Genomic DNA, 288,358 nt, shown 5'->3' on the forward strand with positions numbered 1-288,358 from the left:
GTATGCTGCACCGGGGCCCGATGCCCCCTCAAAACAAAATTTAAACTTCAGGTGGAGCTACAAGGCGTTCCCTGTAAAATGGAGTTGGACACAGGCTCAGCTGTCTCCATTATTTCCCTGGACACAGTGATCTTGGAGCGCAGTAGAAAATGGGCCAAGCTAAGGCCCTCCGACATAATTTTAACTGATTTTCAAATTGCTAAAGTTAAAGTTAAAGGGGAAGCCACCTTGGCTGTAAAATTTAAAGGGTTTTATGGGCACCTAGATTTCATAGTAGTAGGGGGGCAGAGAATGAGTGTAATAGGACTCGATTGGTTTGATGCTTTAGGCATTCAAGTAACCGGTATCAACTGCACACAATCTGCGAATCTAACATCAGTTTGCGAGGACTTTGCAGATGTATTTGATTCAGCCCTAGGAACATACACAGGCCCACCTATTTCATTCAAGCTTGATCCCAGTGTGGTCCCCATTAGGGTTAAGCCTCGAAGGGTCCCCTTTGCCCTCAAACATAAAATTGACACAGAAATAGATAAGCTTGTAAAACAGGGTGTTTTACAACCAGTTGATGGTGGGGAGTGGGAAACTCCTATAGTCACACCACTCAAGGCCAATGGAGAAATTAGAATATGTGCAGACTATAAATGTACTATTAACAAAGCCCTTAAGCAACATGCATACCCTGTCCCAGTGGTGAACCACATTTTAGCTTCTTTGCAAGAGGGCACTATTTTCACAAAGTTAGATTTGGCACAGGCCTATCAGCAATTGCTGGTTGATTAGGCCACAGCCGCAGCTCAGGCAATCATGACTCACATGGGGGCTTTCAAAGTGAAGCGTTTGCAGTTTGGAGTTAGTGTTGCTTCAGGCATTTGCCAGGGAATCATGGAACGCACACTTAAAGGCATTCAGGGTGTTTGCCCTTATTTTGATGATGTACTATTTGCTGGAGAATCTACAGAGGTATTAGCCAGCAGGTTCAGAGCTGTCCTACAAAGGCTGTGTGAAGCAGGCCTCAAATTAAAAAAGAGTAAATGTAGTATTGGGGTTTCTTCAACTGAATTTCTGGGATTTCGAATTGATGCTAACGGTATTCACCCTGCTGAGTCCAAAGTGAAGGCCATTCAATTGGCTCCTAGTCCTAAATCCAAAGGAGAGCTGCAAGCATTCTTGGGCCTCCTCAATTTCTACCATGCATTTCTGCCTAACAAGGCCACATTGGCAGAGCCTCTTCACAGGCTCTTAGATAAAAAAGCTCCATGGAAATGGACCAGCATTCACGAGAAAAGTTCCCAGGACCTAAAGGCACTATTGTCAGTCAAATCTACTGTAACTCATTTTAGGGAGTCTAAACCAGTCTGTTTAGCATGTGATGCATCTCCTTATGGGGTGGGGGCAGTCTTGAGTCATTTAGAAAAGAATGGAACACAAGTCCCTATTGCATTTTATTCAAGGACACTGTCCTCTGTTGAGCATAACTATGCTCAAATTGACAAAGAGGCCTTAGCCATTGTAGCAGGAATTAAAAAATTCCATGACTATTTATATGGCAGGGACTTCACGCTCTTCACAGACCACAAACCACTGCTGGGACTCTTCACAACAGACAAACAAACTCCCCACATACTTTCCCCAAGAATGCTGAGATGGTCTATTTTCCTGTCTGCATACACATTTAAGCTGGTTCACAAACCCGGCAAAGAAATGGGCCATGCTGATGGCCTGAGCAGACTCCCACTGCCACTAACAGAACCAGACCCGGCCCCTGCGGCCAGAATTCTGTCCATTCAGGACCTGCCAGAATTTCCCCTCCACGCTGGGGACATAGCTGCAGAAACAGCTACTGATAAAACACTTAGTAGAGTGCTTTCATGGGTACACATAGGGTGGTTAGATAAAAGCCCAGGCTCTGAGTTCCAGAGTTACTTTGTTAGAAGACATGAGCTATCAGTTCACAAGGGGTGCATCCTATGTGGGAACAGAGTCATAATTCTCTCATCACTGAGAGATAGAGTTTTACAGTCACCACATGAAGGCCATCCAGGCATTTTCAGAATGAAAGCTTTAGCAAGAAGCTACCTTCGGTGGCCAGGTCTAGACAAGGACATTGAGGCACAGGTACATGGATGTTATACATGCCAGCAATCAAGGCCTGAAATGCCACATGCTCCAGTTCACAGGTGGGAGGAGACACACTCTCCCTGGTCTAGAATTCACATAGACTATGCTGGGCCCTTTCAGGGGCAGTTCTTCCTCATAGTAGTAGACAGCCACTCCAAATGGCTGAAGTGATTCCAGTTACAAACATGACTACTGCTAGGACCATCCAGGTGCTGAGAAAACTCTTTGCCAAACTTGGGTTGCCAGATGTCTTAGTTTCAGACAATGGGGCCCAATTCACTGCTGCTGAATTTTAGGCCTTCCTAAGAACAAATCTCATCAAACATGCAACGTCTGCCCCTTTTCACCCATCCTCTAATGGTCAAGCAGAACGTATGGTGAGGACCATGAAGGAGTCACTTAAATGCATAGTGACTGGGGACTGGCATCACAGACTGGCAGATTTTTTACTTTGCCAGCATTCTACGCCCTGCACTGCTACAGGCAAAAGTCCTGCAGAATTTCATTGGGGGAGGCAACTGATCACTAAACTGGACAGGTTGTATCCAGATAGAGTGGCAGCAGAAGCCTCTCAACCAAAACCCCCAAGGGGGCTGCAAGTGGGTGATTGGGTATGGGCCAGAAACTATGGACATGGGAATCTGTGAGTTCCTGGTAAAATTACCAAATCATCTGGTCCCCTATCTAATGAAGTGGGGTTGGAGGGATGGTGAGTTGTCAGGCAACAAATTGATTAACTCAGAAAACGGTTTCCAGAACGGCCACTAAGCAAGGACTGTGTCATAAGTCCCTCCCAAAGTCCCCAAACTTGCAGCCAAGCCAGCCCACACATGGACTATCAAGACTCTTCCTTCATAAGCAATGAGGAATTGGGCGTAGAGGAGGGGAGTCCAGAAGTGCAACATGGATCATCTGATGGAGCAAGCCAACCAGATTTTAACAACTGCTGTGCCAACTCTGCTGAACAATCTGACTCTGGGGTGGGCCGACCTGGAGAGGCCAGCCAGAGAGCACCTAATTCCTTTGACTCAAGTGCATTAAGGGACACTGGTCTGCCTGGCCCGATGGGTAAGCTGGTAGACCAGAAAGTGACTGGAACCCTGAGGCATTCCACAAGGGCACACAAGCCTCCTACTTATCTAGCAGATTATGTTGTAAAATAAAGGAACTATTATGTTGCCTGTACTGTTGACTTGTTGCTGTACTGAAACAATAATGGAACTATGATGTTGTTAACTGTCTAGTGTGCTGTTAATGGAAGCCTATTCATTCTGGTGTTAAAATTGTGTAACTTGCCTAACTGTTGCTATGATGTTAAATCGTGTAACTTGTATTGTTTTGCTAATTGTTGCTATGATGTTGTCTGTTCTAAGAGGAGAGGGGTGTTATGTATTGGGCTCAATTGTAACACCACGCGGTAAGCTGGAGCTAGCTAACGGCTCTCCAGCAACTCAGACTCCTCATCTCCAGTGCTGCTATTGGCTGCCCCTAGGAGGCAATGGGTTGCTTTAAACCTATTGGCTGCCACCTAGGGACCAGGCTATAAATTGCTGCAGGCTGCAGCCCAGTTCTCAGTTCAGATCCTGCAAGCAAATAAACATGACCATTGCTGAACTCACTTGCCTTGTCTCCATTCCTGCGCAATGAACTCACTACACAACAAATACTATTATTTGTTAGGTTGCAGCCTCTGTCCACCTAGCTAAGAATAAGCCCCTTGAAAACAATGAGATGTATTGCCTAGAAATTAGTTCCATGAGATGATTAAATATGAATTCAAACCAATGATACTAAAATCATATTAGGGATGAGTCAGGGCAGTAAAATTAAACTTTCAGAGTCATGAAAAATTAATATTCTGGGCACAAACAAATGTTTTATCACTGGAAACATTCCACCAAATCCATACCTAACAGTCTGGGGCTAAACCATGTCACATAGTTCTCCCATAATAGGTTGAAGAGGATACAGTGGGGTCATTTTTAACTGCAATGTCAAATTCATCTCAAGCACTATCCCTCACTAGTCCAAATGGGTGGATATATATCTGCTTAAAGTCTGATATCAAGTGATAAGATGTATCTCATGTGTCTCAATACTGCACAGAACTTTCATACAGCCAATATTAAAGATGAGAATTCTGAGATGAAGAGTTTTGCTAAGTTAGTTTCTTATATATTCTTGTATTAATCAATCCTACACCTGGAATTTTAAGAATGTCATATAAACCTATGGCAAAGGCATAATGAGATAGTCCTCAACTTATGACTATTCTTTAATGACTGTTCAGAATTGTAATGGACACAGAATCATTGTTTATGGTTTGTAAAGCACTTCCAGCCACTGAAAATGTTACACACACAGACACAGACACAGACACAGACAGACACACACAGAGGGAGAGGGAGAGGGAGAGGGAGAGGGAGAGGGAGAGGGAGAGGGAGAGGGAGAGGGAGAGGGAGAGGGAGAGAGAGAGAGAGAGAGAGAGAGAGAGAGAGAGAGAGAGAGTATGGAAACCTGTTTATACTTACAACTGGCTACCAAACTCCCTGGGATCATGTGATCACCAATCGTTTCTGCTGGCTTCCCCATAAAGTCAAAGGGAAAGCAGGCAGGGAAAGTTGCAAGCTAACTGCTGCCTGCCACAGAGTGGAAATTCTGTCCCAATAGGCAGCACTTTGAGAGAAAATTGGTTGCCTGACATGAAGGAATCTCAGCTCTAGGTTGGGCTCAGGTACTCCCATGGCCTCACACACAGCTTTTTGAGAGCAAAATGACTACCTGCCAAGGGAAAGGGGATCTCAAAAAATTGAGCTCCATTCTGCAGCCATTGGAGGGAAAGGGAACTCCTTTAAAGGACTGCAGAAATGGAAAACAGATCCTGAAGAACTTCTCTCAAGGCTGCAGGATGGAACTCAGGAGTTCATTTCCACACTTAGAGAGGGAGAGAACTCCTCTGCAGGGTTGTAGAAATGGAGATCAGGTCCCAAAGATCTGAGGTCCATTCTGCAGCCCTTTTCTGGACTTTCCTTCCATGCATGGAAGAGAGATGAACTTGACAGGCAGCTCTTTGTCTCCATTTGGTTAATGACCTGGGAGATCATTTAAGGACTGCCAGTTGGAGTGCCAGGATTGTAGATGTTGGACAAAATAATCATATGGGTGTCTCACTTAATGACTGCTTCACTCATCGACCAAGATTCCAGACCCAATTTTGGTTGTTAAATTGAAGTTTGCTTGTTGCATGTTGCAGTTGGAGTATGAGAATAACAACCTAGTCATCCTTAAAATTGTACATGATGTATACATTGTAGCGAGGAATAAAAGAAGGCAAATTAAGTTTCAAGCACTAGCACATTATAGAATTGCAAAACACAATTCATTAGCATTTAATATATAATTAATTGAAATTTATAGGAAGTTGTCTCTGGTATAAGAACATGGGCAATGACTACAGCTATGGGTATAACACACGGAACTGTCAACAATCCACTTTTGACAATAGTCACCCAGAGACAACAACACCCCCCTAAAATGGCTCTCCTCTCCAGCAGATGCGGATGAGGTGAGGAGGAAGAATGCCGTGACCTGCAGACACACCAGCACATGAAGAATGGCCAAGGATGGCAAAATTGACTAGATCAGATAGCGGAAAGCAGGGGCGGCATATAGATATACCAGATGCATTAGGGTGGCTAGCCCAGGGATCAGAGAAAGATCGGTGGATAGACATTGGAGGAAAGACATACATGCCAATGGATCAGGACAGCCACTTGCAGGGATCACGAAAGGGAGAGAGTCGAAGGGAAGCCCAGATATGGTACAGGATAGACAAGCGCAAGCAAGGAAAGTAGGGAAGGAGAGCACAAAGGACAAAGGAGTCCTAGGGCTGACATCTATGGCAGTGGATGAGGCACAATGAAAGAGGACAGGATCAATCGAGGTGGTCAAACCAAAGCAGACAGCGAGGAGAGCGATGGGAAGAAAAGGGACGGTAGGACCGGATTGCAAAAAGGAGATGTGAGACAGTCAGAACAATTATGGTCGGCTAGAGCAGGGTCCATCACTCACTCCATGAGCAGAGCACGGAACCGAATAGGCTTATAAATGGACTTTCAAACCTTCGATACTTACTCTGATGACGGTGGCAGAGGACCTGCAAAAGCTTAGACTAGGTAGATATTTGTTTTAAATGGTTGCTTTTATTGATTTATGGCTTTTAACAATAAACGGCTGTTTTTATCCATTCCAGTATTCAAAGATTTTATATTTTTACGTAAATATGCCTAGGATTATATATATATATATCTCCGTTTCAAGCTGAAGAGCCAGTGCTTGTCCGAGGACATCTCTGTGGTCATGTGGCCGGCATGACTAGATGCCAAAGGTGCACGGAACACTGTATGTATGTATATACATACATACATACATACATACATACATACACACACACACACACACACACACACATATATATATATGAATACACACACACACACACACACATATATATATATGAATACACACACACACACACACACACACACACACACACATATATATATATATATATATGTTTTCGTAGATTCTCGCGGGTGTCTGTATGTGTAGATCTAGAGTCTCGGGTTTCTTCCCGCGTTCCTTTCATCTTCAGAAAGTTGTGGCGACGTTTCGACGAAATCCCATTCGTCATCATCTGGCCGGAGTGTTTCTCCTGCTGCTACCAGGAGCAATGCGTGGTCTGGCTGTTCCTTTCCTTCCAACTGCCGGTGGGGCTGTGTTCTGACTGGGAGGAGGCGTGGCTGCTTTCTGATTGGGTGGGGGTGTCCTCTGGCTGGGTGGAGGCGTGGTTGTCTTCTGATTGAGTGGAGGCGTGGCTGTCTTCTGATTGGGTGGATGCGTGGCTGTCCCCTGATTGGTTGGAGGCGTGGCCGTCTTCCGACTGGGTGGGGTGTGTTCCGAATGGGTGGGGTTCTTTGTTGTGTTGTAATATCCTGAGTGTTGTGATTTGGTGTCCTGAGGAGTGGGCTGTGTAGTGGCCTTCAAAGCTTTGGTTTGGCTCCGAGTTCGAGGACCTGCTATGTATCTCTGGTATGGGTCAGTCAGGTTCGTGTGTGTGTTCTTCTGCTTGGGTGATGGCCCTTTTTCTTGACTTGTTCTGTCTTCTGTGTGGGAGAGTTTTTGTTCTGGGTGTGGATGAGTCTTGCTGGGGCTGGTGGCATTTGGGGTTGTTTGTTGGTTTTTTAAATCCTTATTTGCTGTAATTCGTTTCTCTATCAATGCTGGTTTCCAAATGGCATGTAGGCGGGAGGTGTCGTCTCGCTTGTTCATACTGTCTGGGTGTTTTTCTATTTCAATGGCTTCTCTGATTATTCTGCTATTGAGATGTTCTATTTTGGCGATTGTTTTTGTACCTTCAAAATTGATGTTGTGTCCCGTAGTGTTTATGTGTTGTACTAGTGAAGATGTGTGATCTTTCTTCTGTACTAAGTTCTTATGTTCTTCTACACGTACCTCTATTCTTCTGTTAGTCTGTCCGATGTATGTTGCTGGACAGGAAGCGCATGGGATTTGGTATATGCCCTGGTTTTCCAGTTCTATTTTGTCTTTGGGATTTCTCAGGATGGTTGATATCTTTCTGTCAGTGTTAAATGCGGTTTTGATGTTATGTTTGCGTAGTACTTTACTGATTCTGTCGGTTGTTCCTTTTATGTAGGGCAAGATGGCTCGTCCGTTGTTCTGTTCTTCTTCTTGGATGTTTTTCTGTTTCGGAGTCCCCTGCTGAATCATGTTGGTGATTTTGTTTTTTTGGAACTTGTTTGCTGTCAATATGTCTGTCAGGGTGTGTAGTTCTGTTTGTATATGTGTTTCATCTGCAAGGCGTCTGGTTCTTGTTATTAGTGTTTTGGCTACTGAATTTATTTGTGCTGGGTGATGATGTGATTGCGCATTGAGGTAACGGTTGGTGTGTGTTTTCTTTCGGTAGACTGTGTGTCCAACCAATCAGGGGACAGCCACGCATCCACCCAATCAGAAGACAGCCACGCCTCCACTCAATCAGAAGACAACCACGCCTCCACCCAGCCAGAGGACACCCCCACCCAATCAGAAAGCAGCCACGCCTCCTCCCAGTCAGAACACAGCCCCACCGGCAGTTGGAAGGAAAGGAACAGCCAGACCACGCATTGCTCCTGGTAGCAGCAGGAGAAACACTCCGGCCTGATGATGACGAATGGGATTTCGTCGAAACGTCGCCACAACTTTCTGAAGATGAAAGGAACGCGGGAAGAAACCCGAGACTCTAGATCTACATATATGTGTATATATATATATATATATATATATATATATATATATATATATATATATATATATATATATATATATATATATATATATATATATATATATATATATATATATATATATATTCAACTTATATACCGCCCTACTCCTGTAGGACTCAGGGTGGTTCACAAGGTATTTTAAAAAACAGATACAACAATTACAAAAATCTTAAAATCAATTACAAGAATTATATAAACCTTGCAATAAAACCCCAGTTAAAAACAGTTAAAATCCCAATTAATATGCTCAGACCAGGCCAGAGAGCTCAAAGAGCCAGGTCTTCAGGTCCCGGTGGAATGAACGAAGGTCAGGGGCAGTCCTAAGCTCTACAGGCAGCTGATTCCAAAGGGCAGGCACACCCACAGAGAAGGCCCTCCCCCTGGGTATTGTCCGCCGGCAATCTTTTACCGGCGGTACCCTGAGAAGACCCTCCCTGTGGGAGCGCACAGGACAAAGGGAGCTTGATGCCGGCAGCAGGTGTTCCCTCAGATATCCCGGATCCAAGCCATTTAAGGCTTTATAGGTCATCACCAGCACCTTGAATCTCACCTGGAGGGCAACCGGAAGCCAATGCAGTTCACGGAGCAGAGGTGTTACATGGGAGTATCGGGAAACCCCCATTACAACCCACGCAGCTGCATTCTGCACCAGTTGAAGCCTCCGGGTGGTCCCCAAGGGCAGCCCAATGTAGAGAGCGTTGCAGTAGTCCAATTGGGAGGTCACGAACGCATGAGTGACTGTGCGCAGGGCATCTCAGTGCAGGTAGGGCCGCAACTGGTGCACCAGGCAAACCTGGGCAAAGGCCCCCCTGGTCATGGCTCCTATATGGTCTTCAAAACTGAGCCGTGAGTCCAGGAGGACGCCCAAGTTGCAAGCCCTATCGATGGGGGGTAACACCTCACCCCCCATCATTAAAGGTGGAATAGACTGGTTAGTCCAAGATGCCGGTATGTACAGCCACACAGTCTTGGCAGGATTGAGACGAAGCCTGTTTCTCCCCATCCAGACATGGACCACCTCCAGGCAACAGGACATCACGGCGAGGGCATCACGGGGTTGGTTCGGGGTGGAAAGAAAAAGTTGGGTATCATCGGAGTACTGATGATACCCCACCCCGAAACCACGAATGATCTCGCCCAGCGGCTTCATATAGATGTTGAACAGGAGGGGAGAGAGAACCGACCCCTGAGGGACTCCACAAACGAGAAGCCTTGGGGCAGACCTCTGCCCTCCCGTCAACACTGATTGTGAACGGCCCAGGAGATAGGACTAGAACCACTGCAAAACAGTGCCTCCCACTTCCAACCCCCTGAGACTCCGCAATAGGATACCATAGTCGATGGTATCAAAAGCCGCTGAGAGATCTAATAGGACTAGGACAGTGGAGCAACCCATGTCCCGAGCCCGCCAGAGATCATTCACCAGTGCGACCAATGCCGTCTCCGTGCTGTACCCGGGCCTGAAACCCGATTGGTACGGCTCCAGATAATCAGTTTCCTCCAGAAACAGAGGAAGCTGATGCGCCACCACGCTCTCCAGAACCTTCACCAAAAAGCGAAGGTTGGAGACAGGACGATAGTTGTTTAAAACTGCTGGGTCCAGGGTAGGCTTCTTGAGAAGGGGTCTCACCACCGCCTCCTTCAAGGCGGCGGGGAAGACACCCTCACTCAAAGAGGCAGATATTACTGCCTGGAACCAGAGAATATATATGGACAATGTTCCTCCAGGCCTTTCTGTCCTCTACCATCTTCTGGAGTCCATTTAGGCTCACACCTACTGCTTCAGTGACTCCATCCAGCCACCTCATTCTCTGTCGTCCCCTTCTTCTCTTGTCCTCAACCTTTCCCAGCATTAGGCTCTTCTCCAGTAAGTCCTTCCTTCTCATTAGATGGCCAAAGTATTTGAGTTTCAACTTCAGGATCTGGCCTTCTAAAGAGCAGTCAGGGTTGATCTCCTCTAGGACTGACCAGTTTGAATGCCTTGCAGTCCAAGGGACTCGCAGGAGTCTTCTCTAGCACCATAGTTCAAAGGCCTCAATTCTTTGGCACTCAGCCTTTCTTATAGCCCTATTCACAGCCATACATTGACACTGGGAAGACCATAGCCTTGACTATACGCACTTTTGTTGACAGGGTGATATCTCTGCTTTTTAGTGTGCTGTCTAGATTTGCCATGGCTTTCCTCCCGAGGAGCAAGCATCTTTTAATTTCTTGGCTACAGTCCCCATCTGCAGTGACCTTGGAGCCCAGGAAAATAAAATCTGTCACTACCTCCATTTCTTCCCCATCTATTTGCCAGGAATTGAGAGGGCTGGATGCCATGATCTTGGTTTTCTTAATGTTAAGTTTCAACCCAAGTTTTGCACTCTCCTTCTTCACCCGCAACAAGAGGCTCTTTAGTTCTTCTTCACTTTCTGCCATTAGAGTGGTATCATCTGCATATCTTAGGTTGTTGATATTTCTTCCGGCAATCTTAATACCAACTTTTGATTCATCTAGCCCTGCCTTTCTCATGATGTGCTTTGCATATAAGTTAAACAGGCAGGGCGACAGTATACAGCCTTGCCGGACTCCTTTCCCAATTTTGAACCAATCAGTGCTTCTGTGTCCAGTTCTCACTGTTGCTTCTTGACCCACATATAGGTTTTTCAAGAGACAAATAAGATGGTCTGGTATGCCCATCTCTTTAAGAACTTGCCACAGTTTGTTATGATCCACACAATCAAAGGCTTTAGCATAGTCAATGAAGCAGAAGTAGATGTTTTTCTGGAACTCTCTAGCTTTCTCCATGATCCAGCGTATGTTGGCAATTTGATCTCTAGTTACTCTGCCTCTTCGAAATCCTGCCTGTGCTTCTGGTAGTTCTCGATCCACATACTGCTGGAGTCTAGCTCGTAGGATTTTAAGCATAACTTTACTAGCATGAGAAATGAGTGCAATGGTCGATAGTTTGAACATTCTTTGGCACTGCCTTTCTTTGGAATTGGAATGTAAACTGATCTTTTCCAATCCTGTGGCCACTGTTGAGTTTTCCAAATTTGCTGGCAAATTGAGTGTAGCACTTTTACTGCATCGTCTTTTAAGATTTTGAATAGCTCAGCTGGAATACTGTCACCTCCACCAGCTTTGTTGTTGCTCAGCTTTTCTAAGGCCCACTTCACTTCACATTCTAGGATGTCTGGCTCGAGGTCAGTGACCACCTCATTGTGATTATCAGGGACATTAAGCTCATTCTTGTATAGTTCTTCTGTGTAATCTTGCCACCTCTTCTTAATCTCTTCTGCCTCTGTTAGGTCCCTGCCATTTTGGTCTTTTATCATGCCCATTTTTGCATTAAACATTACCTTCATCTCTCCAATTTTCTTGAAAAGATCTCTGGTCCTTCCTATTCTATTGTTTTCTTCTATTTCTTTGCACTGTTCATTTAAGAAGGCATTCTTATCTCTTCTAGCTATTCTCTGGAATTCTGCATTCAATTGGGCGTACCTTTCTTTTTCTCCCTTGCCTTTCACTTCCCTCCTTTCCTCAGCTATTTGCAAAGCTTCCTCAGACAGCCATTTTGCTTTCTTGCATTTCTTTTTCTTTGGGATGGTTTTGGTTGCTACCTGTTGTACAATGTTGCGAACCTCTGTCCATAGTTCTTCAGGTATTCTGTCTATCAGATCTAATTCCTTAAATCTATTTGTCACCTCTACTGTATATTCAACAGGGATATGATTTAATTCATACCTGAGTGGCCTAGTGCTTTTCCCTACTTTCTTCAGTTTAAGCCTAAACTTTGCAATGAGAAGCTCATGGTCTGAGCCACAGTCAGCTCCTGGTCTTGTTTTTACTGACTGTATAGAGCTTCTCCATCTTTGGCTTCAGAGAATATAGTCAATCTGTTTTAGAGTTTTTGGAAAGGCACAACCAGATCTCTGCAGCGCTAATTTTTTTAGATGCTGAAAAGGCCTTTGATCAATTGAATTGGCAATTTTTGTTGAAAGTTTTAGATAAAATGGATTTTGGGGAAAATTTTTTACAGCCGATTAGGGCATTATATCAAAAACAAACTGCCCGAATCATAGTTAACAATAGCCTGACAGCAGCATGTAACATTGAGAAGGGCACAAGGCAGGGGTGTCCGTTATCGCCCTTGTTATTTGTGTTAACATTAGAGATATTATTGGTTAAGATTCGGAGTTCGGAAAAAATTAAGGGGATACAAGTTGGAGATCAGGACTATAGATTGAGAGCATTTGCAGATGATCTGGTTGTTACAGTGACCCAGCCAGAGAACTCTGTTGTGGACCTGATGGAGATAATAACACAATATGGGAAGGTTTCTGGATTTAAGGTAAATATACAGAAAACTAAAATTTTGGCTAGAAATATGACAGTTTCACAGAAGGCTCTCTTAGAAGGACTAACTGGATTTGAGATTGTTAAGAGGGTTAAATATTTGGGGGTGATTTTGTCGCCCTCTAATACAAAGCTATATAAAAATAATTATGAAAAACTATGGGGGAAAATTCAAAAAGAATTGGAGAGTTGGCAAAAATTGCAATTGTCTTTGTTGGGACGGATTGCAGCAGTGAAAATGAATGTCCTGCCCAAATTTTTATTTTTGTTTCAAATGATACCGATCCTTAAGAAAGATTCTAATTTGGAGGAATGGCAACGTGGTATCAATAAATTTGTGTGGGCAGGGAAAAAACCATGAGTTAAACTTAAGATTATGCAGGATACTCGTGAGAGAGGTGGTCTTAAACTGCCTAATTTTAAATTATATTATGAAGCTGCTGCATTAGCAGGAATAAGTGATTGGATTAATTTGACACAAGGGAGGTTATTAAATCTTGAGGGCCATGATTTGTGGTTTGGCTGGCATGCATATTTGTTGTATGATAAGAAGGTAGACAATGTGTTTAGGGTGCATATTTTAAGACAGGCATTGTTGAGAGTTTGGAAGAAGTATAGACATAAGTTGAGTTGCAAGATACCATTGTGGGCAATTCCAAAACACGCAATAGAAAATATACATGCTGGCTTCAAACATGATGTGACTACGTACAAGGAGATTCTAACTTTGGAAAGAAATGTCTGGTGTTTGAAGTCATATAGCCTCCTGCGAGAAGAGAAGGTTGTTCAAAACTGGTTTCAATATATTCAGCTACGGGCCAGGTGGAAAGAAGACCAGAAAAATGGTTTTACAATGACTGATGAAAATTTGATAAAGCAAGTTAGAAATCAGGGACCAGCACATATCAAACGGATATATCTTGCATTGATAGAGATTGATTCAGAGACAGAGCTTGTTAAGGATTGTATGATAAAATGGGCCCAAAACATCCAGGAAGTTATCACAATGGACATGTGGGAAAAGATTTGGGTGAGGAACGTAAAATTTACTCAAGCTCAAAATCTAAGAGAGAATTTTTACAAAATGTTTTATAGATGGCATTTAGATCCTAAAAAGCTTGCAAGTATGTATCCGAATTACCAGCCTAAATGTTGGAGGTGTGGTGATGAAGATGCAACATATTTTCACATATGGTGGACATGTAAGAAGGTCAAGGCTTTTTGGATAAAAGTCTGGTGGAATATGCAGAAGATTTTTAAACAGAGGATAAAGTTTTGTCCGCAACTTTTTTTGTTGGGAATAATTGCAGACACTACAGTTGTGGACACTAAGTTGATGTTGAACCTAATTACGGCAGCAAGACTTTTGATAGGCCAATATTGGAAGAAAGAGGAATTGCCGACCATAGAAGAGTGGACTTTAAAGGTTTCCGACCTGGCAGAGATGGCGAAGATTTCGGCCTATTTGAAAGATCATTCGCAAGAACGCTATATTATGGAATGGAGAAAATGGATTGAGTTTATCCAGAACAAGTATAGGGTTAAGAAGTTTTATGTAGCATTCGAATAAGTCTTCTTTCGTTTTTTTTTTCTTTTTTATTCTAGTTTTTTATATATAGTTAATATTGTTAAGGTGTGTCTTATCCTATATAAGCTAGAGAGTAATGGATTTTAGATTTTATAGTGGGTAGTATATGGTTGTTTATGATTGCCTTTTTATAGATATATACCTTGTATTTAGCTCTGGGAAGTCGGGGGGGGGAGGGGGGATGGAGGGAGGGGAGGAGGGAGGGAGGTTGGGGGGAGGTAGGGGGGGGAGCAGGGAGGGGGAAGGTGGGTTTTTTAAAGGAAAATTGTATTTTAAAACTTTTCAATAAAAAAAAAGAGAATATAGTCAATCTGATTTCTGTGTTGACCGTCTGGTGATGTCCATGTGTAGAGCTGTCTCTTGGGTTGTTGGAAAAGAGTTTTTGCTATGACCATCGTATTCTCTTGACAAAATTCTATCAGCCTGTGCCCTGCTTCATTTTGTACTCCAAGGCCAAACTTGCCTGCTATTCTGCTTATCTTTTGGCTTCCTACTTTAGCATTCCAATCCCCCATGATGATAAGGACATCATTTTTTGGTGTTAGTTCTATAAGGTGCTGTAGGGCTTGATAGAACCGGTCAATTTCATCCTCTTCAGCACCGGTGGTTGGGGCATAGACTTGAACTACTGTGATATTGAATGGTTTGCCTTGGATTCGAACTGAGATCATTCTGTCATTTTGAGGATTGTATCCCAGTATTGCTTTTCCTACTCTTTTATTGACTATGAAGGCTACTCCATTTCTTCAGAGGGATTCTTGCCCGCAGTAGTATACCTGATGGTCATCTGAATTAAATTCACCCATTCCTGTCCATTTTAGTTCGCTGATACCTAAGATGTCAATGTTCAGTCTTGTCATCTCTTTTTTGACCACGTCCAGCTTTCCTTGATTCATGGATCTTACATTCCAGGTTCCTATGGAGAAAAAATCTTTACAGCATCGGACTTTCCTTTCACCACCAGATATATCCATAGCTGAACATCCTTTCGGCTTTGGCTCAGTCGCTTCATTCTTTCTGGCGCTACTAGTACTAGCCCTCTGCTCTTCCGCAGTAGCATATTGGATGCCTTCCGACCTGAGGGGCTCATCTTCCAGCGTCATAACTTTTTGCCTTTTGGTACTGTCCATGAGGTTTTCATGGCAAAGATACTGGAGTGGGTTGCCATTTCCTTCTCCTCCAGTGGATCATGTTTTGTCAGAACTCTCTGCTATGACCTGTCCGTCTTGGGTAGCCCTGTACAGCATAGCTCATACACACACAGATATTGTAAGAATGAATGGCACAACTTTTTACATAGTTTGTAATTTAGAATTCTTGTACTACTAGCCCACCCACACATTAGCTTATTTTTATTTTAAGGAAAAACATGTTTTAATGAAATTTTTGTTTATGGTGGTAGTTTTATAATTATAAAGACACAGCTGGGAGAATGGGTTGCCTCCAGTTAATTATTAAAATGGGCGGGGGAGCCACTTTAAGCAAATTAGCTGAATATATGCAGTATTTACACTAGGGCTACAGAGACATTGCTTGTGCATTGAAGAATGGAAGCTGAGTTTGCATATCAAGCTAAATGAGATTGATGGTGTACATACTCTGCCGAGGAGCAAAATAGCTACCTATTTTCAACTGTCTTAATGTTGGAAACATTTCATGTTTGCAAACACTGCTAGCTATTCAGTCTGCAAATTATTTCATGTGAACAGACATCACCTTTAAAACGTAGGGATGTGAGCAAATTACAGTTATGGTGCATACCAAATCCACTTGTCAAAGGCAACCTAAAATACATATCTATGCCTGAAAACACTTATATGCAAACATACATCTCAATTAAGGTGTGTGTGTGTGTGTGTGTGTGTGTGTGTGTGTGTGTGTGTAGAGGAGCTCATTGAGCAAACATGGGCAGTAATTGGGAATTTTGTGTGGAGTTTGGTGGGAAAACTTCAATCAGCTCCAAGTAGCACAGAACACAAAGCACCTTTGTGTGATCTACCAGACATGTGCAATGTTTGTCCTGCTGAAAGAGAATCAAAACAATGCCTTTTGGAAATAAAGATCAGGGAATATGATAAGTTCTGAGACAAGGTAAATGAAGTGAGATGCCAGAGGCATAGTCTTATGAAGTTCTCTGTATGGAGTTCAATTCTGCGACTGCAGACAAGCGGACAAGGCCTCCAATCTGTCAGCTTGGCCATCTGTTTATTAAATGCTGTGCACTATTGAGTCCTTAAGGCAGCCTTAAGGTGACTAAGGATGGATCTATGCAGTGACAACTTGTTTGTATAGGGAGGCAGTGGCTCCTACAGCCTTGGAAAAGGTGGTCGTATTCCCCCTCCTGAAGAGGCCATCTCCGGAACCCTTCATTGGTCTTTCCAATCTTTCTTTTCTTTGGAAGATGGTGGAGAGGCTAGTTGCATTGCCATTACTGAGTGTCTATCTTCAGACTATTTTCAGACTGGGGTATAGTTTGCTGCATCTGTCAGTGATCTGTGGCCAAGCTGGGATGGCGATGGTGCATAGAGATTGTGCTCCTTAATCTCACTGTGACTTTTTATACTGTCAGTCATGGTATTCTTCTGGACTGTAGGGGCTGGGAGTGGGAAGCACTGGGTTTCTGGGTTTCACCTGCTTCCTCAGTGGTTAGGTCCAATAGGTGTTGATGAGAGGGGAGAGATTGTGCCTAGGACTCCTTACTTGTGGAATGCCCCAAGGTTTCAGGTCCTTCATATTTAACAACTACATGAAAGTACCGGGCAAGGACTCTTTTTGGTTAGCGGTTCAGTATGCTAATGATACTCAGTTTACATCTATACCCAGATTGTACAAGTGAAGCTATTGAGGAACTGACCAAGTGCCTGGAAGCTTCCTTGAGTCTGGATGGTGGGAGGGGAGCAGATTTTGGCACATGCCTGACAAGACTAAATAGCAGGGGCAGTTTGGGGTTGTACTGTACCTATTTCCATCACTGGTCTTGGAGTTGAACTTCCCTGTTCAAGAATTCTGTACAACTTGTGGGTCCACTGGACTCACAGTTACTTCTAAAAAGTAGGTGGTAGCTGTGGCCAGGAAGGCTTTTGCATAGGTACATCTTGTGTGCCAGTTGCACCCTTTCCTTGACTGCAGGTTAATGCACTGGTTATCTCACAAATGGACTATGCAAAGCAGTCAATGTGGGGATGCCACTGAAGACCACCCACAAGCTACAGCTAGTTCAAAATGCGCAACCAGTAATGGGCATTTCTCATTGTGGCCATGTGTTACCATCGTTACACAAGTTGCATTGCTGCCAGTTGACTTCTGGATGCAACTCGCCCAGTTTACTTTGTTTGGAGGCCTGGAATTATGTCTTGCAAGGTGGGCAGGGGAGGGAGCTGCTGGGCTTGGGTTTAATGGTTGCTTTTAGTTTGGCTGTCTTTTTTCATTTATGTTTTTAATTGTTTACATTATTATTAAATTTTGTAAGCACCCTGGAGCCCACTAAAGTGGGTGTAAATAATAGTAATAAAAGCAATAATAATCTAAAGTGCTCTGTGACTTTGGAATTCAAATAGACAAGCACCTGCCACATAACACTGCAGACTTACTATTGATAAGAAAAATGGATGTTGGACTAGCTGAAGACAGCAGAATAAAAGAGAAACAAGTGGAAATAATTACAAAATACAAAGACCTGCAAATAGAAGTAACACAACTGTGGCAAAAGAAAGCAATTATAGCAACAATAGTAACACTACAGATGCCTTGGGTGCAATCCCCAAATAATGATATTGACAAGTGAGCTCTACTTAAATACTATCAACATTGACTACACATCAATTGCAAAAGATAGCTTTACTTGGAACTGCTTATATTATGCAACAGTACCTTTAATATCATCAAATAAGAGCTACCTATCCTCAGGAAGGACTTGATAGGTGGATAAAAAAAAGTGAAATCCAGTCTAAACATAACTATGTAACCAACCATATAATAATAATACTCCTCGGAAAGTGGAAGGAAAATGAATGGCAGAAAATACAAAGAGGAACATGAGGAACACAGGTGGAAACTTGTGACTCACAGAAGAAGGATCAAGAGGAGTTCAATGTTAATGAAGCTCAACAATCAGTGTCACAGCCACCTGAGCAAGCCTTGCCAACTTTGACTTCACAGAATAGGATACATTAAAACACACTTGGACCCTCACGGGACAAAGAGATGCCCTTCGTTTGAGGAACAAGAACACTCTGCATTGTGGTAATGCAACATTTCTTATCCTTGGCAGCTTTAAGATATGTGGGCTTCAACTTCCAGAATTCCCTCGTCAGCGTGTGCTAGTAATTCAGTGCTGAGAGGAACTGAGGATGCAGTTTATAAACTTGATTCAACATTGTGGTATAGCTTTCCTAATGCCTGCATTCATGATATGAAATAGACTCAAGCCTGATAACTGTTTTTCCCCCCCTAGTGATTCATATGAGATAAGCGACATTGCCACAAGTGACTTTCAACAGGTCTTCAGAGTCCATAATGTTCAGGGCAGGAAGCTGAAGATTCTAGGGCTCCAAATAATATCTCATCCTTTTTTTCCTTTCTGATGAGAGTTGAGAATATACAGGGAAAAAGGAAGAGGGTGGCAAAAGGTCAGAAACTAATATACTGTCAAGCACTGAGGCTAAGAACAAGAAGGAAAGGGTAAAGTGTTAGAATAAAGCATGGACTTAAGAGAGTGGCTGAAAGCCACAATACTGAAGCCTGTGGAAAGTGTATGGATTAAAAAAGAGAGAGTAAAAAGCAATACTGTTATGGGAGTTTATCATATACTGCCAGGATAGATGAAAGATTAGACTTTCTGGTTCAGACAACCAAATTTTCAGAAACATGTAACAGTGAGAATGAAACATTTCAACTATCTGCTAGATATCTAAGAAGGCCAAAAGAATGGCTATCCTGGACCAACTGGTTTATCCTGCATCTTTACCAACAGGGAGGAACTGGTTGAAGAAGCCATGGTTACTAGATCCTTGGGAGAAAGTAATCATGTTGTTCTGGGTTTTTGACATCAAGGAGAGAAGGAATAAAAAAAAGTCAGATTTATATACTGGATTTCTGAAGAGTGAATTTTGATGAACTTGATAGACATATGCTGGATTACTTGGGGAGTAGATTTTGATAGACATACACCTTGAAATCCTGAGGAAGAAATGTATCTGGGGAATTTTGCAGAAATACTGAAGGCTCAGTACAAACTATTATTACGAGATACACAATGGGAGATTTTTAGAGATGTGTGTGTGTGTATGTGTGTGTGTGTGTAATCTTAAAATATAAAATTTCTAAAAAGTTGAACAAAGAAATATGTACACTATATGGAACAGAAGAAAGGGCACATAACCAAAAAAAAGGTCCAAGGCAGGCACTAGAAGCTGTAGAGGTTTTGCCAAAAATGCTGAAGCTCACAATGAGCTGAGACATATAAGAAATGCCTCAAAGAATGTCTTCTTCTCTTAAAAGGAAAAGAAAACATTAGCTGGTCAGCACTGTATTTCCAAACACTGTATTTACAAAGAGAGAAGAACAGTTAATTAATTTTAATGACTTCAGTTCTTCAGGGCCACATGAATTACATCTTATAGTACTTAAGGAACAAGAAAAGGTGATTGCAAACATACTAACTGTAATTTCTGAAAACTCCTGGAGAATTGGTGAGTTCCCAGAAAACTGGAGCATATACTGTCATTATCTTCAAAAATGAGAAGGTCAGTCTGTCAATCTAACTTCTATGCGGAGCAGGTTTCTGAAGCAGATTATTAAACAGTGTATTTGTGAGCGCTTGGATAGGAATATATCAGAAATACAAGCTTTGTTACAAAGATTAAACTTATCTCTTTCTAGACAGGATAACTAACTTAATAGATAGGGCAGGGATCAGCAACCTGAAACAGTGAAAGAGCCACTCGGAACCGGTTCCCTCACAAAAGGAAAAACTGGGAGCCGCAAAAAATGTGTACACATGTGTGTACATGCGCACATGCGCAGAACAGGGTTTGACTGAAGAGTGGAGCCAAGGCGAGATATGCACCTACCCTGCATATTTGAATTGATTGGTTGAACTTTTTTAGTCCCACTTTTTTCTTTTTTTTGACTGCACATGTCAGAGGACTGGGAGCCGCAGGAGACGGCTGAAAGAGCCGCATGCGGCTCCGGAGCCGCAGGTTGCAGACGTGTGAGAAAGGGGAAATGCTAAGGACACAGTGTACCTTGACTGTAGCAAAGCATTCAATAAAGCAGAAGTCTCCAACTTTTTTGATTTGGCGGCCCAGAAAGGGAGGCAGGCACCACTATGTGCGTGCATGCAAATGGGCCGTATGTGTGTGCATGCAAAAATGAGTCCTGTGTGCACATGCACAAATGGGCTGCATGTAAGCACATGTACACATGCAAATAGCCACTTGTGAGTGCATGAGCACATGCAAACAGCCGCACATGAGTGCAAGCGCACATGCAAACAGCCACACGTGAGCCATGCACACATGCAAATGGAGCTGCACAGGCACTAGTGCTGCAAATGGGGTGGTGCTAGTGCTAGTGGGATGCTATGCATGGCTCTAGTGCCGGTGGGATGCTTGGGGTTGGGGCGGCGGTAGCACCGGTGGGATGCTCAGGGCAGTGCTAGTGTGAGGTGGTGAGTACACTGCATGTGGTGAAGCAGCTGCAGCATGGTAGTGAGCCACAGCCCACAGGTTGGGGACCCCTGCAATAAAGCATGTCATAAATAATCTCTTTAATAAAATGATAAAGTAGTTGAGATCAGGATTTCTCAATTTTTTTAACCCATAAAACCTATATTTTTTTTAAAAAAAATCCTGAAATCCTGGATAAGAGAAAAAGTTCTGATGATAGACTACTGGTTGTGAACTTTTTTTTTTTGCTCACATTCACAGTAACTCATAGAACTTCATTAAGTACTTCACAGAAAAATGCTTGAAAAACACAGGTCATGAATGATGATACAATTGTTAGAAGGATTGATCAACATAGTCATAAATGGCTTCACATCAGCTAGGAAAACAGTACTGTATCAACTAGAGCAGGGCTTTTCAACTGGTGGTACGTGTACCACTTGTGGTACATTAACACATGGCAGGTGTTACGCAGCCCTGCCTAGCCAAGTGTAGTGGGGGAGGGAAAGAACCAGCACAGGCAAGGACTTACTGTGACAGAGTCCTCTGGAGCTACAGATTGGCTGGGGTGAGGCAAAGGCCCCAGGCTCACTTCTGCCTCACCCTCCCCCATGAGGAAGGAGGAAGATAGGCTATAAAAGGAGGCAGTTGGGGAGGAGGTGGAGTCAGCTCTAGCTGCACTGAAGGGAAAGAAGGAAGAGGAGGGTGGGGAGGAGAGGAGAGGAGTTCAAGCAGGCCAAGCAGGCCAGCCATGAACCAATCTACAACTTCTGTGGCAGCCACCTGTGCTGGCAGCAACAAACAGGCAAGAAATACAGCGGGGAAGGGGTTGACCTCCACGAGGAATGAAGAAAGGTAGCAATGAAGAAAGGCAGCATCAGCTGGAGGTGAGACAGGGAGGGAGGGAGGATGGAGAGTGGAAGGATTCTTATGTGCTTTTGTGACTTTGAATTTCTGGGATTTGTGCAATGTGGGTTTTGTGTTCTTAAGGAGTATTTGGCAATTTCTGTTTGGCTGATGGCTGATGTCTCATGTTAGCTTCTATTGCTCTGCTACTGTTGGCTGTAAGTTTTGCTGCAAGGGATTTTGAAGTACTTTTCTCCTGAATGGATTTTGCCTGTAGCATTCCTTTACTTATGAATGGAGCCATTTGGGGAGGTCTTGGCAGCCAATACTTATTACATTATTTTTCTTCCTTAAGTGCCAGCTGCGCTACTTAACTTTCCTTTCCAGCCAGTAGCTAATTCTTAAAGGGGAATGTGCCCTTTTAAGCTAGTTCACTCAGCAGCTTGTCTTTTCTGTCTCTGGAGGCGTTTCCTTGTTTGGTGAATATATGGAAGAGAGAAAATATGGGTTTTTCTTTTTTTCAAATTCTTCCTTCAGAAGGAGGTGGGCATGAGAAAGAAGGAGGCAGGGAAGGAGGCAGAGAAGGAAGTCCCGCCTTAGCACTTGGCCACCAGCAGCCCTGCCATTGACTTTGCTTGTCAAAAGGTTGCAAAAGGGGATCACATGACCCTGGGACATTGTGACCATCATAAATATGAATCAGTTGCCAAGCATCCAAATATAAATCACAAGACCCTGGGCATGCTGCAATGGTCATAAGTGTGAAAAATGGTCATGTCATGTCAGTGCAACTGCAACTTTGAGCAGTTTTTTTTTTGGTCATCAAGTTTTTGACACCTTGCTAGGTGGTACTCAAATATTGCCATATCCTAAAAGTGGTACAATGGTGAAAATGTTGAAAAACCCTGAACTAGGGTACCAAAGGCATTTTGCCTTGTGCCCTGTGCTGTTTATCATTTGTAATAATGATCTGAAGGTGTTGAGGTAATGATTACCAAATTTGTAGACAACACAAAGTAGGAGGTTACTCAATACTCTAGAAGAAAAAAAGAAAAAGTGTTTTAAATAAAATTATGGGTATGGATTCTGAATGAAGTAATTGTGGCCACTATATGTCATTGAGATAATTAGGGAAAAAGAAGTTCCAGCTTCTAATTCTTGGGGATCTGGACTATAAATGACATAAACTGGCAGTGTGGTTTCCTACATTTTGTTTTTGCACAATGTAAATATGGACTCAGTTATAGTGGTGATGGGAGACTTGAAAGAACACATTTGATAGATCCTTATGAAAAAAATCTATGAAGATTTATCTATGCGATACCAAAGTGCCCTTATGTGTCCCCTGATGACACATAATAAAATATGTTGTGTTGTATAAACTTTACACAGATAAGGCTTAAAAAAACACTCTACAACACCTGAGAGAAATAGAAAAGCCACCTCTGTTCACTTTATCTCTCCCCTCTCACACATCTGTTGACCCTGGAGACTAAACAGGCCTCCTCAATTATCCTCCATGAAGGATTAAACCCAAAATCTGCAGTTGGCATCAATTATACTTAAGCCAGGTAAACTTCCTGACGTGGGCTTATTACCGAGTGATTTCAAAACGATGTACAACCGGCACTTCAGTGTAGTTCCAGTCAGCGTTTGGTTTCTGTTTAGGCTGATGCGCACCTACTTCCCCTCGCCACCCCTGTCTCAACCACCATACCCCGCTTTGCCGCTCCCCCCCCCCGCCATTCCTGAAGCTTGGAGATTGAAGAGGAAGTCAGAGAAGCAGACTTTTGTGACATACTGCACCTCAGCTAATGGGTGGTGAGGGGTGTGGAGAGTTTCAACTTAAGCATTAAAGTGAACAGGAGGGCCAGCCCCAAGAGCTGCTGAAGGGGACGCGATGAGAGAGAGAGAGAGGGAGGGAGAGGGAGAGGGAGAGGGAGAGGGAGAGGGAGAGGGAGAGGGAGAGGGAGAGGGAGAGGGAGAGGAGAGAGAGGAGAGAGAGAGAGAGAGAGAGAGAGAGAGAGAGAGAGAGAGAGAGAGAGAGAGAGAGAGAGAGAGAGAGAGAGAGAGAGAGAGAGAGAGAGAGAGAGAGAGGAGCGATGTAATTGTCTGCGGAAGGTGGAGAGACCGGGGACAATTTCCACCTAGTTCAGCCTAGCAAAGGTGCGCTCTTTTTTCGCACAACTGAACTTCCCTCTCCAAGGAATTTAGCGACAACAGGTCTCCAAGCCAATGAATAAGGTCGGGAAGAGCACAGCGACGCACTACACACTCTCCTGTCCAACCGTAAAAAGTGAGCGAGGGGGGTGGGGGGAGAGAGGAAGGGAATTCCTTTCCTTTCGCTAAGACGACCTGCCCAACCTTCCGTGGAATGAAATAAGAGACTTCGGCCATTCATCCTGCGCCGGTAGCAGCCTCTTCCCAAATGCCAACAGGGTAGGGATTGGGGAAGCGCAGCTGGGAATGAATGCCTGGTTAGAGCGCGCGCGTGCGCGCGCATCCTTTCCTTCTCCTCGGCTCCACGAACGCCAAAGGTGAAGCCAATTGAAGCCCTGGCTGACGCGGCTGAAGGCTGGCAGCGACGCGCGCGAGACTTTTGGGGCCCGGGGTTCCCCCACTTCCCCTGCCTCTGTTGAATAAGACCGACGAGAAAAGAGCCAGGGCAAAACGCTGCTCCCAAGATCTTCCCCTCCGTTGTTTCTTAGAACCAGCTCTGGAGGAAAAGGACAAATGCCCACGGTGAGAGAGAAGCGGAAGGTAGGAAGAGGAGGGAGGCTCAGTGGACCCTTAATCCTGCCAAGTTGAGCGCCAACGCTCTTTCCCTCGAATCTTCCGCGGAGCGATCCGGCGAAACAGTATGCGGACTGGCTTTTCGGCTCCCTCCCGTGAGCTCTGGCAGCTGCCGCCGCCTACACCTTTTACCCATCCTGCTGCTGGCAGCAGCAATCCAGGCGGTGGATGAAGAGGGGGGAAGAGGCAGGGGGTGGGGTGGGAAAGGGGGGGGAGTAGTGACGGTGTCGTCGGGGCTGCCATTCTAACGGGGCGCAGAAGCAGCGCTTGGTGACTCTGGACGCGGCAGCCGCTATACGAGACGAGTCCGCTCGGTTTTCTCTCCGCCCACCCCGAAGAGCCGGCACCCCACTTGCCGGTTCTTAACCGAGTTTGGACCCGCATGGCGTGCTACCTAGTGATCAGCTCCAGGCATCTCAGCAACGGGCACTACCGTGGCATTAAAGGGATCTTCAGGGGACCGCTTCGCAAAGACGGCTCTGACACCGCGGTAACCGCTTATGCTTACCTACTCAATCGGCGCTATTCGGGATATGTAAACCTGGCGACAAACGTTGCAGTTACGCTGTGGGTAGATCTCTCTGGTTCGGACCAGGCTTGACACCCCCCCCCCCCCGCAAGGCTCACCGGGGAAAAGAGCTTGTTCTTTCCCCGCGATCTGATCCTGGTGCTAGATCTCGCAGCGCGACTTTTTAAAAGCTACTTGTTTTGTTTTGTAAAGTTTATCCCCTCTCCTCTTTTTTTTCTTTTTGAAGTTGCTGGACAGCGAAGATCGAGGGAAGGAAAGGCTTTGAGTTTGTTTGGCTTTGGTGGGGAGAAAACGGCGATCGGTATAGAGAAAGGTTCCTGGTTTGGGTATGGTGGTTCTATATTGCACAGGCAAGGTGTTATCCAGAAAAAGTTAATAGTGATTTTTGTGTATAGAAAATTAGGGGCAGAACTGTCCTTTAAAAGGCATTGAAAGGAATAAGGAAAAGTTGAGTTGGAAGCCTCGTGAGCAGCTGAATTACCACCAGAAAGATGGGATCGTCTCAGAGATCTACATAAAAGTCAGAATAACCAAAGTAAGAACAGCAGGTAAGAGCATGTGGGCCAGAAGGAATCACAACAACATTCAGTAGAACTAATAGAAAGCTAAACAGATTATTAAAAAGACAAAGCAAAGCAAAATAAAGGTGTTCTTCTTCTTCTCTTCCCCTTTTCTGGTGCTTTCTTCCACTACTACTAAACTTTTTTTTTACTTAAAATAAGTACTCCAAATATTTCCCCCCCAAAAAAAAAGTTACCATTCAGTGATTTTGCCCCTAGAAAATGAGGACAGATTACCAGTACCAAATCAATGTGTAGCTTACCTCTGCAAGTAAGTCCTGTTAAAATCAGTAGAGGTGGTTTTCCCCCACATAACGGATTGCCTTGATGTCCAAAATAGTTATGAGGATATCCAAAGCAGAGAGACAGTTCAGAAATCATGTCCAATGTTTAATTAGAATAATTTAAGGTCTCTGAAGAAAGCCCATCTAAAAATATTTGTTTCTTTGTTTGTTTCTGTGGTTAATATGGCATTCCAATCCATTGGAACTTGCATGTGCATTAATATAAAATAATAGAAGACATAATACTGTTTAAAAGTGGAGTGACCACATCATCAATGGAATCCCTGAGCAATTACAATCCCTGTAATTTGTAGATACACGCGTCATAATGCATCTTTTGGAGAAGAGACATTGAAGCAATAAATTGTGGAAAAGACACTTAAGAGATTCAGGGCAAATGATGGAAAAGATGGATGTCTGTTTGAATTTGGTTTAATAAATGGTTTAATAAATTATTAAATTTGGTTTAATAATGTTTGGTTTAATAAAAACTATTTGGTGAGGGGGAAAAATAAGCTGGAAACAATATAATGAAAAAAGGATAAAAAGATGTTGAATTACAAAGTTGAGACTGTACTTATTCAGTGAATTATCAGAATCATCATGAACTAACACTAAGATAGTTGGGATTCAGTGGTAATTACAAGTAGATGGGATATTATGATATGTTACAAGGATAAAATATCAACATTATTTCATGCAGAATGTATAGAAATGGAAATAAATACAGGATATTATGAGAATGTAGTTCAATGGTAGGTGCATTTTCAGCAAGAGTAGCAATTTCATGCTTTTAAATTAAAATTGCTCAACTTTTGATTTGTGCGGTCAAGTATTAAGGTATTAAATATCAGTAAAATTTCCTTTTAGAATAAAAAAGTAGAAATTATATAAACTCAGTAAGAACCAAAGCTGGAAAACATGTGAAGTCCAATAAGATTATGAATATTTAGCAACTGTTAATGGATGTGGTTTATTCTCAATCTACTTCATTTTCTCTTACGTATTGTCTTACTTTATAATGTTAGTTTATTATCTTTCTCTTCTGAAAAATATTCTTAAATACTGAAAATTAGGTACAAATTCATGTGTTTCTTGAATTACAAAAAACACAACTTTGTAAGTACACAAATAATTTAGAACCTCTACAAGCCAACTGCTAAATAAAAGGGTGGCTGAAAAAATAGAAAACTTCAAAATATATATGCGATTTTATGAAAAGATTCCAATTTGAGCATATACAAACTAATTATAAATAATATATGCAATGGTCATTCCATAATATAGTCAGAAAATAGTTCCATATGATACTTGTTAGATTTGTAGCCCAATTTGATTAAAAATACTGAAGCTCAATCTTATAATTATCATTTATGAGTATATATGAAACTTTGCAAAGAAGAGATTAAAGAGGCTCTTATCTCAAGGATGAAAATGTGGTTATTTCTATTACATATATTTTAGATTTAGCTGACCTTTATTTCTTTTATTCTGAAGATGTGTAAAACTGAAAAAGCTCAGTTCTGAAAGACTTATTTTTTTCAAGATTTGTTCTATGTTTATGATACTGTAGGGCAAAGTTCTTTAATCTGGTGATGTCTATCTGCGTTAGTACAACAAATAATAGAAGTCCTTCAACACAGTAGTGATCAAAGCTGTTTTTCTTAAGCCACCATATATGTAAGATTTATCTTTGACATGTTTCTCCCCCATCTCATAGCTAGGATTGCATGAAGTGGTATTCACTGAAGCAGTTGGTTTTAAGGAGATACCATTTCAAAATATTGAATATGAATCTCCCAACCACCGCTGTTGAGGTATGCTGCTTCCTCCAGCTGTTTTGCTTTGGCAGAATTATCTTGTATGTGTTAACTGAAGATTATAAAGGCTCAGCAGTGGCTAGTTCAACTTAACATCTTGTCTCCAATTTGGCACCTAGAAGCAGAGCACCAGTTGGTAGAACTGTATCAAAAGGATGCTCTGTGGGAACTTCTATCAAAGGATAACCCCACCTTAAAACCTACTTAATGGCTGTTACTTAAAAAACAGCAAAATTCCTGTAAAATGCTTAGTTCAGCGGTCTCCAACCTTTTGGGCACCAGGGACCGGTTCCGTGGAGGTAGGTTTTTCCGTGGACCAGAGGATGCATGGTTTTGTGTGATGCCTGAATCCCACAGATAGGGCTTTGCTTGTTTGTGTGGACCAGCTGCTGGCATGCTGCAGCCCGGTACTGGTCCATGGACTGGAGGTTGGAGACCCTTGGCTTACTTTATATCTACATGTTATTTAGCTCGGCCCTTAAATCTTTTCATAGAGACTTGACGCATGGGTGCAGAGACCAGGATCCAAATATTATTCTATTAATGCATCTTATTTATAGATATACACATAAGGCATTTTAATGTTTTGCCCTGATAATTGACATAAGGGCTTCTGTTGCTAGCATTATTAGGATTAATAGGGCTCAATAATTTTGGCTAAAATAATTCAAAGTTCACTTTTGACCCTCTTATCTCAAGTACCTTTGAGGAAATTTTTGCCCTTAGTTTTTAAGAAACAAAGCTAATCTAAAAGATGTCTGATGGTTAGTGATTATTTGGAATGATATAAATACTCTTAAAAGGTTGGCTTGCATGCAGAAATCAAGATATTTCAAATGTTGATCTGAAAATATGTCTCTGTATAACACATCTGTATTTTTTTCACCCCAGAAAATATAAAAGAAGGGACATACTTTCTTTATGTGATAATCGCCATGAACAGACTGTCAGCCATTTTTGGATTAACAGATTTTCTTTATTTTTTTTTAAATAAATGGAAGTATTTTTTGTTTTGTAAACTTTATCCTGATTTTATTTTGTTTTATTTTAGAAAACATTGGCAGATGTTGAAAAAAGGAATCATTGGCATAATTATTTGTGAGTTCCAAGATTTTTTTTTTTATTTTAATTCCATTTATATCCTGCCCTTCTCCGAAGACTCAGGGCGGCTTACAAGCTTAGCAGTAGCCTTCATTCTATGTATATGCCTGCTTATTAGGGCTTTCACACACACCCCCAAGCGGCATTATTACAAAGTCAGCTTAATTACCCCCAACAATCTGGGTCCTCATTTTACCTACCTCGGAAGGATGGAAGGCTGAGTCAACCTTAAGCCTGGTGGGATGCGAACCTGCACTAATTGCAGGCAGCTGGTGTTACTTAAGGAGGCATTAGCCCACTGCTCCACCAAGGCTCTTTTTAACTTTTGAGACTTAGGCAGTATTTTGAAATTTCAGTTGAATGGTTTGTATATTTTCACATCGACTTAAATGTTCTATTTGAACCATTCAAGGATCCCATTTTGATGCACATTACACTGAGTAGTTTATATATAATGCATACTTTTTATATTTAAGGGGTTCTTTCATAACTGACCATGAAATGTCACTAAGCTTATGATTATGCTTTTAGATATGAGAACATTAATGAATATTTTAAATACCTTTATGAAATTTGACAGCTGAGTGAACAAAAAAAATATCCAACTGGATATTTATGTGTCATTTTGTTTCTTTGCCAGGTATTTCATACAATAATATAATAGTTAGGATTAATTGAATTTTATAGTCATCTTTGCAGATATATATTTTCTACAAATTTCTAGAATTTGGGGCAGTTTGACATTTTTAATATGTACAGATCTAGTATTTATTAGTTTTGTGAAACTGGATATAATAAACTCATATATCATGGCTGAATAAGAATTTGGTCAGTTAAAGAAGTTGATTTTGGACCTCCTGATAATATGAAAGGAAGAAAAAAATTCATATTTTTCAGAATTTTGAAACATGATTCAAACCAAGAAAATATATATAGAAAGACTGTATGTTAAAAAGTCTGTATGTATACAGTTTCCTATGGTAATTTTATGCATTAAAGTAGTAATATACAGCTGTTTGGGAAAAGAATACATGAGTATGAATATAGTATACTTGCAATCTTTGTCAGATTTTAACAAATCACAAAAAGAAAACTTTGGCAAAAATAAAGGGAGTATCACTTTTCTGCAGCATGGAAAATGAAAAAATATATATGATGGAATGATTTTTTTTTGTTTAAAGGCATGAGGGTGGATGCCTTATGTTTATCAAGCACTTTTCATTTAGACTCCGTAGGTACCTTCAGATTATATCTGGGATTGCTATGAATCCTGATTGCACATTGAATAACTGAAATATGCAATACTTGAACATCTCAGTGGCATAGGCTACAGAATAGAATACTAGGCAAAATAGTTGATATTCAGACAGAAGTGCTAACAATGTTATTAACATTCTGGACTCATTACACAATACAACCAGGGCTTCTTCTGTTCCTTCTCTGGCCTCCTGTGCTTTTTTTATTTTTTTAAAAAAGATTAGATTGTTTTATGTTCAGTAAATGAGAATGCTATGGCTTCTTAGATAATAAGTTAGAGTTGTTAGCGCCCTTCCTCCCCCAATTACTGGAAAGAGTTGTAAATTTTGCCATGGGTCATCAGGAACATCTTTTCAGGTCACAAACCCCTAATTTTAGAAGTCCTCATAAGCTATGGAGGAAGCTGAGCAATGTTTTGAGATTTCAATGAATCTTAAGGTACCTCCTAAGGTACCTTAGGTCTAGGATGGAATGTATTTTAAATAAGTGGTACAATAACTATTTTGTATCAATTATTTAATTTAAAAGACAGCCCTAGGAAGCATGGGAAGAGAGAAAAATTTCTGTGTCTTCATTTATTTGAACCAAATGGTATCTGGCATGACTTTCTAATAATTGAGGTCCACTGAGGTAAGAGTGTCCTATCAACAAGTGAAATTAGTCTGTTAACATTGTATACAATATATAAACTATAATTAAATCAACTACAGTTAGCTGAAATGAACCAGTTCCATAACTCAGTATGTTTAAGTAATTAAAGCTAACTTTTTTTTCTCAGCTGGGATGAATAAAGCACTGGGTGGCTGCAAGAATTTTTGGATAAATATTACAATGGTTAGTTATTTGACAGCATCTTCAAGTATATGTTTAAGACAAATGTGCATGTTTAACAAACATTCTCTTAACATTTAGTCAAACAAGTTCATTTAAAATGTCTGAATTTTCAGTGAATGAACCAACTTCTCGCTCTCTTTTCACCCATACAAACATAAAAAAATTCGCGGCTCTATTGTATATTTTTTGAATTGGGAATTAATTCAACCACCTTTTCTTTTGAACGTTTATTCTTATAGAATAAGAGTGATCATATCCTCAGAATCCAATCTCTGTATTTATACACTTTCCTGAGACTAGCTCATGAATAGAAGAAGAAGGAAACACTAGAGCAGATATTTAATAGGTAGCTTTTTTCAAGGAAGGTCACTCTGATGCATCTCTGCATCTAAAGTGATTTATTAATGCAATCATATCTGAGGCAATGTTAGGGCATCATTACCTTCTTTGGCAGATGATTGAAAAAGACAGGCAGAGTTTCAGCAGACATCCCCTTTAATAGGTGCACTTATATTTGTCTAATTATACTCAGAACCACAGAATTACAAATTTAAAATATCAAATATCCTTCAGTTCATCTATTTCCAGTGCAAGAAATCCTCTAGAATAGCATCCTTCTCAGGAGATTCAAACAAGAATGGTTTTCTATCAGAAATTCCTGATTAATTTTAATAAATTCTTCATTCCTATAATTTAAACCTGTTGCATTTATGTTTGCCATACAACTCAGCAAAAAAAAGTTCCATCTTTATGTCTATGGAGATTCTCATTCATCCAGGTCATGGTTGTCCCAAAGGTACTTTTTCACGAGGCAACTGGACTTTCTTTTTTCTCTTTGAAGATGTTTCGCTTCCCATCCAAGAAGTTTCTTCAGTTCTGACTGGATGGTGGGGAATGGAAGAATTTGTATTCCTTGCAGACAGCTGGTCATTTGCATTCTTTTAGCAAGTTGTTGATGCTACCTGGAGGCTTATCTGTGTCGTCAGGGTCACCTGGGTAGTGCAAATGGGTGTGGAGCCTTCTTGGAACTGTTGAAAGAACAATGTGGTATATGCATTACAATGCAGTGAGCCATGTGCAGATCTGTACATTGGGGAAATGAAACAACCACTCCATAAACGTATGGCACAACATAGGAGAACAAACCCATCAGAACAAGATTCAATAGTCCATCTACATTTAAAAGGCAAAGGCCACTCTTTCGAAGACAGCAAAGTTCACATTTTGGACAGAGAGGACTATTGGTTTGAAAGAGCAGTCAAAGAGGTTATCTGTATCAAAATTGAACAGCCCTTTCTCAATAGAGGGGGAGGGATATGACACCATCTATCTTCAGTCTACAACACAGTCCTTTCAACAGTTCCAAGAAGGCTCCACACACATTTGCATTACTCGGTCAGGTGACCCTGACAACACAGATAAACCTCCAGGGCATCAGCAACTTGCTAAAAGAATGCAAATGACCAGCTGTCTGCAATATAAATATAAATCCTCCATTCTCTACAGTCAGATCTGAAGAAGCTTCTTGGATGAGAAGCAAAACATCTTCAAAGAGAAAAAAGAAAGTCCAGTTGCCTTGTGAAAAAGCACCTTTGGGACTTCCCTCTTTATGATTCTTTATAGTGAACAAAAAAGACAACATTTGTACTGTCTTTTAATTGTCTCTTCTCCAGAATCTGTATAATCTTTATTGTCCTCTTTTGAATATGTTCTAATTTATTCAGCAGAATAGATAACATAATTAATAAAGGAGAATATTTGTAGCTGAGGGTTGAAATAGGGTCATTTGTGCTCTGTGAGCTTGGTTATCTTCATACAGGTGTTTTAATACCCAAACTAGGTAACATCAACAGAATAACAGAATTGAAAGGGACCCTGGAGGTCTTCTTCCAGTCCCCTGTTCAAGCACAAGAGCCTATACCATTTCAGACAAATGACTGTCCAATCACTTCTTAAAAATCTCCAGTGATGAATACCTGCAACTTCTGCGAGGCAAGTCATTCCCCTGGTTAATTGTTCTGTCAGAAAATTTATCCTTAGTTCTAAGTTGGTTCTGTCCTTGAGGGCTAAATCAGTGCTAGTATGGCGTGGGCTTTGTCTCAGTTTCTCCAGTTAAGAAGCATGACTGATGAAAATAGTTTGGATAATGAAACATCTGTAAAGAAACCAACCAAGCTCAGAGAACACCAAGCACTACTACTCAGAGTAGTATAATTTCTTACTATGATATGATTATTGTAACCTATTGTCATGCACAATATTAGAGCACATTGTGTAACACATAAAGACTAAGACGGATGAAGCTTAGATTCAAGTCCATCCTTAACTAATGAATATTTGTGCTGATACTATAATTCCCTCCCAGGTTAGCCACCTAAGACTCCTAGAGAAAAGCAGAATATATATCTAAAAAAAATAAATATAATTTTGTCTCAGTATTGTCTATCTGATCAAAGATGGAGTTACTGAAGCTAATGGCAGAGGTCTTTATACTGTATGACATGATTTCTGAACATTTAAATAGTCTGCTTATAAACGGAATAGTCCGCTTATAAAGATATTGTCCTTCATTTGTATAATGAAACATATGCTACATTCCTCTCTATAAAAAGATTCATATTAGGTGTCTGTATTTAGATGAACAAAAATATAATACAGACATGCCAAATGTCTATAGGGGTCATGGGGCATGGTTGTCCCAAAGGTGCTTTCTTTCAAGAGGCAACTGGACTTTCTTGTGAGGACTTTGTTGTGAGGACAAGACAATCCAGTTGCCTTTTGAAAGAAGGCACTTTGGGACTACAAATATGACAGTTTAAAATGCTGATAGAAATTAAAAGGATAAGGGAAGGGGAAAAATCATGTAGGATACATATACAAAGCCAGTCTTCTCAAGTACACCAGACAGGAACCATGATCAGATAAGCTAATTCTAGTTTATTGAAAGGCTACAATAATAGATTCTTTCAAATCTGAAAATACAGGTTTGTCATTTTTCCTTTACAGCCTGAAATGCTAGAAGAGCCCCTTCTGAGCTTCAGCTACCCATTATCAGCGGAGGACTGACTGTCCGCTCTGCTATCTGATTGTTTTTCAAGCAGCATCTTTTTGGCCCATCTCTTAAGGTCTTTCTTATATGCCATTATATCAGGGGAAGAGAAAGCTTTTAAATAGCTGCACCAAGGAGATGATACTATGTACTTCTAGAATTTTAAAGTGGAAAGCATTGTAGAGAGTTGGTATCATGGCAAAGAAAGCTCACTTTGGAATAACTCAAAAAGGAATTATGTAAATAAACATGACTTTGATCATCTCTGTGATTGTTCAGGTCTATCACTGAAAATGATGAAGTTGTAGCCTTGCTACTATGAAATTATACAGGTAGTTCTCAAAGTATGACCACAATTGAGCCCAACATTTTTGTTGCTAAGCAAGACAGTTGTTAAGTTACTTTTGCCCCAGTTTATGACCTTTCTTGCCACAGTTGTTAACTGAATCACTGCAGTTAGGTTAGCAACATGGTTGTTAAGTGAATGTGGCTTCTCCATTGACTTTGCTTGTCAGACGATTCCACGACCCTGGGATACTGCAACCATCACAAGCATCTGAATTTTGATCACATGACCATGAAGATACTGCAATGGTATCAGGTGTGAAAAACAGTCAAAAATCACTTTTTTCAGTGATTCATTGTCAAGAATAATATTTCAGATGCTAGATTTTATCTCTATAATTTTGAGCATCCAAGATCCCTCCTTGCTTGCTGAATGAAACATGTTCCGTATGCAAAACCACAGGTTTTATAGGGTTTTGTAAAGTTCTCTGAAGATTGCTTATGGCTATGAATGTTTTATGTTGACACTGGATTGTCTATAACTGCCAAAGGTTTTTTCTCTTATATCAGCAGTGACTATATTTAACATGCCTTGGCTATAAAACTACTTCAGCTAGTATCTTGCCAGGCTTAATCGGTTTCACAGGAACAAAGTTGTTCTGGGTCCTGCAGTTCTGCTGGTGATTCAGCAGATGGCCCTCCCTTCTCATCCCTTGATCTTGTGCAATTGGGCTGCTTGAGGCTCTTCAGTTCAGACATAAAATGAAGTCGATTTTAGTTTTAATTATTAAAAATTACCTCATTTTTTTGGTATATCAAAAGTTAAACTTGTAATTCCTGACAGGCATAATGTATATTCTTTCATAAAGTTTTCTTACAGAAGGATGTAGTGCTTGCCTCTTTCAGATATTTATTTTATGAATGATATATTGATTATATTCTGCATCAAAGAAAGGTTTGCTTCAAAGAAGATTTCAATGTTTTCCCCCCACTACAATATTTTATAAAGGATCCATAAAATTTCCTTGGATTCTGTCCTAGGATTTCTAATAAGATTTTCAACACAAAAATTGGTATGCTGTAATAGTCTTAAAGATATCATTTATCAATAGAACAATAAGTTTCTCTAGTGAATGACTTTATATATAATTTTACCAGGTTGATTAGGCCATAGATCTGATAATACACAAATAAGTGAGATCAATGGCTTATGAAATCATTAAAATGATAAAAGAAAATACTTATCCTGTCAAGTCTACTAGATGCCTTTTTTCAATAAAAATTGTAAAAATGTGCATGAGTTAGAACAAGCTGATTGATTTCAGATGCATTTGAGTTATAGCATGATATGGATTAAGATAGCTCGCTTTCTCCACTGCTTTTTTATTTGATTTTGGGCCAAAATTTACCTACCTGCAGTACAAATCAGATTAAGTTGTATGAACTGTCAGTTGACAGAATGCCATGTGCCAGTGACATGAATTGCTTCTCTTAATTGGTCTGTGTGCAGCTACATCCAGTCCAGTGAACCCAGACTGAATAATAGATTCAGAGCAAAGAAGACCACATAGATAAATTAGTAATCCACTCTGAATTTAAGAAATAGTTGTTTTATTCAAGTTATTTTATATAGTATCTTTACTACAATTACACTTTACTACAATTACACTGGAGAAGGAAATGGCAAACCACTCCAGTATCTTTGCCATGAAAACCCTATGGACAGTACCAAAAGGCAAAACGATATGACGCTGGAAGATGAGCCCCTCAGGTCGGAAGGCGTCCAATATGCTACTGGGGAAGAGCAGAGGGCTAGTACTAGTAGCACCAGAAAGAATGAAGCGACTGGGCCAAAGCCGAAAGGATGCTCAGCTGTGGATATGTCTGGTGGTGAAAGGAAAGTCCAATGCTGTAAAGATTTTTTCTCCATAGGAACCTGGAATGTAAGATCCATGAATCAAGGAAAGCTGGACGTGGTCAAACAAGAGATGACAAGACTAAACATTGACATCTTAGGTATCAGCGAACTAAAATGGACAGGAATGGGTGAATTTAATTCAGATGACCATCAGGTATACTACTGCGGGCAAGAATCCCTCAGAAGAAATGGAGTAGCCTTCATAGTCAATAAAAAAATAGGAAAAGCAATACTGGGATACAATCCTCAAAATGACAGAATGATCTCAGTTCGAATCCAAGGCAAACCATTCAATATCACAGTAGTCCAAGTCTATGCCCCAACCACCGGTGCTGAAGAGGATGAAATTGACCGGTTCTATGAAGCCCTACAGCACCTTATAGAACTAACACCCAAAAATGATGTCCTTATCATCATGGGGGATTGGAATGCTAAAGTAGGAAGCCAAACGATTACTGGAATAACAGGCAAGTTTGGCCTTGGAGTACAAAATGAAGCAGGGCACAGGCTGATAGAATTTTGTCAAGAGAATACGATGGTCATAGCAAACACTCTTTTCCAACAACCCAAGAGACGGCTTTACACATGGACATCACCAGACGGTCAACACAGAAATCAGATTGACTATATGCTCTGCAGCCAAAGATGGAGAAGCTCTATACAGTCAGTAAAAACAAGACCAGGAGCTGACTGTGGCTCAGACCATGAGCTTCTTGTTGCAAAGTTTAGGCTTAAATTAAAGAAAGTAGGGAAAAGCGCTAGGCCAGTCAGGTATGAATTAAATCATATCCCTGTTCAATATACAGTAGAGGTGACAAATAGATTTAAGGAATTAGATCTGATAGACAGAGTGCCTGAAGAACTATGGACAGAGGTTCGCAACATTGTACAACAGGTAGCAACCAAAACCATCCCAAAGAAAAAGAAATGCAAGAAAGCAAAATGGCTGTCTGAGGAAGCTTTGCAAATAGCTGAGCAAAGGAGGGAAGCGAAAGGCAAGGGAGAAAAAGAAAGATACGCCCAATTAAATGCAGAATTCCAAAGAATAGCTAGAAGAGATAAGAATGCCTTCTTAAATGAACAATGCAAAGAAATAGAAGAAAACAATAGAATAGGGAGGACCAGAGATCTTTTCAAGAAAATTGGAGAGATGAAAGGAACGTTTCATGCAAAAATGGGCATGATAAAGGACCAAAATGGCAGGGACCTAACAGAAGCAGAAGAGATTAAGAAGAGGTGGCAAAATTACACAGAAGAACTATACAAGAATGAGCTTAACGTCCCTGATAATCACAATGAGGTGGACACTGACCTCGAGCCAGACATCCTAGAATGTGAAGTGAAGTGGGCCTTAGAAAAGCTGAGCAACAACAAAGCTAGTGGAGGTGACAGTATTCCAGCTGAGCTATTCAAAATCTTAAAAGACGATGCAGTAAAAGTGCTACACTCAATTTGCCAGCAAATTTGGAAAACTCAACAGTGGCCACAGGATTGGAAAAGATCAGTTTACATTCCAATTCCAAAGAAAGGCAGTGCCAAAGAATGTTCAAACTATCGCACCATTGCTCTCATTTCTCATGCTAGTAAAGTTATGCTTAAAATTCTACAAGCTAGACTCCAGCAGTATGTGGATCGAGAACTACCAGAAGTACAGGCAGGATTTCGAAGAGGCAGAGGAACTAGAGATCAAATTGCTAACATACGCTGGATCATGGAGAAAGCTAGAGAGTTCCAGAAAAACATCTACTTCTGCTTCATTGACTATGCTAAAGCCTTTGATTGTGTGGATCATAACAAACTCTGGCAAGTCCTTAAAGAGATGGGCATACCAGACCATTTTATTTGTCTCTTGAGAAATCTATATGCGGGCCAAGAAGCAACAGTGAGAACTGGATACGGAACCACTGATTGGTTCAAAATTGGGAAAGGAGTCCGGCAAGGCTGTATACTGTCGCCCTGCCTATTTAACTTATATGCAGAGCACATCATGAGAAAGGCAGGTCTAGATGAATCAAAACTTGGAATTAAGATTGCCGGAAGAAACATCAACAAGATATGCAGATGATACCACTCTAATGGCAGAAAGTGAAGAAGAACTAAAGAGCCTCTTGTTGCGGGTGAAGAAGGAGAGTGCAAAACTTGGGTTGAAACTAAACATTAAGAAAACCAAGATCATGGCATCCAGCCCTCTCAATTCCTGGCAAATAGATGGGGAAGAAATGGAGGTAGTGACAGATTTTATTTTCCTGGGCTCCAAGATCACTGCAGATGGGGACTGCAGCCAAGAAATTAAAAGACGCTTGTTCCTAGGGAGGAAAGCCATGGCAAATCTAGACAGCACACTAAAAAGCAGAGACATCACCCTGTCAACAAAAGTGCGTATAGTCAAGGCTATGGTCTTCCCAGTTGCAATGTATGGCAGTGAAAGCTGGACCATAAGAAAGGCTGAGCGCCAAAGAATTGAAGCCTTTGAACTATGGTGCTGGAGAAGACTCCTGCGAGTCCCTTGGACTGCAAGGCGATCAAACCGGTCAGTCCTAGAGGAGATCAACCCTGACTGCTCTTTAGAAGGCCAGATCCTGAAGCTAAAACTCAAATACTTTGGCCACCTAATGAGAAGGAAGGACTCACTGGAGAAGAGCCTAATGCTGGGAAAGATTGAGGGCAAGAGAAGAAGGGGACGACAGAGAATGAGGTGGCTGGATGGAGTCACTGAAGCAGTAGGCGTGAGCCTAGATGGACTCCAGAAGATGGTAGAGGACAGGAAGGCCTGGAGGAACGTTGTCCATGGGGTCGCGATGGGTCGGACACGACTTCGCAACTAACAACAACAACAATTACACTAAGGACTGAGCATACATGTAAGTGTTTTATCGCTTTGCTATTTTGTTTTCAATTCACACAACACTTCCTAACCTGTCATCTTGGCATAATTTTCTTTTACTATTTTTTGTTTGGTTTTCAACTTGCTTTTTATTGTTTTTATTTGGGAGAATTGTGGCTTTTTTAACTTATTTAACTTATTTAACTTTCTGTTGGCAGAAGCTTCAGTCACAGGAAGAGGAAGTTCTTACTTTTAGTCATAAAAATGTCAGTAAACATTGTACATATAGCACATTTCAATGTAATGTACAAAGAACTAAGCCAAAAAAAATCTGCAGGATCATAAATTTTGTCAGAATGATGAAAACAGCATTTTTACATTGTATCACTGGTTCTGCTCTTACATGTATGTGATGTCATAATATACACACAAAAGGGGTAGGGCTTCTCTCCTTGACTAGTTTCCATCCATTGCTTGTTGTCCTGCTTTCAGGTGCTTTGGAGAATAGCTTGGCTCCCTCTTCTTTGTGGCGGCCCCAGAGATATTGGAACACTGCTATCATATCACCCCTTACCCTTCTCTTCATTAAACTACACATACCCAATTCCAGCAACCGTTCCCTATATGTTTTAGCCTCCAGTCCCCCAATCATCTTTGTTGCTCATCTCTGTACTCTTTCTAGAGTCTCGACATCTTTTTTACATCGTGGTAACCAAAACTGGATGCAGTATTCCAGGTGTGGCCTTACCAAGGCATTGTAAAGTGGTATTAGTACTTCACGTGATATTGACTCTATCCCTCTGTTAATGCAGCCTAGCACTGTGTTGGCTTTTTTGGCAGCTGCAGCACACTGCTGACTCATATTGAAGTGATTGTCTACTAGGACTCCGAGATCCCTCTCACAGTTACTACTGTTGAGCAAGGTACCACCTATACTATACCTGTGCATTTGATTTTTCCTGCATAAATGTAGAACCTTACTTTTTTCACCATTGAATTTCATTTTGTTAGATAGCGCCCAGTGTTCGAGTCTGTCCAGATCCTCCTGTATTTTAAGCCTATCTTCTGGAGTATTGGCTATTCCTGCCAGCTTGGTGTCGTCTGCAAATTTGATGAGTTCCCCATCTATCCCCTCATCCAAATTGTTGATGAAGATATTGAAGAGCACTGGGCCCAGAACAGAGCCCTGGGGCACCCCACTACACCCTTCCTTCCATGTACTGTAGATGCAGTTCCATTGAGGACCACACGCAGAGTACGGCCTGTCAGCCAGCTACGAATCCATCTGGTGGTGATGCTATCTAACCCACATTTTTCTATCTTATCAAGTAGTAGGTTGTGATCTACTTTATCAAATGTCTTACTGAAGTCCAAGTAAATTATATCTACAGCATTCCTCTGGTCCACTAGTTTTGTCACTTGGTCAAAGAATGCAATAAGGTTTGTCTGGCATGATCTGTTTTTGACAAACCCATGTTGGCTTTTAGTGATAACTTTGTTTGCATCAAGGTGTTCGCTGATTTGTTGTTTGATTATCTTTTCCAGAATCTTCCCAGGTATTGAGGTCAGGCTGATAGGTCTGTAGTTTCCTGGATCTATTTTTTCCCCTTTTTTTGAATATTCCAGGTGTGGCCTTACCAAAGCATTGTAAAGTGGTATTAGTACTTCACGTGATCTTGATTCTATTCCTCTGTTAATGCAGCCTAGCACTGTGTTGGCTTTTTTGGCAGCTGCAGCACACTGCTGGCTCATATTTAAGTGATTGTCCACTATATATAGAAGAAAGAGCTTTAACCATGCCCCTTTAGCTAAAATGAATTATCTTAATTTTTTTTAGAAAAATATTTTGTTCGTATCTCCTTAGATCAAGAAATCTCCTGTTCCTACTCCTTTGTTATTTAGAAAATAAAAACTCAAAAAATGCATTCAGCAATTTTTCATCTTAAATGTCATCTTGCATATAAAAGAAATGACTGTTTATATACCTGATGAACACACTATCCTAATGGATTAATTTCTTCATTAACAGAATCATAAGACACCATAAAGACATGCTTGTAAAATAATCTGTTTTGTGGTAGCATAGCACTGAAAAGCTCTATTGAGAAAATGGCTGTTTTGGGTTCTGGACTGTGAATCCCCTTCAGATAAAAAGTGTGTTGACAAGGAGTCGAATTTCTGCTCAGAAATGACGAAATTTATCTTGTCATCTTATCCACATTGATCACTTATAATATATCTCCTCTTTACTTGCAGTAGAACTACATTTATTTACTGACTTACTATGTTTCTACCACACTTTTCCTCCTGAGTGTTCAAAATCCAATCTGTGGTTCATTTCTTCCTCCCTTTTATGACAAAGAACAGTACTCTGAAGTTACAGATAGTCCTCGATTTACAACAGTTCATTTAGTGACTGTTCAAAGTTACAATTGCATTGGAAAAAGTGATTTATGACCATTTTTCACACTTACGACCTTTGAACCACCCCGGGATCATGTGATCAAAATTCAGATGCTTGGCAACTTATTCATATTTATGACCTTTGCTGTGTCCCAAGGTCACGTGGTCTCTTTTTGTGACCTTCTGACAAGCAAAGTCAATGGAGAAGCCAGATTCACTTAACTGGTTACTAATTTATCAACTGCAGTGATTCACTTAACAACTGTGGCAAGAAAGGTCATAAAATGAGGCAAAACTCACTTAACAAATATCTCGCTTAACAACAGAAATTTTGGGCTCAACTGTGGTCATAAGTCGAGGACTACCTGTATTTAGGAGATGGAAGAATGACTCTTCTAAAATTTCCAAGTGAGTTTCAGAATGGGGTAGATTTGATTCTTTGCCTTCTCAGCTCTGGCCTGCAGTGTTAAGCACATTACAAATAGAATTGTACTGAATATTCTTTTTTTTTAGAAAGAAAATTCAGTGATAGTATATTTTATATTGAATATATAATATTTCTAGAAATGTATATGGAAAAGATGAATAGCATGCCTTTGAAAGAAATAAGATATTCTGAAAAAGTTCTGTCAGATTCCTGATTTTTTTGCTATCATAGATTAATATGACTGCCCTCCTATGATATTATCAGTGGTAAAGGAACCAACTGTTCCTATCAGAGCCCACCTCCCATTCTACGAACAGATTTATGAATATATTTTGACTATGTTCATTGACATGTCTAATGCTTTGCAAGAATGATTTGTTTAAATAGTTTGCTTAAAAACTTCTAGGGAAAAAACACCAAAATATAAGATGTCACAATTTAAGGAACTATTATAAGGTACTTTGTTTCCCACAGGAAGAAAACAGAATATTGTTTCCATCTGTGATTTTATAACATGTTCTTTCTAACATCACAAATGAGCATTCACATAGTTGATTTGTTGAAACATTCTAATCAGAAACCAATAATAGAGGTACATTTTGGATGCAAATTGGTTTTTTGCAAGATCATTTAAAAGGGAAGGAAATTTCTGAATAGCTTTTGTTAAAAAAAGACATGCACATTAGTCCACAATGGAAAGGAGTGAAAATATAGTTGTTTCTTAGATGCATGTATACCAAATGTATTCATCTATCCTAAAATATATATTATTATTTTATTCAGAAGATATTGAGTACTTAAAAAAACTAAATGTCCCATATGTCTTTCTTTTTTCCTGCAAGAGCTGAATATTTGATCCATGATATGAAGGGGGAAATTGCCCAAGCCACTTTATGTGTGGAAACCATACAGTTTACTTAAATCAAGTTTATTGAGCTGTGCGGGAGCCAGAATACAAAGTGGTCCCACTGAAGGAGGCAAAGCTTATGTGGTGATATTTTTTACAGGAAAAAGACAATAGCATCCCTTGACATTAGAGTCCATCTGAACCCATTTTCATAGCACCCTTCTATTTTTAGCAGTTGATTTCCTTACTCAGCTAATATTGAGTTACAGTCAGTATCAAATAATGATAACTGGGTTTTATCAATATTTTTTTAGCATTAGGTTCTATGTTGACCTTACCTCAAACTTTATTGATGTTTCAGCCACAGATGTAATCTCTCAGCTCCACCCTCAAGAAATCTAAACAGTGCTGGCTGATTTCAAATAGTCTCTCTCCCTGGTTCATGTCCACTAGTGACTCATCCATTTACCTCCAATCTCTCTGCATCTAAGATGTTTGATCCTATGCATGAAACACTTCAGCGTATCAATAGTGTTCAGCTAAGCCTTTTAGAATCTGGAAAGTTCTCAAAAGAATATCTCCATGGCTAGACTCTCTAGAGAATATTCATAGCAGACTGGTACATAAAGAAGGAGTCCAAAGTCTGTCCCTTTTCCACCTAAGATTAATATCTCTCATTCCATTGCTCACTTGGTTTTACAACAATAGTGTTATGTACTGGGCTCTTGAGGAATACTACGTGGGTTGCTGGAGCAGCTAACGGCTCTCCAGCAACCCAGACTACAAGTCACCTGTGCTGCAATTGGCTATCTCCAGCCAGCAATGGTTGATTCAAACCTATTGGCTGCCACCTAGGGACTAGACCACAGGTCTGTAACCCACAGCTCTGGAACCGCATGGAACTCCTGCGGCTCCCAGTCCTCTGCCATGTGCAGTCCAAAAAAAAAAAGTGGGACTAAAAAAGTTCAACCAATCAATTCAAATATGCAGGGTAGGTGCATATCTCGCCTTGGCTCCACTCTTCAGTCAAACCCTGTTCTGCACATGTGCACATGTACGCACATGCACACATATTTTTTGCAGCTCCCAGTTTTTCCTTTTGTGAGGGAACCAGTTCCGAGTGCCTCTTTCACTGTTTCAGGTTGCTGACCCATGGGCTAGACTATATATTGCGACTAGTTGCAGCCATTTGCCCAGTACAGTTTCTGCACAAAATAAACTATGAGTTACCTTGTACTCAGCTATGCATCTTTTTCCTGTGCCAAAGAACCTGCTATTTAACAGTGGTGACGAAGGTGGGATCCCGCTTCACTGATTAAGAGTTGAAGTCTACGAGGGAAAGGCAGCGCATGCCTCGTAGGCAGTTCTCTTACCGAGATGTAAGGGGTGTGGTGTCAATGATTTTTGCGCCAACTGCAGATTTCAATCAGCCATGTGCAGAGCTTGCGGAAGGACAGGCCACATTGCTGTGGTTTGCGGAGCCCGCCAGAGAGACCGGTGACCCAAACACCATTCGGAAGAAACGACTAGGAGAGGATCTAGGGCCCAGGGTCCAGTTAGTGTTTTTTTTTCTTCAGAAGCCGTAGAAGCGTATGCAGCACTGGGGATAGACGCTCCCTCAAGCCCAAATTTAAATTCATGGTAGAGCTACAAGGAGTTCCATGTAAGATGGATTTGGACTCTGGCTCTGCAGTTTCAATTATTTCTCAAGACACTTTTAACTTCGTGTGTAGGCGCAGTAACAATTGGGCCAAACTAAGACCCTCAGATATAATCCTAATGGACTTCGGACTTCCGGTGGCGACGCGACGCCGAAGACAGCCGTCTCCGGGCTGCCCGCTCCGCAGCTGTGTTTTTTCCATCGTAAACAGCACCGATCAGCTGTTTAGATGGATTTGAAGCCCCCTCCTCGGGAGAAGAGGAGGGGGTGAGGCCCCAGGTAGGGGTTGAGCTCTCCGTGGCCGCCTGAGCTGAGAGTTTGGGCGGCTGAAGGATTGAGCCCCCCCCGAAGCCTGGGTTGCTCCGAGCTGCGCAGCGTCTCTGCTCCGTGATTTTTGGAGCAGAGCCAGGCGTTAGCAACCCCCCCTGCCAAAAGGAAATACTTTTGAGTATCAAGATGCAGGCAGAGCGGTACAGGAGGTCAAGGTGATGTGGACTTTTAGCTTTACTCGCTAGCTCAATGGATTTTGTAGCTTTAAAGTGAAAGTGCGCAATAAGTGAAAGTGGGGAAAGATGGCGGCCAAGACTTCTAAAGCTCTTCGGAGTGCGGGGTCTTCCCCGGTGCAACAGACCTCGTTGCAAGCTTTGCTTCCTCCTGCATTTCCTCCGGCACTGACGCTTAAGGATTTACAAGATGCCCTTGAAAAGCATTCACGGTTAATGTCTGATATGATGGATGAAAAGTTGAAAAAGCTGGAGGAGAAATTGGAGAAGAAGATGGAAGAGAAGTTTAGAGCAATGAGGGTAGACATGTTGTCTATGATTGAAAGTGTAGCTGAATGTGTGCAACAGCTGGGTGAAAAAGTGGAGGATCTCAGTCAAAAGAACTCTATATTAGAAGCAAAGGTATTAGAGAATGAATTAGAGAATGAAAATATAAGGGACAAAATGGACAAAGAATTGAGCCTTGTTCAGTACCAACAGATGCAGTATGCTATTAGAATTAGGGGTTTAAAGGAGAATTCTAAAGAAGATTTAAAGCAGCTGATCTCTGAGGCTTTGGAACTGGTATTGGGCCAGCCAGCATCTGAAATTGAGGGAAGTATGGATAAAATTTTTCGTGTAAATTCATGGATTGCAAGACAGAGGAAGCTACCCAGAGATGTGGTGGTCTATTTTACAAAGAGAGTAATCAGAGATGAAGTCATTCAAGCTGCTTATGATACTAAATTGGTAGTTGCTGAGCAAGAAGTTTTGGTTTTAAAAGAGATTCCTCCAAAGATTTTAAGGAGAAGGAAAGATTTTGCATTTCTTGTACAGGAACTTAAGAAATGTGATGTCAAGTTTAGATGGGAGATTCCAGTTGGACTGGTGGTGATGCACGAAGGTAAAAGACATCGTTTGGCTACTGTGGCCCAGGCACGTGATTTTTATAGCAATGTGTTAAAAGCAACCCCCCTATCACTTCTGGAAGCTGCAAAGGGACATGGCGAGGGAAAGCCTCAAGATGTTGCAGATAGACAGACAGAGGAGAACGGTGCTGGAGAGGATCAAGTTACAGCCTCATCGGTTGCTGTTGGAGAGCAGAGGATGACGCGTGCCGCCCTAAGACGAGCGAGACGAGAGCAAGAGCAAGACAAGCAGAAAGTTATGGAACCTCCAAAGCGTACTTATAGTGAAGCTGTGGGAAGGGCGCGGTCCAAAGAAGATATAGGGGTCATTTCAGACATGCTCCAAAAGCTTTGGAGCGTCAAGATTGGTGACTAAATCTCTAATTTAGAATGTCAATGGATTAAATTCATCATAGAGGAGAAAGAAAGTTTTTCAATATTTAAAACAATTTAAGACTGATGCTATTTGTTTGTAAGAAACGCATATTAGGATTATGGACTAAAAGTATTTATTGAATTTAAGATTGGGTACGCAAGCTCCTAATCAATAACAAGTTGATTTTTCTTAACTCACTACATATAAAGGTTACTTAATTGGATTATAAATTTTTTAAATTTTTTATTTTATTTTCATTGGAGATTGGAATGGTGTCCTAGACGTATAGATGGATGATCTGGAACTGTGAGACATTTGGTGTGATATATGCAAGAACTATTTTTGATCATAGTTTAGTTTGGTTGGAGATTAACAAGGTTAATAGAGATAGGCGCTTTTGGCGCGTAATTGAGAATTTGTTTAGAATTTAGAGAAATGTGGGAGAATGTAAATAGTAGATGAATTTTTTTTTCTTTTTTGAAATTAATATGAATAAGGATTGGGATTAAGAAATTTTATTTAGTATTTGAGTAAAGTTCCTTTTCTGTTTTCTTTCTTTTTTTCTTATCTGTAATAGTAATATTGTTTGTAATCATTTTACATGAGCTAGAGGGTGATAGAATTAGTAGTTTATTGTGATAGCATATGGATGCTTATGTTTGTTTTTCTTTTTTATACCCTGTATTTAGCTCTGGGAAGTCGGGGGGGAGGAGGGAATGGGGGAGAGGGAGAGGGAGGGTTAGATAGGGGTGGGGGAGGGGGGATTAAAGTTAAAGTGTATTGTAAAACTGTTTAAATAAAAAAAATCCTAATGGACTTCCAAAATGCTCACGTTAAAGTTAAGGGAGAAGCCACTTTGTTGGTAAAGTTTAAAGGGTTTTGGGGGCACCTGGATGTAATAGTAGTAGGAGGCCAGAGAACAAGTCTCATTGGACTCGATTGGTTTGATGCCTTAGCTATTCAGATTACTGGCATAAACCGGACACAAACTGCAGACCTTGCGTCAGTATGTGAGGAATATGCGGATGTTTTTGATTCAACCCTAGGAACATACACAGGCCTGCCTATCTCATTTAAGTTAGATCCCAATGTAGTTCCAATCAGGGTTAAGCCTCGTATGGTCCCCTTTGCCTTAAAATATAAAATTGATTCCGAAATTGATAAGCTTGTAGAACAGGACGTGTTACAGCCTGTTGGTGGTGGGGAGTGGGAAACTCCTATAGTCACTCCACTTAAAGCCAATGGGGAAATTCACATTTGTGCTGACTATAAATGCACTCTAAATAAAGCCCTCAAGCAACATGCTTACCCGGTCCCAGTGGTCAACCATATTTTAGCCTCCTTGCAAGGGGGTACTATTTTTGCTAAACTTGATTTAGCACAGGCCTATCAGCAATTGCTGGTTGATGAGGCCACAGCCGTGCCTCAAACGATCGTGACTCACAGGGCGGCTTTCAAAGTTAAACGCTTACAGTTTGGAGTCAGTGTTGTACCGGGTACTTTTCAGGGAATCATGGAGCGTACACTCAAGGGTATTCAGGGCGTCTCCCCTTATTTTGATGATGTTCTTATTGCAGGAAAATCCCCAGAAGTGTTGGCCAATAGGCTCAGGGCAGTCTTGCAGAGGCTTCGTGAAGCAGGCCTCAAATTAAAAAAGAACAAGTGTAGTATTGGGGTTTGTTCAACAGAATTCCTGGGTTTCCGAATTGATGCTAACGACATTCATCCCACTGATTCTAAAGTGAAGGCCATTGAAATGCCTCCTAGGCCCAAATCAAAAGGAGAGCTACAAGCATTCTTGGGCCTCCTAAACTTCTATCACACATTTCTACCTCATAAGGCAGCAATAGCAGAGCCCCTCCACAGGCTTCTAGATAAGAAAGCTCCATGGAAATTGAGTAACTTACATGAAAAAAGTTACCAGGACTTAAAAGCACTATTGTCAGAAAAGTCCACTCTAACTCACTACAAAGAGTCTAAACCAGTATGTCTTACATGTGATGCATCTCCCTATGGGGTGGGGGCAGTTTTAAGTCACATAGAAAAAAATGGGAAACAGGTTCCTATAGCATTTTGCTCAAGGACGTTGTCCTCTGCTGAGCGTAACTATGCTCAGATTGACAAAGAGGCCCTAGCCATCATTGCTGGAATAAAAAAAATTCCATGACTATTTATATGGCAGGGATTTCACAGTCTACACTGACCACAAACCTCTGTTGGGACTTTTCACAACAGACAAACAAACCCCTCACATACTATCTCCAAGAATGTTGAGATGGTCTATTTTCGTATCTGCATACAATTTTAAATTAATTCACAAACCAGGCAAGGAAATGGGTCATGCTGATGGCTTCAGCAGACTACCACTGCCACTAATGGATCCAGATCCAGCTCCAGCTGCTAGAATATTGTCCATACAGGACATATCTGAATTTCCCCTCCATGCAGGGGACATTGCTGCTGAAACTGCCACAGATAAAATACTTAGTAGAGTGTTGTTATGGGTATACATGGGCTGTTGGATAAACGTCCAGGCTCAGAATTTCCGAGCTATTTTGTCAGGAGACATGAGTTATCTGCCCATAAAGGGTGCATTTTATGGGGAAACAGAGTCATAATTCCCACTTCCCTAAGAGACAAGGTTTTACCATCATTACATGAAGGCCATCCAGGCATTGACAGAATGAAAGCTTTAGCTAGAAGCTACTTCTGGTGGTATGGCCTTGATAAGGCCATTGAGGCTGTTAGGCATATGGTGTTAGCCTACAATGTTGGGTTGAAAATATATTAACCATAATGCTATGTCTTTAAGTTGTTAATTGGCCAATGGGTGTGTAAGTGTTCTCATGGCCATAAGAGGAAGCTAGGAACGTAGCTTCTCTCTCTCTCTGAATTCACTGATCTCTACTATTACTGTTTTTGCTCTGCTGTTGGTTTACTACTGTTGTAAACCTGAACTGTGTATTGACCTCTGGACCGGTAAGAAGACTTTGTAGTTTGGATTACTCCTTGGACTGTTGCTATTGTGTATGACTTGGACTGTTTATTTTTGACTGTGCATTTTTGTTTTTACACCACCTCAAAGTAAAATACTTTTTGCTTTTAGAACTCAGTGTATTTCTGTGTGTGATTTTTACTGCTCTCAGTGCCCTTCCTTGTCTGTGCAACTCTTTGGTAGCACAAGGAGACCTCTGCACAATAAATTCCATAACACTGGTTATGGGCCCAGGCCTGTACTGAGAGTAAGTACACACAGTATTCCTAGCTGAGTTTGTATTTGGTGTAAAATGGCACAAGAACTGTTGTCAGGCATCTCCTGGATAACCCGGTTGGATGGGACAAACTATGTTTCCTGGTCCACGAAATGCTGCTTGCTTTTGCGCAAGGAAGGACTATGGACTGTTGTAAATAACCCACCAGATACTACTGCTTGGGATCCAGATGACGAAGAGGATGCAAAGAAGTTAGACAACTTTAAACGTAGCAATGAGAAAGCTCTTTGCATTATTGGACTAACACTGAATGACCAGCAGCTTGTCCATATTCGTGGTGAGGAGTCTGCTGCTAGGTGTTGGGGTGTTTTGCGAAGGCTTTATGTTCGTGACAGTGTGGGTGCACATATACACCTTACACGTAAGCTGTTTAGGGCTCGTCTGCAGAAGAATGGAGATATGCTGACCCATTTAAATTACATGAAGGCAACTTTTCAAGAGCTTCATGAAAAGGAGCTGATTTTTTCAGAGTTGCATCAGGTCTACATTATTCTGTCATCTTTGGATGAGAGTTATGATGAGTATGTTTCTTCTTTGGAAGTACTGACCAGAGAGGAACTGACATTGACTAACATTACTGGGAGACTGCTGGAAGAGTCCAGAAGGAGGCGTGACAGAGACCAGCTGAGAGAGACACAGCCACGAGAGAAGCAGCAATTCACCACTGCTTACAACGTCAAGAAATGTTATTCTTGTGGGGCTAGAGGGCATATAGCCAAATTCTGTAGAAAGGGTAAAAAACAGAATGTGAATAGCAGTGGGAAGGCTAAGAAGGGCATTGGTTTGGCTATTTCTGGTGAATCAACATCCAGAAACAATGAATTGTGGGTTGTTGATAGTGGGGCTTCACAATGCATTACTAAAGTGAAAAAGAGGTTTGTTAATATGAAAAACAGCAACCAATATGTTTCACTGGCCAATGGTTGGAGGATGAAGGCCTCTGGTGAAGGTAATTCCTATTGTCCATGCATTGATGAACAGTTACCTATGTTATATATACCTAAGCTAAGATTCAACCTGTTATCTGTAAGGGAATTGGTTAAGGTTGGGTTTGTGGTAACATTCAGAGGGGAGCAATGCACTATTGAGAGGAATGGAACCTGTGTAACTGCTAATTTGAAAAATGGTTTATTCGTTCTCACAAGTAACCAGGTTAGTACAGTTAAAGCTAACTCAATATGTGAGAACAAGAAGCCACATGATGAATGTATACATTTATTGCATAGGCGGTTAGGGCATGTGAACTTTAACTCACTACGTAAAACAGTTGAATTAGTAGACGGACTTAAACTGAAGCCATGTAGTAAGTATTTAAATTGCAATGCCTGTAATCAGGAAAAGAGTAAGGCAACTCCTGCAAACAGGATAAACGGCTTCAAAACAACTGTTCCTTTGGAAGTTGTGTTTACTGATTTAATTGGACCCATGAAACCAAGTTTAGGAGGGTCATGTTATATTTTAAGTATATTGGACCACTACTCTAGATATGGTTTTTGTTATCTGCTTAAGTCAAAGGCAGATACTTTCCAACAATTTGCAAACTGGCTGAAGTTCGTGGAGAGAAAAACAAAGAGAAAGGTACAGTGCATAATTACTGATAATGGCACTGAATTTACAAATAAGCATTTTGTTGATATGCTACAATCAGCTGGCATTGAGCATAAACGTTCAGCCCCTTATAGGCCTCAACATAATGCTTTTGTTGAGAGACGTGGGCAAACATTACAAGCCATGATGAGAACCATGTTACAAGATTCAGGCTTAACAGATAGACTGTGGGGGGAGGCAGCAAAATGTGCAAACCATGTTCTGAATATAGTTGTTAATACTTCTACTGGTAAAATACCATATACTATATGGCATGGTAAAAAACCAAACCTTGATTACCTGCACACATTTGGCACCCCAGCTTGGGTCCACATTCCTGCACAACTCAGGAGTAAAGGCCAACATAGGGCTAGGCAATTATACTTCGTAGGTTACGAAGCTAACCACAGATCCTATCGTTTCTGGGAACGAGGCACAACTAATGTATATAACAGTGCTAGTGCAAAATTCCTTGAGCACGTTGGTTGGGATAGGTTAGAGCAAGTAACTGTTAATACTGATCCTCTAGTGTTTGAGGACTCCTCTGATAACGTAACTAGTAATGATAATACATCTCCTGTAAATATAAAAGATGAAGAGGAGATAGGGGAGATAATAGAGGAATCAGAGGAAGGAAAGGAGTCAGAAATTCAAAGCCCTGTAATTCCTTGGCGTTCAATGCGTATCAGACATCCACCTGATCGCTATGAAGCTAGTATAGTATGTCAAGTTAGTGTAGAGCCTTCTAACTATGATGAGATCAGGATGTATCCTGAAAAGGAACAAGCATCATGGAAAGCTGCAATGAACAGGGAGTTGAAGTCTTTGCAGAATCTTAAGGTTTATCAGAAAGCAAAACTGCCACCTGGTGAGCAAGCTATAGGTTGTAAATGGATATATAAAATAAAGAAGGGTGTAGATGGAACTATAACCCATAAGGCACGTTTGGTTGCACAAGGTTTTGCCCAAACTACTGAGGATTATGACGAAGTGTTTGCACCCAGTCTAAGGGCAACTACTTTAAGAGCAGCTTTAGTATGGGCAGCTAAAAACCAATATATGGTTAATCATGTAGATGTTGAAACTGCATATTTACATGCTCCATTGCAACATACTATTTATTTAAGAATACCACCAGGATTGACCAGTGATAGAGACCATGATTGTTGGGAATTAAAGAAAAGCCTCTATGGATTGAAACAATCAGGCTATGAGTGGAACAAATGTATAGTAAATGAGTTAAGTGCAATAGGAAGTCTTATGTATCTGAGTAATTGGACTAGACCTGATATTTCTTACTGTGTAAATCAATTAGCTAGGTACAACAATAATCCAACTGTTAGACACTGGCAATCAGCTAAACGAGTATTAAGGTATTTGAAGCAGACTATTCACTACTCGTTATATCTAGAGCCAAATCGTGAGTTAATCCTTACTGCATATGCAGATGCGAGTTTTGCCTCTGATTCAAACAGTCGTAAATCTACCTCAGGGTTGGCTGTAATGTTGGGTGATTCTTTGATTGGATGGAAGTCTATTAGACAAAAACACATAAGCTTATCTACAATGGAGGCTGAATTTTCATGTCTATCAGTGTTATGTACAGAACTGCTAGTGTACAAACAATTATTGTTAGATATGGGTTTAAATGTAAATGATCCATTCATTGTGTATGAGGACAATCAAGCTGCGATAAAGATGGCTAATAATGCTACAGTAAGAACAAGATCTAAACATACTGATCTTCGTTATTTAAATGTCAGACAATGTGTCAAAGATAAATTAATACAGTTAGAGTATTGTCCATCTGATGTAAATATTGCAGACCATTTTACGAAGGTACAAAGTGCTGTGAAACACAATGCTAATTGTGAAAGAATGTGCATAAGATTGTAAGAGTTATATATTATTCTACCCAAAGGGGAGAATGTTAGGCATATGGTGTTAGCCTACAATGTTGGGTTAAAAATATATTAACCATAATGCTATGTCTTTAAGTTGTTAATTGGCCAATGGGTGTGTAAGTGTTCTCATGGCCATAAGAGGAAGCTAGGAACGTAGCTTCTCTCTCTCTCTGAATTCACTGATCTCTACTATTACTGTTTTTGCTCTGCTGTTGGTTTACTACTGTTGTAAACCTGAACTGTTTATTGACCTCTGGACCGGTAAGAAGACTTTGTAGTTTGGATTACTCCTTGGACTGTTGCTATTGTGTATGACTTGGACTGTTTATTTTTGACTGTGCATTTTTGTTTTTACACCACCTCAAAGTAAAATACTTTTTGCTTTTAGAACTCAGTGTATTTCTGTGTGTGATTTTTACTGCTCTCAGTGCCCTTCCTTGTCTGTGCAACTCTTTGGTAGCACAAGGAGACCTCTGCACAATAAATTCCATAACAGAGGCTCAAGTCCATGGTTGTTAAACATGCCAGCAATCTAGGCTTGGAATGCCACAGGCTCCAGTTCACAGGTGGGAGGAAATGCACACTCCCTTGTCTAGGGTTCACATAGACTACACTGGGATTTTTCAGGAACAGCTCTTCCTTATAGTAGTGGATAGCCACTCCAAATGGCTGGAAGTAATTCCAGTTCCTAACATGACTACTGCTAGGACCATCCAGGTGCTGAGAAAACTCTTTGCCACACATGGGCTGCCAGATGTCTTAGTTTCAGACAATGGGGCCCAATTCACTGCTGCTGAATTTCAGGCCTTTCTTAGAGATAATCTCATCAGACATGCAACGTCTGCGCCTTTTCATCCATCTTCTAATGGTCAAGCTGAACGCATGGTGAGGACAACAAAGGAAGCACTCAAGCGCATTGTCACAGGTGACTGGCATCACAGATTGGCAGATTTTTTACTCTGCCAGTATTCTATGCCCTGCACTGCTACAGGCAAAAGTCCTGCAGAACTACGTTGGGGGAGGCGTTTGTTCACTAAACTGGACAAGTTGCATCCAGATAGAGTGGCAGCAGAAGCCTCTCAACCAAAACCCCCAAGGGGCTGCACATGGGTGATTGGGTTTGGGCCAGGAACTATGGTCATGGGAATCTGTGGGTTCCTGGTCAAATTACCAAGGCATCCGGTCCCCTATCTTATGAAGTGAGGTTGGAGGGAGGGCGAGTTGTCAGACGACAAATTGATCAGCTCAGGAAACGGTTTCCAGAATGGCCACTAAGTGAGGACTGCGTCATAAGTCCCTCCCAAGGTCCTCAAACCTGCGGCCATGCCAGTCCTCACATCGACTATCAGGACTTTTCCTTCTTAACTGAGGTGGAAGCAGAAGGAGAACTGGGGAGCTCTGCAGTGCAACATGGACCCCCTGAAGGAGCAAGCCAACCAAACTTCAGCAACTGCTGTGCCTACTCTGCCGAACAGTCTGACTCTGGAGTGGGCCAACCTGGAGAGGCCAGCCAGAGTACATCGAATCCCCTTGACTCAGGAGCACAAAGGGACACAAGTCTACCCAGCCCACTGGGTAAGCTGGTTGACCACAAAGTGATGGGAGCTCCGAGACGTTCCTCTAGGGCACGCAAGCCTCCTTCATATCTTGCAGATTACGTTGTAAAATAAAGAGCTATATATTGTTGTAATTCCTGTTGCCACTACACTACAGTAACTAGTGCTATGATTTAACTGTCTAAAAGTGCCATTTTTGAAGCCTATTCATTGAGATGTTGTTTAATAACATTGTAACCTACATTTTTTTTAACTTTTATTATTATTATCACTTTTACTTTAGTGTGTTTGGATAATGAGTCTTGACAATTGTTGAGACTAATTGGTGTTATTATGGTCTGTTCTAAGAGGGGAGGGGTGTTATGTACTGGGCTCTTGAGGAATACCACGTGGGTTGCTGTAGCAGCTAATAGCTCTCCAGAAACCCAGACTACAAGTCTCCTGTGCTGCAATTGGCTATCTCCAGGTGGCAATGGTTGATTCAAACCTATTGGCTGCCACCTAGGGGCTAGACTATATATTGCGGCTATTTGCAGCCATTTGCCCAGTACAGTTTCTGCACGAAATAAACTATGAGTTACCTTGTACTCAGCTACGTGTCTTCTTTCCTGCGCCAAAGAACCCGCTATTTAACAAATAGAAACAGCAACTTTTTCTTTTCAATGACCTGCTGCTACAACTTCCAACTGGAGAAGAAAAATCAGATCTGATATGAATGTTTTAGTGTGATTGTATGGATCATCCCGAAATAAGATAATAGCAAACCCCTGGAATGGAGATACTCATGAAAGTCAAGGTTGACTCAGAAGAATATGCTGAGATTCCTATACCATGTATCCTCTTTTAAATTCATGATATTGAATTGTAGTTGCCTTTTGAAGTTGCCTGTAATGAAGCTGGAGTCTACTTACTGTCAGCTTTGCTTAGCACGATTCCTAGCTCCATCTGTAGAAAATTGGCCTTCCACCTGCCTCAGTAACTTCAGCTGTTCTCAGTTATTCATAGTAGTGTCCTACTGGTTAAGCTGAAGAAGAAAGAAAGAACAGACTTTCAAATTACATTTGGGATATTGTGTGTATATGTGAGAAAGTGACAGAAAAAAGGTAAAAAGAAAAGAAAAACATTGAAGATTTAAGAGTTCTGGGAGCCAGAATCTGTTAAAATATTCCTAAAATATATACTTAATATGGAAAGTTAGCAGACTTCATGGACATTATTGAAGACATATCTCTTTTCGCAGGCATGAATAATTCTTCTGAATATAATAAGGAAAGGAGATTACAGTCATTGTAGAAAATAAGTGAAATCCTTAAAATGAAAAGTTTTTTTTTTACTGTGGTGAAGAATATACATTAACATGGCTTTTTTCACAGACATCACAAATTCCTTTTTATATAGAACAATATGCATTTAGAACTATGTTATCAGTTCTTTAGTTCTGATTCAGCAATAACTGAAGTTTATGTAAATACAGCATCATTAAATGACTTCTTTTGAATTAATGGCTTAGGATTATATAATATTTCTTTCCCACATTATTCAATAAAAAACAAGTGAAACCTATTACAGAGTCAAGTGGATATTCTGAAGCCTCAGCTTTAGGTAACAAATTCAGTCTGCTTCACCACAACAAAGAAGCTACTGTAAATACTATAATTTTCATGGTTGACAAAATATGTAAAACCTTACTGTATTTTTATATATATAAATCTCTTTCTTTTAGACAGCTAGGATAATTCTAACAGTCTAAATTCTGTGAAGCAGAACAAAGGCTCCAAAAGTATCAACTATTATAAAAGGCTAGCTTTTTTTAATAGAAAACTCAAGTTGGCAAAGTACATTTTTAATAATTATGTCAAAAAAATTTCGCACGGTTAAATGCTTTCTCTAAAACTTTTGGAAGTGGTTGCTTTTTCTCCAGTAATAATTATTAGCAATATTATTTTTTGATTATTATTTTAGAAGAAAGTATTTTGTGGATATGGCACATACTGTTATTACTTCTTTGCCTTTTCATTCTGAAAAATTGATTCAGAAAAGTGCTATCAAGTTATATTTATAATCCAGATATATATCCAGATTATATTACTTGGTTAACAATCTTAATTGAGATAAAAAGTTCTGTCATTAAGTAAAGCAGTCATTTGGCAAAACATCACATGACCACACTATTTAATGATGGTAATCCTAGTCATTTAGATGAAGACTGCTGTTATTATGTGAGGACCTCACACTTTTCTAGCTCTGCTGTTGTCGTGGCCCAGACAGTCAGATTGTGAGCCTCAATTTGACCCAGAAGAAGCCTGTAGAATATGAGCCTCAGGAATCACATAAGGCTGATCAGACACAGGAGTCAACGGGTAATGTCAGAGCAGGACGACATAAAGCTTCCCAGTCCCCATCCCAGACAAGTAGAGAAGTGAGCAGAATAATAAAAGTCTGTTAGGTTTCTCACCAATCACAGGAGTAAACTTTCCGATTAGTGACAGCTAGTTGCAGCCTTATTTAAGAAACAGCTCTCAGGCAGGGTCTGCACTGGAAATAATGTCTGATTCCAATTCCAAAGATGCTTTTTACAAAAGGCAAATGGACTTTCTTCACTTTTTTTCCTTTGAAAACATTTCATGTCTCATCCAAGAAACTTTGAAGAAGCTTCTTGGCTGAGAAAGAAATATTTTCAAAGAAAAAAAACCCCATGTCAAATTGCCTTTTGGAAAAGGCACCTTTGGGACTGCGATGACCTGGATGATTGAGAGTTTCATAGATGTTCGACTTGAAGCTTTTATTCTAATCATGAATCTCTGACCTTTAGACTCCTTGACAATCTTGATTTAGCTCTCTAAAACTTGGACTGACTCTAGATGATTCTTCTGCAGCTCCTATTTCGAAGCAGATTTTGCAGGCAAGGCTTTGCTTCATTTATATTCCTTTAATTCATTGTTAACTCTTCAACCTTGAAGTAAAACTGATAATCTTCCAAGGAACTGTGTGGTTGTGTGTGTGTTTGACACCTGAAGCAGGGCAGCCATACTCACCTCCCCTTCAACTTCTCCACTTACCTATCTCTCCCCCAATTCGGCCCTTTTGGTTGCTCTGTACTCAGCTACCACCTCTGAACTGGTTGCTGTTTCCTTCCATTGCTGAGCAGGCAGTTGGCTGAGACAGCTATGGTCTTTAAGGAAGCCTCCATGACACTTCAGCCCTTATTTCTGAAAATGTTTTTATAAGATTGGCTGGGTGAAAATATTCTAAATAACATCCATATCCTCTCTTAAGAGCAAAATAGCAGCCAGAAAAATAACTTCTTCATAAGTATTGAGAAAACAATGTGTGTCCTTTTGTTTTCTTCCTAAACTTTTCTGATTATAGGTCACTCTTTTTGAAGGTATTTGGTGCTTAAGAATCATTCAGAGATGCTGTATTTAACCTGAATTTATTTGTATTTGCATGCTATACTCATTTCCATTTTTTCAGTTTCTGAGATCTCCAAATAGAGCTGAGGAATACCTTGTCTTAGTAATAAGAAAAGGAAATTATTTTACTGCAGGTTAAATGCCACTTCTTAAAATTCAGTATTGTCTGTGAAAATTTAACTTTTTTCACATCATATTATGTACTGATGATAGGTAGAAGCAGAACTAGAGCAAATTAAGAAATTCATGTTTGGATATCGCTGTATAAATTGAAGAGGGAGAAAAGATTAATATATTTTACAATCATTTTAAGTCATTATTCTTGAGCTGGCTGGTTCAGGATTAATTCCTGTACACAGAAAACCTGTTCATGTTAAGTTACCAAGCACATGTACAAACTTGCATAATATGTTTCTAAAGTTCTGGATCTAACAGCAATTGTCACTACAGTTTTGCAAAATTATCAAGAACAGTGACATGCCATACTGAGACACAGAGCCACCAGACCATGTAAATGCTGAAATGTTAGTTATTGAGCTACATTTGGAAATATTAAATGGAATGAATGTACCAAAAATGCCCATAAGTCAAATGTTGAAAATGAATTTTAGAGCTAACTCTTATCTCAGCATACAAATAGAAATTGCTCTCCAGAGAAGAAAGTAGTGCTTCATTAGCTAAAAAAGTGTATCCACATAAGGCTCATCTAGACAGTTGCCATAACATGTTATCTTTTAAGTCTATAAGAAATTATGTTAACATAAATTGTACAAGCTTTGTGGCTATGCTTTAGGATGCCTCCACAATAAGTCTAGGAGTTGTTGCTATCCTTGCAGTTTTATTGCAGGACATTTTCAGAGTATCAACTGGTGGATTCTCTGCTGTCCTTTCCCTTCCCACGTTGGTTCCTTTACTTGCAGCTGACAATATAATTTTTCTACTCTTAGGCCATCAAAAGAGAGCAAACGAGAAGAAGAGAAATAAACAGAAATAAAAAGTGACTGGAAACAGAAGAAACAGTGGGATTTAACTTAGATCAGACATATTGAGAATGACTGCAACTTTCCCCACCTGACTCCCTCCAGATATGTTTGATTCTGCTTCTAGTGAGTTCTCTGGCTATACTGCTGGGGTGGTGATAAGAACTTTAGTCCAGCATATCTAGTGGGCACCTGGATGTGAAAATCTGGGTGGCAGCCATAATCTGTGACAAATGCTTTATTGTTGTTCACACTAAAAGTAGGCATCTGCTGATCATTTGGAATGGCAAACAGATCTATTGCAATGAACCCCTCAGATTTTTTTCAATATGAAGCATGTTATCTTTTTAAGCAATTTCTTTCAAGTAAAAATTTCACACTTCTGTCTTTTAGCAATCTTCTTTTGAGGGATATCTTAATACTTGGTTTTTCCCTCCACATTGTGTCTTTTTGTGAAGTGCTTGGTGTGAAATCAGCCATTAAATAATTCCCTATATGTCCATGTGTCCATGTTTCTGTTAGAATATAGAATATAGAATCACAGGCTGTAAGGGACCTCAGAGGTCTTCTAATCCAAACCTTTGCTCAAGGTAGGAGATCTTATGCCATCCCATTTAAATGGTTGCCCAGTCTATTTTTCACAATCTCTTGTGATGAACCACCCACAGCTCTGGGAGGCAAGCTATTCCATTAATTAATTGTTCTCCCTGTCAGAAATTTTTTTCCTTTTAGATTGGGTCCCTCTTTAACAAGGTTCCACTCATTACTTCTTGTCCTGGCCTTTGGTGCTTTGGAGAATAATTCAATCCTTTCTTCTCTATGACAGCTCTTCAGGTCCTGGAACACAATTATCATGTTCCCCCTAATGTTTCTCTTTGATTGGCTAGACTTATCTAGCTCCCATAACCATTCATCATATGATTTAGCCTCCAGATCCTTTATCATCTTGGTTGCTTTTCTTTGCACTCTTTCTAGGATCTTAGGATTTTTTGTATTGTGGTGCCCAGAACTGTATGTAGCGCTCCAATATGGTCTTGCTAGTGCAGTATAAAGTGGTATTATCACTTGTCATGAACCTAATGCTATCCTTCTGTTAATGTAGCTAAGGACTGCATTGACCTTTTGGGGGGCTGCAGCACATTGCTGGCTCAGATGTAAGTGGTGATCCACTAGGACACCAAGATCTCTCACACAGTTATTACTGTTGAGCCAGGGTGCCACCTATTCTCTACTCATACCTTTGGATTTTTCTACCTTACTTTTCTCACTGTTGAACAGCATCTTGTTGGATAGGGCCCAATACTTAGGTCTGGTAAAATCCTTCTGAATCTTGAGTCTATCTTCCAAAGTATTAGCAATTCTCCCCAGCTTGGTGTCATCTGCAAATTTGGTGAGTTCCCCTTCTATCCCCTCATCTATATCATTTATGAAGATATTGAATAGTAGTGGGCCCAAGACAGAATTTGGAAGTACCTCATTGCATGTTTCTCTCAATGTAAATGTAGTTACACTCAGGGTGTGGTTTGTGAATCCAGTTGGTGGTATGTATTACATATTTTTCTATCTCATCAAGAAGTAGGACATGGTCTACTTCATCAAATGCTTTACTGAAATCCAAGTATACTATGTCTACAGCATTTCTCTAGTCCATTAATTAGTCATTTTATTAAAGAAAGATATAAGATTGTCTGGTATGATCTGTTTTTAACAAACACATTCTGGCTTCTAGTAATCACTTTGTTCATTTCTAAGCGCTCACAAATTTTCACTTATTTTTTACATTATATTCCCAGGTACTGATGATTGGTTTATAATTTTCTGGATCCATTTTAGCAGAATGACACCACATCCATTCTTTTTCAGTCCTCTCATAGTTCCCCTGTGCAGGGTTACCCAAGCATTTTGTGCTGTTTTTCCTTTTAGGACTTCTATCCTTGGAACCCTTCCTAATACCTCTTAGCTTATTGAAATGAGTTCTCTTAAAGTTTAAAACACTAGTCTGACTGGGTTCAGTTACCTGTAGTTGCATTATATTGAATTCAGGTATGACCTGGTTGGTTTACCCCAAATTTCTATAACTTTTACTCCTTCAACTATTTTGTCCCCATTAGTTAGGGGGATATAGCTGTCTCTCTTGTTCCTCTACTACCTTTTGTGTAGTCAGCTAGGCACGTCAGGAACCCATTGATCTTCTGCTTCTCACAGAGTTTGTTTCCCAGTTGATGTCAGCATAATTAAGGTCCCTCATTTTCCTGCACATCTGAGCTAACTGATAAGCAAAGAGTTCATCTGTTTTCTCTGGTTATTTGGATGGCCTGTAATACACACTTGTAGCAAAGTCATTTCTTTTTCCTCTAATATTTTCTCTAATACTTTTAAGAAGAAAGTATTCATCCCTAGTATGGCGTATTTTTACGGAAGTGTAGTAATTCCTTACATACAATGCTCCCTGCCTTGTACACTTCATTTATTGAGGTTGAAGATAAATATGTGCTTGACATTTGGTTTTTAAGATTTTCTAAAAACATTTGATCTATTTCTCATTAATTTTGGGGGAAAATCCTTTTGTATGTTTAGACATTTCCCAGACAGCTGGCAAGCTACATTACTTTCTATGTAGGAAAGAATATAAAATTGCATCAACCTGCCAATTGACTGCCATTTCTTGCTCAGCAGGATGATCTTATTGAAGTTTCCGACAAAATTTAACTTAATTAAATTGGCAAAACTCTTATTTTTAAGATGGCAGGAATGAAATATTGTAACGGAAAATGTATTTTAAATATTATGACTAAAAGATACCATCTTAGTATGTTACAATTTTGAAATTTTAAAATGTAAAACTTTTTTGATCATTTAAATTTGAAGATACAGTATAAGAATTACACAAACTCTCTAAATAAAAATATGAAAATTATATTATTTGAGATATAAGGCTATCCTCTTCACTCTACTTGTTTTCCAACTTTGGAAAAGCAATTCTTTCTAGTCCTCTTAGTCTTCTAAGCCTCCTAATTTATGTTTTTTTAATGAATATATTATATTTAACTCATGATTCCTAGGATTATATTACCTCTGTTTCTGCTAGGCTATCGTTCCTTAACATTGACAGTTTTATTACATCAAGACTACAGCCTCTTTTATCATAAAATGCTATAAAATGTTTCCAGTTGTGATTCAGAGCACTGGTTATGACCTATAATCCCAACATGGTATGGGATCTGGTTATTTATGATACTGCCTATCTCTTGGGATATCTTTCTGGTACAAGCTCTAGATTTTCATTGCTAGACAGTGTCAACTTTCAGGACCCAGGAAGCATGCTTTTTCTTCATGATACCAAACCTCTGGAATTAGGTCCTCTCTGAAATTTGTGTAGTTCTCTTTCTGATACAAATCTGAAAGGTTTTAAGGACTTTTGATGCTTCTCCTAGGCTTTGGATTAGAGTGAAGGGAGACTTTTGGGGGTATGTTCTGTCTGTGTTGTTGCTGGACCACCATCTTCTTGTTGTTCTTTATTTTTGTATCTTAGTCTTGTTCTTTGATTTTGTTCCTGGTTATTCATACTGTATTTTATTGTTACATTATGATCCATGAAATATCTAAATCGAATGAACAAAATCAAATAAAATTCCCCTTTATATGTTATCTCTCAACCCTTAATCCTTCTTAGTCAAAATAAATCAACACATATTGAGATTTTGCAAAGTGTAAATGCATTGAACTGCATTTTTTATTTCATAAATGTTTATATTGCTAAGAATTGGGAAAATATTACTTAGTGTGACTTTCACTGAGCTTATTATAAAACTTTCTGGTGACAGAGATCAAAGCCACCTTCCTCACATCATTGAAAGAGTATAATAGGCAAGCCTTTGGAAAAAAAATATGTGGAGAATTTAGATGGACAATAACATGGCATTCTACCTGATAGAGAATTCACAGACTACTTCAAAGGAAGCTAGTTCCTTTGAAAAGGAAGGAAGAAAGATGACTTTATAACTTCCCTTTTTTCAGCAAGAAAGGGCCTAATTCATCTGGTTGGACTTTTTATGGAAAGTTTAATCCTCCCTCCTCCATGAAGTGTAATTTGAATGATAGGACGTCCATTTAATTATAAAATTTTAGTAAGAGCAAGCCTTTTTAAAACAAATTTCACAAGCAAATAATCTCAGTTTTAAAAAATTAAATATATTCATAAAAAAAGTTGTGAAATGTATTTGCCCCTTGAGTGATAGCTTCTTATATACATTTAGAAAAATAAATTATCAATGAATCTGATCTGATTAGTGGAATATATAGAAAAAGCCCATGGTGTTTCTGCAGACATTGCAATGAACACAATGTCTGGAAAGAAATTGCATCTTATAGATCAGAATCTTTTGGGCCCAGTTGTGGTCATAAGCCGAGGACTACTTGTATTGAATAAAAAATAATAAAAAAACAAATACTGTAGTATCTTAGCATCTATCCTTCTCCATCAATACAGGATAGTGATTGTGAACTAATAGAACTGAGAGTGGATTGAGAGTTCAGGGGTTTTTTTTAGATTATTAATAATTGCCCCCAAATTTATGTCATCCTATTTTTTTCAGAGACATGGGATTAAGCTTCTGCTAAAAATTTAAGGAAATAAAATTTTATTATTCATTATCAATACAAATTATGTTTGAGTGCTTTGATGATATTTTATTACTTTATTTAGTAATTGGATCTAATTTAAATCAGTAAATTAAGTCAGTAAAGAAAGAAGAATAAAAAACTGAAAAAGGCAGTGATCTACAATTTACTACACTGGTGTTGTAAATTAAAATTAAAGAAATCTGATGGAGGTCATGTTGTTATTTTGCAGAAGAGGTAATGTAATAAAATGCAGGCAGATGGAAATTGGTTTAATTCAATTGAAATTATGAATTGAGTTTGAAAATTATTTAAATCTTTTTTTAAAAAAAACTTAAAATGCATAGGTAGACACGTGGTAAGGACACTTAATGCACAGTCCAGAATTGGATTTAAAAATACAGTAATTTGAGAATCCCCTTGTGTGTAGAGAATAGGCATATCAAGATTATTTATAATCTGTTTACATGGAAAAATCTTGCTAGACTTTTGAGATAGACCAGATAATAAGTACAACCAGGAATGAGCACTGCCTTCACTGTAAAGCTACACTGAGAATCTTGCAAAACTGAAAGGATTTCTTGCCTTTTGCCTTTTCAGTCTTTGGAAAACTAGAGAGGATCCTTTCTGAAGTGTGTCCCGTATATTTCCCCCATCTGCAATCTGAATTGCTTCATATCAGGTCTGACTATAGATCTTCCTCCTGTCTCACAAGATCAGTCCAAACATTATCACATGTTTGTAACTGTGAATAAAGCCAACTTGTCTCTCCCAATGCTTTTTTAAAAAAATATTTTCACAACTTGTCTGATGATAGCTGGTATTTATGCAGAACTGTACAATTTATGTGGCATCAAATGAATTAGAGACATTCATTCAATCTTTATTTTGATCATAGATCAGTACAAAATGTATAAAATTACAACTATAAAAAAGAAAAAGAACAAAAGGTATAGAATCACATAATTATAGGAAATACTAACAGAATTGTAGAACTTTACAACATTAAAATTCTTCTTGCTGTTGATATTAAAACTATATAAAGACTAAAATAATGGTACAGTATAAACAACGAAACAAAGAGGCAGAAAATAAATGACATAAAAGTAGACTAATAATAGCATCAAGAGTCTAGGATGGTCTTCTAATAGATTTCATGACATAAGAAAATCCTAAATGGAATGATAGACACTGGAATTTAATTATAAAGCAACAGATTGGTATCAGTATTACATGTTTTGCTAACAAAAAACTGTAAACTAATACTAATATTGACCTATAGGTATAGTAATTGCTAGTAATACTAAGATTGTAAAAGCTGTTATGAAGCTGTAATCAAAAACGTTAAAAGTAGCAGATTATGTATACCATAAGGTATAACAAAAGTAAGAAATTATAATGCTAATATTAAATGAGTAATGTTAATGTAATTCAATCATAGTCCAAAGATATGGAAAAGAAAAAGGATAAAGGCAAATATAACTGTAATATACAACAGTTAATCACCAGCCATCAACACACCCATCAACCGATAGGAATTTGCATTATATAAATATGATTCACAGAATATCCCAAAGCACATATTTCAGTAGAAAGAACTTCCCTAAAGATGGCCTCCAGCATAAGTCCAAAAACTTGGAAGAGTAAATCTACACAACAAAGGCTACACAACAACTAAATTACTAAACTAATTTTACTATTGTTTGGTTGGTTGGTTGGCTTACGAAACTAATTTTATTATTTACTTATTTGTATCCCACCTATATTAATTTTACAAATAACCTCAAGGTAGCGAACATGTTCAATACCTTCTTATTATTATTTTCCTCACTACAGATGAAACTCGAAAAATTAGAATATCGTGCAAAAGTTCATTTATTTCAGTAATGCAACTTAAAAGGGGAAACTAATATATGAGATAGACTCATTACATGCAAAGCAAGATAGTTCAAGCCGTGATTTGTCATAACTGTGATGATTATGTCATACAGCTCATGAAAACCCCAAATCCACAATCTCAGAAAATTAGAATATTGTGAAAAGGTGCAATATTCTAGGCTCAAAGTGTCCCACTCTAATCAGCTAATTAAACCATAACACCTGCAAAGGGTTCCTGAGCCTTTAAATGGTCTCTCAGTCTGGTTCAGTAGGAATCACAATCATGGGGAAGACTGCTGATCTGACAGTTGTGCAGAAAACCATCATTGACACCCTCCATAAGGAAGTTGGATGTTCCCAAAGTGCTGTATCAAAGCACATTAATAGAAAGTTATGTGGAAGGGAAAAGTGTGGAAGAAAAAGGTGCACAAGCAGCAGGGATGACCGCAGCCTGGAGAGGATTGTCAGGAAAAGGCCATTCAAAAGTGTTGGGGACTTTCACAAGGAGTGGACTGAGGCTGGAGTCAGTGCATCAAGAGCCACCACACACAGACGGATCCTGGACATGGGCTTCAAATGTCGTATTCCTCTTGTCAAGCCGCTCCTGAACAACAAACAATGTCAGAAGCGTCTTACCTGGGCTAAAGAAAAACAGACCTGGTCTCTTGCTCAGTGGTCCAAAGTTCTCTTTTCTGATGAGAGCAACTTTTGCATCTCATTTGGAAACCAAGGACCCAGAGTCTGGAGGAAGAATGGAGAGGTACACAATGCAAGATGCTTGAAGTCCAGTGTGAAGTTTCCACAGTCTGTGTTGATTTGGGGAGCCATGTCATCTGCTGGTGTTGGTCCACTATGCTTCATTAAGACCAGGGTCAATGCAGCCATTTACCAGGAGATTTTGGAGCACTTCATGCTTCCTTCCACAGACGAGATTTATGGGGATGCTGACTTCATTTTCCAGCAGGACTTGGCACCTGCCTACATTGCCAAAAGCACCAAAACCTGGTTCAATGACCGTGGGATTACTGTGCTTGATTGGCCAGCAAACTCACCTGACCTGAACCCCATAGAGAATCTATGGGGCATTGCCAAGAGAAAGATGAGAGACATGAGACCGAACAATGCAGAAGAGCTGAAGGCCGCTATTGAAGCATCCTGGTCTTCCATAACACCTCAGCAGTGCCACAGGCTGATAGCTTCCATGCCACGTTGCATTGAGGCAGTAATTGCTGCAAAAGGGGCCCAAACCAAGTACTGAGTACATATGCATGCTTATACTTTTCAGAGGTCCGATATTGTTCTATGTACACTCCTTGTTTTATTGATTGCATGTAATATTCTAATTTTCTGAGATTGTGGATTTGGGGTTTTCATGAGCTGTACGCCATAATCATCACAATTATGACAAATCATGGCTTGAACTATCTTGCTTTGCATGTAATGAGTCTATCTCATATATTAGTTTCCCCTTTTAAGTTGCATTACTGAAATAAATGAACTTTTGCACGATATTCTAATTTTTCGAATTTCACCTTTATAACAACCCTAAGAGGTGGGTTGGGCTGAGAAGGAATGATTGGCCCAAAATCACAGTTGATTTTGAAGGCTAAAGCAGGTCTCCTGCTTTGCAATCTGGTGCCTTAACCACTAGATCAAATTGGCTGTCTTATTTAATTAATATCCCATAGACATGTTTTTTTATCAATTTTTTGGATTTTTTTTAATACAGAAAGGACACCATAAGAAATAAGGAAAAGCTGCAACACTTCAGGTTTGATTCCAATGAAATTATGCACCTGGAGTGATGCTGATCATAGATAGAAATATGGCTTTCTAAGAAATAAAGTTAGCTTGAATTCATAAGATGGATGGCCTTTAGAACACAATGGGGAATACAAAAAATCACCTCAGAAAAGAAGGTTGAACTTTCTCAAGATGATGAAGATCCTTGTACTTATAGATGCATTTGTTTCCCCCCTAAAAATGCGGAGGGCCAAGATTACAAATTATAGACCTATTTGATAAAGTGGTAATTGCTGATCTCTGTCTGTTTTCTAGGGTCTGAAGAATTTGAGCATTTCACATCCCTGAATCTGAAATATTACACCAAGTATTTGTATTGCCTTACTTGCTCAATAACTTGGCTATAAATCTGTCATTTATGTCTTTTTTTTAAAAAAAGATCATAGCTTTGATTTTAGAGTACTTTATAGTAAGACTTTCCCTTTCATAATATGTTGTGAAGGATTATTCTACCTAGTCCCATTGTAGAGAAAGAATGATGTCAGCATAAAATAAGGAAAGAATTTATTTATTGGTCAGAAAATGGGGAATAGTTTGGTAGGTTTCTAAGCATGTGGAGTTTAAATAAAAGTTGATCAGGAAAGGAGTCACAATTTGTTTCATCCCCTTATATGAAATGTTTTGTGTGTCATGTGCCCTTATAATGGATCTTAAGGCTAGCTAAGCAACACATCCCAACAATGGTGCCCCTTGGCCCTTTCACTGATTGACTGATAAGACATTAAGTCTCAGTAAGTTCTGAAAATGAAAGTTGAGTAAAAAAAGTAAGGGGCCTGGTACTTGGGAAAGAATTTGGTGTCTCATTCCCTTGGTGCCATAAGCATGTGCTAATTTTGCTTATTGATTAGTCCAGGACAAAAACAAAGCCTCTAATCTGTCAGGAAGCCTTCCTGCTTTCTTAAAGTCTGACATAGAATGAAAGGTGATTCAACTAACATAGCTTGAAGGGCTCCAGGAAACTTGGCAATGTATTTTCTACCAGATGTTGGAATACCAGACAGTGGTACACTGGCCAGTTCTAAAATCATCCTATTAATCTGCCAATATTTTCCTCAGACTTCAGCTAATTACAAAGTTTAAATAAAAATGATCCAAATATAGTTTGTTCATTATGCTTTTCAGACTACTGGGACAATAATGGCAAGGGTCTATGGTGAACTCTTATTTATTAATGTAAACAATATTTGACAAAGTGTAGTCTTCGAGCTCTCGGGCCCAGACTGAGGAGGAATTTTTAATTTGGGGTTCTTTTTAACTGACTACAGGGTTAATTTAATATTTTTTAATTTGGTTCTTAATTTTTGTATTTTGGATTTTTAATTCCCTGTAAACCGCCCTGAGTCCTCAGGGAATAGGGCGGTATATAAATATAACTAAATAAATAAATTATTAGGAGAGAATAAAAAATGGCTGCTAAAATTGGTGCATACAATTGATATTATGTCCTGCAGCACGGAACTGCTGAAGGACGGCTCTAAGCTGTTCAGCCAGAACTTCTGTGGACTCCCCGGTGATGAGTACATTGTCTAAGTAGGGGCAGACACCCGGAATACCCTTAAGCGGGCACTCCATGATCCCCTGAAAAATCCCTGGGGCTACACTTACCCCGAATTGAAGGCGCTTTACCTTGAAGGGTCCCCCCCATGCAAAACAGTTGTTTGTGTAGCTGCTGTGGCTTCATCCACCAGCAGCAGTTCTGTGCTGCAAGACTTAGATTAAGGAGAGACAAATGTAAGATTGGGATTCCATCCACAGAATTCCTTGGGTTTAGAATTGATGCTGAGGGCATCCATCCTGCAGAGTCAAAGCTGAAAGAGATTCAGCTGGCACCAAGCCCTAGGTCTAAGGGAGAGCTTCAAGCCTTCTTGGGCCTCCTGAATTTTTATCATTCATTCCTCCCCAAAAAGGCCGCTGTGAACCAAGCTTATCAAGGGGGCAAGTATCTTGTAATATGGTTTTCAATGTAGGACTTAAATCTATTTCTGGAATCGTGATATACTGAGAAGAAAGCACTGGTGATGGAAAATCAGCATAATCTGAAGGACTAATACAGGCAAATGATGGAATTTTTTTGGACAATATATATTGAGGTATGGATCTATAGAGCATGTTTAATTAATTCTGGAGAAGGGCATTTCTTACACCTGATTTAGCCATTCAGGAACATCACTGAGACTTACTTTCTGAGATAGCTGGATATATGTGTAAAAGAATGGTGTTTTTCTGCAGCAGTTTAGAAGAAGTATCAGATTTCTCTGAATCACTTGAGATCAGTTCATTAGTGTTTTCATTCTGATCAGCTTTATGGTCTAAAGGTACAAGTTCAAAAGGGATCCTGGTATTGTATTTACTAGTATCTGGTCATGTTGGGAGTTACTAGGGCACATTTCCTCTTGATAGGACTCCCAGAAAATTATTTTTCCCAGTTTTAGAGGGATAAGCTCACATGACTTTTTAAAGTAATTAATTCTATTTCTCATTTGCTGTGAGTTCCATGCATCTTCTTTGTAACTTCATCTATCCATATTGTAATATTACTGTTTTTAATGGGGATGCAGCATTCATAACTCTTGTTAAAGAGCTCTTTAGAATTTCCATTTTAGAGATTACAGTATGTTATTTGGATCCATCTGTATCAGGTTTTTAAATGAATATATCAAACCTTCTTTATCCTATTTGATGGCATACTCTAGGTTTGTCAGTCCTGTTATCTGCATAGTATATTTGGATGAGCAATATGATGAACTCAGCAGTCACTTTGAAAACATCCCATCAATATCTAACATTGAGCCAAAGGGGATCCAGTTCCCCTAGCCTAAGCCTAAGTCTTTATAATTCTTTGGAACACCAACAGAGTGTGAGTTGTCTGGATCTCAGGGGCACTTCATTCCAGAAAGCAGGCGCTGTGATAAAAAAAAAGGCATGCTTCCTGTTTTGTACTGAGCGTGTGCTGCTGAAGAACTAATGGTTCTCCAGCAACCCAGACAGGATGTCTCCAGTCCTGGCAGCAGTTAACATGGCGGGAATAATGGGTTCAATCTGATTGGTTGTTCAGAGCATGTGGACTATATATATTGTGCAACGTTACCCAAAAGCCCCAGTACAACACAGTCTCAGTTACAATAAAGCAATGGTTCTTCTGTACTCATCTGCCTGGCGTCTTTCCTGCTCTTCAGAACCCACAACACAACATTTCCTATATCCTGTTATTGTTTAATCAAGGGAAGTTAGAATATCCCAACCCTGCCAGCTCAAATAGGCAGGAAATAGTTGGTTCTTCAAGTAACCTGACCCTAAGTTATGTAAAGCACCCTGTGGGTTACATTCTGGAATAGTTGAGATTTCTGAATAGCATTGCAATAATTGAGTCATGTGGTGATTAGGGCATGAAAAACTATCTGAAGAATTTTCCAATCAGGAAAAAGCACAAGTGGTGCCACCTCCTTGTTCAACAGTAGCCAAGATCAAAGACTTGGTCATGGTAGAATTGAGTCAGAGATGGTTCCTCTTTGTTTAGGCCACAAAGATTCCAAGTTCTGGGGTAGGACCTTGACTTTTGCCAACTTTTCTACATTTAGTAACTGCAGTCTCTCTCCCCCCCACTTTTATTAGAGGGTGTATATAAACATCCTTAAAAGCTCAATTTGGAATAATCTGAAAGCTGCCCAGAAATTTTCATTTTCATATGCATGTATGAAATGGCTGGGGGCTTGAGTGCCAATAAAATACTTTCTTCTACACTAATTCTTTCCAAGTCCAAATGGAAGCACAGGAAGCATTAATCTGCATTAAGAGTCATGTTTTGTGACATGGGTGGAGGTGTGTGTGTGTGTGTGTGTGTGTGTTTAATAAATAAATAAATTAGGTTACTCTTTATTACACTGTTTCCCTGATTTTTTATTATTCTTTACTGTTTATAGGTAAGAAGATTGATGAATTATTATTTTGAAATCCACTATCATGTTCCTCTTCTTTTTTGTTGCTGTGTCTCAGCTGAGATAAGGATTGCTATAACTGTCTCAATCTGGGCTCTTTCTTTATTGCTTCTCTTGTTTCTTTCATTGATCCCATAACACTGTAATTGGTTATCCATATATGAACTTCCAGCTCTTTTTCTGTCATTAACAAAATTCATGCTTGAAAAGGATTCTTTAGGGCACAGGTGTCAAACTCGTGACGTCACATGATGTGTCATGACGTATTGTGACATTTTTCCTATTGCTGGCAATGGGGTGGGTGCGGTTTTGGTGTGATGCATCTGGCCCGCGGGCCTGCAGTTTTACATCCCTGCTTTAGGCTGTCTATTTGAATTCCATCAAATTCTGCATAAATAACTCAAGAACCAGTTTCACTTTGTCAGGTTTACAGTTTACAGTCACAGTTCACAACTGTTTAGCTGTGCGGAGATCAAAATTACAGTATCTGCAGAGAAGGCTGTGTGTAGTCAGCAAGAAGACTCTGTGCACAGAGAAAGTTGTGCCTGGTCAGCAAGACAAGATCAGAGTTGTAAATGGGTGGTACAACGTCATTTGGCAGGAATTTTTTTGCACCAGATATACAAACTGGGAGTAGCAGGACTATTGATTTAGCTCTGTCTACTCTTTATTAGTGTTGTTTTCATGTTCCTCATATAATAAATTCCATATTATTCTGAAAAAAGGGTCTGGTACAACATATTTATTACCTATTATAACTAACTACTAGACAATCCATTCTGCATTGGGTCAAAGCTTCAGAGATATTTTGTTGTTAACAGAATGATCACTGTGGAGAAATAAAACAATGGGAGCAGGGGTGACTTTTGATTTTCTGCCAGCATCCCCATGACTGCAGCAGTAGCCAGTAGAACTGAAGCACAACTTCCAAATGATATTTGGAAATATCATTTCCTCAGAAATCATGGGTCTCAGATTTTGGATAAGTTCTGTAATTTAGCTTATTTTGTTTAACAACACACCACTTACAACACATCACTTAAGGTCACAAAAATGAGAATTTTTGTAGTATATAGATCTGGAGATCAATTAAAACATTTAAGATTAATTGGGTCTCGAGAAAGCACCTAACCTTTCATTTTCTGCCATTTTGAGCTATACGTAGGTCGAGCTGCATGATGTCCAAAATTCTTTCTGCAACATTGTTTTGGCTTTTCTTATTCGAGCAACAAGTATTGTAGCTGGACAAATTTCCATTTTTTTTATCAGTGTAAACAGGATAAGAAGCTTTTAAAAATCACACTTGCAAGCAGACTGTCAAGTACTCAGAGATATTTTTTTAGTGTAGAATCTGCTACAAAGGATGTTGCTATTTTAATACTTTCCCAAGCTTTTTCATAATTGTGAAAGAACTATATAACTATTAAATATATATGGAACTACTGTACTCAGGTATTTAAAATTAAATTTATAAAAATACTTTATTTTTTGTTGGAACAAAATTCTGCATTTTGTTATTTTAACTTCATCCAACATTTTTGGATATGGCTACTGTATAATGCTCAAAGGCTAAATATTGCTTTCATTCTGAAAACAGTTGCACAACTATGAATATTCTTTTATACTACCCACAACCAAAATGGCCCTCAAAAATATTACATATGATCAATGGTGGGATTCAGTCAGTTTGCACCAGTCCAGAAAAACCGGTAGCTAATTTTTTGTTACCGAGGTCCAGAATGGACTTCCAGAAGTGGCAGCCACGCAGAGAACCAATTGTTCACATATTTGAATCCCACCACTGCATATGATCCATGCAACAAATTTGAAATCATTGCTCATGTTTTAATGTATTCCCTGTCCCAATACAAAGATAATGTGGGTAGGAATAACACTACTCTACAAATTTTTACTGCCATAATTTGATCCTCTCCTGCTTTTAGTAAACAGAATTCTATATCCCCACGGTAATCATATTCCTATGAAAGTATAAATACAGATGTTAAAAGGTTGTTTTTATAATATAGTTATAAATACTGTATCTGTACATTTTTAAAGTGCAGAAAACTGATAAGCAATTCCATGCACAATGAAGTCAAAGTCTCCCTAGAGAAGCTGTGACCTCACCTTAAAGAAGGAGCAAGCTAGCCCAAGAAAAATTAGACACTACCCCACAATAGATTTCATTTTTTATGCAACTGCTTTCAATGCAAGGAAAATTCTTCCTCATATTACAGACTTGCATCAACCTAAAGGTTTATTCAGTTTTGTTGGAGTATGATCTATAAGGAGAGAGAGCGATCTTCCTTATTGATTATGAACCTGTTAACTGTGAACACATAACTTTCTGTTTTCAAAGACACTGGAGATGATTAGTAATTAAGAAATTTTAAGAATGTATTTAATAAAGTAAACATTTAAATATATATACCAGCACACAACCACTCTGCAATGTCGAACACAAGGAAGAAGAGCAACAACCATTTAAGATCCCTGGCATGAGAACACGGACAATGACCAGGGTTATGGCTACAACACATGGAGCTATAAACAATTCACTTTTAACAACAGATACCCAGAGACAAATACATCCCAAAAACGGATGCGCGACAACTCAAAGAAATACGGCAGACCTCAACAAACAGATCTGAGCATGCTCCATGAGCAGAGTGCAGACACCAACAGTATAAACGGAATCTCCCCACCCCAGCATCTCCATCCTGATGACGTTGGCAGTTGGCCAACGAAAGCTTGATTTTTCAGCAATAAAAACTGTTTTAGTTTTTAATTCTATCCCAGTGTTCATTTGTTTGTTAATATATATATATATATATATATATATATATATATATAAGGCTGAAACAGGAAATAAGATTTGTCCCATCTTAAAATCACTGGTCACTACTGGATTTCATCTATAAATGCTAATCTCTAAAGACTCAGGCTTTATTCAACAGCACTTGTTAAATCTAGAAGAGGCTTCTCTGCAGTATACACACACAGAAGCACCATATTCTGCCTTTTTAAGTGACAAGTAGAAGACTTTGCCAGGCAATAAAATGCTTTGTTGAAGCATATCATGTCTGTTTGTTTTGATAAAGAGAATCAGATCATCTTTGCAGTACAAATCTCTCTGTTGAGCTGCTTCAAATTTATCTTGCACAAGCCCAGTACCTATTTGGTAGAACACATGACTTACATATAAAAGTTCCATGTTTTATCCCTTACATTACCATGTAGGTTTGGAAATAATTCTGTCTATAATACTTGGAAAGTGAGCATAGATCCTATTGAGAAAGGTAAGAATTTCTGATCAATGTTATATTAGAAGCTGCCACATATTAATTGTGGAGAATAAAAGTAAAATAATAGAGATGTGTTTATTGTTTACATAAAATTAATAAGAGAGATCCATATTTTTGAGATGATCTTTTACTTTATGAAAATTCCTGATAGTCTCTTTACAAAGTATGTTGTTACATGACGATTACCAAAAATATAATGTGACTTAATAACCCAGAAGACAGAAATAAAATTCAAAATAATTTTGACCATTCAGAGAACTATGAATTTAGTAATTACCTAAGGTCCTTGGGAAGGACTTGTTAAGTGGATAAAAATGCCAAATCCAGTCTGAAAAACTGGATGACTATGTGTTGTTGTTGTTGTTGTTGTTGTTGTTGTTGTTGTTAGTTGCGAAGTCGTGTCCGACCCATCGCAACCCTATGGACAATGTTCCTCCAGGCTTTCCTGTCCTCTACCATCTTCTGGAGTCCATTTAAGCTCACGCCTACTGCTTCAGTGACTCCATCCAGCCACCTCATTCTCTGTCGTCCCCTTCTTCTATTGCCCTCAATCTTTCCCAGCATTAGGCTCTTCTCCAGTGAGTCCTTCCTCCTCATTAGGTGGCCAAAGTATTTGAGTTTTAGCTTCAGGATCTGGCCTTCTAAAGAGCAGTCAGGGTTGATCTCCTCTAGGACTGACCGGTTTGATCGCCTTGCAGTCCAAGGGACTCGCAGGAGTCTTCTCCAGCACCAGAGTTCAAAGGCCTCAATTCTTTTGCGCTCAGCCTTTCTTATGGTCCAACTTTCACTGCCATACATTGCAACTGGGAAGACCATAGCCTTGACTATACGCACTTTTGTTGACAGGGTGATGTCTCTGCTTTTTAGTGTGCTGTCTAGATTTGCCATGGCTTTCCTCCCGAGGAGCAAGCGTCTTTTAATTTCTTGACTACAGTCCCCATCTGCAGTGATCTTGGAGCCCAGGAAAATAAAATCTGTCACTACCTCCATTTCTTCCCCATCTATTTGCCAGGAATTGAGAGGGCCGGATGCCATGATCTTGGTTTTCTTAATGTTTAGTTTCAACCCAACTTTTGCACTCTCCTTCTTCACTCGCAACAAGAGACTCTTCAGTTCCTCTTCACTTTCTGCCATTAGAGTGGTATCATCTGCATATCTTAGGTTGTTGATATTTCTTCCAGCAATCTTAATTCCAACTTTTGATTCATCTAGCCCTGCATTTCTCATGATGTGCTCTGCATATAAGTTAAATAGGCAAGGCGACAGTATACAGCCTTGCCGGACTCCTTTCCCAAGTTGGAACCAATCAGTGGTTCCATGTCCAGTTCTCACTGTTGCTTCTTGGCCCGCATATAGGTTTCTCAAGAGACAAATAAGATGTTCTGGTACTCCCATCTCTTTAAGAACTTGCCACAGTTTGTTATGATCCACACAATCAAAGGCTTTAGCATAGTCAATGAAGCAGAAGTAGATGTTTTTCTGGAACTCTCTAGCTTTCTCCATGATCCAGCGTATGTTGGCTATTTGATCTCTAGTTCCTCTGCCTCTTCGAAATCCTGCCTGTACTTCTGGTAGTTCTCGATCCACATACTGCTGGAGTCTAGCTTGTAGGATTTTAAGCATAACTTTACTAGCATGAGAAATGAGTGCAATGGTGCGATAGTTTGAACATTCTTTGGCACTGCCTTTCTTTGGAATTGGAATGTAAACTGATCTTTTCCAATCCTGTGGCCACTGTTGAGTTTTCCAAATTTGCTGGCAAATTGAGTGTAGCACTTTTACTGCATCGTCTTTTAAGATTTTTAATAGCTCAGCTGGAATACTGTCACCTCCACTAGCTTGGTTGTTGCTCAGCTTTTCTAAGGCCCACTTCACTTCACATTCTAGGATGTCTGGCTCGAGGTCAGTGACCACCTCATTGTGATTATCAGGGACGTTAAGCTCATTCTTGTATAGTTCTTCTGTGTAATTTTGCCATCTCTTCTTAATCTCTTCTGCCTCTGTTAGGTCCCTGCCATTTTGGTCCTTTATCATGCCCATTTTTGCATTGAACGTTCCCTTCATCTCTCCAATTTTCTTGAAAAGATCTCTGGTCCTCCCTATTCTATTGTTTTCTTCTATTTCTTTGCACTGTTCATTTAAGAAGGCATTCTTATCTCTTCTAGCTATTCTCTGGAATTCTGCATTCAATTGGGCGTATCTTTCTTTTTCTCCCTTGCCTTTTGCTTCCCTCCTTTCCTCAGCTATTTGCAAAGCTTCCTCAGACAGCCATTTTGCTTTCTTGCATTTCTTTTTCTTTGGGATGGTTTTGGTTGCTACCTCTTGTACAATGTTGCGAACCTCTGTCCATAGTTCTTCAGGCACCCTGTCTATCAGATCTAATTCCTTAAATCTATTTGTCACCTCTACTGTATATTCAACGGGGATATGATTTAATTCATACCTGACTGGCCTGGTGCTTTTCCCTACTTTCTTCAGTTTAAGCCTAAACTTTGCAACAAGAAGCTCATGGTCTGAGCCACAGTCAGCTCCTGGTCTTGTTTTTACTGACTGTATAGAGCTTCTCCATCTTTGGCTGCAGAGCATATAGTCAATCTGATTTCTGTGTTGACCGTCTGGTGATGTCCATGTGTAGAGCCGTCTCTTGGGTTGTTGGAAAAGAGTGTTTGCTATGACCATCGTATTCTCTTGACAAAATTCTATCAGCCTGTGCCCTGCTTCATTTTGTACTCCAAGGCCAAACTTGCCTGTTATTCCGGTTATCTTTTGGCTTCCTACTTTAGCATTCCAATCCCCCATGATGATAAGGACATCATTTTTTGGTGTTAGTTCTATAAGGTGCTGTAGGGCTTCATAGAACCGATCAATTTCATCCTCTTCAGGATGAAGAGGTTGGGGCATAGACTTGGACTACTGTGATATTGAATGGTTTGCCTTGGATTCGAACTGAGATCATTCTGTCATTTTGAGGATTGTATCCCAGTATTGCTTTTCCTACTCTTTTATTGACTATGAAGGCTACTCCATTTCTTCTGAGGGATTCTTGCCCGCAGTAGTATACCTGATGGTCATCTGAATTAAATTCACCCATTCCTGTCCATTTTAGTTCGCTGATACCTAAGATGTCGATGTTCAGTCTTGTCATCTCTTGTTTGACCACGTCCAGCTTGCCTTGATTCATGGATCTTACATTCCAGGTTCCTATGGAGAAAAAATCTTTACAGCATCGGACTTTCCTTTCACCACCAGACATATCCACAGCTGAGCGTCCTTTCGGCTTTGGCCCAGTCGCTTCATTCTTTCTGGCGCTACTAGTACTAGCCCTCTGCTCTTCCCCAGTAGCATATTGGACGCCTTCCGACCTGAGGGGCTCATCTTCCAGCGTCATATCATTTTGCCTTTTGGTACTGTCCATAGGGTTTTCATGGCAAAGATACTGGAGTGGGTTGCCATTTCCTTCTCCAGTGGATCACGTTTTGTCAGAACTCTCTGCTATGACCTGTCCGTCTTGGGTGGCCCTGCACGGCATAGCTCATATCTTCATTGAATTACGCAAGCCCCTTCGCCACGACAAGGCAGTAATCCATGAAGACTATGTGTTACAACCATAATAGCAATAATAATATTATTAATTCAGAACTGAAGATGCTTCTTGGATGAACAGCAAAACGTCTTCAAGATGAAAAACACTGAAAGTCCAGTTGCCTTTTGAAAAAGCACTTTTCAGATACTCAACTATTAGAAAAAAGAACTGGATGAGCAGTTCAAGTCTAGAACTAATCACCCAGACAGGAGATTAACTTCCACCAAGTGAATTAAAGTAAAAGCTAAATTGCCATCTGTTTGTGATGTTTTCCTTCAAGTTTTTTGCATTGATTAAGGACCTAGTACCTATTCTTTGCTTTTTCTGGTATTTTGACATTTTTGTAGATAGCAATATGTATCTAGATAAACTAGAGAGACATTAGAAGAACTGCAGTTTTGAAGATTTTCTTTGTTTAAAAGAAAAAGTCATATTTTAGCAGATATGCTCATTTTTATCTCTCAGGCTCATATCAGCAGAATGTGATTATTTGGCTTTATTTTATTAGGGTTGATGTTTCAGATCATGTCAGTGAAAACTGAATGTTAGAACCACTTTCCTGTGCCAGTACTTCTATAGCTATTTCATTGACAATGAATATCAAATACATACCTGCTGCATATGGCCTGAGGTATTGATTACTTTGGTGATAGCTGATTTCAGCTGTATTAGGAATCTCAGTCAGAGACAATGTCTTTCTTGCTTTCGCCTTATAGATGTCAAAAGGAAGTGTGTGTGTGTGTGTGTGTGTGCGCGCACTTGTCTGAGTGAAAGCTACTACTGGACTCTACTATAACTTAGCATTATTTCTGGCTATTAAGTATAATTAATTTTTATCACTATCATTACATTGGCTCTGGTATCTCTTTTGCAAAGAAGATCTTAAGACTGGGGGCACCTAATTGTTCTGGATGGTTAATGTGCATTTTTCTACTGGTTAGAACTTGAGACCCCTTCATGGATTATTGCCTTGTCGTGGTGAAGGGGCTTGCATAATTTAATGAAGCTATGAGCTATGCCGTGCAGGGCTACCCAAGATGGACAGGTCATAGCAGAGAGTTCTGACAAAATCTGATCCACTGGAGAAGGAAATGGCAACCCACTCCAGTATCATTGCCATGAAAACCCCATGGACAGTACCAAAAGGCAAAAAGATAAGATGCTGGAAGATGACCCCCTCAGGTCGGAAGACGTCCAATATGCTACTGGGGAAGAGCAGAGGGCTAGTACTAGTAGCGCCAGAAAGAATGAAATGACTGGGCCAAAGCTGAAAGGATGCTCAGCTATGGATGTATCTAGTGGTGAAAAGAAAGTCTGATGCTGTAAAGATTTTTTCTCCATAGGAACCTGGAATGTAAGATCCATGAATCAAGGCAAGCTGGACGTGGTCAAACAAGAGATGACAAGATTGAACATTGACATCTTAGGAATCAGCGAACTAAAATGGACAGGAATGGGTGAATTTAATTCAGATGACCATCAGGTATACTACTGCGGTCAAGAATCCCTCAGAAGAAATGGAGTAGTCTTCATAGTCTATAAAAGAGTAGGAAAAGCAATACTGGGATACAATCCCCAAAATGACAGCATGGTCTCAGTTCGAATCCAAGGCAAACCATTCAATATCACAGTAGTCCAAGTCTATGCCCCAACCACTGGTGCTGAAGCAGATGAAATTGACCAGTTCTATGAAGCCCTACAGCATTTTATAGAACTAACACCAAAAAATAATGTCCTTATCATCATGGGGGATTGGAATGCTAAAGTAGGAAGCCAAAAGATAAGCAGAATAACAGGCAAGTTTGGCCTTGGAGTACAAAATGAAGCAGGGCACAGGCTGATAGAATTTTGTCAAGAGAATACGATGGTCATAGCAAACATTCTTTTCCATCAAGCCAAGAGATGGCCCTACACATAGACATAACCAGATGGTCAACACAGAAATCAGATTGATTATGCGCTCTGCAGCCAAAGATGGAGAAGCTCTATACAGTCAGTAAAAACAAGACCAGGAGCTGACTGTGGCTCAGAACATGAGTTTCTCATTGCTTAAACTGAAGAAAGTAGGGAAAAGCTATAGGCCACTCAGGTATGAACTAAATCATATCCCTGATGAATATACAGTAGAGGCGACAAATAGATTTCAGGAATTAGATCTGATAAACAGAGTGCCTGAAGAACTATGGACGGAGGTTTGCAACATTGTACTAGAGGAAGCAGCTAAAACTATCTCAAAGAAAAAGAATTGCAAAATGGCTGTCTGAGGAAGCTTTGCAAATAGCTGAGGAAAGGAGGGAAGCGAAAGGTAAAGGAGAAAAAGAAAAAAAATGAACAGTGCAAAGAAATAGAAGAAAATAATAGAATAGGGAGGACCAGAGATCTTTTCAAGAAAATTGGAGAGATGAAGGGAACGTTTCATGCAAAAATGGGCATGATAAAGGACCAAAATGGCAGGGACCTAACAGAGGCAGAAGAGATTAAGAAGAGGTGGCAAGATTACACAGAAGAACTATACAAGAATGAGCTTAACATCCCTGATAATCACAATGAGGTGGTCATTGACCTCGAGCCAGACATCCTAGAATGTGAAGTGAAGTGGGCCTTAGAAAAGCTGAGCAACAACAAAGCTAGTGGAGGTGACAGTATTCCAGCTGAGCTATTCAAAAGCTTAAAAGACGATGCAGAAAAATGCTACACTCAATTTGCCAGCAAATTTGGAAAACTCAACAGTGGCCACAGGATCAGTTTATATTCCAATTCCAAAGAAAGGCAGTGCCAAAGAATGTTCAAACTATCACACCATTGCACTCATTTCACATGCTTGTAAACTTATGCATAAAATCCTACAAGCTAGACTCCAGCAGTATGTGCATCGAGAACTACCAGAAGTAAAGGCAGGATTTTGAAGAGGCAGAAGAACCAGAGATCAAATTGCCAACATACGGTGGATTATGGGAGTTCCAGAAAAACATTTACTTCTGCTTCATTGACTATGCTAAAGCCTTTGATTGTGTGGATCACAACAAACTGTAGCAAGTTCTTAAATAGATGGCAGTACCAGACCATCTCATTTGTCTCTTGAGAAACCTATATGCGAGTCAAGAAGCAACAGTGAGAACTGGACACGGAACCACTGATTGGTTCAAAATTGGGAAAGGAGTCCGGCAAGGCTGTATACTGTCACCCTGCCTATTTAACTTATATGCAGAGCACATCATGAGAAAGGCAGGGCTAGATAAATCAAAAGTTGGAATTAAGATTGCTGGGAGAAATATCAAAAACCTAAGGTATGCAGATGATACCACTCTAATGGCAGAAAGTGAAGAGGAACTAAAGAGCCTCTTGCTGCAGGTGAAGAAGGAGAGTGCAAAACTTGGGTTGAAACTTAACATTAAGAAAACTAAGATCATGGCATCTGGCCCTCTCAATTCCTGGCAAATAGATGGGAAAGAAATGGAGGTAGTGACAGATTTTGTTTTTCTGGGCTCCAAGATCACCACAGATGGGGACTGTAGCCAAGAAATTAAAAGACGCTTGCTCCTTGGGAGGAAAGCCATGGCAAATCTAGACAGCACACTAAAAAGCAGAGACATCACCCTGCTAACAAAAGTGCATATAGTCAAGGCTATGGTCTTCCCAGTTGCAATGTATGGCTGTGAAAGTTGGACTATAAGAAAGGTTGAGCGCCAAAGAATTGAGGCCTTTGAACTATGGTGCTGGAGAAGACTCCTGCAAGTCCCTTGGACTGCCAAGGCAATCAAACCGGTCAGTCCTAGAGGAGATCAACCCTGACTGCTCTTTAGAAGGCCAGATCCTGAAGTTGAAACTCAAATACTTCGGCCACCTAATGAGAAAAAAGGACTCACTGGAGAAGAGCCTAATGCTGGGAAAGGTTGAGGGCAAGAGAAGAAGGGACGACAGAAAATGAGGTGGCTGGATGGAGTCACTGAAGCAGTAGGCATGAGTTTAAATGGACTCCAGAAGATGGTAGAGGACAGGAAAGCCTGGAGGAACGTTGTCCATGGGGTCATGATGGGTCAGACATGACTTCGGAGCTAATGTCAACAAGAACTTGAGAGCCTCAAGTTCCTGCTTTGATATCTCACAATTTCTATTTGAGTAGTAAGACAATCAGAAGAGAGCATAATTTGAGGAGCCAGGATGGGCAGTTCAGACCATTAATTATTTAAATAAGGTGCATTTAGAATATTTTCAAAAAGGAGAGTAGGGCGGGTTTCTTTTTGGTTATGTGAGTACATTAACCCATTCTGGAGTCCCCATGATATAATAATAACTCTCTTGTGTATAGGCCTTGTTTTATTTTGATCGCTAGATAAGTGAGATGAATTCTCACTTGGTAACAAGACAATCTTGGTATTGTCTCTTTAAGCAGGAAGGAATGCCATAATTCTAAGGAATGAAAATTAACTAGTGACATCATTTATTGAGATATTATTCCTCATAATATCTAAAGTTCTCTTTACATTTGGTTTATCATTTAACACAGAAATATTTCCATGAGAGAATTTATCTAATACAGCATGTGAATGGAAGCTAAGCATTTGCAGCATTTCAGCTGCAATGTTCCTTCATATTGGAGTTAAGCCCCAAAAGTAGTTTACTCTCTTGATGAGTAAGACTAAGTATTCAGATCCTAGATGTAAATGAAAATGGATTATCGCTGAGAACAGAACTATTTCAAAGACTCCATTACAGCAAAGTTTGCCCTCTTCCTCTTCTTCTTTCTCCTCTTTGGCTTCTTCAACTTCTTTTCTACTTCACCTGGCTTTCAAAAAGGTAAATTTTATATTCTGGACTCAGGCATATTGATATATATTTTTTCTTTTATAAAAGTGTGTGATCCTGTACACATTATTCATGTTTCTATTCTTAATGCCTCACTGCATTTTCATGTCTGATGGAAGATAATCCAATATTTGGTTTTCTGACTTAGAATAGACATATTATATCTATGATCTGTTTTAAAAGCATATTTTCCTTTAGATACAAATACTGATGCTAAGAACATGAATTATCTCATTTTTATCTAGACAACTATAACTGTGATAGCAGACAGTAGTTTGTAGTGATTTATCTACAACTATACCTTATTCTTGATTAATAAAAGAAAAGTTCTTATGCTTTCCAACTGCAATGTCACATTCTCAGAATTGTATTTAAAATATTATGAGCAGGGGCACAAGTACCATTGCCCCACATACTGTAGGATAAATAATAAATAATTGCAGCATTGTTGATACTCAATTTATATCCCAAATATAGGTTCTTCTTGCATGAGTCAAACTGGCAATTAGAACAGCAGTAACACAGTTTCAGAATGCATTGTTTTACAGTTCTGTGTCTTGCATTATACATTTAACTACCCATTCAGCTATACTTGGGATTGGCTGCAACTATCCAAAACTTCTCAGGATGCAGTTGGTACCTGAAGGACAAATTCTTTAGATATTGATTTCAGTATCATTGCACATTGTAATGAAACACCAAGATCTTAAAATACTGCCCTTGAAATATAGCACTGTAATGAACACAGTTGGATTTAATAAAATCGTTTAAATTGATGGTCTAAACCAGAAGTGGGGAACTATGGCCTCTTGATTTGTGGACTTCAACTCCCAGAATTCCTAAACCAGCATGGAAGCCCACATGTTATAAAAGGGCGATACTTCCCCACCCCTGGTCTAAACTGATCCTAATGGCTAAAAGAATATTGTCCTTTACATGCATCCTATTTTGAACACTTAAAAAAAAACTGAATAAGAATGTGAAAATATTAGCATGGAGAGAAAAAAAAATAGAGGTGGTAGATTTATAGATGGCATTTCCTCACTTGCCTACGGCAATGTATGTCTTGGCAATGTCCTCACTTTTTTGTCATATTCTTATGACATAACTTTTATTTTGCTCGCAGCCATATGTGAAACAGCTTTAAGATGTCCTTACCTATCCAGTATTGAAGTAACCTCTTCTCTTTAAGCTGGCCACAAGCCATGACAGCTCTGCTATCAGTGCAATTAGGTGTTTTTCACTGAACAGATGAATCAACCCTTGAGAAAGAAAAAGGAACAGCAAAGGAAAAAGAATCTTATTGTAGCATTATAGAAATACATAAACTTTCCCCAAATCATTGCAATGTACATATTTTAAAGAATTTTATTAGCACCACACAACCTGAGAATATCTAGCCTGTAAGTTATTGCAAAAAAATGAATAATCCTTAAATAGTTTCTGTTCATGTCATAGTACATGTTAATAGAATAAATGACAGCTATGGCCAGGAGGACTTTTCCCCCCCAAATAACTTTGTTAGAGATTACAGTTAAAAAGAATATAAATTATTTAAACTGATTTTTAAAAAATAGTGTTAAAAAAGTAACTTCTCTCCTTCATCCAATAAGTAGACACAATTTAAGTAGATTTATTGCCATCTCTGGTTACAATATATGTTCTCTTCATCCCATATTTAATCTTTTAGCTAAAAAACAAAATACTCATTCATTTGTCATCAGCAAAAATCCAGAAAAAATTATCAGAAATACCGGTAGGTAATTATATATTAACATTGATCAAGTATGTCAAACTTGTTTTCTTTCCGTATCCTTTTAATAATCTTTATTCTTAAACCTTCGGATCGTGTATTGCAGCTTAATTTCTTGTCATGGTTCTATATCCTTCTGTAAAAAATCTTTCAGAACTTTAGCAAATCTCTTTTGTATAGCCAGGAAGAAGAATTTGTCCTTTTCTGTCACTTCTCAGAAAATCCTTCAAAACTCTTAGCAGATTTCATTTGTACATCCAGATTCTTTTTTTTTTTAAAAAAAATCTCTTTTCTGCTTTAGTAGTTGTGTATCTCCTTTAAGCATTATCCTGTTTCATTTGAAAGTCCAGTACATCTTTTACTGCATATTTCATTTCTTGCTATATTTATATCCATCTTCAGATTAATTTCAGAGTATCTTGTTCTTCTTCCATTACATCCTTTACTGTCCATCTAAACAGTCTCTGAATTTAACATTTCAAAGGGTCTCTTTACATTTAACATATACAGTACTTCTAAAAATGCAGATCAGATTGCTGGGGATGACAATTAGGCAAGACTACATCATGCCGGAGCTTTAATCTCTGATGACAAAACTTTTGTTATTGTGTTATTGTTAGCCCCTGTAAATATTCAATGGATGAAAAGTTGATATATACATTGAATAAATAAAAAATAAAAGGAGACTTATGTATAAGTATGTACAGGCAGAATATCTAAAATAATTTTAGAAAAATAGTAACTTTCAGTTGAATATTGTAGTTTGTTTGGGACCACACACACACACACACACACACACACACATGCACACACACACAAACATATTGGGTAGTAAAGTTGTGCAAAGTACAGGAATAAAGATGTGATCACATGACCCCTATTTGCAACCTTCCAATCTGGAGGAATGTTGCCTGGAAGAATGTTGTCCATAGGGTCGCGATGGGTCGGACACGACTTCGCAGCTAACAACAACAACAACACAATCTGGCTTTCAACAAGCAAAGTCAATAGGGGAAGGAGGTCACAAGTTGTAATCAAGAGATGTCTTGCTTAATGACTATGGCAAAAAAAAAATTATAAAATTTCTGAGGTCAGATGATGGCCAGTTAATGAATGCACTGCTTAAGGACAAATTTTCTGGTCCCAACTGACATCCTAAGTTAAGGTCTATCTCTAGTGGCTAAGGCAAAATTCTAGTCCCACCTTAGGCACAAAGCCAATAGGGTGACCTCAGGCCAGTCATTCCCTTTCAGCCCAAGAAAGAAACCAATAACTAACCACTTCCAAAAAACCTTCCCAAGAAAACTTCAGAACAATCCAGATGGTCACTAGGAATCATTATTGACTAGAAGGCACAACCCTCACCCCCCAAAAATAAAGATATAAAATATAAAAAAGGAATTTTAGTCAAATCTGGATAAGCCTAGGTAAATTTCTACCATTTCCATTCACTATAATTCTCTATATCTTTCTGTCCCTGCAAACCATTTTTGCCATAATTATACAAGAATTCTACAATTCAAGACTATTCATTTTATTATACATGTACTTCTTATAAATCAACAGAAGTACAATAAAGCTTCCTTTTCACATCCATACATTTCTACATGACCTGGTGAAGTACAAAAAAAACTGGTTTCTATGCCGTTTGCCTGGCACAAAGTTCCTGCTATATTTAGCTTGCTATATAACAATGGAATGTTCACAGTCATAAAGCTGAACTACACTTTCCAGATTTTGGTCATTGTCAGTTTTCTTATCCTTTTTATCATAATTCTGTCAAACACCTACACATGCTCTGCAAACAAATCCCCTGTAGATTTTGCATTCATTTCCCTCTGCTTATAAAAACAGTGGTCTCAATATTCCAATTGTAACACTGTGAACACCTTCTTTTTCAACATTCTCACACTGTTTTATTTTTTTCTTGAACACCAACTTTTCTATTGTAATCTCTAAAATGCTTCTTCCATCATCATTTCAGCATTCTGCTGGAGCTCCATTTTTAGCCTCTTTTTAGCCCTCTTCATCCACTCCCCAAACTTTTTAGTTTCACTAAAAATACTTACTTTTTATGACTCCTTTAATCTTAAGTATTCCTTCCTCTTTTTTGATTACATTATTTGCAATTATCTTTCTCTACCTTTTATATTTTTCTCTCATTTCTGTTTTTGTAGCTATCTCTTATATACATTTTTCTACATCCACCACATTTTTCATCCACCAAATGTCTTTTTCAAACTTCTATTTATGAAACGCCACATGTTTCTGTCTATTGGACCAGAAAATTCTTTTCACTCTCTTTCAAGTAAAGCATTCTCTTCCTGAATTTATTCTACTTTCATTCTAGGTTCCCCCTCCACCCTCACAAACTTCTTTCTTTTTCTTCCTAAATAAAAAATAATAGAAGCAAGATTGGTTTAAATAAAATATATAAGCTCTTTTGGTTTCTAACTTGAATAGGATAATAAGTTTGGCTAAGTAGACATATTCTTTGATTTCAGCCAAGCACTTAATATTCAGAATCTTCAAAGAAATAAAACCATTGTCTAAATAGAACTAAGCTGATACACAAAGACTAGATAATTGGATACCTCACAATGGGTTTTTACTGTTGGATAAAATCCTCACATGAACATGTGTGGTAATAGTTAATAATGTGTTTGCAAATGATCAATGCCCAAATGCTGGAAATTAAAAAAGGGCATTACAGTTGTCTTTATATAGTCTATGATTTTTTTTCTTAGCCTTGTGCATCACAGCTGAATAAAGCCCTCCATCCCTCCTAAGAAAAACCAGTTGATTTTGTAAGCGCTAGTACTGTGAATATTAGTTAGTTATTTGCTTTTCATTTAATGAGAATTTTCATGTTGCAAAGATATAAAATGTAACAATGCCAGCTGTTTGTAATGTGATTAATTTGTACATAGCTTCTATCTCTAGTACTTTTGTATTACAAAGAAATGAAGGATGGATTGGGTTAGGGAAAAACAGAGTAATGTATGATCACTGCTTTGCATACTAAAAGGTAATAAACAAATGAGTTATCAGTGCAAATAAACAGGTGATAAGATGAAGAGGTAATGTATATTCAGAAAATAGCCCAACCAACTATCCTTTTTCACCAGTAAGTCAATTGATTACAGAGGCAAAGCATATCGGGGTAAAGGGATATGACTTCCAGTCTATAAAGTTATCCATAGATCCATAATTTATCAGCATCTAAAGATTTATTACATTGTCAATTTGAGTAGAAGGGTTAATTAAAAGAGCCAATTTGAGTGCCAATACTGAGCATTCTACATATGTCTAAGCTCTACTGAATCATCAAATTATCAAACTTGGTCAATAAATAATTCTATTCTATTCTATTCTATTCTATTCTATTCTGTTCTGTTCTGTTCTGTTCTGTTCTGTTCTGTTCTGTTCTGTTCTGTTCTTTTAGCAGAGCACTCTTGTACAAAAATAATGTCAGGTCTTGCAAGGTTATTGAAGGCAGTTCTGCAGTCATAAAATTGGTATGGTACCTGTATCTGGGGTCTTATATTTTTCTTCTTAAATTGCTCTATAATCTATAATCAGATTATAGTCAGCTATTGTTTCAAGATTCTTCTTAAAGATACCATTACAAAACCAAATGTTCTCCAGTCTAGACCTACAATATGACTTTTTGATTCCTAAGTGAAGAATTTCATGTTTGTTTCTGTTAAATCCTATTTAATAAATATCCTCATTTATCTAAGCTATTTAATAATTATAATTATTATTCATAATAACTCTACCTTCTGGCATGTTAACTATTCTATCCAATTTTGCATTATCTGACAATCTGATAAGTCTAAAACTGTCAATACTATTTCCAGTTCTAACTGAATCAAATATTATCGCGTATTTTATCAGATGCTGTTATGTCTACATCATTCTCACAATCTATTAAGGAAGCTACCCAACCAAACATGAGAAAAGGTTAACAAAGCAAGACTTGTTCATGACAGCTCCATGCTGATTTCTGGTAACACTCGTATTGTTTTCAAGAGGCTTGTGTGTTGCTTTCTTTATGATCTGTTCTACAGGTATCTTTTTCTGAAACTTTCCTCCTCATTCTTCATTCATTTCTTTCCCATTTCCAAGGCCAAACCTTAGTTCAATTATACATATTTCCTAACCAGGTTTCTCTCAACATTACACTTCAGTTCTGCCTTTTCATCTGCTTTTCACATATCCTTTCCTTTTGAAGGGGGGAAAAATGCAAAAATGAGTTTAGATACTTTGTGTTATCTTTACAAAGCAGGTGATATATTGGTTCTTTTCTTTTCCTCCTATATCTTGAATATAGCCCCCACTCCCGCTTTTAGCATCTTTTGCCAGCCTCAGCTTATTATGGGTTTTACTTATCCTGACAACATTTTGACAGTTCTGAGCTACTTATATGTGTTTAATCTTCCTATTTAAACCTATTTATTTGTAGAGCAAACTTTTATTTAAAAATAAAAGTTAAACAGTATTACAATAGCATGTAAGAATTTCTATTTAAAGAAAAATACCAAATCATGATAATTATCTGTCTTGCTGTTATCTGAATCCAGTCAACTTGTTCTTTGTTTAGGGCAATTGCTTAGGATCCTGTCTCTCGTTGATTTGGGCCACATACTGTACATATGTGTTCATATGTACATATGTACATATGTACATGTTCAAACCATGAGAAGAAGAAAACATTTGTTTCTTTCTGAGTAATATCTTAGCAATGTGTTTCCTAAATCTATAGGTACAATTTGGTTTTTTGTTTTTAAATTTACTGAATTTCCCAATGAGGGATAAAAAAGACTTTGATTCAGGGTTGGTGGAAGGCGCAGAAGCATTTGTTCTAGAGTATTATGGTATTCAAAGTCAAAGCAGGCCAGTATGTATGGATGCTCATCTTACCTGTCAGCAAATTCTTAAACACCTTTTCCTGGTCTTCCCATGGAGCCATATACAGAAAAATACATTTTTGAGTTAAGGAGATGGCTATGGATAAAAATGAGATTGCAATTTGGATATAAAAATGAAATAGTTTACATTCCCATTGTTGGAAAAGACTCATAACACAGTCTTATAAATATCACTAATAAGAAAGTTCCATTGAGGATTGCAACTTCATTTTTTCTGATTAATTGGTCCTTCAGCAACTGCCTTTATTTCTCTAATGTCAACTACATTGAATGAACGATATATGGAACAGTGAGCTTTTTTTTTTAGAAAGTGATGTTTTCTTATAAAGAATAGATAATTAAGGATCTGTCACAGAAGTGTTTTTACCCTGGCACAAAATTCTTTGGGGGAAGGCATGGTAATTAAATTGGAACAAACTTGGTCTTGTACCTAAAACAACAGCTGTTTAAACCAGAAGAAGCTTTTGCAATAAAATACTACATACAGTATGTGTTGAGAAAAAAAAATGAAAAGGAATTTATTTCCCACTTAGTTGGCAATGAAGCCAGTGCAATTTAAGATTTATTTTATAGTTCAAGCTATTCTTTCTGATTGTGGAAAGAAATGTACTTTACAGTGATATGCTTTTAGTTTTGTTTGCAAGGATTTATCTTCTAAGTGGACAAGCTGTATAATTTGGATTTATTACTATAAGTTTTAATATTTTTCTATTTTTAAATTGTACTACATTTTACTGTAGTAATTTGAAGAATTTTGGAAGAATGGGAGTCAATTTCCATTATTCATTATAGTTCTTTGATTCTGTAATTTGCTTATCTTTCTAATTGGAATTATGTTATTTCCAAGATACACAATATACAGTATATCTGTACATTATTTGTTAATGTACAAATGTAATCTTTTATCCTGTTTCTTTTTTTTCAAAACAATGTAGATGAATTTTTGTTTATAAATTTTTGTTTTAAATCAGAAAACAACAGAAATTGTTAGCAAATGACTATACATTGTAGGTTAGGTTTTCATGAATTAAGTTCTACCCATAAACTTTTATAAAGGAGAATAAAAAAATGTAAATAATAGAACCAGTGATTAACAAATGCATAGACCACAACAGTTCTTAAATTTGTGTAAGATATACATAAATAGTAAGAAATTAATGATAACATTTTGTGTCAAATTTTATCGTGAGAATATAGTTGTACTGTATAATTGATTGACTATTAACAAAATAATGACTCTTTTCTACTTTAGCAATTTTTCACTTGATTTTTAAAAATTCATTTTGTTGTTAAAGATTGCTGACATTAATTTATCACTGTGGGGGTGAGGGTGATAGGCAGAAGTGCTTTACAATCCATAAACCATGACTATAAGCAATACTCCATGACTATTATAATTCTACACCATTGTTAAATGAATGGTTGTAAGTCAAGGATGATCAGCATAAAGAGAGAGGTTTAAAAATCCACCACATTGATCATCTTTAGCAACCACCACCTTTTCCCTCAATGTATTTTCCATATGTTATACTATTTTTCCTCATAAAAATATTTGACTGGAAGACACAGAAGACACAGTAGTGGCACTGATTTATCTTCTCACCAGAATTTTTGGGAATTTTATTAGGTACCTTAACACTAATATCCATCTGAAATCACTCATAAGTTGTCTCTACAAAAATATTGTGATATTACTCTTTTAAATATGTTCCTTTTGTTACTGAATTTACTAATAAGCAGTGCTTTTTTTCTTAAAAAAAGGTGCTGGAACTCAGAGGTGCTGTCACTGGGAGCGATGCCGGTGTCTTGCTATGGTGTCACCGCCCGTCCTTTGCACCCCCGACCCTGCGGCTCGGAGTCAGATGCCGTGGGGATTCCCCTCCCCACAGCCACCGTGGGGATTCCTCTCCCCGCAGTTGCCATGCCACAGCCCATGCTGAGCCCCCACTCGGAGCTGCTTCGAACCCTGACCCAGAGCTGTGGCTGTGGTCTCTGGTGCCAAACAGCCTCTTTCCAACCACATCCAGAAAAATTTGTAACAAACATTGGAATTCTCAAGGCCATGTTTGGTATTTCCCAGCAATCTGTTACTGGAAGGAAAAAGCAATCCCTGCTGTGTTACTGATCCCAGAGAAGCATTTGATGTATCTTTAGGGTGCCATAGGTATGGATGAGAAATATTGTTTGCAAAGTTGGCATTTCTGGATGTAATACAGATATTTTGGACTTATTTTTGTTTCTTTGCATGTTTGATATTTTTAAAAAGGCATATGCTACTGACTACACTTATGCACATATGTAACATCTTTTGCTAGGATACATGACCACTGCTTGTCCAGAATGTGAAAAGTGAAAGATTGTGACTAAACAAAATTTTAATGTACAGATAATACCACCAGAAATTATTTTAGCCTTTTTAATAAATGTTGTTATTGATGTTAAGCTCACCAGGGAAAACATCATATATTGTTATGTATATACTAGGTTAATTATTTAAAGACTGAAGTGCAACATAACTAGATTTTAAATAATCTATTTTTCAAAACACACAACAGTCCAAACAGTAAAAGTAAAGTCCAAATTAAGAATATTTCATTCTTAAGAATTGTTTAATTTAAAGTGGTTTAGTTGTAATAGATGGTTATAGATTCAAAATAGTTTTCAAGAGAGTACAAAAGATGCTATTTTTTTCTAGCATCAGCTAAATTAGACATATTACATTGAGAAAAATGTTTCTCATTTCTTTCCTGTTACCTTTATTGATTTCATTGCAGAGATGTTAACATAGGAAATAGATTATTTTGTTATCTAATTTTACCTTCCAAAAGACAGAAGCAGATGAAAAATCTGAGGTTCTTTCCTGTTGGCTTTTTGAATTAGCTGTTTTAGATTCTAAAAGTTTAGTTCCTAAAGAAGTAACCTTATAAATAATTTTAATGTCCTCTAGTGCAGGGTAGGCAACCTTGGCTCTTTTATGACTCAAGGACTTCAACTCCCAGAATTCCTGAGCCAGCATGGCTCAGCTTGGAAACTTCTCTCTTTCTCCTCAGCGTGGCTGGTCAGGATTTCTGGGAGTTAAAGTCCACAAGTCATAAAAAAGAGCCAAGATTGCCTACTCCGAAAGCCAATAAAGGGAGCTTTTTTTTTGCAAAAAAAAAAAAAAAGGTGCCGGAATGCTGTTCTGAGCATTCTATGAGAAAAAAACCCCTGCTAATAAGGATTCTACATGGGGCTGCCCTTGAGGACCACCTGGAGGCTTCAGCTGGTGCAGAATAATAATAATAAACTTTTATTGTCAAAGTACAACATGTGTACATTGAGATTAGCTGAGCCTCCCCCCGTGCTCTCTCCCCCCAACACACAGTGACAACAAACCCTCCATCCTACCACACCATGTGAACCAACTACACCAACACCGGCCTCCCAAGTCAATGCGGCCGCGCGAGTCGTGATGGGGGTCTCCCGATACTCCCATGTAACACCTCTACTCTGCGAGCTGCATTGGCTTCCGGTTGCCCTTCGGGTGAGATTCAAGGTGCTGGTGATGACCTATAAAGCCCTAAATGGTGAGGGTCCAGGATATCTGAGGGAACACCTGCTGCCAGCATCAAGCTCCCTTCGTCCAGTGCGCTCCCACAGGGAGGGTCTTCTCAGGGTGCCGCCGGCTAAAGATTGCCGGCGGGTAACACCCAGGGGTAGGGCCTTCTCAGTGGGCGTGCCTGCCCTTTGGAACCAGCTGCCTGTGGAGCTTAGGACCGCCCCCGATCTCCGTTCATTCTGCTGGGACCTGAAGACCTGGCTCTTCGAGCTCTCTGGCCCAGGCTGAGAATTTTTAATTTTTAATTTTAACTGGGGTTTTTATTTTCTCTCAGGGTTTCATTTAATCTTTTTTAATTGTTTTAACTTTTGTATTGATTTTCTTTTAAATATCCTGTAAACCTCCCTGAGTCCTTTGGGAAACGGCGGTATATAAATCTAAATAATAATAAATAATAAATAAATAAATGGTGCCATGATGACATTTTGCACAGACTATGTCAGAATTGCTTCATGGCTGATGATGGTCCAGAATTACAATGGCCACACAATAAGTACTTTATGACTTGCAGAATATTACATCACAATCCCTGTGGTGACATGACCATGATCTCTGTTTGGCAACCTGTTCATAATTAGAAATGGTTGCCAAGTACCTGTGATCATGTCATCTCCATTTGCAATCTTCTCTGCCAGCTTCCCCTGAAAGTCAATGGGGAAGCTGGCAGGGAAGGTTGCAAGCTGCTGCCACCTGCTGCAAAGCTGAGATTCTATCCCAGCAGGCAGCCCTTTGAAAGACAAAATGGTTGCCTGCCAGGAAGTAATTTCAGCTGGGAGGGAACCTCAGTTCCACACTGGGCTTAAGACATATTTATCTTTTGGGAACAGCAACATTTATTTTTAGGACTTGTGGATGGTTATTTTATAGAAAGTTAATTTTTTTAATAATAACGATGCACTGCTATGAACTCCAATGGAAAGAAGATTCATAAATAAAATAAAAAATACAATATTTTTAAAAGTAGGACAGCAGTTAAGATGTCCTTATTCTCTCCTCAGTTTGAAAAGTACAAATCATAGCAAAAAATAGTAGACTCTCAGAAAAGAAAAGTGTTTTGGTAATTCATTAAAGATTAAAACAGCAATTGATGTTACAAATTCAAAATTGCTATTAGGTTAGATACTGCCTCCTATTTTTCATGATTAAAGTACAGTGAAGCACATTTTTCTTAGTTATGCCACTGGAAACCAATAGAAGCCAATGATTTTGTGCTCAAGTAGGCATATTAATTCTAATTAAAGAATAGCATTATTGGTTTAAACATATAAATCCTTATTTAGTTATTCTATATCTCTCAGCTAATGATTTTGAAAATGTATTTTCTTGCTTTGACAATATGAAAACAATAACTGAAAAGGGGTTAAATGAGCAAAAATACCAACTTTTTTTTTGCCTTTTCTGTATTTTAAATCAGCAGGTAAGTATTTTTTTTCTCCATATAACAAAGACACCTTTTATGTTTAAATTCTGCATTGGCTGACTGAAGTAAAAACAGAACAAAGCCAAAACTGAAAATATCTATTATTCAGTGATACATATTGGCAGCAAGGTTCTTCATGCAAGTTTGGGGAAGGTTGATGATTTTTCATATATGAGTAAAAAAAAATATCTCATTAGATCTTTTTTGAAGCTGAAGGAGAATCTTATATTTGGCTCAGGAGAAACTTGTTGTGATGAACAATTTAAAAAATGGTAAGACAAAGGAAGCTCAAATTAAGAATCAACAACTAGGAGAAACAAAGAATGTTTATCCTTTTATTTGTCCCTTTTTGAATTCAAAGCCTTATCACTGTGTTGCTGGAAGTTTTCCATTATTACATGAGTTCAAAATACAGTGTAAAACAGTCCTGTTTCTAGAGATAACCATCTTTCACCAGTTGCAGTTTGTGTAAGTCACTAAAACTTTGGTGCGTAGGAATGGAGTCATATGCAGGGTCCTGAAATCCTGGATAGTGTCCACAGAGATCAATAAGAATTGTTATCAATTTCTAATTTTAAATGTGACAGAGATGGCAATTTTTCATATTGAAAATATTTCACTTTAATTATACTTAAATGTAACACAAACACAAATATATTCTCATATTATTTATTTATTTATTTATTATTGGGACTTATATGCCGCCCTATCTCCTGAAGGACTCAGGGCGGCTAACAACAGTAACATATAATAAATACAGAAGTTAAGATAAAAATTAAAATTAAAGGCCTCTGTACAATAAATTACAATTAAAATTAAAATAAATTAAAAGTTAGAGTTAAAAATTAAAAACATAATTAAAATCCCTGTCAGTCCACGTCAGCCAGGTGGAAAAGGAGTGTTTTGAGGCCGCGGCGAAAGGACCGGAGATCTTGGGCCATCCGAAGCTCATGGGGGAGCTGGTTCCACAGGGCTGGCGCTCCCACAGAGAAGGCCCTCCCCCTGGGGATCGCCAGCCGACATTGTTTAGCCGACGGTACCCTGAGGAGGCCTTCTCTGTGTGAGCGTACTGGGCAATGGGAATTTGTTCCTGGCAACAGATGATCCTGCAAGTATCCCGGTCCTAAGCCATGTAGGGCTTTAAAGGTAAGTACCAGCACCTTAAATCTCACCCGGAGGGCAACTGGTAACCAATGCAGCTCACGCAGGAGGGGTGTAATATGGGAGTATCGGGGTGCTCCCATCACTACCCGTGCAGCCGCATTCTGCACCAGCTGAAGCCTCCGGGTGGTCTTTAAGGGCAGCCCCATGTAGAGAGCATTGCAGTAATCTATACGGGAGGTAACGAGTGCGTGGGTGACTGTGCGTAGGGCATCTCGGTCCAGGAAGGGGTGTAACTGGCGTACCAGGCAAATCTGGGCAAATGCCCCCCTAGCCACGACTCCAATATGATCTTCAAAACTGAGTCGTGAATCCAGGAGGACGCCCAGATTGCGTGCTCTATCAACGGGAGGTAACATCTCTCCTCCTATAACCAAAGATGGAACCTCTTGGACTAAACGAGATGCTGGTACGTAAAGCCACTCAGTCTTGGCCGGGTTGAGCCAAAGCCTGTTCTTTCCCATCCAAATCTGTACCGCTTCCAGGCAACGGGACATCACATTGAGGGCATCACTGGGTTGGTTCGGGGTGGAGATGAAAAGCTGGGTATCATCGGCATATTGATGATACCTTACCCCGAAGCCATGGATGATCTCTCCCAGCGGCTTCATATAGATGTTGAACAGGAGAGGCGAGAGTACCGACCCCTGAGGCACCCCACAACTAAGGGGCCTAGGGGTTGACCTCTGCCCCCCTGCCAACACTGTCCTTTTCTGTAAATAAATAGGATTTATAATACATATATACATGTATGTTATTACTGAAAGCATACTCACCTTTTTTATTTTCAACAAAGCAATTACAACTGATCAAATTGGAATGAATTTCTTCCAAGGTAGAACTATTATTTACAAGATCATGTGTGAAATAACCAGCAGTAATGCAACAACAAAAATCAGCAGAGTTGGTTGGATGAATAATAAGTAAAGGAGAGTTAATTTAAAAAAATCATTTGTAGGTATAATTATATAGCTTAAAGAAAACCTCATGTTATTATTGTGCTATAATAAACAAAGTAATGATTTAAATAGACAAAGTTGGAATTTGCTTCATCTGAGGGAAACAGATACAATGCGAATTAAATGTACCGTATATACTTGAGTATAAGCCGAATTTTTCAGCCCACTTTTTGGGCTGAAAAATTCCACTTCGGCTTATACTCCAGTCAACAAAAAAACCTTGCCGAGGACTTGTGCGCGGCCGAGGCTTTGGTGCTTCCGGGATCGCGCGCACCTCTCCCAAGCCACCGCCGTCCGGAGACCTGCTGAAGTTTGGGGAGGTTTGGGGAGGTGCGCGCGCACCTCCCCAAACCTCCCCAAACGTCGGCAGGTCTCCGTTCCTCCGCGCCCTGCCTGCCTGCTTCTTTCCGCTGCGGAAAGAAGCAGGCAGGCAGGGCGCGGAGGAACGGAGACCTGCCGACATTTGGGGAGGTTTGGGGAGGCGCCCAAACCTCCCCAAACGTCGGCAGGTCTCCGTTCCTCCGCGCCCTGCCTGCCTGCTTCTTTCCGCAGCGGAAAGAAGCAGGCAGGCAGGGCGCGGAGGTCCGGAGACCTGCCAACATTTGGGGAGGTTTGGGGAGGTGCGCGCGCACCTCCCCAAACCTCCCCAAACTTCGGCAGGTCTCCGGACGGCGGTGGCTTGGGAGAGGTGCGCGCGATCCTGGAAGCACCGAAGCCTCGGCCGCGTGCAAGTCCTCGGTAAGCTCCGGGCGGTCACTTGCTTCGCGTCTCCTGAGGGAAGGGGGGGGCGACTGGAGCGGGCGTGTTTCCTCGCCTGCTGGGCGCCGCGATTTGCCCGGGGAACGCGCGGGCCCCGAATGGCAGCGTGGAGCGAGGAAGCGGACAGCCAGGGCTTCCCCGAGAGCCGCGGCCACATAGGGTATTCCTGTGTATTCAGGCTTGCAAAATGGCGGATCGAGCCTCTGCTGGCGGCAGAGGCTTGCAGAGCGCGGATCCAGCCTCCGCCGGCAGCGGAGGCTTGCAGAACGGCGGATCGGCTTATACTCGAGTCAATAACTTTTTCCAGTTTTTGGGGGTGAAATTGGGGGTCTCGGCTTATACTCGAGTCGGCTTATACTCAAGTATATACGGTACATAAGGCAAATGTGGATAGATATAGTTAAGTGAGAAAATGAGAAACTTCTGCTAATATGTTACCTAAAGCATCCTCAAACTGCATTCAAGAGCTGTTATAAGAATGCTAATGTTTGGAATGTGGCTCAATATCCCAAAACAAACTCACTTGGAATTCTAGCAACAAAGTTTTATTTAAAAAGAAGCGTTTGCAAAGGCTTGGTGAACTGAAAAACACACAGGAGTTCAGTCACACCTTAAACAGCTGTTTGACACATTTTGTATATCCTATCCCTGACGCAGATTCCCCCCTCCCCTATCGCACTCAACGCCCCTTCCCTAATCATCCGATAAACTATCCAGACCGCCTAAAACCACTGTCCCTCCCATGTTCCAGGAAGCCCCTTTGTACACATCCTATCTATCACCATCTAATTTTCTGTTAACAAAGCTTGGCTCCTGTAGTTATTTCTGTATTTCCTTTGCTTGCAGTTTAGGTTAGCTAGCGTTTTCAGCTTGTCACATTTGTACTTGTCAACTTTTAGATGAGATAGAGACACAATTGTTATTACTTAGGATTTTCAGATGGCTTCTTCTAATGTCCTTTAGACTCATTAGAAATTTCTGAATAATATTTTATTCCTTTCACTAAGTTTCACTCTGAGTAGATAAAAACCAACCTCTGTGTACACAGACAAAGAATCCAATTGTTTATCTGTGTACAGGGTTTCTAACTCCTGCCATTTTGTTGTAAGGATCTGCTTACAGCCTGTTTCTCATTCTGGTCTCTGCATTGTTCCCTACCTTGCTAGCACTAGCCCTCTGATCTATGGGTCAAAATATGTAAAAATTAGCCTTGTGCTATTGTTAGGCAATACTACATAGGCATAGCTAAGAGTAGTAACCTATTATAAACATAATCTACCTAAAACCATAGGTAGTGATCATCAACCATAGAGGGTGATCAATGTCAATATGAGCTATCTGGTGATAGCCCTAATGTAGATACGATCAGTAACATGGAAGGCTAGAAGAATAAGTGGTAAAGAAGAAATTAGGTAAAAGGTAAAGGATCCCCCACACATGCATGCTAGTCGTTTCCAACTCTAGGGGCCGGTGCTCATCTCCGTTTCAAAGCTGAAGAGCCAGCGCTTGTCCGAGGACGTCTCCATGGTCATGTGGCCGGCATGACTAGATGCCAAAGGCGCACGGAAGGCTGTTACCTTCCCACCGTAGTGGTCCCTATTTTTCTACTTGCATTTTTATGTGCTTTCGAACTGCTAGGTTGGCAGAAGCTGAGACAAGTAACAGGCGCTCACTCTGTTAGGCGGCACTCGGGATTTTACCCGCCAAACTGCTGACCTTCTGATCGACAAGCTCAGCGTCCTAACCCACTAAGCCACCGCGTCCCTGATAAAGAAGAAATTAGTACTAAATAAATCTGAATTGAATACTAGAGTGAATACCAATACAAGTACATTGAAGTGGTTTAGTCATAAAGAACAAATAATAATAATAATAATAATAATAATAATAATAATAATAATAATAATAATAATAATAATAATAATAATAATAATAATAATAATAATAATAATAATTTAATTTCTATACTGCCCTTCTCCCGAAGGACTCAGGGCGGTGTACAGGGCAATACAATAAAAAATACAATTTACAAAATTTAAGAAGGAATTAAATAGTGTAGCCCAAAATTACAATAAAAATTAATAAAATTAATATTAAAATACCCCACTCCCATCAGACCAGGCCGGCTTGTTCAAATAAGTAAGTTTTTAGGTCACGGCGGAAGGAGCGAAGGTCAGGTAAACGGTTCCAATGGTCTGGCGGGCCCACAGAGAATGCCCTCCCCCTGGGGGTCGCCAGTCGACACTCTTTGACCGACGGCACCCTGAGGAGGCCCTCTCTGTGGGAGCGCACTGGACGAAGGGAAGTTGATGCCGGCAGCAGGTGCTCCCGTAGGTAGTCCAGACCCATGCCATTTAGGGCTTTATAGGTCATTACCAGCACCTTGAATCTCACCTGGAGGGCAACCGGAAGCCAATGCAGCTCGTGGAGTAGAGGTGTTACATGGGAGTATCGGGAAGCCCCCGATAAGGATAAGGATCAAATAAGGATCAAATTACAAAAGAAATATATGAAAGAAGAATGAATGGGTTGAGAGGAAGGAAAGGACTTAGGTTTTTTTTTAAGTGTTTGGATAAATTGAAAAAAAATCCTCATAGCAGAGTTGTACAAAGTTTAAAAACGAATTTGAAATATATGAAGTGATATATGGCAGGATGGAAGCAGGGACTGTTGTAAGCAGGGCTTTTTTTCTCATAGAATGCTCAGAACGGAGTTCCGGCACCTTTTTTGGATGGAACCTTGTAGGGTAGGCAAGGCAGGTTGTATAACATGTGTGAGTTCCGGCACCTTTTTCTTTTACAAAAAAAGCACTGGTTGTAAGAATAGGAAACTATGGACCATTACTACAAATGTTTTGGCTACAGAAAGTTTTACATGGATTAAGGACTCAGAAAATCTTGAAATCTTAAGTTTTGAATATTGAGACTTTAAAATTAATTTTTAAAAATAAATGTATTTTCATGGGAAAGAAAAAGTGTTTTCAATATTGAAGATACATCAAAACAAGTAGCTTATAATAGTGTCCAGAGACATTTTTGATTGGGATTTTGGATCAATAATGTCAGCTGTGTTGTTTCTTTTTGGGAACAGTTTGTTCCCAGAAGAAAATGTTACAGAAAAAGATATGCAACAAGGTCTATCTAAGATCAACAATTTGAATGAGAATTCTTCATGAAAAATGGATGAGGCTTCAAATATAAAGAAGGAAATAAAATGACAATTCCAGAGAATGGAACAATTTCTTTTTGCTGTTTATATATTGAAAACATTTGAAACAAGAAATCATCTGAATGAATGAAAGGGCAAGATTGTTTATACTATATAAAAAGCAGTACGACAAAGTTTATTTGATCAGGGTAAAAATAGAATATATTGTTTTTTTGGTGATTCCTTTTGGATCTGTTGACATTTGGACTGGAAAATGTTATGTATTGGATTTGCTTACAGTCAACATGGTTTTAAAGCTATTTTTCCTAATATTCCAGCCTGAGCTGGAAGAGACACCAAACTGCGCTGTAAGAAAGACCAAATGAAGAATAGAAAAGATAAATGACCAACACATTAAAAAAGAACCTGGAAAGCAAGCAGATAATAACATGAACTGGCAATGGCTAAGAGCAGGAATGTTGAAGATAGAGACAGAGGAACTAATTCTGGCTGCACAAGATCAAACACAAATGCATAGAAAGCCAGAATTGAAAAGACAGCAATAGACATTAAATGCCACCTCTGCAAAGAAGCCAAAGAAACAGTGGACCAGGTAATTGGATGCTGCAAGAAGATCGTATAGATTGACTACAAATAATGGCATGACAAAGTAGCAACAATGGTACACTGGAAAATCCGCAAGAAATACTATTTGCTTGCAAGCAAGAACCAGTGTGACCATAAAATAGAGAAAGTTTGCTAAATATTGTTTCTTAAATATTTGCTAAATATTCATCCAATATTGATCCAATCCCAACCCTAAACCAACCCTAAACCAAATCCCAACCAAAATCCCGACCCCACTTTATCCCTAACCCTATAAAAACTAATAAAATTTATATAAAAAAGAAATAGAAAATAAAGAAGTTAAATTGCTTTGGGACATTAGACTTCAAATAGATAGGCACATGTCTTATAATACCCCAGACTTAACAATTGTCAATTAAACAGACCAAACAGTCTGGAAAGTGGAAGTGGCAGTATCCAGAGTCAACAGAAGAGAAAATGTTCTGGAGAAATTCACAGAATATATAGACCTGAAAATAGAAATATAATATAAACTCTGGCAAGTTTTTTGGAACAGCTTACATCCTGTAACTATACCTTTAACAGTACTGAACAACAATTTGCCTATTCCAGATAATAATAATAATAATAATAATAATAATAATAATAATAATAATAATAATAATAATAATAATAATAATAATAATAATAATAATAATAATAATAAGTTGGAAGGGACCTTGGAGGTCATCTAGTCCAACCCCCTGCTAAGGCAGGAAACCCTATACCATTTCAGACAAATGGTTGTCCAGTCTCTTCTTAAAAACTTCCAGTGTTGGAGCATTCACCACTTCTGGAGGCAGGTTGTTCCACTGGTTAGTTGTTCTAACTGTCAGGAAGTTTCTCCTTAGTTCTAGGTTGCTTCTCTCCTTGACTAGTTTCCATCCGTTGCTTCTTGTCCTGCTTTCAGGTGCTTTGGAGGAAAGATAAAATAAGTGGACAAAGATGCCAAATCCTATCTAAACATTCTGTTCACTGTGTGACCAACCATAGGCAGATCCTCAAGGCCTACAAAAAATTAACAGAGTTGGAGTCATCCTCAATTTTGACAAGAGAATGTTCCAGAAAGTAGAGGTATGGAAGAGAAGGCATGACTACTAGTGCCCACAAGCTGATATATTCTTTGGCTGACAGCACATGTAGCATATCCAACCTGCAAGTATATTGTGCTAATACATTCCAACATCCTACATTCTTGGGAAAAACTCGGTGTGGATGAAGGCCAACACCAGTGATTTCAAATTGTTCTGTAAATAATAATTCTAAATGCTGGCAAAGAAGTGACGAGTACACCATGTTGGGGTTAAGCTTATTATGGTATACTTGTCCTTATGTTTAAAATTTATTCCCATTCATCTGTGTTAAAACTGTCAACTAGACAGATAAAAAAGTCTGAAAAGTGCTGCTTTGAATAATCTTTAGTATGCAGTAGAAAGAAATATCTTCAATGTAATGAATAATGCAATAAATCCAAATGCTCAACGAGGTTATAACTATTCAGAAATTACTATATTGCAGCTAGATTGTGTAGTTAATGTCCCCCTCACTCCTCCAGGGATTTAAGTTATGAAAATATTGTATAATTCTGGAGGGGGTAAATGGTATTTCATTTTTGTTTTTACCATATTTCAAAGTATTATTTCATTTAGGTAGGCTGCTATTGATTTTAAAATATTTTCAGAGTTTTAATGTTGCTTTAATATGTTGATGACCAAATACAGCCTCCCATTTTTTTCTTTAATACTATTTGCTACACTTTATTTGCATGGATAGTTATTTCATTCAATTATACAGAGACTTGTCATGCTCATTGTGCCTCTGGGATTTTCAAAGCACTTAAATTCACATATTTCTCTCTCTCTCTCTTCCTGATTATCGAATGCAGTGTTGGCTTTCCGCTCATTAAAAAAAAGCGATGAATTATTCCTTATGTATGAAAACATAAAGCTGGTATTATTTCATACACTTATGACAAGGACTAGTCTAAAGAAACAGATAAAAAGAATAAACATACTGACTCAGTAGAAAGTGATAAAGTGTAGTTATTGCCTGCAGCTATCACAGCATACAACAGCCATAACCTGTACATGAATTTTATCTCTTTTTGGGTATTTTCCTTTCCTTGCCTTTAAACTAGGTCACTAAGATATTCTGTGTTTCTGGAACAATTTCTGCACACCAATGATAAGCTTCTCACAGTTTGTTTGTAATGAGCTGTGGAGTATGGAGAATTCTTGCTTTGGGGCTGATGGTGACAAAGCTAAAGTCATTGTATTAAGTTTAAGAAGAGAAGTTCTTTTCTACTAGAAGGCGTATTTCCTAAACTGTGTGTTTACTCCATGCCTAAATGCATGTCTTTTTCTCTTGGGAATTAAGGAACAGATTCTGTTTTAATAAATATTGAAAAGCACATACTGTAAATGCATGAGTACACTACGAAGAAGATTTTACATAAAACACATGGGGAAAAAATCCAAACAATTCCCTCTCCAACCATTAAAAATGTAAATTTAAATTCATCTACTTAAATTTTGATGTCCTGTAATAAATCTGTTGACAGAATCTTCATTAAGGTGATAGATTTGTTATGGTTGTTCTAGATTTTATTATGAGTGAAACTCATTTGTTGAGTATAAATTCCCTGGTCTTTTGAATTGAATTGATATGTGACACCAATCTATAAACAGAACATTAAAAAAGGAACCTCAAAGAAAAAAAACAGTAAGGAACATTAAGAATGGGAAATGCTTTGTAATTACTTTTTTTAAGAAGACAATGTGGATTTTAGGAAATTGCTCTGGTCAAGAGTGAAGAAATTGGAACTCATTTATATTGCTGATTCTAGAACAAAATCAGACCTTTTCGAGTTTCCTTCACAAGAAATGATGTTTGTTTTTTTAGAACAAGACACTAATGTTCTTGGGATCTGTACTTGTCTAAACAGAATTAGTTATCTGAACACATACTTTCTTTCCCATGAGGTTGACAAGAAATGGATGCCTTTCTCTACTGACATTTTTCTGATTTTAAATTTGCTTTTTCCAATTATGCATCATTTTGAAATTTTGCTTCAAGTCTATTTGTTGCATGAAAAAAATATTTTATGCACAAATTTCCCTACATCATGCTTTTTCTACTCATTTAAGTACTTGTTAATTCTAGGTTCCATAAATTTTGCCTTTTTAATATGCCTTTTCACAACTTCTGTGAATTATGTAAAACTCAAAAAACTAATTCTACTCTAATTCAGGTATTACCTGTTAATTAGCACTCCAACAGACAGATCTGTTCACTATTGACATAGCAGCATCCATAAGAAAAAAGGTGCAGCTTATTTAGTTCCCAAGAAAATGGTTTCATTTAAATAATTTGAGTAGTTTTCTCCAGGCTTTCAAAGGCTATGAATCAAGCACTTAAGCCTTATTAATTACAATCCTTCTGAAATAATAGATATTGGCAGTGATCCTTCTTTCTTCTGCACTCTTATTCCTATTCTTTTCTTCACCCAGTTTTTGTCTATTGAACTGGGTATTTTCCACTTTCAGTAACATTAATTTACCAGTAAATTAAATTAAATAAAAAAGCAAATTAAATAGAAAATATTATTCAATAATAAAGTTTAAATACTTCTAAAAGTGCCTGAAGAGAGGTGCATAAAAAGAAGCAAAAGCAAATACAAGCCGAGATAGTTTTGGAGGTCTTATTTAACTCTTATGAAAAGGAATATTCCTTCACACTTCCTGAAGACCACTTCTCTGAAAGGTAAGAACAATCTCTTCTAATAGTTCTGTTTCAAGAACAACCTTCGGGATAAAATTACTTAAGAAGTATTGTAACATAAATTAGGTTTACATGATAAGAGAAATTGCATGTTTAGGTCCCAAACATATAGCTTTTAAGAATGTAATATGGATAGAATCTGTGGAAAATCAACATCTTTCTTTTAGCTCTGTCCAATTTCTTGAAATATTTGAATTGTGACTATTGATAATGTCCTCACCCATGTGCTTCATTAAACCTTATAGAACCATGTTGGGCCTTTTCACCGGCATGTACAAATCATAAGTTCTGAAAATTTACATGGGCTCCAAGAATCAAATTTCTACTTATAAAAGTGTTTCATACACTTTTTTCAATATTTTAATTTTATATTTTATTTTATATTTAATCATTTTGTTTGTAGAACATAAGCCTATCAAGAAAAGAATTATCCGAGAATGTTTTAAACCTTTTACATATAAATTTTATATCCAGAAAATACTGCGGTCAAAAGAAGTGAAGGGTACAGACAACTGGATCAGGCAATTCTACACCATTTTCAACTCAATTTATTTTTGAAAATACATTTTGTATGCTTTATGGAACCAAGACCTCTATTACACATACAGAAGTACTTGATTCAAAAGAAAAATCTCATTCCAGTGTACATTTATAATCTTTTGCTTAAAAAGATGAAGAAAACAAAAATGTCCACAGTATATCTGTTCCCTGGTGTAGGAATATATATATATATCCTTTTATGTATTTTACTCCGAACAAATAATGTCAGAGTGACAGTTCCACATTCCACAGTTCCATTTAAAGCAGGGGTGTCAAACTCAATTTCATTGAGGGCCGCATCAGCATTGCAGTTGCCCTCAAGAGGCTGGGTGGGTATGGCCAGGGTGGGTGTGGCCTACTGGGTGGGCGTGGCTAGAGTACGTATGGCCTACTGGGTGGGCATGGCCAGCTCTACATCGTTCACATCAAGGGTGCCTATGGGGGCCTGGGCAGGAGTGGGACAGATCTGAGGGTCTCTGGCAGAAGGAGGGTCTCTGGACCAGGGCCAAGGCAGTGGGGGCCATTCCCTCACTGTTTCCAGGATGGCTTCGTGGGCCACATGAAACCACTTCGCGGGCCGGATCCGGCCCCCGGGCCTTGTGTTTGACACGTCTGATTTAAAGAATGTCATTGGTTTAGGTATCATTGATTTATAGCATTAGCAAATGATTTACTTAACATGTAATTTTGAGATATTTTATTATTGTGAGAATTTGAGAAACTGGGTTAATATAGAATTGAGGTAACAATTCAATGCATACTGAAATGTAGATATTTAGGTTGGCTTCTAAACTCTCTTTCAGATTTTAGTTGCATACAGCTTGGTCATTATGAGGCACTATTTTCTTAACAGGAGGAAATTTGTCATTTTAATTAAATACCAGTAGCCAAAGAATATCCAACAAGAGTTCTGGTATTGCATATGATTGAAAGAAGCCTAGTGGTCTTGTTGAGACATTTTATTGCTCAAATACCTAGAAATTTCAGTATGTAGAACTCTAAATTATTTTTATCCATGTCTCAAGGAGTCACATAGAGCAGAGTCCCCAACAGTTTGGGCACCAGGGACCGGTTATGTGGAGAGAAGTTTTTCTGTGAACCAAAGGGAGCGTGGTTTTGTGTGCTGCCTGCATCCCACAGATGGGGTTTGCTTGTTTGTAAGGCCTGGTTGCTGGCATGCCATGGGCCGGTACTGGTCCACGGCCTGGGGGTTGGGGACCCCTGATATAGAGGACATTCCTAGAAATGCATGTAATTGAATGATCCTGTCTGATGCATTCAGTATAATTGTGATGATATAGATTCTGATTTTCTTGCTGAAGTTTAAATGTTCTCAAATAGATAATGATGATGATAATGATGATGATAATGATGATTTGAAAATAAATTAAAAGTTCTTGTTTAACTATATCCTATATCACAGGAGTCCCAAACCCCCAGGCCATGGACCGGCACTAGTCCACAGCATGCCAGCAACTGGACTGCACAAACAAGCAAAGCCCCATCTGCAGGATGCAGGCAGTATACAAAACCATACCTCCTCTGGTCAATGGAAAAACCTTTCTCCACTGCACTGGTCCCTGTTGCCCAAAAGGTTGGGGACCTCTGCAATATCAAGTTGTTCCAACTAATCTGAATTGTGTCTTCCAGGAATATAATATTATAATATAATTGTTTTATTCTACTACTTCTTTCCCTACATCTCACTTATCTGTGTAAGTCTATTCTATCTAGCATAGGTTGCCCCATGCATAATATCCACAGCACAACTACTTAAATCTTTTCATCTTTTCTTATTTAGACACACCGAGACACAACTTGATCCAAAGAAATCCCTAAATTTGTCGGCATGTTTCAGGCAAACTGAAGATCCTTCATTTTAAAAATAGGATTATAGGTTCAATAGCATTCTTGTTGTGAGTACAAGTCTTTTAAAAAACTCTTTATCTGTGTATTTTCTTGCAATCTACTCATCCATTTGCCATCCCACTTTATCTCTACTGTAAGCAACAAAAACTGTGTTTCCAAGATATCTGTAAATTGAAAGTCTTCATACTGACTTTGCTATAAACTTTTCTGCAATGTTTGGATTAGATGGTCTGAAATGGCAGCATCAGATCTATTGCACTGCTTACATATACTGAAAATTCTGTGTAAATAGAGCATAGCAGGCTTGGGAAAATTGAGCTGGGTATATGCTTTCTATAGTAAGCTTATTCATTTTATAAGCAGGTGTGCATTACATGCTCTATCACACTTTAAAATTTAATACCCAGTAATTATAAAATATGAGATTAAAATAAGAAAAATATTCAGTTTAGAAATGTTATGTACCTCTGGATGGTGGGTACCTAACAATCCAGGAAATGAAAGCAAGACTTGCTCATATTTGGCAATTTACCATCTGGTTGTGTATCAATGATCTGAACTATAATGGCAGTTTCATCATAATGATGGATGTCTGTGGAGTTTGGGAACAATAAAGGAATATTTTCAAATATGGGAGTGCAAGAATTACTTGCATAAAAATATTTAGCCATGGAGTAAATCTTTATATAAAAGCTTGTGTTTGCTTTTCCAGAAATTATTTAGCCAATGATAATGGTAGTGATTTTTTTCAAAGGAATGTTAATGACAGACACAATAGTATAAATACAAACAGCTTAAAGAGCAAATTATCCTTGTTTTTGTAAAGACCAAAATGTATTGGGAAAAAAGTAACAGAAAAATATATTTTAGCACATAATTGTGGAAAATTGCACATGCTAAAACTGTGAAACAGCAAATGACATAATTGAGCAGCCAGCAGTCAAGTTGATGAAGATGTTGGACTGGCACCACAGAGAGTTGGTGATAATTCATCCACAGCTGTGGAAATTCAGTGGCTAATTGCTTTCTCAGCCTTCTCTACTTCACCATGTTTTTATTGTAGAGAAAAATGAGGAATGAATACTTTGAATGATGCCTTGAGCTCCTGAATTAAAGGGAAGATATAAATCTAAGAAGTAAATAAATATTTAGGGACCTGGTATTGACAGTATTATTTTTCAGAATACTAGAAGGATATGACTATAATACACAGATTATTTTCAAGGAAAGCTAAATAAGGAAAGATTACATACTTTTACAAATGGCCATAAGAGTCAAATACTGTAATATTTCAGATAGTTTTCTCAAAAACTGTTGTGATGAATTTGAAAAAAATTGCCACCTTTGTAGAGTCATGGGTAAAAGAAAATACAGTAATCTTCAAAATTATGAAAAAGGAAGGGGATTGATTTGTTTGCTTCACAATCTTGCTCATAAAAAAGATGAAGATAATATTTAGAAGCAGTTAAATAAGATGACATATGGTATCCTAGCAACCATTTCTGATAGAAAGAAATAATCAATATGAAAGAGGTTTGCACCCAGCAAGCAGATAGAAATGCTATAAAATCCTTTTTGGTGATCTGAGGAAGTTTGTAGCTTGTTAATTCAATTTTAAATTTGATTAACAACAGACAAACCAGTGCTTTTTTGTAAAAGAAAAAGGTGCCGGAACTCACACATGTCATACAACCCGCCTTGCCTATCCTACAAGGTTCCATCCAAAAAAGGTGCTGGAACTCCGTTCTGAGCGTTCTATGAGGAAAAAAAGCCCTGAGACAAACAAATACCAGTGAATTCCTAGCTAATAAGTAAATAAAATAATTATATGTGTTGAATATTAACTGATTTCTGTATTTCAGTAACCTAGTCCAATCTGAATTGGTTTCAATGATTCATATAATCTGGATGCTATAATGGGAAAAGAAAGATTTCACTTTCAATTCAGTGGAAGTAAGATAAGTGGATTTGTTTGCTTGTTCAATATTTGATGAAAGTATTACAGCAAGATGGTGAGAGAGTGGCAAAAACTGACTTGTATTTTGTTTTGTACAACTAACATATTTCATAAGGATAGAAGAAAGAACTAGGGAAATAATAAATTATATACTATGTAATTCAGTATTCAATAAATGATTAGTCCAGTTTCTCTAATCTTGCAAAACCTATGAGATTTGATTACTTTTTGGCACCTGCAGTGTTTTTTTTTAATTTTGTAAAATTTCTGATTTTTGCAGTCAAAAATCCCACACTGTATCTTTATTTTCTATCATATTCTCTGCATGTTTTTAAGATCAATATATGATTTTTATTACTTTTCTACTGGTTATATAGTACATGTTGCAATGTAAGCCTACATCATATAAGATAATTAAAGCTGAATAATAAGCAGGAGATCGTAAATTAGTTACTCTAATTTCCTGCTCATCTTATTAAAAAAGAGTGGTTGGTCAAGGAACTGAAGGGCAATCAATTTAAAGCTTATAAAAGGATATACTGGGGGTATGTAATAATAAATCGGCAGTTTATGAGTAAAATTGTAGTAGAAATTTGGGAGTGCTTATGTGTTAAATAATGCGGTCAAAGACATGAAGTGATCAAGGACACAGTGATTGATTGACTGATTGATTATATTTATATGCCGCCCTTCTCCCTAAGGACTCAGGGTGGCTCACAACAATAAAAACTAAAAAAGAACATGAAAAGACAAAATTTAAAAAAGAATTAAACAGTAGATGTGTTCAATACATAGTAATTTAACCCCATAAAACCAAATTTAAAACCATAGTCAGTCCAGGCCCGATTGTTGAAACAGTGCATTGAGAAGGTCAAAAGATATCCCCTGAAATTGAAAAAAAGTATTCTGTTGGTAATCAGATATTTTAAATATTTTAAGCAAGTTGACTATGTTTTAAAAATAGAAAGTTTCATTTCTTTTCTTTTCTTTTCTTTTCTTTTCTTTTCTTTTCTTTTCTTTTCTTTTCTTTTCTTTTCTTTTCTTTTCTTTTTTTCTTTTCCTTTCCTTTCCTTTCCTTTCCTTTCCTTTCCTTTCCTTTCCTTTCCTTTCCTTTCCTTTCCTTTCCTTTCCTTTCCTTTCCTTTCCTTTCCTTTCCTTTTCTTGGAATGTTCCTTCTTAATTGAAATTGCTTTTTGTTTCCTTTCTTGAAAAGTTTGGCAATTAATTGAATTGCTCAATTCCCTACTACCTCCAGTGTCCCCCAAAAAGCGATTTTTGTTGCTTTTATCCAGTGCTTACTCTTTTTCTATAGAAGAACATCTGTTTCTATATAGAAAATCAGTATACGGTAGCTTTTATATTATTAACAGTTATATCTTATTTTCTGTTACCAAGGAAAATAAAATAGTACAATTAATTATAATTAATTAATAAGTAGCTTCTGTCTTGAATGGTTACAAGAAAAGGGTTGATTCAATCTATTTTAAGCTACTAAAATATAAGGGAACACAGAATAATAGCCACCCATAATTATTCATGAATTATAATTTAGTTAGGTGCTTTTACCTGTCTGGATAAATGATAATGTTAGGTATGTTTTTACAGCTAATGCTTTAATTAATTCTAACTCTAATCTCTATGAACAGTGCTTAAAAAATAGAAAAAGAGTAATTTTAACCAAGACCTCCAGATCTCTGACAAGTAACAATTATTTTCATCTATAGCTTTTAGCTTTCTTCTAAAGATTAGAAATTGTCAAAACCAAGAAGAGCAACTCTTTTACCATTTTCCCAGCTACATTCAATGATTTTCTGCAAGAAAACATAACCTTTTTGCTTACAGAATTCAAGTTTGATAATTGTGTTTAACTTTATTCTTTTAGTTCTCTTTTCAAGTTTACTCTCAATTTTCCCAGTATGCCTCTGCATGCTTTTTTGTTTATAATCGCAATGAGATGAATATTTATGGTTTTCAGTTTGCAAATGATGGTGATGGAGGAGAAGGAGGAGGAGGAGGAGGAAGAGGAGGAGGAGGAGGAAGAGGAGGAAGAAGAGATCAGTCCTTTGTAATCAATAAGATACAGTTTTCTGAGGCAATTTAAAAAAAATATAGAAAGAAAGCCAGCTATAGAAGCACCATTAAAAACCCAAACAGCTATAAATCCAATCAGCAATAACCTATATACCTTTTTATTACATGAAAATAATTTGAAGACTGAGTTGAAGAGGGTAATCTGAGGCTGCTACTGTTGTTGAACTATACTTGAACAACATGAAAGAATGGACATGTCAAAGCAAAAGTACAGATTCACACTCTAAATCTATCTTGATATGCTAGAAATTTAATCTCAGTTGACAGCCACTGAAATTATATTCTGTCAGGGAGGTTGTAGTTTTAAAGGTATATAAAACTCCAATAGGTAACAGTTACCATTGTGGAATTATCTGGGGTGAAAAAGGGATAAACCAAGATTAAATAATGCTACTGGAAGGAATTTGATGGAAAAATAAAATATGTGTTTGAAAATATATTCTAAGAATTTAGTTGATGAATGTCCTGAAAACAATAATTGATTTCTGGATAAAGTGTCTAATTTGGTTTTTGGCACTGCTCTTAATAATGTTGACAGACATTTTAAGGTTGTTTTTGAAAAATGCGATATAACAATTCAGAAGTAGATTGATTTTAGTCAGAACTCTACTGCAAATGTTTTGGAATTTAAATCAAAAGATCTGAATAAAATTATGTACATAGTCATATATATATTCACAAAGACAAATTTATCAATTTAATGGATTGCTTTTAGCAGTCCAAACTATACTAGGAATATTTAGCAGAATTATACTGGGTTATTTTGTATTTATTTTATTTTATTTATGCGTATTTCATATTTCTTAACCTATGTTAATAGTAAGAGAGATTGAAATAAAAATGAATTATGTAAAGCTATAAAACTTTGAATTTGCAAATTAACAGGAAAGTGGCTGGCATATAAATTATGAAAAGAAAGAAGAAAGAAAGCAATACTAATATAATAATAAATAATTAAATACTAATAATTAATACTAATTTAATAATAAATAATTACAAGAGGAAAATCTGTATTAATGGACAATTTACCCAGAACAAAACATTTCATTAGTATTATTCTAATTTGTATAATATCTCTAATTTACTAAAAGACAGTTATAGAACAATGTTAAAAAAGTATTCAAATTTGGAATATTTGGAGCAACATAATGAAAAATAAGCCTCATTTATCTTCTTAGGTGCAGAGAAGGCCTTTAACAATTTGAACTGGGCATACATAAGCAATCTAATATTCTCCAAATGTTATGAACTACGAGCCTACTGTCATTTGCTTTGGGCTGTGGTGGTTAAAGATTATCTGAAATGAAATCCAAAACACTGATGGGTAGCAAATTGCCTAATCCTTAAAAAAAATCATTCCCACATAGATATGAATAAAACTTATCTTAGATGGGATTGAGAGTGATCACAATGTCATGTATGTATTATATTTGGTATACTTTACTATTAAGTTATTGTAATGATTTAATGAATTACCAATTAAAAAATAGTTATTTGGCATTACATTTTAAAGAGAGACAGGAAAGGAAATGTTTAATCTTTGAATGTCATCATAGCTAAAATTAAGTATTTTAACAGAAGCTAATGTAATGCATATATTGAATTGTTACTCATAATTTTATTAATACTACAATTTGTGATTCATTTATTCGCCCTAATTTATACTTTGCGCTTCTCAGCAAGAGATGCTTAAATGGTAAAAGTTAAATTATATGTGCACATTATAAACAAATGTCTTTTAGTCTATATGCAGTTTGCTGCAAAAGTGTCAAAGTACTTAAAACATTATAATTTGGAATACCATGGAAATCTACAGCATAAGTATTCTCTTTGATGAAGGAGCTTGCATAAATTTTAGCTGGAACCTATAATAAGATGAACTATTTTTGCCTCTTAACAAAGATTATTTGAAAAGGAACCAAGGATTCTATTAATGGGATGCTGTACTATGGACTCAATATTTAATTGTGTTTGTGACAGCAATTTATAAATCATTAAATGATTCATCAATTTACAAATATAACAAGTTTCTCCAGAGATGACCATTTACTATAAATTGCAATTTATAAAAGTCACATTATTAAGGCTTGTTGCACACAAAAACCACTGAGACAAAATAATTATTTTACAGTATTGCATCAAACCACAGGCTTTTTAATGGTATTCTTCATTTCCAGCTATTGCTAGCAGATGTCTTTGGGAAGATAATTAGGCATCCTGAGCTATTACCATTTCTCACTACAATGAATTTCTTCTTGAAAGGTTCTGTTCCTCACAGCAAAGTACATGAGTAACAAGCAAAAATCTTCTATTCAAACCCTGGAAAAGCTTCCGTCTGATAGTCTGGAAAAGTGCCAGTCAGAGCCAGCACTTAAACACTGGGAGTAACTTAGATTGTACCAATAAAAGAAATTATCTGTTGCTCAGTGTTTAACTGTGGAGTCCTTGATGGTCTCTGAGCTTTTTGTTTTCATGCAGACATTTCAATACCACATTAGGTAACATCATAAGTGCTAGAAAGGAGTGGGTTTGTTCTCATTGCTCAAACAACAAAGCTCAGGAGCACCATGGATTCCACTTGGCGTTTTAAGTACAAGATAGCTTGTTATGTTGTTGTATCTGCAAAGTCAGTTTGTTTTATGCTTACTGAGGCCAGTGTCAAATATACTTTTAGTGAGGAAGATCTTTTGGAAGTATATTGTCACCTTATGTAAAACCTGGGTTAGCATGAAAAAAATATTTATGCTCAACTCCAAGGGGGAGGATGAGTAAGTTTTTCCTACATTGCAAATATAGAAAGATGCATATTTTTTTTACTAAATGGAAGATTGACAGGCAGTTATTTATATTGGAGAAAGTAAAGACACATACTTTTAGAACAAAATCTCCATTCTCCTGGTATTGTCAAGGCCTGGGGTACATTATGCACAAGGAAGCAGGTAAAATGATAAAATAAGATACACTATTAGAGTGAGCGCCTGTTACTCGTCCCAGCTTCTGCCAACCTAGCAGTTCGAAAGCACGTAAAAATGCAAGTAGAAAAATAGGAACCACTATGGTGGGAAGGTAACAGCATTCCGTGCGCCTTTGGCATCTAGTCATGCTGGCCACATGACCACGGAGATGTCCTCGGACAAACGCTGGCTCTTTGGCTTTGAAACTGAGATGAGCACCGGCCCCTAGAGTTGGAAACGACTAGCACGCATGTGCGGGGGAACCGTTACCTTTACCTTTATTAGATTTCAAAGTTATGGTAGCTATTGTATTATAGTTATACTTCATTTAAGCAATTTGAAATGTGCCTTAAGGAAGACCTCTAAATCCCTTTTTCTGTTTCACTGAAGCATTGGGACTTTTTCTTTATAAATCTAAACTTTAATGAAAATCCACAGTTAGCCACCTGGCCATCCCTAACAGGATTTTGGGGATCTAGAAGAAGAGCCTTCTCTGTTGCAGTGCCTTCCCTTTGCAAAATCCTACATTCTTGGGCAAGATCTACCCTCACCTTCCTATCCTTCCACAGGAGCCTAAAGACCTGGCCCTGCCAGTGGCCTGGGGACCAGATGAGTGAGTTCCAAGCTGGAGTTGACTGCTGAATTGATGACAGACTCCACCTTCTCTCCTCCCTAGCGCTCTTCTCTCCAACGATCCATCCTTTGGTTATCTTTTCAATGTATTTTCATTGCGTTCTTTTTCATTTTTTCATTTCTTTGTTCTATTATGTTATTTCTGGTTTGTTTACACTCTTTTAATTCCTTCTTTTTTATTGTTCTAAGCCACCTAGAGTAGCCCCATGGTGAGATAGGCAGCAAATAAATTTAACAAATAAGTGAATAAAAACCAGCTATACTGAATGTTTTTATCAGTGTCTTTCCCTAGGCTACACAATTATTATATGATCATAGGAATAAATAATCTGAAACCCAGGGCTGCACAGAGTCAGCAAAGCCTTGGTAGTTTCATCACTGAAACATTTCTAAAAGTTGCAGAACTGTGATTATTAATGAGGCAGGTGCTATAATATTTTTTTTTACCTTATTTACTTTTGGGAAAGTAATCCTAAAAACTAAAAGTCAGAATCTTTTACATCTGCCTTTTCATAAAATAATAGTAAACTTATTATTTGAGCACAGATTTCTAAATTGCTAAGATATTATTATATTGTTCCTGTTGCTGCTGTTATTATTATGGTGATTATTTATTCAAGCATTCATGGTTTCATTTCTACTCATGCATGATAGAGGAAGATCATCAGTCCTGGAAAAATGTCAAGAGTTGCAGAAATATATAAACTTTAATAATAAATAAAAGAAGGCTAAAAGAAATCAAGTTAAGCATCAGGCTAGAAACTGGGAACCCAGGATATATGCTAATACGCTGTATGTTTTAATATGCTAAAACATTTCAGTCAAGAATAAGCATTTCAGGGATCTTTGATATATTTGCAAACAAATATCAGAAAATAGGTAGCAATGAACTGATATATCCTGTAAACGATCATGGTTTAATATGTAGAATCTCAGAAAGAAACAATCCATAGCACAGAGTGTTTTTCTGGATCCCACATTAATTTTCTAATGGATTTTATTGATTCAAAGTTGACTTCACTTGCATTGAACTCTACAGGTTTTAGATAATAGTTGATATTTTCATTAAAATTTAATTTTTTAATAGTCAGCTTAGACAAATGCTTGAAAACATATGCAACAAAATTTTGGCTTACAAATCATCTGTAAGGGACTCTGTTAAATGATATAAGTAGAAATAACATTTTATTCAAGTCTAAAGGTTTTTTTTTTACTTGAATTAACTGAAAGTTTGATGTCTGTGAGGTGAGGTGGGGGGATAGCTTGAAGAATTTTATCTTCACTAAGGCTAAAGCACTGACTTCTCATTTGCATAATGCTTTGAAGCTTTATTCTATGAACTCAGATCTTTAAGCACTGTGTATTTTATATGCACAGGACTTTCAGCCTGCTCACCCTGGACATTGATGTCAGTTCCTCTGACTAAAACATCAATTCAGATTACTGCCACAATTTACTTGGTAAAAGGAAACTTCCTTTTTTTTAGTTTTAACTAGGAAGAAATAATGATGTCATCAGATGTCAATACACAAGCTTGGCGCTTGTTATTATATATAGAAGGAATATTTTTTTCTGAAAGAAAGAGTTTCAGTGACCCAGTGAAGTTTAAACACCAACATGATAATGGCAGTTTTTGTAAGAGTACGAATAGTACAGGAGACAACTGCAAAATTAGAACACATTTCTCATATAATTTGAGCTGTGAGTCTGATTCAGTAGATATTTTAGATGATTTATTTAGTGATATAGATCTTGCCTTTTTATTACAGGTAACAGATAAGACCCTTTTTATACTGTAGCTTGAATTCAAGAAAATATATAATATATAAGGGACGCGGTGGCTCAGTGGGTTAGGACGCTGAGCTTGTCAATCAGAAGGTTGGCAGTTTGGCGGGTCGAATCCCGAGTGCCGCGTAACAGAGTGAGCGCCTGTTACTCGTCCCAGCTTCTGCCAACCTAGCAGTTCGAAAGCACGTAAAAATGCAAGTAGAAAAACAGGAACCACTATGGTGGGAAGGTAACAGCGTTCCGTGTGCCTTTGGCGTCTAGTCATGCCAGCCACATGACCACGGAGACGTCCTTGGACAAGCGCTGGCTCTTCGGCTTTGAAACGGAGATGAGCACCGGCCCCTGGAGTTGGAAACAACTAGCACGCATGTGCGGGGGAACCTTTACCTTTACCTTATATAATATATGTTTGATTTCTATCCTGAAATATTTTTGAATTATTATTATCAAAAAACCCAACAAGAATGTCATTCCATAAACGTCATACAGGTAGTTCTTATTTAACAATCACTTGCTTAGTGACCATTTGAAATTACAATGGTTCTGAATGAGTGGTAGTTACAACTGGACCTTATTCTTATAATATCACAGCATCCATGGTCATGTGATTATGATTTGCAATCTTCCCTGTCAGCTTCCCACAATCAAAGTCAATGGGGAACCCAGCAGGAAGTTGATAATTGCAGTCACAGGAGGTCCTTACTTAATGCCTTGCACAGTCATTATACAACAGTGGCAACTGGGACTGCCTGAAGTGGGTTTTCTTTTCTTTTTTTTTACTTATGACTGTTTTGCTTAACAGCTAGTTGCTGATCCCAATTAGCATCATTAAATAAGGCCTACCTTATTATCAGTGTTCATCCCTGGTAATATATGACATGGTAAAAGTTGGTGAAAATGGTGGATTACATCTGCCTGGATATAATGATCAAGGTAAAATAAAACAAGCCCATTCAAAGGATTTATGGTCTTTCAGTAATTAAAAATACTTTTCAGTGCCTTGAGGTTAAGACCATTTCCTGATTTAAATTACAGATAATCAAAGCATCCTTCTGTTTCTTCACAGAAACATGTATTTGCATTCTACTCTTTTCTTTTATTATACCAAAAAAAGCTGATGAGTTCGCCATTGATACAAGTTCTGCATCCAGGGTAAGTCAGTGCTGATACAGTACAAAGCTTAAATACAGAATCTTTGTTATGTTGAGTGTTAGTGGTGGGATTCAAATATGTGAACAACCGGTTCTCTGTGTGGATGCCACTTCCGGAAGTACATTCTGGGCCTGGGCAACAAAAAATTAGCTACCAGTTCTACCAGAGTGGTGTGAACCAGCTGAATCCCACCACTGTTGACTGTACATCTCAGGAAGCAGGCATTCAAATGGTATAAATTCTGGTCAGAAAAATGCAGAAATCAAATAATTTATATTCCTGGAAAAGAACAAAGGTGGGACTATAAGTGACTCTCAGATTAATATCTGCTATTTGCCTGTATAAATCCCACAATATCTGAGGGGTTATCATCAGATTCCTGTCCTGCAAAATTGTCTATGTTATAGACATATAACATTTTTCTGTATTTCAGAATGCAAGCTGATGGGAGAAGGAATTTTTTATGACATAACAGAATATGAAAAGGAAATGTCCTGGCAGGTAGCATGTTCAGAGAACAAAGAATTTTCACAATTTGATGATCATAATGACTGGGATGAACAGCATTCAACTTTATGTGAGAAAACATGGCCTAGCGAATGAGAACTGTGTGAATAACTATAAATAAGTGTACATTTCAGTTACATATTTAACTCATATGTCAAACTATTTTCAATTCAAGAGTTTAATTCAAACTATAATAAAGGTAATCTTAATTATTGTAGCAAAATATTATAGCAAATATTTAAGTATTACTAGAAAAAACAGTATACCTATTACTAAAGTAAAAAATATAATAAAATGTTACTCTTGTTTATCATCTTCTCAAACAATATAAGTTTGGGAATAAATCTGAAATGATACCCGTAAAAGAATTTAATTTTTTTATGCTTGTTGTTGTTAGCTGCGAAGTCATGTCTGACCCATCGCGACCCCATGGACAACGTTCCTCCAGGCCTTCCTATCCTCTACCATCTTCTGGAGTCCATTTAAGCTCACGCCTAACTGCTTCAGTGACTCCATCCAGCCACCTCATTCTCTGTTGTCCCCTTCTTCTCTTGCCCACAATCTTTCCCAGCATTAGGCTTTTCTCCAATGAGTCCTTCCTTCTCATTAGATGGCCAAAGTATTTGAGTTTTAGCTTCAGGATCTGGCCTTCTAAAGAGCAGTCAGGGTTGATCTCCACTAGGACAGACCGGTTTGAACACCTTGCAGTCTAAGGGACTCGCAGGAGTCTTCTCCAGCACCATAATTCAAAGGCCTCAATTCTTTAGCACTCAGCCTTTTTTATGGTCCAACTTTCACTGCCATACATTGCAACTGGGAAGACCATAGCCTTGACTATACGCACTTTTGTTGGCAGGGTGATGTCTCTGCTTTTTTATGTGTTCTCTAGATTTGCCATGGCTTTCCTCCTGAGGAGCAAGCGTCTTTTAATTTCTTGGCTACAGTCCCCAACTGCAGTGATCTTGGAGCCCAGGAAAATAAAATCTGTCACTACCTCCATTTTTTATGCTAAAAATACAGATTAATTACATTGGTTGAACTGGGATGTATGCTTACAGTTTAATGCAATTTTTTATTTATTGTTTATTGAATTTATTTAATTATTACATTGAAATAAAATATAATACTTCAGGACTGAATAGAGGAATCCTAGTGCACTATGAGTTTGGTTGCTGGTTTGCAGACATTTCATTACCTTGTTAAATAATGTCATCAGTGCTAGTGAATGTGGTATTGGTTCCCTATTTTATTTGTCTTCAGGATGCACTTAACTAGAAAGCATAAGAAAAACTGTTGACACTTCAAGAAAATGCAGCTGATGCTGAATATGTGGAAGGGCAAGCTACTCAATAGTTCACCCCTGTGGAGAACAGAATTTTTCATTCCAGGCAAACTTTCTTGTTCCTTGAAGATACTCTGGGATCTCCTGGTGAGGGAGCAGATGGTATTCTACCACCAGTACTGAAGAGAATTCAACTGACAGACCAGTTGGCATGTGGACATGAAATATCCAGAAACCAGGGCTTTTTTTTTCATAGAACACTCAGAACGGAGTTCCGGCATCTTTTTGGATGGAACCTTGTAGGGTAGGCAAGGTGGGTTGTATGACATGTGCGAGTTCCGGCATCTTTTTCTTTTACAAAAAAAAGCACTGCCAGAAACTATCATGATAGAACATATAATAATAGGGATGGAATGGACCTTGGAGATCTTCAGGTGCAACCCCCTACTCTTGCACAAGATCCTATACTATTCTGGACAAATGGCAGTCTAGTCTCTGCTTAAAAACCTCTAGTGATAGAGCACTAATAACTTCTGGAGTAAGCCGTTCTACTGATTAATTGTTTTAACTGTAGCAAAAAATTCCGTAATTCTAGATTGGATCTCTATTTGATAAGCTTTCATCCGCTTCTTGTCCTGTCCTCAGATACTTAGAAGAAGTCAACCTCCTCTTGTCTGTTACAGTCAATTATTGGAAGACTACTATCATATCAGCCCTAGTCCTTTTCGTTAGACTTGACATACCTACTTCCCTTAATCATTCATTGTGGTTCTTTCTTGTCTTGAGCCAACACTGACAGATCATTTACAGACTTAAAGAGAATTCAATAAAATCTCAGCTGCAAAAATCCTTTTGCCATTTGTCAGTACAGCAAAGAATAAAAAATGAGTTGAATGATCGACAAACTGAACCTAAAAATCTCTTTCAAACACAACTGCTCTGTTATGGCATACAATTTCTTACACAATGGGTTTTCTAATTTGGCTTTTCACTGTCCCTTAATATTCATATTCATATATCAAAAATCCCCAAAAGCTGTCATGACCAGGGAATTTGTTTCTCAGAAAATTTCGTGCTTGCTTTGTTGTCTCTCAGATTGCTGCTGTTCCTAATTGCCTTGTTGATTGATTTTTTGGGAACAACTGATTATACTAGTACATCTAAAATTGGCATATGACATTTCAATATTTTTATTTTATTGTGCAAGTTATTTTGTTCTAATGAATGCCCAAGTCAACCCAGGCAATTTTTTTTTACATATAACTCAATGCAGGTGCATTAAAGCATGTATTTATTGTAAATACATTTAACCTGAATAATACTAGCCTTCCTTACAGATCATAGTATTTCCAACTTCAGGATATCAGTCATGCACAATAGTTTTATAGGGCTTTGTAATACTTGTAAAGTTCAGTACAATTGGAACAACCACAATGCCAACAGTGTCACTAATTATATCTGCTTATATGGATAGACAATGTCCATTGTTATTGTTAAAATATGGATATAGAACTAATTGTATTTGTCAAGAGCAAAATGATATCAAAAGCAGGTTTATTTACAGGTGAAGACACTGGATTAGTCTCTAAAGAAGAAATGGCATATAGGAGGAAGATGTAATTATCTGTTAACCTTACAGGGATGAAGAGTCACTAAATTTATTTATACTTATTGTAAAGAAGATTGAGAGTCACTTATTTATTTATTTTTCCCCCTAATCTAATACTTTCTATTAGGTATTAATTGTATTGTATTAATATGGATATTGCACTATTGTCTTAGTTTGTCTTCACTTTCTGCCATTAGAGTGGTATCATCTGCATATCTTAGGTTGTTGATATTTCTTCCGGCAATCTTAATACCAACTTTTGATTCATCTAGCCCTGCCTTTCTCATGATGTGCTCTGCATATAAGTTAAATAGGCAGGGCAACAGTATACAGCCTTGCCGGACTCCTTTCCCAATTTTGAACCAATCAGTGGTTCCGTGTCCAGTTCTCACTGTTGCTTCTTGGCCCACATATAGGTTTCTCAAGAGACAAATAAGATGGTCTGGTACGCCGTTCTCTTTAAGGACTTGCCACAGTTTGTTATGATCCACACAATCAAAGTCTTTAGCATAGTCAATGAAGCAGAAGTAGCTTTCTCCATGATCCAGCGTATGTTGGCAATTTGATCTCTAGTTCTTCTGCCTCTTTGAAATCTTGCCTGTACTTCTGGTAGTTCTCGATCCACATACTGCTGGAGTCTAGCTTGTAGGATTTTAAGCATAACTTTACTAGCATGTAAAATGGTGCGATAGTTTGAACATTCTTTGGCACTGCCTTTCTTTGGAATTGGAATGTAAATTGATCTTTTCCAATCCTGTGGCCACTGTTGAGTTTTCCAAATTTGCTGGCAAATTGAGTGTAGCACTTTTACTGCATCGTCTTTTAAGATTTTGAATAGCTCAGCTGGAATACTGTCACCTCCACTAGCTTTGTTGTTGCTCAGCTTTTCTAAGGCTCACTTCACTTCACATTCTAGGATGTCTGGCTCGAGGTCAGTGACCACCTCATTGTGATTATCAGGGACGTTAAGCTCATTCTTGTATAGTTCTTCTGTGTAATCTTGCCACCTCTTCTTAATCTCTTCTGCCTCTGTTAGGTCCCTGCCATTTTGATCCTTTATCATGCCCATTTTTGCATGAAACGTTCTCTTCATCTCTCCAATTTTCTTGAAAAGATCTCTGGTCCTCCCTATTCTATTGTTTTCGTCTATTTCTTTGCACTGTTCATTTAAGAAGGCATTCTCATCTCTTCTAGCTATTCTCTGGAATTCTGCATTCAATTGGGCGTATCTTTCTTTTTCTCCCTTGCCTTTCGCTTCCCTCCTTTCCTCAGCTATTTGCAAAGCTTCCTCAGAAAGCCATTTTGCTTTCTTGCATTTCTTTTTCTTTGGGATGGTTTTGGTTGCTACCTGTTGTACAATGTTGTGAACCTCTGTCCATAGTTCTTCAGGCACTCTGTCTATCAGACCTAATTCCTTAAATCTATTTGTCACCTCTACTGTATATTCAACAGGGATATGATTTAATTCATACCTGAGTGGCCTAGTGCTTTTCCCTACTTTCTTCAGTTTAAGCCTAAACTTTGCAATGAGAAGCTCATAGTCTGAGCCACAGTCAGCTCCTGGTCTTGTTTTTACTGACTGTATAGAGCTTCTCCATCTTTGGCTGCAGAGACCAAAGAAATCTCATCTGGTGGTGACTTCTGAGGATGACAGATGAGATTTCATCGAAACGTTGCCCTGATACCTCCAATTCTACATGGGAAAAAACCCGAATGACCAAAGATCTACATACAAACACCCGCGAAAACCTCAGAAAACATATATATATCCCGCCCTTCTCCGAAGACTCAGGGCGGCTTACAAGCTTAGCAGTAGCCTTCATTCTATGTATATGCCTGCTTATTAGGGCTTTCACACACACACCCCAAGCGGCATTATTACAAAGTCAGCTTAATTGCCCCCAACAATCTGGGTCCTCATTTTACCTACCTCGGAAGGATGGAAGGCTGAGTCAACCTTAAACCTGGTGGGATGCGAACCTGCACTAATTGCAGGCAGCTGGTGTTACTTAAGGAGGCATTAGCCCACTGCTCCACCAAGGCTCTTACACACACACATACATACATACATACATACATACATACCTACATACATACATACAGGGCTTTTTTGTAAAAGAAAAAGGTGCCGGAACTCACACATGTCATACAACCCACCTTGCCTACCCTACAAGGTTCCATCCAAAAAAGGTGCCGGAACTCCATTCTGAACGTTCTATGAGAAAAAAAGCCCTGCATGCATACATACATACATACATGTATGTATGTATGTATGTATGTATGTATGTATGTATGTATGTATATATATATATATATATATATATATATATATATATATATATATATATATATATATATATATATATATATATATATATATATATATATATTGCCAGTTAACTCTCCTTTGACTGATAATAGAAACTCATGTAGTAGGAACAAATGGATGCAGAACCAAAACAACAATTTGTCTCATTCAATCACTCTTGCATTTTACAATGGTTATGCAAGCTGTTTTTAGTTTATCATTTGTCCTTGGCTTTTGCAACTTAGGTGTCTATTCAGCCACAGGGAATATTGTTAAGTAGCTTCCTACAATGCATTAAACAGACCAGATCTCAGTATAGTGTATTAATGCCAGGAAATCTAATTTGAGATGCATTCAATTGGATTCTTATTGGTTTTCATGAGTGGATAAAGTATTGAATGGAACACCTTATCCACTCATGAAACCAATAAGGATTCCAGTATAGATTTTAAAAAGTATAGAGTTAAAAAGAAAGTGCTAATACAGCATAAATCAATTTAATTTTTATTTCTTTTCAAGATCTATCTCAGAGAGCACTTAAAACAGGGGTCTTCAAACTTGGCCATTTTATGAATTGTGGACTTCAATTCCCAGAATTCCTTAGCATGCCTGCCTGAGGAATTCTGGGAGTTGAAGTCCACAAGTCATAAAAGGGCCAGGTTTGAAGACCCCTGATTTAGAAGAATCACAAAATAACAAAGGCTTAGAGATCTCTAAATATATTGTTTAAAATGAATAGAAACCCTGTGTGGTAGTATCTAGGTTGAGAGAAAGTGACTGGTCCAAAGTTACCCAGCCAGCTTTCATACCTAAGCTAGGACCATAACTCACAAATTTCTATTTCCAAGTGATCGCCTATAAACTGGCTTTCTCTTTTTTTCCATAGCTTTCTGAAAGGGGTTATTCTCACATATTAAGAAAATAATCAGTAAAACTTGTAAATAAATAAATATCCTCATAATGCCATTCAGCAGAATAGTCCAACAGAGCCCCCAAATGTACTGGATTTTGTTTTTAGCAAACAAGTAATTTGTGACTGCTCATACCTCCACATGAAAGGATCTCAATGTTCTAATTACAATTATTAAGCCAAAATATTTGACAATTCCTGTTTTAGTGTAATGTTTGAACATTCCCCTGTCATGATTTGCAGCCATTCTTCTATTCTTGTAATTTCTTATCTGAATATTATTTAAAGGAAAATATAACAGCACAGATATTTGTTTCATAAAAAATAATGTTTTACCGAGGTCTCTATTTTTCCCAGCATATACTCAAAAAATAATCCTTTCTTAGACAATGAACAGACATGTAACCTGTAACTTCATGTATTCATGAGATTTCTGTTTTGCAGCAAGTTGCTTGCAGAAGATTAAACACTAATGAATATAATTACCATGCCTTCTTTTTTGAAATTTGTTCTCTGCACAATGTCTTGACATTAGAGAAAATACTGTCAACATTTAACATTAATAACAGAATTCCATATTTTTTCATGCCTTAAGTCTACGGATTAACATTTACAACAATAAGCCTATTTATGAAAAACTCGTTCCCATTTCAGCCCATATTTTAGTTCAGAGTGAGAAGCATCACTGATTCCATTTTTTTGAAAAAAAAAACCCTCTTCACCTATATAGAATTGTATTATGCTAGAACTTGCTAGCATACTGAAGTTGAAATATATTTTTTCTATGGTTCAGTAACTGGGATTTAATTACTCTGTGCATGTCTGAGGCAAAAACCATACTGTTTGTTTACTTGTTTGTTATATATTTTTATTTTAAATCAAGAAAAATAGAGATTTAAGCAAAATGAATACATTTGTTAACCCTATATAGTGTAGATTGGTTCCAAGATTGATAAATATCAGGAAACTTTATATAAACCAATTGCTTAATCATCCAGGTCATAGTTATAACAAAGGTGCTGTTCAAAATACAACTGGACTTTCTTGTTTTATTCCTTGAAAATGTTTCACTTCTCATCCCAGAAGCTTCTTCAGTTCTGTAGCCATGTCTCAAAGGAATCCTTACGGCAATTCATTGTGAGATGCTAGTATGAACCTAGGCTTGCCTGGCTATCAGCTGAAATGCTTGGAGCAGCACTGCTGATCCTAGAAAAACACTGCACAAAAGGACCACATAGTTGAGATGAGAGGGGCAGATCTAAAAGATTGAGGTCAGTTGAAAAAAATCAAGTTTTGTAATATCTTGTATTAATAGGTTTCTGCTTCCTATTGCCTGCCATTCTCCTACATTTGCTTTCTGGACCATGTTTTATTATTTCTATGGCTTAATATAAGGTCAAATTTTTATCTAGTGATTTTTCCCCCTGAAGTGACAAGGAAAGAAGAGGCCAGAAGGATTATGTTACGATGTGCTGCAATAAGCATCCTTGAATTTAGCATGACATTCCTTTACACCTCTTTAAAATGAAGTTGGTTTTCAAGGCAGGATTATAAAGACAGCATTTGAAATGAATTTCATAGACTTGATTGTGCAATATATCTCACTTTTTTTCTACCTTCCTTGTCCCTGCTGAGTAAAAGTTATTTTTAAAAGGCCATCTTCATTGTGTATAATTAATAAGCAGGAACCATGATTGGAACACGACATAAGCTGCATCAGAGATAGCAAAAAGTAAAAAAAAAATTCTCATAACTCAGCAATTTGCTAAGGAAAACAAAGGAGACAGTTACCTTAAAATAATGATTCAAAGACTGTGCCAAATTTCATATATCTTTTTCCTATGAGAGCAGACATTTACTTAAAGAATAAAATAGTGTATTATCAGCTATTTTTCCACCTGTGGTATAGGTATAAGGCCACACATAATTGTAGATAGATTTTCTTTAAACAGGTTAGGGAAATATGTAGTATAATCCAGCTGGAATTTTTCAACTTCAGGAAATATCTGTATATTCATCCATGCAATAAGGTTTATACACACACACACACACACACGTATACTGTACATACATACACACTGTTCAGTTGTGTCTCATTCTCAGAAACTGCCTGGATAATCCCTTGGCAAGACTTTTCACAGGTTTACCATTGTCTCCTTTCTAGGGCTTAGACAAAGTGGCTGGCCCAAAGTCATCCAGCTGGCTTTGAGCCTAGGGCCGTGGTGGCAAACCTATGGCACCCGTGCCACAGGTGGCACGCAGAGCCCTCTCTGTGGGCACGTGCCCCATTGCCCCAGTCCTAGGCCTTCAGCTGGGTTTTATAAAACCTTTACGCTTTAGGACACTGCCGCTGTGTGCAAAAAAAAAAGGTTCAATCAATCAACCAATTTCAACTTCTTGTGGGGAAAAAAAAGATCTCGCAATGTTGGAATTGATTGAATGAACTTTTTAGTCCCACCCACTCTGCCATTACCACCGCAGCCATGCCCACCCAATGGGCTATGCCCACTCAATTGGCCACACCCACACAATGGTCCACGCCCACCCAGCACCCAACGATACATAAGTGGGTTTTGGGTTGCAGTTTGGGCACTCGGTCTCTAAAAGATTCGCCATCACTGGCCTAGGGCATGACTAGAACTAGCCTGAAAAACTTTCTTCAATGAAACTTTTCAAGTAACATTTAATCATTGATCAATTATTCTGTGCTTTTATTGACACTCCTTTACTGTTTCACATTGCTTTTTTTTAAACTGCAAGCTGATTTAATTTTTGTTAGAAGTTTATTTAAAATAAAGATACTGATATCCTAATAACTGTACAACACTGATTCTCTGAAGAAAATAATACTTTTAAAATATCCAAAGTCTGTATGATTAAAGCCTATAGTGTACAATAATGTACTTATCTTGCTTATTCTTTCTCCCCTCCAAGATGTTTTCTGTATATTGTAGTCAACATCCAGCTCAAGAATCCAAATAAAACTTCGAATTCATTCCGTTTCCAAAAATCTTACTGTTTGTTAAATACATGGCATGGTAATATTGAAGCAAAACTAACTCTGAGTTCCCAGACACCAGTTCATAGAATTAAACAATAATTTCTCTGGCCATACCCCCACTTCTCAAGTAGTCCATGTGAACAATTTCACATTGTTATGGGAACTGTCTGCTTCCTCTCCACACCTGCTGCAGTGTCCTTGGAAAGGTTTCAGTCTCTCACAGTCTTCAGCAGAATTGTAGAGGTTTTGTTTCTCCATCTAACCCATTCTAAAGCCACACTCCCCCTCTTACTCTAATTGCAAGTTGAAATGAAGAGGCACATAGCTGTCAAAGTTTCATTCTTGACAACTGTATTTGGAGGTCAAAAATTGTTCTGCCTATACTGTGATTAAAATTTCTTACAAAATCAGGGAATTAAGACTGTCTCTGGTTGCTATTTGCTGTTAAAATCAATTTTGTTACAACAGATTCAGGAAAGCATCAAAGAAGAACCAGATCCAAACAAGGCACTGGGTTTGTGTAGTAGTCCCAAACTAAGTAGAGTGCACAGGATTAGCATCTGTCTGCAACTATTTATAGCAGCATCATCTTTCTTGTGATTGCCTGACTGCTCTTTACTATTATCATTTGATCATAGACACAATTGTTAAAACAGTAGCATGAAAATGCTATATTGATTTCGCCTGTGCACACCCCTACCCCTGGAGTCTTTTTTGGAATGAAATCCATAGAATTGCAAAAGACACCCACTAACAGAAAAGGAACTGTGGATCAATAGTAAATTATTCAGAACTTGAAGATAGATGCTTCCTTTCCAGCTGTAAATATCCAGATATTTTAAACTATGAGTTCCCACAGTATCCATTGCCATTGGGCATTGGGAATTGGAGTGCCCCTGCCACTAGCTTTCTGATTCTTTTTAATAAGAAAATCAGTGTGTGTGTTTGTGGCTGTTATAGTCAAAGGCAGAGTTGGCCAAATCATCTAGCAGCAGACCTGTGACTGATTTCTAAAAAAAACGCTGGGAGAAGGATCCAGAAAGATACCTGTGCCATCTGCTTCTCTTTCTCTAAAAATATTTTAAAATAATGTCCTTCATTTTCAACCAGTAAAAGTGACAATGACTGGTTGGAGAGCACCAGGTTTAGATATTTGATCTCTTACTGTGGCAACATGGTCAGTATATTACTACAACAAAAACAGTAAGGGCAGAACCTTCCCAGATTTATTGGCTAGATAAAAACTCTTTTATTGTTGTTAGTTGCAAAGTCGTGTCTGACCCATCGCGACCCTATGGACAATGTTCCTCCAGGCCTTCCTGTCCTCTACCATCTTCTGGAGTCCATTTAAGCTCACACCTACTGCTTCAGTGACTCCATCCAGCCACCTCATTCTCTGTCGTCCCGTTCTTCTATTGCCCTCAATCTTTCCCAGCATTAGGCTCTTCTCCAGTGAATCCTTCCTTCTCATTAGGTGGCCAAAGTATTTGAGTTTTAGCTTCAGGATCTGGCCTTCTAAAGAGCAGTCAGGGTTGATCTCCTCTAGGACTGACCCATTTCAAAGCTTTTACCCTTATAAACCATTGAATCCACTGGAATAATTAATTTATAGAGTGCCTTCAACCTTAAAAATAATAGAAAAGAGTTGTGGTATAATTTTAGATACTTTCCACATGAAAAGAACTATGCCATTGTTCTTTTAAAGTTTTTTTCCCCTAAGTCACTCTGACCAGCACCTTCAACAGCAGAAGCCAGCCTTGAAAGCTCCTATGTAGAGAATTCTTTGATATGTAGTTTTATCTGTGACAACTTTTCCAAAATTTGATTCACTAAAGCATATTTTGATGCCTTTTTAAAATTTGTAAAGTATTTTTAAATAAATATCTTGAACCTATATAAAGAATTAAGCATGCATCTAGTTCTAGATTCTTAAATTTTGTTAAATCAAATAAATATATGACACTTTGCAGTAACTGAAATATTTTTAGAAAGCCCATTTAAAAAAAAACCTCTAAAAGTGCAATCAGTTTTATTTCAGAAGGCATTATACTTCTTGCTTATTGCACATTATAATGACATGGGCAGCATACAGTGCTATATATTTTTTTTACATTCAGTGCTATGTATTTATAAAAACAATGTTTAGACAGCAAGGAACATTTGTCATGCTCTATACTAGGAAGTAATGAGTTTGCCAGAGAAGGTTAATGCAAGGGGTAAAATAAATCAATTTCAGGTTTCCTGTAATGGCCTTAATAGTTGAGCAAATCACTGGAAAATATTTCTCCAAGATAGCAGCTATGGCTTGTGTGACAGAATGCCTAGTATTAAGAAACAATTACTGATTTTAAAGTTCATCTTCCTTGAAAAGGCAAATCAAGGGACAATAAGATATTATAAGTTGCATGGAAATGGGTTGCTTTCCAAATTAAACCACTTGTTTTGCTTTGTACAGTAGTTTGCCTTGGTGCACTTTGGTTCCACTTCTACCTCAATATGTCTGACATTCATGGGCTAATCCCTGCATTATGGTATGTACAGTAGATATGAATGCAATAAATAAGCCTCTATTTTTGTGAAATATTAATGTTTCATAGATTTCATGTTTATCTATAACGTTGAGCTTCTGATGTAAGAATGTGATATTCCCCAGTATACGAAGTGGTATTGTATGTTTATAACCATCACATTTGATATAAGGAACACAACCATGTCACTGTCAGCAGAATTTGGTGTATATTTGTTGTGATGTAAAGCATCTGTTTTGTGTAACCCCACTGAAGACATGCATCTCTAAGCAATGTGTTGAAGTGATCAAAACAAACCTTCTCTCTATTTCTCAAAGCATTTCATGATTTAAAAACTTTCTGGATATGCACAGGCCTGTAGATACCTGTCAAACACATTATGAAGCATCTCTGCCTCCCAAATAATATTGCTGCTTGTCCCATTTATACAAGTAGATATAAGAGAAATACCCAAAATACACATTACAAATACAGGCAACAAGTTTTTTTTAAAAAAAAATAATGCTTAGGAATAACATGTGGCAGAAATTAGAAAAAACCCAAATTGTTAACTTATTCAACAAAATTAAAGCATAGAAATGTATCACTCCTCAAAGCTCAAATGAAAATATATTGTTAAGAAAAACTCCCAAACCAAATAAAATTAATAATACATTCTATAATCAAATTTTTTGCAGGAAACGTTTTGGCAGTAGAGGTAATTCCATGTACCTCTGATTTACAAAAAAAAAGCCTATAATAATTTCTAACAAATTTGTTCCTTTCTAATCTTGGCAATCAGTAGGGTAAAGTATGGAGTTTACGAAAATATGATTTGTATTTTCTTTTGGTTCTGCTTTTTACAGGCACTCCTTGACTTATAATAGTTTATTCAGTGACTGTTCAAAATTACAACGGCACTGAAAAAAGTGCCTGTCATTGCTTTTTACACTTATGACCATTGCAGCATCCCCATGGTCACGTAATCAAAATTCAAACATTTGGCAACTGATTCATATTTGTGATGAATGCAGTTCATGGGGAAGCCAGGTTTACTTAACAACTATGTTACTAACTTAACAAGTGCAGTAATTCACTTAACAACAGTGGTAGGAAAGATCGTAAAATGGGGCAAAATTCACTTAACAAATATTTTGGTCAGCAGCAGAAATTTTGGGCTTAATTATGGTCGTAAGTCAAGGACTACTGTACTCCATTATTATATACTGTATGATCTAATTATTGTGCTTTTATATTGCCTGACAGCTAATCAATAAATTATTATTAATATGATTGATCACAAAGCCAGATATTTAGACTGGATTTGTTATTTTTATCTGCCCATCAAGTTCTTCCCAAAAACCTGGGATAGGCAGAGATTGTGCTACAGGTATCTTTGCAGAATATAAGCTGTTCCAAATAAAGCTGCCCTTTGCAACTGATTGATGGTGATTTTTGTCAGTGCCAAAGGTATTCAATTGGTGTTCCATAAAATACTTACAGACAACAAATGGCACCTTTGCAAAGAAGCTGAAGGAACAGTGGACCACCTAGTTCAGCGGTCCCCAATCTTTCTGGCTCCATGGACCACCAGGAGCAGTGGAGGTGGCAGTGGCAGAGGGAGGAGATAGTTTCACAAGCACAGCCTATCTCTCACACTTGCGCAAATGAAGCCTTGCAGACTCACCCACCACTAGCGTGATCTGTTTCCCAACAGGCTGCAGACCAGCACCGGTCCATGGACTGAAGGTTGGGGACTCCTGACCTAATTAACTGCCACAAGATATTATTTCTGCACCCAAAATGTATATCTATATATATATGTATGTATATGTATATTAATTTTACACACAATCTGGACCTAGTGAAATAATTTGTTTTATTAGTAGAGGTGAGGTGCTATTATTTATCATTTTAACAAGACACGTTCTGCAAAGTTTGAGAATTTCCATACAAGTCATCATTTTCTTAAGTGTGATTTATTGCATTAATTATATAATTGATTTGATCTACAAAAGAGACAGATCATAAACCATATTTTTCTATTACAGGAACACCAGATTCAGAAAACTGATATAGAGGATACTTCTGGCAGTTATAATAAATAGACAAGGAGAAGGGAGGGAGATAGTTAGATATTTACAGACAATGAAGAATAAAACCTCATTTGCTTTGAAACCTGTCATGTTGCTACATCACTTTCCCAGGATGTTTCCATCTTCAGGATTCTTTAGAAATACAAGATTACATAAAGTCAAATGTGTTGAAAGGAATTTTTAAAAATGACATAAAGTAAAAAGCTTTCAGTACACCAGAACTCTTTTAGAAGGAGAGCCTCAGTGCTTAATAAGTTAAGATATAATGGAATACATTAAACACAATAAAAATATGCAGGAGAAAGATTTAACTTATGTAAAATCATAATGCATGTTTTCTGAATTAAATAAGCTGTGAAGGCAACATCTATCTGGTATTTGTCTATCAGAATCCAAGGATACAATGTGTTCCTCATAACCATAAAAAGAATTCCCATGCTTCATTAATTTGTCATTTTCATTAGGATTTCTTTCTCCTGGTGCCTATTCAAAACATTGCATAACCCACCTAAAAACTGGTGAAAAAGATATTTATTCAAGTGATAAAATGTGATGTGTTTTCCTTCTGCTGTAAGCTTTATTTCTTAATTTTCAAATTAAAATGCTTTGGTCATTTTAATCTATGAAATAAAGCAGTAAGTAGATGTGATTAAGCAGGCTTTATTGCTTGCTCCTCTTTAAAGCTAAAAGTCTTCAATACATTGTGGTGTGATGGTGGAGAGGAAAGGAATTTTGTAAGCTGAAATAGAAAAAACGATTTATAATAACCTCCAAGTTAGGGAAACAATTCAATAAATCAAAAATTATCAAGTGTTTTTGCTCTTGTTTTATTTATGTACATAGTAATTGTACATACAATGTACCTGCAAAGTAATTGCATATAACAAAGGTGCCAATATGTATAAACTTTAGAGAGCTTTGCTTTTGGTTCTGTACAAAAGGCTTACTAGAGAACTATTAGTTGACTCACAGGCATATATGGAGGACAACATACACATTAAACAGCCAGTTACTTGTGAAGACTTACTTCCAAGTAGATAATAGCCATTGCAGGTATTGCCCCTTCCATTATCTCTCCTCTAACAGCAGCTATATAAATTAATATAAGTTTAATTAATATTTTTCAGAATTATGTGCATTTGATTAAATATATTATGGATCCCAAACACTTAAATGATAATAGATTTGTTAGACTTGAAGAACCTTAACCTTAAAGTATACATCTTTATAAATCGAGACCGACCAGTTAGGGTAAGCAGAGAATTTACCCACAAAATTCATTTACCCACAATCAGCTACCTGATTTTTTCCTCTTTACTTACACCAAGATTGCATTTCACAATCTTGCAGCAGGGTCATACTGCAAAGTTAGTGGAGCTAATTTGTTCCTAGAATTGGAGGCAAGATCTTAGTTTTTAAAAGCCCACTGAAGCTCTTCAGGAATTTGTACAGTGTGTTTTCTACTTCAAAAAGATGAAGCTAGCCCCAAAGATGCAGGAGGCTGAAGATTGCCCCATGTCTGTTATACAAGATACTGATCAATTGTGGATTGCAAAATTCTTTGCCCTGGCCAACAAGCTCATATCTGTTAGAGATTGGTCTAGAATCAGAACCTTACTGGCCATTTTTTCCTTTGCCCTACCAGTTCCAACTTTCACAACACCTTCAGGATATTTCATCATTAATAAAAAAAACCAGAGGAGGTTTCTGATATGCAGCATCTGCACAGATACCTCTTTCAATTTGTATGTGGAGCTGATTATTTATTTATTATTTATTTTTGCTACTTTTCTCTATGGCTTGAAAATTGGAGGCTGAGAAGGGCAAATCAGATTGGTTTTTTGCTCTGACAAAAGAATCATGAGGGAAATCTTAGTCACCTTGTCCCAGATTAATAATAAAGTGCAGTCTAGCCCTGTTCCTGTTCTTCCCATCCTCTCAGTGGCCACTTTGCAAAAGCCTTACTTTCAAGCTACTTTGTGCAGCAATGAGATTAAATTCTGCAGGCAGTCACCCCGAGCCAATCAGAAGGGAAGTCATATAACAGGAGATAAATTAAAAATATCCACTTGCTCAGAATATGACTTTAAGGGCATCTATCATCTTGTCGTTGTATTTGGAACCTATGTTTGGAGGTGTTCTTACCGTAAGCTTGTTCTTAACTCTGCATTTTCTCTGCATGAGACAATGGCTGGAAAGAGTGGTAGAGATTATATTTTTCTCCTCCATCAGAGGATCACCAAGAAATAAAGCTATTCAGTTACATGATTTAAAAAAATGTACTACATTTCATGCAAGAGTTCTTAGCTTCTTGCTTAGGAAAAAAGATGAGGATAAAACCAATATCTTATGCCATTGTTTTCCCTTTGCACTATCGGTCTTAACAGGCATTACTTAATTCTGCATGGAAGTAGACACCACTTAATTTAATTGACTTACTCCCAAATAAATTTGTATTTCCTGGTACCTAAAATTATTTTATTGCTTTGTTCTATTCCTACTCACAGTAGTGACTGATAGCATATCATCATCAATATAATCTATCACTGGTATAAATTGTCTCCTCTGTCCTAATTGATCATAGCCTATGGATTGGCTATGCTTGGTACTTTTTCTGTCTGCCTGACTTCCAATTTTGATAATGGTATTTTTATTATAAGTCAGGATTGACTCTGACTGTATAATCTTAGCTTTCCATTCTACACATTCCATGCTTGGTGTTTGAGTCATGTTGTTTCTGTTCTAGTGTATAGTATCATATAGGTTGGTTCCAACAATCCTTTTAAAATCTTATGCTTATGCTCATTTAGTTCATTGTTTTAAATCTGTAGCTATTGAGATTTTTATTCTTGACAGTGGGGCTTCTTAGATGTTCATTGGGGTGTGTTGATGGCTGGCTTTTAAGTTGTTAGCTGTTGTTTACTTGTGCTGCCAAGCCCTCACCTTCTAAGTATTTGATAGGCTGGTGGTAAATCAGCACTCCTGTTGACTGACGAGGGGCCTGTTTCCCAGTCTTCAGTCACTTCCCTGGCTGTTTTTTGTGCCTGCTTGTCCAACAATCTGAGAAGCTGCAAAACCAAATGTGTGTTCTTATTCATTGCAATGTGAGGCTACCAACGAGTTCTGGTCTCCCCATCTGACTGCTCACTTGTGTTCTTGCAGTCTGGTGGTTAGCTTCCTTCCTGTCTGTCCTACATAGTCACAGGGGCAATTCATGCAGGGGATTTGGTAGATTACATTGGAAGTATCTCCCACCTTCAAGTGATCTTTACATTTGTCCTCATATGGTAGCCTCTGGGTGGTGTGTGATGCCTACTTGCAGATCTCAGAAGTGGGTTCTACAGCTTCCAAAATATTTTTGACATATGGCAGGGTGTGCCATGTGGCTGGTCTTATACCTTGTTTCTTCCTTTCTCTCCCCAACATGTTGCACAGACATTTGTGATAAATTATTGTGGGTACCCATTCTGCTTGAATTGTTCACATAGGTACCTGCTCTCCAGCTCTTTGGCTTGCTGGGTATTACAGTGGGTTCTCTGTAAGTAAAAATATCTGCACTTCCCCTTTCCATTTCGCTAGCAATATTTGAAGAAAAGGTAACACAATAAAGGATTGAGAATCATTCATCATAATTATATAATCTGAAGTTTCAAGGCTGTCATGTCTGATCCTCAGAGGTCTTGTATGTAGATCCAGAGTTTTGAGGGCATTTCATACTGTCTCAGCAAATATTTTCTTTTTAACTTATTACTATTTTTGTCAGGTTCAAGAGCTAGGGCTAGGTCCAAAAGAGTTTATTCCATGCTACCTTTAAACAACAATCTGAACAATTAATACTCAGGGCAAACTGGCATTAGATAAGAGTCAACAGAATTCGGGACTTCCGGTGGCTCCGCGGCGACGGAGGCAGCCTTCCCGGGCTGCCCGCGGCTCAGCTGAGTGATTTTCGCCCGAAACAGCGCCGATCAGCTGTTCGGGCAAATTTGAAGCCCCCTCCTCGGGAGAAGAGGAGGGGGTGAGCCCCCAGGTAGGGGTTGAGTTCTCCGGGGCCGCCTGAGCTTGGAGCTTGGGCGGCTGAAGGATTGAACTCCCCCGTAGCCTGGGCTGCTCCCAGCTGGCTAGCGTCTCTGCTCCGGACTTCATGGAGCAGAGCCAGGCGTCTGCGACCATCCCTGCTTGAAGGAGAGACTATGAAAGGAAAAGAGCAGGCAGAGCAGTACAAGAGGGAATGATGAAGAGATGAAGAGGATTATTTTATTTTACTCTCGAGCTTGATGGACTTTGCTTAAAACTTAAAGTGAAAGTGCGTCACAATTGTAAGTAAAAGATGGCGTCTAAACCTCCCCCTAGAACTTTTCGGAGTGCTGGAAATTCTCCGGTGCAACAACAATCATTACTGCAGGCGTTGCATTCTCCAGATATATTGACATTGAAGGATCTTGAAAAACATACCCAGTTAATTTTGGAGTCAATGGGTGTTAAATTTGCACAGATGGAGGAGAAATTGGAGCAGAGAATGGAAGAAAGGATGGAACAGAAACTCAGAGAGATGAAGGTAGACATTTTGTCCTCAGTGCATAAAGTAGCTAAATGTGTGGAGGTGCTGGATGACCAAGTGGAAGAACTGACTCAAAAGAATGCTATATTAGAAGCAAAAGTACTGGAAATTGAAGATTTAAAAGACAAAATGGATAGCGAACTGAGTCTGGCTCAATTTTACCAGATGCAGTTTGCTGTTAGAATTAGAGGCCTAAAAGAGAATATTAAGGAAGATTTAAAGCAGTTGGTCTCTGAGGCTTTTGAGGTGGTATTGAACCATCCAGCATCTGAAATAAAACAAGGCATGGACAAAGTGTTTCGTGTGAACTCGTGGATTGCTAAACAGAGAAAGTTGCCTAGAGATGTGGTGGTTTATTTTGTAAAAAGGGAAATTAGAGATGAAGTTATACAAGCTGCCTATGATACTAAAGTGGTGATTGCTGGTCAAGAAGTTTTGGTTCTAAAAGAAATTCCTCCAAAGATTTTAAAGAGAAGGAAGGATTTTATATTTCTTGTGCAAGAGCTCAAGCAAAGAGATATAAGGTTCAGATGGGAGATCCCAGTTGGGCTGAGCTTCATGTATGAAGGCAAAAGGTACTGTTTGGCTACGGTGAAGCAAGCGCATGATTTTCACAACAATGTCTTAAAAGCAACCCCATCAACACTTTTAGAAGCTGCAGAGGGATCTGGAGAAGGAGAACATCAAGAGGATGAAGATGGACAGACAGACGAGAATGGTACAGGAGGAGATCAAGCTGCAACTCTTTTGGATGATCCTAGAGAACAGAGGGTGACGCGTGCTGCCTTAAAACGCTCAAAAAAGATAAGAAAATAGGACTAGTAGAAATCTATGGAACTTCCACAACATACTGATAGTCAAGTGGTAGTTGTGTTTTTAAGAGTTTTGGGATGATATGTATGGTAATAGAATTTTTAATTTGGAATTAATGGACAATTTACTACAGAGGAAGAGGAAGAAAGTTTTGTGGGTTAATGTGGGTTAATTTGTGTAAGAACTATCTATTATAGCCTATTTTGGCTAGAGAGGTTAATAGGGATAGGTGCTTGTGATGTGTAAATGAGAATTTGTTTAGGAAATAGTGAATTGTGGAAGAACATAGATGGGAATGACGATAGTTTTCTTTTATTCTAGTTTTTTATACATATTTAGTATTGTTAAGGATTGGTTTACTCTATATAAGTTAGAGAGTGATGGATTTTAGAGTTTATAATTGTTAGTATATGATTGTTTATGAGTGCTTTTTAGATATATACCTTGTATTTTGCTCTGGGAAGTCGGGGGGGGGAGGGGGGGAGGAGGGGAAGTAGGGGGGGGGAGGCAGGGGAGGGAGGAGGGAGAGGGGGAGGGGGGGATAGGGGGGAGGGAGGGAGGGGAGGAGGGAGGGGAAGGGGGGTTTTCTAAAGGAAAACTGTATTTTAAAACTTTTCAATAAAAAAAAAATAAAAAAAAAGAGTCAACAGAATTCAAGGAGGACTGAATTTAGATCTCTTATGGGCATGAAGGGACTGATGATGCACTTGACCCCTCCCTCATGCTCAGCCTGGTCATCTACAATTTGCCAGTAAATCAAAATGCATAGGTTAGGTTTGGATTCAGTTGAAATGAATGGAATTTGAATTAACCAGTGCATAAGTTTTAAAGAGACCTTGTTTCAATTATATCTTGATCAAATTTATATAAGACTGTGTATATGTGTGTGTGTGTATATATCTATCTATCTATATCTATATCTATCTATCTATCTATCTATCTATCTATCTATCTATCTATAATGTAATATCAATTTATAAGCAATGCAAATGTTCAGGAGAGTTTCAGAAGTTATTTTTAATAATTGAGCAACTGAACATAAAAATTGCTATAAACAGTATATAGTATCCTGCTAAACAAAATGAAGAGGACTTTGCTAATCACAAACAAAGAGCCAGTAGCTACAGCTGGAATAGTAGGGAAAAATTGAAAAGGGGACATCTGTTTCCTGCAATAGTATTCTATTAAGATAATAATACTGACACTAACAACAACAACAAAAACAACAATAAAGTTGGAAGGGGCCTTGGAGGTCATCTAGTCCAACCCTCTGCTCAGGCAAGAAACCCTATACCATTTCAGACAAATGGCTGTCCAGTCTCTTCTTAAAAACTTCCAGTGTTGGAGCTTTCACAACTTTTGGAGGCAGATTGTTCCACTGATAATTGTTCTAACTGTCAGGAAATTTCTCCTTAGTTCTAGGTTGCTTCTCTCTTTGATATTAATAGGCCAGTCCTTTATGACAATTCCTAGAATCTTCTAATGTCATATGTTAGGCCAGGGGTCCCCAACCTTTCTGGGTTGGCAGCCCTAGGGTGTGGGGGATGGAAGTATGCAAGTATGCACACTCGTGAACAGGGACACGCATATATGAATGGGGCCAAGATTGTACATGCAACGCAAATGGGACCACAAGTGTCCACGTGATGCTAGTGCACACACAATGCCACGATGCTAGTGCATGTGGAGATGTTGTACTTGCTGCAACAATAGTGCCGGCATGACACTGTGACTCTATCATGACTGGGGTGTGTGTGCATGACGATGCTAGTACCCACCTGACACTTACAGCATTGCTAATGCCCATGTGACAACGCAATGCTACCATGGGTGGGGGGTGAGAACACACATACATGCATGCACTGGCCAGCCACTCATATGGCCCAGTGGCCAACAGCCCCAGGTTGATGACCCCTGTGTTAGGCAACATCCAGCCTCCCAGAAAAGAAAATCAGCGACATGCACAGAAAGCATGCTGGAATGTGTCTATGTTTCTCTATATTTTGTGAAATTACTGGCTCTTCAAGTTTAATTGCTCATATTATCTAATTTGGCCAATTTCATTTATTTCATTTTTATAGCTTTTAGTCAACACACATTATTTCAGCTTTTAGATCAAGACATTTTAAAAAGCAAATTTTAATAATTTCAAAAAGATTGACTCAGGAAACCAAACTGCTACATTAAATGAACTGTGTTTAATTCAATTTTAAACCATTAGTTACTGAATTTTAATAGTATATTTCACAGGGAGAGTTTAAAGCATAGATGTTTGCAGGATGTCACTGATTTTGTAATTCTGATCAAAGCAGTGTCATGGCATCATACTATAAGATCTTCCTCTTTTGGACATGTATGTGACATAGAAAAGAGGCATTTGAATACTGTTGCTTTTATGAGTCTGACTTATTTTGTCTCCAACCTATGAAGTCTGCTGATCCAAAGAAAGTGATCCTAGAACACTGCAAAAAAAAAAGAAGACTTATTGTTACCTTGATTATTTTTAACACTTACTATAATCTTTAATTTACCGGTAATCAAATATTGTCATATTTGGATTTTATTTCTTTCAAATTCTTCCTGATGTCATTTTTCTAAATGTCACTTTGATTGTGATAAGATACAGATTACCTCAATAAAACAAATAAATTTGACTCTGAATGGTTGTGCTACAAAATTATGTCCTTTAGGGAGCTGATGATTAACCACAGTACAGTTGTGAAAAATTGAGGAATACAAAGCTCAACATTGAGAAGAACTGTATTGATGATGTTTACTTTAGGAGGGTTTTTTAGATTTTTAAAAATCCTGTCTTTATTATTTTTATAAATAACTCAAGGCATCAAACATACCTAATACTCCCCCCTCCTCCTGTTTTCCCCACAAGAACAACCCTGTGAGATGAGCTGGATTGAGAAAGAGTGACTCGTCCAAAGACAGCCTTCATGCCTAAAGTGGGACTCTTTTCAAATTACAGAGAGTCCCCTTTCCCCCCAGGAATGGGAAAGCAAATATTTTTTTTACAGAAGTTGAGGGCTACAAAGCAAGAATATTAGGGATCTGATTAACTGGCCAATTTTGGAGCCACAAAACAGGTCCTTGTTGATATCCCTGGGATTATTTCTATTGTTAAGCAAAGCAGTCCTTTTAGAAGAATCAAAGTGAGGTCCTTTCTTAAAGGAAATGGGGTGTTGAGGTAATCAGGCTGAATCTTGGAATTTCTCAGCTTGTTATTATACTACCCCTTTTTAAGGCTGCCCTTCAACTGTTCTCTGAGTTTATGAGAAGGCTTCTATTCTTTGGTATAGATGAGACTGCAGAGACCCTGTCTGGGAACAGGAGATTTGGGTCACATAAGATTAGGCAAATAAACTGGTCACATCTAAAAGGCAGAGGAAAACCATGCAGTCTCCACTTTATTTGCTATATTTATTTTCTCCACCATACAGTCAGTAACTTGATTTGTTATTGACAATTAGCATAAAACAATAAGCAAAGAAAATAGATGACACCATTCCAAACTTCCCACTCCTTCAGCTACAACTTTGAAAGCTTGTGGTCTATATTCAGTTCATGGACTAAGAAATGTCTTCGCTGCAAAGCCAGAGTCTTCAACCAATTTTAGTATAACTTTCTATGCTTTGGAAAGGAGGTGGTGTATTTTATTTAAGTAAATTCATTTATGATATCTTGAATAATGCTTATAATAACACAGGGATTAAAAAGCCATTAAAATCTCCAATAAGAATATTCATGAGGATGATAACATAGAAATAGTATATTTGCTTCTGCATTCTGATGACAGAGTGAGGTCTGGAGGCCTCTATGAAAATCATAATTCTAATTAGTCATGAATGCAATCAGCCATGAAGGCTCCTGGGATTTGTGAGAAGATAATAGCAGCAACCTCTATTTCTACTAGTTAAAAAAAATGTTTTGCAAATCACATAAATCTGTACTGTATGGGTAAATATCAGAGTAAGATGTTAAATATGCTAATTCATTTCTCTTTTATCAGCATTTCTAAGTTCTGACAATAGAGTGTAAATTACATGACAGGAAATAGAAATGTTGCAGATTGAATTAGCTATTCTGCTAAACAAAAAGCTTTCTCACTGGTGGTTTGGTTTTGATGTTTTATTTTAAGATTATTATTTTTTTCACATTCTACCTCACAGTTCAGGTTCCCATGGTCAGTGTTCACTCAGAGTAAGATTTCAAGAAATAAAATAGAACATACAGTAGTTCTTCAGCTTAAGCTAAAATTCATTTTGGCTGGGCTTTTTATTTTACTATAGTATTTTTCTCTCCATATATCACTCCAGACACTTAATGAGGAATTGCAGAGCTGACCATATGATAAGATTCATAATTTTAGTTCCTGAAGCTAGGAAGGAGCATAACCTACTTCTTTTACAGTATGCCAGTTACGACTCCTGAGTGGGAGATAGAGAACTGTCTTTTCAACTAAATTTTCATTTTCAGAACAGATTTTGTATTTTGCATATTTATGTACTAGCTTATAAATTGAAAATCTACAGGAAAAAAAAGCTCAAGGTCAGACTGGAGTAAGGCAAGGGTTTCAGGGCAGACTCGGGGAGAGGAGAGAGAATGAGAAAAAAAATATTAAAAGCACCTTCATAGCCTTCTCAATAAGTTTAGAAAATAAATACTTCCTGGTCATTGTGGAATTTTTTTTATTCTAGGAGCCAAATATGAGAAATATTCATTTCAGACACCATCAATTTTGCAATGGATCTACCTTCAGAAAAGTGTCCTACTGTGTTTCCCTGAAAGTAAGACCTACCCCCAAAATAAGCTCTAGCTTGATTTTTTGGGTGAGGAGCTAATATAAGGTAAATAAGCCCTAGTATTGGGATGAGGCACATGCCTAAAAATCAAGCTAGGGCAGGGGTGGAGCTGCCCCATGTGCCCCGCACCCGCTTATTGTTGCAGGCAGGCCTCCCATGAATCAACACCTGCCTTGCCTTGCTGGCCCACATCTTCTGCGGTGCTCCCCGGCCTGCATTTTGCCTTCAGAGGCCTTTCCAGAAGTGGGCCGCCTGGGCAGGGCTGTTGGGGCAGCTGCCATGAGGTGAGAACATGGAAAAAACACTCCCTGAAAATAGGATCTGGTGTCTCTTTTGGAGGAAAATTAAATAAATAAGACCACGTCTTATTTTTGGAGAAACACAGCACCTTCTTTTTAATCCAGAATCCTAAATGGAAATCTATCCTAAACTTGCTACTAACCATTGCATAAAACGCATAAAATACCATTTTGTATTTCCTTTACTTTCCTCAACACGTTTATTATTTATTCTTGACTGGCATGAGGGCCAGAAGATAATAAACTGCTTCATTTTCTTTCCAAATATATATTATATATAATTCCAGTACTATGACATTATCATGCTTTGCATCCCTCAAAGTGGCTTCTTTGGCTGCCAGGCTGAAAATATTCAGAATTCCAGTTAATCCAGAATTCCTGAGTTAATATATGTGGGGTGAGAGCATAGTATATAGGATGAAGGGGAAGAAAAATGTCTCTCCCCAAAACAGCACTTGAATTCTGTTTACCACAAAATTCTATTCTACTTTTTTTAAAAAAAAAAATCCCCTTTTTGAAATTAATACACATTTTCTTAAGATTCTCAAATCCAAACTTCTATTTGTTCTTTTATGTTACATTTTCTTCAGATTGTTCTTTCAAGGACAATTTTTGGTTTAGGACAAATACATCTCACAGAATAAAGCTTTCTTGATAAATAGTTTTTAATGCTTTCATGGCAGTACACTATGTGTGTATATAAAATGTGCATCAGTGTAGTTTATGCTTAAGCCTTAAAGCCATCTCCTTTTCGACATCTTGGTTTTGAATCACATTTCCTTTTGTTTTGGTTTTGTTCTTTGAGCATAAATAAAATATTTCCCGGGTTTTTTAGTCTGCACTTAAAACAGTTTTGATTTTAAAAAGACATAAGGTGCTAAAAGTGATAGGACCAGTAAGACTCACCTGTAATACATTTTGCAAAATATTTCTTTATTTTATAATACGATGCTTAGCTGTAACATTGTTAAGTCAGAAGAGCAAAAGTCCTGTTTTACTTTTATTGCAAAGGATATATATTTGAGGAAGATCAATAGCTGCTTACTATCCTATTCTCTTTGAAAAATAGATCAAGATGAAACAACATACAATACAGTTTTTATCAGAATTTATCTTTTCAGTCCTAAATCATCTGTGTTTGTAGTCTTATCTGGATCAGGGTCCCAACTTAAAAAAAAGAAATCTATTGTGTAGCCGGTTCTTTGTAGGCAATAAGCAAGATGAGAGGTTGCAAACAGGAACAGAACTGAAATGGAGGCTGCTGCGCAGCTACTTATATGGTTGGCCACTAGGCGGCGGCCAATAGGTTTAAAGGAACCCATTCCTGCCCCAAATCATCCAATGATCTTCTTGGAGACAGTAAGTCTGGCTTAGTCAGTGACCGTTACACTGACACACCATTGAACAACCATAAGCAGCATTCAAACAGACACGTGAACAGTTCAAGTAAAAATCCCAATACATTACAAAACCTTTAGTCCTAATTTTGTTCATGCAACAGTGAAACTACACTGGACCTCAGTACTGAAGATCAGTGTCCTAGAGTTAAGCATATTATTAGAACAGACTGATGTTAAAAGAAATGGTCACTATCAATATGTCAGGAATCAACCTGATTGAAGGTAATTGTACAATAGAAATATATTTTTACTGCATTTTTTATTTTTATTTTAAGTAACAACAGTCTTGGATTCTCCTACTGAGCATTTATATAATCTTCTAAATGCCTTAAATACAATTTCAGTAGATTTCAATTGCTACAGATCTCTATGAGATCTGTCCTCTTGAGCTTAGGGCCCTTGAGGATGGAAGACCAAGACAAGAATGGGTATGGCAATGATCTTTCGAGATACTTTGTTTATGACCAAAGAACATGTCCTCCCTCTCTCTCTCTCCTCCTCTCTTTCTCTTTCTCTGTCTCTCTATTTCTCGATGTTATGAAAAAAGGTTCCACACCCATTTGCACTATTCAGGTAACCTTGAGGCACAGATAAACCTTCAAGTGACCTCAATGACTCTCAGAAAGAGGGCTAACAACTAGAAATACTGCAAGGAATATAAATCTTTCCATTCCCCACAACTCCATCAAAATTGAAGAAGCTTCTTGGATGAAAAGTGAAATGTCTTCAAGGAAAAACAATTGCCTCTTCAAAAAGCACCTTTGGGATAACCATGACCTAGATGATTGAGAATTTTCACAGAAATGTGGCCAGTAATGCATCCAAGGCAGGTGGAAGGAAAATGTTGATGGAATCTCACTGCATCCTGGCCATTAGGATCAATCAAAAATAGAGGATACTTTTCATTGGGATTACAGCAAAGGATAGAATAAAGGCAAGCCTCTCTTTTCCATTTCCTGCTAATTAGATGTCCTTTTTTAAAAAAAATATTTAATTGATTTTCCAGTTTTACATATAAGTATTTAGAAGGCAATGTGGTAATTGGGTTAAACAATAATTCAGTAATACAATCTTTAGTAGGTATCTCAGGTTACATCATCAAATATTTCTTCTCTGTTTCCCTTAACATTTGCTATTTCATATTTAAGCTAGCAAATTTCTAATTGTATCAGAACCTAGTAAAAACTTCATTATCGCATTTATAATATTTTTTCTTATACATATCTTAATAAATCCCACTGAACAATCAATGTCCTGTTATTAAATTTTACCTAATTTTAATTTTTAATTATGTATTTCCAGTTTGATCTTTAATATACATAGTATTTAACTTTCAGGTAACCCAAATATCCTTTATCTCACTACATAAAAATATAATGTCTAAAATACACATATTAGTTACTTAACTATATTCTTATTCTATTCCATAAACTTTCTCTACTTCCCACCCTAATACATCACCACCATGATAATAGCGTGTCCTTTATTAGTTCAAATCTATCATCTATATTCTCTGGGCTAGTCAATAATTGAAACCTATTTCTCTAATAGTTAATTTACATTTCCCTTGTAAATTTAAATCTTTAATATTAGAAAGATTAATCCCTTATTTTTCACTGTTTTCTGACTATTTTAAATCTAGTTGTCAAATTTCCCTTTGTCTCAAAATCTCCCTTTAGCTGACAGTTTAGGGTCCTCTCTAATAAATCAAAAAAACCCAGTTTTTCAACCTAATTCTAGCTTTCTTCTTTTGCCAGCCAGCTTCCATACCAATGCTTTTAAATAATCATATAGATTTCCCTTCATTCTTGTATATATTATTTGAATTAAAAGAGGCCATCTCATTGTCAATTTTCTGAAAGATCTGGCCCATTTATAATCATTAGGCTGTCACCCTGATATCCTAGATCCCCATGTTTGTTGTGGTATAGTTGTCTTTAATTCAATCTGGTCTTTTCCTTTCTCAGATTCCTTCTGGTTTGCATAGAAGGTCATTTCCAGTTTTGGAGTTATTGTTTTGTTGTCTGGATTTTCAGTAAATTGTGCTTGTTGTTCTGTAAAGCCCTCTGTCTTAATATGCACTTGTCCCACTCTTGTTGTTTTTGAGTTAATAGTTTTCTGGCTGCAATCAGGGTTTCGCTTTCTGGAGTAAGCTGGCACCTTTGTCTTTCAGATTAGCTTTGAGTTTCTCAGTGTTTGCCAAAATGCTTTCAAGTAAAGATTTTAACATATCAAGGTCTTTTGCTGATCCTCCTCCATTTCTGACATAGTTAGAGACGGTATTTCTAGTGAAGGCTATTTATTAAACAAGAGTCAGTAAATGTTCACCTCCACTGTTCTTAGAAGCCAATTTCACTACCCAGCTGCTCTCTCAAAGTTAAGTCTCTCATATATAACACCAAGGTCAGATCTGGGCTGTGAACAAGTCTCTTTGTCAGTTAATAAAACTCCTGTACCAAGTTTCACCACAAGATGTCCCCGATAGAATTTAGAGTCTTTTTCAGATCCCAAGCTAGGTTCTTATCTGAATTAAGTTCTTTTTACAAATAAAGTAAAATAACAGGTTCCAGTAAGAATAGGAACTTTTTGGTCCCCAAATTCCAAACAGAAAAAAGATATCCAATTGTGTTAAGTTAATCTTTTCAAAGCTTTGTTACCCCTGAGTAAGCAGAGGGTGGGGGAAAGGAGTTCTCTTCCCTCTCAGAGGAGAATAGATTTTCAAGAAGCTTTTAACAGGAAAAGTATTTGGGGTAGAGAGAAGGTAAAATCTCACCCAATTTCTCCACATTGCTTTCAAGTTTAACCTCGGCTGTCAGCAGCTTGATGATGGGCCATAAATAGCCGATCTTTTCCCTGTCGGTTTGAAGAGCTGCCCCAGATCAAACGAGAGGGCTGCCACCCTTCCATGATCACTCGAGGGTCCTCTTCATGCTCGTTGCCCCTACAGGGTGACTTTCAACCCTCTTCAGGATCCCCCAGCAGGAGAAAACTGGACGGTGGAGGGAGCGATTGCCCTACACATCTGCCAGCACCGCGATCACAAACTGGAAGCCACAGATGTCCTTAATGATAGTATTTATGAGGAAAATATGTGTGTTTGTTATATTCATTTGGTTGGTTTTCCTTAAAAATGTTTTGTACACCAGAGATGACTGTTTTGATATTGTTTATTCAACTTCAATAGTCAGATGTATTAAAGTTCAACTGCCAGACTAGCCAGCTAACATGGCCAAAGGCTGGAGAAGTTATTGGAGTTGTAGTACAACTACGGGTTAGGGAATGCTGGTGTATGCATTGCTATAAATATGGCCTTCCAAAGAGCTCCAAATCAGGTGACTTTTCCATAGAAAATTACTGAAGAAGAAATAGAGGCAAAAAAGACAAATTGTAAGTGCCAGCTTCAGAAAACAATGAATAGAAATCAGCTCTGAATGCAAAACAGGAATAGAGGATTTGAAAAACAAGTTTCAGAAATCTCTGGGCATGTAGTCTTCCCCAACCCATTTTTGAACTAGAAGCATAGGTCATCAAATGCAAGCAGTTAAAATGAAGTCTAAATGAGAGAATGCCCTCTGACCTTTCTTTGGAAGAATCCCAAATGGCTGCTCTAAAAGTGCAAAACAAAACAAATAATTGACTAAAATCCTCTGCCCAAAGGTCACTGCTGTACTGGAGGAGAACTTCAGTGATTGAAATTCATAGGCAGTACATTTTATTTTAAAGGAAGTTTTAGATATTTATGGACAGCCAGTGAAGTTTCTGTTACAGTAGATTTTTTATCTATTTAGAATGTTATCTATTTAGAATGATAGAAGAGAAGTAAACATATATACACAGTTCACTTGATTATAAGTAAAATGTCTATACCCTTCATGGATTACTGCCTTGTCGTGGCGAAGGGGCTTGCGTAATTCAACGAAGCTATGAGCTATGCCGTGCAGGGCCACCCAAGACGGACAGGTCATAGCCGAGAGTTCTGACAAAACGTGATCCACTGGAGAAGGAAATGGCAACCCACTCCAGTATCTTTGCCATGAAAACCCTATGGACAGTACCAAAAGGCAAAACGATATGACGCTGGAAGATGAGCCCCTCAGGTCGGAAGGCGTCCAATATGCTACTGGGGAAGAGCAGAGGGCTAGTACTAGTAGCGCCAGAAAGAATGAAGCGACTGGGCCAAAGCCGAAAGGACGCTCAGCTGTGGATGTGTCTGGTGGTGAAAGGAAAGTCCGATGCTGTAAAGATTTTTTCTCCATAGGAACCTGGAATGTAAGATCCATGAATCAAGGAAAGCTGGACGTGGTCAAACAAGAGATGACAAGACTGAACATCGACATCTTAGGTATCAGCGAACTAAAATGGACAGGAATGGGTGAATTTAATTCAGATGACCATCAGGTATACTACTGCGGACAAGAATCCCTCAGAAGAAATGGAGTAGCCTTCATAGTCAATAAAAAAATAGGAAAAGCAATACTGGGATACAATCCTCAAAATGACAGAATGATCTCAGTTCGAATCCAAGGCAAACCATTCAATATCACAGTAGTCCAAGTCTATGCCCCAACCACCAGTGCTGAAGAGGATGAAATTGACCGATTCTACGAAGCCCTACAGCACCTTATAGAACTAACACCAAAAAATGATGTCCTTATCATCATGGGGGATTGGAATGCTAAAGTAGGAAGCCAAAAGATAACTGGAATAACAGGCAAGTTTGGCCTTGGAGTACAAAATGAAGCAGGGCACAGGCTGATAGAATTTTGTCAAGAGAATACAATGGTCATAGCAAACACTCTTTTCCAACAACCCAAGAGACGGCTCTACACATGGACATCACCAGACGGTCAACACAGAAATCAGATTGACTATATGCTCTGCAGCCAAAGATGGAGGAGCTCTATACAGTCAGTAAAAACAAGACCAGGAGCTGACTGTGGCTCAGACCATGAGCTTCTTGTTGCAAAGTTTAGGCTTAAATTAAAGAAAGTAGGGAAAAGTGCTAGGCCAGTCAGGTATGAATTAAATCATATCCCTGTTGAATATACAGTAGAGGTGACAAATAGATTTAAGGAATTAGATCTGATAGACAGAGTGCCTGAAGAACTATGGACAGAGGTTCGTGACATTGTACAACAGGTAGCAACCAAAACCATCCCAAAGAAAAAGAAATGCAAGAAAGCAAAATGGCTGTCTGAGGAAGCTTTGCAAATAGCTGAGGAAAGGAGGGAAGCGAAAGGCAAGGGAGAAAAACATAGATATGCCCAATTGAATGCAGAATTCCAGAGAATAGCTAGAAGAGATAAGAATGCCTTCTTAAATGAACAGTGCAAAGAAATAGAAGAAAACAATAGAATAGGGAGGACCAGAGATCTTTTCAAGAAAATTGGAGAGATGAAGGGAACGTTTAATGCAAAAATGGGCATGATAAAGGACCAAAATGGCAGGGACCTAACAGAGGCAGAAGAGATTAAGAAGAGGTGGCAAAATTACACAGAAGAACTATACAAGAATGAGCTTAACGTCCCTGATAATCACAATGAGGTGGTCACTGACCTTGAGCCAGACATCCTAGAATGTGAAGTGAAGTGGGCCTTAGAAAAGCTGAGCAACAACAAAGCTAGTGGAGGTGACAGTATTCCAGCTGAGCTATTCAAAATCTTAAAAGACGATGCAGTAAAAGTGCTACACTCAATTTGCCAGCAAATTTGGAAAACTCAACAGTGGCCACAGGATTGGAAAAGATCAGTTTACATTCCAATTCCAAAGAAAGGCAGTGCCAAAGAATGTTCAAACTATCGCACCATTGCACTCATTTCTCATGCTAGTAAAGTCATGCTTAAAATCCTACAAGCTAGACTTCAGCAGTATGTGGATCGAGAACTACCAGAAGTACAGGCAGGATTTCGAAGAGGCAGAGGAACTAGAGATCAAATTGCCAACATACGCTGGATCATGGAGAAAGCTAGGGAGTTCCAGAAAAACATCTACTTCTGCTTCATTGACTATGCTAAAGCCTTTGATTGTGTGGATCATAACAAACTGTGGCAAGTTCTTAAAGAGATGGGAGTACCAGACCATCTTATTTGTCTCTTGAGAAACCTATATGCGGGTCAAGAAGCAACAGTGAGAACTGGACATGGAACCACTGATTGGTTCAAAATTGGGAAAGGAGTCCGGCAAGGCTGTATACTGTCGCCCTGCCTATTTAACTTATATGCAGAGCACATCATGAGAAAGGCAGGGCTAGATGAATCAAAACTTGGAATTAAGATTGCCGGAAGAAATATCAACAACCTAAGATACGCAGATGATACCACTCTAATGGCAGAAAGTGAAGAAGAACTAAAGAGCCTCTTGTTGCGGGTGAAGAAGGAGAGTGCAAAGGTTGGCCTGAAACTTAACATTAAGAAAACCAAGATCATGGCATCTGGCCCTCTCAATTCCTGGCAAATAGATGGGGAAGAAATGGAAGTAGTGACAGATTTTATTTTCCTGGGCTCCAAGATCACTGCAGCTGGGGACTGTAGCCAAGAAATTAAAAGACGCTTGCTCCTGGGGAGGAAAGCCATGGCAAATCTAGACAGCACACTAAAAAGCAGAGACATCACCCTGTCAACAAAAGTGCGTATAGTCAAGGCTATGGTCTTCCCAGTTGCAATGTATGGCAGTGAAAGTTGGACCATAAGAAAGGCTGAGCGCCAAAGAATTGAGGCCTTTGAACTATGGTGCTGGAGAAGACTCCTGCGAGTCCCTTGGACTGCAAGGCGATCAAACCGGTCAGTCCTAGAGGAGATCAATCCTGACTGCTCTTTAGAAGGCCAGATCCTGAAGCTAAAACTCAAATACTTTGGCCACCTAATGAGAAGGAACGACTCACTGGAGAAGAGCCTAATGCTGGGAAAGATCGAGGGCAATAGAAGAAGGGGACGACAGAGAATGAGGTGGCTGGATGGAGTCACTGAAGCAGTAGGCGTGAGCTTAAATGGACTCCAGAAGATGGTAGAGGACAGGAAGGCCTGGAGGAATGTTGTCCATAGGGTCGCGATGGGTCGGACACGACTTCGCAGCTAACAACAACAACAACAACAAAAATGTCTATGGGGGCATGGCAGTGGCATTGTAACTGGATATCCAATTCATGATGCATTGCTTTATGCAGATCTTCTAAGGCAGGGATATCAAACTCAATTTCACTGAGGGCTGCATCAGCATTGCAGTTGCCGTACGGGGGCTGGGTGGGCATGGCCAGGTGGGCGTGGCCTCTGTGAGAGGCTGGACAGGGTTGTGGGGGGACCCAGGGGTCCCTGGCAGAGAAGGTGTGACCCGGGCAGGCACCAGACTTGGTTCACCCTTTTGGGCTATGCAGGCTGCCTGGGGCTGGTCCTTCTTTATCTCTGATGTGGCCACATGGACTGGAACTAAGCCTATTGTGGGCTGGATGTGGCCCGCGGGCATTGTGTTTTACATGTCTGTTCTAGGAACCAGAGAACACATGTTGTGAGCAATCTTGCACAATATGTTTAATAATTTGCATATTAGAACGTAGTGAACATAAGCACATGACAATCTCAACAAGGGGAAATCTGATACAGGGCAGAGGCACTTCTTCCAGTATTGGACCTAATTTTGTTCAATTTCATGCAGACAAATTGAGGCAGATCAAAACCAGGTGGCTTGGTAGAGGAATTACTAATGGTCAGGCCACAAGAAGATACCCTGACCATTCCTCTCTCTAGCCATTCTCAGAGTTTAACTGGAGGGATACTAAGTGTTTTCCAAGCCAGCCTGCAGGATTTCTATCTTGTGATGAGTAGAAATAGAGTATTATATTTTATATTTATATTTATTAAATTTTTATACCGCCCTTCTCCCGAAGGACTCAGGGCTGTGTACAGGGCAATAAATATTGAAAATGAAGTACAAAAGTTAAAAAAACAATTAAATATTATGCCCGATATATACAGTAATTAAAAAACCATGTTAGTAGATATGATAGAGAAATCATTCCACGATGATTTTGATTCTAGGAATTTTAAAGATAGTGGCAATGTTTTGTTTTGTTTTTCAAAATTCACGGAGATGCTACTGTGACTTATGCAGTCATTGTGCAGTCAAATTTGTTTGCAAGTTCAGCAATCAATGCAGCTCATGCTAATAACAGAAGCCAAGGTTACTACTATTCAGAATATATACCAAAAGGGAAAGAGTGAGAAGGAGGAAACTATGTAAACTAGAGTTCCAAAGAAAACAATAAATACCAAGAGATAAAGTAAAAGTAGTAATTGAAAAGTGGAAGTGGAACAATTTTAACTGGGAAGGATGAAAAAGCAATATATATTTGACTTTTCTTTATAATCATAAAATACTATAATCTACCCAAATAAACACTGTAGCATGAATGGCAACAGTGGATGGGGTCTGCTATGTATTTGAACTATACTGGGTTTCATTAAATTGCAGAAACAAGAAGGTATTCTAGAACAGTGGCCCCTAACTTTTTGGACACCAGGGACTGGTTCCATGAAGAGCTATTTTTCTGTAGACTTGGGTGCGTGGTTTCGTGCACTGACCTGGATGCCACACATGCACAGATTGATCTTTGCTCACTTGCTGGTCCACAGCCAAGGAGTTGGGGACCTCTGATCTGGAACATATATCAGATGGATATGTATACTATATTGTTGGGGAAAATGAAGCAATTGCTCTTGGTAATAGACTGGGATAGGAAGAGATGGAATCTACAGACTGCCATTTTGATTTAGCTCCAAGACATTTTTTTCAATTGTCCCAAGTCAAGACACTCTGGAAAACTTTGCTTTTCTTATCATAGCAATATACATGGTGGATGCCCACAGTGGCAGTATAAACAGATATACGTTGTTGGCTCTTCTCATTGTCACAGTTTGCAGATCCTTGTGGCCAAGCAACTATGGAAAACTGCTGAAAACTGTGACAACTGCAGCAGTGGAAAAGAGAGGCTGTGCTATGAGGAGAAGCAGAAAGCCTCATCAGACACAATGCAGATATCCTTTGATATAAAATAATCATATAAATTGTATAGAAAATGTATAACTTGTGGGGAAAATATATTTTAATCCGTATAGAAGGACATGCAGATTTTTTAAAAATCTGCAAATTAATGGAACATACTGTATTAGAACATTACTATAAGTTGCAGTGACATGAGCTAGCTTTCCAATGATCTGTATTATAAAATCTACCTCTTATCTCTCCCTCCTTCCCTCCCTCCCTCCCTCCCTCCCTCCCTCTCTCTCTCTTTGACATTTGCATAAGATTTATAGGGCTACCTTACACATGAATTCTTGACTCCAGAACTTCATTTAATAAAAATGTATTTTTTAAAGTAATAGATAGCTTATGGGAGCAATTTCAATTTCTGGATTTAATTCTCTCCTCACTCTGTCTATGTTCACTCTTTTCTATTCAATGAAATGCCATTTAAATTTGATGCATGTTACAAATCTCCAATGCCCAAAGCATTTTTGCTGCATAAATCTACTCGTCCCGCTTAGCTGGCTGTTTCTCTGGATTTCTCATATTCTCTTTCTACTTGCTTGTTTCATCTAAGTATAAGCTGCTTCCTCACTGTGCCAAGATTTTGAGGATCGATGCAATCAATTTAAAGGAAAACTACTGAAACCATTGTTAATACTACAAGCACATTTTAGTAGGCAGTGAAATCTTTGTTGCTATGACTGAACATTTGCAGGCTCTAATTCAGGGGTGTCAAACTCAATTTCATTGAGGGCCGCATCAGCATTGCGGTTACCCTTGAGGGGCCGGGTGGATGTGGCCAGGGTGGGTGTGGCCTACTGGTTGGGCATGGCTGGAGTGTGCATGGCCTACTGGGTGGGCATGGCCAGCTCTACATTGTTCACGTCAATGGTGCCTATGGGGGCCTGGGCAGGAGTGTGACAAATCTGAGGGTCTCTGGCAGAAGGACATGGGACTGGGGCAAGTGCCAAGGCATGGTCCACTGGAGGAGCCTCACTGTTCCTCTCAGGCCATGCGGGGGGGGGGAGGCTGGATGGTGATGCAGAGGTCAAATGCCCAGCCTAGCCCTCAAGCACCCACAGCACTAAGCCTACCCCCACTTCCCCAAGGGGGTGCCCAGCTGCTGTGCTTGCTCTCCTTAGCCAGGTTGCTCATGATGGGTATGAGGGCAATGTCAAGAGGGAGGCCCACTTTCTCTCCATGTGAGGAGACCTGGCTTTGTTTCCAAAGCTTCCTTAGCAATAGGATGGGAGACCACCCAGGTTAGGCCAGGAGGAGGGGGCAAGGGGATGGTGAAAGGGCAGCAGGGAAGGACTAAGGCAGGACTTCCCTCAGACCCTCCCTCTCCTTCCTTCCTTCCTTCCTTCCTTCCTTCCTTCCTTCCTTCCTTCCTTCCTTCCTTCCTTCCTTCCTTCGAATAGAGTGATGGGGAAATATTTGAGATGAGGGAGGGAGAAAAACAGGCAAGAAACGCAGGTGGGGAAGTGTCATCCTTCACGAGCAATGAAGAAATGCACCATCACCTGGAAGTGGCCAGCACATGGCCCTCTCCTCACAGCACCGAGTGGCTGAGCCAGGTGGCACAAATCTGAAGAGAAGCACAATGCTGCCCAGCCCCTAGCCTGCCCGAAGTAGGCAGGGCTATGTGCTGGCCACTTCCAGGCGATGGTGCATTTCTTCATTCCTCACAAAGGGTGATACCTCCCTAGTGTGCACCCAGGGGGAGGGGCTGATGCGGCAGGGGCCGGTCCCTCACTGTTTCCAGATGGCCTTGTGGAACTAAGACTGAATTTATTTCAGCATAGATGACCACCACAAAATTGTACATTGGCTCCTGGCCGGCCTGGGCCAGAGCCCAGGCAGCAGGGGCCGTTCCCTCACTGATTCCAGGATGGCTTCGCGGGCCACATGAAACCACTTTGTGGGCCGGATCTGGCCCCCGGACCTTGTGTTTGACATGTCTGCTCTAATTGTTCCCAGCATCTTCCTTGTTACTTGAGTGAAGCCCAAGCTTTTGGAAAGGTTCTCATCAGGTCCTTATTTCAGTCAGCATTTTATATGCCCAGAGTGAAAGTCTGATAGTGAAAATAATTTGTTAATCTATAAATCCAACCCAGGCTATGAAGCCTGTCAGAAATGCTATAATTGCTATATCCCAGGGAAAAATAACTTTTCTTTGAAAAGTTCCCTTAATAGAGAAAGGGTATGTAAATTAATGCATCCTGTTGTGTTTTATAGGTATATAACAGTGGCATTTTAATTTTTAAGTCTATAATATGACTGGAACTACTAAAAATTATCTTTAATTTAGCATTGTTGATTCAAGGTTCTCTGTTAGTGCAGATATTCTAAACTTCATGCCATCTAAATGATACCTGATGGCATTTTTAAGACTATAGTTTCAGCGATGGCCTTGTGATCTCTATTATATTTATTTGTTTATTTAAAATATTCATATGGTTGCCAATCTTAAGAACAGTAATTAGTGATTCTTAAAAGAGGACTATGAAAATTGCTGAACATAACAGATATGAAAGTAGTAGCTGCATGTAGCAGGATCATAAAATATTAGAAGGAAATGCAATAAAAGAGAACTTTTTAAAGCCCTCAGGAACAATGTCAATACACGCAAACTATCCAGTGAGAAACTGAAGAATGCCAGAATGTGTTCAGTGACTTCTTCATGTCCAAACTAAGGATCCCAAAGTATCACCACTCAGATAAATATTTAATAATACAAAAAATGAAATGAAAATGGAGAAGTTCTCCATGCAATTCGGTTCAACAGTATTACCATAAAACTCATCCAAACTGGTGGAGAAATGCTTGTGAAAACTTCTTAATAATTGTCTAAAAGCAAAGAATGCAACACCTCAAAGACAATAATATTTTTTAAAGGTGACCCAATCAGTATCCAGATACATCAAGTTTTTTGACAAGTAGACACAATCCCTCCAAAATTCTTCCTAGCAATTATTGAATAAATTTGTGAAGAAAATTATCAACTGGAGAAATAATTGATGGTGAGAATCTTAATCCATCCATTTTACCAGTGACGTTATGATCATCAACCACATGTCCAAGAAGCAAAGTAATGTTTAAAAGACCTCAGCATGGTGAGCACAGCAATTAGCCTAAATATTTCCTAATGCTTGTAAAACCAGTTCTGTCCATACCATAAATCAAATTAGATTATAAGTCTAGAAAAGTTGTTATATCCTATGTATACCTCATCCGGCCTGGCCTGATAGATTTGGGGTTTTATTTGTAGATCTGGGGTTTTATTTGTTTTATTGTTGGTTTATTGTATACTTACTTTGCTCTGTACACCGCCCTGAGTCCTCCGGGAGAAGGGCGGTATATAAAACGAATAAATAATAATAATAATAATAATCCAATGTCATATTATCCAAGAAAGACTGTGCTGAAGAATATCAGCATGGCTCACCTTTAACCATATCAGTCTTCCAACTGATGAAAATCTCCTTGGCAAGAGAAACATCTCACCCAGAGATCAAATCCAAACCACAGAAATTCATTGCATAAACATCTTTAAGATGTTATAAAATACAGAATATGAATGAGTGGCCTACAAGGCAACATATGGGCAAAGAATGATATATCAGTGGTCCCAAAACTGTAGACACTTGCAAACTGAATCATTTATGAGATGAAGATACAAATACTGAAAAAATGGACTCATTTGGGACACTCATGCAACACAAACAGCTATTGGGTATCACTACAGTGAACCTATTCAAATGAATACAATGACTTAGGAGAAGTTAATAAGATGAAGCATTTCAGAATTGGGAAAGGTCAGGGAAATGGAGAACCAAGATAAAAATTGCATTTGATTTAATAAAAATTGAATTAATTAAATACATTTATTACTTGGTATGTTTTAATGATCTTCCTATTAAAAATCATAGTTAGGGAACAAAGTTAGAAAAAGTTGTGGAATCTCAGCTCAAGACTTTGGGAAATTATTGTCATGTCATAGATGATTATGCAATAAACTCAGCATTCCAGGGATGGGACATTTCAAGAAAGCCTGCAATTTCTGTTTTTCTTCCAGAATAAGCCTTGCTGATATGAAATGCTTCACAGTATTCTAAATATGATTCAGCTCCAAACAACTATGACACATTTTGCATATTGCTAGACATAGGCATTATGTACTGACCATATGATTTCTACTTCCAAAAAAGAAGAAAACTTCATGCAGTACAAAAATATATTTTTGTTTGTTTGTTTAAGACTAATGAAATAGTGACCTCCTGCCTAATTCCCAACTGATACACCTAATGAACAGGCTGGGTGAGAATTATGTTGTTGATTCTAAACCAAATCTCACACACATAATAAAGTAAAAATTGTTCTAAAACCAAAAATACTTTATAGATTTTTATAAAATTTAAAAATTATGGGTTTTCTTGAGTTTACATCTCCATGTCTATCCACATGTATTTCTCTATATCAGTTTTAACTCTGGACAAGAATTATCTGAATAAGTTGTTAGAAAAAATTCTATTTGGTGCCTTAATACAGGATATACCCTCAGGATGTAAGGTCTACCTATCATTTCTGCTGAGCTCCAATACACATATCATTTTCTTAGAAATACTCAGAAATAAATTCTATAGGATTGTGAATGCTTTTTTCCAATTTAAATATCAGTAGATTCTTCATGACTTACCAGGTATGTTTATTGTTTATTGTTCACTGACATGTATTTACAAATACTATTCCCCTGTTTAATACTGTTTAATCCTCTTAGAGATTACTTAGCACTATAGTAAATACAATTTTAGTTTCAATTGACAGTTGTTTGAACAAATATTTGTACAGAGAAAGGATTAAGTACTTTAATTCTGGGGTTGGTTCAAAATTCTCATAATCAGATTCCATAATTTAAACCATCTCAAATTGTTCTATATTTATCATTGACATACATTTTAAATAATATACAAAGGGAATTTTTCCTATAGATGCATAAACTGCTATTATTGAATAATTTCTGGCTAGCTTGGGAATAAAGTGCTGTAATAACCATGGTGATGTAATGACATTGGCTTCAAGAACTTATGGAGATAAGCAAGAAACTATCAATAAATTGCATAAGTCATGTAAACCATATTACAATTTTGGAAGAAAGATGTAGTCTCATTTATCCTGCATCCTTAAATGACAAAAATAAGGAGAATGCAATGTTCAATTCTTTCTGTCTTAGGCATTCAAAAAAAGCTTCCACAATCCAAGCAAAACAGAGCAAACCAGATCTCCAAAAAAGGCTTCTTATGCAACCTTTTTATGTCTGGAAATGAGGGCATCCTGAGAAGCTTCAGGAGAAAGGAAATATTGTTGTTGTTAGCTGCAAAGTCATGTCCGACCCATCGCGACCCTATGGACAACGTTCCTCCAGGCCTTCCTGTCCTTCACCATTTTCTGGAGTCCACTTAGGCTCATGCCTACTGCTTCAGTGACTCCATCCACCCACCTCATTATCTGTCGCCCCCTTCTTCTATTGCCCTCAATCTTTCCCAGCATTAGGCTCTTCTCCAGTAAGTCCTTCCTTCTCATTAGGTGGCCAAAGTATTTGAGTTTTAGCTTCAGGATCTGGTCTTCTAAAGAGCAGTCAGGGTTGATCTCCTCTAGGACTGACCGGTTTGATCACCTTGCAGTCCAAGGGACTCGCAGGAGTCTTCTCCAGCACCATAGTTCAAAGGCCTCAATTCTTTGGCGCTCAGACTTTTTTATGGTCCAACTTTCACTGCCATACATTGCAACTGGGAAGACCATAGCCTTGACTATACGCACTTCTGTTGACAGGGTGATGTCTCTGCTTTTTAGTGTGCTGTCTAGATTTGCCATGGCTTTCCTCCTGAGGAGCAAGCATCTTTTAATTTCTTGGCTACAGTCCCCATCTGCAGTGATCTTGGAGCCCAGAAAAATAAAATCTGTCACTACCTCCATTTCTTCCCTATCTATTTGCCAGGAATTGAGAGAGCCGGATGCCATGATCTTGGTTTTCTTAATGTTAAGTTGCAACCCAGGTTTTGCACTCTCCTTCTTCACCCGCAACAAGAGGCTCTTTAGTTCTTCTTCACTTTCTGCCATTAGAGTGGTATCATCTGCATATCTTAGGTTGTTGATATTTCTTCCGGCAATCTTAATTCCAACTTTTGATTCATCAAGCCGTGCCTTTCTCATGATGTGCTCTGCATATAGGTTAAATAGGCAGGGCAACAGTATACAGCCTTGCCGGACTCCTTTCCCAATTTTGAACCAATCAGTGGTTCCGTGTCCAGTTCTCACTGTTGCTTCTTGGCCCACATATAGGTTTCTCAAGAGACAAATAAGGTGGTCTGGTACACCCATCTCTTTAAGAACTTGCCACAGTTTGTTATGATCCACACAATCAAAGGCTTTAGCATAGTCAATGAAGCAGAAGTAGATGTATAGTTCTTCTGTGTAATTTTGCCACCTCTTCTTAATCTCTTCTTCCTCTGTTAGGTCCCTGCCATTTTGATCCTTTATCATGCCCATTTTTGCATGAAACGTTCCCTTCATCTCTCCAATTTTCTTGAAAAGATCTCTGGTCCTCCCTATTCTATTGTTTTCTTCTATTTCTTTGCACTGTTCATTTAAGAAGGCATTCTTATCTCTTCTAGCTATTCTCTGGAATTTTGCATTCAATTGGGTATATTTTTCTTTTTCTCCCTTGCCTTTCACTTCCCTCCTTTCCTCAGCTATTTGCAAAGCTTCCTCAGACAGCCATTTTGCTTTCTTGCATTTCTTTTTTTGGGGGGATGGTTTTGGTTGCTACCTGTTGTACAATGTTGCGAACCTCTGTCCATAGTTCTTCAGGCACTCTGTCTATCAGATCTAATTCCTTAAATCTATTTGTCACCTCTACTGTATATTCAACAGGGAAAAGGAAATATAATCCCCAATAAATCAAGAAGAAGATGGTAATACCTTTTCCAGCTTGCATATTTTATTAAAAATTATAAACTTTTCATAGCTGATATTTTTGCTACCATGGACTAAATATTCTCCTCTGACAAAGATTAGCAATAACATCCTTGCTACCATTGACAATAATATTATTTCAAAAAAAACATCACCAAGAAAAAAATTCAAAGACATTTTGGGAATAAAGTAAAATAAATAGCCTAAAGTGAGTGAATGAGAAATACTGCTGTGTGGGAAAACATTTTCCCCAAAGGGAGGCTGATGTCTGCTTCATAAACACTATTTATTTAACTATTTCTATTTTATTTCCTAATGAATCAGCAAAGGCTCTTTGATTTATCAGTTTGAAACCAAGACTAGCCTTTTCCTCTTTGGTTGCATTTTCTGTTGCAATTCAGTGTTCATCTAGGGATAGTACCAAATGCCAAGGTTAAAATCACACAATAGGCAATAATGCAAAGGTATAACATTGTTAAAGTACCACTTAGTAGAAGAAGACCTTAGCTTAGCATCTAAATATATATAATTTGGATGCCAGGCAGACCTCCTTAGGGGAAAAGAGGTACTTTGAAGAAAGGGGTGAAAGTGCCTAAGTTTATTTCCTCAAGTCCACCATTTTTCCTGACAAATGCAACATGACCTATGCTTACCATTTCTTACATCTTCCAAACTGTTCTTAACATGTTCAAAAGAGGTCAGAGGGCAACTTGATGGAATAACTTAGCATTGCAGCCACAACTATTTTTTTATACTACTACTTCAGGGCACAAATGACCTTTCTTGCCCTCAGCACAATAACACTTTCTCTCAGCTTTTTTTCCAGCCCAAACTGCAAGTCTTTCATGTTTTGTAACTCAACAATGATTACTTCTTTGGGGACCTCAGTTATTCATGTTGCTGCTATAGCTAAAGGCACAGAAAGCATATCTGCAGATAGTGCTAAAACTTGAGGCAGAGTAAATAATGAGAATCAATGCAGCCAGTTTTAACAGATTTTATTTGGAAATAAAATTTTGGTAACAAGAACAACATAAAGAAAATTATGTTGAATGGTGGCAAATCAAAAATAATATTATAGTTGTAAAGAATCAGTCCATGTGATCTATGTTAAAACCAAGAGTTGATCTGAATACTGAATAGGACGAAAGATTTAAGGTATCAGAATAAGTGGGGGGGGGAAATGGTAGACAAACAGAAATAATTGTTGTATCCAGCTAAATGAACTAGAGGATATGGAAACACTGGTTTAGTCTTGTTAAATAGCGGGTTCTTTGGTGCAGGAATGAAGATGCGAAGCTGAGTACAAGGTAACTCATAGTTTATTTTGTGCAGAAACAACTGGACAAAAGGCTGCAACTAGCCGCAATATATAGTCTAGCCCCTAGGCAGCAGCCAATAGGTTTGAATCAACCATTGCCGCCTGGAGATAGCCAATTGCAGCACAGGAGACATGTAGTCTGGGTTGCTGGAGAGCCGTTAGCTGCTCCAGCAACCTACGTAGTATTCGTCAAGAGCCCAGTACATAATACCCCTCCCCTCTTAGAACAGACCATAATAACACCAATTAGTCTCAACAATTGTCAAGACTCATTATCCAAACACACTAAAATAAAAGTGATAATAATAATAAAAGTAAAAAAACAATGTAGGTTATAATGTTATTAAACAACATCTGAATGAATAGGCTTCAAAAATGGCACTATTAGACAGTTACATCATAGCACTAGTTTCTGTAGTGTAGTGGCAACAGGAATTACAATAATATATAGCTTTTTATTTTACAACGTAAAATAAAGATATAAAGGAGGCTTGTGTGCCCTAGAGGAAAGTCTTGGAGTTCCCATCACTTTGTTGTCTACCAGCTTACCCAGTGGGCTGGGTAGACTTGTGTCCCTTTGTGATCCTGAGTCAAGGGGATTCGATGCACTCTGGCTGGCCTCTCCAGGTTGGCCTAACCCAGAGTCAGACTGTTTGGCAGAGTAGGCACAGTGGTTGCTGAAGTTTGGTTGACTTGCTCCTTCAGGGGACCCATGTTGCACTCCTGGGCTCCCCAGTTCTCCCTCCGGTTCTGCCTCAGTTAAGAAGGAAAAGTCCTGATAGCCCATGTGAGGACTGGCTTGGCCGCAAGTTTGTGGACATTGGGAAGGACTTATGATGCAGTCCTCACTTAGTGGCCATTCTGAAAACTGTTTCTTGAGCTGATCAATGTGTCGTCTGACAACTAGCCCTCCCTCCAACCCCACTTCATAAGATAGGGGACCGGATGCCTTGGTAATTTGACCAGGAACCCAAAGATTCCTATGACCATAGTTCCTGGCCCAAACCCAATCGCCCATGTGCAGTCCCCTCAGGGGTTTTGGTCGAGAGGCTTCTGCTGCCACTCTATCTGGATGCAACCTATCCAGTTTAGTAATCAAATGCCTCCCCCAATGTAGTTCTGCAGGACTTTTGCCTGTAGCAATGCAGGGCGTAGAATGCTGGCAGAGTAAAAAATCTGCCAATCTGTGATGCCAGTCACCTGTGACAATGCACTTGAGTGCTTCCTTCATTGTCCTCACCATGCGTTCAGCTTGACCATTAGAAGATGGATGAAAAGGCGCAGACGTTGCATGTCTGATGAGATTAGCTCTAAGGAAGACCTGAAATTCAGCAGCAGTGAATTGCGCCCCATTGTCTGAAACTAAGACATTTGGCAACCCATGTGTGGCAAAGAGTTTTCTCAGCACCTGGATAGTCCTAGCAGTAGTCATGTTAGGAACTGGAATTACTTCCAGCCATTTGGAGTGGCTATCCACTACTATAAGAAAGAGCTGTCCCTGAAAGGGCCCAGCGTAGTCTATGTGAACCCTAGACCAGGGAGTGTGCGTTTCCTCCCACCTGTGAACTGGAGCCTGTGGCATTTCAGGCCTAGATTGCTGGCATGTTTAACAAACATGGACTTGAGCCTCAATGGCCTTATCAAGGCCAGGCCACCAGAAGTAGCTTCTAGCTAAAGCTCTCATTCTAACAATGCCTGGATGGCCTTCATGTAATGATGTAAAACCCTGTCTCTTAGGGAAGAGGGAATTATGACTCTGTTTCCCCATAAAATGCACCCTTTATGGGCAGATAACTCATGCCTCCTGACAAAATAGCTCTGAAATTCTGAGCCTGGACATTTATCCAACCAGCCCATATATACCCATGACAACACTCTACTAAGTATTTTATCTGTGGCATTTTCAACAGCAATGCCCCTGCATGGAGGGGAAATTCAGGTATTTCCTGTATGGACAATATTCTAGCAGCTGGAGCTCAGGATCCATTAGTGGCAATGGTAGTCTGCTAATGCCATCAGCATGGCCCATTTCCTTGCCCAGTTTGTGAAATAATTTAAAATTGTATGCAGATAGGAAAATAGACCATTTCAGCATTCTTGGAGATAGTATGTGTGGGGGTTTGTTTGTCTGTTGTGAAAAGTCCCAACAGAGGTTTGTGGTCAGTGTATACTGTGAAATCCCTGCCATATAAATAGTCATGGAATTCTTTTATTCCAGCAACGATGGCTAGGGCCTCTTTGTCAATCTTAGCATAGTTGCGCTCAGCAGAGGACAATGTCCTTGAGTAAAATGCTATAGGAACCTGTTTCCCATTTTTTTCTATGTGACTTAAAACTGCCCCCACCCCATAGGGAGATGCATCACATGCAAGACATACAGGTTTAGACTCTTTGTAGTGAGTTACAGTGGACCTTTCTGACAATAGTGCTTTTAAGTCCTGGAAACTTTTTTCATGTAAGTTAGTCCATTTCCATGGAGCTTTCTTATCTAGAAGCCTGTGGAGAGGCTCTGCTATTGCTGCCTTATGAGGTAGTAATGTGTGATAGAAGTTTAGGAGGCCCAAGAATGCTTGTAGCTCTCCTTTTGATTTGGGCCTAGGAGCCATTTTAATGGCCTTCACTTTAGAATCAGCAGGGTGAATGCCGTTAGCATCAATTTGGAAACCCAGGAATTCTGTTGAAGAAACCCCAAAACTACACTTGTTCTTTTTTAATTTGAGGCCTGCGTCGCGAAGCCTCTGCAAGACAGCCCTGAGCCTATTGGCCAACACTTCTGGGGATTTCCCTGCAATAAGAATATCATCAAAATAAGAGCAGGCACCCTGAATACTTGAGTGTATGCTCCATGATTCCCTGAAAAATACCCGGTGCAACACTGACTCCAAACTGTAAGCGTTCAACTTTGAAAGCCCCCCTGTGAGCCACGATCGTTTGAGCCGCGGCTGTGGCCTCATCAACTGGCAATTGCTGATAGGCCTGTGCTAAATCAAGTTTAGCAAAAATAGTACCCCCTTGCAAGGAGGCTAAAATATAATTGACCACTGGGACCTGGTAAGAGTGTTGCTTGAGGGCTTTAATTAGAGTGCATTTATAGTCAGCACAAATGCGAATTTTCCCTTTGGCTTTAAGTGGGGTGACTATAGGAGTTTCCCACTCCACACCATCAACAGGCTGTAACATGCCCTGTTCTATGAGGTTATCGATTTTGGAATCAATTTTATGTTTTAAGGCAAAGGGGACCCTACGAGGCTTAACCCTGATTGGAACTACATTGGGATCTAACTTAAATGAGATAGGCAGGCCTGTGTATGTGCCTAGGGTTGAATCAAACACATCCGCGTATTCCTTGCATACTGACGCGAGTTCTGCAGTTTGCGTCCGGTTTATGCCAGTAATCTGAATACCTAAGGCATCAAACCAATTGAGACTCGTTCTCTGGCCCCCTACTACTATTACAATCAGGTGCCCCAAAAACCCTTTAAACTTTATCAACAAAGTGGCTTCTCCCATAACTTTAACATGAGCATTTTGAAAATCCGTTAGGATTATATCTGAGGGTCTTAGTTTGGCCCAATTGTTACTGTGACTACACACGAAGTTAAAAGTGTCTTGAGAAATAATTGAAACTGCAGATCTGGAGTCTAATTCCATCTTACATGGAACTCCTTGTAGCTCTATCATGAGCTTAAGTTTGGGTTTGAGGGGGCATCGAGCCCCGGTGTGGCATACACTTCTACAGCTTCTGAAAAAAACCACACTAACTGGACCCTGGGCCCCACTACCTCTCCTAGTCAGTTCTTCCGACTGGTGTTTGGGTGGCCGGTCTCTCTGGTGGGCTCTGCAAACCACTGCAGTGTGGCCTGTCCTTCCACAAGCTCTGCACATGGCTGATCGAAATCTGCAGTTAGCGTGAAAATGGTTGCCGCTGCACCCCTTATATCTTGGTAAGAAAACTGCCTTATAATTGTCCTCTCGCTGCTGGCTGTTTTGGTGTTGTGTGTTGGGCTGCTTTTGGAGTCGGTTGATTTCAGGTTCTTCCTCCTCGGAGAATTCTTTGGTGTGTTTGGCGTCCTCACGGTGGACCGTTTCTTCAAACTTTGTTGATTTGGCGGGCTGCACTGTTTGAACGGTGCCCCCGGCAGCTTCGTCGACCATCACCTCGTCTTATGCTTCAGAAAATTTTAAATTTGGCCTAGCAAAGAGTCTCTGCTGAAGCATTCTGTCCCGTAGGCCGCAGATGAGCCGGTCTTGTAGTCGCTCTTCTAAATTTGAAAATTTGCAAAGGTGTGCGGCCTGCCTCAGGCCTGCTATGAACGCGGAAGCTGATTCACCCGGTTGCTGCACTCTTTGTTCGAACTTGAACCGCCAAGCCATTTCAGACATCTTGGGCTGGAAATGTCCGGTTAGCTTCTTTTTGAGGTCTGCGTAGGAGACTGCTTCAATCGGTGTCAGCGCGAAAAGGTTTTTGGCCAAATCAAAGGTTGCTGGGCTGAATACACAGAGTAGCGTTGCGGCCTTCAGTCCTTCTTCTGCTATCTGATTGGCCCTGAGGTAGTTTTCTACTTGTTATAGATATGATGGCCATTCCTCCGGGTGTTTCACGTTGAATTCTGTCAGTTTCCCAACCTTCGGCATTCTTTTGTTGGTTCCTGCGTTCTTTTGGATCCTGCTTCCAGGCTCAGGGAATGAGTCCACTGAACACGAGGTTGCTAGCATAGCTTGCTAGCCGACCTTGAGAGGGGGGGGAAATGCCTTTTCCCTCTGGCATGCACTGCCTTTTCCTCATTGACTTCAACTCTTAATCAGTGAAGCAGGACCCCACCTTCATCGCCACTGTTAAATAGCGGGTTCTTTGGTGTAGGAATGAAGACGCGAAGCTGAGTACAAGGTAACTCATAGTTTATTTTGTGCAGAAACTGTACTGGAGAAAAGGCTGCAACTAGCCTCAATATATAGTCTAGCCCCTAGGCAGCAGCCAATAGGTTTGAATCAACCATTGCCACCTGGAGATAGCCAATTGCAGCACAGGAGACTTGTAGTCTGGGTTGCTGGAGAGCCGTTAGCTGCTCCAGCAACCCACGTGGTATTCTTAAGAGCCCAGTACATAACAATTCTGAACTTCATTGTTGTTCAAATCTATGTTCCTCTGACATATTCTTATTACGTATCTAGCAACTAGTCCAGTATATGATGCAACATAGGTTTATATACATTCAATGGTGATTTTGGTTGATCTTTCCTATGGATATCTCAGAATTACATACAATACCTAGAACTCCTCAAATACCATCACTGAACTGTAATAGAAAATGCAACCAAGGAGGAAAAATATTACTATTATTATAAGTTAAATTATAAAATAACGATTTGGGGAATTCCTGGACACGCGATAGAGGGCGTATCTATGGGAGTGAGTATGGATATGGTTTCGTATAAGGAACTACTTAGATTGCAAGGGACTGATTGGCAACTTAAATCATTAGAGGAGTTAAGACAAGAAAACATAAGTTACTCTTGGTTTCAATATACCCAATTGAAAGTTAGGTGGAAGTCAGATCAAAAGGTTGGCATCACAATTACAGATCAAAATTTAGTAAAACAAATTAGAGATTTAAATTGTGCACATATAAAGAGGATATACAATGCTTTAATTGAATTGGATTTGGAAACGGAACTGGTTAAAGACTGTATGATAAAGTGGTCACAAAATATTCAGGAACCAATTTCGTTGGACACTTGGGAGATAATTTGGGTTAGAAATGTTAAATTTACTCAGGCTCAAAATTTAAGAGAAATTTTTTATAAAATGTTTTATAGATGGCATTTGGATCCCAAGAAGTTGTCTAACATGTATCCTAATCTACAGTCTAAATGTTGGAGATGTGGTAGTTTAGAAGCTACCTATTTTCACATGTGGTAGACTTGTAGAAATATAAAAGCTTTTTGGATCAAAATTTGGTGGAACATTCAAAAGATTTTTAAGAGAAAGATAAAGTTTTCTCTGCAATTGTTTTTATTGGGTATTGTGGTAGATTGTGATGTTAAAGAAACTAACTTGATGTTGAATATGATAACAGCAGCACGGTTACTGGTGGGACAATATTGGAAGAAGGGTAGTTTGCCCACTATAGAAGAATGGGTGTTTAAAGTTTCGAATCTTGCAGAAATGTCTAAGATTTCTGCTTATTTGAAAGATCATTCACAGGAAAGATATATTTCAGTTTGGAGGAGATGGATAAATTATATTCAGAACAAATATGGGACTAAAAAGTTCCATTTAGCTTATGAGTAGATTTTAGTGGGATATTGTTATTGGTACTTTGTTTGTAGTTATGTTAAAGGGGAGTTAAAGCACATTATGAATTTGGTTAATTGTATATTATGCATAATTTTTATTTAGAATATGATTATTGTAACTATAATCCTGTATTTAGCTCTGGGAAGTGGGTGGGAAGTGGGTGGGTTTGGGGTGGGAGGGATTTGGGGATATATTGTAAAATTTTGTTTTTGTAAAACTCTTTAATAAAAAAAAAATCTGAACTTCATTGTTGTTCAAATCTATGTTCCTCTGACATATTCTTATTACGTATCTAGCAACTAGTCCAGTATATGATGCAACATAGGTTTGTATACATTCAATGGTGATTTTGGTTGATCTTTCCTATGGATATCTCAGAATTACATACAATACCTAGAACTCCTCAAATACCATCACTGAACTGTAATAGAAAATGCAACCAAGGAGGAAAAATATTACTATCAATGGGCAATAATCATGTAATTTCTATGCAGTTAGATAAATATATTTTAATTATGTTTAAATCAAACATTTTCCTAAACTCATGTCTTTGGCATTGCACATTATAAAATATCTTCCCTCAGGTTCCTTAGCTTGAAACCCATTTTCTCATGTGAAACAAAGTACTGTTCTCTTTGCAATGCTGTTTTGAAGATTAACTTAACATAATCCTTCATTGAAACACATTGGTGCTTCAAAGGTTTGCTCAGCCCAGGATTTCCTTTCTTGTGGTGTCAACATGTTATGACAGAACTATGTTACACTTTAAGATATGGTACTCAGTTGTTTTGTTGGAAGGCAGAATGAATTAAATTTACCATGTTGGATAATATACAATAGTTTTATAGCCTACTTCTGTATTTTATAGTAAAGTTCATAATCATTCAAACTGGCATCTTCAGAAAAAATAAATTTGTCGTTTTGAATCCTTTTATTGCTGTATATAAGGAGGAAAGAATTATAATGTGATATTTGGGAACTATGCAATATAGCTGAGGAAAGCAGCTGGCTGTGAATAGAGCCTATAAAGAAAGCCACTGTTTGGCTCAGATGGATGATGAGAAAAGAGAAAAATGTGCTGGGCCAGCTGGCACTTGAATGTCTTCTTGCACATCTTATACCTGCATAAAACCATTTTCCCACAAGATCAGGTGTTCGCTTTACATTCTGGTTAGCTTCCTTGGTCTTGGGAAAGAAGATGTACTGTGATAGCAAGATTCCCTAAGGCTGTTTCCAGCGTATGGTTCAACTTCAGGAGAACCATAAGAAGGTCTTGGTGTTTAGGGCCTTCCATTTATGCTGCCCAATATGCTAATGGTATGGGAGGATCTAAGGCTAAAAATATAAAGGTATAGAGAAAGGGCAGGAAAATATATATAAAAGATGATATAAAAAAGATAGGGGAGAATAGGGAATATACGTGGCTTGTGTGTGAACACTGAAATACTTGGCAAGAAGAGACATGGCTATTGTAGGAAAATGCAAGTAGATTGAGGGGAGGCCTGGCCTGCTCCCAATTCAAAATATCTTATTCTTCAGGCAAGAACAGGCATGTTCAGTTGGATGAAACTGGATGAAAGTGTTATTTTCTCATATATTACAATTATAATAGTAATAGTATGTACATGTAACAAGCATCTAACAAATAAAAATGGGGGGGGGGTTTCTCTCCCAGGAACAGACTGTACAAAAGGCTAGTGTGGCAGGGCAGAGAGAGGAACCAATTGTAGTCTATAATGATGTCATTTTAATCAGATGTTCCATTCAACAATATGCCAGTTTTATGTCTATTGATGGCTAATACGTGTAGAGATGCTATTAGTTTATGATATAAGAAGAGCCTGTTCTGTCCATTCTTAAAAGCCTCCAGTGATGGAGCACCTATTGAAAGAAAGCTGTTCCACTGGTTAATTGTTCTCAATTGTTCATCAGTGGTCTTGTGGTTCAGCTCTCTTGCACGTTCTGCTATATGGGTCTTCTGCCCTTCAAAATAAGCCATTGGCCTGAGTGACTTCTTCCTCCTTCTTTAGCAGTCTAGCACAATGTCTGTTCTTATAACTATAAATCCAAATAAAAATGGAGCATTCAGCAGGCTGCTCTGTCTCTGAATGGCAAGATCATTGAGCTGTCATATAAATGTTCCAAGCTGAATATTTTTTGATGAAGAAACATTGAATCACCACTCACAGGGAATATTATTACAGTTTTGGCAGCCAGTATAATTCACCTTGGCCAAATAATTTCATTTGACCATTCTTCCAATATTATTACCTATCATTCAAAAATTAACTATTTATGATTGTCATATAGGACATGAGAAAAATGTTTTATCACAGTGTATGTTTGTGACCTGAATTGTGCAAATTGCCCTTGATCCAATTTGAACTATTTGATCTGGATTGTTGAGTTAGTTTGAGCTGAATCATTAAACCAATTCAGACTAAATCTACCAAATTAGCTTAATTTGATACTAGTCCATTCATGCTCATCGAAACTCATTACAAAATTCATTCAAATCAGTTTGAATCAAACAATAGAACAAAGATAAATTTAATTTAAAGCAGAATAAGTAACTCAATTCATAATTATGTTGATAGAACATAAAAATAAAATGAGCTACTAAAATAAACTGGTAAACAGTATACCAGATAATTCAATGTTGTATGTTCCCTTCTTTTATAATGCAGTTGAAGAACTAGGCTGATTACAAAATACAATATTATTAACACTGCCTGAGTAAGAAAGAAAAAAAGTCAAGATCTTTTGTGATTTAATTCTTGCCAGTGTTAAATTAAAACAAATAATTCAGGAATTTTTCTTGGTGCATGTATTTTACAAAATGCAAATAACGTTCTTAATTGGATGTTGGTTGCCTAAGCACTCTAATAACAGGTATTGACTATCATTTAGATTGGCTTATGAGCTCCATTAAAATTTGTTTTCCTTTTTCCTTTGAATTAAGAAACGTTCCATATTTCATGTCCTGGCTTGATTTACAAATGATTTATTGAAGAGCAGCACTGAGGAAAGTTACAAAGGCAGGCAGAGAGCTGTCTGTGCAAATGCATACAATGCCCTGGAAAATTCAAGGGAGTGAACCTTGCCTAGCACATAGGCAGTTAGAGATTTAAGTCCAAACAAAGCATAGATTCGTAGAGGCAGCACAGACCATGACAGTCCAAGAATCAAACATTGGAAAGATTAGTCAGCTGATGTGACTAGAGTGCCAAGAGTCAAGAAGTAGAGAAGGAAGCAAGGACACAGGAATACAGATGAGAAGAGGTAAGTGGTTCCCAACAAAGAGGTGCTGCTGCTCTTAAGTAGACCACCTGCCACTGTGACTCAATTGTAGGCAAGGGTACCTTTCTTCTTGAGCAAAGTGCCCCCTTCAGCATTTCAAAGAAATTACATGCCTTCTCCTGCACCTAATCCTGTTCCTGATTTTCTGTAGAATCTACTTCAATCAATTGGCTGATTTTCTGCTAGCTCAGAGACTGGCAATCTGAAGAATCAGGATCCTCAACCTCTGTGTCTGAGCAATTTGACTAGCTCTTAAACATTTCACCTCTGTTTGCTAAAAGTAGCAGGATAGGAATAAAATGTCAAGTTATTGATAAGCAAATCTCTTTTTTGCCCAGTATTACACTACATGATAAAAGTGATTGATCTGATGGCTAACAAGGGTCATAGTTATCTAGCTTATTGTAACTTTTGATAATTATCAGATATTGTTGGGTGTAGATTTCTTTGTTTCCTATGTAGGTTGTTGAACTCCAAGTGACCCAGGAGTTCACAAAGTTAAAAAAAAGAATAACAATTCTAAAAAAAAATCTAAGGAAGCAAAATTGTCTTTCCACATCTCTCTCAATCTTAAAGTGGCCCATTCAGCCATCTTAAACCTAGGGAGGAAGACCCAATTTTTAAAAAACATAATGCTTGAAGATGAGGGAATTGAAGGAGAACTCATCAAATTTGCAGATGACACCAAACTGGAGGAGTATCCAACACACCAGAAGACAAACTCTGTATCCAAAAAGATCTTGATAGAATTGAACAATGGGCCTTATTCAACAATATGAGTTTCAATGTGGAGAAAAGCAAAGTTTTACATTTAGGCAGGAAAAATCAAAGGTACAAGTACAGATTGGGTAAGACCTGACTTAAAAACAGTAACTGTGAGAGAGACCTTGGAGTCCTATGGACAATCGCTTAACCATGAGCCAGAAGTGTGCAGCAGCAGCCAGAAAAGCTAATCAACAACAACTTTATTGTCACTTTGAATGTACACCAATTGGCATACATCAAAATGAAATTTTGTTACATACAGCTCTCAAAGGGTCACCACCTCTGATATACACTCCTTGTTCGTGGCCAGCTCAAGTTTCAGATCATCCATTTTAGTCTCTAGGGAGCAAACAATGGCAAACAGGACAGATGGAAACAGAGCTCCATGTGGACAAGCCCTGAAATTAGCTTGACAACCTGCATGACAACCTCATCTCCTTTTCTTTTTCTTTTTCTGATCCTGTCTCTTCTACCTTTTCCTTGCTTCTTTTTGCCCCTGGAGCACACTGCCACTGCCACCAACTCCTCCAAAAGCCTCTCTCTCGTCCTCTGGGCCTGCCAACAGCCTCATCCAGTTCCTTCACTCCATAAGCCCCGGGACCTCTCCTCCTCTGCCTCCTTTGGAAACAGCCCTTATTTGCAATAGAATCCATCACTAGGCCAGCAGTCAGATCTTGCTGCTGGCAGAACAAATTCAAACAGCACCAATGACTTTTAATGGTCTCACCAACAGTTCCAAAACAGCTAGAAACTCGCCATGCCAGCAAAGATTGTCAGTTGTATGTTACCTTAGTTCCGCCACGTTGCTCAAACACATTAAAACCTTTCTGATCGTGTGGACTATATCCCTTAATATCCCTTCCAAAACTATTCACCTTCAAGAGCCAATGGAGCCACAGCCATTCCAGGCGCCGCCATCTTAAGATAATACAATCCTGGGCTGTATAAACAGAGGCATAGAATCAAGATCATGCAAAGTATTAGTACTGCTTTATAAAACCCTAGTAAGATCTCACTTGGAATACTTTGGTCACCATATCACAAAAAAGATAATGAGAGTTGGAAAAAAATCAGAAAAAAGCAACTAAGATGATCAAAGGCCTGGAGACTAAAACATACAAAGAATGGCTGCAGGACTTGGGTTTGACTAGTCTAAATAAAAGAAGAAATAGGGGAGAAATAGTAGTATTCCAGTATTTGAGGGGCTGCCACAAAGAAGAGGGAGTCACATAATTTACCAAAGCACCAGAGACAGGACAAGAAACAATGGTTGGAAACTGATCAAAGAGAGAAGCAACCTGGAATTAAGGAGAAACTTCCTGACAGTGAGGACAATTAACCAGTGGAATATTTTGTCCCCCAGAAATCATGGGCGTTCCATCCCTGGAGATTTTTAAAAAGAGGCTAGACAGTCACTTGTCTGATATGGTATAGGTTCTCCTGCTTGAGCAGGGCGCTGGACTAGAAGACCCCCAAGGTCCCATTCTATTCTATTCTATTCTATTCTATTCTATTCTATTCTATTCTATTCTATTCTATTCTATTCTATTCTATTCTATTCTATTCTATTCTAAGATGGGTGAGAGAGAAGACAGGCTGACTACAAAATGACCAATACCTGCATTGCTGTTGCCCTGTCAAAGTCTCTCCCTAGCCAGCACAACAACTGTTGGCTGTAAAAGTTGAGCAGAGGCAGCTGGGTGTGGTAGTGGTGGTGTGTGGGAAAGAGGTATGTGGTCTTCTGTGGAGATAAAGCAGCCTAAAGCAGATAGAAAAGACACTAGTAGTAGGACTCAAGGAGTAATAGTTGAATGATCAGTAGGAGAGTGAAATAGAGAGAGTTTAAAAAAATTCCATGGATAAAAATCCTAAAGGGGAAAACAACTCAAGAAGTGTGGAAAACTCTGAAAAATATGATCATAAAAGCCTAGTCCAACACAATACAATTGAAAAAGAAAAACAAGAAATCCAAGAAGAAATCAGCATGGTTGCACAAAGATCTCTCTGATAAACTGAAAGACAAAAAGCATATAACTAAGGCAGAATATCAGCAGACAGCCTGAATCTGTAAAAATGAAGTCAGGAAAGCAAAAGCTCAGACTGAACAAAGAATTGCAACAAAAGTCAAAGAAAATTAAAAAAAGTTTCTTTAAACATATAAATAACAAGAAAAAAAATAAGGAAACAGTTGGTCCACTAAAGAGAAAAGATGGCATGGAATTAACAGGCAGTAGAGAGAAGGCAGAGCTGCTTAACTCATTAGGTAAAGGTAAAGGTTCCCCCGCACATGCGTGCTAGTCGTTTCCGACTCTAGGGGCCAGTGCTCATCTCCGTTTCAAAGCCGAAGAGCCAGCGCTTGTCCGAGGACGTCTCCGTGGTCATGTGGCCGGCATGACTAGACGCCAAAGGCGCACGGAACGCTGTTACCTTCCCACTGTAGTGGTCCCTATTTTTCTACTTGCATTTTTACGTGCTTTCGAACTGCTAGGTTGGCAGAAGCTGGGACGAGTAACAGGCGCTCACTCTGTTATGCGGCACTCGGGATTCGACCCGCCAAACTGCCGACCTTCCGATCGACAAGCTCAGCATCCTAACCCACTTAACTCATTATTTGCATGCAAAAAGAAACTATAGCCCAACTTACCAAAAACATAACTGTAAAAGACAAAATTAAAATAAGCAAGAAAATGTAAGACAACACTGTTCTTAATTAATGTAAATCACTGGGAACTGATGAATTACATCCCAGAGTTCTGAAGGACCTGGCAGATGTTATTTCAGAACCATTGTATCATATCTCTAAAAAATCCTGGAGCACCAGGGAACTACCAGACTGGAAAAGAGCTGATCTGGTTCCCATCTTCAAAAAAAAAAAGGAGAAAAAACAATAACACAGGACTGGAAACTACAGACCAATCAGCCTCACATCAATACCTGGGAAGTACAGGAAAATGTAATTTAAAAAAATAGATTTGTGAACATCTAGCAACATAAAGCTATAAATAAAAGCCAGCATGGGCTTGTTAAAAACAGATCATGCCAAACCAATCTTATTTCATTCTTTGACAAAATGACTAAATTAGTAGACCAGCAAAATGTTGTGGACATGGTATATTTAGACTCAACAAGGCATTCGACAAAGTAGACCACAACCAACTTCTTGGTAAATTATAAAAATGTGGGATAGCATCACCACCAGATGGATTTGTAACTGGCTGACAAATCGTACTCAATGAATAGTCCTTAATGGAACTACATCTTTATGGAGGGAAGTAAACATGGAATACCACAAGGTTCCATCTTAGGCCCACTATCCTTCAATATCTTCATTAATTACTTAGATGAGGGAATAGAACATGAAATGAATAAAAATAAGATTTTATAGCTAAGCAGGAAAAATCAAATTTGTACAAGTACAGATTAGGCAAAACCTGGCTCAAAAACAGTAACTGTGAGAGAAACCTTGGAGTCCTAGTGGAAATCACTTAACCATGAGCCAGTAGTGTACAGCAGCAGCCAAAAAAGCTACTACAATCCCTGGTTGTATAATCAAAATCACATGAAGTATTAGTACAACTTTATAAATCCTTAGTAAGATCACACCTGGAATACTGTATCCAGTTTTGATCACCACATTACAAAAAAGAGACTTTGGGAAAAGTGCAAACAGCAGCAACTAAAATGATTAAAGCTCTGGAGCCAAAAACATCTGAAGAATTATTGCAGGAATTAAGTATGGCCAGTCTAGAGAAAAGAAGGCTAGCAGTATTCTAGTATTTGAGGGGCTGCCACAAAAAGGAGAGGGTCAACTTATTTTCCAAAGCACCAGAAGGCAAGATTTATTTATTTTTATTTTTATTTATTTTTTATTTTAATCCCATTTATATCCCGCCCTTCTCCGAAGACTCAGGGCGGCTTACAATCTAAGCACAAATCAAATATGCTTAGCAATAGCCTTCATTCTATGTATATGCCTGCTTATTAGGGCTTTTGCCCCCCCCCAAGCGGCATTATTACACAGTCAGCTTATTGCCCCCAACAATCTGGGTCCTCATTTTACCTGCCTCGGAAGGATGGAAGGCTGAGTCAACCTTGAGCCTGGTGGGATGCGAACCTGCAATAATTGTAGGCAGCTGGTGTTACTTAAGGAGGCATTAGCCCACTGCTCCACCAAGATAAGAAACAATGGATGGAAACTAATCAAGGAGAAAAGCAACCTGGAATAGCAGTGAGGACAACTAACCAGTGGAACAGCTTGCCTTCAGAAATTGTAGGTTCTTCATCACTGGGGTTTTTAAGAAAAGACTGGACAGCCACCTGTCTGAAATAGTATAGGATCTCTTGCTTGCTCCTCTTCTGGACTAGAAGACCTCCAAAATTCTTTCCAGCTCTATTCTGATTGATTGATTGATCATACAGATTGTCAAGCAAGAAGAGGTGTGAGTTCCAGGACAAGGAGCAATGGGGTGAGTGGGGTGCTATGCGAAGTAGGAGTACTGCAGGCAGTTGTTACTGAGCATGGGCAGGCTAGCAAAGCCATGGGTGGTGGGAAGTGCTGTGGAAAGACATATGCTATAGAATACAGGCAGGAAAATTCCTGGGATCTTGTACTCTGTTGTGAAGCTTCATGAGAGAAAAGAGGCAAAACAAACTTGTGACTTCCCTGGCTGCTTCTCCAATGACTTTGTTTGTGAGAAGTAGGCAGTAGGCAAAGGGTAATCACATAATCACAAGGGCACTGTGAAACCTGGAACTTTAAGGACCAGAGTACCATTCATCCAGTACCATCATAACTCTGAGCTGTCACTGAACGAGCATTCATAACTTCAGGACTACCTGTATTAATAAGGCCTGTTTAAGTAGCAGAGTTATCATGAGCTTGAAAATACGCCCTGGAATTCATATGAATGGCTATCCTAAAAACTGCTTTCTCATTGGAAAAAGTTTGCAACTGACTTTTGAGTGAGTTCAGCCATGATCAACTGAATATACAAGAAAAATGAATATACTCCTGAACTTTTTCTACAAGTCATTTTTCATTGTTTTATTTAGAGCATGAGCATATGAGATTTATCCACATTACAGGGTTGTTATAAGGAGTGTAACATAATCACATATAAGAATATATTTGAATTTTCCAAACACTATTCTTATTCCAAATACTGAATTATAATTATGGCAAATTATAAAGTAGATTCCATTGTAATCAAACTTCTGTCCATTATATTATGTGAAGAGATCGCAAAATTTGTTTTAGAAGAGTGGTCATTCTAATCTGTTTCAAGAGTGAATTACTTAGCAATAGATCACCTGCTCAAAATGATGTGTACCATGTGCTTGTTTAGCCTCTACAGTTGGCAGCTTCATTGTTCCCCAGGAACAGAGCTGTCAAAGGAAGTCATGGTTTTAGAGAGACAGATGGTCTCTATGGTAGACTGAAACCATGAACAGCTTTGAAAATTAGGATTAAAAGATCAATTTGTCTGAATACTCATCAGAGAAGCAAGTAAAGTTAGGAGGAAATGCAAAGGTTTTGAGCTTTCCATAATCTATGTCACAAAATGGACTGTCTCCTAAATACTTATTACAAAATTTGTATTGGGGCATTATTTTCATTATGTATGTTTAAGCGTTACTAAGAGATTATTCAAGCTGATCAACTCCAGGTAGAAAAACAATGGACTTTGTTAATTGATTTAGCTTTAATGGATTATTGATATATTTTAACTGTGGCTTACTTTCTGTGGGCCGGGTTGGATGGGACCCAGATTAAAATATGTAGTTGAACTAGACAATTAACTTATTTTGAACTGAACCTCTAGCATGGTAGTTCACAGAAAATAAAGAAGTATCTAAAAATAATTGATTTCCATGGGAAGTAAAACAATTTTAGTCTAAAACCAAACTACATAGATGTTTTAATGTTTTAACTTTTTAAACTTTAGGCTTTAAATTTAATATATTGTTTTAAATTTTTTCTTTAACTTTTGTATCGTATGATTTTAATTGACCTGTAAACCTCCCTGAGTCATACGGGAATAGGGCAGTATATAAGTCAAAATAATAAATAAATAAATAAATAAATAAATAAATAAATAAATAAATAAATAAATAAATAAATAAATAAATGGATTGTTCAAAGGTCAGTTGAAAGTGCCTTGGGATAGATCATTTTGGGCTGAATTCAAAGCCCTTCTAGGTCAGTAAATAATACATAGTCAGTGGATTCAATATATTGAAATTATTTAGGACTGTCCTCAACTTTTCTTATCTTAATTACATGCCTTCACTGTGGTTTTCTTTCTAGTCTTGCTGAGCTTTGGACCACCACTTTGTTTTATTGTTCTACCATACTCTAGTATATTCATTCTGCTGTCATTTTTCTCTGCCAGCAGAAAAAGTTCTTGGCAAGTGCTTTTTCTTGTTTTTCTTTAAAGATGCTTTTTTCAGCTCTTGGATGAGAAGTGAAAGTTCTTCAAAGAAAAACATAGGAAGTTCAGTTGCCTCTTGAAAAAGCACCTTTGGGACAACCATGACCTGGATAATTGAGAATCTTCACAGACATCCAGCTAAAAATGATTTCACTTTGCCAAACTGCCTCATTCTAACTCCTTCAAATAATTTATTATGTTTTAGTTAGGCTTGCACCTTTTGGCTGCAATCAACAGAAAACCCACCTGAGCATATGCTTCTTTGAACATGACAGGACTTTTTTTGTCAACAAGTATAGTACTTCATTTTTTCCCAATCTTATTTGACTATAGGAGGCCATGGGAAGGCAGCTTTAATTTTGCCAGTGACTGGACAATGGAAAGTAGAGAAATTGCTTCCAAACTAATCTTGTGAAAAATTAAATGTACATCTGAAAACAAGAATCTGTTTCTTAGTGGTTCTAAGTCAGACAGAGGGGAGTCAGGGCGCATTTGTTTGTGTACAACTATAATCTTCCAGGGCGAAAGCTTATGTGAGACCATGGAATAAGCATTTATGTTTGAACTGAATGGAAAGCAATGTTATCAAAGAAAACCATCTGCAGCACTCTTGATGACTGACTGAAAAAAGAAAACCTATAGATTTTGATCACCTTTCTGTGCTGTTGTGCATGAGGTTCAATGTTTATTGAAGGAATTACTAATCCCATTCCATAGGTCAACTTTTATCTGCTTAACACTTCCAGAATGTCATTCACTACTTCTTCCAATGCTGCAAAAATAATTTCTTATAGCTCTTTAGAAAAGAGTCATGCACACAAGTAAGAGATAATAATCCACATGTTCAGAATGCCAATTGTTAAAATAGTTTTAATAATTATAATAATTATGAAGAACAGTGAGAATTCATTAAACTATGGACTTTTTATTAGAACTGATTTAATGGATGTGCCCTTAAGATCAGGTTAAGTAAAAATCTAGCTAAGTATTTTGTGGCTTGAAAATCTGTTGAATAGAGATATTGAAATAATGGATTAGCATGAGACAAATATCCTTGGGATAGGGGACAAAATTAGTATTTGTTCTGTTAATGCTATAAACTTCTAAGACTAATCAGTTCATCATCAGCTGAAAGAAGATATTAAAAAACAGAGGGCAATTGACTAACACTCAAAGTGGATTCTATATTATTGAATGCTGTAACAAATAATGGATACTAATCTTTCCAAAGGTGTGAATAGATTTACAATGTGTTGTAAGCAACTAATACAATATGGAAAAATGTGTATTATACATGCATAGCTTCTATATGTATTAACTATTGGAGTAACTTGGCTGATGCATGTTTTGTATCTGTTAAAAAATTAAAATAAGAAACTTGTGAAAATTACTTATTTATTTATATAAATGTAACTAAAAGAGCCTTGGTGGAGCAGTGGGCTAATGCCTCCTTAAGTAACACCAGCTGCCTGCAATTAGTGCAGGTTCGCATCCCAGCAGGCTCAAGGTTGACTCAGCCTTCCATCCTTCCGAGGTAGGTAAAATGAGGACCCAGATTGTTGGGGGCAGTAAGCTGACTTTGTAATAATGCCGCTTGGGGTGTTTTTATTTTTTATTTTTATTTTAATTCCATTTATATCCCGCCCTTCTCCGAAGACTCAGGGCGGCTTACAAGCTTAGCAGTAGCCTTCATTCTATGTATATGCCTGCTTGTTAGGGCTTTCACACACACACCCCAAGCAGCATTATTACAAAGTCAGCTTAATTGCCCCCAACAATCTGGGTCCTCATTTTACCTACCTCGGAAGGATGGAAGGCTGAGTCAACCTTGAGCCTGGTGGGATGCGAACCTGCACTAATTGCAGGCAGCTGGTGTTACTTAAGGAGGCATTAGCCCACTGCTCCACCAAGGCTATGTGTGTGTGAAAAACCCTAAACAAGCAGGCATATACATAGAATGAAGGCTACTGCTAAGCTTGTAAGCCGCCCTGAGTCTTCGGAGAAGGGCGGGATATAAATGTAATTAAAATAAAAAATAAAATAAATAAACTCCAGTGGACTCTGTGCAGGATACAAAAGAAGAAAAAACATAAATACAAGTAAAAATGAAAATCTGGCAGACAACCCAGACTTAAACAATAAACAACAACAACAACAACAACAACAACTTTATTGATTAGCCCTTGGGCCATATCAAAGTACAAAGTTCCAGCAACAAACCGTCACCAAAACTTGATAAAAGCAATCCAAAATGGTATTTGATAAAATATAATTTAAAATGGAATTAAAATACAATTTAAGTTGAAATAGTAATAAAATACAAATTTAAGATATAGATAAAATATGATAACATTATATTTCGGAGTCGCCCTTACAATCTACCCCAATCAGTCCCACATATGCAGATCTTAACCGGATCATTTTGTTTAAATACTGTGCTACGTTGAATGTTATTTTCAAGTTCTGGCCGGACATAAGGTAAGTTATTTTGATATGGGGATCCCAATGGGTCATTCGTTTGGTATATAGACCAAGATACCTGTCTCTCACCCTCTTATACAGACAACAGTCAAATAGGATGTGAGCCAGGTCCTCTACCTCTGCCGCTCCGCAAATACAGAGACGCTCATTGTACGGTATAGCATGAAATCTCCCATTTTTGCTACAATGTCAATCAGGCTGATGGGCCTATAATTACTAGGATCCTTTTTATTCCCTTTTTTATATATGGGGACAACTATTACCATCTTCCACCCATCTGGTATATGGCAGGTGTTATTTATGTGTGTAAAAAGACCTGCTAATACAGGGCCCCACCAGTTGGGAAATTTCTTAAATAATTCTGCTGGTAAAAAATCCTCGCCTGGGGCTTTATTGCTCTTTAAGCTTTTAATGATGGACTGTATCTCCTTTTCTGAGACTGGTGGCCAAGGGGGGAGAGTTCTAGGATTTACCAAATCACTGTTTAAAAATAATGTCTTTACCGGTTCGGTGGGGGCAAACAAGCACTGATAATAATTCTCCCAGTCCACAGCAGAGATTGGTATGTCAAATGCAAATCTCCGTTCCTTCAGGATACCTGCTACAGAGTGCCAAAATAATACTGAATTATGACTTCTGGCAGCCAACTCAAGTTCTGACCAGATTGAAATGGCAAAACGTTTTTTTCTTTAATGTTATAGGTTTTTTTATATTCCCTTCTTGTGTGCAGCATCTTAGCTTGTATATGGGCAGTAGGATTCCTCTGGGCAAGCCTCATGGCTGCCTTCAATTTCTTTTTCTGTCGCTGGCAATCAGGATCAAACCAGTGAGGTCTACCCACTTGGGCTCTTTTTGTAGTAGGTTTAGCTGTTAGGTGTTTCTTCAGTATGTTACAAAGATTGGAGAATGCATTGAAGGCTGACATCCAGTCCGTAGTAGATGACTGTATTGTTCTAGCCCACTTAGTAGCATTCTCTGTTTTAAGGCATTCTAATATTGCCTTAGTATCAACTTTGGCCCAAATTAACCTTTTATTTTGGGTCACCTCTACCTTTTTGGTGAGTCATCTGTCAGCCATGTTATATGGTCTTAAATCTGAGTGGCCTCGCAATGTCACACTTACAGGCTGATGGTCGCTATTGTCGCTAAGGTGTACTGTGACCTCTGAGAAGAGGTCAGCCTTATCTCTAGACACACAAAAGAGATCCAGTACACTACTTGAATTGGCTGAGTGGTATGTATAAGGGTATGTATAATTCTTGTCCTTACCTCCCAAAATTTGGAGATTACCCTTAAAAATTAAGGAGACTAGGAGCAGGCCAGCGGCATTACTTTTACAGTCTCTCGAGAGCCACTGAGGATGGTTATCAAAGAACTCCCCTGGGATTCCCTTCTTCTGGGCAAGCTCATACAGAGAGGGACCCAGTCTAGCGTTCAGATCTCCTAATAATACCACTATGGACTGAGGGTACAATATAGATATATCTTCTAAGATAACTTCCAAGCCCATCCAATATTCAAAATTATAGTGCTGGGATGTGCTTGGAGGAATGTACACATTTACCAATATTAACTCAAACTGGTCATATTCAAATTTGACAGCTAGAAAGTATGGATACTTATCTTCATTATATAATTTCTCTCCCTGCCATTGCAACTCTTGCTTTATAAGAATGCATAGCCCACCAGAGGGTCTCCCTTTGTTCTTTGTTTTTAGGGCTGGGGAGGCCCATCCCTGAAAGCCTGGCAATTGTACTGGTTCATCCACTTCAGTTAGCCAGGTTTCTTGAAAGGCTATTACGTCAAATCTAGAGAGAAAGCTCATTAGTCCACTATCAACCATCCCTTTCCAGCCAGCTATGTTCCAGGTCATCAACTGTATGGGGTTCTCAGAGGCAAGGTGGTCTGACTTGGTTGATTGGCTAGATGGTGGAAATGCCAGATGTCAACTTGACAATGGAGCTGGGTCAATATCATCTAAGCTTCCCATATAAACACAGTTGTTGTGAGGTTCGATATTTCTCCTCGTGGGTTGCAGAACTTGTTGTTGCTCCTCTATATCTCGGTTGCCAGTGTGCCTCTGCTCTTGCTCCAAGAATGATTTTTTTTCCAAAGAGCAGGTACTCTGGCTTAAGTCTATAAATGTAGATTTATGTCCATTTTTGGAGGGGCATGGCTGAGGGTTCATCTTGTGGAAAGATGTTGTGGGAACTTCTAAATCAAATGAGGATGTAAGCTGGATTATGTCCTTAGTGTTTGTCAGCTTAGGGGGCACTGTGTGATGAAGCCCTTTGTCTTTCAGTTGTTTCTCAGAGGCTGGGTCAGTCAGTGCAGTTACTCCACTCTCAGCCTGTGTGACAACACCTTTTTTTACTGTTGAGGTAAAGGCAGATTGTTGATTAAATATCTTGTCACAAGGTTGCGTGGTTAGTGGAGCCAAATTAAATAGAGGCTTTGCTGTAGATTGGGTTGTTGTCAGTGCCTCTTTTAGGTCGTCTAATCTTTGAATGATGTTAACTTGCTCAGGTTCTGGCAATGCACTGAATAGGTCAATCAACATTTCCTCTGGCACATCCTCAGCAGTTCCTGCAGCTGTGGGTAACACAGTTCGTATATTGCTTCTTTGCTTTCTCAGGGTCAGTTCAGTTGCAGCAGCCTCAGGCTTAGTAGTGTGAGGGCTGTTGCAGCCTAGATTTAAAGTGACAGTTCCCTCTTGATGATGCTGTTTCAGGAGTGGGCACACTTTTTCTGAGCAAAAGACCCTTATTGGAAATATTGAGAAAAAGCTCAGAAAGGGCTTCATTCTGAAGAGCATGGAGGGAATTGTGGGCTGCTTGAATGATAGGAGAATTCTCATACATTGTGTTCTTGCTGGCAGCCACTCTGCATGTAGTAGATCTATCAGAGTGAATTCACAGTGGAGCAGCTGGCTCAGGGACATCCTAATAGCTTTTCTATTGCTCCAACGCCCTCTATTTACTCTATTGTCATAAATTTGCAAAGTAACCTGGTTAGTTTGCAGACTATAGTTATATTGGTCATCTCTTAGACCTTTGCCTGATTGAGTGTTTTCTCTGTAGGTGTTCAAATTTTTGTGAGGAGAACAAGGTCCTTCTCTACTTTCACCTTCTGAGTTAGCCATCCCATGTCTGTCTATGGTTATCCTCCCAAGTCCTTCCACAGTATTTGGGTGGCTCCTAACAAACTCTGCAAAAGACTCTTTCAGGCAATCGACCTTATCCATGACAATTGACAAGAGATCATATATTGAGTTTACAGTTTGAGCTGTAAGCAAACATTGTCTAGAGAGGAAGTCTGTCACATTTTCCCCCTTCAAATTTGCTACATCTCCCTCCTGTGTAAAAGAGGCTGTTGCCAGATTCCAAGGAGGGGAGCCATTCTCCAAGAGGGAGGAGGACAACTCCACACGCTGTCTGCTCTCCAGTTCGGTTTGTAAGTCCCATTCCAATGAGTCACATAAATTAAATTTATCTGATAAGGTGCCTGCGAATGAGTTACTTACTGGAGCAGACTGTCTGTTTGCAATATAATCCTCCATTTTCTGCTGCTTCAAAGGCTTGGATATACTTTCTGCTGCAGAGTGCTGTCTCTTCCTTCTTTTCCCCATTCAGGTTTGTTAAAACAGGTTTAAAAATAAGTTTAAAACTATGGTTTAAAAGGTTGAAATGGGTTAAAAATGGGTTTAAAATTTTTTAAAGAGGTAGGTTAAAATACAATATTAAAAGGGGTTAAAAAGTTAAAATAAAAATAAAGTAAAATAAAATAAAACTTTTACTTTTGGAGGAACTCTTTACAGCCTTTGCTGCCTCTCCACCATCTTGGCTCCGCCCCCCCCCCAATGCTTCTCTCAAGCAAATCACCCTTCAAAACTTTGAATAAACAACAAAATCAACAGCAATAGCAACAAAATAAAATAAGCATCAATCCCAGGCCTGGGACCAAAGTCAGGGTTAGAGTTTCTGAAATCCTCAAAAATAGTCATATAAAATCAGAAATATATTCATCTTGAATTAGACAAATATATATGTAACTTTATTATTATATATCATATTATATTATATCATATTATATTTTATATTATTTTTGGTGTATTCTTTTACTTTTTTGCTATAGTAATCTTTATGTGTGTGTGTGTTCCCCCCCCCTTTGGCAATATACCACAAACCCAATTATTTCTGTTTTTTATTTTTTATTTTTTGCAATTAATATAAAAGTTATACAAATGAACAAACAAAATAAGAAATAAATAAAAAGCTTTATGAAACTTTTTTTTCTGGGCTGGATGTTGTTCCAGAAGATGGGGGCTGCAATAGAGAAAGCATATGTGCTAATGTCCCACAATATTACTGTATTTAAAGATGATCTGGAGCATACAAACTCTGCTGGAATGTATAGGATGGTTAGGAATAATTGAAACAGAAGAAATTTATGGATGGAATAGAATAGAATGTATTGATGGAATGGAATAGAATTTGTACTTGTTCATATATAAATTCAGCTTAAAGTACATTTTGCCTTAGATCTGGTAGTCATTATTAACATCATTAATATCATTATTAACACAGGACTATTTTTTGAACCAGGAAAGGAAGCATGAAATCTGTCATCCATTAGGTGGTGTCCCTATTTTTTATAATAATTTAAGAAGAATAGTTTTATAAAATTAAAAAAATCCTTTTCAGTAATAGTAGTACAAACAAATCTATGACAACATCAGGCATAAAAATCTATACAATTTCATAATTACTATACATACTAACTGACAATTTATAAAGTGGCAAATTTGAAAATTGTGTTTGTAAATTTGATTCATAAATTATTTAAACCTATTTAATGATAGCAGATACAGTTCATTGATGGTGCATTCATACTTTGGAGCACTGTTCAGAGAAGATTAAACCAATTTGTGTCACACTGAAAACCAATGACGTATAAGTAGCATTGGTCTTGTCATTATTTTAGAGCAGGAGTCTTCAAACTTGGCCCTTTTATGACTTGTGGACTTCAACTCCCAGAATTCCTCAGCCAGCATGCCTGGCTGAGGAATTCTGGGAGTTGAAGTCCACAAGTCATAAAAGGGCCAGGTTTGAAGACCCCTGTTTTAGAGTCTACTGTAGGACATAATTAGGCAGAGCCTGAAGGTGGGGTCAAATATGTCATAAGTTTGGAATCCTTATTCAGCCACAAAACACCTAAGTTCAGTCTCCTGTGAATTTTGTGGGCTTTGTCTAGCGCCAATTTGACTTGACCATTAGTAATCAGATTCTGGTGTATAAGTAGTATGTAATAAACTTTTAGTGCTTTGAATTCAATTCCTGTTCCTAGTTACTTGCTCCTGACAGCCATTCCAATAGCTACTTAAAGATAAGCTTTGGTGCATTTCTTTATTGTGGACTTTCACTTTCAGACATTTCCCATCAGCAAGACTATTCTATCAATAAAACTTAATAGTGGGTAAAATGACCGAGAGCAATTCATGTTGTGATCACAGTAACTGCTTTGACATCAGAAAGAAGACTGATCCACAATGTTATGCTTTGTTACAATCCCACTGAGAATTTAATTCTTTAGTTACAATGTCTAAGAGTTTAACTAAATTGAACAATAGGGTTTATTTAGCCCTGCACTGATTTTTGTTACTTAGATTCCAAGCTGTTGTTCACGTGTAGATAATCTAAAATAAACTCTGCCACTTGTTTACAACTGTAAACTGCAGATCTTAAAATAGTCCACTTTGAATAAAATAGGCCATAATAGCATCGGGTGCATCCAATTTGGATCTTTTTCAAAAGAAAAGAAAAACTTTCCACACAGTTGTTATGCAGATGGTTTTGTATTAGGAAAGGGAATTTTTTTATTCAGCTTTCTCCATGTAACATGATTTACTTGAATGCCAGTTTGGCATTGTTTATAGAGCTATTGAAAGGTTATGGTATTGCTTAATATTCCTAGGAACATGACACAGCATAAAATTCCATAGCTTCATAAGGTGCTATGGAATCTGAAATGTGTGCTTATGCATTTAGATAGCAGAAGTTTTAGAATGAACTCACAGATGGGGGTATAAATCTAATATGCTTGTAGCTGCTTTTTAAACTCTCTTCATAAAATATGTGCAGTAGTTCTAGCAAATCTTGTCATGCTATTTTTGTATAGAAGCCTGTGTGATTTTAATGCATGAGAATTTCTGTTTATACATTCAACAGAACACTAACTGAGAAGCAGACAAAATGGCTGTTTTATATTCATTATCATCATTAATGACTTTTAGATAAATCATGTTCAATCTATTTTTTTGATAAATTCATTTCTTTGCCATAAATCAATAAGCTCCAAGTGAACATATATTTGCATACTTTCTTTGAAAGCAACATAAATTTAATTTTTCAAAATAAAAGAAATAACTTAGTGTTATTTTTTTTTAAAAAAGTATCCCAATTATATTAATATATGTCTGATACACCACAAGCTTTATCTTTTTTCTCGTCCCCTTTGTCTTCTTTACAGCAACTTCATCTGATAAACAAAGACCTTTGTGTTATCTTAAAATATGCACAGCTATTCTTATACATATATTGGTGAACTGCAGTTGATTTAAAACTAAGATGGTGTTATTATACCTAGTAGTCCAAATGTTTACCTATATATTAACACAAAGCATTCTGTTATAATGAAAATTCTATAATATTAAAATATTATATGTGTAGTTGTAACTTTTCTTTTTAGCAATCAGATTATTGTTTTGCTTTAAACCTAAAATAAGTCAAAATTCAAAAAACTATAATTCATATAATTATACTTGTCTTAGGAATCCAACTTACAAGGGGGATGTACTATAATAAATTTAATTCAAAATGATTTCATATTTAAATAGTCCATCCTGTTGTGATAGAAATTGAAAGCAAGTATATCACATATTTTCTTACTCAGTAGTGATTAGCAAATAATTTTCCTGATAATGATACTAGAGCATGAAAAAACTTGAGTTAGTTTAATTAATTAGCTAAACTGTGCCATATTAACAAAATTTTACTTATGTTTCCTGAACTTACTCCTGTCACTCTCTGTCCAATATAGATGAATATAAGTTGGTCTTCTGCAGCAGTGGAAATTGTGAATCACTGGCAATTAAGACTGGATGGTGTGAAAAATGTATTGCAATATATTAATAAGCGAATGGTATTTCATATTTGGAAAGAAACTGCTCACTGAAAAGATATTTTGTGTAATAATGACTCCTTATAGAGAACTCACATGTCAACTCTCAATAGGACTTCAGGTTATCTTAATTCATTCACAAGGAATTACATTTAGTATAATTTAAAACTGCCTCCATTTCCATTCATTTGGATGATCCATCTATGGACTTCAATCTGAATTATTCTGTGAGATCCAAACTCAAGCAGCACATTGGATGCAACAAGGATGTGAGGGATGAATGATATAAACATAATGACAGCCAACAATACCAACGAAGAAGAAAACTAACAGCTGTCAAAAGAAACCAGCATGGCTGCATAAAGCTCTGATAAATTGAAAGACAAAAAAGGACAAGTATAAAAAATGGAAAGAGGGGGCACATAACTAAGACAGAATATCAGCAAATAGCCCAAGCCTGCAAAGATGAAGTGAGGAAAGCTGAGGCTCAAAATGAACTAAGGCTTGCAACAAAAGTCAAAAATAACAAGAAAAAAGTTTCTTTCAATATATAAAAAACAAGAAAAAAAAGTTAAGGAAATGATTGGTCCATTAGTGGAAGAAAGTGGCAAGAAGGTGACAAGCAACAGGGAGAAAGCAGAACTACTCAACTCATTTTTTTTGCAATCGTATTTACACAAAGGGAAAAAACAACCCAACCTACCAAAAACAGTACCGTAACAAACAGATTAGAAACACAAGTTAAGATAGGCAAGAAAATGGTAAGTGAGCACGTATCCACCCTAGATGAGTTCAAATCACCAGGACCAAATGGACTACACCCCAAGGTTCTGAAGGAACTGGCAGATGTGATCTCAGAACCACTGAACTATATCTTTCAAAGATCCTGGAGCACTGGGGAACTACCAGAGGACTAGAAAAGAGCTGAAGTAGTTCCCATCTTCAAAAAAGGGAGAAAAATGGATCCAGGAAACTACAGACCTATCAGCCTAACCTCGATACCTGGGAAGATCTTGGAAAAGGTAATCAAGCAATGAATCAGTGAACACCTAGAGACAAACAAAATCATTGCCAAAAGCCAACATGGGTGTGTCAAAAGCAGATCATGCCAGAAAAATCTTATTGCATTCTTTGGCCAGGTGACAAAATTAGTGGACCAGAGGAATGCTGTGGATATCATTTACTTGGATGTCAGTAAGGCATTTGATAAAGTAGACCACAACCTACTACTTGATAAGATAGAAAAATGTGGGTTAGACAGCATCACCACCAGATGGATTCATAGTTGGCTGACTGGCCATACTCAGTGTGTGATCCTCAATGGAACTGCATCTACATGGAGGGAAGTGTGTAGTGAGGTGCCCCAGGGCTCTGTTCTGGGCCCAGTTTTCTTCTACATCTTTATCAACAATTTGGATGAGGGGATAGATGGGGAATATGGATATGGTTCTGCCCCCTCAGGAGAGCAGGCAAGGTTTTTTTTGTTATTAAAAGCAACATGGAAATAATCTATTGGGAGCCAGTGAGGGATTGTTCTGAATAAGGAACGGATAAAGTTTAATACCCACTTTATAATGCCTTGGTAAGACCACACTTGGAGTATTGCATACAGTTTTGGTCACCATGATACCAAAAAGTTATTGAGACTCTAGAAAGAGTGCAGAGAAGAAAAACAAAAGTAATTAGAGACTGGAGGCTAAAACATATGAAGAATGGTTGCAAGAACTGGCTTTGTCTAGTTTAATGAAAAGAAGAAGTGGGGGGTGATATTGTAGCATTGTTCCAATATCTAAGAAGCTACCACAAAAAAGAGGGAATCAACCTATTCTTGAAAGCACCTAAAGAAAAAGAAGCAATGGATGGAAATTAATCAAGGAGAGAATCAATCTAGAACTAAGAAGAAATTTCCTAACAGTGGGAACAATTAATCAGAACCAGAAGTTGTGAACACTGATATGGTATAGGGCAGGAGTCGGTAACCTTAAACACTCAAAGAGCCATTTGCACCCATTTCCCACAGAAAAGAAAACACTGGGAGCCACAAAACCCTTTTGACATCTAAAATGAAGATAACACTGCATATATCATTTTTTACCTTTATACTATATAAAAAACTATAGTGTGTTGCATTTATTAAATCAATGAACTGCTACAAAGAAAACAAATTTTTATTTCTGCATGCAACAAAAACATTTTGAACTCCAAAAAAAAAATACTTTGGGTCAAAGGTTACTTTCAAATAAAATACACATAATAAAATTATCACCATACCACATCTCTTAATTAAAATAACATCAAAATATTTCATTAAATGTTCTTTACTAAAATTCTAGTAAAGACAACCACATATATTCATATTCTCTCTCTCTCTCTTCCCCTCTCTCTCTCCCTCCCTCCCTTCTCTCTCTCTCTCTCTCTCCCTCTCTTTCCTCTACCTTAAGAAGAAACTGATTCAAAGGCTGAGAAATTTCATTCAGCCAATTTTGGGGGTCTGGGAGAAAGCCCCCCTTGGAACCCCCTTTTTAGCAATAGATTCAGCTTCACCTGCATCCAAATCACTTCCCTCTTCACACCTGGGAAGGTTCTTGATTTGGGGGAGGGAGTCCAAAAACACCCCAAAACATTAAAACTAAAATTTGGGTCATAAGAAACATATCCTGCAGCAAGTTGTCTGGCACTAAGTTGGGTGTGGCAAGTTGTGTCCCCCTTTCCCCGCCATCCTGGGCAGAAGCTGCAATCAGATAGTGGGACCCCTCCCCACCTCCTTTGTCAGGAATGGCCAGTTTCTGAGGCTGGGAAGGAGGCTGGCCGGCTGCAGGCAGAGAGTGATCTGGGGGGGAAAATCTCCCACTAAATCCCCCCAAAGACCCCCTTGAGACCCCCCAAAATCTCTTCTGTCCACCCTGCTCTGAAAGAGGGATTTGGGGTTTGTTAGTCTTCAGTTGTGGGGAGAAGCTCTTCCTTCAGGGGATTCTGGCAGTGATGGGGAGCAAATGGCTGCCCCTCATTGGGGTCCTTTGCCCTTTCCTTAAAAATGTCTGTCACACTTTGCATGTTTCCCCCTTGAATCTTCTGCTGGATTTTGCTTATTTGTGTACAGTATATTGTGGGTCACAAAGGCGAAAAGGGGAAAGTGAAAAGGAGAAATTGTCTTTCTCCAAATAAAACTTTAAGAAAAGTGATTGAAACACAGGAGAAAATTAGGAGAAAGATAAGCCTTGGCTTGAACCAATCAAGCTTTTCTTTTTCTTTTCTTTTTTTCTTTATTTTTCTTTCTTTCTTTCTCTCATATTTAAAACAGTGTTTTTATTGTTATTATTTTAAAAAAGATATCTGTGAATCAACACAGTATTATGGAAGGCATAGCATTCTTTCTTCCAGCATTCTGCAAAGTTTGTCCTTGCAGCCTTCAGCTTGCACCCTCATCAATTGTGGCATTTTTATTGATGTGACCCCCAGGAAGGGGAGGTGGAGGGGCAGTGGTCATCCCAGAACCCCTCTTGCCACTCAGGGGCTTTGCTCTGCCCCGAGTTTCCATGTCTGGGGCTCCTGGGGTCACACAGGAGTGAGGCTGCTGTCCCAGCCTCTGCCCACCATCCGGTCAGTTTCAAGAGCGAAAGAAACTGCTGGGACTTTGTTTCTCCCAGAGCAGAACTGGACTGAGATTAAACCCACAGAGGCACAGAAGTAGCAGAGCCGGTTCTGGAATTTTCACATGAAAATAGCCTAGGTGAAATCCCTTTTTTTCCCTTGGACCTCTGTCTGCCCATTGTCCACCAATCAATTGCCTTTGTTTCATTTTGGGAAGGATCGGAGGGCTTTGGAGTTTCCCTGCATTTGGCCTGGGGGTGTCTGTTGTGTCCCAGGCTGGGTGAGCTCACATGCCTCCTTCCCTTCCCTCCCAAAATGCTCTTCCTGTCTGGAATCTGGGATCCCTTTGATTTCACCCCCCAAAAAGAAATCCACCCACACATGAGTTTGGGGGTTGGGATGAGAATCCAGCCAGGTCTCTCTCTCTCTCTCTCTCTCTCTCTCTCTCTCTCTGTCTCTCCTTCTCTCTCTCCCCCTCTCCGATCTTCTCCTCACCGGGCCAGCCAGCCCCATGCTCTTCTCCGACAAGCTGACACACTGCCGACATTCTTATTCGGCTGAGTTGCTGGAAGGAGAGAGAGAGAGAGAGAGAGAGGAAGCGTTTTCTCTCTCTCTGTGTGTGTGTGCAAATGGTGGAGGAGGACTGGGAGCCATAGCAAAAGGCTGAAAGAGCAGTATGCGGCTCCAGAGCCACGGGTTGCTGGCCCTGCTTGAGTAGGGAGTTGGACTAGAAGAACTTGAAGATTCTTTCCAACTTTGTTATTCTGTTATTTTATTTCTGAAATACCCTTTTCTCTATTTTATTACCGCCATATCTTCTCTCCACAACTTCTTTGTCTTCCAGTAAACTTCTTTAAAAGGTACAGAGGTCTAAGTTATTTGCAGAGGAGGTTGTTTTTTTTTTTAGAAATGAACAAAAGGCTACTAAAAACAGGACAAGTAGCTTTAGGCTTCTAAGTGAGCTCCTATTTTGCAATAATTTCAGATTGTATCGAAAATTCTCCTAAGGCTTTCCAGGAAAAGAAAATATGTGTAAAGATATTTTCACATCTTGCTGAAAATATAAAGTTGAGTTGTTATTCAAACCTATAAGTACTTTCACAATACAGGCATAGCTAAGTCATTTATGTACAAAAGAGTGACCAATAGAAGTTATTACTTTAATTATCTTAAAGAATTAAAAGTATCTAGTTCAAAATGAATTGGTTCAGTGAAATGAAGAAATCCTCAGTGGAGGGATATAACAATTCAGTAATAAATAATTCAAAGTCAATGAATTTTCACTGAGCTATTTATCTTTAAATTCTATTAGTCTTTTTTAATATGAAGTGCCTTAATTTTAGTCTTTTTTAAAACTGCTAATCAATCTCAACTAATGCAATAGCTTAATACAAAGCAAACTGATACTTGGAAATTGTTGCTGATATAACTCAAGAAATGAGAGGATATTTTAAATCAAAGGTTCATTGATAAAGGTAGCCTGAAAAAGAAATGAGAAGATATTGGAATTATTAATCATGAGGTAGCACAAAATTAAACCATAAACCTTTCTGCTGTTGTGATTAGGGACTGCGAAGTATTATGTGCAGCATTACATGCATAGATGTGCCTCTGGTTTGACATTTAAAATAATATAACTATATTATAATATTAAACATCAGTTGAGAAAAGTGAGTATGCTTGGATCTCCAACTAGATCCTTATATTTATAAAGTCTAATTAATGCTTTGTGTTAATCTATTTCTAAATATTGTCCATATTTTATGAGAAAGTCAGCCTTAGATAACTATAAGGACAATCAAATCTTATTCAATTGTACAGTAAGTACTATACACTCAAAGTATATAATAAATAATTAATTTCTGCGCAGTTAGTATATACAGTATTTCAGGCGTTATTTAGGAAAATAGCTTATACACTATTGAATCAGAATTTCACTATATTTAAATCCATATCTTTTGACTATGTTCACAGAACATCCTTACCCTAATTAGCCATTAACACTGTCCAATCTTGAGACACAAACCTGGCCTGCAAAAATTGGGTCATGCATGAGATAAACTATCTCATTCTTTATATATTTTGTCTCTATGATCACAAGGACTTAAAAAATGTTATTCCCTTATTGACTTGATTATCCTGGTCATACATTTATACTACACATGAATCAGTTAGTTTCCTAGGGAAGCTGCTGTCCTAATCATTTTACATTCAAGGACTACCTGTAATAACCAAACTCATTGAAGAAGAAAGAAAGGGATGTAATGTTTTAAATTAAATGATTTAAGATTAACTAGCATGCAAATTAAAGGAACTGATAATAAATTAAAAGAGTCTATTATAATCAAGCTCAAGAACTCCCTCCAGGAAATTAAAATATATAGAAAAAACTAAAGCCTGTTCTTTATTGTTTGATATAACACAATGTGGTAGATTTAAGTTAAATGAAGATAAATTACAGTCGAATATTAGAGAAGGTTCCACAGTGGACACTATTACTTCATTTTACTGATAATATTTAAGCAAAAAGTGGAAGTTATTTATTTATTTAATTTTAAAAATGCATACGGCTGCTTACTTTAAGTAGGTATGAGCAGTTTACAACAACCAATTATGCTTTAATTTAGTGAGGCATGAAGACAGTGATCTAAATGATCCCATTTAGGATGAATAAAGACTTATATGAAAAAATGTTTGTATTAAACTTAAAAGTTCAGTTAGTATTCAAATATAATAGTGCATGTTACAATTTGAATCAGTACATTTTTTTTGCAGGTTCAGCATATTTTGATGGCTGTGCAATTTCTTAAAAATCCCTCACAAATGTCCATACATGATTTCTGATTATGTATTGCAGCCACATTTGAGATGTCATATTATATTTATTATCTTTATATCAAATAATACCATGTCAGAAGTCATTAATGATGTTATCACTATAAGGACATAAAATAAGAAAGGATATAGAAAGCAAGTGCTCGTTCAAGCAAGAATATATGTGCTTATGACAATTCATCAACATTTACAATAGCATTTATCTTTAAGCTAAATATAATATCTGTTAATCTGGTTGTCTTATTTATAACTTATGCAAAATGTCAGTTTTCATTAACAGGGAGGTCTACTAAATCCTATAATTTTCTGAAATAATATGTAAGCCATGTAGCCAGGAATTTGTCTTTAGTAAAATACATTATAATGAACAGCACATAAAGAATATAAAATAGATTGTATTTTTAGGTGGTGTCAGTGGAATCTTTATAAATTTGAAATTTCTCACCTCATATTTTTCTGTGGTCTTGTATTACAGCACTGGAGACATTCCAGAATTACTCAGCAAAATACTAAGATGCATTAGGAGAGAAAAGATATTGCTTTGAGATTTCTTTTAAATAGCTGGATATACTGAAGTAAATGTGGACTATGCATTCTTCATTGTCATGGGATCGAAGATCAAATGATATCGTTTAAGAGAACATGAGCATGCCATTAATGATCTCCAATATAGTGCAAAATGTTAACATTCCTAGAATTTAAATCTGCTAGAAATATGGAGACCGTACAGTGTTCTTGTTGAATAACAAAGCAAGGGGAACCATTTCAGACTTCTAGGAACTGTATACTTATGTAATCACCATGTCAGATCAATAAGAAAACTTGAAAATATAGCTTTTTTTTCCCATGACAAAACAAGCATAAGGCAATAGAGGTGGATGTTGATTATCTTAAAATGCACATAGGAGTTAATTAGTTGCTATTTTAAACCATCTGTATAGAAAGCAAGTTGTGCAATAATTTCAGTAAAAAATAAGTTATGGAAGAAGGTGTTTTTGAATGAAATATTCCAGTTGTAACTTATTCATTACAAAGTATGTTCTGTTTAATCCTCATAGAATTAGAATTTTGTCTTCAATGGAATAGAATAAACTGTAAACACTTATCTGACCATTTATCAACATAAATAAAAGTGAAAAGATCAGTTTAATGTCAGTATGATAAAACTTTCCTTTTTGACCCATTCTTCCATGGATCTGGCATATGAGGAACCTCTAATGCAGCATGTGTCTATACTTCATTAATGATATACATCCATATTTCAATTTATGCATTGTAATTATATAGCAAAGATTGATGGTATCAAAAAGATCAAGTGCAGGCTTTAAAACAGCAATCAGCAGGTTCAATCATGTTATTTAATGTAAATCAGGATAACCTAAAAACAAAAGAAAAATTAATTATTTCATTAAATAACAGGCATTTAAATTATGGGGTTAACAGTCATTAATGTGCAATCAAATGCATTGTAGTCATTTGCATTTTTGACATGAAATATTAAAAGCTCAAGATACCCAAAGTTAAATGGCTTGCTAGAGAATCCCTCGGATACTTACTGAGAAATCAAGTCAATGGGTTTCTGTGGAATTTTGTTTCCAATACATGTGATATATGGCTCCAGAGCTTTACAAGGCTTGAAAGGGAAAGCAAAATCATAAAATATATTAGAAGATAAAGGACATTGCTTTGAGATTTCTTTTAATAGGAAGTCATATAAAAACAGTATAAATAAGTAAACTACTGGAGGGAACAATTACAGTATATGGAAATCTCAGAAAGCTGACCCTATTCCTTTCCCAATTAGCAGTATATAATGACATTTTTTTGTCTGTGTTACAAATACTAAAGTAGGTTACAGGAACACTGCATCAGAGATTAAATGAAAGAATGGTACAAAGTGAATGAATATGATAGGAAAAAATATTCTGGTTTTAAATGCATAGGCATCCATACAATTGCTATGATAATTAGCAGTTAATTCAAGGTCAGCTAATAGCAGCAGACAAGGAACGCAAGCCAAAACAGAGTCCCTGAAAGGAGACTACCCAAAAGGTTGTTTTTAACAGGAGCATGCAGAAGAATAGTGAAAATCCAGCCCAAAGTTCTGAGAATGAAGTCAGAATTATCAGCCAGACCAGAGGTCAGAATTTCACAAGCAAAGTCCAAACAAACATCACACAAGAGCCAGAGATCAGATGGCTAATTTCAACAAAGGAACATGAGTCAGGGCTGTCTCTTAAATCAGTCTGCAGCCAGCTGTCTTCAATCAAGCGATTTACTCCCTTGCTTGTCAAGCAGCCTCATATAATATCTCTGCTCTGCTCTTTGTTCTACTAACTGGGTGCCAGGTGTATCATCATTATCTGATTGTTCCAGTTGTGGTACCTGTGTTTGATCAGTCTCAGGATATTCTTGGCTTTTTGTCTCTTGATGCTAACATTCGACAAGTTCTGCTGCAGATTCTTCACATTCAGAATCAGTTTAACATAAGTTTGTTATTTATTTCGTGTATGGCATCTACAGAAGTCATGCAATCACTGATATACAAATATCAGCAAATACATTATAAGGCTAGATTCAATAAGAGCCCATCAATATATTATGTATATATGTACTATTTCTGGATTGCAGAAATTTCCAAATTATGTATCACCAGGAAGAAGGAAAAGGAAGATTTTATGGATGCAGAAAATTATTGCTCCAGTAGAGTCAATTAGTTCTGCTTTTGAAACAGGACATTTCAGTAATTGTTTACATTTTCAGAATCTGAATTTATTTTAATGCACAGATATAATATAGGTGGTACCTGATTCAATAGTAGTAACTGTGAGAGGGATCTCTGAGTCCTACTGGACAATCACTTAAATATGAGCCAGCAGTGTGCTGCAGCTGCCAAAAAAAAAAAGCCAACACAGTGCTAGGCTGTATTAACAGAGGGATAGAATCAAGATCACGTGAAGTACTAATACCACTTTACAGTGCCTTGGTAAGGCCACACCTGGAATACTGCATCCAGTTTTGATCACCACGATGTAAAAAAGATGTTGAGACTCTAGAAAGGGTACAGAGAAGGGCAACAAAGATGATTGGGGGACTGGAGGCTAAAACATAGGGAACGGTTGCTGGAATTGGGTATGTGTAGTTTAATGAAGAGAAGGACGAGGGGTGACATGATAGCAGTGTTCCAATATCTCAGGGGTTGCCACAAAGAAGAGAGAGTCAAGCTATTCTCCAAAGCACCTGAAGACAAGACAAGAAGCAGTGGATGGAAACTAACCAAAGAGAGAAGCAACCTAGAACTAAACAGAAATTTCCTGATAGTTAGAACAATTAATCAGTGGAACAACCTTTTTTTTTACTTTTTTAATAATATTTCTAACCTGCGTCCAGAAGTTATGAATGCTCCAACACTGGAAGTTTTGAAGAAGAGACTGGACAGCCATTTGTCTGAAATGGTATAGGGTTTTCTGACTGAGTGGACTAGAAGACCTCCAAGGTCCATTCCAACATCATCATCATCATCATCATCCAGGGCTTTTTTTGTCATAGAACGCTCAGAACGGAGTTCCGGCACCTTTTTTGTATGGAATCTTGTAGGGTAGGCAAGGCAGGTTGTATGACATGTGTGACTTCCAGCACCTTTTTTTTTTTTACAAAAAAAGCACTGTCATCATCATCATTATGAATAATGTATGAAAGTATGAATCCATCAGAAACCATCCAGAGGTACAGTATAGTTATGCTGAATGTGGAGAAAATTCTAAAAGCCTTTCTATGAAATTTTATTAAAATATTAAAAGATAAATAACTGTATAAAAAGATGATTGAACTAAATTGATTTACTTACCACGTTTCTTCCTAGTCTAAAAGGTTATGATTTTTAGCACATATCCTTAAGGGCAAAGAATATATTGCATTATTTCTAAGAAATTTGTATGCTTGTTATGCTCTTATTCATACATAAACTGATGTTTCATTTTGCACCCATTTGTACAGCCTCATTCAGATATTGTTATAAAGCCTAACATCTGGACAAAGATAAAAAAGAGTGATGGAGCTCTAGGTGATGATGGATCTATAGTGGTTCTCCCATACCATTTTATTTGCAGAGAAAGTCTTAAATCCTAACCATATTCAGATGTAGTTTTATTCCATAATCTAGGTAATCTAGTAACCAAGTAGATTCAGACTGCCCTAACATAGATGTCAGGGCCAGATTGAACAAGTCTTATTGTCAACGCTGCTAACATTGGATGTTCCTGCTCTGGCAACTGATGAAAATGCAGCTTTCTTGCTTTTAGAAATCAGGTGCAGCAGGAGGGGGGGTTGGGATGTAAGCTCAGCTAGCCATAATAACAACGCTGCTGTGGGAAACCAAGGACAAGCTGATAACATTTTAGTGGGCTGAGGAGAAAGCCCACATTTTAAGTTAATTGGGGAATGTGATTCATGACAGTTTATTGGGGGTGGGAATTGTACTTTGTTACTTTGTAGCTGGGGGAAGGGAATTTAGTTTTGGGGTTCAACTATGTAGTACCGATACTTTGTATCCTGAATAAAAGTTCGTTAAGGAAGTATTTTACCTCGAAGTTCTTTTATTGGGTTTCATCTATCAGAACCATGACATTAACCCAAAAACTGACATTTCTACCTTAACCACCTTGGGGTCCTGAGCTCTAATCACTGTCCCTAAGTGAAGGGATAGACTGACAAAGACTCAGGGAAGATCTCAACATGGAGAAGGATGAAGTGTCTGGATCCAGCACACCAGCCATGGCGGCCACCTCAGTGGAGGGAGCACAAGCCTGTGCACCGGTGGAGAAGGAATCTTCTCAGGACTTACAGCTGGGGGCAAGACCCAAAATGTGAGAGCTGATATGGTCATTGGAGTGGACCCTGCTCGGTGGAGACTCCAATCCCCTCAAGATGATCCTGCCAAAAGCAAGTTTTTTGAAGGTGACCGAAGTAGATTTGCAAGAGGGAATCTCTCAAGAATTGTGTTCCCCAGGCCACTGGAGAATCAGGAAATCGACAGCTACTGAGGATTCCAGAGAATGGAAGTATCTGTCCATGGCCCTTAACCAATCAGTGGAGAAGTTGGTGGAGAGGTTTGAGGGGCTAGAGATGAAGAGTGGGGAGCAATCCTCTCACTCTTCCCATGCAAGTGATTACAATGATCGGCAGAGCAGATGCTTGTCCCTACCTAAAAGAAGCTCCATCACTGCCTATGGAGCACAAGCGGCTTCCCTGTCTTCGAAGCCACCAGTACTAACCTCTAGCCCTGCAATAAGGGACAGTCTTGGCTGCCACTCTAAATACGGTGGTCTGAGACATTGTCACTCCTCTAAAAGCCAGGATCGCTACAGGTACTGTGAAAACCCTGACCGTCGGCACCACCCAAGCCCGAAGCCTACACAGGGGGAACACTCAGATGTGAGTGTTCACCATAATGTAATTGAACAGCTGTGTGATCTGTTGAGAGCGCCACAACCATTGGAGCCCCTGAAACAATTGGGGATGCCACATCCACTGCCACTGGGAGGTCAGTCTCAGGTGGGAACACCACAGCAGTGGGGCTGGTACCAGCCCCTGAATGTGCAACAACTGCTGGGAGACCTGCACCAACTAGGGATGCCGCAGCCATCATTGGGAGACCAGCTACAGGTGGGAGCGCAGCAACAGTAAGGCTGGCAGCACCTTCTGAATCTGCAGCAACTGCTGGGGGGACTGCTGGGAGGCATGCAGCAACTGGGGATGCCACTGCCACCATCAAGAGGTCAGCGGCCATTGGGAGTGCAGCAGCAGTGGGGTTGGCAACAGCTCCTGAATGTACAGCAACCGCTGGGGGACTTGCAGCAACTGGAGATACCACAGCAGCCACTGGGAGGTCAGCATCCACTGGGGGTGCAACAGTCATAGCAGGGAGGCCAGCAACCACTGGGAATGTAGCCACATGGGGGGAGCAACATTTTAGCGGGCTGAAGAGAAAGCCCGCACTTTAAGTTAATTGGGGACTGTGATTCATTACAGTTTATTGGGGGTGGGAATTGTACTTTGTTAATTTTTATCTGGGGGGAAGGGGATTTAGTTTTGGGGTCCAACTATGTAGTGCCAATACTATGTATCCCGAATAAATGTTCTTTAAGGAAGAATTTTGCTTCAAAGTTCTTTTGATGGGTTTTATCTATCGAAACCATGACATTTACCTTCACACAGGACTAATAATAACTGAATAGAAGTTATGGTACAATATTTCATTGATTTTTCAGTGCTTTAGACACTTCAAATTTTTCTGGTTTAGACACCAGGGTTATTCTTTTGATTATACTATTAGAACCCAATTATTCTACAATTTACCTCAGCAGTAAAAATATGCAAAATGGGAAGCTGTGCACTTCATGGGACCTTATGAAGTCTTATATTGCCTGCACATTCATCACAAGCTGCATCCAACCAACCAATCAAGAATTTGGGGACAATAATACTGATATCTGGCAAATGGCAACCCCACCTACCCACATTAATAATACTTTAACAGCCACTCCCTTGAGGTAGGAATGGGGGAAGGGAAGAATAAGGACAGACTGATGCCAAGAAATACAGCCACAAAATACTGTTTTAAGTGGAATATATTTTACTTATTGTGTGTGTGTTCAAGACGGGCTATTAAATAAATGGTACAATAAAAATGGAATGAAAAAAGATAAATGAAATAAAAAATGTAATATTGCATCTAGAAAGTGGCTTTAGAAATCAGTGCCTATGTAAAAATGTGTCCTAAAATAAGTCTGGCAACCTCTCTAAGCTGTTTCACTAAATCAAAAAGTAACCATTAGCGTTGCCTCAGATAGAATCAAAGTAATTCTGCAGTAATGGAATTGCCATATGACATTACATCCTGGAATTCATATTACAGGCTTAAAACCACTGAAAACATGAATATCTACTTTTATAATTGTGATTGTAAAGGACACACATTGCTCAAATAGAAGCTCTAAGTAGCAGTAAGATTCTTGCCAAATTATGTTCTTCAACATTATTTAAATATTTTGTATTTGTGTGGTGCTTTTTGTCAGTTTTGATTCCTGGCAACATTTTTGACAGGAATTCAGAAGTGGCTTGCCATTGTTTCCTTCCTAAGGTTGAGAAAAAGTGACTGACCCAAAATCACACAGGTTGCTTTTTGACCAAGGGAACAAAGAATTAAATCTCACAAGCTCCTGGGTTTTAGCATCATAACTTTAACCACTACATCAAACTAGCTCTCATTATTAAAAATTGCAATCATTAATGGGAGACAGATGGGTGACATATGTTTACGGATGGTCACAGAGTCAGCCAGATGATTAGTCTAGATTTTCATTTTGTCCACCTACTGAGCCCTTCCCAAGGAGCTGGGATAGGCAGATGTTGTGGTTTGATAGTGTTTGATTATATTAAAGATATCACTGTAGATAAAGATATCAGCAGCTTTTTGCAATTGACTGCTGGTGATTTTGTCAATGTGATGCTATTCAAATAGTATTCCAGCTGTTTTGGAATAAAAAAAATCAAACTAAGTTTGAGTTAATTGATCTAGCAGTTTTTCCATTTGTAAGGTAAAGGTAAAGGTAAAGGTTCCCCCGCACATGCGTGCTAGTCGTTTCCGACTCTAGGGGCCGGTGCTCATCTCCGTTTCAAAGCCGAAGAGCCAGCGCTTGTCCGAGGACGTCTCCGTGGTCATGTGGCCGGCATGACTAGACGCCAAAGGCGCACGGAGCGCTGTTACCTTCCCACTGTAGTGGTCCCTATTTTTCTACTTGCATTTTTACGTGCTTTCGAACTGCTAGGTTGGCAGAAGCTGGGACGAGTAACAGGCGCTCACTCTGCTACGCGGCACTCGGGATTCGACCCACCAAACTGCCGACCTTCTGATCGACAAGCTCAGCGTCCTAATCCACTGAGCCACCGCGTCCCTTACTTTCCATTTGTACAACATGTTAAAAACTATCATGCATGGCTCAAATATCTATCATGTAAAAGGATCCCTGAGTGAAAATACTGTATACAAGATTACTGCTTTAATCATGGCAGATTTTGGGTATTACATAGCCACAAATTTAAACTTATATTATTGTGCTTGTTGAATTCTATACTAGTCTTTTAGATTTAAAAGAGAAATTCAATCACTTGAGATGCAATGATACGTAAAATGCTTAGAAAAGCCTAACATAGCTATCAACACTTCTAAGATGATTAACTGATTTCAATCGTATATATGCTTGTTCCTTTTACTGCCCTTAATGTACGAACTGCTAACAGGATTGGGACCATGATCCTTATATAGTAATATCCTGTTATTATGGTTCTTTTTTTTTCTATTCCTGTTGTTTTGCATTGTCATCTGCAATCTTTAATATGGCTGGAGTAATAATTAAGCCAGGTTAATATTTCTTTAATATTCATGTATAGATTTATATCTAGTAAAATATCATGTATCTCAACCTTGACAATTGTTGTGTGGAATTCAACATCTAATATTCCTCAGCCAATATGGTTGAGAAGCACTGTTTTAGATTATCTATGGAGCATTTTTCCCACATCATTATGGTAAATAATGAATCATTCATTCATTTTGAGCTGTTCATCACACTTTATGATTTAAATGCTTTTTTTGCTGATGAAAGCTAGGCAGAGACCACTTATTCTCCGCAGAAAAAGGGGTACTGCCTCTTTTTCAAACAAGGTCCATAGAAACCCAAATAATTAAGATGATTGGGACACAACATACATTCCACAGGTTTCTCTGCCCTTGCTGCTTGTTTGTATCATTTCTCTCTGTGTAATAACAGCACTGTCCCTTATAAATAGGAAATTATGCACACCATTTTTTGATACTAATCAAGTATTATTTCATCTGCTTTTGCCCTTGCAGGATTTTGCTGAAAAGGAGAAGGCAGCAGAAAGGGCTTTGGAAGATGTGAAGGCCAACTTTTATTGTGAATTATGTGACAAGCAGTACCATAAACACCATGAATTTGACAACCACATCAATTCCTATGATCATGCTCATAAGCAGGTAAACCTAAAAAGCCATGTCAAGTATTTTGCTTTATTGCATCAATCTTAGCAAATCAGTCATGTAATCAGCTTGTAGGAGGTGATTACAGTGCATGTTCAAGGGCTGTTACATAACTTGTTGTAGTTAGACCAATTCATATAATCAATTCAATAGTTCAGCCTAAAGTGAAATGACTTATAGTAAGTTTAATGTTTTATCATAGAGAATAAAATGCAGAACAGTAAAATAAACAAACAAAATGTAATAAAACAAAAACATACATTCAACTTTAACCACAACACAAAAAGAAAAAAAATAGTGTACAAAAAAGGAGGAAAAAGTGGTCAATTAAATTTAACACTTAACATGTAGGATTTACTCTGCTTGAGTGCTGAAAGAAAAGGAAAAAAGCAATAAATTCTCCTCCACTTTTAATGTGTGTGTTTGTGTGTGTGTGTGTGTGTGTAAAAGAAAAAAGAGGAAAAAGCAGTCAATGGATTGAGCTAAACATTATACTAATCTTCAAACGCTCTGTTAACCATATGTTATTATATTTAGCATGTAAAAAGTCCACAAACTGTTTTGAGTTTCTTATAAAGTTGTCTAGTCCATTATCCCTAATGAAAGGTGTTAGTTTCGCCATCTCTGCTAATTCAGTCAATTTCAAAATCCATTCATCAACAGTCGGCATCTCTTTTTCTTTCCAGTGTTTGGCAAGTATAATCCTTACAGCCATCACCATGTGAAAAAATAGCACCCGAAATTATTTTTCAATTCACTTGTCCATCATACCTAAAAGAAAAGCTTCAGGTTTCATTAATATTTGTATCTTAAATATTTTTTGCATTGTCATTGTTGTTTATCCAGTATGTTTTCACATATTTGTAAGGCCACCACATATGATAAAATAACTTGGATTTTGACTACATTTCCAGCACTTTTTTTATTTATTTATTTATTTATTTATTTATTTATTTATTTATTTATTTATTTATTTATTATTTATTTATTTATTTATTTATTTATTTCATTAGACTTATATACCGCCCTTCTCCCGTAGGACTCAGGGTGGTTCACAAGGTTTTTTTTAAAAACAATACAAGTTACAAAAAATAAAAACAATTAAAATGATTACACTAACCTTGAACTAAAAACCCCAATTACAATTAAAATACAATTAAAACTCCAGTTAATACTCTCAGTCCAGGCCAGAAAGCTCGAAGAGCCAGGTCTTCAGGTCCTGGCGGAATGAGCGAAGGTCAGGGGCAGTCCTAAGCTCTACAGGCAGCTGGTTCCAAAGGGCTGGCGCACCCACAGAGAAGGCCCTCCCCCTGGGTATTGTCTGCCGGCAATCTTTTACCGGCGGTACCCTGAGAAGACCCTCCCTGTGGGAGTGCACAGGACGAAGGGAGCTTGATGCCGGCAGCAGGTGTTCCCTCAGATATCCCGGGCCCAAGCCATTAAGGGCTTTATAGGTCATCACCAGCACCTTGAATCTCACCCGGAGGGCAACCGGAAGCCAATGCAGCTCGTGGAGCAAAGGTGTTACATGGGAGTATTGGGAAACCCCCATCACAACTCGCGCGGCTGCATTCTGCACCAGCTGAAGCCTCCGAGTGGTCCTCAAGGGCAGCCCATACATTTTTGCTAGTCTATCTGGGGTCAAATACTAATGATACATCATTTTATAAAAGTTTTCTTTCAGACTATAATTTAATGCAGTGCTTTTTTTGTAAAAGAAAAAGGTGTCGGAACTCACACATATCTTACAACCTGCCTTGCATACCCTACTAGGATCCATCCAAAAAAGATGCCGGAACTCCGTTCTGAGGGTTCTATGACAAAAAAAGCCCTGATTTAATGTAAATTTTAGTCCCTTCATCTATTCATTCTCTCATTTATCTAGCATTATATTATACCTGTAGGGACGCGGTGGCTCAGTGGGTTAGGATGCTGAGCTTGTCGATCAGAAGGTCGGCAGTTTGGCGGGTCGAATCCCAAGTGCCGCGTAACAGAGTGAGCGCCTGTTACTCGTCCCAGCTTCTGCCAACCTAGCAGTTCGAAAGCATGTAAAAATGCAAGTAGAAAAATAGGGACCACTACAGTGGGAAGGTAACAGCGTTCCATGCGCCTTTGGCGTCTAGTCATGCCAGCCACATGACCACGGAAACGTCCTCTGACAAGCGCTGGCTCTTCGGCTTTGAAACGGAGATGAGCACCGGCCCCTAGAGTCGGAAACGACTAGCATGCATGTGCAGGGGAACCTTTACCTTTTACCTTTATATTATACCTACAATTTTTGCCCGTTTTACCATACATTCTTTAATGTATTCATAATAGCATTTTACATACTTTAAAAACTGTCATCTTCAGAATATAAGTTAACATCGAATTCGGATTTAGTTCCTGTGAAAACAAAACCTTTTTATCAAGTTTAACTATTTCAAAAATTCTATAATAATTAAACCAATCACAAGCAAATTCTTCACTTACTAGTTGTTCTCTTGTTTTTATCTTAAATCCCTCTTTTTCACTTATCAATAAGTCTCGATATGTCATCCATTTACATTCCAAAATTATCTCATTTCTATGTAGTGCTTCATGACGTGATAGCCAAAGTGGCACTTTATCAACTAATCTTCTTTTATACCATACATGTGCAATTGATTGCCTAATAACATGAATGTTAAAGCCAGGATTAACTTTTACTTTATCATACCACAGGTATGCATGTGAAATTACTGAGACTCCCATATCATAGTAAAAACGTTTATTATAAAACAGAGCAAGATTAGTTATAAACCTCTATTGTTCCTAGTCCAATACAATTTTGGAAATAATTTAAAGGAGTTCAGGATAATGTCTATTTGTCCATCAGCAAAATAACTTTATAAATACTGAACTGACAAGGGTCACAGTTGGTTTACTGGGGAAAAATAAGGCAGATCCATGTTTTCTATAACCAAAGAGGGATTGAAAAAACCCCTCCAAAAAACTATATTAAAAATGCTTTTCCTTGTTATTCTTTCCAAACCAATGTAATTGGTTATGTAATTTGAATTGGAACCCTCTCTGTATTTCTAACAGCATACATATAGGTAAAATCCCAACTCCAATGACATAATTCTCCATAGCCTGAATAAAATGGGATAAATTGACTATCTGGGGAGGATAAGCTAACAACAACAACAAAATTGAGTTTGAAAGTGAGCTGAATCAGGGCAAGGGTTATGGAACAAAAAAGAATTCAAGGAAAAAATATCACTCAATGCACCCCTAAGAATAGGTAATCAGGCAACAGTAGGAAAGTTGCTGACTTCTTTACTTCTTCCCAGCCATGTGACACAGAGCAGTGATTTTACTAACTATGTGATGTATTTATTGCCGCAAAAAGAGCTTCTTCTAATTATGAAAATGAGTTATGCTACACTGATACTGCAACAGAAGAACCAAGATTTCTCCTAGTAAATTGATTTAATTCCATCTACTGGCATCAGGTGATTTCAGATGACTTTGCAATGATTCAGCAGCCATAAAAATGCTATGTTCTTTCCCACTGGCTGCCTTTTTTATGACCAACGAGTTAAATTTAAAATAAAAATATTAAAACTATAGGGACGGATTATTATTTTTTAAAAGAGAAAATGTATCTTTACTTAATTGATCCATAAAATATAAAATTATTTCAGATTCAAATTATATGAGCATAATCCTATAATCGCCCTTTCCTACAAAAAACATATATTTCCAATAGCAACTTTCTTTCTGTTAATCAGGATTGTTTGCTTCATATTGATCGAATTGAAGCATTGTCAGCCTTTTCTTCCATTTGCATATAATTTTAGGCCTCCCTACATAATATATAGGCATATATTCTAGCACATTTCTCAGAAATAGTAGAGTTTTTTTCGAAATAGAAATGTCATATTGATGTATCAGTTGGTTTTTCTTGGTTGCTTTCCATCATAAAAGATCATGGTTAAAAGCAATAAAACTCTTTTTAATTTTAAAAGCTGCTGTAAGAGAAATTCAGAAAGAGCAAATGGCCTATATTTTTAATCAGACAAAATAAACCTCACGCAGAATAGGGGCACATGTTTTTTCAATGCTGCTCTACAAGATAAAATAATAGCTGAACTAGTCATCTATAGGGTGGAAGATTAAATGTGAAATAGACATCTTTAGTTATCCAATTCTATCAACCATTCAATAATTACCAAAGTTGCAAATGTGTAAATAGAGTAATGTTTAATTTGGTGTAGTTGGCGACTTATTTGTCTTTATTGTAAATTATACTAAGGCATTAAAAGTTCCCATTAGATCCACCTTAGGTTTAAAATGATTGCACCCCTGGCATATAGAAGGCTAAGTAACAGAGTTTATTAACAGATTGAAATTCATTTTTAAATTGAGCCTGAACAACAGAATTAGTATAGAGGTTCATGAGAAGAGAAGCAATGAAATGCACTTTTGCTTAACTCCTTTTAAAAAGTGTATTATTGTATATCTTCTAAAATTGCTTAAGTAACCTGCAGATGATATTTTTATGCTGCATTATAATCAGAGAAGGTAACAATCCATAGTTCTGCCAATTTTGTTCATAGCTTCTTTGTAGATAACAGGTTAAAGACCACCTTCAAATAAAAAAGTAGCATAAAGGATTTCTTCTCACCAACTAGAACACTGTACTTTTTAGCTAAATTGCACGGCTCAAGGCATTAATCAAAAGCTGACTGAATTTGTGTTCTTGGGCAACACCTTATTTTGATTAACCAATCAGTAAGTGTTCCATGTAGATGTCATATAATTTATTAAGGTTAATTGGCTGAATGAGAGGCAGTTTGATGTAGTGATTAATGCACCAGGCTTAAAATAGGAGACAGTTCTAATCCAATCTTAAGCACATAGCCAGCTTGAAGACTAGGCCCCTCAACCCTTGGAAGCGAGAGGTAAGCTACTTCTGAAAAATACCACCCCCGAAAGGCAACATGGATTTGTTCAGTCAATTACCTGTAATCAAGACTGAATAATTTCACATACAGGTATTGCCCATTTTTGACAATTGTGAAGCATTCCTTAAACTGATTTCAGTGGAAGATTCTTTAAAGACATCATAACATTGCAAAAAGGAGAAATAGTTGTTCCTCTCATAAGTGATGCTTTGATTATGTGCTGTCAAATCAGTGTTGACTCTTACAAGGATAAGTCTTTTCTTGAAGATCTATTTTTTCAATTCCATGTGAAACTCTAACCTGCATTGGATGAACCTAATGTGTTTTTTTTCACCAGCATATGAAATTGTAAATATTGTATGATAGTTTGCACAATCTGTGAAGTCACCTTTATTTGGTATTGGAATAAAGATTGATCTTTTCCATACTTGAGTCCCCTGGATTAGTTTCCAGATTTGCAGCCATAGTTTTATTAAAACCCTTATGGATTCTTCTGTTGCTTTCTATATTTCCCTAGTCTTCCAACTTGGTAATAGCAGTCTTCTAATATCATCACAGTATTGCAAAAAGGGAGTATATTCTAAGCTACCTTGGATATTGATATCTCTACAGAACAGAATTTTAGTTATACTCCTTCCACTTTATTTCGTCCGGTCTCCAACCTTCGCTTTCTGGCGAAGGTTGTTGAGAGCGTGGTGGCGCAACAGCTCCCTTTGTTCTTGGATGAAGCTGATTATCTAGACCCATACCAATCGGGTTTCAGGCCCGGGTACAGCACGGAGACGGCATTGGTCGCGCTGGTGAATGATCTCTGGCGGGCTCGGGACAGGGGTTGCTCCTCTGTCCTAGTCCTTTTAGACCTCTCAGCGGCTTTTGATACCATCGACCATGGTATCCTGCTGCGACGTCTCAGGGGGTTAGGAGTGGGAGGCACAGTTCTCCAGTGGTTCTCCTCCTACCTTCTGGGATGCTCGCAGTCGGTGTTGGCAGGGGGGCAGAGATCAACCTTGAGACCTCTCATTTGTGGAGTTCCTCAGGGATCGGTTCTCTCGCCTCTCCTGTTCAACATCTATATGAAGCCGCTGGGTGAGATCATTCGTGGTTTTGGAGTTGGGTACCATCAATATGCTGATGATACCCAGCTTTTTATTTCGACCCCAAAGCACCCCCGTGATGCCCTCGACGTGATGTCCCGCTGCCTGGAGGCGGTCCGGGTCTGGATGGGGAGGAACAGGCTTCGAATCAACCCTGACAAGACTGAGTGGCTGTTTGTGCCGGCATCCCAGGAAATTCTGATTATCCCATCTCTGGCCATGAGGGGTGAGCTATTACCCCCCGTAGATAGGGCACGCAACTTGGGGGTCCTTCTATATTCACAGCTCTCTTTAGAAGAGCATATTGGAGCTGTGACTAAGGGGGCCTTTGCCCAGGTTCGCCTGGTGCGCCAGTTGCGACCCTATCTAGACCGGGATGCCTTGCGTACAGTCACTCATGCGCTCATGACTTCTTGTCTAGACTACTGTAATGCTCTCTACATGGGGCTGCCCTTGAAGTCCACTCGGAGGCTCCAACTGGTGCAGAATGCAGCTGCGCGAGTTGTGCTGGGGGTTTCCCGATACTCCCATGTTACACCTTTGCTCTGCGAGCTGCATTGGCTGCCGGTTGCCCTCTGGGTGAGATTCAAGGTGTTAGTAATGACTTACAAAGCCCTACATGGCATGGGTCCGTATTACCTACGGCAACACCTGCGGCTGGCGTCAACCTCCTTCCATCCAGTGCGCTCCCACAGAGAGGGCCTCCTCAGGGTGCCTCCGATCAAAGAATGTCAATTAGTGGCCCCCAGGGGGAAAGCGTTCTCTGTGGGCACGCCAGACCTGTGGAACCGCTTGCTGGTTGAGCTCCGGATGGCCCCCGACCTTCGCTCCTTCCGGCGCGATCTAAAAACGTATCTATTTGAGCAAACTGACCTGGTCTGATGGGTTAGGGTTGGGGTTTTAATACGTCTTAATTATTGTTTTAACCTTGGGCATTTATTTAATCACTTTTAACTTTTGTATCCAGTTTTGTATTTATTGCCCTGTGCACCGCCCTGAGTCCTTCGGGAGAAGGACGGTATAAAAATATAATAAAATAAATAAATAAATAAATTTGATCTTTTTAAAATCAATTACTATTATCCATTGCATCCTTTTTGAATGCCAGTTTAAGATTCAAACCTCCTTCTGAGAACTTCTGAAATTCTTTTTTTCCATGTGTGTTTCTATATTTTATAATTTTAGAGATGTTGTAATATTGATTCTTGTGTCTTTATTAGCTGTCTTAAATTCCAATAAAGAAATTATTTGCAGCTCAGCATTGAAATTAGGATCCTTGATGAATTTGGCAGTTTTCTTGCAGATGACTAGGTAACATCATCTGTGCTAGTAAGGAGTGGGGTTTGCTTTCAATTTACATACTAGTGGCTTACCCTGTCAGTGTTGGTGGGAGTGGTCTTAGACATTCTTTGGTTGGGCTGTTTACTATTAGCGTGCCTGGCAGGTCCTTGGCTGGGGTATTGTCTACTTTTTGATTGTTGGTCTGATGTTAATTTTGGTTTTAATCTATGCTCACCTGGCTGGTGGGTAGGTTTTTTTGGTCTTTTTGTTCCCTTTTTGGTTTGTTGATTGTCTCTTTTGCACACTATCTAAATGTTGTTTATGTCTTTGTGTTTATTGATGAATAGTACCAGGCTTCAGGAATTCTCTAGCAAATACACAAAGCTTGAAACACCCAGGATCATGGATTTTATTGTCCTTTGCCTAACCATATGCTTACAACTTGACAAACTTATTTGACTATTATGGAAACTATTTTGAAGTTTTATAAGATAAAAAAAATATATCTTTATAGTGAAATAAGAAGGTGAAAAAAAAAGATCCTGGGGAGGCAGGTCCGAATGTTGTAAGGTGGAAATGGTGAAGAAAGGAGGTTTCATCCTAGATGTTTCTGCATCTTTCCATGCCCCAATTTTTATTTCACTAAAAAGCCAGCCTTCTCTTGTATATTTGTTACCAGACATTCAGATTAATTACAGCTAATTATTTAATATTACCGGTCTATTATAGAGAGCGTCCTCTCATATGGTATTGTGGTTTGGTATGCTGGTCTGACAGCTGCGGATAGGAAAGTATTACAGAGGGTAGTGAGCACAGCACAAGACATTGTGGGCTGTTCCCTGACACCACTGGATGACATCGCCAGGGCTCGTTGCCTTGGAAGAGTGAGGAAGATTCTCAGGGATGACTCACACCCTGGACGGTATCTCTTTACTCTCCTACCATCGGGTAGGAGTATAGCCAGCCGTACCAACAGGCTGAAAAATAGCTTTTATCCGTGGGCTGTTAGGCTTTTAAATGGGACATAATCTTATGCAGAATTGACTTGGGAGGCCGGTGTGTGGTGTAGTTGGTTCACATAGTGTGGTGGGATGGAGGGTTTGTTGTCACTGTGTGTTGGGGGGAGAGAGCATGGGGGGAGGCTCAGCTAATCTCAATGTACACATGTTGTACTTTGACAATAAAGGTTTATTATTAATATGCAGAACTGAATTGTTGAATGAGACTCCAGAAAGAGAGACCTTGGTTGCCTTATGAAATTTAAAGTCAACAGTATTTGAAAGAAACAGAGCAGCTGTTTGTACAACATGTTCAGTTGTATATGAGGGCAACATTGAATGCTAATTATCCTAAAGTTTGGGAGATGGATGTTTTATAAAGAGATGTAGAGATTTCATCTATAACGGTAAGCATCTCTAATGGAGACTTAACAGATTTTATCTTTCACATATCTATGAATATTGTATACAGGCACATGGAATCTTTTTACAGCATATGTAAGTAAAACCTTTGAACAGATCAGATTGCAGGTGATCAAATTTTTGAATTGGAATTATATAAAGCATATAACTTAGGTCAATTATTGCTTAGACATTATACAAAAACAAAGATTAAAATATTAAAAATAAAAGAGAAAATAATTTAAAAGAAATATTTATGGGCACAGATGCCCATCTGTGATATACGGAAAAAGAAGTATGAATTAGTTACTGTAATAGCAGACAGAATTCATACTAATTAGTTTATGCTGAGAAAACAGTAAAAACCCAGTTAAGTTCTTGACTAAAATAGAAAAACAGAGCAATGATTTTAATTATTAGAGGTGAAAAAAATGAAATATATAAATTTTCTATGGATATAGGTAAAATAGCAGGATACTCTATTAACCGGTCCAAATCAAAATGATATCATAAGGTGAAAATTTGGTTGCCCATCCATTTAAGGAATATCATTTTCATATTTGTACCAAATTCATGATATATCTAGGTATATAATGGATATATCAACAGATATAATTCAGCTAATAGCATGTAATAAAATAAAATAGAGAGAGTGATTTCTTCAGATATCACTGATCGGAGTCATTAAATTTCACCCTTTGGATGAATATTATTCCCAGATTCTTATTTTATTTATTTATTTATTTATTTATTTATTTATTTATTTATTTATTTATTTATTTATTTGTTTGTTTGTTTGTTTGTTTGTTTGTTTGTTTGTTTGTTTGTTTGTTTGGTTTATATACCGCCCTACTCCCAAAGGACTCAGGGTGGTTTACAAGGCAAAATTTAAAAACAATACAATATAAAATTAAAATAAAATTAAATTAAGTCTAGCCGCAAAAAATATTCTGAGAGGAATTCTAGTTCGTAAATCTGGAAAATAAAAAAATACATTTTTTTTGTTTAGAAAACTTTATGGGATTCTTCAATTCTGAAAATATTTTTACAGAAAGTGCAATTATCAATTAATGAGAAGATTTAGTTTCCTGAATCTGGAGTTATACTGTATCAGCATGATATTAAATACTAGAAGCCAACAACTGAAGTTAATTTTCTAATTTGGAAAACTTTGATGTGCATATTAACAACTTTTGGATGGATAGTTTTGTATCTCTAGAAACAATTGTCTAAATCAATTTTATGACTATCGCAGTTTTTAAAAATTGGGAAAAATTGTAGGGAAGCAGATATATTGAATTTGGACTAATTGAGAGATGACATGGATAAAGTTTGAATGTAACCTGTGTTAACAAATAAATATCATTTATCAGATGTAAACCAATATTTATAGTTACAACATTTGTTAACAACATTGTTTAGACCAGCAGCATTTTCAGCTTCTATGATATCTGTGATACTAGAACAAAGTATTAAATCCTAAAGATGTCTGCGATAATCAGAATGTTCAGATTTGTTTAGGATAGTGACCTCACAAAATCTATGTTAACTAACAAAGAAAAAATTAACAACACTATCAACACCATTATTATTTTGCCTTTACTCTGAGAGTTCAAATGGGCATTATCTCATAACTGCATACCCATAGCAATCATGTAAATGAAATTGGGTAGAAAAACAATGTTTGCTGCATATCAAAACTTATGTTCTGGAAGTTCTAGGTCTGGCCAAAGTCAGAATGATTGATCCTGAATTGCTTCAAGGTTAAGAAAAACCCACCTTACTTTGCCAGATTCTTAAATAAGATAGCTTAATCAAACTGATATAGGCACCTTAATTGGCTATTATACAACTGTGTGTAAGAATTAATAAGCTGGCAAAAGAAAAGAAATAATAGATTAGATAATATATAATTAGTATATGTAATATAAGTCCTAGCCATAATTTGAAATTGTAAATAATGAGAAGACCTAATATAGCATCTCTTTAATGAATTATATGTTTTATTTTCTCTATCCCAATATCATTCTGAAATAGAAATCAATACTACATCCTATTCTAAAATGAATTTCTTTCTGAAATATGTTGATAACCTAGTTCCGCTAATATGCTTAACTTCTGCATTAACACAATCACATTTATGAAATCAGTGCTTGGGCAAGAGGAATAAAATTATCAAATGCCACTGAACACAATCTTCTCCCTTGTTATGACTTGAGGCACTATATCCCCATTTTAAATGTCAGTTTATATAAGTCTTTGTTTTAAACTCATAAATCTATATAGTTAAATGGGCTTTATTAAGAAGCAACATACCTTATGCAAAAGACCTCTACTGTTACTTGTTTATTGTGCAAATAAATTAGCTGAAGTCATCCCTAAAGAGACAGGTTGCTCACAGTAATAGGATTTTCTTGCCATCAAGCCCTCAGAAAGCTCTACCAAGCAATGAAAGAATCTTTAGCCTGTAATGTCTTGATAAGCTTTACTGTATTGTTAAATGTTTGATACACTGTGAAATTATATTTATCATTTTTGAGAGTGAATTTAAATTTAAATGATAAAATAGCAATTTAGTCTTATTGGAATTAGGGAAAGAAAACTCACAAGATAGTTCATTTAATGATTAAAGAAATAGCCCTCACTTTACAACAATTTGATGTATTATGTTATTCACAGAAGTACAGATTCTGTTATCTGATTCTAGTACCTCAAGCTGCTGTGCATGTCAGGACGTGATCAATGAACATTTTTACTATATCCTTTCCCCATTTTTCTTTAGAAGTGCACATTTTTCAAAATGTACTGTGTATCACAAAAAATTAAAAATGGAGTAGCACTCAAATAGCTACTTGTATAAACTATAAACTTGTATAAACTATACCTTAACAATAAAATACCTGTAATTATCAACTATGGTGTTGAAGGTGCCAGTAGGAAATATCTAGGTTTCAATTTTATTTATTAACTTTTTATGCCACCCATCTCCCCTGTAAGGTGTTCTGAATGGCTAAAGACTATAGAACAAATTAAGCAAGTAAAGGAGAACAAAGCAAGCTTCATTTCCACTTCTGAGGCCAAATCTCCATACCTGTCGTGGACATAATCCAGGTTTTTTGTTGTTGTTTTTTGTAGAGGGAAAAAACCAAAAACAAATTTTCAGTTGAAAAATCTGAAGTAGATGATGGACTTCAAGATATGGATGCCTCACATTAACTCAATTAATAGAAGATACGCGTGAATATTGGTAATCAAGATAATCTTTTTCCTGGCAGGATCCACCAGTCTTTTTCATTTGAGTGGTCTAACCATGAACAAAATTAATATTACATTGAAATTGATGTAATATCTAAAAGTATTGAAGTACACATATAGAAGGAGTCAATACATCTGTATTCCTCTGGAATGAACTAGCAACAGAAGAGGTAACAGCATGTTATTAAAACCTAGCTGCTATATACTGGACGATGGACTAAAGTAATCCTCTTTTCTCTATACTGGTGAATATAATATGTATCAAGCATTTGAAGGCTAGCATACATACTCATATTTAAACATACTACAGTCAATCTCAGTTTATCTCTTCCTAATGTTCTTATGCCATCCTTTGGAAACCCATGTTTAAGTCCATCCATCCTATGGAAATTTAGCGGCTTAGTCTGGGCCAATCACGAACATCCAGTTCAACCTACCATATAAATTTGTAGTTGTTCTCAGAAAAGAACTTGAAGACAGAGTTCTTGGTATAAAACTATAAACTTCTGATGGAAAGGTAGAACCAAAATCTAACAAATAAATCAGGTTGTTTGCAAGAAGGTCATTATCTTTCTCTGTAATGTCTAATTTCATTTCCCCCTGACCAAAGTTTTTCCTGTTTCCTCCCAAAGGTGCTTTTTCATAAGACAATTGGACTTTCTTGTTTTTCTCTGAAGATGTTTTGCTTCTCATCCAAGAAGTTCTCCTCCTTTGCTCGTGGGGCGCGTATGCTGCCCTTTGCAAAAGACAGAACCCCCACAGTTTTGCATTGCAAGGAGATTCACCCAAAGGATGGGTGACTTGGTGGCGATGTGGGTTTGTCTCCCTTCCTTTGGAGCAGGGAGAAAAGTGTTGCTCTCTTCCTTCAGGCAGGTGCAAATTAACTTGAGAATGGTAGCAATGTGGCCAGAAATGGGCATCTCTCGACAGCACTGGGGAGAGGACAGCACTGTACATGGAGAGGATCGTGGAACCTGGCTTGAACGCTGAGTTCTGGTAGGGGAAAATGACTGGGAGAAGTAGCCAGTTCGTAATGTATGTGCCTGAAAATGGGAGATGGGCAGGTTGTGTGAGGTGCACCAGTTGGGGAGAATCTTAGAATGGGAGGGCCTGGCTCCTAGTAGAGCACCTGCTTTGCCTGGTTTTGGCAGGCAGTGGCGCATTCTCCTCACCACACGGAGTGGCTGAGTGAGGTGAACTGGTGACATCTGGGCCCTGCCTGTGCGCGTGCAGAGGCAGGGCCGTGATGTCACTGGTTCACCATGCCTGGCTTCTCCGTGTGGTGAGAATGCATCGCTGTCTGCCAAAACCAGGCTGGGGAATAGGCAGAGTAGCGCAGGACAATAGAAGAGAGGAAAGGAAGGAAGGGAGGGAAGGACAAAGAGGGAGGGAAGGAAGGAAGGAGGGAAGGGACAATGAGAGAGAGGGAGGGACAATGGAAGGAAGGAAGGAAGGAAGGAAGGAAGGAAGGAAGGAAGGAAGGAAGGAAGGAAGGAAGGAGAGGACAATGAGAGGGAGGGAGGGACAATGAGAGGGAGGGAGGGACAATGAGAGGGAGGGAGGGACAATGGAAGGGAGGAAGGGAAGGAGGAAGGACAAAGAGGGAGGAAAGGAAAGAAAGGAAAGGAAAGAAAGAAGGAAGAAAGGGACAATGGGAGAGAGGGAGGAAAGGAAGGCACCCACCCCAGTCCCACCCCCCTCCACCAGAGACTCACAGATTCCCCCCCACAGGCACCCTGCAATCTGAATGATGACCCTGGGACACTGTGAACGTCATAAGTATGAATCAGTTGCCAAGCATCCAAATGTAAATCACCTGACCCTGGAGATGCTGCAACAGTCATATGTGTGAAAAATGGTCATAAGTCACTTTTTTCAGTGCCGTTGTAACTTCGAACAGTCACTAAATGAATTGTTGTAAGTCAAGGACTACCTGTACTTTTTTTCCTTTTTTTTTTGGTCAAGTTTTTGACAACTTGCTGGGCGACTGGTGGTACTCGGATATTGCCTTATCCTAAAAGTGGTACATGGTTGAAAAGCCCTGACCTGGATGATTGAGAATCTCCAAAGACATTTTCTGTTTCCTCTCATCACCTGTAGTAACAGTCATGCACATGCATTCATACAAGATATACCAAAAGTAAGGCCCTGCAGGCCAATACTGTAGACTGATTAATGGAAATCAGATTAATGTTACTTTAAAAAAGTGTTACTGTAGTTAGAAATATTCAAAGGTCATGTATCAAATGTCAGAAAATATGAAAATGGTAACCAATTCAAATATTTAGTGTAATTTATATAATAAATTTCTATGGAGCCTGACATTTGATTTGTGCATATGTGGATGTTTTGTGTAGATGTATATGTGTCATGAAATTTATATTTTAAAAAACCTCTTCTCACCCTTATAGACATCTGTGTCATCCTCAATTTCAGATCCTTCTACCAGAAGCCTGGGAGTTTGAGTATTCTGCGGAGGATGTTAGCTGTTTCTAGCAGCACATTCTCTTGGACAGAGAGCTTTGAAGTCATTCCTGGCATCTGTTGAAGCCACTCTCCCAGCTTAGGAGTCACAGTCCTGAGTGCTCCTGCCACTACTGGGATCAATTTGCCCTTTACTTTGCACATCATCTCCAGTTTCTCCTTCAGGCCATGGTACTCCTATTCCTTTCCCTGATGTTGCTGTCACTTGGTACTGCTACATCTATCACTACCACTGTCTTCTGGTCCTTGTCTACTGCTTTGATGTCTGATTGGCTAGAACCTGCCCATGTTTGGATCTGAAAATCTCACAGGATCTTAGCCCTCTTATTTTCCATAATGTTGTTCCCAATGCCAGTCTTACGTGGAGCTTACTGCTAGCTACTGGTTCATCTGTGTTGCTAGGTATTCATGCACTGCTGTTAATTTCTATAGCCAGTAGGTATGGATCATATGTAAGGGACACGGTGGCTCAGTGGGTTAGGAAGCTGAGCTTGTCGATCAGAAGGTCGGCAGTTTGGCGGGTCGAATCCCAAGTGCTGCATAACAGAGTGAGCGCCTGTTACTCCTCCCAGCTTCTGCCAACCTAGCAGTTCGAAAGCACGTAAAAATGCAAGTAGAAAAATAGGGACCACTACGGTGGGAAGGTAACAGCGTTCTGTGCTCCTTTGGTGTCTAGTCATGCTGGCCACATGACCATGGAAACGTCTTTGGACAAGCGCTTTGAAATGGAGATGAGCACCGGCCCCTAGAGTCGGAATCGACTAGCACGCATGTGCAGGGGAACCTTTACCTTTACCTTTTATGCATCATATGTCAGCCAACTGCTGTCCAGATTTTCATGTTCTTACCCCCCACTTCCCCGTTGGATGTCTGCTACTCTGATGGTGACTGGTTCATGTTCTGGGAGATTGCTGTGGTCTGCTCTCAGCTTCTGCAGTCACTTTGTGCTGGTGTTACATATCTTCTCTATCTCTCATATATCCTTCAAGTACTGTTCAATTTTTGCTGTTGGTGGCTCTGCTGTTACTGTGTTATTGTATTGCAATTGGGAATGTACTTTGGATGATTCTTTGGAGAAAAGGGCATTTATTTTCTTCGTCTTGGCTTTCCTAGTGTATCTAGTAGTCAGTGATGTGAACTTTTGTTTAGCAATCTCAAGGACTTCAGTTCCAGATTCTCTTTTCCTTCTGTTGTGTAGCTGTTTCTTTGCAGGCATTGAGTAAGACAGAAGATTTCAAACAGCAACTTCAATGTTTTATTGAAGTCAAACAGAACAGAACTGAAACAGTGGCTGCTGTGCAGCTATTTATATGGTTAACCACTAGGTGGCGACCAATAGATTTAAAGGAAGCCATTCCCGCCCCAAATCTAACAATGATAGCCCTGGAGACAAGAAATCTGGCTTAGTCAGTAGCCACTGAGCAGCCATTAATGCAGCATTTAAACAGACATGTGAATCAGTACAAGCAAAACCCCCAATACATTACACCTTCCATGTATGGTTTATTCCAATTGCTCACTTATCATCAGATTGTTCTGGTTCCTCAACATCTGATGCATATCCAATTAATCTGGGCAACATCTGAGCCAATATAACCGTCCCAGTTTGAAGTAAGCAGATGAAGCATTAGGGCGGTCTTTACCTAAGGCCCAAGACCTTTGTCAAAGAACCCCTAAGACCTACCAACCAGGATTTGAACCCAGTCTCTAACATCAAAGGCAGTGCTCTAACCACTCAATATGTATATACACCTTAGACAAGTAAATCTATTCCTTATTTCTTTATTTTATGCAGTAACTTATTTTCTCTAAAAATATAACAAAAAGTCTTCTTTCTATTTCTTAAACAAATCTTTAAAGCATCATTCAAACTTAATCAAGAAAAATTCTATTAACAGCTACCAGAAACAACAATGTATTGAAAATTTTAATCTTTAATCCCTTCAAATAACGTACTACAAATTAATTTCTGATCATCTTCTCTTCATCTTTTCTCCTTTGCAGGTTTAACACTTTCCTCCAATTTTAATACCATAGTTTATCACTTTCTCTAAAACTACAACAAAAATTTATTCTTTCTAAATCATATCTATAAATCAATCTTTAAAGCCTAGTATACTCCTTTAAAAAAAACCTGAAAAGCTACTAGGAAAAAGCCCCACAACTTATATTTTAGCTTTAATTGAATAAGTCAAATTTATAAACCTTTTTTACTTTTAAAACTCTTGATGTGTATTTCTTTTCAGCAACTTCCCCCAAATCTGATTTCATTTCATTTTATCTTTATTTTTTCTCAGGAAATCCTTAATAAATATAACACACTTTTTTTGTAAATCCAGAATAAGAAAGTTGTCCAAGTAAATTTTCTGAATTGAAACTGATATATCCAAATACTCTTTGAGTGCTCAGTAGGGGTGGAGGAGACAACACCTTTAAGGGGCTTATGTAGTGATAAGGATTGTAAGAAAAAGGTAAGCTACTACAGATCTGATTCGGAACCTCTGCACATTCAATTACAACTATAGATCAGATATTTTTATATCTTATCTATACTGTAATTCAAAAATGCACAAATCTCATTGGCCAAAGGCTATACTACTCTTTCAATAGCAGGTCAGAAACCACATTGAGAAAGCATATAGATTATTTTTTTTATTAAAAATGGATGATATTAGTCCTTTTAATTAATTCAGTTACCATATTACATGGCCATATTTTAATAAACACATTTATCATTATCCATATCCTATGCCTATTACCTTCTAACTTAATTGATTTTGAGGTTTAACACAAAATTGACCAAAGGAAGAGCCAGAGTGGTAGGAATTAAAACAATATGGATTGTAAATGAGCTTCAGATTATGCTTTCAAATCCAATTTATTGCCCAAGATTAGCATAAAAGCAAACTTTTATTCAATTTGAACCCTTATGATCTTGCATTGAATTTGAGCCAGCTCTCAAATCTTTTATAAACTCTCATCCATTGACATAAATGGCTTGAGATTAAGTTTTCATTTCTGTCATTCAAATTTAGGCTAACTTTAACAGAGATTGTTATAAATTTAACACTGATAAAGCTATTCTGGCAGCTACATACTATTCTGGCCTTCTATATACTGGATCTAATTCATTGTCTTCCTTTTACTGCCATTCTGTGCCATTTTAAATGTATGCACTAGTTATATCCTCACTTCTATTCTGAGTAAAGATTGTTGCCATCTATCTGATTAATATGCACAATTTAGCAATGTAATTAAGACGAATGAAGTTTAAGAATCTTGCTGATCTTTGTGCTGTTAATAAATGAATAACAAATCTTCAAGGTATGCTTCCAGCAAAACAAAACAAAAAACACACATGCATGAATGATCTCACTTGAGTTTTATAAAGATAGCAATGTAGACAGAGTCTTTGATGTGTTCTGGAAGTATTAATATCTTTTTAGGTATGCAGAAATATCAAATCGGAATGGGACAACTTGGTGCAGCCAATTCGGCATGGACAGCTTGATGTGGCCAGCTCACCACCACCAAATCTCCTTTGTCAACTCACTGCCACCAAGTGGTTTCAGGATAATTCAACATGGCGAATTCTCCACAGAGACAACTCGCTGCAGGCAGCTAGAGGGAAATCCAGGTGGGCAAACAAGTGGTGGGCAGAGCACAGAGTGGTGGCGGCAGCTTCCCATTTCCACACCCACTGCCACCATCACTGCCACTGTTACTTTGGGCTGTTTGGCAGTGTTAAGCATATTAAGGCCATGCATGTGGTGCTGATGGCAGGTTGAATGGTAAGCAGGTGACAGAGGCCAGGCACATTCCATTTTCACACCCAAGCTACCACTGCTGAGCTACCAACTGGGGCAGTGGCAGTGGCAGCAGTAAGGAATGTGAATATGGGATGCACTCAGGCTCTGCCACCCCCCTGCTGCCCACACCACCCACTGCAGTCCCTGAATGGTCTGAACGCTGTTGCTGCTGCCAAATGGCTTGCAGCAGTGGAGGCAGTGGAGGGTGTGAAAATGGGATGTGCCCAGCTACCACCACTGCTTGTACTCTGTTCACCCACTCAGGTTTTCCTTTATCTGCCTGCAGCAAGTTGTCCCCACAGCCAATTGGCCGTGTTGAGTTATTTTACAATGGCTTGACCGCAGTGAGTTGGTAGAGGCGACTTGGCAATGGCAAGTTGACTGCCCAGAGTTATCCTAGGTCCATAAAGAATATACATTTTGATTTTAAGTGCTACTTAGAGTAGTAATGCCTAATTTAGTTAGATTCTTAAAAGAAATAATGTTTTGTGACTATTGTGATCAAACCCACCATGGCATTTATTACCATAATGCCCCTGAATTTGTGTCACTTCTTTCCTTCCAGATTATTATTGCATGTACAAAATATATGCTCATCAGGTAAGATAAGCAGTATCAGGCAGTTTCTTTGTCATAAGATCTTAGGTGTAATTGAGACCATACATTGCTTTAAGACATGGTTTATGGAATAAGCCATAACTGCCCAGTTGCTGTAATTAAAAGAAGACACAAACCAAAACAATGGTTGAAACAATGATGGGATTCAGCCAGTTCCCACCACTTTGGCAGAACCGGTAGCTAATTTTTTGTTGCTCAGGCCCAGAATGGACTTCCGGGAGCAGCATCCACACAGAGAACTGGTTGTTCACATATTTGAATCCCACCACTGGGTTGGAATCATATACTACGTGAAGAGAAAACCAATTTAAGTGGCTTCCTGGGATGAGGGAACCTAGTCATGCTATCTTTTCTGGCAGAAAGCTGTTTAATATATAAACTTTTCTATGAAGTTTCCTTCATTCTGCCTTATTCTTATTTTAATCTCCAGTTTCCTCTCCTCTTATTCTCATTCTTTTTCTTTTTACTCCCACTTTTAATTTATGGTCATATTTTGGGACATTCTGGACTCTACACTACTGTTTCCAAATGAGGGAAGCTGTTTCAAAAAAAAAAATAACCTCTCTGATCCTCAACAAGTACAAGATACAGACTGTTTCTAGAGTTTTCAGAAGATTTATGGGAATAGTAGTCAGTTTCCCCATTTGCCTATTTAGGAGGAAATGTGCCCCGGCATGCATAGTCCTCCTTATGTAGAGACTCATATAATGAAAATAACTTGGTTTTCTCTGCTTGCACTTGGCCACTTTGGGATTCTAGAAAGGCTTAGGCTTATATGAGTACCATTACAGAGGCTAGATGCTAGAATAGCACTTGGCTGGATTTATAACCAGATTACTGAGAAATTTAAGGATGGAGTCCATGAGAAAAAGGTTGTATGTGGAGACATAATGAAGTAGTATATGAAAAAAAGAAACTGAATTAGTAATTGGATAGTGCAACAATACTTTTAAGATATCCTTAGGTTTATGGGTGTGAATTTGGATAGGATTTCTTATAAGGAATTATTTAGATTGGTAGGGAATGATTGGCAATTAAAATCGTTAGCTGAGTTAAAGCAAGAAAATATTGTACAGTCTTGGTTTTAGTATACTCAATTGTTAGCTAGGTGGAAGTTAGATCAAAAGGTTGGTATTACATTAATGGATGAGAATTTGGTAAAACAGATTAAAGATCAAAATCGAGCGCATATAAAGGGAATTTATAATGCTTTAATAGAATTGGATTCAGAAATGGAATTAGTTAAAAATTGCATGGTAAAGTGGGCCCAAAATATTCAAGAACCGATTCCATTGGATACATGGGAGGTAATTTGGGTTAGAAATGTAAAATTTACCCAGGCCCAAAATTTAAGGGAAAATTTTTACAAAATGTTTTATAGATGGCATCTGGATCCTAAAAAGTTGTCTTGTATGTATCCTAATTTACAGCCCAAATGTTGGAGATGTGGCAGTTTGGATGCTACTTATTTTCATATCTGGTGGACTTGTAGAAATATAAAAGCTTTTTGGATTAAGATTTGGTGGAACATCAAAAGATTTTCAAGAGAAAGATAAAGTTTACTCCACAATTATTGTTATTGGGTGTTATTACAGATTGTGATACTAAAGAAACTAACTTGATGTTGAATTTGATAACAGCTGCAAGGTTATTGGTAGGGCAATATTGGAAGAAGGATTGCTTGACTACTGTAGAAGAATGGACGCTTAAAGTGTCAAATTTAGCAGAAATGGCTAAGATTTCTGCTTATTTGAAGGATCATTCACAAGAAAGATACATTTTGGTCTGGAGAAGATGGATAGATTATATTCAGAATAAATATGGGACTAAAAAGTTCCATTTAGCCTATGAGTAAATTTTAGAGTATTATTATTATTAATAGTTTATTATAGTGGAATTTTTATTAGTTTTAATTATATAATATTATTATTATTAGTAGTAGTAGTAGTAGTATTGTTTAACAATTTGGATATTGTATTGTTTAATAATTAGGATATTAATTTGTTTATGTTTTTATTATTATTATGTTTACTTTTAATCTGTTTATATTTATGTTAAAGGGGAGTTAAAGTGTATTATGGACTTGGTTATTTACATAGTTGGTTATTGTTAGTTAGATTATGATTATTATATTTGTAACCCTGTACTCAGCTCTGGGAAGTGGGGGAGGGAGGGGGGTTTGTTTTGGGGTTTATATTGTAACTTTTATAAAAGTTTTCAATATAAAAAAAAGATATCCTTAGGTTTGTACTCATGAACTGTAATAACAACAACAACAACAACAACAATGTGAATCCAAAAGTTCAGGTCAGTTCACTTCAATTATAACATTCAGCTGCCCAGAGTCACTTTGCATACTCATATGGGCAACATATAAATTTAGTAAATACATTAAAAACATCAATTTTTGGGGTGGCAAGTGAGGAGGAGATGTTATCCATCTATCACCCTACAAACTATTGGTACACATAGAACATTTTATGATAAATTCAAGACATACCAAGTTTCCCCGATATCAGTGATTTGATCCTCAAGCAGCTGTAATCAGATTAACTTCTTTGCAAGAAGAAGGGATGAAAAACTATGTCTGCTAAAAATGCTGTCTCTAGTTTTCAGTAATTGGCCGGAGGAAGAACATGAAGCTTTGTGAGCATAAAAACTGCTTGAGCACCTTCAACTGAAAAATTGCAAGTGAGCATTTGGATATAATTTTATGTTCTAGGGATTTTCGAGATCAGGATATTATCTTTTGAATAGGAAAAGCCCTTTAAAATAAATAATGTTAGTTAGGAAAAAAAAGACACCTGCATTTATCCACTAAAGAAAATAGATATTCTGCTTTTCCGTATATTACCATTTTCATAGTTTGTATAATTTCATTATGTCATTCCTGAAATATAACAATAATGTTTAAAATAACAAGAACATTGTGTGTGTGTGTGTGTGTGTGTGTGTAAATTAAAACAAAATAAAGAACAATGAACTAATATAAAGTAAGAAAAAGAAAAAACTCAGAAAGAAAGCTAAAAGTGAAAAAGGAAAAAAATAGAAAAGAAAGAAAAAGATACAAAGAAATGGCTTCCCAATTTCTCTAAAGCAGTTATAAGTACAACAATTATAACCTTTTATTCTATGTTACAACATAATTTTCTTCTTTCTATATATCTATCCTGTCTAATAATCAAAATCATAAATTCATTTTTATCTTTTATGCAAAAAATCCATAAGGGGTTTCCAGGCAGCCAAAAATATGAACATTATCTTTAAGGACAATTTGTTTCTAAAATAAAATAACAACTTGAAAAGAATATAACCCCCTAATTTTCCCTTGTATTTCAAAATAATGCTATTTTAGTTCCCCTGCCCACAAAAGATATTAAATCATCAGCATGTTGAATCTGCATCAATGAATATTTTAATCAGATCATAGTTCTGTTTTGAGATTTAAACTCAAATTTTTTTCCTTTTAATCACAAGTAATTCAAATTCTAGCTTACAAGGAAGGTTGCATACCCTGGGGGAAAAGATGTTATGCTTATTCAAATAATATTTTCTACACATAAATTTTCAAGGAACAATTAAAAGATTAAAAGCCCATTTAGAAGCTAATTAATCCAGGGCAGCAAATTAAAAAGAAACGTACATTTAAAAAATGCATTTCTGTCAACAAATATAAATGTCAGATTATAAATTCTTTGGAAATCAACTGGTTTCTAAAACTTATCTTTTAAATATTCCCCTATTTCATATTGACTGTAGATGCTTTCTTACCTCTATATAATCCTAATAAAATCCACTTTTCTCTAGGAACCCAAGCCTGGCCAAAGGTAATATAACCTAATACATCCCAGCAATATAAATTAGAATTTATCACTAGTAATTTGTATTCAAAATGTTGGGGGGGGGGGTATGCAGTTAAATTATTTTTAAAAAATGATAATGCAGGAGAGGACTGATGTCAGGTTAGAACATGAACAGCTTCACAAGTGAGATAGCACTGGGGTTTCTGAACTGCCAGCCAGAAGTCAGTTTCTGGCTGAGGAAAATCTTTCTGGGAATAAAGAGAAATCATTAAACTCTGGAAGAGCTACTCCTTAAATTGCTCTTCATGAGGAGAATATAGGAATTCAGTTTCTTTGGGGCTGATCAGGAGTTGAACGGCTTGGCAGCCACGCACTTAACTGCTGTGCTACTTTAATAGTCATTAGACCAGCAAAAGCTTCACTTTCTTAAATGCTTTATGACTTAAAATCTTTACAACCTAAAGGAGATATCTGAAATACTACTGAGGATTAAAGACTTTCAATTAATGCTTTCTTTTTGAAAAAAAAGTAGAGGGAGAAAATCCACAATCTTAAAGGATTTTAATTTAAAAGCAAATAGCTTAATAAAATTGTAATCCAAGGAAGTTTTAAATAGATAAAGGGGAAGTGATTTTAAAAAACCACAAGATTTTTCCTTGATGAAAATGCCTCTGAAAATAGCTACATTAATTAGACTAATAGACTTGTCTTTACTGTTGCTGGTTTATTACAAAACAAAAAGACAATAATGTCAGCTAAAGGTGAAACTGTAAAAAAAAAGCCTACTACTTACTTTTACCATAATAATTAACAGACTTTCACTTTCTCATTATGGAAACCTCAAGAACAGCTGATAAATCTGGAGAAGGACACAAACAACTTAAAGATTAGGGAATTTCACCAGAATTATTGCAAAAAAGTCTTGAATAGTTTGGTAAAAAGATTATTGCAATAGTTAAAAAGAAAATGGATGCAGGATTTGCAGGGATAAAAAAATGTGAAAGAAGTTAAGAAGGTTGAATAATCGGTAGGGCAACTGGCTGTAGACTTAAAATAATTTACTGACAATTTTCATACTATAGTGCCTAATTTAAGAAATGTTTCTAGGATTTTAGCAATTTTAGAAATTTAGAAATTAGCAGTAGGGAATTATAGTCAAAAGCAAGAATATGCTGAAACCCAAAAGATATACTAATTGATACAGCAACTCATTTACTTTAACTTGACAATAATATACTCAGTCCATCCCTTAGGTAGGCCATTTTTTTAGAGGCATGTCCAGAAACAGAGTAATTGAATAAAAGAAGGTTGTAGCTTATTGAAGAGCAGAGCAGAGTAATTGAATAAATTGGATAAATTTGCATTTTGGGCAGATTCAAAGGCAAAAATGCCTAAATCAGTAGGAATAGCACTTTTTGAAGATGCTGCATTTTCCCCCATGCCCATGCCTCTTCTTCAAGAGGTTGCAACCATTGCATGCTCTCAATAATCTCAATAATAATAGAATGCTGATACTTTCTTGCTTTAGAAAGAAGGTTGTAGCTTATTGAAGAGCAGAGCAGAGTAATTGAATAAATTGGATAAATTTGCATTTTGGGCAGATTCAAAGGCAAAAATGCCTAAATCAGTAGGAATAGCACTTTTTGAAGATGCTGCATTTTTCCCCATGCCCATGCCTCTTCTTCAAGAGGTTGCAACCATTGCATGCTCTCAATAATCTCAATAATAATAGAATGCTGATACTTTCTTGCTTTAGAAAGAAGGTTGTAGCTTATTGAAGAGCAGAGCAGAGTAATTGAATAAATTGGATAAATTTGCATTTTGGGCAGATTCAAAAGGAAAAATGCCTAAATCAGTAGGAATAGCACTTTTTGAAGATGCTGCATTTTTCCCCATGCCCATGCCTCTTCTTCAAGAGGTTGCAACCATTGCATGCTCTCAATAATCTCTTCAGTCGTTTAAATTTGGGTCAATGCACAATATCACTGTCACTTTTTACAAAAAAACTGATTTAATGCAACTGCAGCAAAAAAGAAGAAAAATATAAAAAATGAAAAAACTTAAAAAAAACTAACATACAATAATAATGATTATTGCAAAGGACTAGAGGGGGACATGATAGCAGTATTCCAGTATCTGAGAGGCTGCCACAAAGAGGAAAGGGTCAACTTATTTTCCAAAGCACTAAAGGCAAGAAACAATGGATGAAAACCAATCAAGAAGAGAAGCAACGTGGAACTAAGGAAAAACTTCCTAAGAGTGAGAATAATTAACCAGTGGAACAGCTTGCTGTCAGAAGTTGTGGATGCTTCATCACTGGAGGTTTCTAAGAAGACACTGGATAATCACTTGCTTGAGCAGGGTGTTGGATTAGAAAGCCTCCAAGTCCTTTCCCGCTCTATTCTGATTGATTGATAAATGAAAATTAATCTGGCTTTTAAAACAATATAATAAATCTTGACCACATGGAATCATACTATCCAGTCTTTCCTTTGCAACAGTGAAGAATCCATTCAAAGGAATTTAGGCATTTGATGAAGCAATTTGGCACACTGTCACAATACCCTACATGTTATAATCACTAGATTACAACCAGATACGTGTTTATAATTAGCTTTTCATGCTAACATCAGGGTTTTGCTGTCCAAGTTGGTCTGAGGCCTCGATGCGGCCCGTCACACTGGAGGTGGTTAATGAAATGAGGTAAAACTGCACCTCCACCTCTGTGCAATCTTTTGTCAATTTTAATATTAATATTTATTCTTTTAAGGTTTTATCTTGTGGCTTCTACTTGCTTGTAAGCCACTTAGAAGTCATATCCAATCAAGAAGGGTGCCATTTAAATTTAATAAATAAATAATAAATATCTGCCTGATGTGAAAATGTCCTCACCCTCACAGAGTTAACGTTTCTGAATCTTATATTTGCTGATGACAAGAGAATGGGTGATGAAAATGGCAACAGAGACTTTTGCCCAAAAGTAAAGTTATTTTTAAAGATTTATTGTTGTTTCTGAAAGTCTGCTTTTCTACCATCTATTTATTTTTGTGATAGCTAAACACAGTTTTGGTCATTTTCTCTTTTTTTGTGTCCAGCTATTTTTTCTTTTTTTTCTTTTGTCCATGTTTTCTTTCCATTGCTGCTGCACCTTTTATGTATCTCATATTCTGTTGTTTTCATTTTTGTTTCAGTTGCAAGGAAGAGGAGATTGTGTTCATGTGCGGAGAAAGAGAAAATAGCTGGTTGGCATACGGAATTGCAAGATCAGTTAACTTTATAAATTTTATATTTGGAGGCAATTAATTAGTAATCATTACTTCAACAAATTGTTTAAATTTGTTATATCTATAGTGGACTGTAGATGGCTTTTAAAAATCCAAGGTCAATAAAAACAGTTAAAAACATAAAAACAATGCAAAGAGCCAAAGCAACTCTCAAACATATTAAAGTCAAGTCTTAAGGGCTTTTTGGAACTTTAGACGAGAGAGATGCTGTTCATATCCATGACAGCCGTGGTGGTGCAGTGGTTAGAATGCAGTAATTCGGGCTAATTCTGCTGACTGCCAGGAGTTTGATACTGACCAGCTCAAGGTTGATTCCACCTTCCATCCTTCCAAGGTCTGTAAAATAAGGACCCACTTAGAGAGGGCTGTGAAGCACTGTGAAATGGTATATAAGTCTAAGTGCTATTGCTGTCTTTGGAAACATGCTGTTTTGGGGGAGAGATGGCCAGCAAAGAAAGCATATTTCCTCTGTAGGATGGCAATATTTGATAAAAAAAGGATATGAAAAGCATCCATTCTGCCAGAAGATAGTGGGCAGAGAGAAACAATTAGAGATTAGCAGTCCTTCAGATATCCAGCCTCTATGCCACAAAAGGCTTTATAAGTAATATTTATATTTATTTATATTTATTAAATTTTTATACCGCTCTTCTCCCAAAGGACTCAGGGTGGTGTACAGGGCAATAAATATCAAAATACAAAATACAAAAGTTAAAAAAGATTAAATAATTATGCCCGATATAATACAATAGTTAAAAGCTATGTTAAAACCCAAACCCAAACCCCAAACCCATCAGATCAGGCCGGCTTGTTCAAATAAATAGGTTTTTAGATCGCGTCGGAAGGAGCGAAGGTCGGGGGCCATCCGGATCCAGGTCTTGAATTGCACCCAGAAGCCAAATGGCAACCAATACATCTCATGTAGCAATGGTGACATGAGAAACAACTCTTACTATGTGTGCCATGGGATTGTGCTTCAGCTGCAGTTTCCAAATGGTCCTCAGGGGGAGTTCCATAGAGAGTGCATTGTAATAATCCAGCCATGATATGAGAAAGGCATATGTAATTGTCTGAAGAGTTTACCAGTTAAGGAAAGGGTGCAACTGGCATCCAAGATGAAAATATAGATAAATCAACTGACCAAAAGACCAAGAGATAAAAATACATTATCTTGCTCTTATGGCATACTATGTATGGCTCCTGGTAGATACGTATATGTACATGCAAATATTTGCTAGAAAGATAATTCCCAGGAATTCCCCTTTGAGGTGATAAAGTGGGAAAGTTGAACATTGCATAAAATTTTTACTCTCTCTTAATGTGTGTGTGTGTGTTTGTGTGTATGTAAAAAGGTAAAAGTAAAAGTTTCCCTTGTCCAGTCATGTCTGATTCTAGGGGACATGTTCATCCCATATTTTAGCCAAGGGAGACAGCATTGTCCGAAGACATTTCTGTGATCATGTGACCAGCCTGATCACTATCAAGGCACATAGAATGCTGATACTTTCTTGCTTTAGAAAGAAGGTTGTAGCTTATTGAAGAGCAGAGCCAGACAAAAATGTGACTCTGGGAAAGCTGACCATATGGAGTAGGGAGTGGTGGGTTTTTATACCTCCTTGGGCTTTTGTGTTATGCGTTGTTCCTGTGGCCTGAACTTTGACCTGAGGTTCAGTGTGCCATCCTGGTATTCTAATGGTGGTGGGTTTGTCCTATTATATACTAAAGGTCATTTCCTGCTTCCCTGGCACTGTGGCTGATGGCTATGTCCCATATTAGATTTTTGGGGGGTGTGGGGTTTTTGGTTCTAGGGATCTTTGTCTTTCTAATCCTATCAGCTCCAAGCTTCCTGGCTCCAGTCTTTCCGAAAGGATTACCAAATTTGCATTTCTACAGCGCTGGCCTCTGCCTGGGTTTCTGGCCGGGGTGGGGGGATGGAGAAGTTTCTGCCTTTTTACAATCTTCTCCTTTATTCCTTTGGGAAAATATAATATTCTGCCCTTTTAATATTCCCCAAAATATTTCTTTCTTTAGGGGGAGGGTGCTGTCTGTCCACACTACTTTTTCTTTTTTGAAAGGATCATCTTTAATTTAGTATTTTCCTCCCTTTAGGTAAATATATTATTATTACTGTGGTTACTTAAAACAAATCAAAATGTATTGGTTTAAGTTAAAGTTACTTTTCTCATACATTTAATCCTGAAAAGTAAAAAGCTTTCAAAGTTATTTTTAGAATATCAGTTACCATGGTAAAAGGAATTTCTCCACTGTTCTCCTCACTGATTGCTTAGATGGCTAATACTGTATGCTTCAGTAATACATCCCAATTATGCTTTTTAATAATTTTACCTTATGCATTTTATGCTTGAGATTTCTGCTTAGTTAGAAAAAGAAAATTTTGTTTTGTATCTGCACATCTAATATACTGTGTTCATCATGTAAACACAGCACGGTATATTCAAAAAATACCTTGAAATCGTTCTATATACAAAAACTAGGGTATTTATTTAAAATGAAACTTTTGCTAATAGGACCTACAAAATGATCCCAGCTCATTCACAAAGATACTTAACCCTTGGTATCAGCTAGCCTGCCTGTGAACACATTCCTTTCCTGGTATGATTTTCTGTATACTACTGCTCTTTTGAATGTACTAATGGACTCCAACTCTGGCAATATGATATTGAATTAAGCATCAATACTTCTTAATATTCTTGTGGTTTAATATTGCTAAGATAAGGCCACAGACTGATAGGATTCAGATGTCTTTACAGCTAATCTTATACAATAGTTCTTTCTGCAAACATCTTGCTATTCTTATTTATAAGAGCCAAAGTACAAGCAGTGGGATTCTATAAAATAAACCATACTTTAGCACATTTGACAAGATTTATCCACCCAGTTAGGTACCCTAATAGCATGTAAAATGTAATTGCACACTTAGAGCTATGTTAATTCTCAAGTTCCTTCCCTTGGTTGAGCATCCATATGAATGAGCACAAGTATTTTAATCTTGTTGAACAGTGTTGGCTTGCTGCCTATAGACTAAGCACAAATCCAGATGCTATTGTTGTATATTTTGTTTGCATGTTCTGTATTTCAAATAGATATATAGTAACTGTTGTTGTTTTGAGCTATTTTTAGTTAACTCTAAAGGTGAGTACATTTCCAACAATGCAATGTATTTCTTGAGTTGTATTCAGTCAAGCTGTTCTAAGTACAGTCATGTACTTAGTATCATAAACAATTATATGGCAATTGATTGTTGGCCAAAGCAGAAAGTTTCTAGCTTTTCAGGCTGCATAATGTTTCCTGGAAACCCTGATCAAGAGACAAAGCTCTAGTGACAGACAATTGGCTGTGTTTGAGTGATTTTCTTTTCTTTTCCTCTTCAGTTCTCAAGAGACTTCAGGTTTTGTGGAATAAAGTTTGAAAAAACTAGGCTAAAGGATGGAAATAACCATAAGGTGTCTGGTAGCATAAAATATGGAAGTGTATGTGTGTATTTTATATCCATATATGCAAGTAGATCTCAACATACAATCACAGTTGAGCCCAAATTTTTTGTTACTCAGCAGGACATATTTAAGTGAATTGCACCCCATTTTTGACCTTTTTTGTCCCAGTTGTTAAATGAATCATACAGTTGTTAAGTAAATCTGGCTTCTTCCATTGACTTTGCTCATCAGAAATCAGCTAGGAAAGTCACAAATGGTGATCCTGGGACAATGCAACAGTCATAAATACATGCTAGTTGCAGAGCACCAGAATTGTGATCACATGTCCGGTTACAAGCCTCACATTCTTATGATGCCCACTGCTTACTTTATGTATATTTAAGGAAAGAACCTCTACATTTGGCATTTTTTACTTACTTAACTCTGTGAACAAAATAGAAATTTTAGTTTCTGACATTCAGGTCTTCCACTGAAGAACACCATGGAATCTTGTAATTGCTTTGAGAGCCTTCAGAGTTCCTGTTATCTTCTCAATGTTTCTTGACCTTGGCATCTGTAAGACATGTTGATTTCAACTCCCAGAATTCTGGAAATTTAAGTCCACATATCTTAAAATTGCTAAGAAATGCTGCTCTACATAGTATAGTTAGAAATACAATTTAAGGTCAGGATAAATTCTCCCCCCCCCAAAAAAAAAATACCACCTGTTAAAGTTCTAATTTATTTATTAAATTATACTTGCATAGAATTAGCTTTGCATCTTATATATTTCCAGGCTGAATTTATGAATGCTTGGAACTGCAAAAACATGCTAAGAAATGCATCTTTTTATTCCTTTTTCTCCTCACATAGAGATTGAAAGAGCTGAAACAAAGGGAATTTGCACGAAATGTGGCTTCAAAATCCTGGAAAGATGAAAAGAAACAGGAGAAAGCTCTCAGACGACTTCATCAGCTGGCTGAGTTGCGGAAGCAGTCAGAATGGTGCGTCTCTGGAACTAATATTACATTTTAATCTTGTCTCTTTTTTCCATGATAGTCCCAGGAGAAATCTCCATGGCTTTACTTCTACTTCATATAACACAGAGAATTTTCTTCATCCTTCATGCCAACATCCTTATTGTACAAACAATAAAATTGAAAGCCCTGCAATAATTCCTTGGCATTTGAATGTTGGACTATTTATCCTCTCTCTAATCTCTATGAAATTACTTTAATAGTGCTGTGATAAATTTTTTGGAATAAACATTTTCAGTGCCATAAATAAAGAAGTCTGGCTAAATATTCCCTCTCCCACAATAAATTGTTTTGCTCTTAGAAAAGAATATTTGTAGCTCAGAGTTGAACTGTGGTATCCTTGAAACTTTCTGAGCTTCAGGTTTATTTGCAGATGTTTCATTACCAAACTGGATAACAACATCAGTTTGGTAATAAAACATTTGTAAGAAAACCACCAAAGTCAAAGAGATGCAAAGATACCAATGTTTTACTCTTCCTGTTCCTGTTTGCTGCCCCTCCCAATAAATGCTTTGATTTTTTTTTTAAAAAAAATCCTTGTTTTCTTATCCAGACAAGGATTATCTCCTTGGTGATGCTCAAACAGCTAATCAGATTTGACCAAGTGATGGTCACAGTGACCAGATATCCCATTGTTTGGGATGGGTAATCATTTAATTCAGTTCCTTTTGATAAAGATTTTTTAGAAACGTTAGACATCTTCCTAAATGAGATGGAAAGGAAAATATTAACTATTTCAAATTGTGGATGAAATTAAAGAGTTGATATATTCTTCCAAAGAGGCAGACGGTTTGAATGTTTCACTCTTGCATTATCTTGGCACTTATATTTGTGGTCCTAGATTCACTGTATGGATTTTTATAGTCTAGGAATCTTTAATAGCTACAAGTGGCAAGTGGCAATAACATGGTCCCATTCATACTGAATGCATATGATTTGAACCATTAATCCTGAGGATTAGTGGAATTTTGTTTGTTAAAATCTTATCAGTTTTTACAAATTTATTCAAAGGGAGAGAAATTTTGAAATTTTAAAAAATTCTGATTGTTGAAAACATCAAACTGAATCATTTTCACTAAAAATGTAGAGGAAGAAAGAAATATATTGGGACACCATCTTGTCTTCTTCTTCTCATGCTGTACTCTTTATCATAATACATGGCCAAAGTATTTCATTTCATTGAACTGTGGTGGCACAGAGGTTAGAATGCAGTATTGCAGGCTAATTCTGCTGTCTACCAGCAGTTTGATTCTCAGTGGCTCAAGGTTGACTCAGCCTTCTATCCTTCCGTGGTCAGTAAAATGAGGAACCAGACTGTTGGAGACAATATGCTGACTCTGTAAACAATTTAGAGAGGGCTATAAAGCACTGTGAAGCGGTATATAAGTCTAAGTACTATTGCTGCTGGTGCTATTTTCATTGTCCATCAAAGTAACTCAGCTTGGTAAGAAGTACTGAATATACTGTTTCAGCAATGGGATGATATATTATTTACTTAGAACCATTTATCAAAACAATTAATTGGTCATCTTACTGTTTTCCAAAGCTAATGTTTTCCAAATGTCCTTTAGTATGATTCCCAACAGCACAGCCAATATATCTGGGATGAGATCAACAGAGGACAGAGTGTATAGATTCACACATGTGAAGGATACCATATTGGGAAAACATATCTGTATTAATAAACTGTGATTATATTTTCAAGTCATGAAAAAGTTAACTGAAGACTGTAAAGGTCATATGGGCAAAAAAAATCCCAACGATACATCAGTGCTGATTGTTAAGTGTTGAAATAGAAACATAATAAAAATCTGGTCCAAAGCTTCTTCCATATGCAAAATTTCTACAAGTATTTGGCCTCTTAGTTTGCTAGTATTAAAGATATGGATGAAGCTGTTCATAATATTGTAATAAAAAGCAAACCTTTGTCAGTAAAAGCAGTGAGGATAGTAAAGTATGTGGATTTTTGTAGATTTGCACATTTATTTTCTGGTCACATCTTTACTAAACTATGCATGCCTGTAGTTCAGCTCGTTGGGCAGCACATCCTATCTACCGCATTAATTCAGGCTTCAGTGTACCTTCACAGCATACTGTGTTCATTAACTACCTCACATGGAATGAGACCAAAGACACCATGTTTATGTTGAATGTGATCAGTTCAGCATGTTATTATTACATTCTTTCCAATGCTATATTGGGTCCCGATGGTGATGAATTCCATTTCACCATCCTAATTGCCCAGGGTAACACTTTCTAAAAGGGTATGCTGGAAATTAAATTCATTTTAACTTAAGTTGTTTTCATTATATTATTTATTTCTAGTGTTGCCGGATGCAGACCCATGTTTAAAAGCCCCCAGGTAGTTGTAGAACAACCACAGCAACAAGCACAAGACACTTTTCCCTTAGCTCAAGAAGAGAAAGCCAAGATTGCAGATGAAGGGAAAAACTCCACCAGCCACCAGTCCGAAAAACTACAGGAACCTTTGTTAAACAAGGATCAATCATGCACAGAGAGACACCATTTGCTTAAAAGCCATATGTCTCCAGCATTCCCCTGCAGCACTAATGCTTGTAACAGAACAGGGGTGTCCTTTTCCTTCTCTAAAAAAGTCCACTTGAAGCTTGAGTCATCAGCATCTGTGTTCAGTGAGAATGTGGAAGAAGCACATGGCCGCATGGAGTCACCAAAGCAAAAAGTGAAACAAGCTGCTGAGGAATGTTACACTTGCATCCATAGGAGTAGCAAGAGGAAAACTAATGTACAAAAACCATTAAGCACACTTCAGAGCCACCAAGACAGCACTCAATTATACAATCTGGCTGGAAAAAATAAACCACATAAAGAAAATAACCAAAACAGCAGCAGAGAATCAGTGGAAACTCATCTTCCATTTTATAAGGAGAAGCAGCATTCTCTAGATCTGGAATGTGCCGGCTCTCCTGATATAAAATCAAGACAGCTGGTAAAGACTCGGAAATCTATTCAAGGTTTCATCGCATCTCAGTGCCATCCTACCAGTGCTTGTATACAGCAAAAAGCTTACCGGCACAGCAGCATCTTGCTAACAGAATGTGACTCTGAATTCCCAGGCCAACAGTTATCTGAAGGAGGGCATTCGTGTGCAATACACTTTAATCCCTGTATATTCAAACACTCTTCTGATTCTTCAAAAACTATGGCTACGGACAATGAGACATCAAAACAAGATGATTTGGTTCATGAAATTAAGCCTAAAACATTTCCTTTTCTTCATGTACTGAGTAAAGATGGCAGCACAGCCTTCCATTGGCCCATAGAACTTATTTTGTTTACAAAAACAGAACCTTCTATTTCTTATGGCTGCAATCCATTATATTTTGACTTCAGACTTCCCTTATACCATAAAGACAATGGGCAGCATGAAGTCAATCCAGAAATTTCTCAAGAGTATTCAAGAACCATGGATATAGATAAAAATCATTCCTTGGATCTAACCAAGAAGAAGCAATTGTCCAGTAAAAAAGATAACTTTTTAAAGCCAAAGAAGAACAGTGCTTTATATCTCAAAAAGTGCCAGCTAAAATTATATAAAGAGAAAGAAAACAAAATTAATTGTAATGCTTCAAAGTACATTTCGGATGATTTGAATGAAAATATACCTAACGTGCCTGCTTACCTTGATTGTTCACAAAGGCATTGTACAATAGCAACAAGTCACCATACAGAAATGTGTATGAAATCTTTAGCACAACACTTTCATAACTGTGAAACAACAGCACAGGATGAAGTTGGTGAAAATGTTTGCATTTATCCTTTGGCATCTAGGACAAAAAAGCAAAAATGTGGAAAATGTGATTTAATGTATTCCCAGGAGCAAACCAATCTGGATTTGGTCACTTGTACAAGTAACATAAATGAAAATGGAAAAGATACACTTCTTGGTTGTAAGTTAGACTGCCCTGGTGTGTGCTTGGAAAAGGAAAGCAATGTGAGTTTTGCTAATGATTTTTGGAAATTCTGCCCTTTGCAAAAATCCTTGTCTGACAGACAGTCTAATTATTCTGACATCTCCATCAATAGTGAGACTAGCAACACAAGTTGCTACTGTAATCATAGGTCAAGCAATCATAGTAGAAGTAATTTGTCTTTTTGTTGCAAAAGGAAACAAAAGTCAACTGGAAGACAGAAATGTAAACACAAAAAGCACAACTGCCTTTCATCTTCTGATGAACCAGATGTGGACTGCTTTATCCACAAAAAAAGCCAGCAATCTGCAGATTGTACTCAGAAGCTTCCAATGAAATATCAAGGATATTTAAGATATGGGCACTTGCTACAAGGAGAAAGAGCAAAGCAAAGTAGAAATAGATATCATGTTTGTAAACACAGCAGGAGCAGGAGATATACCAGTTCCCAAGGTTCTTGCATCCATGATTCAGGAAGCAGTGAAAAATCAACTTCCACTCAATCTAGAGGTAGCAGTTCAGGATCCTTCATGAAGGAATCGGTGCATATCTGGAACGAACACAAAATGACTATGAGAAGCAATGAAGAAAAAGAATCCTGCTCTACCCATTCAGAGAAGCAGAATGTGAATTGTGCCTCTAAGCATAAGCATGGGATTTGCTCTGATGACTGGTTGGAAAAGGAAGCAGCAAGACAGAAGTCATTAACTGCCAAGCTACTTTTACAAAGGGTAAAATCTAAAAGAAACCAGGAACAAATTGGGAGCACTGGTAGCTTTTCAAAGGCTTGCAGGATAGATGTCCCCTCTAATCTGCCTGATACATCTTCAATGGAGAGTGAAACAATACTGCCTTCACAGAACACACACAGTATTGACATGAACTGTGTGTGGAATCATGAAACTGGTGAAATGGAAAACTACACAAACAAACATTTGACCCTAGATAATATTATGGGTAATACTAGCTACAGTAATTGCCTGCTCCAAGACTTAATTCAAAGAGGAACCACCTGCCCAACCCTAAATATGGAAGCAAGCACAACAATAAAGGAGAAGACAGACCTCTTAACTGATGAAACACAACCTCTTCTACAAAGCTGTGATCCAGTGACTGGTGATTTTCCTGGTCCTTTTGTTTCTCATAGATATTCTCTTGCTCCAAATTTTATTGACACCAAAGAAGAATACAATGCAAGTATGGATGTGCATCAAGCAGAAGAGAATCTAAACTATTACCCTGACAATGGTATGCATAAATCCAATGAAACAGAATATAAGACAGATCTTTATAGTAAGTGCATCTCCCCTCCTTTATCACAACATCCTATAATATTTTCCCCTGATGAAATAGACAAATACAGGTTTCTACAGCTACAGGCCCAGCAGCACATGCAGAAACAATTTGTAGCAAAGCATCTCAAGGTTCTGTCTACTACTGGACCAGCCACTTTGTCTGCATCCCCAGCAGTTCAGTCTGTTCCAGTCCAGCAGCACACTTCTGTTGCCACCCTCCACCAAACCTTTCTACAAAGCTTAGCTTTGTCAAATGGGACTCATCCACATAGCAGTAATCTTTCCCTAACCCATATACATCCATTCTCACAGGCTCATCTTGCCCCCATGTCAATTTCGCCATTTGCTTCAACCTTCCTGCCAACTCACACAGCACTACTGTCTGGTCATCCCTTCCATTTGGTATCAGCCACTCCTATTCACCCTGTCACCCAACTGGCAATCCCATCCCTGCCTCCCACTGCCTTTTTTCCTACTTGGTTCACTCCACCATTGAGTGCAACGGCATCCTCCACAATGCATTTCAATCCTTTGATTCATCCATTTTTCCAGGGGCAGAAACTTCCACCTTATTCTTGAATGTGGCATGCACATTGGTTCTCTGACCTGAGGAAAAAAAAGTAAGTTAAAAAATAAATAGCAAGGTCACTGTCCTACATTCCAAAAAGCAATTTAGAATGGAAAGTCCCATTTAGTAATGTAATTGTTTTCCATTTGAGAAGTCATGGTTTATATACTCCAAATATATCAAGAATGCTGAGCAAAATCAAAGTTGGGCTGACACAGCACATAAATTTTATCATTAAGCTGTTGAGAAGAGAGTTATTTGTCACAAAGCCATGTCTACTTCTTACTGCAGTCTTTTGCAATTTGGCACAGTCCAGATGTAATTTGACTGCAACTTCTAAAATTTCCAAACTATTTGGAAGGTGCCTGATTAGGAGGTATTGTCTGACAACTCCCTTTAAGGTTTAGCATGGTATTTGCACTATAGTATGTATTTTCTTTAAACAAAATCTATATGTATTTTCAAAAAAGGATGTATGGAAGAATGGTTAACCTTGGAAAGCTTTTGGAGTACATAAACTCCCAATTCTCCCATCATCATGCTACTGAAGTTTGGCAGCACATAACTGATTTTAAGCAATGCATTTTTTCTTGTTCTTTAAAAAATGCAATAAAAATGAAATATGTCCCCAACTCTCCCCAGAAATACAGGCTGAAAACTTTGGCCCCTCTCCCTCAGAGAAAAGATTACATCCATGCTCTTGCATCATCATTGCTTGGAGAATCAAGTAATAATCATGAGAGGAGGAGGAGGAGGAGGAGGAGGAGGAGGAGGAAGAAGAAGAAGAAGAAAAAGAATATGTGTGATTCACAGTCTAAAAATGGGGCCTCCCTCTGCCAAATGCTTGCATTTAAAGATAAATAAATAAAGATACCCCCAAGGCAAACTTCACTTCTAATGATTACATGGACATAAATATCAGATTTGTTTAACACAAATACAAAAGCAGTTTCCCCTTGCCTTCCTCCAGGATGTTCTTTTGTCTTACAGTTGTGACATTTCTACACATCTATCATCCAACCACTAAACAAGCAAATAGCAACTGTGAAGGACAAGCAGGGGTTACAGTGACACAAATGGCATTGCTGCAATGCATGTCCTGCCCCTTTTTGTATGATCATGACATTCATCTAAAAGGAGCAGAGCTTTCCTGCTGATCATTTGTGTTTAGCTTCTAAGGCCAGAAATTTTTACTATGGTGCTTCCAGGAATCCTCTACACTTGTGGCCTTGTATTCTAAGAGTAAAATACAGTTTTTTCTTCTCCAGAAAGATCCATAATCACTGAATCAGATAAGCACCCTGTGAATATAATTACATTACAAATGTACTTCTACATTAAGATTACAAATGTATGCACAGATTCTTCAACTAAACTACATTTTCCAAACTGTGTTGGGAGCTCTCCCTCCATTCCTAGTTTCTAATTCATACTTTAAACAAAGATTATACAGATCAAATTTTGTGAGGCTTGTACCTACTAAAAATCCACTAAACCATAATATATATATATATAAATCATTACATCTATTATTTTAATACATTTGCATTTCTTTTAGGCTGTAAATATGAATATATATCTTTGAGATTATTAATATAACTGAACCAATTTTTAAATTATGTGGTGCAGGATATATTGCTAAGGACAGCTATTAGAAATTACCCTGATAAACTAAAAAGGGAGAGTGGAAATACTTCATAGTTTTGTTCAATCACAAAGTATTTTTCAGTATTGGTAAGATACAAAATTAGGCAATGCAGATTTTTAAACAGATCCAAGGCTGGTTTATGCTTTAAAAGACAAAATTTAGTCCTTTATATTTTATAATTTCCTTTACTTAGAATATCCATTGAAGTTACTACTCGTCAAACTTAAAAATGGGAAATTGTGACTGAAATAAAGTGACTGAAATTTAAAACAAGTCACTTGCCACTACATATACTTCCCTTTTCCTGTCATGATCTAATTTAACAACTAGAAAATTGAATGTACATTCAGCTATTTTAGTTAACTTGTGTTTTGCACATGCTGAAAATCTAGATACCATGCTGATCTCACCATAAGCGAGTAGAAAATAATTGCTTGTAGTGACATAAAAGCGATTAGATGAAGCAAACTAATGAAGTATAATGGTTTTCCTGTTAATTAAAGTATGTATGTAAACTTCTAAATACAGATATTTGTTATGCAGGTTTGCAAAAAACTTTAAAAAAATAAAAATCAAAAATATGCCATTTGATTCATTTTTCAAGTATTTCATTTCTTTCAAAACTAGCTTTCTGGTTAATATTATATATAATTATTATGTTTTTATTCTCTGTATACTGTTTTATATTATACAGTAGCTATGTGAATTGCACTATTGAACATGATATGCAGCTTTTTTTAGTTAATTCAAGTTTTCCTTGGAATGTAGTTTTATGCAATAATGTTTTTCAATAAAAGAAGCTTAATGGTATAAAGAGTGGTGGTAATGCATTTTTAAAATATCATATCCAAAAATGGGATAAAGATACTTTTATTTTAATTCATAGGACTGAAATGGATTTTATTTATCCAAACTGTAATGTTGGTTATTAATGCTATTTCTTTTTAACAACAACATAACAACAACAAAAACAAGAACAATAATACCTGGTGACAACAGAATAGAAGAAAAGAAACTGGAGAAAATCATAAAATACAAAGACTTGCAAATAAAAAGTAGCACCAATAGTAAAGGAAACTGTAGCATCTAGAGCACCATTTGAACATCATCAACGTTAACAAAATCATCATCCGAGAATTACAAAAGAACAGTTTACATTCTGTGATGATACATTAGCATCATGAAACAACAATATCTACATATCCTAGATCCACTGGGAAAGAAATGATAGTTGGATTAAAATGCCAAATCAATCTAAACATCTGTTTGACTATGCACCCAACTATAATAAAAACAATATGCTATTGACTGGATGGAAAGAGCATTATACCTTCAACTGGCACTAATAATACAGCCAATAAAATCCAGTTCTGCATAGATCTAATTATTATATTATTACTTCCTGTCATATTCCTACCTATAATGATGAGCAGTCTCCTAGAAAAATAATCCCCTGCCTGGTTGCTTTTCAGCTCTGTAGACTTCACTTTCTAGCTTGGAGAGAACTGAGTTCCTCTGAGTAAGGGGCTTTTTTTATGCCTGGTAACTGCCTGGACAGGTCCCTGCAGTTTTCTTGGCAAGATTTCGGAAGTGCTGTGCTTCCTTCCTAGATCTGAGGAAAAAGTGACTGCTCCAAGGACATCCAGCCAGGTTTGTGCCTATGGCAGGACTACAACTCATGATCTCCTAATTACTAGCCTAATTACTGCTACACAAAATTGTCTCCATCAACTCCTATAATGTTCAACTATAACACAGTGTCTGGCAATTCATGGAGTTGGAGGGCCCACATTTCGACAATATTGACTCCATATCAGAAAATTATAACATTCAGCAGTAGATGTTAAATACAAGCAGGAAGAATATGGAACCTTGAGAAACCCCACAGGGAGGGGTCTAAGGCTAGTTCTTTTTCCATTCAAACACCAACCAAAGTTGGCTCCAAAGGTAGGAGGAAAATCACTAGAACACAATGTCTCCCCTCCTTACTTGCTGAACCAATACAGATGGACATTGGAGATATCAAGGAGAGCCAGTTCTGTCAAAGGTAATCTACACATACATCAATATCTTCTTGATGCTGTATTCCAGTCTAACATCTGAAAAGGATCCAGATAATCTGTTTTTCAGGCATTTTAAAGCAACCAACTTCTCAACCAATTTTTCAACTTCTAAAAAAGAATTGGAAATTCAATGAAAATTGTAAAATGCTAACAGATCCAGGGATGAGCTTCTTTAACAAAGGACAAACAACCATCTCTTTATAAGCTGGAGAACCCCATCCTCCTCCCGCACAAAGCTGCATTCATCTAATTACATTTCATCTCCTGAAAGACCTTAACCAATCATACGTGACATTAATCTCATATTCAGGTACTTGTACCTCCATCATTGAGGACTTTGCCATTTCTTTGGCAGAGCTTAAACTCTTCTCCATAACTATGCTAAACCATTCTTCAGTCAGCTTCAAAGGACTTGCCCAGCTAGAGTCCAACTCAAAGTGGATCTAAGCAACTTTCTCCACCACATGCCTAATATTGTATTCACAGTAGCATGCATATATGCATAGACATACACAATATGAATGGAAAAATTATTGTTCTTATCACCATGAAGTAATCCTCATTAAATTCTTATGTAAAGCTCTTACCTGTTCTTTATCAGATTTATTTTTCAGTTTCCTTCAGGCAGACTCTAAGCATCTCTGTTGCCATTTTGTCTCCTGGAATTACTAAGGGCAAGGAAGTTGTTGGTAACTCAGAAGTATGGTAGAATGATAACTGTAAAGTTAACAGTATTTTGTGTCTGTTTAAACTAGTACTTGGCTAATTCACACATTCCCAAAACTCCAAGAAGGTTGGTAGGTATATATGATTATTTATCAGCTATTTATCTTCAGAGTTGCCTGGTAAGCTTCATTGCTAATAAGGAATTTTCTAATCTTGCATGATAAGTAATGAAGTTTAATTTTAATTTCAACAGTAAAACTGCAATTTCAACTGTGCAACTTCAGTGGGGAGGCATAGACCTAACAAAATCAAAACCCTGTTTGGTGGTTTAGAAAAATATTTAGAGTAATTTATTATCAGTCTTTGGATTTAACAAGTCTAATGACCTCATGAGCAAAGATTGGAATTGCTTTTCAAGCATTCTATAGTCAAACTAATGATAGTACAGTGGCTTTATGACTTGTATATAAAGTCATCAAAACAAAATAAAAGTAAAATGTCTGATAGCCCTTCAGTGATGTGACCATGCATATCTAAAATTATATGGCATATTAAATCAATACTGAATTTTGCTAAGCCATTAAGCTTTCAGTATCAAAGTGTGACCATGGGTTCTTTGAAAATTGTGTGTGCACTTAGTGTTGAAGAGAACAATTGCAACATATTGACAGAGACCGTACAAGCTTTTATGGCTCTATTTACAAACTTCTTTCTCAGTACTATTCACTAACAACCACCCTTTCTTTTGCTCCCTCCAGTTCCCTCCATTTTCCTCCTTTGTCCACTGCTTTCCATGTGTCCCTGTTAGGAAGGGAATTACTGCAGAATACTGTATGCTCCATGAATCTTGCCTTCTTGGATCTCATCAGCCAACTTTGCATAGATATTGTGTGATGCACCTCCCGCTGAGCCATCTGCTAACCTTCCCAACCATCTCTTTCCTTTCCCCTCTGTCCTGGCTCTTGGCCATTCTTCTGTCTGGGATTTCACTTCTTTTCTGCCAATGGAAGCCTTGTATTGACTTCCTCATTCTTTTCTCCCTCCCAGGGCCAGGGAATCACAACTGCACAAGTAAACTCTCCCACATGCTTACTATGAGGTTTCTTTCCCGTCAAAATGTCTAACACAATCTTTTCAACAATTTGCAATAGTTGCTGAAAGGGGTGATGAATATTTCTTTCTTTCCTTTGCAGCTGAGACCAACAGCATATTCCTCAACAATAAAAATAGTGGGCTCCCCTCCAGGGCTTTATTCCCCAACACCTATGCTGTATTTGGGGCATGACCAAAGGGAATACTGTCTCCATCTGCCCCATTAGAATCCTGGCTAGCAATCAGATCAGTTCATAAATTGTTGTGACAGTACATCTGTACTAAGGGACCATAGCTGGGCTTCACCCTCTTCTTTCTCCTTCTGCTTACTCACACCTACACCATAGCAGCCAAGTTTTTAAAATTCATAATAATTCAGAACAATTAAATATTGCATTTCAACTTTATAAATTGTATTTGTTTATTTTTACTTATGGGAAAAGTTCCATATAGTTGCATGTGCATGCCCTTAAAAAATAACTTAGACAACCTGAGAGCAAAACTAAAAGTTTCTCTTTTGAAAATACTCTAAGAAAAATAAAGGTAAAAAGAATGAGTGGTGTAATTCTGATGTGCAGTGCTGTTATATCCTGCTTGAAAATAATCTAAATTATATTCATAACAATGCTTGAAGGAAAAATATGAGAATTAAAACAGTATGTATCCAAATTAACACTCATAACAGAAAGCAAAGTTGAATGAAGGAGGATCTATAGGAAATGATAAAGGAAGCTACTCAGGTAGAAAAATTTGTCATAAAAAAGGGAAGGCTGGTGACAAGATTGATAACCAGAAACAAGAGATACTTTGCACTGCTGAAACTCAGAGACACCTTTTTAGGCTTTTGAAGAAGATCCCAGTACTGATCCTTCAGGTGAGAAAAAAGTTGAACAGCAAAGAGCACATAGTTGAATAGGATACAGGATATGATATCCCTGAAGAACAGATGATACATACCTTGTCTTCTGCAAAAGGTTCAAAAATAACATTGCCTACTCCTCTTCTTGCTAATCCAGGTAGAGATGCATATAATGCAAGAGTAGCAACAACTGATTGGAATGGATTGAAAAAATCCAAAGAAGTTCAAGATCCTGGAGGTTTATTCTTATTCATCCTTCATAGTACAGGAAGAGAAAGAATAATTCTGCAGGTGGATGACTTGCTGTGCCAGAGCACAATTGACTTCAATGGTCATGATTCATCTGCATAGTTGAAAGCTAGCACAATGTAGGACGCACTAAATATGAGTTAGCAAATACAGGTAGTCCTCCTCTTACAACAGTTTGTTTAGTGGCTGTTCGAAATTACAACAGCATTGAAGAAAGAGAGTTATGACCATTTTTCACTCTTATGACTGTTGCAGCTTGATCAAAATTCAGAGGCTTAGCAACTGGTTAATATTTATTATGGTCACAGTGTCTCAGAGTCATATGATAAGCTTTTGCAGTTTTCTGACAAGCAGAATCAATGGGGAAGCCAGATTCACTTAACAACCATGTTACTAACTTAACAAATGCAATGATTCACTTAACAACTGTGGTAAGTAAAGTTGTAAAATGGGACAAATATACATAGGAAATGTTTCACTTGGCAGCCTAAATTTTGGGATTAATTGTGGTCGTAACTTGAGGACTAGCTATATGTCATTGGCTAAAGCCCTACAGGGCTGAATTTTGTAGGGATTAAAAATGAAAACCATCAGATACAGAAATAAGTGGGTGTAATGAAAAAAAATATCAGAGAGTATTTGACTCATAAATGTTTATGGGCTTCTTTATCTATGAAAAATCAGTACTTCCTCTGCTTAAAAACAGAAAACAAATGTATAGATGTAGAATGGGAAACATGATTTTTTTTTCTTACAAATACTTAAAAAGGAGTTAAACAAACTGGAAGTAATAAAATAGGGCAGAAAGGATGATTGGGGAATTAGAAACCAAGTACTATGAAGAGAGTGTGAAGAGAAGATGGGAATATAGCGTTGTTTTTCACCTGAAACATTCTACAAATGAAGACCAAGACCTATTATTCATCCTCCTACATAGCAGGATATAAAATATTTAGTTACAGAAAGGCAGATCCCAAGTCAATGGCCTTAAAAACCTCATAGGAAAATTAATTTTAAGAGTGGAATCAATGATTTAAAGAGATGAAAAGAAAGACTTTAAACAAAGTTCTGTTTGAACTTGATCTAGAGCTGATCTATATATTCTTTCTCCCTTGAGTTGTGTCTCTTAAAAGTATGGGAAAATATCTTACTAGCCAATTCCAGGCCATCCAATTCTGTGCATATCTATAATAAATAAATAAATCCATTTGTGAACATTACAATCCCTGTTGAATGTTTTTAGGATGTTTCATGTCATCTTTGTATATTTACTGTTCTGAGATACATACACAAACATCCATATATGAGTTGTGAAATTTGATATGGAAAATATCCAGCTTATGGGGCCAAAAAGGTTGGGGACTGCTACTTTAGGGATTGGATTATGGTATCAGTTCAGGATACTTTTACATCTGAGTGAGCTTGTTTATTCAAGCTGGATGGGGCTGGCTGAACTAAACTCAAAACTAGACAGTATTCTATAATATGCATCTGTTTCAGATTACTGAACCATCACACATTCATTCTCACACATATCCCCCATAAGGAAGGCTGATATCATGAGAATATTTATATATTAATATAAAGCAACCATTGTCACTTTGGTCATTATAATCAGTCTTACTTTTACATGCAAGATAGTACCATATAAATTATACATTACCCTAAATATCAAAACAACAGTATGGACGAAAGGAACCATAAATAGTAATGGAAAACACTTCAAATACAGTAGATATAATTAAAATTTAAAAATCACTATTTCACAATTATTCAAATTTGTTATAGTAACCAATTAAAATATAACTACATCACGAGAATAAGTGAAACTTCCTTCTGAGCAGTCTTATATAAAAAGCAATAGAAATATATCTTTTTTAGTCTAAGCACCACTCTATTAATTAGCTGTACGTGTATGAAGTTAATATATGCACGATATATTTTGTATTTTTTCTTTTGCATTCTAATGCATTCGTGTTAACCTCAAGAAATACTTTAGAGCTGTGAGATATAAACATAAATCCAGTTTTAGTGCATTTTTCTTTCTATAATCTAGTATGAAAGAAATCATTGTAAAATAAATGTGCACATTTCAAAGCTTTTTCCACCTGTTAAATCAATAGTCACATGGATCATCAAGCACTTTGTGTGTTTTTTTCCATGTAGCTTATTCAGATTTGAAAAATAAATATTCTCAGCAAATAATTGCATGGTGGTCATTTTCCAAAGATAAAGATTTTCAAAAATATAATTCACATTTGAGTCAATAGGATTTGCATTATTAGGTGTGCTCTGGATATAAACTAGAGCAGTACAGATATTTTTTAAGGTTTTTGTTGTGTTGCTGGTTCTTTGCAGGCATTGAGCGAGATGGAAGGTTCAAAACAGCAACAGGCTTTATTGAAGGTCAAACAGAACAGAAGCGACAAGGGAGCTGTTGCACAACTATTTATACGGTGGGCCGATAGGCAGCGACCAATAAGTTTGAAGCAAAGGTTTCCCGCCCAAAGACCTACTTAGCCAGCTGGAGACAACAAGCATACACGTGAACTAGCACTTAGAAGTTGAATTCAAGCAATTAGCAAGCAGTGCAACATAAGCAAACACTTACACATATAAGAAAATGCCAAAATGTTCCCTGGATGGAACACACATTCATTTGGTTATAAAATCTTGAAGATATTTGGGGGGTCTTCAGGCTCATTCAGAGCATTGGGGGGTTGCTGGAATCTCCTGGTCTACTAGTTTGTCTGCCATGCTAGCTAGACCCGGGCTCTGTGGTTTGGTGGAGTAAAAACAACTCGAGTCCCTTGGGCTGGCCCGTCCCAGTCTGCCCAGCCCAAAGTCTAACAGTGCCACTAAGTCAACATGGCTGCTGCTGGGTGTCGGGTGACTGCCCGGCCCCTGCGATCTGGTCAGGAGGAGCACTTTTACAGCCTTGTCCTCATTCTCTTTCACAGAAAATGTCTCAGAGCATCCGAACTGCTCTGCTGAAGTGTGAGGTTGTGGACTCCAGGTCTGCTCCCCCTGGATGTCCTGAGCCAACAACTGCTCCGTTAGTCAATGGCGCAACTGATCTATATGTCTCACTCATCTTCCAGGACCACCTCATAGGAGAGTGGTTCTGACACTTTAACAACTTCTGCTGTCACCAACTGCCCTTGCCCATAGTTCAGAATCCAGACCTGGTCCCCCACTTGTAAATGCCTAGGTGTCAGAGGCCACTCAATTGGGGTGCAGTCTATCCAATTTTGTTATTAGTCTCTTTCCCCAATGCAGCTCTGTGGGGCTCTTGCCTGTAGCCATGCAAGGTGTTGTATGCTGGCATAATAAGAAGTTGGCCAGCCTGTGGTGCCAGTTCCCTGTAGTAATGCATTTAAGGGACTCTTTGGTTGTGTGAACCATCTGTTCTGTTTGCCCGTTTGATGACGGGTGAAAAGGAGCCAATGTGGCGTGCCTAATGAGATTGGCCCTGAAGAAGGCCTGGAATTCTGATGTGGTGAACTGGGCTTCGTTGTCGGAAACTAAGAAATCCAGAAGCCTATGTGTTGCAAACAGTGACCACAACACCTGGGTGGTCCTTGCAGTAGTCATATTGGGAATTGGAACCACCTCCAACAATTTAGAGTGGTTATCGACCACTACTAAAAACAGCTGTTCCTGAAAGGGCCCGGCAAAATCTATGTGGATTCTTGACCACGGGGTGTGCATTTCCTCCCATCAGTGGACAGGGGCCTGTGGCATCTCTGGTCTGGACTGTTGACATGTGTAACATCCATGTACTTGGGCCTTGAGAGCTTTATCTAGCCCTTGCCACCAGAGGTAGCTCCTTGCCAGTGCATTCATCTAGACGATGCCTGGATGCCTTTGTGCAGAGACTGGAAAATTCTGGGCCTGGAGACTACAACCCTGCTACCCCAAAGGATGCACCCCTTGTGAACCAAAAGCTCATTTTTCTGACTGAATAAACTCTGGAACTTGGGGCCCCCGCTATTTTCCAGCCATTCTGTGTGAATCCAATCAACATGTGACTTAGGATTTTGTTGGCTGCCGTTCTGCAGAGACATCTCCCACATGTAGGAGAAACTCTGGCAAGTCTTGAATTGCTAAAATGCATGCAGCTGGAGCCAGATTGGACTCCACATGTGGCAAGGGCAATCTACTAAGGTCATCTGCATGACCCATTTCTTTGCCGGGTTTGTAAACCAGCCTGTAGTCGTAGGCCAAAAGGAAGATAGACCACCTCAACATTCGTGGTGACAGAATTTGAGGTCTCTGCTTGTCCATTGTGAACAAGCCTAGCAAGAGCTTGTGATCAGTAAAGACCATGAACTGCCTCCCATATAAATAGTCATGGAACTTCTTAAACCCAGCAATGATGGCCAAGGCCTCTTTGTCAATTGGCGTGTAATTGCACTCTGCTGAGGACAAGGTGACTGTTTCCCATCCACCGACAAGTGACTCAGCACAGCTCCAACCCTGTATAAGGACGCAGCACACATGATGCAAACTGGCAGCTTTTTGTTAAAGTGTGTGAGCACCAAGTTAGAGGACAATGCCTTAACTGTCTGAAAATTCCTTTCATGGAGCTTGGTCCACTGCCATGAGGAATTTTTGTCTAAGAGCTGGTATAGTGGCTCTGCCACTGCGGCCTTGTTGGGGAGGAATGATTGATAAAAATTCAGGAGGCCCAAGAAGGCTTGAAGCTCTCCCTTGGACCTAGGGCTTTGTGCCAGCTGAATCGCTTTCAGCTTTGACTCTGCAGGATGGATGCCCTCGGCATTGATTTGAAACCCAAGGAATTCTGTGGATGGAATCTCAATCTTACATTTGTCTCTCCTTAATCTAAGTCCCGCAGCATGGAACCGCTGAAGGATGGTTCTAAGCCACTCAGCCAAACTTCTGTGGACTCCCCAGCAATGAGTACATCATCAGTAGGAGCAGATCCCTGGAATGCCCTTGGGCGTGCACTCCATGATCCCCTGAAAAATCCCTGGGGCTACACTTACCCTGAATTGAAGGCACTTTACCTTGAAGGCCCCCCTGTGCATAATAATTGTTTGTGTGGCTGCCGTGGCCTTGTCCACTGGCAGCTGTTGATAGGCCTGTACTAAATCTAATTTAGCAAACATGTGGCCTCTTTGCAATGATGCCAGAATATGGCTGATGACTGGGATGGGGTATGCATGCTGCTGTAGTGCCCAGTTAATGGTACACTTGTAGTCAGCACATATTGGTACCTCTCCATTGGTCTTGAGTGGCATTACAATGGGGGCCTCCCACTCCCCACTGGCTGTAAACCCCACTGGCTGTAAACCCCCCTGACTAACAAGCTTGTCCAATTCTTCATCAATTTTATGCTTTAACACAAACGGCACATGGCGGGTCTTAGCCCAAATTGGCACGACCTGGGGATTAAGTTTAAATGCTATCGGAGGGCCCTTGTATTCTCCCAAACATGGGCCAAAAACATCTGCAAATTTCTTACAGACAGAAGACAAATCTGTTGTTTGAGTCCGGTGAATGCCGGTGACCTGAATGCCCAATGCATTGAACCAATTGAGCCCTATGAGGCTCGTTCATTGGCCATCTATCACAATAACATCTAGCAGGCCTGAAAACCCTTTGAACTTAACCACAAGTGTGGCCTCACCCTTGACCGCCACTCTGGAATTCTGGAAGTCAGTAAGTAGGATATTAGATGGTCGTAGCTTGACCCATCTGTTACTACGGTTGCAAACGAGCCGAAAAGTTCTGATGGAGATGATGGACACAGGCTCCATTTTAATGGAACTCCTTGAAGTTTGACCTGCAGTCGCAACTTTTGTTTAAGAGGTCAGTGGGCACCCATGTGAAAAATGCTCAGGTGGCTGGAGCAGAATCCTACTCGTTGTTGCCCCAGGGCTCCAGTACCTCTCCTAAAAGTCTCATCCGGCTGGTGGTCCCTCTGCCAACCTCAACAGACAGCAGCAATGTGGCCTGGTTTTTCACACGACCGGCACATGGCTATCCTGAAATGGCAATCCACACATTTATGGCGGCCTCTGCAGCCCAAACACCTCGGGAACAGAACTGCCTTGTCAGTTGACCTCGTTCCTCTTTTGTGATGCTGCTGAATCTTGTCGACTTCATGATCGGAGCCAGTGTCTTCCACTTATTTGGTGTCCTTGTGGTGGATGATTTCTGTAGATGGCGCACTTTTGGAGGGCCGCAATGCCTTCACAGCCCCTCCAGTGGCTTTGTCCACCATAACCTCCTTTAAGGCTTCTTGAAGGGAGAGAGTCTTCTTCTCAAAGAATTTTTGTTGAAGCTCTCTGTTCCTGAGTCCATAGAGTAAGTGGTCTCTTAGTCACTCCTCAAGGTCAGAGAAATTGCAAAGTCACAAAGCTTGACAAAGCGCTGCAATGAATTCTGTCGCCGACTTGCTGGGTTGTTGTTTCCATTGTTCGAAGACATGCCTCCAGGCTATCACCGATAGCTTAGGCTCAAAATGGTCACACAGTTTCTTCTTGTGGTCAGCATACGTGATGGTTTCTAGAAGTGCTGGGGCAACCAAATTCTCAGCGATTTCGAAGGTGTCTGGGCCGCTCATGCAGAGGAAGGTCGTGGCCTTCAGCCCATTTTTGATTACTTGATTCGCACACAGGTAGTTCTCCATGCAGGAAATGTAGGATGGCCATCTCTCTGGGTGTGTCACATTGAATTCTTCAAGCTTTCTGACCTTCGCCATGGTATGTAGTCTTCGCAGCTCCTCTCACACTGCCTCGTGCTGCTGGCTTCTTTGTAGGCCCTGGGACTGGTCCTCAGGGCAGGGTGGTCTCCAGTGTGGCTTACTAGGCAAACCGAGGGGGGGAAACACTGTTCCTTACCAGGCTCTGTGCTGGTCTCACTCTCTAGTGACTTCAGGCTCTTACGATGAAGTAGCACATCCCACCTTCATCGCCAGTGTTGTGTCGCTGGTTCTTTGCAGGCATTGAGTGAGACAGAAGTTTCAAAACAGCAACAGGCTTTATTAAAGGTCAGAACATAACAGAAACAACAAGGGAGCTGCTGTGCAGCTATTTATATGGTTGGCCGATAGGCGGTGACCAATAGATTTGAAGCAGAGGTTTCCCACCCAAAGACCTACTTAGCCGTCTGGAGACAACCAGTTTGGGCTGGTTAGCAACCGTTACAAGCTTACATGTGAACTAGCACTTAGCAGTTGAATTCAAGCAATTAGCAAGCTGTGCAACATAAGCAAACACACGTATAATAAAATGCCAATACATTACAGTTTTCACAAACCTCACAGTAAAACAGCACAAAATAATCTGGTATTACAATAAAGAGCTACACAGTCTTGGAATAAGGACTATGTAATCTCACTAATTACTCAGACATCCATATTTTCTTTCTTTCCTTCTCTTACTGTCCCATCGTATTCTGAGGCCAAGGCCTTCTAAGCGTTTTCCTTCAGCACTCTTGCCAAATGAAAGTCCCAAAAGTTAGCATGACATGAACCAAACTAGGTGACTCCAGAGACCAGTTTCAGACTACAAAAGCCACTTAGCTCTACCCAATAATATCCACTAACCCGCCCCCCCCCCCAAACAGCCATACAAATTGAACCATTTTAACAGCAGGAGTAAATTTATTGCTTTTCTCTGAATGTAATGAAAAGGTTTTAAATAAAAGGGGGGAAAGCAAAGCTTCAAGGTTTGCTAGAACATTCTGATTTTGAAGCACTCTAAAAGGAACTCAAATTGTTGTGACATTAGTTAAATTACTTTCCTTCAGCCTTGCTTTACTGTATTTTTGGAATAAAAATGCCTTACAATTTACAGAGTTAGGGGCCTGATTGCAACAAAAACAATTAGGTATTATTTTGGAAAAAAAAAATTCAAACACTACAAGGTATGAGCAAAATTGCTCTTCCATTAAAGTGGGGGACTTTCTTTGAATAGTTGGATGAGTTTTAAAGGTAGGAGCAGGCAACTCCAAATGATGTTTATTCATAATATTTCATGTTTTTGACAGAGACAACAGGGCAGTGGAGTAAATGAGTTGCTTTGAAAGATTCCAAATAGTATCTCTAGAACAGTGTTTTTAAACCTGATCAACTATAAGGCCCATGTTGGCTGGGAATTCTGAGAGTTGAAGTGTGCATGTCCTGAAGTTGCTAAGATTGAGAAACACTGCTTTAGAAGTTTCACAGAGCTTGGTAGTCAACTCGTAATCTCTCAGCTCCCAATTTAACCCCTGGGAATCACAATGACAAATAGTCCTATAGCTAAATTATTACGAGCAACCTCTTTCATGGTTAGCTGTTTAGATCCAATCATATAAGGGCAAGCCTTGTGCCGTTATATGAAGCTCTCTATATGAAATGATTCTCAGTGTGATTTTAACTATTTGTTTGTTTGTATTCTGGCTTTACTATTTTTGCAAATAACTCAAGGCAGCAAACATATCAAACATGCCTTCCCCCTCTTGTTTTCTCCACAACAACCACTTTGTGACATGAGTTGGGCTGAGAGAGTGGCCAACCCAAGGTAACTCAGATGCCTTTTGTGGCTAAGAGGGGACTAGAACTCAAAGCTTCAGACTTTCTAGACCAAACTGGCTCTCTTCTTTCTTTTTTAAATATTTGCAAATTTATGTTATTTGCTATAATTGATATTATGTTGGAAATCAGTTCAGTACATGGAACCCCTTTTGCCCAATTTCATTTTAACTGGTCATCCATTGGAAAGTATTAAAGGCATTGATGCAATGTTGAGACCAGAGTTTGATTTTTCAAACGATAGGGAAGAAGATCTCCTAGGTTGCACTAATGCAACTTATTTCATTTAGAGTTTTCAATGGTATTAGTGGTATTATGGTTGCTGATTCCTGAGACACTTGATAGTTTTTTTCCCGTGTAACATGTTCTTTTCTAAATGCACAAAGTAATATTATTATCTCTTCTTTTGCATTGTGATTTTTATTTCTCCCATTCAAAAGTATAACTTTGTAATTTACATTTCTAGAGGATATTATTTTAAGTATTTATATTATGTACTCAAAAAAAGGTTGAAGATTTAGGAATTCTTTGCAAATGTGTTTTTAATTCTTGCTGGGTACAGCCACCACTATTAAAACTGGCATTAAATTTTTCCTAAGCAAAGTGTGACCAACTGGGTCATCTATAGGTCTAACCCTGCAGGAGAAGCTGTCAGACCCCATTTGTCATATTTCAGAGGCAGATACTTTGCCTAAATACACAGCAATTTATCAACAGTTATCCAGGGCTAAAGTATGAATATAGAGAAATATTTTTAATATATCCCTTTTTGAAAGTGTTCCTTTTCTCTCCAGGATTAGTCAGTAGCCCAACACAGGGGTAAAGATATTCCCTAGGCCAGGCAAACTTACTCCAGCTTCTAAAGCTCTACATTTATTCAATAATCCAGCCATCAACAGGCAGATGTCACTGATTAAAACTAAGTCACCTAACGGTGGAGAAATATAAAAATATTCTCTGAGATTCCACAGCAACTTTACATTTTAGAAGTATTTGAAGAGAAAAATAAATAATTTAAGGCAATAGGGGAAAGAGAGTATATGACAAGGAGAGAAGCTGAAACTGACCAACTGATACTTTTAATGACTTGATGTATCATGTTTCCAGATGATTCCTCTAGTACTTATTTATTATGGCTGAAGCATTGGAAAATTGGGAAAATGGGATATGGTCACATATGGACGTAGACTTTCACATTCCTAAGGATATCCTTGATTAAGGTTCTTCTATAAACGGTGAAGGGAATCGAGATCCTTCATATCAATTTTTCCCCTCTTCCTGACTAGGAGCCCATCTACAGCTCATTTTAGATCTGCTTTCCTTGAAATCACTTTATTCTCAACACCTGATGTTATAACGCTGGCCTCGTTCAATAAGCCATAAGAAGGAATCTTGGGGTTATTTTCTAAATTGGATTTATAACAAACAGAAGTGAAAACTTTGACTTTCTCCCATTTGGTTGCATTGCAGTATGAAAGGAAAAGAAGAGAGTATATTAACCCAAGAGCTGTAGGTGGTTTATTCATTCTGGCAAATAATAATTTATCATCACTTTGAAAGGGCCTTAAATAGAGACAGCGTGGGAAGACAAAAAAGGGAAGAGAAGGAATTAATCTGAGAAACAAAGGAATAGATATGAGAAAAACTAAGTCAACAGCACTTTGATAAAGCTATGTTCTAAACAGTGCTTTCTTTGGTGTAAATCCTATTTATCACAGCAAGTCTTACTTCTGATTATGCCTTAAATAAGAGAATTTGATTGAAAGATCAATTTTGAATTTTAGCTTGGGAATGAAGCCTTCCAACAGTTTGAGTGACAGCTAAGTTGTCAGTATTTCCAGCAGCTAAACTTTTAAATAGGCCTACAAATGTTCTCTTACCAAAAGGTCATATAAATGGTATTTGTTGCTTCAAGGTTATTCTTTTTCCTGAACCATTATAGAAGTTGTATAAAATGCACTTTCAATATTTTGTATCAATAGGATTTAAATGGTTATTGCTGCAATTCTCTTTTAATGTATGACTGACCTAATGAGAATAGATTATATATTAAACGTTTCACAAAGCAATCTCATGTGTAAAGGCCATGCTTTAGATACACAATTATTTTTACCTGCCAGTATATGTGCAGAGATCTGGTATGGATGGTTTCCTTCTTGCTTAAGCAGAAAGGACAGCAACATGCAGAACTGACCTGCTTTATTTTTACCCCTATCAGTCAACTTCAGGAAAGAAAAATCATACTGAATATACATTGAAGACTTCAAATGTTAGAGAGAAAGAGAGAGAGAGAGAGAGAGAGAGAGAGAGAGAGAGTTTTTAGTTCCATTTAATAATCAATAGAATATGTAGTTCTTGCCACTGCACTGACTCTTAAGTTTTATTGTTTTAGTTGCAGCTTCTGATATCCTTCCGGGAGGGGGAGCAGAGAAAAAATGAGGGGGAGCAGAGAAAAAATGAGGGTATCCAACACCGTATAGGGTGTCACTGATGCTGTATATTGCAAATCATAATGCCTTCTCACCATTTCTGTTCCAAATAGTGGAGCCATACTGGTTCCTTCCTCATTCCAGCAATGCCTTCCAAACATCTACCATCTTCTCCAGTCTATACACAATTGAAAGTAACTGCATCCCTCTGTCTTTATGTTCTTTTGACTGTTTATCATCTTCTGTTTAAAACTCTTCATTCTGCTAATGCAATTAGTCATCAAACTTACAACCATAATGGATTCCTGAATTTCCATAGTCATAATGATCATAAGTCAAGGCATCTACATAACTAATCTCATTTTATGACCTTTTTTGCAGTGGTTGACACAGTCTGTAGTGTGATTATGACAGGGTTCAAGGTTGATTCAGCCTTCCATCCTTCTGAGGTTGGTAAAATGAGAACTAGATGATTGCGGGCAATATACTGACTCTGTAAACTACTCAGAGAAGGCTCTAAAGCACTATAAAACTGTATAAAGTCTAAGTGCTATTGCTCAGTGAATCAGTGCCTACAAGCAGGTTTTGTTGGAAATTGGACAAAAAGGCTAATTTTAGGGGGAGGGGTTGTAATTGTGTCAGGTGACCAAAAAACATTGCAATTAGCTGTAACAGCAAGTTGGTTGCTAAACACCCTAACTGCAATTTCCTATTATAGCAAGGAAGCTGCACTGTTGGAATATGGAAATGGGTCATATGAGGACTATCTTAATTTCAAATAGTTGACAAGCAAGCAGTCATTAAGTGAGGACTACCTATATTTTAACTCCTTTGGCAACCAGTCAATATTCACCAATTATCCCAGAAGCCATGTAATCCTATGTTACCTACTTACCTTTCCACATCCATGTAGCTCATATGAGCTATGATAGATGTCACTGGAGTATGTCACTGAAACTGCCTATATAGGCAAATCCACTTATTTCAAGATAATATTTGTATTAAACTCATAACATGTGTTCACAACATCCTTGGAGCCTTACATAGATTAAAAAAAAATAGAATTCAAAGGAAGCCAATCAAAACACCACTAACAGATTGCTCTATAGTCCCTGCCTGAACTCAATTAAGGAGAACCCATCATTTATTTGGCTAATTGATTCTACTGTTAAGCAGGGGGGGGTATTTGAAATATATGGTCATATAAATTGAAATAAATAAATTCAGTTGGAATCTGATTTCTTGTAACTTAAAGCCATTATTTCATGCTGTACTCCGGAAAGTAGCAAATAGTCTTGACCTTCTTACAGATGACATTCCTTCAGGGCTTTTTTCAGAGTTAATCATTCGTAGTTCCTTTCATCCCTCTTCATACGACTATTTCTAGCTTAAATAGGCTTAGGTGTGTTGGCTGGGCAGATGGCTTCAGAGGAAGTAGCCAGTGATACATTCCCCAGTTCCACCAGCAACAGCTATCTGGTGAATGATACATCCAGTTGCTTGACCCACACATTAAGTGCAGTCCTTCTCTGACCACCAACAATAGGTCAAAAGACGCTCATACTGGAAACAAATGCTGCTTAAAGGACTATGGTTTCTATACCACCAAGTCTTCACTGAGATCTGGCATACGGACATCTGTAGACTTTAGCTGATTTCATTGCAAAGGGATGATTGCATCATATGCTTTGCCTCCTTTGCACAAGTAAGCAACATCACAGAGCAAATCTCTAAAGCACGGGTGTCAAACTCACTGTGTCACATGATGTGTTGCAATGTATTGCAACTTTTTTTGCATTGCCGAAGCTGGAGTGGGTGCGGCCTCCCTATGATGCAACTGGCCCAAGGGCTGTCAGTTTGACACTCCTGTTCTAAAGGATAGGAATTGTCTCCTGATGGCAAACACTGCTTTCATAAGACAGATGTATTTGAAAACATTCAGATGGTGGGCATCACTGTTTTGCTCTTTATCTCATCTACCTAAGCTAATAGGAGTAGGCAGGGCTTTTTTTGTCATAGAATGCTCAGAACGGAGTTCCGGCACCTTTTTTGGGATGGAACCTTGTAGGGTAGGCAAGGCGGGTTGTATGACGTGAGTTTTTCTTTTACAAAAAAAAAACTGGGAGTAGGCATCTGACTATTGACTCTTCCCTCTACAAACCTCGAAAGTTCTTTGAAAATACAATCAAAAGTACCATGAAAAGACAACCTTCCAGTCAAATTGGCTGCAACACCCAGGAAATTCAGCTTACTTAGGAGAGCAACTACTGAACAAGATAGTTCCAAACACAGTTTCACTCTGAGCTACTTTGAAAATGTTTGCATGTCCCTGCATCAGGAAAACAAAAGAGAAAATAGTTATTAATATTATCAGTAGGGTTCTATGAAGCCCTACAGCACCTTATAGAACTAACACCAAAAATGATGTTCTTATCATCATGGGGGATTGGAATGCTAAAGTAGGAAGCCAAAAGATAACCGGAATAACAGGCAAGTTTGGTCTTGGAGTACAAAATGAAGCAGGGCACAGGCTGATAGAATTTTGTCAAGAGAATACGATGGTCATAGCAAACATTCCTTTCCAACAACCCAAGAGACGGCTCTACACATAGACATCACCAGACAGTCAACACAAAAATCAGATTGAGCTGACTGTGGCTCAGAGCATGAGCTTCACATTGCAAAGTTTAGACTTAAACTGAAGAAAGTAGGGGAAAGCACTAGGCCACTCAGGTATGAATTAAATCATATCCCTGTTCAATGTACAGTAGAGGTGACAAATAGATTTAAGGAATTAGATCTGATAGACAGAGTGCCTGAAGAACTATGGACAGAGGTTCGCAACATTGTACAAGAGGTAGCAACCAAAACCATCCCAAAGAAAAAGAAATGCAAGAAAGCAAAATGGCTGTCTGAGGAAGCTTTGCAAATAGCTGAGGAAAGGAGGGAAGCGAAAGGCAAGGGAGAAAAAGAAAGATATGCCCAATTGAATGCAGAATTCCAGAGAATAGCTAGAAGACATAAGAATGCCTTCTTAAATGAACAGTGCAAACAAATAGAAGAAAACAATAGAATAGGGAGGACCAGAGATCTTTTCAAGAAAATTGGAGAGATGAAGGGAACATTTCATGCAAAAATGGGCATGATAAAGGACCAAAATGGCAGGGACCTAACAGAGGCAGAAGAGATTAAGAAGAGGTGGCAATATTACACAGAAGAACTATACAAGAATGAGCTTAACATCCCTGATAATCACAATGAGGTGGTCACTGACCTTGAGCCAGACATCCTAGAATGTGAAGTGAAGTGGGCCTTAGAAAAGCTGAGCAACAACAAAGCTAGTGGAGGTGACAGTATTCCAGCTGAGCTATTCAAAATCTTAAAAGACGATGCAGTAAAAGTGCTACACTCAATTTGCCAGCAAATTTGGAAAACTCAACAGTGGCCACAGGATTGGAAAAGATCAGTTTACATTCCAATTCCAAAGAAAGGCAGTGCCAAAGAATGTTCAAACTATCGCACCATTGCACTCATTTCTCATGCTAGTAAAGTTATGCTTAAAATCCTACAAGCTAGACTCCAGCAGTATGTGGATCGAGAACTACCAGAAGTACAGGCAGGATTTTGAAGAGGCAGAGGAACTAGAGATCAAATTGCCAACATACGCTGGATCATGGAGAAAGCTAGGGAGTTCCAGAAAAACATCTGCTTCATTGACTACGTTAAAGCCTTTGATTGTGTGGATCATAACAAACTGTGGCAAGTTCTTAAAGAGATGGGTGTACCAGACCATCTTATTTGTCTCTTGAGAAACCTATATGTGGGCCAGGAAGCAACAGTGAGAACTGGACACGGAACCACTGATTGGTTCAAAATTGGGAAAGGAGTCCAGCAAGGATGTATCCTGTCACCCTAGAGGTGATCAACCCTGACTGCTCTTTAGAAGGCCAGATCCTGAAGCTAAAACTTAAATACTTTGGCCACCTAATGAGAAGGAAGGACTCACTGGAGAAGAGCCTAATGCTGGGAAAGATTAAGGGCAAGAGAAGAAGGGGACGACAAAGAATGAGGTGGCTGGATGGAGTCACTGAAGCAGTAGGCGTGAGCTTAAATGGACTCCAGAAGATGGTAGAGGACAGGAAGGCCTGGAGGAACATTGTCCATAGGGTCGCAATGGGTCGGACATGACTTGGCAGCTAACAACAACATTATCAGTAGAAATATTATATTGTGCAATCAGTGGTTTTATTTTTACTGACTTCAAAGTAAAGAAATTCTGCTGGAATTTTTTTCCTCAGAGAATTTGACTTTAATTGTATATGTTTGATTTAAAATGGGTGGTTAATATCATTGGTTGGCCCTATGGACAGACAGACACATACATACACCCATATGGTCAATTCAAAGACTGCTGTTTTGTTTAGCAGAATATTTGTGAAATAGAGATGTTTGTTTCAAAAGAAAGAAAAGCAATTTCAAATGAACACTTTGTAGCATAAAGGTTCCCTTCTAAAATGAAGTAAAATAAAATTCAGCCAGCCAGTTTTTGTTAAGTAAAAGCTCTGACTCTGACAATTATAACTAGAAGTGATAGATTTAAAGGGAAAGAGAAAGGATCAGGTGAATATATATTTAAAAAATGTCCCAGAGGTAAGCAGTAATAGACTGTGGAATAATTTCCCTGGGGAGATGGGGAGAGATATATGTTCTCCAAAATCCACTACACAGGACAGAATACTTAGTTATATAATCTCAGTCTGGGAGAAGAATAAAGAAATGGGAGTTTTGCCTTAGGTAGCCCAATCTGATATTCATATATAAGTTGAAACAGCACCCCCGCCCCGCTCATTCCTCTTGAGTCTCAGTGACCCTTAAAATTCAAAACAAGATATTCTTGGACCATCTTGTCATGGTGCCATATTATGTCAGTGACAGAGTGGAAAGACTGTCATATACAATATTTCAAAGGCTGGCCTCTCAAAACTCAAAACCTTTTCTATACCCAAGTTATATCAAACTGCCCAAAGTATTTAGATTGGATGCAAACTCTGGAAATTACAGAATTTCAGTCTCATACATGTACTAGATTGGTGGAAGTTAAGGTAGCAGTAAAATAATCAAATGAGAAGCAAATTAAAATTAAAAATTGGGTGCAACACACTTAACTCTGTCTAATCACATCTAATGATAGTTAATCATATCATTTTGCTTTTGCATTCCACAATTTGGAAGTTAATTAATTGATCAAAGACTACCTCCAAAATCCACTACACAGTACAGAATACAAAGTTCTGCCCTGTTTCCCGGTACTCCCATGTTACACCTTTGCTCCGCGAGCTACATTGGTTACCAGTTGTCTTCCGGGTGAGGTTCAAGGTTTTGGTTATGATCTTCAAGTCCTTACATGGCATGGGTCCGGGGTACCTCGAGGACCACCTGCTGCCAGCGTCAACTCCCCTCCGCCCTGTGCGTGCCCACAGAGAGGGCCTCCTCAGGGTGCCTCCGGTCAGGGAATGTTGACTGGTGGCCCCCAGGGGGAGGGCCTTCTCTGTGGGCGCTCCGGCGCTATGGAACCAACTGCCGATTGAGCTCCGGATGGCATCGGACCTTCGCTCCTTCCGGTGCGGTCTGAAGACCCACTTATTTGAACTAGATGGTCTGGCCTGATGGGGGAACGTTAGGGTTTTTAATGGGTCTTTTATTGCTTTTATTGTTATTGTAATTTTTAATTGGGCATTTGTTTAATTCTTTTTTAATTTTTGTATTGTTATTTATATATGCCCTGTTAACCGCCCTGAGTCCTTCGGGAGAAGGGCGGTATACAAATTTAATAAAAGTAAAGTAAAGTAAAACAGGAATGAGAAGATTCCAATGTAGTAACACCTCCTTCTCCATCAGTTAGGCAGCGGTGAATGTGGCTGAGGCATTTGTAGCTAATGTTTGGAAGGTCTGCTCTGTCTTGGCAGTGAGTTTCATAATTTTCTGTTGCTCTGCCCTTCTATCTCATGGCCTTAGAGAAGGGGTTCCCAACCCCCGTGCATGGATTAGCACTAGTCTGCAGCATGTCAGAAACTGGGCCACGCAAACAAGTGAAGCCCCATTTGCAGGATGCAGGCAGCACATGAAACCATGCCCTCAACTGTCTATGGAAAAACCTCTCTCTACAGAACCGGTCCCTGGTGTCCAAAAGTTTGGGGCCACTGATTTAGAGGACAGAATGGTGAAACTTGGCCATGGTGTATGTTTGATTGGGGTTTTGTGTTTGCACAATATAAATAATGAGAGAGTGTTGACTCATAATTGCCCTACTATAGTTCTGGGGTAAACTGTCTTGCCCAGAACTGACTAAATTAGTGGGTCAATGCCACAAGACAGGCACTAAGTTTCCAAAACATAACAGTTAGTAGAAAAACAACTCTTCTATAATAGATTACTAACTACAAAGCAGGAATTGGGCAACTCCATAATATGCATAACTTTGCATCTTTCAGTGTTATGTAGGCAAGAAATCATTGATTTCACATGCATAATTTACACTTGGCTGTAGTAATCCCACCAAATCTGGAGGCTTTGAAAAGTAAATGAGGACATTTGAGGCAAGATACACGAGGATCTCTGCACTTCCAAACCAAGCTGCTGACCATGTTCTTTCCTCCTACTGCCAGCAAAGTTGTCTCTCTAAATTAGTTAATACACAAGAGAAGAAACTATTGCTAAAACAAATACTGGTTGTAATTTTGTGTAATGCTCAAGTACAGTTAAAGGCAAAGCTTTCTTTCCCTCTGACACCACCACTACAAAAGCATTCAGTACAGTAACTATAAATCTTAAGCAACAGATACTGTCCACTGAAAAAACTGTAGTCAGAAACTTTGCAAACTTTAGTTATGCAAAGAGAAGAGGGGAGGGATTTGCCATCATGCTTACATATGCTTATACAGTGCATAAGCAGAAGTCTGGAATCTCTGTAGCTGTTGCTGAACTACACTCTTAACTGCTCTCACTATTGCTCAAAATGACTGGAATTGCTTGATCTCTACTATGGGTGTTGGTGCTATTTACTATGTTGTTATTCCTCTAGCTTATTATAGTAGAATGCAACTGCTTCAAATTGCAATCAGTTCTGTGATGTAATTTTTGTATCATATATTCAACATGTTAATTGGATCCATATGACTCTGATCTTCTCCCACTTACATGGGCTTCATATCCAGCTGGAGCAAGAAATGGCATTGGGAAACAGCACTGATGATATTACCTAATTTGGGCAATGAAACATCTGCCAGAAAACAACCAAGCTCAGAGAGCACCAAGGACCCTTCATTTCAACTCTGAGCTACAAATATTCTCCTTTATTAGGACTATTTTCTCTCATGCTTCTCTGTAGGTCTTGTTCTATGTCCTGCAATTATACAGAAGTAGTTTGCCAAGGGACATCTGCCCAAGTGACTATTCCTTGTTTATAGTAACAGTTTTAGGCAAAGAGCCAAAATTACAGCTTTTCTCCCTGATGTCTTCTCGTCTTCCAGTCTATCCTATAGTCTTGGCATTCTCTGAAAGTCTCCACCCAAGTATTAACCAGACCCAAATCTACCTAGCTTTCATACTCAGTCCAGCTCAACTATATGCTTCTTAATTTGACTTAATATGGTTGTTAACACAATTAATATGGCTTTCTGGAGTTACATTTACATTTACTGAACTAACCAATCATACATACTAGGTTTGTATAACAAATTGTGTGGTTCAGTGTATCATTCAATTACAATTTTATGTCCTACATAGAAATTTCAAATACTTAATAGTAAGAAGCAAGGGATGAGCAGGAATCTGTCCAGATGACTCTTTTGTTTATGGGCAGTAACAGAGTTAGGTTGAAAAAAAGTATAGACATTCCCCTTTTCTAAGTCCATCCTTCAAATAAATGAATTACTTATCAATGGCTTTCAATGTGGGAGGAAGTAATTCAGCTTTTTTTTGATTCACATTTTTACCAAATCCTTGAGAGTAGGGATAGTGTAATTTATTTGTTTAACATCAAGTCTAGATCACCCAGTCCTAAAGTATCATAATTATCTTTGATTAGAGAAAGAGTAAAATGAGCCAGTGGGATGCAGCTTTTGCTCAGAGGCAAATGGGATCCTGCCTCCTAAATTGAAATTTTATTCTTGCTGGAACTTAAAAACACATTTAAGCAATATTCTGCCAATAGACCAATAGTGTGGGAGAGAGGAAGACAGAATTTTATGTTCTGTTTATTTGAAGAAGGGATAGTTTTCACCATATAATTAAGGAAGAGGCACTGTGAATATCCAGAGGATCAAGATTCAGTTTATATTTCCAGTCTGTCTTTGCTGTACATCCTTTTATGACCTTCTGGAAACAGAAATCTTTGAAAGCTTTTGGGAACTGGAGAGGCTGAATCTTATGTCAAAGTCTCCAAAACCAATATACATGCCGATTCTATCTCTAAACCCTGATATTCTATCACATGGCATCCTGACAAAACAAAGTGTTTGAAGTAGTCTTCAGTCAAATTCATTTCCTGGTAACCAACAGTATGGATATGTCCATGACATTTTCTTGGTATCATTAATAGACATACTATATTTGGGCTGCAAAACATCTACCATATAGTAGCAAAACTAATTTCCCAAATTATTAATGACATCCGATATGCATCTAGATTTTTGCAGATCACTGACAGCAGTTTGGAAGTAGCTTCCCATTATTATCTTCCGTGATTTCTATTTCACTGCCTACTCTGCACTCAGGGGTTTCCTGGAAAACTCCATCCAAAAACTGTAAAGTAAAAATGCAGTGCACATAAACTTGCTTTGAAATCCTCCATTCATGTTACCTAGTAATAAACTTTACTGAAATGGATAGGAAATGGATAGGATTGACTGCAGATCCCTGCTGAGACCTGGTTTCTGTGAAATGTGTTGACTGCTTCAGTGGAAGTCAGAAACATCCTTTCCTTATTTTACCTTCACCCAAAAACTGATGTCAGGTCTCTCTATTTCAGTCATTCTCCAAAGCTCTGAAATTAATTTTGACATCTTAAGCTTCTACTCAGTTATGAATGACCTTTCTAAAACATAGATATTTATAAAGAATAGAATAGAGCTGGAAGGGGGTCTTGTAGACCTTGGGGGTCTTATCCAGCCCCCTGCTCAAGTAGGAGAACCTAGACCATCTTAGATAAGTGACTGTCTAGCCTCTTTTTAAAAATCTCCAGTGATGGAGTGCCCACAATTTCTGGAGGTAAGCTGTTCCACTGGTTAATTGTCCTCACTGTCAGGAAGTTTCTCCTTAAGTCCAGGTTGCTTCTCTTTTTTATCAGTTTCCAACCATTTTTTTCTTGTCCTGCCCTGTGGAGCTCTGGTCAATAAAGTGATCCCCTCTTCTTTGTGGCAGGCCCTCAAATACTGGAATACTTCTGTCATGTCTCCCCTATTTCTTCTTTTCTTTAGACTAGCCAAGCCAGGGCTTTGATCATTTTAGTTACTTTTCTCTGAATTTTTTCCAAACTCTCAACATCTTTTTTGTGATATGGTGACCAAAATTGGCTGCAGTATTCCAGGTGTGGTCTTACTAGGTTTTATAATGTTGCAGAATCAAAAGACTCAGACCCCGGAATCAAAAGAAGTTTGTTTTATTTTGCGCAAAAGGTTCAGAGCAAAAAGCAATATCAATGTCTGAACACGTTTTCATGGAAAAGCAAGTACATATATTGTCTTCAAAAGTAGCAAAACACGGAAATGTAACTTATGAGCATTGATTGGTTACTTGAATTACAGCCCCCAACTCCCCTTGTCGTAAAGCCCCCAGCCCCCCATGTTGCCGTGCTCAATTTAGCTAAATATCTTGCAACCTTTTATTGATCGAGGTCACAGGTTCCTTGTAGAAGCACTTAAGTTTCTGGCACCATGTTTGTGGTTAGCTACAAACGAGACATATGTGATTAGATGTATCACAGCTCTATGCTTGACTAAATAGATGTGAGAGACAGATGAACTCGTGGTTTGGCATTTTCCATTTCCTTGTTCTTTTCTAATTAATACACGTGTTTTCTTTATGCCTCACTTTTATGTCCTGCCTCAATAAAGTGGTAGTAATACCTCTCATGATCTTGATTCTATGCCTCTGTTTATACAACCCAGGATTATATTAGCTTTTTTGGCGGCTGCTGCACACTGCTGGCTCATGGTTAAGTGATCGTCCACTAAGACTCCAAGGTCCCTCTCACAGTTACTATTTTTAAGCCAGGTCTTGCCCAATCTGTACTTGTATCTTTGATTTTTCCTACCTAAATGTAAAACTTTGCTTTTCTCCACATTAAAACTCATTTTGTTGAATAGTTCAAGTTTGTCAAGATCTTTTTGGATCCTGAGTTTGTCTTCTGGGGTGTTGGCTACCCCTGCCAGTTTGGTGTCATCCACAAATTTGATGAATTCCCCTTCAGTTCCCTCTTCTAAGATATTGAAGAGTACTGGGCCTAAGATGGAACCTTGTGGTACCCCACTGCTTATTTCTCTCCATGTGGATATAGTGCTGTTGAGGACTACTCATTGAGTATGGTTTGCCAACCAGCTACATCTGGTGGTGAAGTTATATATTCCACCTTTTCTATCTTACCAAGGGATAGGTTGTGGTCTACTTTAACAAATGCCTTACTGAAGTCTAAGTATACTACATCCACAGTATTTTGCTGGTCTATTAGTTTAGTCACTTTGTTGAAGAATGAAATAAGATTGATTTGGCATGATCTGTTTTTAACAAACCCGTGCTATTAGTTATAACTTTGTTTGCTTCTAGTTTTTTGCAGATCTGTTTTTTGATTATATAGGATCTTTTGATTTATAGGATCTCCCAAGTATTGATGTTAAACTGATTGATCTGTAGTTCCCTGGGTCTGGTTTTTTTTCCCTTTCTTGAAGAGAGAACCACATCAGCTCTATTCCAATCCTCAGGTACTTCCCCAGTGCTCCAGGATGTGGTACAATGTCCTGAGATAACATCTGCCAGCTCCTTCAGAACTCTAGGATGTAATCTGTCAGGTCCCGGTGATTTATATTCGTCAAGGTTGGATATATGTTCTTTTATCACTTTCTTGCTTGTTTTAACTTTATTTCTAATTTGTCTTTTGCAGTGGTTTTTTGGTATGTTGGGCTATAGTTTCTTTTTGTGTGAAGACTGATGCAAAGTATGAGTTAAGCAGCTCATAAGATAGGAAGAAGGCAGAGGAAAGTTTACATTTTCCTTTGCAAACCATATAAAATCTGTGGTAAGCCGTTGCTTACTGTTCAGAAAGCATTATTCAAACTTAAATGTTGGTGCATCAAGATGAAAAATAATCTTACCTTCATCAATAGAGTAGACAGAGACAGCTGCAATCCCCCAAATAACTACATTTTAAAAGGTTTTTTCCTCTCCTACCTGATTAATTACTTCTTTCCTGCTCTTTTGTGGAACAGAAAACTCTAGAGACTGGCTGTGTTACATGCACAGTTAAATAGGCTTGGGACAGGTTTTTTTACCAGAGCATTAAAGCTATATTCAAGTACATTTAATTAAAATGGTGAGAATTAGCAGGCTTGTAACAACTCCCTTCAACTAGCCGTAGCTAGAGTAATAGCCACCACCTCTGGATAGTGAAACATAGATAGCAACAGCAATAGTGGAGATTTGATCTTTAAGAATAGTGGCTACTGCCCATCAAAGAACTTTCCAGATGTGGGCTATTTACACCTGTCAAAGTAGCCAGGAATATTTCTCTCCTGTTACCCAAATATTGATCCATTGTGTCTTTTGTCACTACATTTGGACTTTGCTTCAACATCTGCATCATCATTCTATTCTGCCTTCTGAATTTCCTTCTAATCTTATAATTTCATTTTTAGTTCTCAACTCCTAACTTGTTCCATACCATTATTAAATGGTTTAGCTTAAATAGTACCATACAAGTTCCTTCATCCATTGGTTAACGTTGACAAGAACTAGAGGTACAATAGAACTAGAGATACAAAAGTGAGATGTGATCAAACTCTTAGACTAGAACAATTTACTTCTGTGTCTAATTATTCTGTGTCTGATTATAACATTGTCCACTCTGCAATTTGATCACTATAGCTGAATAAATCAAGACTATCCCAAAGAGCATACTGTAAAAGTCGCATAGATTTCATTCCTCAAATTTCAGTTCATGATCATATAAATATAATTTTGTCTTTTAACAATCATGTTAAAAGGCGATTGAATGGAGCTGAGCATTTAATGACTTGGTGCCCTTCCTGACTCCTACATGGAGTTCGGAGCAGATATTTTCTCTTTGTGCCTAGAGAGAAGAATATGGTATCTGCTGCTACCTAGGATCAAACTCAAAGCCTCCTGATTGTGAGGAGAGAGCTCCACCTCTAGGCCACCACACCACTCAATCACATAGATATAATAATTTATCTAAATAAATTTCAGCTACATAATCTATACATGTAATAATTAACAGAATAACAGACTGACTTTAGAGGTCTGTTAGAGCTCAGGCAGGAAGTCCCATACCATTTCAAACAAGTCTTTGAGCGCATTCAATTCTCGAAGGACTGTTTTAGGTTGTTTTGCTTTTGATTCTCCCTAAATAATATTTTAAGATCTGAGTAACACATAGGAAACCTTTCTTTTTTCTGCATCAGGACAGACATTTGAAGATTGACTTAACTAGTCATATATTTCATTAGATCACAGTTGGTACAACATCAGGAAGCAAGGAAAACAAGATAGTCTCTATGGAATCCTTAGTGCTCTTTGAGCCTGGTTGTTTGCTAGCAAACATTTCATTACTTGACCAGGTAACATCACTAATAATGTTACCTAGCTGGGTAATGAAATGTCTGCAAGCAAACAATCAAGCTCAGAGAGCACCAAAGAGTCCATAGTCCAAATGAGCTACAGATATTTTCTTCTTCTCCTTTTCTCCCAAATAAAAAATGGTTGTCAGCAAATAGTCTTCTTTGTCTCCTGAGATCAGCATTCTTTATTGTTTTATTAAGGTAAACTGACAGGCTATGCAGACCAGGGACTTTATTTTACACACATTAAATTGCAACTCAAGGTGCTGTCAAGTTTGGGGTGGGGAGAGGGGCTGGCGGTTAAATTAAATTTACATCGAGCAGCCCATACAAAACACTGACTGATTTAATGTCTTTACAGTGAGTTTGCACAAAAGATTGATTTCCTAGAAACCACTAAACCTTTAACATGACTGGCCTATTACCGTACTTATCATCTTTATCTCAATAATTACAAATATTGCCTATTGGTTTGTTTAGACAGCATTCGGCTCTGTGCTAGGATCAATTTGCACAGATTCTAGAAAACAAATCCAGCTATGTAAAATGAACATATAGGTGGCCTTCTCACAAAGTTAGTAAACAGTTTTAGTATGACATGCTTTATGGGCTCATCAGATTATATGTGATACAGTGGTTTTATGGAGTTATCTCCCTGACCTTCACATTCACTCCATGAGGTGGAAAAGCAATACTTTGGCTGGAATGATGTAAGGCAAATAATGCAATAAATTTGGAGGCCAGGTCAAAATTTCTAGTACCCAGTTTCAGTGGTGCCATCAGTCCTCATTTAGGAGTCTATTTAGTGAATGACCAGGAGGTTTCACTCAAATGCAGACCTGATTGTGGCATCAGCAAAATATACTGCATGTCTAAAGCAGGCAAATCAGAAGATCAGTATGTCTAAAATTATCTAATTGCACCATCACTGAAATTCATATTAGCTGCTGAATGAAGAAGATTTGAGATTGTTGTCTAATTCACTGAAACATTGCAGAAAATATCACTTTGTGCTTTGGCTTGTCTTTCCCACACATTGATGGAAAAGAATACTAATTCCATTCCTTTGCAGACAGACAATTGGTAGTTCTGAATTCTCATAGAGGATGAGGCTCATTAGCAGAATCTTACATAATATCATGTATCTTGAAACCAGTAGGATTAATGTTGACTTTTAAAAAATTAATGTAATTTTGTACAAGTAGAATTAAATAAAATGTCACAAATTGTTGCTGTTTGCTACAACTGATCTAACAAAACAACTGAATAAGAAACAGCTTTGTCAGTTCTATCATTCATATTTTGCTTTTCAGTTATTATGCAGTTGTTTTTCTTACACTGGAGCAATTGGCCTGCCAGATTATTTCCCAAGACCTTGGATCAGGGTGCTGTGCATACGCATGCTTGCAGGCAAATGTTGCATGGGTTACTGTTTTTTTTTTAATATACCATAAGCATATACATAATTTAGATACTGACATACTGTTCACATGAACTACATTCATTCTCTCATCTTACTCATTCATATAGATGCCCATTTGTGCTCAAAAGAAATTGCCCTTGTTTCTATGGCATAGAGGGAACCAGAATAACCTGGCAATTTTCCCTGAAAATCAGGCAAAGTTTCTGAATTTTTACGTCTGTGGGAAGACCCATTTAGTCTCTTTAATCAACAAATAATCATTGTTTAGTGATTGCTTTGTTTACCCACCTAAATAAACATTGCAATTATGGTTGTAATGAAAAAATAACTTTGCAAACCAGCCCTCACATTTATAATCTTAGCAGATCCTTAAAAGGAAAGAAAAATCAGTTTGTGAAGTAAGATCATAAAAGCACTCATGTTTTCACTTAGCACCAGCTTCACTTAACAATCAAATTGCCAGTCCTGATTGCTAAATGAGGACTACCTATATTTATATAGCAGTTTGCTGACTTATCTCAACTTTAAGCTTTCCTTGTAAATAGAGCTTTGATTAACGTCAAAGCTTTGCTGCACTTTGCTGAATGATTGAAAAACTATTATAAGAGATGGAATAGTTTCTGTGTAGGACAAACAGGCAGAAGACTGGCAGCATCCATAAACACCAACCAGCAATCAAAAGGCATGATGAAAAATCTGTAATTTCACAACATATAGACAGATTTAACCATCATTTCAATTGGGAAAAATATGACAATCCTAGATCAGGCCAAATCCAAAAACAACAGGGAATTTCTAGAAGCCAGTCTCTCTGACAAATCAGCCACCAGTAGACACATATACATTAACAACATCTATAGATTATACAAAAGAGACAATCAACCAGCCCAAAAGAGGAAAAGACTCCAGCACCTCCCCTGTTAAGTATTCGGTTCTTGAAGGTGTTAAGCGAGACAAAGTGTTCAAACAGCAACAAGTTTATTCAAAGTCAGAACAGAACAGAAGCAAGCTAATAGCTGCTGTGAAGCTATTTATACGGTTGGCCTCTAGGTGGTGACCAATAGATTTAAAGTAGCAGTTTCCTGCCCCAAACCTACTTAACAGGCTGGAGACAGCAAGTCTAGCTCAACCTAGCAACTGTTACATAACATACAAAAGTAGGTCAGCCATTAAGCAAGCAAGCAGTTAGACATAAAACAAATGAATTACACAGATAAGGTCAATACATTACACTCCTTCCCCCTGAATAGCAGAAACTCTCATTTGTTTTACATAATCTTGCAGATACTTAGGCGGCCTTCGTGACTGTTCAGAATGTTTAGGAGCTACAGGGATCTCCCGGTCTACCTGCTTGCCTGCCAGGCTGGGTAGACCAGGGCTCTGAGGTTCAGTGGAATCAGGGTGACTTGAGTCCCTTTTGCTGGCCAGTTCCGGTCGGCCCAAACCAAAGTCCAATTGTGCAGCAAAGTCTGCAGGGCTGCTTCTCAGTGCAGTTTGTCTGTCCAGATCCTGGGATACTGTCTGTGTGTCAGGAGGGGACTCTTCGACAGCCATGTTCCCATCACCATTCGCAAGAGCTCCTTCAGAGCATGCAAACTGCTCTGTTGGACCACTGTCCTGTGGACCTTGTGTCTGTCCCTCTTTGGGAGTCCTGAGCTGGCGACTGATCTGCTAGCCACCGACACAGCTGATCAATGTGCCGGTGAATGACTTGCCCATTTTCCAGAACCACCTCATAGGAGAGTGGTTCTGATAATTTAACAACCCTTGCTGCCACCCACAAAGCCCCTTGCCCATAATTCCGGGTCCAAACCCGGTCACCCACTTGCAAGCTTTTGGGTGCTTTTGGCTGTGCAGTGTCTAAGGCGACTCTGTCAGGGTGAAGCCTGTCCAGTTTGGTAATCAAACGCCTGCCCCATTGCTCAGCTGGACTTTTGCCCATGGCGGTGCAAGGGGTTGTGTGCACCAGTTCTGGAAAGAACAACATTCAGAATCAGAAATAACACAACAGAAGCAGATCAACATCAATTTATAATACAAAATAAGGCATTCAAAGAAAAATTGAAAGAACTGCAAAGGTCTACCCAGAGCAAAGCCTTGTCAGAAGTAGTTCAGACTGTAGAGTCAAATCTGGGGAAATCAGCAGTAGAAGAATCTAGTGTAGCTATTGAACTGCTTTCACTTCCACTCTCTCCACTGCCTTTTCCTCAGAAAGAACTAACAAAAAATTGAAACAAAAAATAATTCTTATCTAGAACAATATAAAAATGACAGAATAAGTTGCTTGTTACATAGAAGCAGCTAGCACAAGTATTAAAAGATGTCAATATAAATATAAACATGAGCTCGCTGCAAGGAAAAAAAAACAACTAATGTTTAACATGGCTGTAGTTATAACTGAATATCTGGGATGAAAAATCAACACAGAAGAAATCCAAAAAAATCCAATGGATTATCAACATGGAAAATCATGCTGGAAAATATGTTCAAATGCTAAGATGAGATGCAAGCAAGCTAGAAGAGATGAAATAAAAGAAGCTGAAGAAAAAGAAGACCAAAGATCACCTGATCAAGAAATATCACCTAGAAACAAAGACAATTAAGACAACCCTAGAAATAATAAAGCAGCAAATAACAGCCAAGAAGATCAGCAGATAAGAAGCTCAAATTGTATACTAAATGCAGAATCTCCAATTTTCTACCAATCAATCAGCAGAGCAACTGCAGTGAAACAGTCAACACAGAACAAAGAAGAAACATTTAAGTTCTGTGACAACTATAGATATGGGCCTACCCAAAGAAATACAAGAAGAATCTGGCTTGGATAAAAATAAAAAAGAATAAAAAAGATAAAAAAGAAACTGAAATGAAATAACTTACAATAATAGCCAAAATGGTAGAGAAAAAGACAGGGAAGATCAAAAATTGACAAGAAAGATCAAGAATCAAGGTCAAGATGACCTGCATAATTTTTAATTGAAACATCTGACTGATCTATACCTACTTATAGCCAGGCATTTTAACAACATACTGCAATGAGGCAAAATGAAGATTGATTAACATCTGTCGAAAGTATGTGATAATGAAATATTCAACAAAAGGGGCAGCACCAGGCAAACTGCAGACCAATCACCTGCTTACCAACCACTTTCAAATTGTTAACGGGTGTGGTTGCTGATGCAGTCCAATGGCATCTAATTGAAAACAAGCTTTTTCTACCTCAGCAGAAAAGAAAGCCATTCAAGATTTTTTTAAAAAAATCCTAATTAAGGAGATGATTTTGAGACCATGCAAAAGAAGGAAGATCCACTTGAATGTAGCTTGGATGGTTTTCAAGAAAACCGTTGCCACATGACTGGATAATCAAGTGTCAAGAAATAATAGGAATCAATAGAAACATGAATGACGCAATGGTTGCTGGCCAATGATGGTAGGTTATAATCAAGAGAGGAATCTTTCAGAGAGTCTTATATCACCACTACTGTTTGCCACACTGCAATGATCCCTCTGTCAATAACACTGAACAAGTCAGTTCATAGTTGTAAAACATCAAAAAAATCTGCCAGGTTAGCCCATCTCCTCCATATGGACAATCTGTTGCAATTCCTGGAGGTAGCAGAAGATAAGAGAAAGAACAGGAGAAAATCACAAAATACAAATTGAAGTAGAATGACTGTGACAAAAGAAAGCTAATGTAATATGAACAGTGATAAGTTCTTTGGGTTTTGGGTGTGCAACCCCAAAACATCTGGGGCACCAATGAAAACCATCAGTCAACTCCAAGAAGCAGCTTTATTTGGAACAATTTACATCCTGTGATGATACTTTTAATATTATTTAAACATTTTCCTATCCCAGGTATGTGGGAAGAACTTGATAAGCAACAATTTCTGAGGCTTTTGTATCGCAGCAAAACGGGGGGTCACCCTGCTGGGGGTCCTGAAAAGGGCCTAAAGTCACCCTGAAGAGGCGACAAAGAAGGAGGGAGCCTTGTTGATCGCAGACAAACAGAAGTCTTTCCGTTTGATCCAAGGAAAGACTCCAAACTGGTAGGGGAAAGACCGGCTACATCTCTGCAGCAGGCCATTAGCTGCTGACAACCGAAGAACAAAAGCACCAATTAGCACATTGTAAACAGCATGTTTGGAACTGCGTGAGAATATTGATCCTTTCTTTACTATTTTTACAACTGAATTTCCTGGAAAAGGCTCCCAAGAAACTAAAAACTTCCAGATGTGAACGGAAGCTGCATTTCAAATTTTTTATGGGGAACAGAAATACATAATACTGAAGTGGAAGTAACACAAAGCTACAGTTTTTATAAATTTGAGAACTGAGATAATTGTTAAAATTTTCTCTTTGGGGAAAAAAAAACCTTGAGGTGAAATATAAGAAATCAACCCTTTGTTTTAAGAGTGGAAAATGGATTTTGAATGACATCTAATGGTGGATTTGACTATAGTACTATAACTAGCTCCTTGGCTGCTTGGTGACTTAAGGGAGAACAGCTGGCAATAAAGGAAAATATTTTGGCATACTTATCATCTTGACTTTCTTGGACTATAAATACTTACTGAGCTTGGACTTTTAATCTCAAGAGCTAGTGGGAGAGAAAGAAAAAAATGACTTTTGAATACATCTGGTGGGAGAAACATTTGAGCTTTTTTCAGGGAGATTGAACTTTTTGAACACTTTGAACATTGTGGATTACAATCTTGCCGGACTGAAAATCTTCAGGATACTTGAGACAAAGGATTACTATAAAATATTGCCATTAGGACTGGAATATAAAGGCTACATATAAAGACCAGAAAACCAAAGGAAACTTTGTTCCATTCTTACTGAGACTGATGATACTAACTAGAGGATTTTTAGGAATGATGCCTCAAGAAAAAACAAACACCTTCAGAAGGAATTATATTCAATGTTACAGCTAATTCATCAAACAATTGTTGCACACAAAAAGGACATAAAAAGAAACCGTGATGAGACTAAAAATAACCTAGATGATATAAATGACCAAATCTCCCAATTGAAGCTACAACTGGAAAGTTCCCAGACAATGACTACAAAGGATGAACAAATAAACTAGAAATCAGAGGATGAAGCAAAAATAATGGACCTAGAGACGGAGGAGATAGAAGGAAATATGGAGTGCCATACACAAATAAAATATTGCAAGACCTACTTTAACAATGAAAATGCAAAAGATCCTTTACTCCTTAGGTCTCCAAAATACACCTGATAAGGAAGATTTTAAAAAATGGAACATACAGCTGTCAGGAGAAATGTTACAACTTGGGAGACAAAAATAAAAAGAGAAATTGAGGGACAAGGAAGGTAGGAGTTGTTTAGGCAATGTGGATGGGTGGAGTTTCCCCCCCCCCCACTAAAAAAAATACCCTACCTAAATTGTCTTTCTCATGGAAAGCAGCTTTCACAAAAATAAAAAGAAAATTTCTGGGCGATTTAATTGGCTTGGAAAGCTACTTGGCAAAGAAAGAAAATGAGAGATTTAGAAAACAGAGGATTTGATCTATTAGAGGGGGCATTATCTGTTTAAATACATGTTTGAATATGAGGCAAAGAATGGATGACCCTTAGATATAACTAGATTTTTATAATGGAAGATATGATTTAGAATTAAAATAGCATTTTTTTCTCTTTTTTGATATGGAAAATATAAAAATAAGAGGATTGATATGAATAAGATCTTTAGCTATATAAATGTAATTAATATTGAGAAAATCATAACTGACAAGGATACTTCAAATATTGATGGGAAATCAAACTTTAATGAGAGCGCGGAAAACAGGATACTGATGTATGAATTGACATTATTGTTATTTGCATAATATTAGTAAAATATGATGAAGATGTTTATATCTAACTATGTATATACATCAATAGTACTAAGAATCATAACTGTGTAATGAGGGAGGAAAATAAGGGGAAGAAAGGAGGACCAGGGAAAAAATATTGGATTGTGCTGTACTGAACTTGAAGAAGTTAATGTTAAATAGGTGAACCCAGATAACAGGCTGTTTACTAAGCACTAAAGATTGTAATTTTTACAAATCAATAAAACATTTTTTTAAAAAGCAATATTTTTTTCCATAATTATCAAATATAGGATTTTTTTCCTGCTTTTAATCCTATTTCTTAGGCAGAATAAATAAAAAGCCATTTTATAATGGTATGGGGCGGTAGTAGATGTGAAAGAAACCTCAACTAGTAGTTAAGAAAAGCAGCTGGATAATTTTAGTTCAAATTTGGATGGGAAAAATCATTTTATTCTAGTTGTTGTTTAAAATATGTCTTTTGTTTTTAGACATGATTCAACCTTGCATTTCTTTCAGTGAGAAATATCTCTACCATTTGAAGTAAAACAAATACTTTATATCAGTGGTGGGATGCAAATATGTGAACAACCAGTTCTCTGTGTGGATGCTATTTCTGGAAGTCAGTTCTGGGCCTAGGCAACAAAAAAATAGCTACTGGTTCTGCTGAAGTGGTGCGAACTGACTGAATCCCACCATTGCTCTATATGCATTTTATATACATTCTACACTTTTATATCTGGGTGATTGATTTAGGCAAAATATTCTCAGGATTCTTTCATTTAAGCTTGGTGATAAATGTGTTTATTTTTAGGAAATCCACAGTTCTAGAGTTAGTCACAAGGGCAGTATAAAAAAATATCTTAATTTTGACTTTATAGTCAACCATATTCTGGGTCAGACTTGTAAACTATGTGACAATATGAGAGCAGTGAAGAGCATTTTGGAGAAGCGACTAATTTATATTGTTAATTTAATGAAAACTGTTGTAAATAATTGCAGTTATACAGTAAGCATCCACTCTTCAGGTTAGTGATAGGCCTATGTATTTGATACTCTTGATCTTATCAACGGAGCAATCTGCGCCAAAGCAAGGGAAAATATTGTGCATTTGGGAACACGCACGCACACACACGCACACACATGCACACACACATTTTATTGAGAGAAGCTGTAACAATAGCAACAGCACTTAGACTTATATACCACTTCACAGTGCTTTACAGCCCTCTCTAAGTGGTTTACAGAGTCAGCATATTTCCCCCAACAATCTGGGTCCTCATTTTACCTACCTCGGAAGGATTGAAAGCTGAGTCAACATAGAGCCAGTGAGAATAGAACTTCTGAACTGCTGGCAGAATTAGCCTGCAATACTGTAGTCTATCCACTGTGCCACCACAGCTGTTACACATATAATATTGCATATAATAATATCCTACAAAAGCCACAATTATATTATAATCAGTGAGAGTTGACATAAATATATGTCACACCATTTGTGAGATGATATTATCACACATGTGACCATTTGATCGTCCTTCTTTGATTTCTGCTCCAGACACCTGAAGCTTTCTCCATAAATTTGAGGGTTTTTTTCTTTCAAAACTGCTACAATCCAATTAGGCTCCATGGTGATGCAGGTAAATACAGTCTACAGGTAAAACGTATTATAGGCACTTTAGACTGCCTCAAGTCTCCCTTGGATACATCAGCCTTTCCAACTGGTTGCATCAACTACTTTGAGAGGCAGTTTTAATGTCTTAGTCTTAGTCCTTAAAGCCTCTAATTAAAAGATGCAGGTGCTCAATCCCAAAAAGTTATATCGGCTTCTATATCCTTGAATGGCTCAGAGATAAATAATGCACAAAGATTTAATCATCTTTTGTTTCTTATTAAAATAGCCCTGGAGGCCCAAACCTATATTTTCAGCACCAGCCTGAGGTTTTCCTCTTATCTTTATGCTTATCACTTTAAGAGTCTGCCTTTTCCACCTGCCTGTATTATACTAAGATAGCGCCTTTTATATTTTAAACAATGGAATATTTTCATTATTTTACTTCCTCTTCTGTTTATTTGTTTAAATATTTCTTCTCTGTATATTACTGTTTTTATTCTAAAACATACCCAGGACCCACCAAGAAAACTCTGTAATTGGCAATTGAAAAACAAAACAAATAAAATAAATGAATTGGTTTATGGACTACAAAATGTGAAGGGATATTAAAGATGTAGAAAACAAAGAGACCCCAAAAAAACCCTAGCTACTGTGATGCAGTGATTCTCTAGATTTTTGCTGAGTGAGTAAACTTCTGGGAATAAGAAAGATCTCAAAGTCTCAAGAGTTATAGTCAGTAAATATTGGCTGGGGGGCAAACAGTTGATATTCTGCAAACCACCTCTGAGATATTTGTTCTGAAGGCTTTATATTGGAGGCATGGAGTACATCACTAAGAAAGGTGGGGAAACAGACATCTGTGAATATAAACTGATTTCTTTCCAGCATTTACATGATAATTATCTACCAGTGACAGCTGTGAAGTCTCTGAATATGAAATAGTTAAATACCTGTCAATTAAACTATAATAGCACACATAAACACACAAAGACCATCATGGAATATTAATGATGATGTAGCACAAACAGGTGGTATTCAAAGTGCCAAAAGATGCAAATATGCCTCTTTCAAAATGACAAAATTTAAAGAATGCTTCTGCTCATTTAATTGAAAAGTGGGAGAAAAAAGGGAGATGTCTTGTTTAATGTAAAATGTGTGGCTCGTAATTGCTTAGTTAATGACACAGTGTCACTATTATTTGTGACTATTTTCATATTTTATAGCTGGTTTGCAAGATGCACCATTTCCCTCCAGATTACATAAAATTGGTCATCTTGAAAAATTATAAATGTATGCATACATGCATTATTTCCTTTTGGAGAAAGCAATATTATATACAGAGGACAGAAAAGGATTGAAAAATAGTATAGTAAGTGTCAGAATCCATTTATATCACATTCATAAATGTATGTTTAAAACATTATCCCCCCCCATACGGATTCTGCCATCTCCCGAGGAAGGAGGAGCATATGTGGATTCAGCCTGCCTTAGGTTATTTCAAAGACCAAGGAAACCTTTTGAACTAGGGGAATCAAAAGTGAGGGGGAGAGGAAGAAAGCAATAACCATAAAGATTCGAAGTTCCTTTTTTTCCCCATGAAAGGGTTGACATGAAGTAGAAGGATGGGGGCTGACCAAATGGGGTTGAGGGAAGGGGGGTTGAACTGGGTACCCTTTATAAAATTTCAATTTGTAAAACAATAGTAAGTCCTGTCTTGTATTCCCACAACCAAGCATGTCCTAGTAAAGATTCCTTTTGGACTAGAACTGACTCCAAGAGTTTTTGTCTTCCTAAGACGTGGTTTGGGGTGGGTCCTGACAGTAAGCCAAACAAATTAAAAATACAACTTAAGAAAAAGAAAGGGAAATTAGGTTATACCAAAATTAGTAATTGAATCTCTCCATATCTTTCTATTTGTGCAAACAAGTCCTGCTTACCACGGTCATATGGTATTTGATCCATAATTTTTTGTTCTTCATACTTCTCTGTTTTCTCTTTTGGAGAATGTCACTAATTTTCCCCAAATTACAACTTTCTTGCTTTTTCCATTCTTCCTATCCCATTCCCTTTTCTTTCATAAATCCTTCATACAATTCAGACTTCATTCTTTCTACACAGTGTAACTACTTCTATGCAGGGCTTTTTTTCTAAAAAACAAAAGGTGTCGGAACTCTCATCTTGGCAGGAGGAGGGGTGGGGGTGGCGCTGCTGCGGTCACGGGCGTGAGGGGTGTTGGCGGTGGGCTGTCCCCTGGGGCTGGAGCCGGTGCGGCTGGTGCAGTGGGAGCAGCAGGGCCCGCTCTATATGGCGGGGCTGCATGGGGCAGGTGGTGGAGGTGTGGCGGGCCAGGTGATGCAAGGTGGCCACTTAGGCTCACAGGGCAAGGCGGTGGCGCAGGTCCAGCACTGGGTAGGGCACCATCCTGGCTGACACAGGTGAGCACAAGGAAGGACTGCACATGGACTCTGCAGAACCCATCTCCCACTCCTTGTCCTCTCTTACTTACCTAGTTGAGATGGTATAGTTGGGTAGCAGGGAGGGATGCAAACTTCCTGCCAACTCACCTTCTCTGCAGACAACTTGCCGGTGCAACATTTGCTGGCTGGGTCTTTTGGCGCTCTCAGCAGCAATTCCTACTGGCTTTTGTGTGTGTGTGTGCAAAAGAAAGGTGCCGGAACACCATTCAGAGCGTTCAATAAGAAAAAAAGCCCTGCTTTTATGTTTTAATCTTATGATTTTAAAAATATATTTTTTCTGTTGTAAATTGCCCCAAACCTCGCCATGTGGATTGCATACAAATATTATATAATCGGTAAATAAAGGTAGAACATATGTTAAATATACATCAAATGATAATATGCTTCCCTACAAAGTCAATTCTTGCTCAATGACAAACTAAGGAGTTAACTCAGAAAGGCAAGAGGAAAATCTAGAAGAGGTCTGTGTCATTTCTATGCAGCCCGGGAGAGGACACGCAGCTGGTTCCAGGCAGTTATATCGGCTTCTCTGAGTGAGGGTAGCTTCCCCGCCGTCTTGAAGGAGGGGGTGGTGAGGCCTCTCCTCAAGAAGCCTGCCTTGGACCCAGCTGTATTGAACAACTTTCGTCCTGTCTCCAACCTTCGCTTTCTTGCGAAGGTTGTTGAGAGTGTGGTGGCGCATCAGCTCCCTCTGGTCCTGGATGAAGCGGATTATCTAGACCCGTACCAATCGGGTTTCAGGCCCGGGCACAGCACGGAGACGGCATTGGTCGCGCTGGTGAATGATCTCTGGAGGGCTCGGGACAGGGGATATTCCTCTGTTCTAGTCCTATTAGACCTCTCGGCGGCTTTCGATACCATCGACCATGGTATCTTGCTGCGGCGTCTCAGGGGATTGGGAGTGGGAGGCACAGTCTTACAGTGGTTCTCCTCCTATCTCCAGGGACGTTCGCAGTCGGTGTTGGCAGGAGGGCAGAGGTCGACCACGAGGTCTCTCATTTGTGGAGTTCCTCAGGGGTCGGTCCTCTCGCCTCTCCTGTTCAACATCTACATGAAACCGCTGGGTGAGATCATTCGTGGCTTTGGAGTTGGGTATCATCAGTACGCTGATGATACCCAACTTTTCCTTTCGACCCCAAACCACCCCAGTGATGCCCTCAACGTGATGTCCCGTTGCCTGGAGGCGGTTCGGGTCTGGATGGGGAGGAACAGACTTCAACTCAACCCCGACAAGACCGAGTGGCTTTGCATACCTTCATCCCGGGTTTATTCGGACATTCCACCTCTGGCTATGGGGGGTGAACTATTACCCCCCGTAGATAGGGCTCGCAACTTGGGAGTCCTCCTAGATTCACGGCTCACCTTGGAAGACCATATAGGAGCTGTGACTAGGGGGGCCTTCGCCCAGGTTCGCCTGGTGCGCCAGTTGCAGCCCTATCTTAGCCGGGATGATTTGTGCACGGTCACTCATGCGCTCGTGTCCTCTCGTCTGGACTACTGCAACGCTCTCTACATGGGGCTGCCCTTGGGGACCACCCGGAAGCTCCAACTGGTACAGAATGCAGCCGCGAGAGTTGTGTTGGGAGTCTCCCGATACTCCCACGTTACACCTCTGCTCCGTGAGCTGCATTGGTTGCCAGTTGTCTTCCGGGTGAGATTCAAGGTACTGGTAACGGTGTTCAAAGCCCTCCATGGCATGGGGCCGGAGTACCTTAGGGAACATCTGCTGCCGGCATCAAGCTCCCTGCGCCCTGTGCGTTCCCACAGAGAGGGCCTCCTCAGGGTGCCACCGATCAGAGAATGTCGATTGGTGGCCCCCAGGGGGAGATCCTTCTCTGTGGGCGCTCCGGAGCTGTGGAATCAGCTACCGGTAGAGCTCCGGATGGCGCCCGATCTTCGCTCCTTTCGTCGCGATCTCAAGACGTTTCTGTTTGTACAAGCCGGCCTAGCCTGATGGGGATTGGTGGGGTTGTTTTATTCTTTGGTGTCTTAATTTTATCTTGGGGTTTTTAGAATTGTATTCCAATTGTTTTAACTTGGGCAATCATTTAATCTCTTTTTAATGTTTGTATTTAGTATTTTATTCTGCCCTGTGAACCGCCCTGAGTCCTCAGGGAGAAGGGCGGTATATAAATATTATTAAATTAAATTAAATTAAATTAAACTTGCAGAAAGGAAAGGCCCACACTGATAAACTAAAAATCTTTGTGGTCTGCAAAGGAATGCTGGTGGGTTAATCAATGATTTGGTGACTAGAGGAGCATCTACAGTGTTGGAGCTCGTGGTCATGGTAAGCCATGGAGACACTAGGTAACATGACTTTTAGGGCAGTGGTGGTGATTTTATTACTTTTTTAAAAAAAAAGTCTGTGCTTTGTCCAAGGGTGCTTGGCAGGCTGCATGTACAGGCCTGGTATAGAATTTAAAGTGGTTTAGTTGTAATAGATGGTTAGATTCAAAATAGTTTTCAATAGTACATTTCGTTCATTTCACCGGGACCTAAAAACCTGGCTCTTTGAGATATCTGGTCTGGACTGAGGGGTTTAATGTTTTTTAATTGTGATTTTAATTTTTTGGGGCTAGACTTAATTTAATTTAATTTTAATTTTATATTGTATTGTTTTTAAATTTTGCCTTGTAAACTGCCCTGAGTCCTTTGGGAGTAGGGCGGTATATAAACTGAATAAATAAATAAATAAATAAATAAATAAATAAATAAATAAATAAATAAATAGTACAAAAGATACTATTTTTTAGCATCAGTTAAATTAGACATATTACATTGAGAAAAATGTTTCTCATTTCTTTCCTGTTACCTTTATGAAATCATCATTGCAGAGATGTTAACATAGGAAATAGATTATTTTGTTATCTAATTTTACCTTCCAAAAGACAGAAGCAGATGAAAAATCTGAGGTTCTTTCCTGTTGGCTTTTTTAAATTAGCTGCTTTAGATTCTAAAAGTTTAGTTCCTAAAGAAGTAACCCTGTAAATAATTTTAATGTCCTCCTCTAGTGCAGGTTCTTTTATGACTCAAGGACTTCAACTCCCAGAATTCCTGAGCCAGCATGGCTCAACTTGGAAACCTCTCCCTTTCCCCTCAGCGTGGCTGGCTCAGGATTTCTGGGAGTTGAAGTCCACAAGTCATAAAAAAGAGCCAAATTGCCTAGCCCTGCAATAGGCTTAGGAAAACCAATAGAGGGAGCTTCTTTTTATGCAAAAAAAGGTGACGGAACACCGTTCTGAGCGTTCTATGAGAAAAAAAGCCTTGCTTCTATGCATTTCTTTTGCCATGGTCATTCAGTCTGGTATCAGATCTACATATATTCAGCATCGATTTCTTCTTTGTATCGCACACACTTTTTAAATGCATTAAACTCATTTTTCTCACATACCCAGTTCTTACTTCCTCAGAATAAATACATAGCCATTTCCTCTACTTTCAACTAGCACAAATTCCTCACAATAGACCACACACTGCTACAAACATTTGCAAGTTTATCCAGGATTTCTTAATTCATTCCACTCATCTTCAATCAAACTTTGGCCAAAAGACAGACATTCATCTACTTACTTTATTTTTCCATCAGTGATTTATGGATTGCATTGCTTATTCCATTTGCCCTGTTGAACACAACTACCTTGGTCTTTGATACATTGGCAATTTTATTCTCACATACAATTTTTGTATCATAAAGTTTACTTAACCTTCATTGCAGGTCATTTGGAGTCTCAACCAACACCATGTCATGTATATTCATGTGTCTGACTAAACACTTGTTAAGCATTCCATTATTCTCACTGAAAGTTTAATTCCATCATACATCATTCCCCATTTCATTGCTTCTATTTTTAATTTCATCCACTCACTGGAATCCTCTTCTTTGATGTTGCCACTCAAACACCTTTTTAAATATTTCTATCAGAAATGTTTCTTCACCCCTTTTATTCATAATTGTTTCCTTATTTGTGATGATTTTTGTCTCCATGTCATAATATAATTTATTTCTCCTTCACCCTCATTTTTTGTAGTACATATAACTTGTCATCCACAGCTTCTTTCACTTCACCTTTTCTATGTCATTTCTGTAGCAACATATTTTTTTCATTCTGTTTGTTCCAAGCAGTTTCCATATTTTCCTACATCCATCCCTGATTCTTTCACTATTACTATTACCTGGAACTCTGCATATCACATAATTATCACCATTCTATAAACATCTGCTTTCACACAAAAGCCACAATAATTTAAATTATATAAATTCATATCCCAAGGCATACATTTTTGTTTTTCTTTAATAATCAAATATATATGCCTTGCTGGACTCATTTACACAATGGCTCGCCTATTTTACTTGAGCATTGACTTATTCGCTCTCAGGGGTGCCCCCCCTTCCTGGGTGCGACCCGCCTCTGTTTTTACCTCTCCTCTTGATGACGGGCCCAATTATTGGGACCCTGAGAGATGGCTGGGCAGGGACAGGTGCCTCTGTCATAAATTCAACAAGAGGCCCCTGGCTTGTTTTTTATCAAAATATTTTGTAGGGTTAGGGAAGGGGGAGGGATTGCAGGTTTGGTCGGAGATTGGGGGGTATCCACCAACCACTATTCAAGCCAGGCCTGGGATAAATCACGGTGGGACGGGGCGGGGGTTGGTTGCCTCCGGGACCCTGGAGCGGGGTGTGGGATTATCTATTCCCACGATGTTAGGGAATGGCAGCAGGCGTCCAAACAGAGGGTCGTATCAACACCCGGGAGTGCGTCCCCGCTGTCTTGAAGCAGTGATGTGCTCCGACCCTCTGCTTTCGTCCCGTGGTTCCAGGAACGAGGATGAGCAGCCACCTGAGCTCAGGCTGGTGTATTTTAATGCCAGGTCCATAGTCAATAAGGCTCCTCTCATCCGTGATCTGGTTGATGAGGAGCGTGCGGACCTGGCTTGCATTACAGAGACCTGGTTGGGCCCAGAGGGTGGTGTCCCTCTGGTTGATCTCTGCCCACCAGGTTTCTGGGTGCTTCACTGGCCTCGGGCTCAGGGTAGGGGCGGGGGTGTGGCGGTAGTTGTGAGGGAGACCTTATGTCCGCGGGAGGCCACCATTATCCAAATATCCGGGTGTGAGTCTCTCCTCCTGAGATGTGGCCCTAGGGCTCAGTTGGGCTTGCTGCTGGTGTACCTTTCACCTAGTCATGTAGCAGCAGCCCTGCCTGAGCTTCTCGACATCCTCTCGGGTTTGGTGATTGAGTTCCCCAAATTTAAGATCTTGGGTGACTTCAATCTACCATCCCTGGGGGGATCATCTGACTTAGCTCGGGAGTTCATGGCTTCCATGATGGCCATGGACCTGATGCAAGTAATTCAAAGCCTGACTCATGGGGGGGTCACACACTCGATTTGGTTTTCCTATCTGGACGGTGGTTAGATGATCTGGGGGGTTCCCCAATTGTTATGCCCCTGTCATGGACTGATCATCATCTCCTGCGGCTGGTCTTCCGCTTTGCCACTCCCTGCCGTGGGGTCGTTGAATCAACAAGATGGTTCCACCCTAGGTGCTTAATGGACCCTGAGCGGTTCCAGGCGGCGCTTGGGTCCCCACCTGCCACCCTCGCTCACAGCTTGGCCGAGGCCCTAGTGGACGCCTGGGAAAAGGCAGCCACGGAGGCACTCAACCGAGTTGCACCCATGCGGCCCCTCACCCGGTGCAGATCCCAGTGGGCTCCATGGTTCTCCGTGGAGCTCCGGGAGATGAAGCATTGGAGATGGGGCCTAGAGAGCTGTTGGAGATTCAGCCAGTCAGAATCCGACCAATTGCGACTAAGATCCTCTATGAGGTCCTATCTCGCAGCGATGAGGATGGCAAGGTCTAATTACTTTGCTACCCTCATTGCGTCCGCAGATAATCGCCCGGCTGCCCTGTTTAGGGTGACCCGCTCCCTCCTTAATCAGGAGGTGAGGGAGGAGCCCTTGCAGGGTCGTGCCGAGGGGTTTAGCCAACATCTGTTGGACAAAATCGCTTGGATCCGGACCGGTTTGGACTCCGACTGGGCAGAGTCTGACGGTGAGGACATGGGCGGTCTTGGTGATATTATCTGGGAGGAGTTCGATCCTGTGACTCCGGAAGAAGTGGACAGGATCATGGGGAAGCTGAGTTCCACCACGTGTTTATTGGACCCGTGCTCCTCCTGGCTGGTCTATGTGGCTCGGGAGGGGACACGAGGCTGGCTCCAGGCAGTGATAACTGCTTCTTTGAGTGAGGTTATTTTTCCCACCACCTTGAAGGAGGCGGTGGTGAGACCCCTCCTCAAGAAGCCTGCCCTGGACCCAGCTGTTTTAAACAACTATCATCCGGTCTCCAACCTTCGCTTTCTTGCGAAGGTTGTTGAGAGCGTGGTGGCGCATCAGCTCCCTTTGTTCCTGGAGGAAGCTGATTATCTGGACCCATACCAATCAGGTTTCAGGCCCGGGTACAGCACGGAGACAGCATTGGTCGCACTGGTGAATGATCTCTGGCGGGCTCGGGACACGGGTTGTTCCTCTGTCCTAGTCCTGTTAGACCTCTCAGCGGCTTTTGATACCATCGACCATGGTATCTTACTGCAGCGTCTCAGGGGGTTGGGAGTGGGAGGCACTGTCTTGCAGTGGTTCTCCTCCTACCTCCTGGGACATTCGCAATCGGTGTTGGCGGGAGGGCAGAGGTCGGCCTCGAGGCCTCTCGTTTGTGGAGTTCCTCAGGGGTCGGTCCTCTCGCCTCTCCTGTTCAACATCTATATGAAGCCACTGGGTGAGATCATTCGTGGTTTTGGGGTTGGGTATCATCAATATGCTGATGATACCCAGCTCTTCATCTCCACCCGAAACCACCCCAGTGATGCCCTCGATGTGATGTCCTGTTGCCTGGAGGCAGTTAGGGTCTGGATGGGGAGGAACAGGCTTCGGCTCAATCCCGACAAGACTGAGTGGTTGTGCGTGTCGGCATCTC

At 38.5% G+C, this 288,358-nt stretch overlaps 1 protein-coding gene across 1 annotated transcript; it reads left to right on the forward strand.

Annotated features, from left to right (window-relative positions):
- Positions 1-25,086: 25,086 nt before the first annotated feature.
- Positions 25,087-239,642, forward strand: ZNF804B (zinc finger protein 804B; the record flags this gene model as incomplete). The annotated part of the gene is made up of 4 exons (XM_081343513.1): positions 25,087-25,194; positions 203,242-203,385; positions 233,655-233,785; positions 236,144-239,642. 4 exons carry the CDS (start codon positions 25,087-25,089, stop codon positions 239,640-239,642), a joined length of 3,882 nt encoding a protein of 1,293 aa, XP_081199639.1.
- Between the last annotated feature and the right edge of the window lie 48,716 nt (positions 239,643-288,358).

The sequence above is a fragment of the Vipera berus genome (assembly GCF_964194415.1).
Source record: "Vipera berus genome assembly, chromosome: Z".
In the NCBI taxonomy this organism is placed as follows: Eukaryota; Metazoa; Chordata; class Lepidosauria; order Squamata; family Viperidae; genus Vipera; species Vipera berus.